This window comes from Colius striatus, chromosome 20, assembly GCF_028858725.1.
Source record: "Colius striatus isolate bColStr4 chromosome 20, bColStr4.1.hap1, whole genome shotgun sequence".
In the NCBI taxonomy this organism is placed as follows: Eukaryota; Metazoa; Chordata; class Aves; order Coliiformes; family Coliidae; genus Colius; species Colius striatus.
The window spans coordinates 2,616,659-2,853,542 of record NC_084778.1 but is presented as its reverse complement, the minus strand read 5'-3'; the positions used below and the strand labels follow the sequence as shown (position 1 = coordinate 2,853,542).

The 236,884-nt window shown below is 47.4% G+C and overlaps 9 protein-coding genes and 1 long non-coding RNA gene across 21 annotated transcripts; 6 read left to right on the top strand and 4 right to left on the bottom strand.

The window, feature by feature from the left end:
* Positions 1-2,588: 2,588 nt before the first annotated feature.
* Positions 2,589-35,902, top strand: SLC43A2 (solute carrier family 43 member 2). Its single transcript, XM_062012450.1, has 14 exons — positions 2,589-2,668; positions 4,327-4,523; positions 11,631-11,820; positions 12,823-12,878; positions 13,573-13,649; positions 20,291-20,383; positions 21,182-21,315; positions 21,777-21,979; positions 22,551-22,694; positions 26,110-26,248; positions 26,907-27,036; positions 27,970-28,043; positions 29,697-29,820; positions 30,622-35,902. Exons 2-14 carry the CDS (start codon positions 4,364-4,366, stop codon positions 30,781-30,783), a joined length of 1,686 nt encoding a protein of 561 aa, XP_061868434.1. The 5' UTR covers positions 2,589-2,668; positions 4,327-4,363; the 3' UTR covers positions 30,784-35,902.
* Positions 35,903-36,889: 987 nt separating this feature from the next.
* PITPNA (phosphatidylinositol transfer protein alpha) lies at positions 36,890-61,222 on the top strand. The gene is made up of 12 exons (XM_062012445.1): positions 36,890-37,013; positions 42,136-42,166; positions 47,032-47,177; positions 47,758-47,849; positions 51,552-51,559; positions 52,471-52,545; positions 52,923-53,006; positions 54,188-54,265; positions 54,743-54,853; positions 56,428-56,550; positions 57,275-57,344; positions 58,428-61,222. Exons 1-11 carry the CDS (start codon positions 36,994-36,996, stop codon positions 57,320-57,322), a joined length of 816 nt encoding a protein of 271 aa, XP_061868429.1. The 5' UTR covers positions 36,890-36,993; the 3' UTR covers positions 57,323-57,344; positions 58,428-61,222.
* A 178-nt stretch (positions 61,223-61,400) lies between these two features.
* Positions 61,401-77,253, top strand: INPP5K (inositol polyphosphate-5-phosphatase K). 2 transcript variants are annotated; one of them, XM_062012539.1, is made up of 13 exons: positions 61,401-61,562; positions 63,663-63,770; positions 64,434-64,542; positions 67,235-67,351; positions 67,638-67,810; positions 68,141-68,252; positions 68,802-68,911; positions 69,505-69,531; positions 71,228-71,420; positions 71,670-71,807; positions 72,299-72,382; positions 73,471-73,575; positions 74,561-77,253. In XM_062012539.1, exons 1-13 carry the CDS (start codon positions 61,516-61,518, stop codon positions 74,657-74,659), a joined length of 1,422 nt encoding a protein of 473 aa, XP_061868523.1. In that variant the 5' UTR covers positions 61,401-61,515; the 3' UTR covers positions 74,660-77,253. The 2 variants fall into 2 exon arrangements, with proteins under 2 accessions (XP_061868523.1, XP_010193512.2); XM_010195210.2 differs by lacking the exon at positions 69,505-69,531.
* Positions 77,254-82,597: 5,344 nt separating this feature from the next.
* Positions 82,598-136,438, top strand: MYO1C (myosin IC). 3 transcript variants are annotated; one of them, XM_062012537.1, is made up of 32 exons: positions 82,598-82,682; positions 113,723-113,878; positions 115,343-115,458; positions 117,712-117,910; positions 118,685-118,765; positions 119,252-119,431; positions 119,641-119,739; positions 119,960-120,073; positions 120,703-120,774; positions 121,025-121,144; positions 121,363-121,445; positions 122,678-122,783; positions 123,129-123,209; positions 123,576-123,667; positions 124,706-124,800; positions 124,956-125,002; positions 125,243-125,323; positions 125,456-125,561; positions 126,078-126,195; positions 126,394-126,507; positions 126,690-126,766; positions 126,931-126,999; positions 127,514-127,598; positions 127,848-128,007; positions 128,692-128,775; positions 130,226-130,319; positions 130,417-130,472; positions 131,547-131,682; positions 133,090-133,160; positions 133,554-133,651; positions 133,889-133,988; positions 134,776-136,438. In XM_062012537.1, exons 2-32 carry the CDS (start codon positions 113,753-113,755, stop codon positions 134,800-134,802), a joined length of 3,087 nt encoding a protein of 1,028 aa, XP_061868521.1. In that variant the 5' UTR covers positions 82,598-82,682; positions 113,723-113,752; the 3' UTR covers positions 134,803-136,438. The 3 variants fall into 3 exon arrangements, with proteins under 3 accessions (XP_061868521.1, XP_061868522.1, XP_061868520.1); XM_062012538.1 differs by lacking the exon at positions 82,598-82,682 and adding an exon at positions 82,825-82,907; XM_062012536.1 differs by lacking the exon at positions 82,598-82,682 and adding an exon at positions 105,150-105,470.
* A 556-nt stretch (positions 136,439-136,994) lies between these two features.
* Positions 136,995-155,552, bottom strand: YWHAE (tyrosine 3-monooxygenase/tryptophan 5-monooxygenase activation protein epsilon). The gene is made up of 6 exons (XM_062012346.1): positions 155,353-155,552; positions 148,968-149,167; positions 143,710-143,816; positions 142,695-142,901; positions 141,811-141,947; positions 136,995-137,967 (listed from the first exon to the last, which is right to left on the bottom strand). Exons 1-6 carry the CDS (start codon positions 155,414-155,416, stop codon positions 137,915-137,917), a joined length of 768 nt encoding a protein of 255 aa, XP_061868330.1. The 5' UTR covers positions 155,417-155,552; the 3' UTR covers positions 136,995-137,914.
* Positions 155,553-159,397: 3,845 nt separating this feature from the next.
* On the bottom strand, positions 159,398-171,463 carry CRK (CRK proto-oncogene, adaptor protein). 2 transcript variants are annotated; one of them, XM_062012196.1, is made up of 3 exons: positions 171,099-171,462; positions 166,268-166,803; positions 159,398-160,632 (listed from the first exon to the last, which is right to left on the bottom strand). In XM_062012196.1, the coding sequence occupies exons 1-3, from the start codon at positions 171,340-171,342 to the stop codon at positions 160,495-160,497; spliced, it is 918 nt and encodes a 305-aa protein (XP_061868180.1). In that variant the 5' UTR covers positions 171,343-171,462; the 3' UTR covers positions 159,398-160,494. The 2 variants fall into 2 exon arrangements, with proteins under 2 accessions (XP_061868180.1, XP_061868182.1); XM_062012198.1 differs by having other exon boundaries at positions 160,539-160,632; positions 166,438-166,803; positions 171,099-171,463.
* A 154-nt stretch (positions 171,464-171,617) lies between these two features.
* Positions 171,618-187,258, top strand: NCBP3 (nuclear cap binding subunit 3). Its single transcript, XM_062012136.1, has 13 exons — positions 171,618-172,228; positions 173,284-173,349; positions 174,795-174,900; positions 175,836-175,961; positions 178,209-178,337; positions 180,518-180,591; positions 181,434-181,542; positions 182,399-182,498; positions 182,850-182,956; positions 184,021-184,306; positions 185,125-185,282; positions 185,613-185,777; positions 186,198-187,258. Exons 1-13 carry the CDS (start codon positions 172,076-172,078, stop codon positions 186,431-186,433), a joined length of 1,815 nt encoding a protein of 604 aa, XP_061868120.1. The 5' UTR covers positions 171,618-172,075; the 3' UTR covers positions 186,434-187,258.
* LOC133627344 (uncharacterized) lies at positions 184,152-189,111 on the bottom strand. Of its 3 annotated transcripts, none has more exons than XR_009820098.1 (4): positions 188,994-189,111; positions 187,863-188,006; positions 187,467-187,571; positions 184,152-185,934 (listed from the first exon to the last, which is right to left on the bottom strand). It is a non-coding gene; the product is annotated as an uncharacterized LOC133627344 (long non-coding RNA). The 3 variants fall into 3 exon arrangements; XR_009820099.1 differs by lacking the exon at positions 184,152-185,934 and adding an exon at positions 186,309-187,101; XR_009820097.1 differs by lacking the exons at positions 184,152-185,934; positions 187,467-187,571 and adding an exon at positions 186,309-187,101.
* Positions 189,109-209,002, top strand: RABGEF1 (RAB guanine nucleotide exchange factor 1). Of its 5 annotated transcripts, XM_062012143.1 has the most exons (11): positions 189,109-189,257; positions 192,968-193,156; positions 195,374-195,540; positions 196,378-196,497; positions 198,854-198,856; positions 199,402-199,568; positions 200,196-200,277; positions 200,990-201,122; positions 201,492-201,583; positions 201,923-202,179; positions 203,143-209,002. In XM_062012143.1, exons 1-11 carry the CDS (start codon positions 189,142-189,144, stop codon positions 203,539-203,541), a joined length of 1,725 nt encoding a protein of 574 aa, XP_061868127.1. In that variant the 5' UTR covers positions 189,109-189,141; the 3' UTR covers positions 203,542-209,002. The 5 variants fall into 5 exon arrangements, with proteins under 5 accessions (XP_061868127.1, XP_061868124.1, XP_061868123.1 ...); XM_062012140.1 differs by lacking the exons at positions 196,378-196,497; positions 198,854-198,856 and having other exon boundaries at positions 189,110-189,257; positions 192,971-193,156; XM_062012139.1 differs by lacking the exons at positions 196,378-196,497; positions 198,854-198,856 and having other exon boundaries at positions 189,110-189,257.
* Positions 206,450-235,708, bottom strand: DTX2 (deltex E3 ubiquitin ligase 2). Of its 2 annotated transcripts, XM_062012137.1 has the most exons (10): positions 235,618-235,708; positions 230,241-230,629; positions 225,778-226,357; positions 220,225-220,283; positions 214,286-214,417; positions 210,305-210,375; positions 209,528-209,686; positions 209,286-209,447; positions 207,825-207,914; positions 206,450-206,774 (listed from the first exon to the last, which is right to left on the bottom strand). In XM_062012137.1, the coding sequence occupies exons 2-10, from the start codon at positions 230,545-230,547 to the stop codon at positions 206,550-206,552; spliced, it is 1,785 nt and encodes a 594-aa protein (XP_061868121.1). In that variant the 5' UTR covers positions 230,548-230,629; positions 235,618-235,708; the 3' UTR covers positions 206,450-206,549. The 2 variants fall into 2 exon arrangements, with proteins under 2 accessions (XP_061868121.1, XP_061868122.1); XM_062012138.1 differs by lacking the exon at positions 214,286-214,417.
* Positions 235,709-236,884: the final 1,176 nt, after the last annotated feature.

Here is a 236,884-nt window from a genome sequence, read left to right as displayed (position 1 = left end):
GCGAGGACGTTTCCCCTGCTTGAAGATGAAGCGTCCTCGCCCTGTGTGGGCGGTGCGAGGGGTGGATTCCCGGCGCGGGGCTGCCCGTGCACACAGCCGCATCCTCCGTAAGGATGCTCCGCTCCGCCTCGGCTCTGGGGCTTTGATGCTGGATGCGGGATGTCTGCAAGGCAAAGCTGCCGGCTGAGGGAGGGGTTAATGACTTCCCGTGCTGGCTCTCTGACTTGCCAAACCCTGCTGCAGCGGTTTGCAGCCAGCCCCGGCGGGGGAGGGAGCGGGGAAGGGGATGGAGGCGATTTCCCTCGGCGGGTCCTGTGCCTGAGCTGCTCTTGGCCTCGCACACGTAGAAGCAGAGGCACGAGCCGTCCCACATGGCCGCGGGGGTCTGTCCCCTGTCACCGCAGCCTCGTCACCCCCTTCCCCAAAGCGCCTGAGCTCTGCCTGTTGGAGGATCACGGCGGGGACCTCCCTGGGTGGCCGGGCGGGAGCTGTCGCCTCCTTTCCAGCCTAAACTCAGTGCTGGCCAGTTCCTATCAATGTGTCTTTGTGCCGTTGCTGTTCTTCAGCATCATTCGATGTTTTTTCTCCACATGATGTTTACTCAGTCCCCGGGTTGTATTTATACATGGCAGTGGATTACCTGATAGCTTCTTGTCTCCTTCTAGGATGGGAAAACCGAGCTGCCCCGTGCTCTCGCTGTGGCAGAGGGTGTCTGTGTCCCCAGACAGCCCCTGAGCCCCCCTCAGGCTCCTTCCTCAGGTTTCTTGGATGCAGTGACTGACCAGGGCTGGGTGCTGAGGTCTCCCAGAGCCTTGTGCTGGCTCAGCCTTCCTCTGCCTCCGCTAAAAAAACCCCCACCTCACCTCTTCAGGCTGCCTTGTTTCCCTCGGGCTTTGTTGTTGTTGTTTTGGGGTGGTTTGTTGGGGTTTTTATTTGCTTTGGCTGAAATCCACTTGCCAGCTGTTGCAACGCTTCCCCCTTATCCCACAGCCCAGGCCAAGGAGTTTCCTCTTCCCCTCCCAGCCCAGCCTGCCCCTTTCTCAGGGATGCAGCAGTGGGCTCAGCTCCAGCTGTCCAGCCTTTCAGCTCCCGCTGACTGGGGGATGTTTCCCTGCTGCAAGTGCTGTTTTCATTTCCTTTGGCTGAGAAAAAACATCCCTTACCATGATTTCTGGGGGGCTCTGGCCAGCTCTCCCAGCCCTGACCTCGCTGAGGAGCGATGGGGTTATGGCAGGGCTGCAAATCCCGCCGAGAAAAATGATTTCACGTAAAAGCTGACTTTTATCCCAGCTCACACGTGGGATTTTTACTGTTACTTCACGAAACAGCTGCCTGTGCTCACGGCTCGGGTGTCTTGGGGGGTCGGCAGCCCCCTCGGCAGCCGTGCACCGGGCTGGGCGTGGGATGCCTTGCTCCCGAAATGGCCTTTTCCCCGGGGGCGGGGTGTCCGGTACCTCCTGGGCGAGGAGGAGCGCGGTGCAGGGGTTCCCCGGGACGGACCCGCTGCCGTTACCGAACCGGCTCCGAGCGCTGGGGCTGTATGAGCCGCTGCCGCCGGAGATCCGCAGCAGTCGGCACCGACCCCCGCAGGGGAGTTTCCCGCGGCCGGGCCGGGGCGGGGTGGAGCGGATGGACCGACGGACCCTCCCCGCGCCCGGCATCGCCCGCGCCGCCCCCGCCCCGCTCCCGTTCGCCTCCCTTCGCCCTAGAAAGCGGCTGCCGCTGGCCCCGCCGGTGCGGGGAGCGGGCGAGGCCCCCGCGGAGTGTCTGTGTGTGGGGGGCGGTGTGTGGGGGGTGTGTGTGGGGTGTGTGTGTGTCCCCCAAATCCCACCCCAGCGCGCTCCCGCTGTGCCCCGTGCGCAGGCTGCGGAAACACCGGGTCATGTATCCGAGCGCGCGTGGCCGTCCCGGGAGAGCCAGAGCCGGGGGTCCCGGGGAGACGCTATGGGGGGCTATTGGGGGGCTATAGGGGGGCTATGGGGGGGCTATAGGGGGGCTATGGAGGGCTATGGGAGGCTATGAGGGGCTATTGGGGGGCTATGGGGGGGGCTATGGGGGGGCTATGGGGGGCTATGGAGGGGCTATGGGAGGCTATGGGGGGGCTATGGGGGGCTATGGGGGCTATGGGAGGCTATGCGGGCTATGGGAGGGCTATGGGGGGCTATGGGGGGACGCTATGGGGGGGTATGGGGGGACTATGGGGGGCTATGGGGGCTATGGGGGGGTATGGGTGGGCTATGGGAGGCTATGGAGGGCTATGAGGGGCTATGGGGGGCTATGGGAGGCTATGGGGGGTTATGGGGGGCTATAGGGGGGCTATGGGGGGCTATGAGGGCTATGGGGGGCTATGGGGGGGCTATGGGGGGCTATGAGGGGCTATGGGAGGCTATGGAGGGCTATGGGGGGGCAAGGGGGGGCTATGGGGGTGTATGGGGGGACTATGGGACGCTATGGGGGGCTATGGGGGGCTATGGGGGGTTACCGGGGTGTTACCGGGGGGGGGTGCGGGTGGCGCGCGGTCCGGCACGTGCCCCGGCGGCAGCGGCGCGCACGCCCATTGGCTGAGGCGGCGGCCAATCAGCGTCGGCGGCTGTTTGCTCCGGAGGCCGGATAAAAAGCCCGGGGTGGGAGCGCGGCGGGTGCGGAGCGGAGCCGGGCCCGGCGCGGGGTGAGCGGGGGCTGCGTGCGGGGAGCGGGGTGCGGGAGGGAGGGATGGCGGAGCGGAGACGGAGGGGGTGAGTTAGGGGAGAGCGGGGTGTATTGGGGGGAGTGGGAGTGGCGTTGCTGGCAGGAAGAGGGCGACTGATGGAGCAGAGGCGGGTGTGTGGGTGCGATTTGTGGGTAGGGAGCGGGGGGCACCGAGGGATGGGGCGGGGAGAGCGGGATGCGGGGGGGCTGTGCGGGGAGAGCTGGGTGCAGGGGGGTGATGAGGAGAGCTGGGTGCAGGGGGAGTGTGCGGGGAGAGCTGGGTGCGGGGAGGGTGATGAGGGGAGCGCAGCACGCGTGGCGGGGGGTGCGGGTGGGAGCAGGGGGTGCGGGAGGAGCCCAGGGTGCATGGCGGGGTGTCTGGCAGCGGAGCGAGCAGGCTGCTGCTCGCCTTGCCGCAGAGAGGATCTGTGTGCTGAGGAAGGATGTGTGGGGCTGGGGAGGGGGCGTGCGGGTGCGGGGCTGAGGAAGGAAATGCGCTGCGGGCTGCGCTGGGGGAGTGGGCGTGCGTGGAGGGGCAGGGCTGCAGCCTGGCTTCCCGGGGCAAGGGGCTCTGTATCTGCCTCTGAGGCTGGAGGGTGGTCCTGTTCTCCTGGCACCTTTGCAGGGAGCTGGGCCAGACACTCACCCCCTAAAGCAACCTAGTGCTGGGGCTTCTGCCCTATGGAAACCCCTGTCTTTGGCTGTAGCATGTAGGTAGCTGATTTCCCTCCCCATAGAGCCTCACTGGGGCATGCACTCAGCTTCTCTAAAATGGCCACTTGCCGTATGACCCAGGGTTTGGCTCAGTGTTGGGCACCTCCCTGGAGTAGCCCCTTGGCCAGCCAGGTTGGATCCTGAATCTGCTGCTATCTTCCATGGTCCACAGGGACCAGGGCAGGTGGATCTGGAGACAGTTAAACTGGCCACAGCATCCTTGGGGCAGCCAGTGTGCTGAGGTGAAGCAGTGTGTGCCATGGGTTATCTTAGCCAGTGCACCTGGCTGTCTGTGCAGTAAGGATGGGGCAGGATGTGGCCTGCTTTGTCTCCCAGCTGGATGGTCTGGCAGTCAGCAAAAAGTGCTCCTTGATGAGCCATCTGTGGTATAAACTTAGATGTGACTTATGGCACATCTTCTATGCATGCTCACCTTCCAGAGCAGCTCTATGCTCCTGCATGGGGCAGAGCAGACCAGGTGGGTCACCAAAGCCAATGGGCTATGGGGCAGCCTCCCCAGTCCCAACCTCTGCTTGCAAGATGCTGGGAGACTGGGGTGCTGGCTGAAGCCCTGTGCTCTGGCAAGTGTTTCCCTGTACAGGTGATGGGGGAGTGGGCTCCAGGCAGTTCTTTGCTGCATTTTCATACCTGTTGCTCAGGCAGTGGAACGGAGTCCTTGATGGCTCCTCTGTTGCATGGTGTGTGCACTGGAGGGGCTGTTCCAAGGGCACCTGTGCTCCCACAGCTCTCCAGGCAACCTGGCAGGCTGGTGCCTGCAAGATCGAGTTTTACACCGTGGTGCCTTCCATTCAGCAGGCATGTTTGCTTCCTTTCCAGTAGAGATCTTTGTCTTACACTGTGCTTTACCTTGCCCTTTGAGCAGCATGGGCTGTGTCTGTGGACTCACTGGGTGTTGTTCTGCAGGTTAAAAGTCTGAAGGAGGTCATCTTCCCAGGCAGCCATGGCACCCACACTGGCTACAGCGCATCACCGGCGCTGGTGGATGGCATTCACAGCCATCATTGAGAACCTGCTCTTCTCTGCTGTGCTGCTGGGCTGGGGCTCCCTCCTCATCATGCTGAAAGCAGAAGGGTTTTATTCCTACCTGTGCCACGAATCAGGTAAGGATGCTCTGGAGATTTGTGTCAGTAAGTTGCTGCTGAGGTTTGCTGATGTGGTTCCTGCCTCAGGGTGCTGTGGAACTGCAGTTCCAAGTCAGTCCTGGGCTAGAAGGAAGGAGTGTGAGCTCCTTTCCAGAACTGATGGCATCCTTGTCATGCTGTGTGTGCCTGTGGTTACTGTTGCTTTGCAGTGATTGGAAAAGAAGCCTTAAAGATCAGGTACAGCTTTTCTGGACAGCCTCTTCCACGAGGCCATGAGTTCTTCCTCTGCCTGGATGATCTCTGCAAGGGATGGCTCAGTGAGTTCTGGAAGATGATTTGTGGGAAGGGTGTCCAGAGTTTGCAGGAGGAAACTGCAGGCACTCTAGTGGCAGGAAAGAAAAGAGTGTGGGTGACAACACCATTAGTGGAGTCCAGTGCTGCTGTTGAAGTGCCAGAAGCGAATGCTGCTGGTATTTGTTCCTCTCCTTCAAACACCCAGGATGAGCTCAACCCAGGCTGTGTGAGAGGGCTTGATCCATCTTCTGGCCCAGGCAGAGGAAGCTGTTGTCCATGTTGCAGACACAGCAATCTTGTGGTGTGGGAAGGGTAACTCTGGGGTGGAAAAAACAACATATAGGTGGACATAGACCCCCAGGCTGGTCATGGAGAGAACTGTGGCCTGGGGAATCACACAGAGGGTAGATAGTGGGGTTAAAAGGAACCTGAGGCAAAAGGTGTGGTGTGGATTTGGGAAGCTGCTTTAGTGACAGAAGGTTTGCATGTGCTCAGAGAAGGGAAGAGCAGAGGCAAGAGGCAGGTGCTTGGGCTCTGTCTGGAGATGGGTGGTGGTGGAGCAGACCATTCATGTGAGAATGGGGATGGAGGAGGAAGCATTAGGGAATAAAAAGGATCTGGAAATAAGTGTGTGGATCCTCAGTGGGTAATGGCTGAGAGTAGTGGGGGAAATGTCCAAGCAAAAAGTGATTGAATAGCTGGGATGATCCTTTGGGTCATCTGCTTTCTGCTTTGTGTGCCTGGGGATGGCTGCCTCACTCTTGTGGAGCCTGGGTTGCTGCACCTGGCAAACATACACATCTTTGAGTCTTCTACCAGCTGTAGCTTGGCTGTTTCATCTCCATCTCATGCTCTGCTCATAGTGTGATGCTTCCAAGTCATGAAGTGTGAAGTCTGTGTCACTTGGGTGTCCTGTAGAGCTCCAGACTGCCTGAGGAAGAGTCCTCAGCAGCTGGAGACTGTGTAGGACTCGTGTTCAAGGCTGCTCTGTTCTTGCCAAGCCATGGTGACTCCATCACAGGCCTGTTTAAGATCTCATTAAACCTATCAGGTGGAAGCTTTCTGCCACTGAGATAAAACACATGAGTTGATAAGCAAATGCTGACTGTCTCTGAGAGCTGCCATTTCACTATCTGCTTCCTGAGATGTGCTCTGCTGACAAGAAGTCTGCTTCACCTGGGCCCTCCTCCTGCTCTTTGCTTTGATTGCTTTCAGTTCATCTGCCTTTGTCCCAAATCAGTGGGGTTCACTTTGTCTTCTCAGCCATGTTTATCTCTCCCCTGGGGAATGCACAAGCCACAGACTGTAGGGAAGATGCAAATATTTGGACAATGGTGAAATTCCTGTCCTGGGGGCAATTTCTTCCTCCCAGTGACCAACCTTTGCCCTGAGGCAGGAGAACTTAATCCCTGGGAAGGGATTTATGTAGTTAAATGTTCTCATTGTCATGAAAATACCTGGTCATCCCTGCTGAACCTGAGTTGGTGATGCCTTGTGATGAGCACTGAGGACTAGTTGTGCTGGTTTCTTCCTTCATTCATACTTACTCTCTTTCTCTGTCTTTGTCCTCGTATTAATCTCAGTGATTTGCTAGGAAAGAGCCTGATGCCCAATTGTGGGGAGAGCAGATTCCCTCACAACTGCCCTGACTGGCCAGCACCAAGCTGGGTTTGACCTTTGCTGGAACTAGAATGGCCCAGTGGTTGCCTTTCTTGGCATAGCCTATTGACTCCTGCAGCTTGAATGGGCACTTGGCTGGAAGGTTGGTGCAAACAAATTCTAGCTAGTAGCCTTTGGGCACTTGTTGTTTCTGCTGCTGGGGTGTGCATGCAAGTATTGCAAAAAACAAAAGAAGAGACTTTTCTTAATGAGCCAAAGGTTCTTGGCAGGGCTTTGTGTTTGTCAGTAAAAGCTCTTGTACTTTGATGCCTTTCACCAAAAGAGAAAGCCAGACCTTGTCCCTTCTGCAGGTTCTTCTCTCAGAGTAGCAGCAGCTGCCTAGAAAGTGATTGGAGTTCAGGAAGGGCTCCTTGTCTTTCTGTTGGATCCTTCTCTTTCCCTGCCTGCTCTTGGCTTTTGGTATCAGCTTTTTGCCTGTGGTGCATGAGGGTGGAGATGGACACCTGGGCAAAAGAAAACCCCATGTCAAAATCACAAAGACTTTCAAAGCAATTGTGCAACAGGGTTTGAGTGGGGGGTTGTACCTGTTCTGGGCAGCAGGTTTGGCCACATCCTGAGAGGTATGTCTGAAATGTGCTGACAAGGAGCATGGTTGGGGCACTTTGTTCCCACTTGAATTTTACTGCACTACTCCTTGGCCTTTAACCAACTGAAGCAGCATCTGCAAGTGCTGATCCTGCAGCCTTTATCAGAACCGGGGCCTTATCTGCTGTTGAGGAACTTGATCTGGTCAGGGTCTCCTGTTGCTGAAGCCTTACTGGGATTGGGAAGCTCAAGAGTCTGCTTTAGAGAAATCATGCACTTGCTAATGTGTTCACAAAGAGCAGAGATAAGGAGCCAGTTGGACAGAGCCTTCCTCTTCAGATGGGGCTGCAGAGAACCCAAGGGATAAGGCACATTAACCTGCTGTAAATGAAGCAGCTTAACACAAGCATGGGGGCAGGTGCTGCTTTATCAGCTCTTTGCTCTTATTTGGGGGCTGTGGTGGGGAGCTTGGAGTCTGAAGGTCCCCTCCAAGCTGGTAAGATGTGAGGATGGCTTGTGGAAAGGCTGCATGTGTGACCCTGTAAACAGGAAAAAGAGTAAATGTGGTAAGTGTTCAGTTTGTACAGGAAGCACAGCGTGTTGATTAGCAGCTGTGGGTGGTATCAGCTGCAGGGGAAGGTGCTGGCCAGGGGTGAGAATTGCTGCAAAAAGAAACTGCAGCTGGGCAGAGAATGGGGATTGGAGGCTGGGCCTGGGTTAGATGAGGTTTTTCAGCTGAGTGCCCAGAGAGGGGGGTCTGGGAAGTGCAGGTGGATGGAAAGGCAGAGAGGGAAACCCAAACCGACTGTTTGCAGTGGTATAAGGCAAGAACATCTCCTCCCAGTTCCCAGAAGTATGACACCATCCTGAAAAGAGAAAACATGTTCTTATGTGGGCAGGCTGCAGATCAGTTGTTTGCACATGTCTTTCACTGTGATTATTTAATTTAACCAAAGCTTCCAGACTCTTTGGCCCCTGATTTTTATCCTTTTTCCCTTAAAGAGGAAGGTGAGGCTGTGTCCCACAGAGCCATTCCCAGAGCAAGCAGGGGGGTGGTCTTGCCTCCTTGGCTGGGTCTGATCCATGAAACGAGATGAAAGGAAACCTCCTCTGTGCTGTCAGAGATGACAGTCACTCTTGAAAAAGCCAGACTTGTTCCTCTGGCAATGTGTGTGCCTGGGATTAGAAAAGGTCAGCAAAGAGTAGTTAATGATTGACCCTCTCCTGAAACCTACAGCACTTCATTTGGGAGAAAGGATGGCTTTCTGTGTTCCAGTAACAGCCTGAACAAATCCCAGTGATGAGCCTGACAGAAATGATTACCAAGGCAGCCTTCCTCTCACCTAAGCTATCAGTCTTTAAATAGTAACTCAAACTACTAATTGGACAGTAGAAATCCTGCTGCTTGTAGGGAGAGCATTGTAAAAATAGGCAGTATGTGCTTGTAATTGCTGGTAAAGACTTGCAGCTTCCAGCTTGACTGTGAGACGGTGGTGAGCACACATGGACCGTGCCTGTGCTGCTGGCTGACCAGGCTGGCACCCTTGCACATCAGACCTGGCTTGTTTGCACGCAGGTGGACTTGGCAGGAGAATTTGGGGAAGGCAGTGCTGTCAGCACAAGGACAGCTTTTCCCCAAAGCACTGTTGCAGATGGAGCCAGGCATGTAGGGGATCTTTCCCCAGCAGTGTGGCAGCAATGATCTGGAACAGGATCTGAGCTGAGGCTGAGGGAAAGGGCTGTTTGCTGTAACTGGGTGCGTTAGGTAGGTGAGTAGCTAGAGGTAGGTGAGTAGCTAGGCAGGTTCTCTGCCCATTAATCTCCTTCTAGCTGCATGTCACGTGCTGCCACTGGCTCTGCTGTGCTGGTGACCTGCTGGCATGTGAATCTGTGCTCCCCAATGAGGTGGCTCTTGGCTGGACCTCGCACACACCTGCAGCCCCTCCAAAATGTTCTATTTCTGGAGGTGGCTCAAAGGATCAGAGGATGTCAGGGTGCCAAGGGCTGCTTGAATCGTTTCCATTACATCTCAGTGGATCTTCTCTTGTTGCTGAGGGGCTGCTTCTATTTTCACAAACAATTTGTATTTCCACACAGCTCTGTTGCTTGGCCCCTCCTCGGAGCTGGCGACGAGCAGCTGTAAACAGGGTGGTTGGTACAAGCAGGGCTTGAAGTTTGGCACCTTGTTCCCAGCCTTGCTGGCTGCAGTAAGCCTTCAGAGCAGGCCAAGTTTCTTTGCTGTTCCTGAGCTGTGTCCTCTTCACCTCCTGGTGTTGCTGCTCATGGTGTGTGCCATCGGAGGGTCTGCCACGGGCGTGAGCTGTGGGAGCTCCTGGGGATCACGTTGCCACTGTTCAATGCAGAAGCAGAAATTCATCTACTCCAGCTTTAAATGCAGAATATTTCTGGTTTGAGATCTTTTTGTGGGGAGGCTTGACAGGCTCTTTAATACATGCAGCCAGAAGTTAAGGTCACTGCACTGTCCATGTCTCTCCACCCTTCTTCCACTCCACAGCTGAACTCTCTAGAGTGCTGACACAGGGAAACCACTACTACTTTGTCACTCTTTTTTTTTTCCCCTCTTGTTTTCCCAAGTTTAACCTCTCACCCACATCTGTTTCCCATGAATTTCTCTTTGTGGAGAGCCCACAAAGCCTTGATGCTGTGGGTGAAGCTGTGTGCCTGCCCCAGGGAGATGCTGTCAGAAGTCAGCCTTTGAGATGCTGGGCCCCACCAAGAAGAGATTGTGTGGGGAAAGATGGATGAAAAAGATTGTGATGTAGTGTGAAAACTGCAGAGAGCCTCCTGAGTCTATCCAGGAGTGATTTCTGAGAACTGGGAGCCTCAGGCTGATGTGCTGCCTTCCCTGCAGAAGGGATGCTGATAGGCTGTGTCACATTTTGTGGCCATCACTGTTGCTTACTCTGGCTATCCATGATGAGCAGGGCAAGAGAATGGAGACAGATGAAGTTATCAACCAGGAGCACATGGTAAAGAACAAACAGTCATCACTCCCTACAGGCAGTTTGAGACCATCTTGGTGAAGGTGTTGGTGTGAGCAATGCAAATAGAGAAATGCCTTCCCTGGAGTACTGGGAGGGGACAGCAGGCAGCTGGTAAACCTCAGATATCAGCCTCTGAATTCCTGCTAATACCTGATGTCTGGAAGGTGGAGCATGATTTGTTTGCAAAGGACACAAAGCTGGGAGGGTTGTTTTTAGTCAGCTAGAAGAGCCAGGGTGAGCCCAGTAACTGTAAGGGTGCTGAGGCTTGGGTAGAAGGGAGGGAGTTGCAAGATGGGGCTGTGTGTGATCTCTACAGAGAGGGCAAGAGCAGCCAAGGGAACCTCCTCCACGAGCCACACCAAGCAGTCAATGTGAAATCACTTGTATGTGAGGGATTCCTGCTCATTAACTAACTGGGTCTCACTGGGAATCTCTAGTCTTGCTTCATGCAAATGGTAATGTAGCTGACTTCACTTTCTGTTCCTCCTTTAATGCTGAACTTTGTCAGATCAATTATTAAATATGGAGGAGAGTGTTTCTGTCACTGGTTTGTGGCAGCAGTGAGGAAGCAGATGCTTTGTCACAGCAGCAAAGGTTGCTCATTATTCAGATAAGTGTTGGGCGAAGGAGAGGTGGAGAGCAGCAGAGCTCTGGGTTAATGAAAGTCTAAAGGCAGACATGCTGACTGGGAGCTGTAAGCCACCTTGGGATAAGCTTGTAAAAGGAGTAGAGTTGACATCAGGCAGTGAAACTGCTGCTGCAGAGAAGAGGGAACTTCTTTCCTTTCTTTCTTTTGAACTGTCCTGTTTGTGTCTCTTACACAACGTGGGTGCTGCTCAGCGTGGGAGTTTGCTTGCAGAGCTCCTCATGTAAGGGCAAGAACAGAAAGCTGGAGATAACAATTGATCTGTATTGCCTAAACCCCCTTGGAAAGAATAGAGCCTGCTAATTATGGGGGAGAAGTTAAAGGTGCATCAATCCTTTACCAAATGGAGAAGGCAGGTGAGCTGCCAGCCCTCCTGGGGACAGGGTAGTTAAATACAGGAAGGATTTTTCAGAGCCAGGGCAGTCAGGAAGCAGGATGGCTACTGCACAGCCATTCCTCATCCTGATGCCTGCAGTGAGGATAGGAAGCTTTTCATTTGAGCAGGCTGTTGCTTAGTGCCAGGCCTTGTCAGCCCAGTGCCTGGACCCAAAATAACTGATTTGGCTGTAGTTACTGCTCCCAGTTTAGTTGTGGGGGGAAAAAGATCTGTGACACCATGCCAGTTGTAGATTAGGAGGACCTTATTTTTTGAGTCTGTTCAGGTTCTGCTGGGTTTAGTCCCCTGCAGTTTAGGGCCTTGCTGCATAGCTGTCTTCATGAATAAATAAAGCCTCAGGTTGTTGCCCTGCTGCTGTTTGGGATACTTGTCTCCTGGGTGCCTGCACGTTATTTTCCTGCTCCTAGCTGAGCTCCTCAGGTTTCCCTTGTCCTTCTTTTGCTGCTTTTTCCATCTCTCACTGATCATAAGAAGGAAATGGAGTGTGAGGGATGCATGTGCAGTGTGTTGTGGCAACCTGCACGTGAGGCTTCTCCCTTCCCTCCTTCCTGCAATGATGCTTCTCTCACCCTGTGTAGGAAACGCCACCAGCAGCCCTGAGTATGAGAACAGCACAGCTTCAGAGCACAAATGGCCTACCTGCAATGCCCAGGATGAAATGCTGAACTTGGCCTTCACCATTGGCTCCTTCCTGCTCAGTGCAATCACCCTCCCCCTGGGAATTGTCATGGACAAGTACGGCCCTCGCAAGCTGCGGCTGCTCGGCAGGTTGGTGTCCTGGGCTCTCTAGGAGGGTTGAGGGGCAAATTCAGGCCTTGTCTGGGGCAAGATGGGTGCTGTGCCTGTTGTGGGGACCCTGCAGCCTCAGGAACTGGATGAGGGATGGGGCTGGGATCTAGTGGGACCTGCTAACCACACACCAGAGCAGCTCTGGGATGATTTTTGGCCAACAACAATGAATTGCTCCATAAGGGAAGGGCCTGGGACTCTGTGTCCACACTTCAGCTTTCCAGTGTTGCTCTGTGTTCTCTGGCCAGATGGAGCCTGGAGGAAGAGCAGAGTCATTTGTGAGTCACAGAGGGTAGCTTTTTCCTTGAGCTGGGAGCTATGTTCTAAGAGGCACAAAACCAAGATGTTACATCATCATTTGCAAGCTGGAGAGTTGAGTTGGGGATAAACACGTCCTGCCTGCCTTTCCTTCCCTTCTCTGCTGTATGTTGCCTTCTGCCTGAAATAGCAAGTTTGGTAGAGGCTTCTATCATGGCATGGAGGGATTAGTGACTTGTTGGGCATGGTGGATCCCAGCACTGATGAACTGTAATGCACTGAACCATACCAGAAACCAAACTGGGCCACAGGCAGAGTGGGGAAAACAGGGCAAATGTCTGACTTGGACCCTACCAGAGAAGAGCAGATAAAGGCTGAGTGCTGTGATCACAGCTGGGTGTCAGAACAAAGGCTGCTGTTGTCTTTGGTCACCTCAAGGTGAGGGCTAGCAAAGCTCTGTGCTGGAAAACCAGAGGGGAATTTGGGTCCAGCGAGAGCTGTGTCAGTTGTGGGAGGGAAGGTTGCTGCCTCAGCCCTTGTGCAAGGTTTGTCTGTAATATTTGGGGATTGCCCTGGATTTTGCTTTCCAAATGGCCAGCTTCCCTTCCTCTTACAGAAATCACACAGCACTTCCTTCCAGAGTTGCTGAAGAGGTACAAGCAAACATAATTCACTGCATGTAAGGCTGGCTGTAAGCAACTCATGGTTTTGGCTTCCTTTCAGTGCCTGCTTTGCTGTGTCCTGTGTGCTGATTGCCTACGGTGCCAGCAACCCAGACTGTAAGTGGGCATTTCTCTGCTGAGCTGGGAGGGCTTTGGGGTGGTGGCTTGGGGTTTTTTTGTTTAGGGAAGCAGACAAGTGTGTCACAACTCCAGACTGCCACAGCTCCAGTGCTGTGCTGGGGTCTTGCTGAGGACATGAGCCAAGCATCTGCTGGCTTGTGAGAGCTGGTGTTTCACAGCCCAGCTAGAACACGTGGCAAGGGCCAAAGCTCTGGGGTAGCCAGGTCTCAGCTTTGGGTTTTTTTGGGCAGGGCCAGGTCTCATGAAGGATCAATTCCAAACAAGTTAATGACTTTTTCAGGGTTGGGAAATAGATAATTGCACATGGTGTATAATCACCTTTCTCACCAGGGAGAGATGGAGCTTGCTCCTCAAGACCAGGCAGTGAGATGACACTTTGAATCCAATTCTTTAAGTCTTCCCATTCAGACCAACTGCATCAGCAAGTCTGTTCATTAGAGAAATCTTTCCATCCTGGAGAGAGATGGTCCCATCCTGAACTCTGTCTGGGAGGATAGCTCAGGCCCTCTCTCTGTGCCTGGGGAGATGGGTGCTGGGTCAGGTACACCATGACTTGTCCCGAGGGTGGTGACCCATTGAGGTTTTTCAGTGTCAGGACTCAGGCTCTCAGGGCTCTGTCTCCTTTCCCTCTCCACCCCAGAAGCTAAGGGTGTTGGTTTTCACGTTGCAGCTCTGTCTGTGCTGATATTCATTGCTCTGGCTCTGAATGGCTTTGGTGGGATGTGCATGACATTCACTTCGCTTACGGTAAGTGAAGAGTTATTACCTGGCTATTTTATTCCTTCCTATGCTGGGAGCTGGGCTGGCAGGAGAGAACAAAGTGGATCTTTTGCTTCTGGCTTCAATAGCACATGCTTTTGTCTGGTACAAAGGGTCAGTCACTCTTTTATTTGAAAGCCTAAGTACTAAACTTAGTATTCCAAGGCTTTTTCCTCTCTATTTTTGTTCTCTTGCTTTACCTTGCCCCTTGTATCTCAGGTGGAGGGGAGGGGCAAGAAGTGTGTTTTTGTCTAGGACTCCAGTTCTCATATGCCTGTACATGCAGTGCTCAGCTACCTGGCACAGGCTGCATGTGTGTTTGCACTGGATTTAGCATTGACATACTGCAAGAGGAATCCACAGGGCAGAAACCTTTGCAGATGAGTAGAGTATGACCAGCTTTCTGCAAGCACAGTTTGCATCTCACTCCAGAGAATATGATCATTCTTGAGCACAAAAGCTTTTGCTCTCAGAGGGGTGAGATTCCCTTCCAGGTTGCCTTAGAAGTACTGTGTTCAATGTACCCAGCTCCATCTGCTCAGGTCTCTTTAGCCCATGGGTTGTCTTGCAAGCATTGGTCAGTAACTGTCAGCTGGATCTCTACATTTTGGGATCCTTTTTGTCTGGAAACAGAAGCACTATCGTTCTTCAAGTAGCTGCTTGATTTTCTAGCTCATTACCCTGATTCTTGTCAGTGTGGCTGAAACAAGGCTGGATGTAAAGGATCCCAGTGAAGAGTCTGGGAAGCACTGCTGTCTCTTGAGCTGTGATAGAAAGCTTTCACATTTGGACTGCATTACCTTGAACTTTCAGTTGAAGTAGAACTTTGTGTTAAGGGTACTTCTAATCTAACAAGGCTCAGACCACTGGCTGGGCTCCTGAGGCCTCAGTTTGGCCAAGGCTGGGTGTACAGATCACTGTGTGTACTGTGACGCTGCTGTTGCTTTCGTATATTCAAAGCTTTCAAAACTCTGTGCACATGTCACTCTCTCCTTCATATGTCATGTTCTCCTCTGGAAGCCTTGGCTGTGCTGCCAAAGAACTATGAGGCAAATGTCATTCTGCCATGCTTCAAATAAAAGCAAGGACGAGAGGAGCACATCAGTGCTGCTGTGGGAGAGGAGAAGGTTCCCATTCAGCATTGGTTATTGTCTCTCTGGGTGGTTATTAAGGGGTGACAGATTATTTTAGAGCTCCTGATGATGATACGAGGGAGGATAGAGAGCAAGGATACATTGGTTGTGCTGTACTGTGGCTTTTAGCACCAGAAGTAAGCAGAAGCCACTTATTAGTACCCTCATTAGTGAGCCATCTCTGCAGCACTAAGGGAGTTGGTGTCAGGGAAAGAAGGTCAAATCTTCCAAGAAAAGGTCTAAGCCTTGAGGAGGTGTGAGGCAAACAGTGATGCTGTGAGCTCAGAGACCTCAGGGGATGCCCATCCACTCCAGACAACAGAGTGTTTTGAGGTGGCTTCAGGCCTGACTTCTCCAATCCAGATTCAGATGTAGCTGCGTTTGTATCTCTACAGAGCTGCACAGAGGCATTTTCATGGAATCACAGAATCATTTGGGTTGTTAAAGCCCTTGAAGCTGCTGCAGTCCCAGCCCTCCCCTCACCCTGCCCAGCCCAGCACTGACCCACAGCCCTCAGCACCTCAGCTCCAGGGCTTTGGGATCCCTCCAGGGCTGGGCACTCCCCCAGCTCCCTGGGCAGCCTGGCACAGGGGCTCACACCCCTCTCAGGGAAACAGTTCTGCCTCAGCTCCAATCTCAACCTCCCCTGGGGCAGCTTGAGGCTGTTTCCTCTTGTCCTGTCACTGGTTACTGGGGAGAAGAGGCTGACCCTCAGCTCACTGCAGCCTCCTGTCAGGGAGTGTCAGAGAGTGCTCCTGTCCCCCCTCAGCCTCCTCTTCTCCAGGTTAAACATCTCCAGCTCCCTCAGCTGCTCCTCATCACCAGCTTTGTACCATTTTGGTACATAAGGCATGTGAATAGTGATTAAAAGTGGGAGGGAGCACTTCCTCACCTGCATCACAGTGTAGCTGTGGTGGTGACTTCAAACAGCTGTATTTTGCTCCTTGGCAGCTGCTTGTTTTATCCCTGTGTGGTTCTGCCTACAAGCTGGCTGTTGCTCACAGTTGGTGTGTCAAGAGGTGCTCTGTTTGGTGACATGGTCATACCCTCTCAGTCCTTTCCACCTGTGGAGACAGGGAGGGATGTGGGGAGGACAGGTCTGTGGTTTGGGGGCTGGGGGTGATGTGCTGTGCACACACTGTGTGGTGCCCAGGAGAGGCTGAAGCAAATGCTGAAGGAGGAGACTCAAAGATGTTTTTCAGGCTGATGGTTGTGTGGAGGTGGTGAGTGCTGATCGACTTTTGGTGCCGAAGCAGCTTGTCCTGGCTGACACAGGCACTGACTGCCGAGCTCACACGTGCACCTACAAGTCAAAGCAAGGTGACTTCCTTCTGTCAGCTGCAAGCGACCTGAGGCGCTCCAGGAAATGGGTCAAACCCACTGGTGCATGAGCTGGGCCTCTGCCACCTCAGGCATGGCACAGGCGCTGCTTTGGAGCAGAGTGGCTGTGGAAGGAGCCCCAGCAGTGTGTGGGGTTGGGGCACTCCCTGCATGCTGTGGTTTGGGGTGTTTCAGTGGATATTGAAACCTCCCAGGTCACCTGTGGACGTGGGCATGGTGTGATCAGCTGGGGGGGCAGGAGAGGGGGATCCTCAGTGTCTGTGCAAGGGATAAACAAGATCTCTGAGAATTCCAGCCTGGGATAGTACTCCACAAAGCTTTGCCTCTTGGGTTTAAAGCCTTATTTTTCAGTAACAAGTCCCCAGGGTATCATAAAAACACATGGCAAGCTGCAGAGCCAAAACAAGCTGCTTTTCCTGGGTGCCCTGTGTGGTGGCTTGGGGAGGAGGGGAGGGGAGTGAGCAAGTGGTGCTGTTCTCAGTTCTGGGAACAAGGTCAGACTGTGCCTGTTGTTCAAATGCAGAGGGGAGATTTCTGCCTTGTGACTTGGTCTTAGCCAATATGAGCAAAGATTGGAAATGGAAACAGATCTGTGCTGGTGGCTCTGACAGCAACACAGGAATCTGGCTCTGGTTGTGCTCTGAAGCTGTTTCATGCAAAGAAATAAACATGTGTGATAAATTACCACAAAGAGCCTTTTATAGATTGTTTTCTGCCCTGTTGTCCTTTCAAAGAATTACAGCTGCTTTGCTCTTATTTTCTGCTACAAACAATGCCCTTTAATTAGAGTGTTGGGGGGGCATCTGTGTAGGGAATCCTTTCTGCTTGGAAATACTAGCAAAACTTGGGGTTCTGTGATCTTTTTGTTGGACAGTGAGAAGAGGTATTTCTATATGCTTTGGACAGAGCAGGCAGCTTGAGGCTTTCCTGGAGAACATATTTTTAGTGTCTGTATAACTTCCCAATCCAGCCCTGACAGGGAAAACAAGGTTTAGCTTGAACAAAAATGCCATTCTCCAGCAGGCTAGTTCTCAATCCCTTGACTTTTTGCAGTATTTCAAGCAGTCCTTACAAGAGGAGGGGAACTGGGTTTGGTGATACTAATGTGGCATCTTTTGCACATGGGTTGTCTCCAGGATCAAGCTGGAAAAGCTATTAAAAATGATTGAAGGTTGTAAACTCACCACAGGGCAAATGAGGGAAATAATCTGCAAGAGGAAATAGTTTCATTGCTTTAGGGTTGCACACCTGTAATGAAGGACTCCAGGAAAAAAGCACTTACAATGTGGCAAAATGGAGTTGATATCTCTCAGAGGAGGCAGAAAGTTAATGATACATTATTCCTGGCCTTTAAACAGAAAGCCTGAGAGTTTCTGTCATTGTAGGGCTTGTGGAATTGGGGCTGTCATAGCAGGATGGACAGAATTTAGTGGAGGAGTCCCTTCTGGCCTGCAGGGATAAGATCAGTGTGAAGATCAGATCCTTTTTGGTGGCAGAAAAACAAAGAGGCCACTTGCTCTGTGGCTATGGCTCATTTTTTCCAGTGTTTGCTGCTATAAAGACAGCATGAAAAATGGCTTACTAAATATTGTGTGTTATTTTAGTAGCTGCTCTTTAGCTGAAGCCTGCACAAGTCTTGCCAGTGCTGGCACTCGTGGTCTGAGAGGTTTTCTGTCTGGGTATGGACCACTTTTCTTCCCTTTGCCACTCCAGGTAGTCTTGAATTTCTTTTCCACTCGAGTGCTCAGTGTTTGCAGTTTTGCTTTGGATAAGACTTTAAAGCTCCTATGTCCAGCTCCTTTTAATCTGGCTGCTTACTTGGTGCCAAACAGGATTTTAAGGAAATCTCTTTCCTTTTGAGGACTTCTGCCACTATTGAGGCAGAAGCAGGCTTAAGTCTTCCTGAACATGCCTGCTTGCTTTCAGACCTCCTCTGTGTCTCCAGTAGCCCTCAGAGGCAGGAGGATCCACCTGGGAGTTGCTTTTCTACTGTATGAGAAAGGCCTTTTGTCATCTCTGGGGAAAACCATCCGGAGCCAAGAAGCAGCTGTGTTTGTGGAGCTCTTGCCCTGCTCAGAGCTCCCCAGCAGGAGCAGCTGGTTGTTGTAATTTCTGGAGCTTGTTTTGGGTGTTTAAGATGAAATTAATGCCCTGCCTGGTGACAATGACTAGCCTTTTTGCAACCTGCAGCTATCATCCTCTGCAGATATTGTTTTCTAGGGTGTCTATTTAGGCCACTGCTTCCAAGAAGAGATTTTGTGTGTGTGTGTGTGTGTCTGTGTGTGCCTGGTAACAGACCTTTGGATCCTTTGCTGTGTTTCCTGTCTGCAGTCCTGAAAGCAGCCTGTTGGCAGCTCTCCCTCATGCAGGGATCTGGGGATGGGTGTGGGGATCCTCTCTGCAGAGGAGTGCAGCTTTTTTCCCCTCTGTGTCTGCTCGGAGTTCACCAGCAGCATCAGGCTCAGCACATCGCTGCTGCTCTTCCCTGGCTGGGGTTATCTGAGGACCTGGAGACTGCACTGCATAGGAAGCTCTGCAGTGAGACAGAGGGATGATAAACAGCCAGATGGATCCTAAAGTGTTCCTGCACAGGAATACTTGCCTTGTAAACACGCTGCTCCTGCCATGACACAAGCCAGATTTGCTTGCCTTATATGCTGCTCCTGGGAAAGATGGATTTGTTTTTCAGCAGTGGAAGGGGAATGTGATGACAGCATTTGCCTGCTCAGATTTGGTTTAATAATCTCTGAATGATTTTGCTCAGCAACATCTTTAAACAGATAAAATGCTGGTTGTGCTTTCAGTCTTGAAAGGAACCTGCAGTGGCCTGCTTTAAGGCCCTCTGAGGCTGACGTGGTAGCGCTGCTCAAGTCAATTTGGGGACTAAGTGACCTGAAAAAGGTGGTGGGAGGGAATTCTGTCTGCCTGCAGCAGAATCACTTCTCCTGAAGCTATTTCCCAGCTTCAGGAGATATCAGCTGAGCTCTGTAGCCTACAGCTTCAAAGCTTCTCCCTATAACTTCCAGTCTGGGGGGCCATCATTAGTTAGTGATGGGAACTTGTTTGCTTCTGGTTGTTTAAAAAATCGGGGGGGTTTCCTTTCCCAAAAGAGTGGAAAGGTCTCATAGCTCTTTCTGCCTGCTCCTCTCTGCTTTTGGGTCCTGAGTTGAAGCAGGGACTGGGAAGCATCCTGAGAGTGCTGTTGAGGTGGCAAAAGGGGCTGCTGTGAGCTGCTTCTACCTGTCCCTGCTGAGAGCTCTGCTTTCCCAACAGATCCTTGCAGAACCAGCCTGGTGTGCTCTCAGCAATGCCATCACACCTGGCAGGACCCGGGCAGTGAAGTGAATGGCAGGAAAAGCAACATGAGATGCTGTTGCAGCAACCAGCTTCATAGCCTTGGCTATCTAGTGCTTGTGATTGTCTTCCTGCACCTAGCTCCAAGCCAGTGTGCTTGTGCCTCTGAGCCATCCAACTGAAGGACAAATGATCAGCTTTAGCCTTTCATAGAAAGAGTCAGCTTTCACAGGAGCCAGGGACCTAGCTAGAAATGGAAATGCAAACAGCAACACAGTTTGTGTTTGTCTCTGTTCCTTCGTGTTATAACAGGAACTCTCTGGTCTGCTGTAGAGATTTGGGTGCTGACCCAAGGTGCATAAACAAACCTGGCAGTTCAAGGTGTTCCAGGGTGGGTTAAAGATCGAGCAGCTATCACAGCCTGTGATGATCAATTCCTGAGTAAAAAGAGGGTGATATGTAGAGAACTTGGGTACATACTGTTGTTGGAGAGGAAAACAGGCTGCAGAGTTGAGGTAAGGGACTCTTCCAAGAAAGCACAAGGTCTGGGACAAGCACTCCTGTGCTAAAGGTAACCAATGCAACGTGTGCTGTCAGTCTGGAAAGAAGTAGTGTCATTAAGGACATAAATCTTGGAGTGCAGACATTCCCTGACACTGGAGATGCCAATGCAACCTGCAGAGCAATATCCTGAAGAGCTAAGTCATTCTGGAGTAAAACTGGCTACTTCAGACTCTGATATCCAGGAGATTTAATCCTACATGCCAATATCTTCTGAAGAAAGCCTCCTGCCCTTTTTCTTCCCTTTTCATCTCTTTCCCCTGGCAGCAGCCTGTTCCAACCAATTTTTTCTTTCCCCAGCTGCCCAACATGTTTGGTGACCTTCGCTCCACGTTCATTGCTCTGATGATTGGCTCCTACGCTTCTTCTGCTGTGACTTTTCCAGGAATCAAGGTGAGGCTCACAACTCATGGCTGGTGGTGTAGGGCTGGAGTCTTGCACTATTTAGCAATAATGTGGCAAGAAGGAGGTTATTCAAGTACTTTTGGAGACGTGCATTTGCAAGATTCAGTTCCTGTTGTTTGACTTCCCAAGTGACTGCCTCGAGAATGCAACAGACACTGCAAAGGGAGCAAGCTGTTTGCTAACAGACAGTAAAATCTTGATAGTGTTAAGTGAAAGTGAAAAACTGAAGGTATTTTTTTAATGAAAGAGTGCTTTTTTCATCTCTAAAGAGCGTGTCTGTATGTGTTTGCAGTACACGTGTGTATTTAATTAAGCTGGAGGTTATCAATGATGTTTGCTACCTCTGAACTATGCTCAAAGCCAACCAACACTGAAGGGACAGAGGAGATGGTCACTGGGGCCTTAGTAGTCACTAGTGGTTCAGAAGCAGAGGTGTTTCATTTCAGAATTAACATAAGGAGGATGTAGCACAGGTAAACCAGCCTCAAGTAAACAGGGAAGTTCCTGTTGGCTTTCTAAGAAGGTTCTGGGTGAAAACCTTTGGCAGTCATCTGTAATAGAGCTGCATGCTGTTCCAGCTGGAGGTCCTGTTGTTGCTATAGCTGCTGTTAGAGATGTGCATATACATCTCTTTCTCAGCTTGTGTGTCACAAAACTGTTTGCTGTTAGCACTTGAGGTAAATGTAGCATGTTCTTTCCCACAGCTTCCTTTCAGACCTCATTCAAAGAATACTGAAGTATCTATCTGCTCTTACAGTGAAAACCCTATTCCCTTGTGATTTCCAGGTTATATATGACTTTGGGGTCTCCTTCATCCTCATTCTGCTTGTCTGGGCAAGCTGTGCAGGACTAGTTTTCCTCAACTGTTTCTTCAATTGGCCACTGGAGCCTTTCCCAGGACCAGAAGACATGGACTACTCGTAAGTGTCCTCTAGACCACTCCTCTAATTTAGTTCTATCAGCACTTTCTAGAGGATTAAGAATGGGATTAGCTGACCTTCTACAAAGTGCTGATATGACTGATTTAGAGGAGTGGTCAGGGAACTCCTTTGCATGTTGTTTATTGCTGCTGCTTGTGAAGCTGTGGGTTTATGTCTGTGATTAGTGGCACACTTGATTGGTCAATATCTGTGGAAAGTGGAACTTTCCAAAGTGTAGCAGTGGTGAAGGAAAAATCATCTGTCAATAGTTGTATTTGTATATTGATCTATGTCAAATTGGCTTCGGGGAAGTATCTGTCTGCTCTGGATCCCAGACCATTTGTGGGTTTGGAGATGGAAAGTAGTGCCTTAAATCCACACATAGCCTTTCTGACTCCTGCAGCTTTGCCTGCGGTTCCTCACCCTGTGTTGCAGCTCTCATGCTCTTTACTGCCCAACAGTGTGAAAATAAAGTTCAGCTGGCTGGGATTTGACCACAAAATCACTGGGAAACAGTTTTACAAGCAAGTGACGACTGTGGGGAGACGTCTCAGCGTGGGGAGCTCCATGAAAGGCCCCAAGGAGCCGACAGCCTTGCAAGAAAACAACAAGCTCTGTCTGTCTACGGTGGACCTAGAAGTGAAGTGCCAGTCTGACAATGCAGGTGTGGTTCAATGAGTGCCCCAGGGTTGCTTGTGCTGGCACAGGGCTGTTGGCCTCTCTGCTCTGTGCCAGGCCTGTGTGGAGATAGTGATACGTGATCTATGTGTTGCCAGGGCCAGGTGCCAGCCACCATTGTTTAAATACAAGTTCAGTTATATGAGGAATCCTGTCCTTGTATACTTGTCTAAATACACTGTGTGTTGCCAGTGGTGGGGACAACAGCATGGGTAGCTGCTATGGCTGCAGAAGGACAGTACAGGTGGTCTCTGCTGTCACTTAGGCAGACTGTTGGCCTCAGGACCAAGCCTTCCTTACTCAGGGGTATGGCAAAAAGCAAATGGTTTGAGGCTTCCTTTTGCTCTAATCCACACAATTAGGTGAGTCTTCCTTCCTGCTCTCTTGCCCTAGTTACTGGTAGCCAAACTCCCAGCATCTGTAGCTACTGGCACACAGTGTTGAGGTGACTAGCTAGGAGAAGACTTGCAAATCCAGAGGGAAAAGCCTTTTCTGAAACTGTTCATGCTTATGAAGGTATGTTGCCTTTTCCAGAGACTCTGTTATTCCTTCTGCAGCTTCTCCTTCCTTCATGAAGAGTGTCTTCAGCCCTATCTTGTTGCTCAGCCTTATCACCATGTGTGTCACTCAGCTGCGGCTCATCTTCTACATGGGAGCCATGAATACCATCCTGGAGTTTCTGTCTGGAGATGAAGATCAAGGTAGGGTGACCTGGAAACTCTTTATCTGCTTCCTTGGAACTGGCACTTGACCCAGACTTGTTCTTTCCAAGAGGCCAGTGTACCTGCTTACTCAGCAGATCCACATTGTATGGCCAATGAGTAGTGTCAGAGTGCAGGTGACAGCTGCTGGTAGGGGCTAGCAGAAGGCTGGAACTAGCCCAGGACAGAGGAGCAGTGAGGTGGAGACTTGAATGTCAAGCTAATTTTAGCCCAGTAGCTGTTAAATACTATTCCATGTTATTTCTCCAGATGGGTTGTTGAAAGCAGCCTCTCAGGGTGGACTCTGATTTTTTTTGTTCAATTGGAAAAGCTCTTCTATCAGGTATTTGCTTTGCTTATCCTGAGCAAGCACAAAGTACAGAGCAGCTGCCTTTCATGACTAATGGTTGGACTAGGTGTCTCAGCCCAGCGACTGGGGGTGGGAAAAGTGAAGTCATAGCTGTTTTGTGCAGCTTGCTGTGTGCTGGGAAGGCTCAGGAGTGCTCAGTGTATTGGACTGGGGCTGTATTTATAGCTCTGATTCAGTCCATGGAGCAAACAGGAAAGAGTACATTAGTTTACTGTTGTTCAAAATACCCAGGATTGCAAAACAACACTGAGCCCTTTTCTTTTTTTTTAGTGTCTTTTGTAGTAAGATCCAGTTTGAACTTGTTAAATCTGGATTGCATGAAGCTGATAAATCAAGAGGCACTCCTCTGAAAATAGGAGTGAGCTCTGGGGGAGGGAAGGAAACTCAGGAAACTCCCCAATGCCCTGGCATTCCCTGAATTGCTTTGTTTCTGGAGCCTTTGACAGTCTGCAGCATTCAGCTCTTTATCTCCTGGCTCAAGAGCCAGTTTTGACATTAAACAGTAAACAGGGCAAACTTCACAATGCCTACCTTTCCCAACACTGCTTACTTTTCTGCTTACCTTGTAACTTTTGCACACAGATTTCTTTTTTCCTTTTCTTTTGACCCTGGCTTGCTCTCATTATTTCTCTTCCATTTTTTGTCTTTTCCTCCCCTGCTTGATATTTTAGAATGAATATTAACTGTATATGCTGCCAGTTCTCTTTAGGCCAAGCTCCATGTTAAAGGGATCGTGCCTCTTGGGGCTATTGCATTTTTTCTGTGCCACCTTTAAGATTTCTTCCTCTTTTCTCCCTCCTCCCCCTGCATGTAGCCTGGGCTGGCAGTGCAGTCTGAAGTCTTGGTGTTTCCATGGCATCAGCAAAACAGTGGTATTGTCTAGTCACAGCAGTGTCAGGCTGCAAGAGTGGTTCCAAGATGTGTCCAGCTCTCTAGAAATGTAATCTTTGCAGATCAGGAGAGGATGGGACCCTGCTCCCTTGGATTCCTCCTTCTTGCAGTTACTGACTTGAATGTAATTTGTTTAGAGAGCTCCCTCCACCTGCAGCTGCTCTCAAGAACACTTGGCAAGAGGAGATTTGAGTCAATCCTGCCATGTGTTATGGGCAAAGCAAGCTTAAAGATTCCCAGGAGCAACAGGGAAGAGAAGGGTGTGGGGAAAATCATGCAGATAGTAAAGACTTTAAGTTGCAGTGAAGCACTGTGTCCTGCTTCCTGTGCAGCCTATGGTGAGTTATATCTGTCCTGAAACCTAAAGGGGGAAACAGCAGTCAGTGGGGGGCTGCTTCTCCTCAGAAAACTCCTCAAAGATGGGGGAAGAAGCCAAAGAGCTCACTAGCTCTGTAAATGACTGTATAATTGTGTTGTAGGAAGGCAGGAGAGAGCTGACCTGTTTTGTCTAGAACTTGAAATTTAGCAGCATCTTTTATAGTCACTTTGCTTTCCAATCTGTTAATACCTGGAGGCCTTGGGTAGAACTGGGATGGGCTGGAGAACTCAACTGTGAGGTGTTTGCTCACAACAGTTTTGAGGAAAGACATGTAGAACAGTGAATGTAAAGGTTTGTGCCCCTGTGTGCACCTTTTGCTTTTAGGGATTCTCCTCAGGAAAGAGTGTTTCTTAGGATGACGATTGGGGGAGGCCCTGTTTTGTAGCAGCTACTCTCTCTCCTCTTCTTGCTCACCCCAGAAATTTCATTCCCTGCTTCAAGCTGGCATCTGCTCTTGTTCAGAGCCTAACATGAAGTGTTCAGAATAGCATGAAGATGCAAAAGATGACAAGAGGGGCTTTTTTCTTACCCTCTATTAAAAAATAACCAGACAACAGCAAATCAGCTCCAGGAGTGTTTGTACAAGGTGGTGCCACCTGCTTCTCTTGGCTGCAGAAGCTGCTATTAATGAGCTGGGATGTGGGGCCACTTCAGGACTTGCCTTTGCAGAAGTAATAGGGGCATGAATGTGGGTTTAGAGGTTGGAATTGGAAGTTTCTCTTACTTTCCTTGCCAGCAACTGGAGCCAGGAAAGTATCATCAGGTACCATGCCTGGGCACAGCACGCAACCCTGCTGGGCTTTTCTCTCCTACACAGTTGTAGCAAGGCTTGTTGGAAACTTCTCTCTGTTATCAGCTTAATCTTGGTGTAAATCCTGGCTGTACTGCTTTGGCTAGATCTAGAAATGTGTTGGGAGGGATAAACTAGAATCCTTTTTGGTTGTTTTTGCTTACAGTGTTGTAAGTTGTAAACACACTGTGCTGAGATGTGCAGTTTCAGAACTACATCCTTATTTCAGAGATGTGGTACACCATGACTCACCAGCCTTTGTGTCATGTCTACGGATCCATCCCGTGGGCTGCAGGGAGGAAGTGGAAAAAGCACTGCAGGGTGGAGGAACTACTCAGTAACAGGAGGGAATGGTTTCTTGCAAGTCTACTGGCATCAGCTTTCTTAGCAAGCCATGTAGATACTTCTCCCATCAACCCATAGGGAGTTTTCATCAGTTTGAGGTTTTAATGATGCTGTGTCTTTTTGCTGCTAATTTCCCCTCTCCCTGCCTCTAAACTTGTCTGTTCAGCACAAAATGGGTTAGTCCTCACTTTCGCAGCCTGGCTTGTCCTTGTTAGAGCTTCCTGGCTGGAGAAGATGTAGCTGCAGCTCACAGCAAAGCTGGAGAGATGACTGAGGTTGAATATAGAGGATCTATTTTTCCCTCTTGGTCCTAGCCCTTTGTCACTAAGCAGTTGCTGGGTCTGTTTCTGGAGCTCTACCTGCTGTTGGGCTGATGCTTCTCAGAGACCACTAGTGCAAGATCAGAATGGTTGAAGCAAGGACACACAGTGCATCTACTCTAGTGACATGCCCCTGGGAGGCTGAGTGATGAGATGGGGCTTTGGTGTCCAGCTCTCATAGCCCTTCCTGCTGCTTTATGGGGTCTGGGCTCTCAATGAGTGTGATCAGTGGGAGGAAGAGTTGACTTTGTCTTTCTCTCCTGTTTCTCCTACGGCACTGCCTGGGGCTGACAACTTTTTAACCTTTGTTTTTCCTGCAGTGGCTCTCTACACATCCATTTTTGGGGTGCTGCAGCTGCTGTGCTTGCTGACAGCACCTGTGATCGGGTACATCATGGACTGGCGGCTGAAGGAGTGTGACGACGGCTCCGAGGAGACGGAGGAGAGCAGCGCTGAGCAGTGCGTAGTGTGCACCCCACGGGACTTGCAGCCAGCACAGGCCTCCTCTGCTCTGCACAACGTGCTCTTTGTGATGAAAGACTGAAAAGAATACTGGTTCCTCAGTATAGAAGAGAGCCTGAAGGAAGACTTGATAATGGCAGAGGAAAGAATCAAACTGTCTTCCATGTCCACTGAGATCAGTGAAATCTAAGTTGTAGGAGAGGAGGCTGAGACTTGCTTTCTAGCCTAACAGTAACAGCTGGAAAGCTGGAACAGAGGTTCCAAAGAAACACAAGGAGGAATTTCTTCACTGTGAGGGTGATGAGGCACTGGAAGGGGCTGCCCAGATGGATTGTTGAGTCTTCTTCTCTGGAGACACTCCAAACCCACCTGGACAAGTTCCTGTGTGCCCTACTCTAGGTGGTCCTGCTCTGGCAGCGGGGTTGCACTGGATGATCTTTTGAGATCCCTTCCAACCCTTCAGATTCTGTGAAATAATTGCCCAGATGTTCCTGAGCTTCCACTGATGGAGATCCCACCACCTCCTTAGGCAGACTTGTAGCCAAACTGATGTAGATAGAGTTGAAGTGATACATGGAGAACCTTGATGTGATTTCCAGGAGCTGCTGGAAGTGCTCTCTGTAACCAAAGGGTTGTTTTTCTTCTATCCTTCCAGAAGTGACAAGAAAAAGAAGCGTGATCGACAAATCCAGAAGATCACCAATGCCACCAATGCCTTTGCCTTCACAAATGTCCTGCTGGTGGGCTTTGGGATCACCTGTCTCATTCCTAATCTACCCTTGCAGGTGAACAGGTCAAACGGGTGGGTGTGCTGGAGGGGGCTGGCAGCGTGGGGCCTGGCAAAAGGACAGGCAAGGCAGTGCCAGGAGGTCTGGCAAGCCAGCAGAACCAGCTGGTGGCAGGAGGGCTTTCTGGCACTTCTGGGAGGCTTCTGTAGTGCTTTAGGAACTTAAAAGGTCTTAGAGTTGAAACAAAGAATAGCACACAGTGTGCTTCTTTCGAGAGAACCCGAAGAAGTAGCTACAGTTAACATATCAAAGTTGGTTCACAGTTTATTCACACTCAGAAGTTTCTGCTGCTGAGCTGTGCAATAACAAATACTTTCCCACCAAGATCTCTCAGCAGTGTTTGTGCATTTAACCTGGGCTTGACTTTAAGCTGCTGATGGTCAGAAAAGCTGCTGCAAGAGGCACGACACGATATGTGCAGCGGGTTATTTTGGCATCAAATGCTGTGCCCAAAGATACCTGTGGGATTATAAACCTGTTAAAATATTTATATTGTGGCACCACCTATTTTTGGCAGAGGAGATGAGTGATTTTTATGCTATACTTGAGCATGCCTTGTGGTGTACCTTACTTGTAGTTGCATGTTGTCCACAATAACTTGTGGAAAATTAACTAAACTGGCCATGAGCACAATGGAGAAGCATGGTGACCTTGGCCACAGATTTCTGGGGACATGTCCTGGCAGCAGTGCCATCTGCAAAGGGGAGAAGTCTTGTGTGTGCTTAACCTCAGGGGCACTGCATGTCAGACTTTGCAAAGTAAGGAAAAAGTGCTTTTGCACAAATTTCTTGCCTTGTGCTGATCTTTCAGGTTTTGAGTTCCTCAATCCCACCTTTGAACTAGAAGGAACAGCTGTTAGCAATGGTTGCATGTTGAGGTCTGGCACACTTAGCTGGTATCTAGGATGTGACATTTTTCTCCTCTTTCCAGATCCTTTCCTTCATTTTGCACACAATTGTGAGAGGATTCATCCACTCAGCTGTGGGAGGCCTCTATGCAGCTGTGTAAGTCTCTGCTTACCTCTAATATGTGGCTGTCCAGATAAACTGGTTTAGGGTGATAAGCTGCCCAAGTGAGAGGGAGATCAGGGAGCAAAGTCTTTTTGGTCGAGGGCAGGAGGAAATGATGCAACTTGTTTCCTCACTTACCACTGGATATGACAATAGCTGGACTAAAATCCTAGCTGATGCTTTCCTTGTTTAGATACAGCTAACCCCTTTGGCACAGCTGTGTACAGGCCTTGGGTGAGACCAGGATACCTACACTAAGGTTATATAGTAAAAACTCAAGACTGTTTTTGTCTTAATGAGTAGCTATGTGCTTGTGTCCAGGTAAAACATTAACATAATTGAGTACTTTGCTATTGGTCTGCTCTGAAGTTACATTTGTAAAGCATTGCTTAAGATACTATTAGTGATGCCTACTCTCATTCCCAGGACAGATCATCCATCCTGTTGCCATCTTATTATCAATAACTGAATCTAAATACTCTCTTCCTTATTAAGCAATGGTTTTGGTTTTGAAAACAAATCTGCCCCTCTGTCCTGAGCAAGAAGCTGTTTGAGGGGGGGAAGGAACTTCTTCAGACTATCTAGTCCAGCCCTCATGTGCAAACAGGGTCAGCTACAGCAGGTTGCCCAGGACTCTGTCCAGATGGATTTTGAGTGTCTCCATAGATGGAGACTCCCTAAATCCACAGACTCTTTCTGTCAAAGGCTTTGGTCCCAATGTCTGGAGAATCCAGACTAAAAAAAACCCCATCTAAGACTCAGCTTTGAAAATGCATTAATTTTTGGTTGCCTGGCAGCTAGAGGCAAAAGATTTTTGTCTTGGGCAAGGCAAATGCCTGTTGTTATGCACGTTAGCCTGCTTGTAAACTAATCCTATTTAACCAGTGCAACTCTGGAACTTCCTGGAGTGAGGTATTTTGGCTTTGAATGTGACTTTGAATACTTGAAGGTTTTTGGAGCACTTCTTTCCAAGCTTAGTTTAACCTGAACCTTTTCAAACACTGCTCAGTTGTGGAAAGAGAAAGATGTTAGACTGTTTGAAATGTGTTTTTCCATTAGTAGTATCTGATATTCAGCACTTTCCAATCAACAGTATTGTTTAGCTTGACATAGGATCAGACTTGCCCTCTAAAAAGAAAAACACATACTAACCTGTTATGCAGGTTTCACTCACTTCTAAAGGGAGCAAACTGTTATGACCAGATTAAAGTGATTGCTCATCTGCAAATGCTGTCACCTGGATAAAGAGGCTTTTGGCTTGTAAATATCAACACTTCTCCCTTCATGATCGGAACAGTTGTGTAAGCCTTTTCACCTGCCTGTGGTACAGCTGCAAAGCACAACAAAACAAGTGTTGGATCTGATAGTTCTTGAGTTTGAGAGCTCAAGATGAGAATAGCCTGGAGAGAAAGGCTGCAGCCTTGTCACCAGCTGCATCTGCTCCAGAGAGCACTGTGCACACCAATGATAGCTAAATGCTCTGTGGAAAGAGGGAGTTATATATAAGTCCAGGAGGGAGAAATTCTTCATATTGTGCCTGTCTTGGGACTGTGCTCTGTTGTTAGTCAACTGGGAATGTAATCTGATCTGGGTGAAGTGAACAGTCAAGGTGACATATAATAATGCTGCTGTTTTCTCTGTTGACAGATACCCCTCGACTCAGTTTGGCAGCTTGACAGGGTTGCAGTCGTTGATCAGTGCCCTTTTTGCCCTTCTGCAGCAGCCTCTTTTTATGGCATTGACGGGACCATTGGAAGGAGACCCTCTTTGGGCAAGTTCTGCTCAAATTTCATGTGGGAGCTTGGTGGTTAGGTTGAGTTTTACCTCATTTCTTTGAAAACAAAAGGAGTCCTGTGCATGTACTGAGGTTAAAAACAGCTGGAGCTTTACATGATTCTGTCTGCTGTTACCTTGGTGCTGTGCAGGAGGGCCCTTCCCTGTGTAAATAACGATTCCCTGGGAGGGAAAGCCATTAACCCTTATGCTGATGTATATGGGAAAGGAGAAGGCTGCAGGAGTGCCTCCTGCCAACAGTTTGTGTGACGAGTCGAAATCTGTCAGGAAACTGAGAGTAAATCTATATGGACTTCAAAAAAGCAATAGAAATACTCTGTTTATGTGAATTTTGGGTTGTTGATGCTGATGTCTGAAAAGCCACGTGGCTACTGAGGGTAGGGCTAATGCAGTGTCTTGATAAAAGGCCATCTGTGCAGCTCAATCAGATAGATCATGACATGGGTGGTCTTGGGGAGAGCCCTGGTCTCTAGGCTACGTGTGCCCAACCCAGTCAGCAACCCTGGTGTAAAAGCAGCGTGGCTTAAACAACCCTGTTTGTTCTGTTGAGTGAGATACCCAGAGCAACAAACTCTTGCAGCATTTATCCACGTGGTGCTCTGGGTACAGGAGTGTAAATACAAACACGGTGGAGGCTGTTGCCAATACACGGAGCAGGGCGTCTCCTGGTTTGCCTGCAGCTGAGTGACGTGGCCATGCTTCTGACACTCTGGCATGCCTGACTGTGTCCTTGTCTTCCTAGCCTACCTCATCTTGGTTTGCTTTTCTTTTCTTGCAGGTGAATGTTGGCTTGCTCGGTCTGAGCTTCCTGGGTTTCTGCCTTCCCATCTACCTGGTCTGCTACAGACGCAGGCTAGAGAGAGAAAAAAAGCAGAAGATGGAAGATGCCAAACTCTTCTTCAAAATCAATGGCACTCCCAATGAAGAAGCCTTTGTTTAAACTGGTGCTTCAAACAACCTCCCCTGTACAGGTTCCTACTATATCCGTGGGTTCTACCTGTGGTGTAAGCCAGGCCTTTTCTCCCCTGGCTCTGCCAGTCTTTGCTCGTCACTGGAGTGAGGGCCGGACGGCATGACTGAGCTTTCCTCAGATGTATGGCAGGAGGAGACTTCCCACTCCTTACTCCAGGACATGTGACACTTCTCTTTTTTTTTTATAAAGGCCACACAGATATTGTGTCTTAAATTATCCCCTGATCACACTCTCCAGCAGCAGAGTCTCTGCACAGGAAACTAGGGAGAGAAGGAACAGAAGGATGGGGGAAGAGGGAAGAAAGACCATCATTTGCGTTTGTAAATGTAACACACTGAACTGTTTTCTCCTCCTCTTCCCTCAACCTTGGCTGACACTGTCTCAGATGCAAGCTGCACTCCCATCCCTCCCTGAAGCTTCATAATGGTCAAATCCAGCTTGATATGCAGCTGGACTCAGTGGTTTCATTGTCTATCCAGACATACCCCAGACTGCTCCTGAGGCCGGGAAGGGGATTTTATTCCTATGTGTATGAGCACAGCTTCAGTGTATTGCTAAATGTTGGCTGCTAGCACTGACAGCTCCCAAGCATTTTATTACTGCAAATGAATGACACAGACTGTGAGCAATGGATCTGCTTTCCACACTGAAATGAAGAGCCTAGTGGACTGCTTGGTCCTAGACCAGACCTTCAAAGGCCAGAAATTCCTCTTCATCCTGGCCTGCAAACCACTTGTATGTGTTTCTAAATTGTCTGCAGTCCTGGAAGCTTTGAGATAGGAATTGGATCTTGTTTACCGATGAAGTGCTTTGAGACTTGTTGCCTTTTGCCTCTTCTTCCCCTCAACGTGACCCTGGGAGGGAAGCAGCAGTGTGTATTTACTAAAGTGAAGACCTTCTTGAAGCAGAGCTCTGGGGCTACAAATACCTTGGTGTTGCAAGTGATCTGACTTGCTGTTGAAAAGAATCAAGAGTGCAGAACACTCCTTTGTCTGGTAACTGGATCCTGTGGACATACAGCAGGGTGATGTGGTGATGTAATTCTTCCTTTAGCCATAGCTTATTTACATTGTTCTGATAATAGCTCCCAAGCTGCTGAAAGCCAGGTTACTGTGACTGACCAAAAAGCTGCTGGTTTGGCTGTATTAAGAGCCTTCTATGATGTTGCTCTGTCTGGACAGAGTATGTGGTGATTGATTGTACAGCAAAGCTGATGTACAGAGCAATACACGTGGATAAAGGTGCCTCAGGCCTGTTCACCACCGAAGGAATACAAAGGGAATTCTTAACCTGCTTATTTTTGTAGTGGTTTTCCTAAGTCTTGTCTAAAGTTGACTTTTCTGCCCTTTACCTTCTTGTTGAGGTCAGTAGCTCAGCCTCTGTAGCTTTGGCTGGCATTAACCAGTGCACCATTTGGGCCTGCTCACAGCAAGGCTGTGCAGTGCCGAAGATGAAGCTCAAACACGCTGGGCTGGGCTGAGCTGGTGGCTGTGGGAAGGTTGGGGGCAGAAATTAAACATGTATGAAGCAGTGGTGCTTTCTGAACTGCTAACTCCTGCATTACTGCAAAGCCTGGCAGGGAGTAAGCCATTCAACTTCTTTATGTCTTGTTGGAAAAGTACAAGACTCAATCACTGCCCTGTTAGCTATAAGCTGGAGATCAGAAACAACATCTGCTGGTTTGGACTTTCCTTTGAGAAATAACATGGAAACTGGGTGTTAACTCCTTCTCACTGATGATTTGGAGCTTGCAGATGCTCAGCCAAGTCTTCAACTTCCCTATAGCACAGCGAGAGCCTGGCCAGGATGGCTGGAAGCCCTGTGGAGTCCCTGGCTGGTGGCCTGGCCAGCACAGGGTGTCAGCAGCTCTGTGGGCCAGCAGCGCCATCTCGAGTCACCGCCTCCAGGCAGCCTCCTGCCTGCAGTTCAGATGCTACTCCACTCCACGGTACCTTTTAGTCCTCAGTCACTCCTTTGGAAATGACTTGCCACCTGAGTGTTTTACACATCTGTGGATTTTTTTTTAATGCATTGCCTTTATTAAATGTGTGTTTTCTCAGACAGCCTTACTGCCTGCTGTCAACACTTTTGCTCCTCCAGCGCTCCTCGTCTTTTGTTGTCCTCTAGCTTTAGTGATGATTTACTGACCTTGCCAGCTTTCCTTTCTTTTGTGTTGAGCAATAATTAAAAGGGCAGAGTTTTAATTCCTTTTCCTGTCCATCTGGCGTTGTCTCAAGTCCATGTTCAGAGACTCACCAGCAGCAGGTGAGCTCGCCTGGATTTCTGAGGGCTTTCTGCAGATTTCTGCATTTTGTATTGCTACACTCCTAAATATTTTGAGAAGATCCCTACTTTTGCTCTGAGATGACATGACAATGTTAAAGTATGTAATCTTCTGTGAAAGCTCAAACAGGTGAGTGCCTGAGCTGCAGTCCTCAGACTTGGTGTCTTAAAATAGAGGCGGCTGTTGGAGGGTGTCAGTGTGCTAACTCAGCATTACTTCCACCTCAGTTTCAGAACACTGAACCTGATACTTTCCACACTTACATCACTCAAATTCCTGATATAAATATCTTGGAAAGCAGTGGTATAGAGTAGAGAGAGACTGGTATATTTTCATGAAGTCACATGAAAGCTACTGCATTTGAAGTTTGTGCGGCTAACCTTTTTATTCCTGCTGTCTGCCCACCTGCTGCAGTTCCTAGCCTGGTCTGATGAAGTAGTGGATCTATGTGGTTGGTATCTCTGCTGATGTGCCATGGTGTTTAAAAGCTGCTGGTCAGCTTTGAGGAATAGAGCTTGTGTCCCTGAGTCACAGTTTCAGGCTCAGTTTGCAGTTTGGGAGGGAAGCGTGCCTTTGGCTTGCAGTCACCAGCTGTGGGTACACAATGACATTTTAGTTGTCTGGAGTTGAACAGAGAAATGGGAGTGCTTGCTCATGCAGTGCAAAGTCAAGCTGGAATGGATTGCTGCAGAACATGGTGAGGAACAGAAGTGTAACTGGGTTTTTTTTAAGAAGGAGCTGGTTAAACAATGGTCTGATGCATCTACTAACTCAGGGAGATTTTAAGTTCCTATCAAAAAGAAAGTTATGCCAAGGGAAAATTACTTTTCTACCTGTTCTGTCTCTTAAGAATTGATCATAGATGGAGAAAATATATGCAGGGCAAGGTGAAACACTGATCTGATCTTGTGGGATTGAATCTACTCTGACAGTTGTGAACCAAAGTAATTTTAAAAGCAGTCTCAAATTTATTTATCAAAACCCCTTGTATCCGTGTGCAAGATGTGCAAATAACTCTAGTGCTGGTGGCATAATTGCTGAAATGCTGCCTCTCCTGCAGGGGTGAGCTCCTCAGAGGGAGAGCCTCTTGTAAATGTCTTGCTCTGTGCAGAAACACTGTTGGGATGGTCCTGTTGCCTTAGACTGTTCATGGGCAGTTTGCCTCAGTTTTTGATGCTGATGGAAACGTAGCTGTGGATTACTTATGCTTGGAGTGGAAAAGCATTGCTGCTTTCCAGGCAAGTGATGCAGGGCCAGGAAGCTTCCTGATGCACATTTCTGTGAGCATGAGCCACCTTGTGGAAAAAATAAATGGGCTGCCAAAGACTAGAGAGCCACATCCATTGAAATCAGTAATGCATTTACCTGTACTGCTCAAATATAGGTAAATGGGTTCAACCATTGTCATAACTCCTAAATGCTAGGATTTGTGGGGTTGGAGTTTGTTTTTTTTTATGCCTCTTGTGCCCCCTTACCCTCATCCATATGTGAAGTACAAGGAGGTTAGTCATGGAAGAGACCTCATCTCCTCCATAAAGCATCCCCAACCGAACACAGTGAAGCAGAAAGCTGACCTGTAAGGACTTACTGCTTGTAGGAGCCCTCAGAATCAAGGATGTTGCTGTGTAAAAGGTGACTGCACCTTCTGGAAACACTGCTCCTGGCCTCTACAGCCTCTCACATGTATTTTCACATATGCATCATATATTTAAAAAACAATAAAAAGCTTTTTCCTTTCACTAGTCTGTCAGTACCTAAGTCCCATCAACAACACTCTTTGTAGCACTAACACAATGATGCTGTCAAAAGGAACAGAGAAAAATCTGTGCTGTTTTGATAATAGGACATGTAACTTTATGACAGTAACTGAACAGAGTATTTGGATCCTTAAGGTGAAACTGGACATAAATATTTAACAAAAAAAAAAAGGCAATTTTTGCTGAGACTTTGACTTAACTGCAGAGCTCCTCCAGGGACTGAAACGTTCAACTCCCACAACACAGCCTGGTCTCGTCACGCTCTGTCTACAAAGGAAAAGTGTAAGAGGATGAGATTGTGACTAAGTCAGTAAATCACTAAAATATTTTAAAGCAGGAGATTTTTTTTTTCCCCCTCTTGACAGGCTCATGAATTTGGAAAATATGCCACAAAACAAAGTAGAACACCAGAGGGTAAAATGAATGAAATCTTTAAAACTACAGCTTTTGTTACTCCCCGCCCCCCCCTTTGAGTCTTTTCTGCATCTGCAGAGCTTTTTCTATTCCCTGCTTCCTACTTTAGAAGTCCAAAATACTCATAACAGAAACTGGTATTACATGAGGATTCAAGATGGGAAGGAGGTGGGGGTTTTAATTTAAAAATATTAAAATTCCACTTCTGATTTATGTTTTACAATCTTATCTTTGCTGGAATGTCTGAAATGATGATGTGTTATCTAGATGCATTCTTACATGTTAATTATAAACACTACAGGTCCTTGTTTTTCTACCTGTGCTGCTCAGCAATCTGTGCAATCTGTTTTTATCAAGTGTCCTGTCCTCCACATTGTCCTTCCTATTGCTGCTTGTCACTGTGTCACTTCCTTTTAATTCCTGGACAATCCCTTTTTCCAGCAGCTCTCCTCGCATTAACCTGACAGCATTAGCTTCTCCCATCTCCTCCTGTTCACATTTTTTCACAGTGTTTGTCAAAGTTGAATTGTAAGCTCCTTGGGGCAGGCCTGTGTCATCTTTTATGTGTTTGTAAGGTGATGTGCACTCCTGCAGTACTATCTAAAAATAAATGTGGTATTGAGTTAATCATTAGTTTTCCTTTGGAGACTGAACACAATAAAGGTATTGCTTGGTTCCTAAGGAGACTGTGTAAGCATGAATGCTTCACAGGGTGTCATCTGACAAATTGCTTGGCTGCACCTTGACTCTTTCCTTGTCACTTCTCTAGGTGAGGAGCCAACAGCCAGGTTTCACTCTGTGATCATCTCTTTAATATAGACAGCAAGTTCAGAAGGAGATCATGCTCAGTTATTGAGGATGAACTGGTAAAAATGAAAGACAAACATCTATGTCCTTAGGTGGGAATGCTACAGATGAGAGGCAGGGTGTCAGTGGGAAAGCTGCACATCTTGGTCATTCACCCCTGAGCTTGATGGTACTTAACATAGGGTGGTTTGGGTTTCCAAGTAAATACAAACACACCTTCATCTCTATTTCCAATGAAAAAGCAGTAAAACTAAGGCTCATTAACTTTTTCTCCTGCCTGAAAGAATACAGCTCCCATAAACGGTTTTGGGCTTGTTTTTTTTTTCTTTAGAGACTATCTGGGGTTATTCAAAGCCCAGTAGAGCCTGGAATTTGTACTGAGAAGGAAGGATTTCAAAACGCCATAAACCGTGACCTGCCGTGAGGAGGGAGCCCATGCCCCGAAGCCACGCTCTCCTGACCTATCCCCTGCTTATTTGCGTTCATACCCACGCCGTTCGTCACCCTTCCTCCTAAACCGGCGAGGCTCGTTGTCCCTGACCCAGCGTGCCCCGAGCCGCCGGCGCTGTCGGTGCTGGGGAAGGCGCCTCCCTCGGGCCGGGCCCGGGGCAGCGGCGGGAGCGCGCCTGAGGGGAACCGCTCGCGCCAGAAGGCGGGAACGCCTCGCGCCCGCCGCCCCCGCGCTCGGCCGCGCCGCGCGCGCTGCTGACGTCATGACGCGCGCGTGGCGCCGTGACGCAGCCGTTGCCGCAGAAACGCTCCGCCCCTGCTCCCGCCGCCGCGGGCTGTTCCCTCCCCCCTTCCCCCCCCACAGCCCCCCTCACCCCGTCCCGGTGCGGCGCGGCCCGGCCGGCAGGCTCCTGTCACCTCCGGCGGGACAGGCCCAGGCGGGACGCTCGCGGCGGCGCCGCCGCCATGGTACTCATCAAGGAATAGTGAGTGCGGGGAGCTTTCCAGCCCCCTCCCGCGTCCCCTTCATCCCTTCGGCTGCGCTCCGCTTCCCTCCCTCAGCTGCCGGCGGCGTTCGCCCGGGCTTGGCGCGGTAACTGACGGGAGGGCGGTGGGGAGCGGCCCAGCCTTGCCCTGCACTGCGGCCGGTGGTGGGGAGGGGAGCGGTGTGTGAGGGCCGCGGCACCGGTGGGGGCTGGAGTGAAGGTCACGGCGGCGGCAGCGGGTGGGGGCGGCCCGGGAGCCGGCGGCTGCCGGCGGCACCTTCGGCTTGGGCAGCCGGTGGGCACCGGGCTCCCGCTCCCCGCCTCTGCGCAGCGCCGCTGCGGCTCTCCGGTGCCCGGCCGGGCGGCTTGGGGAGCCCTGCGGCGGCCGGCCCGCGTCGTGCTTCCCGTGGCCTTCGCCGTCTCCTTGTCCTCACCGCCGGGTACCCATTGGGGTGGTGGCGGGTGTTCCCCGTGGCCCCCGCCGCCGGGTCAGTGCGCGGTGGTTTCTGTGAGAAGCCGTGACACCATGGCCCTTCTTGTAACAGGGCTGAGCGGTGAGCCTGATTTTGACCCCCCTCCTCTCCTTCTGCCTTGTGATTTTTAACTAGAGACTCTAACAAGAGGGAATGTGCCACAAATAAGATAGCTCCAAAATATTTTTGTACGTGGAAACCTCACCTTGGAGATACTTGCTGTCCCTGAGGCTACTGCAGTTGTTTTGCCCCACGATGGGGAAGAATGGGTGGAAAACTGGCTAAAACAAGCTGGCTGATCTGTTGTGAGCATGTATAACTATTAGTCATGGCTCTTTTCGGCATCTTTTAGCTGCTTTATGTGTGCTAACGTGGTGTGTTCATTTGGACTGGTGTACTTTGACTAGGTGTCTTCCAGCTCTGCATACAACTGTACATATCTTTTTTTTCCCTAAGTTCTTAAGGTTAAGTGCATTCTTAAATATATTATATCCTTCTAAACTTCTTTTGACTGATGGAAGAGCCTTTTTCTCTTTTTTTCCTTCTTTTTCCCTTTCCCCTTATAGAAGATATCTGTGATCCCAAGGATAAAGTGGGTTTTTGGGTCTTCTAATAACCACATTTACCTTCATGATGGTGTCCTCTTTATAGCAATTACTTTACCGGATAATGGACTGTGGTGTGGATTTAAATGTTAAAACTATGCTGAGGGCTGTTCTGATCCTTGTAGTTGTCTTAAAACTTGATTAACTTTGTTTTCTTCTTTTTTCCCCCCCACCAACCCTTGCTATTTTTATCCAACAATAGGGATGTAGAAGAGCAGCAGCAGCAGGTCTTTGTAGCATAGAGACTGTCACACTCTGTAGTGTTAAACTGGATAGCAGAGGAACCTGGGCTAAGTGCTCAGTTTCAGGTGCATGAGAAGACAACTAACATCTGTTTCATTGGTATCTTCCTATTAACTTGGTTAATGTACTTTTATAGCACCTGTCTGGTTTATTTCTGTTCATATTCATGGATATTTTTCATGCTTCTGCTTGCAATCTCTTGCCTTGCACTGCAGTAAAACTTGCCAGTGAGCCAGGTGTCTTGTAAAGACAGGAACATATGTATTTTGATTTTTGGGGATTTCTGAGAGTATGAAAAGTTCATTTTGATGAACATGACTTCTGCAAGTCATTTTACTTGATGTTATCATTTATCTCAGCAAATCAACATGTCTCCCTGTCTTTCACACTGCCAGAAACAAGATGTGAAGTGTAAATGTTAAGACTAAAGGTTAAAAGACCAGAATTACTGAATTTGTTTCTTTTTAGAGGCTTCTATTTTTAGAAGGGTCACCAAACCTTTTAAGTCTTGTCATTAGCTGTATTGTTCTGTTTCTTTTCTTCCCTTCTTTGTGTCTTAATGAAGATATGTGTGGCTCAAAGGACAGTCAAGGTTGCTACTGTGCTTTAGAAATGAGCATTTATTTTTTTCCTTCTCAGGCTTCCCAACTAGCTTTTAACAGTTGCACATTCTGAGTTGTATCACTGTGTTGGTTCTGGTATAAAGCTTCCTTGATCTAGGTTGACCTGCTTCTGCAGGGAGATTGGATTAGACAATCTCTAAAGGTCCCTTCCAACCCTACCATTCTATGATTCTATGTTGTACGTGGAAGTTGCCCATTTTACATGTTATTTGAGGTGTTTTTTGACTAAATCTCATGTTCTAGGAAGCAGTTAAGACATACAGAAACAGCTTGTTTTGGTGTGAGCTGGATATCTGAGGTACTGTTGTTAGATTAGTCCTGATTGCCCCAACACTGAACACAGGTACCTTGCTGCCTACCTAGTGCAGCTGGTAGAAATATAGGTGAGCCACCACTGCACATCATCTGTGCAGATTATTCTTCCGCCTCTGTGACCCCTTTGTCACATCCTCCCTCTTAAACCAAAAGGGTATTATTATGTGCTTCACTGGTATTTTAGGAGACATTACAGAAATAGAGCAGTATAACAAAAACCTGATGTCACATCTTTTACTGCCAGACAATCTGTATCATCGTTTCTGTGCAGTGCCTTGTACTGATGGTTATGCAGTGGTAGCTTTAACGTTTTCATTTGATGTCCTATCAGTTTTTCAGACTTACTTTTCATTTCTACCTGTCCATGCTGCAGATAAGCTCTATGGGGTTTGTTACTTTGATTGTATCTTTTTAGTTCAGGGCTTGTAAATGCTGGTTGAGGTCTCCCTTGCTCTCCTTATTTTGATTTCAACTGCATAGGAAGACCTTGAAGAGAATCAGTGTAGAGACTCACTTCCCTTTCCTGTGAAGTGATGATAATGACACTGTCCTCTGCAGCTGTACTTCCCTTTGCTGTCATTTGAGGCAGATTTTAATCTAGGCGGGATGTTATGTGTTCATCATTTTCAGGCCTTTTATATAGCAGGCAACCACATTGTATAATTAGTTTCTCATCAGTTGATCAAGTTCTGTCCCAAAGTTAGGTGGCTTTGTTCCTGTAGCTGCTCCTGCAAAGCTTTTCCTCTGGATCCTCTTGAGTAGACTTCCCTCCTCCTTCTTTATCACTTGACTGCATGTAAGCGTCGTCCCCCGCATTCTTTGTTTGCTGGGCTATATGAATTGTAAACCATGCAACTTCTTTGTGTTTCTGTTTCTTTGTTCATGAACATTAAACTCTAATATTCAGATCTAGTGTCTTCCGGTCTCCTAGATGGAATTTCATTAGCTGACATTAGTCTTTTTATGCCAGATTTCCTGAAGAAAAACTCTTGAACTCCATTCCAAAGCCATTGTTTCCTCCCTGTTTCTTGAACTTCCACCTTTACTCCATCCTACCCTTCTTTTCATTCTTACTGCAGTTTTATCCAGTTAACTAATCTAATGCCATGGTCTACCTGTAGAAATCCACTTTCTTTTTTTTTAAGGAATACAGTACTGAATTGGCCCAAAGGTTCTCTTCCACCTTGCCTTTTAGGAGATACTTGCAGGAAGCTATCTAAATAGTGATTAGAATGATTGTTACTCAGTCTATCCTACCAGTATGTGGCATGTGGACTTCCATTAATTAATCAAATCCCATTTTAAAACTGCTTATATGCTTGTATTTGGCAAGGAATCCCATAACTTGCATATGAGTCATATAAAGAGGCACACCTGATCGGTCTTAAATTTGTTGCCTAATGATTTTTTTTCTTCCCTGAGTTGTTCTGTTGCTAGACATAGTCATAGTTCCTTCTCCATTCACTTTATCACACCATTCATGACTCTGTAATGCTCTACCATATCTTAACCCTTTAGCTGTTTTTAATTCCAAGCTAAAAACCTTGGTCCAACTGCTTTCTTCTCAGAAGCTTTTTCTCATTTCCAGCCATATTTTTGCCTTCCCTCGCTTGTTCTGTATCTTCTTTGAGACGAAGTGACCAGAACTCTGTGCAATGTTCAAGATGTTGATGTGTGAGAGATGATAGTGACATAACTGTGTGTGGATATATGTACAGTGCTCCAGTTTCTTGTGTTGTGTTTATTTTTGAACTGCCACTGAGCTGCTGTTTAGAGATGCTTTTCCATAGGGACACCAGGTAATTGTTAGTGATAGCTCATTTGAGGCTCTCTGCAGTACCTTCCAGCCACCATAAAGCATTGCTGCCATAAGTAATGTTGCATAATCTGTAAACTTTTACCCCTCTTACGGTTTGTTTTCATGGTATCTTGCTGGTACCGTTCCTCTAATGTAGAATAAACATGTATTTTCACCAGTACTGCTTTTTAAAAATCAGGTTATTGATATAGAAGACTTTATCCTGATGCTATTATATACTAATTTCTTTAAGACTAATTCCCAAAGGACTGTGGTAATTCTTCTACTGACAGTAGCCATGTCTATACAATATCTGTATTTGGTTCCTTGTTTCAACATCATCCTTACTGAAAGCAGAGGTCAAATACAAATGTAATTTTGGAGATAGATATAACATTTTTAAAGGCCTTAACATTCATGCACTTCTATCAGCTTGAAATTTAGTGTTATTTGTATCTTTTTTTCAAAAGAATCTGTGTGACTTTTGGCAGTTTTTGCTCTGTAGTTCAGTCAGTTCTAAGAGGCATTCAGGAAACCACAATGTGAAAAACCCCAAAGTGATTCATGTATAGAAATGGCAACACCCTCCTTTGCAGTCATCTCTTCCATGTAGTTCCTGATTTAATGTTGTTTCCTGCTGAAGAAGACACATAAGCAAATCCTGCTGTGGCTTGTGACTATTACAGATCTCTGCAAAATCGTTGAAGCACATAGCAACGCACTACAACAACTTGCTGAGAAATGAGATGTTGAAAGTGAAAGAAATAAGTGTTGAAAGGATGTAGTGAGAAGGAGGCTGGTAAGGTATCACCAGTAAGGGTCTGAGAATTATTCACTTTCAGTATAGGATTGGAATTTCTCTCTCTCATGTATTGATTCATGTTGAAGCTGTTACTCTTTATTCCCAAGTCTATTCAGTGTAAGCACTAGGAATGCTAGCACTAAGTGGATCTGGAATATGACAGGGAGAGGAGAGCTGAGTGGTCATTGCTTTGAGCAGTATGTCATGTAAGTTTTGCAGCTGCAGGGATATTTGTTAACTTCTGTTTCTGTGTTCCCTTTTAGCCGTGTTATCCTGCCTGTGTCCGTGGAGGAGGTGAGTTCTTTTCTTCTCGCTTCCTTTAGTTAGGACTGTAAATAAACCTGTGATCAAAGTGGTTCATATGAACAAAAACTGTCAGACTTGAGAAAAGGATATAGCTGAATTTAGGACCCCTGTGAGCTGTTACTCATGCACCATCATTTTAACCCAATAATGTTGGGTTTTTTGAAGCCTGAGGGCAGTGGTTATCTTTCCTATGAAGTACTTCTAGATTTATTGATTACAAATCTTGACTTGTCAGCCTGTTCTACACTGCAGTTTCCTTTTGATTAATGCTATTGTTCTTTTTTTTTTCTATTAACAAGAAGAGAAAGCTTTAGTACAAATTTAAATTACCCTTGAAAAACTATGTTTTGTTGAGACTCTTTTGTTTTACGCTCTTAGACAAAGACCGACAGTTTCTTCTGACTTGTGAGGCTGGTATAGCAAAAGAAAGATTGTGTCTGTTTTTCCTAGGACTCTTAAAGACTTGTCTTCTCTAGCTCTTACAGAAAGAAAACTTTCATTTTGTTCACATAAAGCTCTAACTGAGAGAAGAAATGTAGTTTAAAATGGATGCAGTGGTTTTGATCACCAAACTGGCTATGGAATAGCTGTGCAGGGTCTGTGGCTGATTCCCTGCTGTTTTCTCTGAGAGCTGCAGCTTGCTTGTCCTTCCTCCCTTCTGCACTCAACACCACTTGCAGAGAATCTGACCATAAAAACGTTTTTCAGATTTTCAATGCTCATTCTAGCAAGGCAGATGAGAAATGGAAATGACTAACTCTATAGCATTTCTGTAGGAGACTCCTTCTTCTGGATGTTGGGGTTTTTTCCCTTGTGATCCTTGGCTGTAAGCCTTCAGTTTGTGAGTTCTGACCAAGGGCTTGTCCTAACTCTTAGGGAGAGCTGTGATGATAACACTCCTGTTTTTTCTTTCCCCTGAATGTAGCAGCTACTGTGTCAGAGACAGCTGGATCATGGCAGCACTGTTTTTAGCATATCCCTTTTAAAACTGTCTGCAGTGGTGTATTCCTTGCAGCCATGAGACTGGCTAGTAAAAGAAAAGTAATGCCTAAGCCAAATTCCTTGTCCCTGGGGGTCACTCTGCTGTGGTAGGCATCATATGCTGACAGAAAGCCTAGACCTCTGCTTAGAGAGGGGTTTTAGGTCTATGTTCTATGTTGGTGTAATAATGAGGCCATTGATCCTCAAAGTCTGTCTGCTGCTTACTCCTGACCTGTAGCTTGTGTGCTTTCTGCATGAATCCGTTTCAAACGGTTTTCACAGAAGTTCAACTGAGGTATTAGAGTGTGTATATTTGGATCTTGTGTTGTGCCTGAGCTCTACTTGTGTGGGGAAGTCCTTGACAAAGAAAATACTAACGTGATAAGCTTTATCAAGTACAGAAAGGATGCAAACTCGCAAGGTAGAGAAAGCTATGGATAAATGGTAAGATATTCCAGAGCTCAATAAACAGAAGACCTTATCTTGAATGACAGGAGCCCTGCCTTGTTCTGATAGGCCGCCTAGGTATCAAGTCGTATAAAGAGAAAGTCAAAGCATCAGTATACAGCTTGTTTCACTGAGGGAGTTAGACTGGATGGAACCCAGCACAGGGTTTTTCTGAGTTCTCTGATACTAGGATTAACCTTCATCCAGTTAAAGTGAGTCTTTCACTATGCTCATTCAGTGCCAGACGTGTTTGAGCCTCATGTGTAGGCTGCCTGAGTGGGAAATTGAGGTTTTGGGTGGTATGTAAATCTTTTGGACTCTAGCAACCTCCTTGCCTAAGGATGTCCTGAGATTATCTGTTTCAGAAGCTGAACTCCTGTCCTCTGGATTGGAAGAGTTTCAGAAAGTTGAATAACATACTGAAAAGTCTATAAAATGAAGAGCAAATAAACATTGTTAGAAGAGAGGGAATGAAAATACTTTGGGTTGTGGATAGACCACCAACTTGATCATACTTAATTTCAAACTTGGGTATTGCCAGCATGTCCTCTGAGTGATTCCCCTTGTCAAGGTCTGGTGGTTCTCACATGGTAGGACAGGCCTCAGGAACCATTTCCCTAAGTGGAAAGAGTTCTAAAGGTCCCATAGGGTTGCATATATACTTATGTAGTATGGTGGTTATAAAGTTGTGCTTAAAGAGGAAAGGTTGTTTCCAGTATTGACTCAAAGGATGACTACTGCTTTGGGGCTGGGCATTGTTTCATCTTCTTCCTGTGTAGAAAGATGCTGACACATCTATGCATCACTTGGTCACTACACTGCTGTCTATACTACAAAACAGCTGTTAAAGCTGCTTTGCTTTCTAAGATTTCCTTGTGCACAAAACTCTTAAATAGGGCTCTGGAGACTCATCATGACTCTTGACTGCTCATTAAGCCTCTGTGGCTTGCAAGTGGACTTCTGACTTCACTTCAATATGGGCAATTTTTACTTGAAAGATTTAAGAATTCATGCCTTCTGTATGCAAATTGTTGCCAAAAGTCTGATGCCAACACATAAAATCGTCATTAAATTAATTAAGATTTTGAGGCACTGTAATAGAGCTGAAGGAGCCTTCTGTGTCACTCTGTGGTATGCCAGGGATTCTATGTCAGGTCTCCTCACCCCTAGCAAATGGACAATAGTCCATTAAACAGTAAGGAATTCATAGAAAAGCCAGTGATCAGGAAGGTTCTGGGGAGATGTTACTTAAAGAGGTCAGGGCTGAATAGTTACTTGGTAACTGTGAAGATAGGAACAAAACAGTGGAAGAGAAGCCCTGGTGATGACTAAAACTTGAAGGCTGGGATGTAGGAGTTAGACTGTAGCAGACTCGTTAGCTGGGAAACTCTGCCAAAATGTGGTCCTGCCTGAGTGCAGGCTGCAAGCTGTGTTGTTTTATACCTTGTCACACTGCAGGGAGCAAAAAAGGAAAACCTTGTTGTATCCTGGGTGCTAACTTTACTCTTGTGCTCTGACCAGCATCACATTGCACAGTGAGGCATGGACCCAAGTGGTTGTGTGGGTGTCTTGCCAGCTGCCACTTTGAAATGCTGGTATGGATTAGAGCTGTGTGTACACATTCTGTGCTGCCTCTTTGTTCCTCTCACATGGGAAGGAGCTTGCCAAACACAAAAGACTCTTATTTATTTATTAATTGAGCTCAAAGCCGCTTTCAGGGAAATAACTGTCCTTGAAGATGGCCACGTTGACATCATGCCTTCTGAAAGAAATTTGGTGTAATGAAGATATGCTGCCAGCTGTATATGAGGTCTTGTGACACAGATCAAGAGAGATGACTCCTTGCAGAAGAGTTGAGATTTTTTTGAAGCTCTCAGGTCTACAAGGATAGGTCTATCTGACACTTGGGGCTTCATGGAGCCAGCATCTGGTTTTCTGTTAACTTTTGCAGGCAGATGCTGTGGGATTTGTTCATTAGGACAGTTTTATTTGAGCTTTTTCCTCTTCTATCAATGCGATTAAAGGATCAGAAATAACAGGGAAGATTAAGTGGTGAAGATGCCAAACCAAAGGGCTTATCCTCTTAGTGTCTGAACTTTGACCCATGTTTTTAAAAGGAAGAAGGAATGAATGAGAGACTGTTACTGAGAGGAATTAGTTTGTGCCTCTGGAGACCTGTCCTGAAAGTTGCTGCAAAGCTATCCAGTCCTCCCCTATAATATTGTAGTTGCCTAGCTCATGATAAGTTCTCTATGAGTGTACACATGGCTCTTACTCTATTAAATCAACTTGCTTCTAAGATTTCACAACAGTCGTGTTTTGCTCTTCTGGAGGGAGATGAGCATTCTGCTTTGTGTGGGTCACGTGTAGGGAGTCATAAGGAAAGCAATGTACCATAAGAAATGTCAGAAGGCAGAGAGTTGTACTGCAGCCCACAATCCAAACTGAAACCTAATCTGCTGGTGACACTGCAGGAACTGTCCAGCCAAGTGAGAGCTGCTTGTATAACCTGGGTCAGAACCTTCTGGAGACATCCAGCAGAGCTGTTCTGCTCAGCTTGAAAGTGGTCTGTAGGTTGCTTTTCTTACAGGTTACTGGTTGGCTATTTGTTCTGTTTTGTTTTCAGGAATAGTCTGAACAGGTAGTTGGGCTGACTTGATATACCTATGTGCTGAACTCCAGATGGTATAGAACACTTGTTTCAATCCCTCTGGTTTGCTTTTTGCCCTGGCCCAGATTAATTGAGGCCAGGACATCTAGCCTTATTACTTTGGCTTACCATCTACTACTGTTTCAACAGGAATAAATATTTTCTTGGTGTTTTTTAGCACCAGATGGTACACAACACTATAGAGCTTGGGGACTGTTTTTAATTTGGATGCCCTGACAACAAAATTGAGCCACTGTAGAAATCTCCCTTCATTGCACTGCATTCTGCAGTTCTTCCCTTCCCTCCTATCCCACACTTTAGCAAAACACTTCATGTGAAGGTCTTTGGTACTTTTCTGGATAAAGTACTGTAGGCTTATTAATTTAGGACTGGCAGTGCATCATTTTCCAGTGACCTGAACAACTGGGACAGCTGTGTGCCAAAACAGTGAAAACCAGTAGATTTTGCTACAGTATGCCTGAGGTCATCTGTGTTTTCCTTAAATGTTGTCCTGATGCTCTTTTGATCTGTTTTGGCTTGGAGCCTGAGATTTAATGGTTAAAGGTAACCTATTGGCAGTGCTTTTTCTTAACTACTGCTCAGGCTTTCTGTATCAAAATGTAATTAAATGAACTGCTTATCTGGACACACAAGTGGATGGCATTTTTTTTCTGCCTTTTCTCCACATAATAAATTCCTCCTTGGCAGCTTCTGGTAAAGTTATTACTTGTGCTAAGCTAGAGCTATCACAATAACATGTCTTTAACTTCTTCAGTATCAAGTGGGACAGCTGTATTCTGTGGCAGAAGCCAGTAAAAATGAAACTGGTGGAGGTGAAGGAGTGGAGGTCCTGGTGAATGAACCCTATGAAAGAGATGGAGAGCGTGGGCAGTACACACACAAGATCTACCACTTACAGAGGTAGGTGAAATATTTTATTCCCAGAGTTGGGCAAGGTTCCTGAGGCAAGAGGAAGTGCAGGAAGATGCAGTGACTGTAAATCACAGATTATGTAAAGGCTGAAAGACATGGAGGAGAGATGTAAGAGCAGCTGGCACATGCTACAGCTGGAAGCTGGAGTGTGCTGTGCACCCTCTTTGCTGCCCTAAGGGTCTTGAACTCCACCATTCGTGGTCACTGGCAGCCAAGGCTGTCCTCAAGCTTCACATCCCCCACAAGCCCCTCCTTGTTGCTGAGAATAAGGTCCAGCATAGCAGCTTCCCTTGTTGGCTTCTCTGTACTTGGAGAAGGAAGTTATTATCAATACATTTCAGGAACCTCCTTTCATTATGTAAAGAAGGTTTAGATGAACCTGTGCAATTCAGCAGTCCCATCGTAGTAGAGGTGAGGAGAACTCCAACAATTCTATCACTGTGCTCATGTCCAAGTCTTCAACTGTCTGCATTTCAGCAGATGTTCTGCTTGTCTCAGTCTCTGTGCTGTAGCTCTCCTTGCATGTAGTTCTTATCAGTGCCATTCTTTCTGTTTCCAAATTCTGCAGCAAAGTGCCAACATTTGTGAGAATGCTGGCCCCTGAAGGTGCTCTGAATATACATGAAAAAGCCTGGAATGCCTATCCCTACTGCAGAACTGGTGAGTGCATGGGGAAGGATTGTGGATTGCTGACTTTTTGGTTTCTTGGGGGTGGGAAAGCATAAGGAAGGAGACAACCAGTAGGCAAGTGATTTCAGCTCTTGAACCTTCAATTTCTATTCTCAAAGCCTTTTTTTTTTTTTTGTGGTCAGGAAAAGCAAAAAGTAATGCTATGAAATTGAAATACATGCCCTTGTCTGATGTGCTGCTAGTGAATGACAGTGGAAGAGAACAGACCAAGAAACAAATGTTAATCCTACTAAAGGAACAAATGTGTGACACTAGTGAGATGAATATATGAGGGATGGTTTTATGGACTCAAGCTCAGCTTAGCCTGCTGGGGAAAAAAATGGAAGATGCAAGAGGAGAAGAGGAAGATCTTAGTTGCCTCTTGCTTAGTGCAGTTTGATGGGAACAAGTGTTATGCAATGGGTATTTGCACAGTTGTAGGATCCAAGGTTAGTGAAGGTTGAACAGATTGCATCTGGGTTGGGGGCTTGGTGCAGATGCCCTAATGTCACCAAGAAGTGTAAAATTAATCCATCTGTAAAGTCTGGGCGAGGCTCTGGAAGCTGTGCAAAGTGGTGAAGTAATGTCCATCTCATTTTCTAGAGAAGTGGTTAGTATCTTATTTATTCACTGAAGTTATCAGCCACAATTTTTAACCACTACTGTTTTTCTGGTCTCTGTTGCTGTAGGAACAGTAAATTTCACTTTGCCTCCAAACTTATGTAGTATTTCTGTCTGTGTTTTCTGCTGTTTGTATCTCTGAAGGATACATTTTCTTCTGTTTGGTAGTGGTACTGTTGCTATGGCAACTATAAACTTAAAAATGCCAACTGTTCTTGAAACTCAATATTAAATATTTTTCAACAATTTACTGAAGAGAATTGAAAAGGAAACCTTCCAAAAGGAGAAAGCTTTGCAGGGGGGAAGATAATGCTACTTCAGTACCTGAAATTACATGCAGGAGCTTGCTGGAATGGATATTTCCAGTACAAAATTCAGATAACTGTCATCATCAACTGCAGAATAAGTTTTAATATGTCCCATGATTCAAGAGACTGAAACAAAGTGATTTGCAAACTATCTTTCTCATTTTTAGGCAATTTTCTGGCAATATATTACCTACATTAACTAGCAAATGTCTAGTTTACAATTCCATGTTAAGTACACTGAACTGGTTTAAAGGCAAACAGTTCTTTCATTAATTCTTTAAATTGTGGAAACAGATCTGACTAAGCTGACCCCAGTAGGTTTTGTTAGATGTGATCTTTAGCTATATCCTTCACCTCTTTTCTTCCCCACTAATTTATGAAACAAAGGTATGGAGTTAGCTGCTTATCCTTCACTTACACCTTGTTAAATTCTCCTGGAGTGGAAAAAAATGTGTTACTAATATCAAACAAAGGCTTTCCAAAACAGTAGAAGACACTTCAGATGTTGGTCTGGTAGAAGTGATAACAGAACAGTCACAAATAAAAAGCCTTCAATTGTAATAGATACCAACATAATATGAGTTAGGAAGGGCTTTGTTACGAGGGTAGGAGCAGAAGGCAGTTTTTATGCGGAGGCTGCTAAATCTGTTTAGAGAATCTGCCAGCCTGACGTGGATCAAACGCTCAGAGAAGTTGTGGAAACCTTCACTTGCTGGTGTTGGGCAGGAGGGGAGAGCCCATCTAGGTGGTGTAGGCTGGCTTGTGCAATATCCTTTTACTTTAGGATGCAGTTGGGTATTTCTGTTGTGTGTGAGAAGGTTTGGATGGCCTTGTGTGAATCTTCATGCAAGGTAAAATGCCACATTGTCTTAGAGCAAGTGGCAGGGCTTTCAGCCCTCTCACTTGAGTCTGAAATTTAAGAGCCAAGGCCACAGTAAGAACTCAATCTGGTTTGAATGTGTAGGAGTTAAGTGGTACTTCTGCCTGTTCTTGCCTGTACCAAGGTGATAGCAGCATGCTGCTCTCTGGAGAACATCAGCATTACACAGGGCTTTTAAAATTGGAATAAAGCAGTACTTTTAGTTAATTGTGCCTCGTGGTGGTTTTTTTAATTATAAGAAATCATCCTCTTCCATTTCCTTGTATCTCCCCTGAAAAACTCAATTATTACTTTCATAAGCATATTATATACTGTTATCAAAGAAATACTGGAGCTAGAGGGAACTTAAATGCCTGGTTTATAACTTTCTGCAGTTCTGCACATTTGTGCTGTAATGTGCTGGGTTTGTGTACTTTGAATGGAAGCTTGCTTTGTTCCTTTGAGACTATAACTGTAAGTGAGATTGTCGTTGTATGCATTTGCAACTAACACAGTAAAAATAAAAAGGGAGGATGCCTGATGGTTCTAACTGTGAGCTGGTGCCAAGGTTCTTTTCTGCAGTCTGGCTTAAATATTAATGTTGCTTAAATGTTTTTAGAAAAGCAATTTGGTGTGTGTTCCACTCTCCTGAGTGTCAGCACGGCCTGTGGCGAAATGTCAAGAAACTGAGAAGTTAAAACTACAGCTGAAATGTGTAGGAGTTGCTGCTGTAGTGCCTCAAGTGCAAGCCCTAATTGGTAGCAAGCTGAGGATTTAAGTTTTAATGGACATTCCTAAGGAGATTAATTTGTTTGCTTTACAAATGAGGAGTCTTCCTCACAGAGAAGAAATCAGGAAGGTGAAGGAAGCTGTTTTAAGGCAGCTGCACAGTCACGGTGCATAGTCCCAGGAAGGTGGGAAGGCTCTGGTTGGTATTTTGTTTGGACTAACATGAAAAAAAATCCCCTCTGCTTCTTGCAGAAATAATTAAATGTTCTTTGAGATGGAGTTCAGCCTTTTAAAAATGAGCCTCAGCTCTGCTTACTGTTCTCTCTCTCCATCCCAACATGTCAGTCTAAATAACTAGCCTGTAAAAGCAATTTTCAACTTGTTAGGGGTTTACAACTGTCCAAGTCCCAGCAGTAGGCAACTGAGGTGGCTGGATATGCATGATAGGTGATATGGGCTGGTACTGCTTAGAGGATGTTGGGTTGGAAACTCACAAATTATGATTCTATCTTGAGAACAGAATTACTTCTTAGGAAAGCCCTCACGTTAAACCTCAGAACGAGCTGGCAAAGTTCAGCTCCAGCTTCAGACATAATTTCTTTTGAGTTGAATTGCTAACAGGCTGATAGCTCAGGTAGAACAGATGCTGACTGTTACAGGATCTTTAATTGCTTTTCTGTGTTGAATAATTGAGCCTTACTAGCCAGGGAGTTTAGTTACCATGAGCAGTAGAGATGCAGAGGGTCTGGTTACTGCGTGCAGGAGTGATGAGGTCTGCACTGGCCTGAAATCCAGCATGTGTTTGCTTCAGAGCTAAGGAGAGGTTTCTTATCTGCAAGCTGAGAAAGGATTGGTAAAATGCTGTCAGCTGAACATACTTATTCCATCTTCTCATCCAGCTGGCTGGAGGCCAGAGAACAGAAGTGGCAGTACATAATTAATGGCTGCTCCTCTGGGTTTCTCCAAGTCTGAGAATTTCCAGAGGAGAAGGGGATGACATTAGCTGTTTTTTATCAATTTCTAGGGTTTTTTTCCTCAGTAGTATCAGCAGCCCCCTGGGAAGCCAAAGCTATGCCTGTTTTGCTGATGGTGGGAGGAGGGCAATGGTTGCTGTACATGCTTTTTTTGCTAAAGTACCATATCTCTGTCTTTTCATGTGCTGATTTCTTGGACCAGTTATTACAGTAAGTACTGTTTTTACTGATGATCTATGGAAGACTGTATGATGCCTGCAATGAAGTGTTCTGGGTATAGGATCCTGATCTATGGGCACTTTCACTTTTATCATTGCAAGATCATGTAGATTAAACCCTCTTCCCAACTGTGGCATATCCACAAACACTTGGTAACTGGAGACAGATCTTTCTTTACTGCAGCAATGCTCAGCTTTATACATGGGAATGTCTTTTAATCAGTTTATGTAGGCAACAGTAAAGTTATCTCATACCATTATGTCCCATCGAGTAATCTGTCTTCTGAATTTGATATTTCCATTTTACGTGCTGAGTGTTTCACTGCCTTGTGCTTTTGTTTCTGTTCCCTTGAGGGAGGATAGGGTTACCCTTGGAAGTCCTTTTCTACTCTCAGTAATAATGAGAAATGGAAAGTTTTTTGCTTACTTGGCAGATCTGGGTATCTTGCACCTCCCCTTTCCAGTGTCGAAAGCTCTCAGCGCATCACTTTAATGTTACTGTCCATTTGGAGAGTTGCATCCATGTATGTACTCAGTGCTAGATCAATAATCTCTTTGAAAAGACAATTTCTGACTAGGTAACTTATGTTAACCCTGCTAAAGTTCAAATAGAGATATTGTCCTTTAAAGAAAAATCTATTTATTAACTCCAAATGTTTCACTAAAACAATGGAACTTCTGGGTTTCTTTCAGTGAACACTTGTGGTTTATTTCATCTTATGTATTCAGTGATCAAACAATGTGCTAAAGGCAATGATATGTTTACAGATCATTCTGAAGCTCCCTAAGTCAACCCCCAAACCAGTTATAATTCTTTGAATTGACTTTCCTAATGCTTATCTAGCTAATAAGAAGACAAGTTATATATCCAAAGAATAACAAGAAGCTTTATTTTGGTGACAGAATGAGTATATGAAGGATGACTTCCTGATCAAAATTGAAACCTGGCATAAATCAGATCTTGGAACACAAGAGAATGTAAGTACTTGTGCCATGTATTTTGTTCATCTCTTTAATGTCACAGTGCTGCTTTCTGTGCTAGATTAAGATAATTGCTGTGAGGGGCTGTCTGTTTGCTCTGTTCTTGGATTTGAAATGCTTACCACAGTAGTGAGACAGAGACTCCCTCCTGTTGGCTTTTTATATATATGGAATAAAATCATCCCCAAACACTTGTTCTGTGTGAGCACCTTTGCTTTCTTAGAAGGTCTCATCTTTTGTGTTTACCATGGTGTCCTCTCTGTATGTGGAAGGAGAACGCTGGATGTCTGTATCTCCATTGGGGTTTTTCATACCTTACAATGGGAGTGCTCTGTAGATAAATCAGTTACATTGGTCTTGTACTTTCACTGCAGGTTCATAAACTGGAGCCAGATGTATGGAAGAATGTAGAAGCTATTTATATAGACATTGCTGATCGGAGTCAAGTACTTCCCAAGGTATGGTAGGTGGGTAAGAGCTCCCCAGTGTGGGAGGCCTTGTGCTAAAAGAGTGATAATGTACAAACTGTGTTCCCAGGGATGGTCATGGGTAACAGAACAAATGAGAGGATGGAAAGAGAGGAAGGGCATTCCTTAAAAATGTTTAAGCAAGCTAGAGGAAGAAATCTTTTTAAAAGTGATGTCAGGAAGGGCTATAAAATAGGTTTCTTGGCCTTACAGTGCATGTAACAGAGTAAATATGTAGTTCTACAGCAGTTCAGCTGATTATAGTGCTTGAAGAGCTAGAAATGGCACTGCCCTTCCCATACAGGACCTTTTTAAAACTATCTCCTTTTAGAAACTGATCCATGCCTTCACAAGTGTGTCTTGAAATCCTGTATCCAATACATTGTTCTAAGAATCACTGCAGTTACTGTAAGAAACTGTCCTGTGGTGCACTGGAATAAAACGTAGCTGTATGAAAATGAAATGTTGTTTTGAGTTTCCACACTTGGTATGTCTGATACCATTCAAATATGGCTGATTTACCTGCTCTTAAATTTGGCTTTGGTTATTAAACCAGAACTAGTACTTAGTGTAGCTTTTCTTACCAACAAAGATGAATTGGTAGAACATGAGGAGCATCTGATAGATTAGGCAGATACTAAGCTGCATCTGCAAATGCAAACTACTCTGAATTAAATGCTGTCAGAGAGCAAGGAGAGTTCAGCTGGAGCAGAATAGTCCCAGAGAGGATGCTACCAACTGGTCACTTTTAGCAGTAAACTGATGATGATTTGAGTTTGTTTTCAAATTAATTGAGGGTAGGAAAAGGGTGCACACCTCAGTCTTAATCCAAGGTGCAGGAGGGGAATGCTGCAAATAATTTCCTGTGCAAGAGGGGGCATAACTGATGCCTCTGTTTTTGGTGATTATTTGAGTTTGACTGTACTTCTAGTGTGTGATATGTGAGCATGGCAGTGATACGGTGCTGTGAAAAACAGTGGATACCATAGCTGATACCATACCATAACTGTTTTCTGCAGCAGCTAGCTCCCAAAGAAGGAGGAGTTAGGAAACCTTTCCTGAGGGTTTACAGATCTTCTGATAGTCTTACCCCATAGGTCTAGGACAGTGACAGTGAACAGCTGGGTAACAGTCAGCTAATTTCTGTTTAATCTTGTGTGTCTGTCCAATAGGATTACAAGGCAGAAGAAGATCCAGCAAAATTCAAATCTGTCAAGACTGGACGTGGACCTCTGGGTCCCAACTGGAAGGTGTGTACTGAATGAGTTCAGGAGCTGGAGCACCTTGCATGACTGAAGTACAAGTCACTCTTGGAGCCAAAGAGATAGTTCTAGATAGATCAGTAAAACATTGGATTCACTTCTGTAGAGAGAAATGCAGAACTCAGCTGGTGACCTGTTCTGAAGTTAAAGGAAATGGATGGCTTTGATACAAATAGAGGGAGTTCCAAGAAATTGCCAGAGCTGTCTGGTCATCAGCCCAAGGGTTCACCCAATAGAATTCAAGGATGAAATAGCTGAGTTCTGAGGAGCAGTGTTTAACCTTTCACTTAAATCCCTGAAATCTGAAGATTCTAGAAGTGCAAATATGGTAACAGTCTTTAAAAGGAGGCTGAGGTTGATATGATTCACTTGGAAACAGTGGATCTGGCTCCTGTAAAAGAAGGTAGGAAAGTCTACCTTACATTTGACTCGAGTCCTGATGTGAATCTCTTCGTGTCTTTGCAGAAGGACCTGGGGAAACAGACAGAGTGTCCATACATGTGTGCTTACAAACTGGTAACAGTCAAGTTCAAGTGGTGGGGTCTGCAAAATAAAGTTGAGAACTTTATACAGAAGGTAAGTGACTCTCATGGGGAGAGATGTGGAAATGAGGCCTGTTTCATCTCCCATCCGCTTTAGCACCTCATCTGCTTCTAATAGGGTATCCTCTCTGGAGATATTAGCTTAAACAGCAGTCATGTCACCTCAGGCAATACAGTTGAGGCTTCTGCCTGATATGCTGCAATTAGTTAAAGCTGGATTCAATTTGCTGCTAATCCAAGGTCAGGGCTGTCTGATTGTTCTGTGAATTGGCTATTGAACCATTTTTACTCTAGTGCATGATAGTAAACTGTCTGTTTTACCTTGTTTAATAGATCAATCTGAACTGTCATTTGGTGGTTGATTTGTGAGTGATGAGGTGCTGCATGTACATTAAGGTTATTTTGGTCAGGGGAGATAGCTACAGTTTCAGTTTTCTGATCCTAATCAGTTGAAGATCTTTGTAGCAGGTCCTGGAGCTCTAGTCATGTGCAGATGGTGGGAAACTATTAACTTAAAGCATGGGTAATTGGTTATCTTGAGAAGAACATTTTGTGGGGCAGAGTTCATAATCCATGAACTCCATCAGGATGCTAGATTTGGGAATCAGTATCTGCAATCTGCCAGGCAGTGCCATGTTCATAAAATGCCTGTGACTTCAGCTCATGGAGACTTCTCAGTGTTTAATATTGACAAACTACAGTTCTGCTTCTGCAGAAGCAATTCTCCAGTGATATCATCTAAAGAGAACTCTTAAGGGGGAATGACTGTGCTGCTGCAGGATTTCAAATACCTGTAACAAAAGCTCTGAACAAAGCAGAGTCTTGAATCATTTTCTTTTGATGAATGTCTCTTCAGCTACAAAATTGTGTCAAAGCAGTCGAGCTGCTTTGGATGAGAGCGAGTTATCAGGTGTGAAGCCATAATTGGTAAAACTGAAGTGTCCTTCCTTAATGAGAACTTTCCAAGAGTCATTCTGTACCCCTGTCTAATATGCTGATTTTGTCTAGCTTATCTCCTATGAAATGGAAGTAAATTGCTCCTAACTTGAAGCAGCTTGTGCACATTAGTTACCTCTGCTGAGAGGTCTATAGCTGTGAAAAACAAGTTTAGGCTTTTTTTTAGGTTACTGCAAAAGAATAAAACAAGATAGGTGCGTGTCAACCCTTTACACTTGATCACTTCCAGTTTTTAGCCAAGGATTATTTTACTTTTATTCTGTTTCTCCTGTTTTTCTGCACCCTCAGGCTGACTCTGGTGCTCTAAGTAAACCCAGCCTGAAGTACTTTATTCAGTCAGAACAATACTGTCAAATCAAAGGAAATTACTAAAGCATTGACTAATTCTTTTAGTGCACTGCAAGCCTACTGTCTAGGCTTGCAAAAAAACCCCCAAAGGCATTTCTCTGGGGATTCAAGGCTCTAGATATTCTGTTAAAAGAATAAAAATGAGCTAGCTCCAGTTTCCAATTGTGGCAGCTTTGAACGGTGGGCGAGGGAGCTGGTTCTTCAGTATACACGTCTCTGAAGGTTGTTACGATCTGGTTAGACCCATATTAATTGCTGTATGAGTAAGCTTGCTTGTGTGCTTCATCCCTCCTCCTTTTGCAGCAAGAAAAGCGTCTCTTCACAAACTTCCATCGGCAGCTCTTTTGCTGGCTTGATAAGTGGGTTGATCTGACTATGGAGGACATTCGTAGGATGGAGGAGGAGACCAAGAGACAGCTGGATGAGGTCAGTGGAAAAGCAGGGCAGGTGTGGGTTGTGTGAGAAACTGTTTCTATCCAGTACAGCAGAGAGAGGAAAGACTGCTGCATTGTCATAGCATAGTGTGTATTGTCCTCTTGCTATTTAGGTCATGCTGCTTGTGGTTTGAGTGATTGCCTATGACTCTGTTGTGCTGGCTTCTCCTTCTAATCATTATGGAGTTCTTCTGTTTGTTGTTGAGCCAATAAATGTATTGAACCACAGGTAATGAGGATATGAGTGGCAATGATTCATTTACTGTTTTAATACCTTCTATTAGCTTTTATCCAAAGCTGACTGGTCATTTTTGTCCTCATTAGTTTCCAAAAACCAGTTCAGAAAAGGATTTTAATCTCTTAAGTATATAAGCAGGTAGTGGGGCTACATAACAGGGTTCTTACTAGGAGAAAGATGAATTTAGTAATAATGAATACATTGTTCTGTAGTTTGTGTCCTGCACTGCACCCTTCTCTTTGATACTTCATGATGGTTTTGTGTACACTGCACTTTGGATAATGGTTCCAGATCCCTGCAGTCCTGTAGCTTAACCAAAAATGGTGCCTTGCATGTGCATGGTCACAGACAGTGATTTAGAATGCTTGGGTATAGTCGATGTCTTATGTAAAGGAGGTAACTTCATATGTTCCATACCAGTAAACTTTGAGATAACATCATGTGAGAAGGAGTACTTGAATAGTGTTTCTTTTTTCAGATGAGAGAAAAAGATCCAGTGAAAGGAATGTCGGCTGCAGATGACTAATGTGACTTCTTCCTTGTGCACCGTAGGTATCAAGAGAGTTGGACAATACTCTGTACTGCTCTGTGTTTAGGAGAAAAAAACCCCACATTTGTGTAAGAAATGATCCTGTTCATAGCTTCTGGCAGGCAAATCTGCAGTATTGTTTGTTTCTATAGCAAACCTGTTTCACTGATGGGTTGAAGAGGGAGTTTACTGCATTGTTTCACAACTGTCCTAAAGAAACATTTGAGTGAAAAATGTACAAAAAGAAGTGTTAGAGCATTTTGTAGACTTCTATTCGTATTTCTGTAACACATGTGTTACTTTCCATGACTTGCAGAGAAAGTTTTGTCAGTCCCAAAAGAATAAGTTGGACCTGCAAATACTTGGAACACGGTGGGAGATGGAAAAGTCCTTGCAAATATGCTTGGAATGTATTTCTCACATTGTCTGTTAACAGTATTTACTAATGGGACAAGACCTGGAGCAACACTTGCACCTTGCAGGAGAAAGCAGCAATGACAATTGTAAAGCTTTTGACATGTTTTTCACCTGTTTCACTAGGAGTTTGCTAACTCAGCTGGGGAGACACTGTCACACTGGAGAGCACATATGATTTGGCCAGATCTCTAGGCTGTGTTGTAGACAGCAGGCTGGATGGGAATGTTAAGTTGTGCAATCAATTTGGTGATTTTTTTTGTTATTAGAACTTGAACAAAAATGTGATATAGTATTAGGGAAGTAAGAATCACAGAATCTGAAGGGTTGGAAGGGACCTTGAAAGCTCATCCAGTCCAACCCCCCTGCCAGAGCAGGGCCTCTTAGAGTAGTTCACACAGGAACTCATCCAGGTGGGTTTGGAACGTCTCCAGAGAAGAAGGTAAGGAGAGAGAGATTGTCCAGTTGTTTAAATGACAGTTTCTGTTTGTCATCTTCAGGCTATGTTGGAAGTTCTGCTCTAGGTTAGTGCTGAAACGTAAGGATGCAGTGGTGCTCTGTCAGTCTGCACTGCTGACAGTGTGTCTCATGTTTTGCTTTCCAAAGGTTCAGTCTGACACTTCTTTTGGCACGTTGCTTTTTGCAAAGTGGTTCTGAAACGTTTTTCCCCCTTATCTCTTTATTTTAGTTTGCAAGACAGTCGTCAGGAAGGCCCAGGGAATCCACACTCTTGCCTGACGGACCATCTCTGGATCAAGCCTTCCTCTATCCAACCGGCAGGCGATTTTAAACCTCCCATAGCTAATTCTAGATGCCCTTTAATATTGTGAGCAAATAGACCGTCTGGTACTAAGCACTCCAACGTTAGCACGTGTACAAAGGAGGCAGCTCCTCGGACACGTGTGACTTAGAGATCGCTGTATTTACGACTCCTCCCTCCATTTTTTTTTTCACTGTGTTCAGACCAATTTCCATGTGGACTCTGTTTGATTTCCAAGTGACATTTTTAGCTAAAATAGTCTTGTGATGTGGTGACTTAGATTTATTTTGTTTTTTCCTTTTTCTAAGTGGGATAAACTGCCGCCTTCGTTCCTGCCCAGTCCTTCACCATTCTTTCAGTGTCTATTTAAAGAGGGAAATAGTCAGTATTTTTAGAGTGCAAAACTATTCCACAAAATGCTATGCTCCTGTTCCCAGTGTTAAGAAATTTAATGGCATGTAATCTGAATACATAATCAGGAATAGCCAGATATAGTTCTTGGTCTGCGATGAATTGTGATGCGTGGCTTCTGCACGGCATTACTTTGTGTTCTGTCTTAGCACACGTGAAAGAAAGACTGCACAGAAACTGCATTCAGCCTCCCCATGCTGGAGCCTTCAGCACATAGCTGTTGAGTTTCAGTGTGGTGGTACGTGGTCCCTTTGGCCCATGTAGCTATGTTGTCTTTGAGCTGCCTGTGTCAGTCTTACAAAATCATTATGAAAGGTTGCTCTACGTATGTTGCAACTTCCTCCTTTATTTACTAAGGGTTCCCATAACTTACAAAGCTAAAATTATTTTGACTAATAATAATAATAATGTGATTCTCCCTGGAGAAACTGAGATGTAGCAGAAGCTGGTGTACAAGTAAAGTCTTGGTATCTGGTTCCAGCCAGGTGCCTGGTTTGGTGGTTCTGCTCAGCAATAATATTCTTCCCATTGCAAGACTGACTAAAACATCTCCTTTTGTGCTATAAAAAAGCAACTTGTAAAGACCTGCAGTTGTTTTCTAAGGTATCTGTCAGTTATTATAAATCAAAAAGGATACTCTTAAACAATGTAAAGAGCTCTGGTTTATTTAATGGACTCAAATACTTACTGTAACTATCTTTATGTTGATACCAGCTTTAGACAATCAAATCAGCAGAACAGAATCAAAGAAATGCTGCTTTATTAAATATAGATGAGAAAAAAACACCTATTTCTTTGTTTACACCTAAGGCCTAATGCTTGGGGGTTTTGGCCCTATGTTTGTTTTGGTTTGGTTTTGTGAGGTTTTTTTCCCAGTAGTAATCACTTTGACTTCTTCCACTCACTTCTGTGTTTGGCAGCACTAACAGGAAATACTGAATGCCACACACAGTTGTGGGTCTCTTACACTTCTGAGGAATCATCTTGGCATTCTGTGATCCATCCGATTCCGTCAGCCCCTCACGTTCCTGCAAGCAGATCCTGACATGCTGTGATCTGAGCCGTGTGCAGTGCGAGGGAAGACGAGGCATGCTGTGAAGGGAGAGGATGGCATTTGCTTTCTGGAGAGGGGGCAGTTTATCCCTTTATGTTTAGTTTGTTATTTTGCCTTACTCATGTCTAAGTGCAATAAGCTCTGAATTGTACCAGTAACTCTGGCAGGCTCTTCTCAGTGACCTCAGATGGTTTTGCGGGGCGGGGGTGGGGCTTGAGGGATTTTTAGCAATCTCACCAGGCAGAAGTGAAACAAATTTGTTGTAAAATAGGTGAAGAAACTGAATTTTAATCTGTGAGGCTATTTGGGACCAGAATGTTTCATGGCATCTTCTGTAGCTGTTCAAGAAGTATTCTAGGAGCGTAGGCCCCAGTTCCAGTTCCTTCAGTTTGAAGTATTTTTAACTGAGAATTTATGCACTGACTTCTGTTTGTGTTTGTCAGTTTCGTGTTGAGGGATTCTTACACTTGAGGACAACCTGACAATACACATAGCACACTTGTTCTTTCGGTTTGTGTTATCCAAGAGGCTTTCTATCCGATGACACTAATCGCTGTGGAAGCAGATTGTAACATTCCACCGTGCAATCCTTTTTTGATCCTCTGATTTCAGAGTAAGAGCTTTTACATAAAGCTTTCCTGATTAGTGGAAAAACTGGGGAAAAAACTGCAGGAACTCCAGTCTGAATACTTCCCCCACCTCTCCCTGCCTCTTGCTTGTTTTCCTTCCAGTTTAATCCCAAGTGAAAGCATCCCTCAGCCTTGGGATAGACAAATCCTAGAGAGACCTTTCAGCCTCGATGCTTGGTTCCTGCTAGTGAGCACACAGTGAAGATGGCACAGTATTTACCGTTGTATCTTTCATTGGCTTTGGCAAGAACCCCCTGACCTGCCAGCTGGGTTGTCACTGTGCTGTTTGTCTGTCCTGGGGCTACAGTTGTGCTGTGAGCCTCTCACCCATCCGTGCCGAGTGGGTTGGAGGGTCCAGAGGCAGATCCCTTGCCCCAGCTTGGGTCTGGCTGGTTCGCTGATGGGGCTGCTTGCCCCTGCCCCGCTGCACCTCTCTGGGTTCATCCCTGCTGGGCCCCCCCGATGCGTTCTGATGAGTTCATCGTGCTCTTTCCTTTGGCAACACACACTTTGTAGAATGGGTTAGATTATCTTGTCGTTTCTTTACATGTGAGTTTGTGCCTTTTTTGTCTCCTCAATCTTCCAATACAGGCATATTGGAAATGAAATCTAATAAAATACTAGACAGAGCTCTCCGCCTCTTTTCTCTTTGGGGGGAGGTGGCGCGGTGCAGCCCCGCGCGTGCAACAGCCGCGTTGGTCCTCCCGGCCGCCAGGGGGCGCCTCCGCGCCGTGCCGTGCCGTGCCGTGCCGTGCCGCCGCCCCCGTCACGCGGGCCAAGGGGCGCGCGGCGCTGCCGGCAGCGGGCGCGGCGCGGCTGAGGGGAGCGCGGAGGCCGGGCCGGGCCGGGCCGCCTGAGGCGGGGTCGGGGTCTGGGTCTCCGCTCGCCCCTTCGCAGCCCTTTCCGGACCCGAACGCCGGGGATGGAGCCCACAGGCCCGGAGCAGCGCGATGCCGTGAGGGAGCTGAGGTGAGCGTCTGAGGGGCGGCCGGGCGTGAGGCGCAGGTCTCTGAGGGCAGCTTTGCCGAGTACGGGGAGGAAAGTAGCTCAGTCTTGACGTAATTAGCTCAGAATTAGCGAAACTTGCGTTTGTGCTTATTAACAGGGAGTTAACGCTGACTAGCGCAGGTACGCGGGCACAGGGAAGGGAGAAAAGCTGCTTTTCTGCTTTGAAGCGGCGGTACGAGCCGTTTCAAGGCGGCTTATCCGACATTGTTGGGGCTCTTGGCACTTTCTGGAGACCTACTTAACGTTCCGTGAGGGCAAGATCTACTGCACTGGCTGTTTATGGCTCTAGGGTCTCCAAGTCGTCGCTTTTCGTGGGGAGGAAGGAACGCCAGTAAGTCTCTGGCGTCTGTCTGTGTGGTGTTTTTACGCTGCTGTGCTGTGGTGATGAGTTGTGTTGTCTGCACCGTGCTGTGGGCTTGGTCCTACCTAAAGGGTGGTTGAGCAGCACAGCTGAATAAAGAACCCAAGGAGCACTACCATGGGCTCATAACCTACAGTGAAAGTGGCTCATTAAGGATGTTCTTCACGTTTTTACACATATGTTTTGTTTTGGTGCAAATTCTGGCTCTGTAGCCCTTCCTGTGTTCTTAGTGGTGTGGGTTTGAGGGATTTCATTTCTATCAGTGAGGACTGATGGCTTCAATGTTATTTAGGTTTTGTTTAGTCAGGTAATTGTCTTCTAAAATGAATAACTGGGGAATGTCCCCAAGTGACACATTTCTGGTGTCAGAATTAGAACTGCACCTTCCCCCTTGCCCCAGAGATACGTTTCAGAATAGCTTTTGGCTGACTCTAAACAGAAGCAGTCTTGCAGAGAGAAACTGTTGATGAGAGAAATTATGGGTCATTTTAATCCAGTATGCAAAGTCACTTTCCAGCTCTTCCACAGACATCATGTGTCACCTTGAGCAGGCAATCGAGGGGATGTAGAAGTCTAGCCTAATAATGGATTTACTGATGGGATTCACCATTCAACTCTCAGTGTTTGTGAGGTCCTTACAGTATCCTAAGCTGAGTGGAAAATTAACAGCTTATTATTTTTTAAGTCTATCTGATAGTTAAGACTGACAGTTAAATGAATCTCTGTTTAGAAGCTTTAATATTGAAATTGCTGTTTTATTAAGAAACAGCAGACAAGTGACATTTCGATGTTTGACTGTGTGAGAGGAGCTTGGTTTTGGTCAGCACTGTATTTGTGTGTTTGGGAGCTGGGATTATATTTGTACTAGCCTACAGATGGAGGCACATGATTAATTCAAATCAACAATAAATTCTTTTCAATCTAGAGCTTATAGAATTAACCATGCTAAATCTATTATGAAGAAACAATTCACTGTGTGAGCTAGGATGTGATTGCAGCTTTTGTAACAACCCATTGAGTGTGGTGGTAATGCTACAGGGTTTTTTTCAGGGTTGCTGCACCACCGTTTGTCCTTTTGCCTTAGAAGCAATGCTGAATTTCACGAGTGAAAAACTTGATCTGGCAGACCCTTAGCCACCTGTTCCTTCTATACTTTGGATTTTGATGTAGGGCTAGTCCTTTGGAGCATAGCTCTTCTTTTTGCTTTTGATCAAATGGCATCCTTCAGTAGCGAAGATGCATTTCAAGACTCGGGAGCCCTCTCCCTGGCTGATTTGGAAAGCCTGCACCACGTGCGCAGCAGGTCCGCGAGCATCAGCAGCACAGGCTCCAGCGGGCGCCTGCAGCTCCGGCAGCGAGTAGCACAGCTCATGGCTTGTGTGGAGGACATCAGCTCGGATGATGAGATCCATGAAGAAGTGTCTCGCACGCTAGATGAAGCTTTCCTTATTTGGGGGAAAAAGATGAAGGATAAGTGGCAAGAATTGAGGTTTCGCTCCCTTCTAGTTGATTGTTTCTGCTGTTTTGGGGGTTTATTTAAGTGAGAGCTGATAAATAGATTGCTGATGGTTGAAAAGTGACAGAAATTTTCTGTAGTTAGAAGTTCTTTGAGGAAATGAGACGCTCTTATTGTTGGTTACCTCTTCATGTTTCAATTTCAGCATTACTTTTGTGTGGATTTTTTGTTTGCTTGTTTGTAGACTACACTTAGTGACCTGGAACGTGGGCACAGCTTCTCCACCTCCTGATGTCACTAGTTTACTTCAGCTCGATTCACTGGGCCCAACTGTGGATATGTATGTCATTGGGTAAGTACACGTTTGAGAAGTTGCTTCATAAGTTTATTGCAAAACTGGCAAGTCTTATCAACTCACTGTCCCCTTTGGGAGGACTGTGCCATATGAAAGGCTGCCTGGGAGGTGGTTTAACATTACTGCTAGCAGAAGGGGAAGAGGAGACAGAGATGATTTACAGAGAATTTCCCCTCCTTTCTGCTCTTGTTTTGTGACAAGATATATTCTCTTGTTTTTTTCTAAACACATAAAAATATTTGAGCTGCTGTTTTCTCTGTGGACATATAGAAGCATATTCATTTTGGTATGAGTTACCCAAAGTTCTGTGTGTTTTAAAGAAACTAGCACAAGCTTTTTAGGCATAATCTGCCATCACATGTTCCAAACTTTCTTGACATTTTAAAGGCCTGGCAGGTTATTTGTCATAACATATCTTGAATCTAGTATTGTCTTAAACTCTGTCTTCAGGTGTAAATAAACTCCTTTAACTTTGCCTTTCTCAGTGTTAGATGTATCGGACCTGTGGTCCAGTTAAACTGCTTGTAAGTGAGGAGCTGAACATGCAGATTTCTCACACTGAGAGAGGTCTGTTGGGATGTTGTGGTATGTGTTCTGCAAAGGTTATGTGAATTCTGTCAGATTTAAGTGATGTGGTGTGAGTAATCTTGATGTATTCAGCTTACAGGAGGTGAACTCAAGAATCACAAATTTTCTCTCTGACTTGGCATTTGATGATCCATGGAGCATTTTTTTCATGACCGTATTGTCTCCGTTGGGATACATCAAGGTAATTATTTACAGCTCTTAAATGTCACAGCAGTGATGGAAAACATCTCCCCCAGCTCCACTCAGGCTTTTTTCCCCTGAAACTCTCCATAAAAGGGAAGTTGATGGTGTGTTTTTTGCAGGTGTCAGTCTCTTTGATAGGGTCATGTATGTTAGAAGTGATTCTTCATCACACTTGTGTTTTCCTGGTTTGTTGATAAAGGCAGTTTTAATGAGGGTTATTTAAAATGACATATGATGTGAACTTGTACTCAACAGCCTTTTTCTTGTGGGCACAGTAGCTTTGTCTCTCTCTTGTTTGTAGAAAGTCTTCTTGCTCTGTGGAATAGTGGGGAACTGTATTGTGATGTTTCTGATGTAGGCTGCTTATTTATAGTGAAAGCAGTTACTCATCTCAAGCACTGGCAGTGATTTTTGTTAAGTAAAAACTGGTGAAGTTTCTTTCTCCTTTTCTTTTCTTCCCAACTTGTTTACAGGTGAAAATAATTTGCATCACTGTAAAAGATAAGTAGGTATAGTGTATATGTAGTGTGTGTATATATAGCTATAGTGTATATATCGTGTGTGTATATATAGGGGTTAAGTAGGTTTATATATGTATGTTATAAGACATATTTTTGATTGAAAACCTAGAACATTGTATGGCAGTTTAACTGACAAGTGTTAATATCTGGGGCATAAGATGAGCTAAAGTACTAGCTGTTTTAATAATGCAGAGAATAAACACAGAAGGATATCCTGAATTTCTCTGATAGATATTAAAAGGCTTTTGAATGTGGTGTTGATTTTCTAAATCAAGCATTATTTCAAGGTGATTTTGCTGAGGTGATTGTATTATCTGTGTGCTAATCACACTCACTAGTTGTGCCATTCTTTTAATTAAACAAAACAAAGGACCCATTGGGAAAAAGGAGAAAACCCTTTGTTCATTCTAGAGTAAGCTATTGCTGATAAACATTCTGAATCTGGCTGTGGCTGCCCTTCAGGCCCTGTGTACAGACAGATCAAAAGAATTCCTGGTGGTATGGGTGGCTGATTTTGAATTCTAATGGATAAATGTGGTGCTTTGAACACCCTAACGAAGGGATGCTGCCACCTAAGGGTTTCCAGCTCTAATAATGAGAGGAGACTGTCAGGCCAGGTCAGAATCAAAACAGGCAGTGAGGAGAGCTTGTGCTAGGATTTAGCTGGGAAGTTGGCTGAGGAGGAGAGGAACACTAGCCCCTTCTTTGCTGACCAATGACGAGGTTGAGCATAGAGGGATTGTTGTCATCTTGGGGGCATTCTGTCCCTTCAGTAACAGGGGCCATTTTCAGAGTGTTGAGCTGGTTGGGGTCAGGCAATTCTTTCCCCATAAGCAGAATCGTGTCCCATCTATGAAAGGTCTTTGCTTGATTTGACACTGCATGTTGGTGGGATGAGTGCTGGTTCCTGCAGAGGAGGAATCCATTGTGTTTGGATGTTCAAGACCTACAGAGAGAAGAGGTTTCATATGGATCTTGGGAAGTGTTTGAGTCTTGCCCACAACAGAGTGGAACATAGAAAATAATAAAGAGACCGGAAGGTCTTTTTGTCTTATGGACATAATTGTGAAAAGGAGAATACTGGTTACACCAAATGTCTGATCAGATACAAATACTTATGCATTATCTAGTAATTATGATCCATCATTTCAGTATGTTCTTCAGTGTTTTATTGGATTCAAGGGCATTGAAAACATTAGCATATCTTCTGAAACCATTTACTTCTGTAGATGTGGAGGCAAAGAAAGGAGGAATTTGAATTTGGGACTAAACTCGTGTACTTCTCCATCAATATTATTCTTAAAGTCAGATTTTATTCCAATGTAGTCTTTGTCTAAGTTCATCCAGCATCAAATTGAACTGCAATTAGTATATTTCAATGTTTGTACTTTAAATGGAATCATTATAGTTAAACACTTAAAATGGATTTTGTGGCTCATACCAGGAACATTGTAAAGTTCATACATTTTTTTATGAAGAACATCTTTGTTAGACTATTTCCACACACAAAAAACCCCAAACCACACAAAAAAAACCATCCCAGGATCTTAAAACTTAAACAGTGTTTTATGTGCTACATGCTCTCTTCTTCTTTAGATGTGTTCAGTGAATCAGTTCTTACAGGCATTGCAGACAGGAGTTACTGCTGTTTGCAAGTCATTGTTTTTGCAAATGCCTAGAATTAACTGCTGTGCTTTTTAGACATTTTGATGGCATTTAGAGTGATTAGTTATCTCTTGAGGATGTTAGACTTGGAAAAACTTGCTCCTCTTGAAGGACTAGTTGTGCATTAAGATGATAGGTGAAAAGTCAGGAATTTGGTTCTTTATGACCAGGATGCTTAAAAACAGAGGCTGATGAGGCAGAAGAAAGGTCTGTAAAGATGTTTGTGTGAGTACACATTTTGAGGTCAACTTCAGATTTGTAATATGATGTTAATTAGTTGAAAGAGTCATGAAAATGGTTGGTAAGTCTGCTGTAAGGCTTTGTTCTGTACAGCACTGCTGTGTGTCTGCATTTACTGTGTCATGGTATTGAAGCCAGGCTTGGTGAGAGGATTGCATGACTGCTATGATACCCTTCACTTAAAAGCTGCTATGAAGGTAGACCCAAGGAACTGCAAATACCTCCCTGGAAATGACCAGTTCCCTCTTTTTGTGTCTCTTCCAGCTCTCCTCAGTTCGCATGCAGGGGTTGCTGCTTCTGGTCTTTGTGAAGCACATCCACCTCCCTTTCATACGGGACATTCACACCCACTACACACGGACAGGCCTGTATGGATACTGGGTAAGGAAGCATCTGGGACTTGGTGGCTTTGTTTATATACCTCTAAATAGTTCCATGGTGGGAGAGAGGATATGTGGTTGATTTAAAAATGTATAAACTGCCAAGCAGCGATGCTCGCTTCTTTGAACCTGTGATATGCAAATGCACAGCACATACCGTAATTTCACCAGTTTATTAGCTGAAATCCACTTTAGTTAGGAAGAACTTGTGTTAATTGAAATCTAAATAGCAAGACTGAAAAATAGAGAGTGTGAATTCCCTCACTGTAGTTCATCTTACACACCAGGGGAACAAAGGAGGAGTGACCATTCGCATGTCCCTCTATGGCCATACAATTTGCTTCATGAACTGCCACTTGCCAGCTCATATGGAGAATACAGAGCAGCGACTGGATGACTTTGAAAAGATCCTAGAAATGCAGTTTGAAGGAGAGAATATTCCAAGTACCTTGGATCACGAGTGAGTTGTTCAGACCAGTTTCTGTCTGTATTGGTTTTATCTGTTGGCACTGGATGATCTTTTGAGGTCCTTTCCAACCCTCCAGATTCTGTGATTCTGTGACTTAATTTACCACTTCAGTTCCTTTTTGTGTTTGTTTGTGTTTATAGAGGGATAACCTGCTGCTAAGATTATCTGTAACTGCTTCATACTTGTGATTAAACTGTTTAAATTAAGTCATATAATTGATTAGAACACCTAATTAGCATAATGACTTCCATTCTTCCCTCATGTTAATGCATTCTTATAAATCTTCCTTGTTTTGTGTTTGTGGCTTGGGTTTTTTTTCAGTATTCTCTTCTGGTTTGGAGATCTAAACTTCAGGATAGCAGATTATGGCATACATTTTGTCCGGGAATCAATAAATAACAAGCGTTACAATCTGCTGTGGGAAAAGGACCAGGTGAGTTGACTTAATCTGTCTGGGGATTTAGTTTGGTTTGGTTTAATGTATGCTAACACAACAGGGTAGTTAGCATTACCTGAGTTTCTGATTTCTATGAAATAACACAGATTCAGAGTAGTCATGAGGTGGGATGGATCTGTCTGTTCACTTTCTCACTTCTCAGTCATAAGCCCCAATTGACTGCAAACTCTTCTGCTTTTGTTTAGTTTCTCACCTGCTTACAACGCTCATGGTTGACTGGAGTTCTCTCTTGACTTCATGGCTTGTGAATTGTTCATCACCTTAATGTCTCTTTTATATTTCACTTGAGAATTATTTGTAAGAAAAGCTTATTCTGGGATTTGTTTTGAGTTAAAACTGCCATAAAACCTTAAAACAGATCACGTCAAGAGTTCTGGCAGTAGCACTCCTGAATTCACCTTTCCAAATGTACTGACTGAGATGTTGAATTCTTCTTGGAAGATGCTGTCTCAGCTCCTTTCCCAGTTGCACTTTGAGCTCTGTTTTTTAAACAGAATCTTTAAAAGTTACTTTTTCTTTCTACAGTTAAATATGGCAAAAAAGAAAGAAGCATTTCTTCAGGATTTCATAGAGGGTCCCCTGCAGTTTAAACCCACCTACAAGTTTGACCTTTATTCGGATGTGTATGATACAAGGTAAAAGTGAAATAGGATGTGCTTAGACATGGAATATTAGGGTGAGTGAGGTGCTTGACTTAGTAAAGAAACCTGAATTTCCTGAGTACACTAATGTAACTGGGGCTATTGAGCTATTCTACTGTGCCTATTCAGTGGTCAGATCTGAGTAAAGGATTATTTCTGGCTGAAGAGGCCCAAGTCTGTGGGTTGTGTGAGGGAAGGAGTGAAACAACCCATCTTTCTTCTTGGAAAGCTTAGATTAACAGGGTACACCAGCACTTGTTTAAACCACTTGTTATTTGTTCTTTAATACTGAAAGTGCCCATTGGTTGTCACAAGTGAGTAAAAGGAAAAGAGGAATTGGCAATAATTTTCTTTGCCTTTCTGCTTGAGCATTTCATTTGGTACTGGTGGTATTTGGAAATAAATGTCAATGTGTATTTATAAATTGTTTACATTTGAAAATGGTGTATCCTAACTTTCCAAAGTTTTTCCTCTGAAAAACAGTAAGCAGAGCAGCCAAAGTTTATTGTGAAGTGTTAGTCTTATGTTTCAACAGAAGGATAAATTCCTGTCCAAAGGTTTGTACTGATGTTTTTCTTTACTTCCAGAGAGCAGAAGTCCCTGTTTTGGTTTAAGTAAGAAGAGAACTTTCTGGATTTCATAGATTTGTAAATATTTCAGAATCAAAACAAAGATCCTTCCTGAGCTTTTGATTTGATTATTGTGAAATATTTGAAAATCAGGTGACAGCTGATTTTCTTCAGGGATTTTCTCAATCTGTCTGAAAGCTGTAGTGATTTCTACTCTGCTGTTGCACTTAATATTGGAAGTTTATTTGGTTGAATCCAAAGACATTTTATTCTCATGCTGAGCAAGAAGAGATATAATAGGACCAGCAGCAAATCCACTTAACAAGAAACACTTCTAATAATCCAAACCTAGACAATCTAAGAATGATTCATAGTCTGTATTGGCTCATTTAAAGAACAGAAAGTCTGCTTACACATACTGTGTGCATTCTGCTGTTAAAACTAGCAGAGATATTTTGGTTGAATGGGGGACCATGCATAGACCTCAAGGCAAGCACCCTGGATGAGTGTGCTTTATATGAAGCACCCAGTATTTTGCTCTCTGATGCTTTTTCAATGTGCATTTTGAGGTTCTCTTTCCCATCTAATATGCCATTTTCTGTAAAACAGAGCATATGAACTCAAGCTGTTCTTTTAGGGTTTTCCTGCACAGCAGAGCAGACATATGGCAGCTCATAAAGATTTCTGTCGGTTTATATAATTACTGGAGTAAGTGGGATATGGCCCCTTAGTCATTTGTATTCTTTCCACCTTATTATAGGTGAGCTAGGCTTGTGTATGGGAAGGGGTAAAACAAAATTGTGCTGAATATTGAACTGAATGACGTTTGACTTTTCTTTTTATTGATTCTGAGATTCCAAGTTATTAAACTGACAGTTTTCCTCACACATCCTGCTCATTAACTTTTGTCATTCAATCCAGTCCATTCTAATTCCTCTTCCATAGGGTATGATCTTTTCTCCATTTCAATTTGAAGTGCTACATCCATACAGAGAGTTGCTGTTAAGCCTTCCTCTTCCTCCCACTACAGAGAGAACCACGAAAGGCTCATGGCTTCTGTTGTTGTTGATATGGTATAAAAGGAAACTCTGAATTATGATTCCAGTTTGATGTATAGCACAGTTGCAGGCACAACCTTCTTGATTATGGACTTGTATAGCCTTTTCTTAATCAGACATCAGTAGCTTGCAAATGTGAAATGCAGGCTAGTACAAGTTAAAGGAACTGTGTTTAAAGCATTACATCCATAGTGTAAGCTACCTAAGTTTGTCTGGTTTTTGTTGTTTAAAAAAACCCCTTCTTCTCAAATGTTTTCCTCATTCAGACTCTTCCTACATCTCCTTAAATTTATGCCCCTTTTCTCACAGTAACTATATGTTTGAAGCTTGGGGCAGTTGCTGTATTATCCCCATGTTCTTGCATGTTTTTATGGAGTGTTTTAGGAGAAAGTATCATTTCCTGTATGAAGCCAACTAACCCACTGAAACACCCCTCTCCCCTTCATTTTACTCCTCTTTAACCTATGAAACTGATCTGTGCTAAATGGAGTTGAGTTCAAATTAAGGAAACCTTGGTTGTGAAGTATATTGAACAGAGCTGTAAAATGAAGCTTGGATGTGATTGCCTTCTTTTATTAATACATATCTGACAGCCTTTCAATATTGAGTAGATTTTGCACAGTATTCTTAGCTTTTGGCAACTGATTTTCTTCTCATTTCACTTTTATCTTACACTTTTGCAGTGAGAAGAAAAGAAAGCCAGCGTGGACTGACAGAATTCTTTGGAGGGTGAAAAATCTCTGCCAGCACCCATCAAAAGAAGGCGAATTCTCTGAAGAAGAACAGACTATTTCTGTTACTTTGAATAACTACATCAGCCACATGAGCTATGGCATCAGCGATCACAAACCTGTTACAGGCACTTTTGGGCTTGAGGTGCTGTCCCAATTATGCTGTTGAGAAAAAAGTTTGTTTTATTAAGTGTTGCTTTACAGAAGCTGCTTTTCTAAACTTTGTAAGTCATAACCTGCATTTCATTCTGATCATAGCAAATGCAGCAAATCACTTTCAGGTGACTTCCATTCAGTTAAGAATCCCCCAGCAGGTGTGGCAGAGAATAACTTGAAAAGAATAGCTGAAAGACTGACAGATTTGACTGACTTCAAATTCTGCTCTTCTTTCTAGCTAAAGCCTCTTCTGTCAGATCCTTTGGTCACACTGAATCCAGAGGGAGAGTGGAGTGCAGAGCATGATGTTCTGATCAGCTATTCTGCAGTGCCTGAATTCCCAAGCAGTGCTTGGGACTGGATTGGGCTCTTCAAGGTAATGTTACAACATTGTGTCTCTTCAGTGAAGGTGGTGAATGTGACTGGAAGAGGTGGTAGATAGTCTTCTGTCATGGGACATTGTGATTCTTGCTAGTGCAAAGCTGTCTGAAATAGTTGTGGGTCCTCGATTGCCTTTAGTTTCTGTGTTCTGACAGTTTAGTTGCTTAGCATGTGAGCTTTTTTGCAGCCTTTAAATTCTGTGCTAAGCTGTTGTGCTGATTTATTGTCCTTCCCTAACACCTGCATTTCAAAAGATTTCTACTCAAAGAAAGAACAAAAATAAAAGTCAGTGGAAGGGTGAGAGAAGAGAGCACTGGCACCCTCTCGGAAACAAGAGATTTATGCTCCCCACCAAAGTGTTTTGGTTAAAAGTGAAGTGTTTAATTACTTCAGTGAAGTATTAACCATCTCTCTTGCAACTTTGTGTTTTCTGTATAGTGTTTTTTGTTTCCTTCAGAAGGCTGAACTTCTGCTCTTCCTTTGCAGGTGACTTTCAGGCATGTGAACGACTATGTTACTTATGCTTGGGTAGAAGATGATGAGGTTTCTTCTAACAAAGACAGTAAACAAGTAAGCCAGTTGTATTTCTTTCTAATGTAGTTTCCTGTAGAGTAACAGACGAGGTCTATTTGTTCCATATCTGCCTTTTCTTACATGCTCTGTAACCTGTTGCCCAATTGAAGATGATTGAGAGTGATATTATTGTTTAAAATCGCTCTTCCTAACTCTTACTGAGTTTCAGGCAGTCCAGCATTCCTTCTCAGGTGTGATCATAGTTCTTAAGGGAACTGATGAAAAAGCAACTTATTCTTGTAGTGTCTTCTCATTGTATTAAAACCCACTGTCATATTTTGCTCTGTTTCTGCCACTGATAGAAGTAACTGGCTACATTTCCATCTGACTGTAAAAGTTACTCAATGTGTGCTAAATAGTTACTGTGTGATTTTTGTTGCAGTTGGAAGCACCTAATGTTACTAACACAGTCAGTTCCAGGTATCTAATACAGCTACAGATTAAGGCTTCTTAGGCTTTTCATATTGTTCATTTTGGCTATTGAGTGTTTTGGTCCCTCTTTCAAGACTATTGCTGTTACATAGTTCTAATACTAATAGTACTAATTACCTAAAGCGATTTCAAACAACCCAAACTTACTTGGAATAGAGATTATCTGTTTTCAGAGACATTTATCTAAACAAACAGAAGTTCAGATTTCCTTTTGGAGAGACAGTGAGTGCCAGGGATGGATGAGATTTTCCAGACAGCACCAGAAAGCAGTTATTTCTTGTTAGAGATTTTGTTAGTTAGCATCAAGTTTACAACAGGAGCCCAAATTGTATTGTGTCAATAGTTTGAATCTCCCTCCTTGCTGCTCATCTGCCCTGCCCCTCCCCTTACAACAACCCTGAGTTTCTGCTTCTTTCTTCCTGAACCAAATCAGCTTGCTAACTTGGTGACAGATTTGCCTTTCCTCCCTGACTTCGCTTTCAGATGGTTTCAGGAGTTATTTCTGTCCTCATCCTTTTTAGCTTATGATTACAAATTTGCTTATAAATAGTGAATAGCTATTTTTGTGCTGTCCTGAATAGCAGAGACTGCATTTTTGCAAACTTATTTCTCCATGGAAGTTGCCCATTGCTTGTTCTTCCTCTTGTTGACAGGTTTACATGAGTGCTGCAGAAATACCCGATATTGGAGGAGAATTTCTGCTTTGTTATTATAGCAATAATTTGCAGTCAATAGTTGGCATCAGCCAGCCTTTTCAGGTAATAGATTTGGAAGCTTTGATTAATGCTGATGTGATTTTTACTTCTTTTGCTTTCATGTGCATCTGAACATAAGTGTGTGCAGCTTTATTAATCCTGGGGTGGTGGCAGCAGAAGTGGTTGCAAAATTGACGTGTTCTGGCTAACATACCATAAAAGAATTTGCTGATATGCCAACAGACTCAGTAGCTATTATGGCACCACGTTGTTGTAATGAAATAAGACAGGTTTCTTTCTCTCAGCTTTCCTTTTTGGAACCTCAGGCCCTGTCAGTTAGGTCCCTAGTTTCCATAAAGCTGAGAAATCAGCTCGAGTGCTGTCAAGTTTTGGAGAGATTGTAAGTGAACTCTTTGTATTCCATTCTGTGGCAGATTTGCACAGAAAGGCTTCCCATCTAGTCACTTGAGTTTGGGAAAGACAGGGCAGCTAGAACTTAAGTTATTTGTTTAACAAGCTGCTTCATTTAATTTCTGAAAGGATGACTTTAACTTGCACAGACTGGACAAAATGACTGAGCATTGCTGCTTCTACACAAACACTTTTTGCCAAGCGTTTTGTTTGTGCTTGATTCTCCGTGGTGTCATGACTGTGCTAATGTGTTGTGGAATGGTTAGAATGGAATTCTGCATTGTTGTTGGATGAAGGGGTTTTAAAAGACTGTGAAACTCCATTACCTTAGGGGATGCAGTAATGAAAGTTATGGGGCTGGCTGGTGTATCTCAGTGATACTGCTCATATTTTTCTTTCTATATTGGTGGGAAACATTGCCTGCCTTTTTACATGACACTTAATGTTTTGGTATCAGTTTAGTGTAGTTTTACTAGATTAAAAAAACCAAACCCTAATTGTTGCATAGATGCATCACTTTTGGTTTTCTCAGGTTTTAATGAGTATGTAAGACATTTATATAAATGGGGTATTGATAGCCCAGAGCGGCACATTGTTTCTGAATGTGTTAATTTGTTAATTACTGTCTTTTCCTTAGATTCAGCCCAACAGAACATTTCTAGAAAAGGATATTACACAGGAAGAGAACAGTTGGATGCAGAAACCTGACAATCTGGAGTCACGAGAGGAGTTCTGAAGGCAGAAAGGACGTTTAGTGGTCCCGATTGAGGAGTCAGATGATTCTTTATGTCTTAGGGATTATAAGCTTTTACTCTTAGAAGATGGAGTAAGGCAGTGCAAGTGAGACAGGTAGGATTGCTCAGAAACTTTGTAAGCTCCTAGAAGATAATTTATTGTGGAAACAGATCTTTTTATTGTTACAGAGAGAGTGACTCTCTTGCACTGGATGAGAACCATACAAGTAGCACTTAGTGATTGCTGTATGTTTTAAGACAGATGTTTCTAGTACAACAAAGGAACCTAAGTCAGCTGCAATCTGTAAGAGATTTTTAGGCTTGCTCCTTTTGTTTGTAGAGGATATTTTACTTACAATGCAATATTTACTATGCTGCAGCCATTTAATGTTTGATTTCCAGATTTTAAGTTTAAATGAAGTTATTTTAAAAGTATTTATTAGCCACAGCTAGTTAGCTTGGTTGAAAGTCTGATCTGGCTTTCACATGTAAGCTGATTGCCTTTTGGGGAACACGTGTGGCAACAAGGCACACGTGAACACAATCTTTGGAGTGTGTAAATCCTCCTTTGGTAGATCCCTTTTCCTCAGGCCTTACTCATAACTGTTGATAGGATTTGCCATTTCTGATTTTTCTAGATTGAGATATATTTATCAAAACACACTTTTCCTGACTCTCTTTTTTTCCCCATTCCTCTTTTATAAAACAAATGATCAATTTGCATTTGGCATTTCTCCCTCTGGCTTAAAAACATAAAATAAAACCACTTTTATGTTTGACCCTGGCTCAGCATTAACCAGGATCCCACAGTTTCTGAATGAAATTGCTTTAGTTGAGAAATGCTTGAGCACAGGTGAACAAACCATCAGCCATGAAGCACTTGTTGTCAAAGTTAATGCTCATGGTACCAACCCCATTTGTTTTCTGTTGTCATACTGATTTTAGAAAGCTGAAGCCATATTTAAGTACTTCCCTGATCCCCTCCTGCTATGTGATTGCTACAGAAATTGTGGGAGCTGAAATTGGGAATTTCAGTGGGACACATTCTTTTTTTTATGGTAGAATCTGTGCTACCAAAATTGTAAATCTCCAATTTACAGCAGTTGGTCTGCAAAATTCCTGGTTTTCCAGAGGTGCTTTGACTTAACGTGCCCTTTGCACCTGAGAGTGGAGATGGAGTAAGAAAGATCACGTACCTTTTAAAAACCTGGAAGGCAGTTAGCTTCAGAAGTGGTGGTGTTTCTTAGTGAGGTGCTTGGAGGTGTTTGGAAAGGACTGGAAGAGGCACCAGTGTTCCCCAGCATCTCAGGCTGCAGTGCTGGGAAAGAACATTTGTGAGTCTCCTGTGTTCTAGACGCACGGCTTCGAGCTTCCTACTTAGTGTGGTAAGTACAGTTACTAGTCACTGGCACATGGTTATGGATGGAAAAGAGAAAATCTAGTTCAAGTAGAAGAGCAACACAAAGGATGTTGGTGTGTTTATGGATTCCTTTTTGTTGTTTTTCTCAAAGCCTTGGGGTTTTTTCAGGGTTCTTTTGAGGCAGAAGCTAACACCTTGATGTGACATTTGTTTTGCAGTTACGTGCTTACATGATTCCCTGTATAAAATCTTCTGTGGTCTGGGTGTCTTTGTGTACTGTGAAAGCTATAACGTGGGTTAACTGGTTAGATAGTTGGAATGTGGGATATAAGAACACAGCCTCTCTGAATTCTAGTGAGTCATATCTCAGCTTAATGCTTGGTGTTGAGAACTGTTTCCAGTTGTAAGCAGTGAGGGCAAGGTTCAGAGGATACCGTGGTCACTGCATGGATTTGCTTTGAGGTTTACAGTTTGTACATTCCTATAACACTTTGGAACAATAATAGAAACAGTTTTCACATTCGTACCGGTCTTACCAGGATTAGTTTTGCACTAAATCTTTCAGATGTGTGACTTTTCATGGCAACTGGGGCATCAGACAATTCCCTACTGAATTGCAAAGAACTTCTGCAGTTCCTGAGTTGTACTCTGTTTCTGCTTTTACTTGTGTATTACTGTACTCCATGCAAGGAGATTCTGTGGAGAGCTCCAAGAACAGTGGCCTTTGCATTCCAGACCACAGCTGGCCATTTACTGTGGACCAAGATCCAGTTTCTTCTCATCAGGATGCATCTGCTGTTCTTGAGGAGCTCGAGGGGGAGCCGTACAGCTGCATTACGTGGGCAAGGAACTCATGGTCCTTAGTGCTGTGTGAGCACTGATAACCCTCTCACTCACTGGGCACAGGAGCTGCCTTTTGTAAACTGATCCTTCAAACCACAGGACTTCAAGACAAATGCCCGCAGCAGCTGTGATTAAATCTGCTTGTGTGTTAGTGGCTGCTGCACAGAACTGTCTACTTCTTTCTTAAGTATTTGCACACAGTGGCACTTTTGTTTACTACTGTTACCTATGGTAGCTTTTCAAACTGTTCCATGACCTGTCATGATGCAATTTCTGATGAGATTTATCTTTCTTAAAACACCTTGAATTGGATGTTGTAATCACTGGAGATGTTTTTATACTCACCTGTTTTCTTTTCATGTACCACTAAAATAAATCCTTGCAGTGTTCTAATGTGGCCTCCATTAATTTGAGAGCAAAGGCATTGGTTTGGGTGGGGAGGATCAGTCCCTACATGGTAACTTGTCTCCAAGAAACTTGGGTCATGTTTAATGTGCAGATACAATGGTATTTGAGAATGGAAATCATAGAATGGTAGGATTGGAAGGAACCTTTAGAGCTCATCCAGTCCAACCCCCCTGCAGAAGCAGGTTCACCTAGATCAGGTCAAACAGGAACATGTCCAGGTGGGTCTTGAAGATCTCCCAGGAAGGAGCCTCCACACCCTCCCTGGGCAGCCTGGGCCAGGGCTCCCTCACTGAAACACTGAAAGAGTTTTTCCTTATATTTAAGTGGAACTGTTTGTGTTCCAGCTGCATCCCATCACCCCTTGTCCTGTTGCTAGATGCCATAGAAAAAAGGGATGTCCCAACCTCCTGACACCCACCCTTTAGATATTTGTCACTTTTAATGAGATCCCCCCTCAGTCTCCTCCAGACTCAACAGCCCCAGGTCCCGCAGCCTTTCCTCGGATGAAAGATGTTCCAGTCCCCTGATCATCTTGGTGTCCCTGCACTGGCCTCTCTCCAGCACTTCCCTGTCCCTCTTGAGCTGAGGAGCCCAGAACTGGACACAGGACTCCAGATGAGGCCTCACTGGGGCAGAGTAGAGGGGGAGCAGAACCTCTTTTGACCTGCTGCCCACACTCTTCTTGATGCATCCCAGGATGCCATCGGCTTCTTGCCCAGGAGGGCACATTGCTGGCTCATGTTTAGTTTATTATCAATAATATGTCAGTAATAACAAATGCAGTGGGGCAAAAGAAGGGCAAGGACAAATCATAGAACCATAACTGTTTTTCTTTTGGACAAAGTAGATTCATTTCTTTTCCCCCCCATTAAATGGCTCCAGTATTACCTGGGCTTCTGGTTTGGATCTCCTGTCCCCTCTTCTCCATCGAGGTTTTGCTCTTTTTCTTGTACAAATGCTTAAGTCACCTAAATCACTTAGTTTTTAAGAACAAGTTCTTCTAAGCTCCCTTTTCCCATGTGTATTTGAGATGTCTTTTCTGTTGTTGTGAACCATCTGCTCCCCTGTACTTTGGATTTTATCTTTTCCTATATTTTAATAGAAATTTGCCACCAGATAGCTTCCACCTCGGGGCAGCTCATGGTTGGGAGAATTTCTTTTAAAACAGGAAATATGCCCACCAAGGCATGTTGTCCAGTGTAGGCTTATTTACCTTCCCTGGGTTTTCCTAGCTAACCTCAGGATGTGCAGCATATCATTGCACACAGATAGCACAGCTCTGTGTAAACAGGAAATATTTCGAAGATGTCTTGCGTGTGTGCTGGGCCCTAAAAATACCTCTTGATAATGTCCATTGTTTCTACTACCACTGCTTCCTCCTCCGCTCTGGGATGCTAAGTGACACTTAGATGAACTTGTCTTAATTAATATACTGCAGTGGAAAGGTCAGTTGAGCAAAGCTTAAATTAGGTTTTCCTTGAGAGAGGAAATGGTACCTTTTTTGAGAACTCCACATTACTAACAGGAATGTTTCCAGTGGCTCCATCTGTCCTTGGGTATAGAGTTTGCTATTGGGAAGTGATTGAAATGAAGCAGCTTGTTTAACTCATGCATTAGGCAAGGTTCTTTATACCTGCCTTGAAAGCAACTGGAGATAAATACTTATGTGTAAAGTGGAAGTGTTTGAGGCCATTTGTCTGTATGCACAGCTTGCTTTCCTTTAGCTCTTTCCAGGTGCAAGCTTGGACATGGGAGTTGTGTAGTACACAGCAGTACAGTGTAAGCTGTTTGTTGTGTGGCTGCTGTGTTCAGCCAAAGCAACAGCACTCACCACTTGATCAATCCTTGCAGTACACACTTGGCCCCTCTAGGAAATGACCCACTTGGGAGCTGTGCTGAACTTAGTCATGTATCTATGTGTACATCCCACCTCCCTGGATTACAGTGGAATGATCATCTTCCCCTTACAGGGGCTCTTGTGTTACATGTGCAGTCTCAAAAGTAGGAAGAGAACCTGTGCAGGAGGTTTTGAAGCACAGCTTGGAAGAATCTCTGGAGTGAAGTCAGGGAGAGTATGAGATCTGGGGGTGCAGAGTGGTGAGAGGACACGGAGAGATGGGGGAAGAATTCAGAAAATAAGAATTTGCACATAATTCTGGTGTCTGCATCACAGAAACCATCCCAGTTAAACAGCTTAGTGTCCCACACTTAATCCTTGGCGTTCCTCTGCATGGGAAGGGTAGATAAGGGGCTGGGGATTGCTCCACGGTGCTGAGGGTGGGTTTGTGTGGGGAAGTGACAGTGATGGGTTTCTCAGATGACATAAAATCCTTTTTTCAGTAGAAGCCTATATTGGGAGTAAGTGGTGAAGGTGACAATTGGTGGGCTGGAACAATCTTATGTATAACAGCTAAGGGAAGTGTAAGAGTAACTCCAGGTAGGAAGAACAGAACAGGGCAGACCACTTCTCTTTGGTTACTGAACAGAACGGTCTTTGTGTCTACTTCTTAATGGCCAGGGGGTTGTTAATCTTAACATCTAGATAGTATCACCTGCAATTGGTCTGTAATAGAGTTGAAAGTTCAAATTTGACTATTCCAAGCAGACTGAAGGAATTGTCCCCTAACAGCAAGTCTTAAAAGACCCGAGATGTGGACTGATCTGTTTTCCCCCTGTTTGCAGGCTGGAGGGGGCCATAGGGCTGGTACTGCATGAAGGGGTGACATGGCTGTGGTGCAGCTCTGTAATTGCACTTGCACCAGTGTTCACCAGATTATTTTTCTCATAGTCCCAGCAGGAATTTCTGTGCAGTGAAGGTGCCAGTTAATTTCCTCTCTCAGGATCAGGGAGCTACTCGACGATTCAATTAGTAATGATTTAGTTCTGCAGCAATTTGAAGAACTTCCTGCAGTTACCATGGGAGCAATCAGTATTTTCTATTGCTCTGCCTCTAAACCAAGTATCTCAGAGGTGAAGATGAAGAATTTTTCCTCTTGCTAGGCTTGTAAAGTCTATCCTGTGATTGTTTTGTGCTAATACCTGGGAAACAGCATCCGCAGCGACTGGACTGCTCTACGTCCGCTGGGACTGAACTGGGACATCAAAGTTTGCAGCAATAAACACCAACATAAATTTAGGCTTCTTGGAATTTGAGCCCATTTTAACAAGTGGAAAATAGTTTTGAACTTAATTGTTGTTTCAACTCACACCTCCTCTCTGTATAAATAGGTTCATCTCTTCCTCTCACTACAGGGCTCGGAACCAAAGGTTGTGGTTAGTCCAGGTCTTCTTCCAGCCTACTCAGGGAGTTCTGCTGCAGTCTGTAAAGAACAGAGTCACTGACTTACCTGGGGGGGAAAAATGGAACTGCAAATTGAACTCATTCCTACAGGAGAAATCATCCGTGTGGTGAGTCGCAGTGGAGAACGCAAGACTGTAAGCCTGGCTTTTATTGTTCCCTTTTCTCTTCTCCTAGTGTGAGTTACCTGAGAACCAGCTCACTCACCAGCAGCATGAACTGGGAAATGCCAGTGCAAAGATGTGAGGCTTCTGTGAGAGTGCTGGGTCATTGCAGTGACTGTAGCTGTGTTGTGAACAGCTTTTCCTCAGTAGGATGAAACTAGTAGCAAAGCAAGTTCAATATTGAGCCAGCAGGAGTTTAGAAAATGATTAAAATGTATTTCCTGTAGAAATACTTCAGTGTGCCAGAGCTGAAATGGGTGTATTTCCCTGTCCACACAGACTGCCAGAATTCTGCAAGCACTTTTGAACTCCAAAGGAAGGGAAAGGAGAGTATTTTTGATGCTCTGCAGGATCAATTGGCCGTGTTGTCACTGGAGTCGTGCCCTGAACGTTACAGGCAGGTTCATACCTCAGAGATTCGCTGGTCAGGGACTGTAGTAATGGGCTGGTATTAGCATCTTGAGGAGCTGCATTCTGTAACCTGTGACTTTTATGGAGCCTGGGTTCAGGGTTTGTGTTGTAAGCAAGTGGGAAATTGATGAGCTGAGTATCTCTGGTTTGGTGTGGTTGAAGTAAATGGTTACAAAAGACAGGGTACTTTCCTAAGGCTACTTCTGGTTTTCAGAACTTGGAATGAATGGCCATGCTCTCTGTTTTGCTTCAGAATACTTTCTAACTGGATGTGTATACTTGCTAATGAAAAGAGCCTGGAGAGAATTTCCTGTGTAAAAGCTCCTTCAAGTGTTTAAGTGTAGCCAAATGCAGATATGAATGTGTACTTCCCTGTTCAGTACATCTCCAGATCTGGTAGCAGGCTGCCTTGTGCTAAATTGCACTTAAAATTACCCAGGACATTTACTGTGAGGATTACACAATTGTTGGTAGAGTCCTGTTACAAACCTGAGAGCTCTGCCTTGTCAGAAGAGAAGAGCAATTCTGATATTCTTCGGTTTCCAGGTCTGGGAATGCTCCTGACTTAGGGGACACTTGTGGGACTGAATTGTCTTTCCCAGAGGGAACTGTTCCTTGAACCTTATCCCGAAGAGCATGTGCCAGGATGCTGGGGGAGACATCAGAGAGAGAAAAGCTATGAGTTCAGCTTTCTAAAAAGTTTTAGGTACTCATTAACAGTCCATAAAGCTGTAACTTGATACTTGGAGAGCAGCAGCCTGTATTTGTCAAGCACTGTTGGTGCTGCAGAATTGGCCAGAGGAAAGTACTTTCTGATGTGCTGCGTGATAATACAAACAGAAGCTGATAGCTGGAGGTATTTCCAGCTGCTGCAGGAATGGAAAGCACAGAGCTGCACTGTTTCGGCTCCGTATGCTTCGGTCTGTTGGCATTAAATCTTGTGCGGAATTCCCCGGGGCCCCTGTTTAGCCTGCCGCCGCTGTTTCACAGGGATACGAGATGGACTCAGCCGCACAGAGTGGATGGTCACCTCAACCTGCTCCCTCTGGCTCTGGGGAATCATTCCGGAGTGACCTTCACCCCGCGCCCTTCTCGGAAGCGACGCTTTCGGCCATTCTGTCAGTGAGGAGGAGATGCCGAACTTTACCGTCTGTGTCCGGGCTGTCTCGTCGTGCGCCTGGAGCAGCCCGTGGCTCTAAGCGACGGGAGCCGATGTGGCAGCGCAGCCGCTCGCCAGCGCGCCCCTGTCCCGGGCACCGCCGCCAGGGCGAGCGGGCTCCCGCCTCCGGCAGCCCGGGGCGGGCGGAGGGGCTGCCGAGCGCAGCCGGGGAGGGGAGAAGCGGCCGGCCCGCCCCGCGGAGCTGGCGGCAGGTGAGGGCGGAGGCAGGGCCGCGGCCTGGCCGCCCGCACTCCGCATGCCCGGCGCTCGGACATGCTCACTAGCGGCGCGGCGCGGGCTCCCGCGGGCAGTCGGCGCCGAGGCGCTCGCGGAGCCGCCGCAGGGCCCCGGACGGCGCGTCCCGGCGGGGCGCGGAGCGCAGGTGAGCGGGGCGGGGGGCGGCGAGCGGGCGGCCCGAGGCCGGGGGGCAGCGGCCGGGCGCCGGCGCTCGGGCACATGGCGGGAGCGGCTGCCGGCTCGGGGCGGGCTGTGCCGAGCGGGGGGAGCCGGGGGCGGTACCGGAGGGCGCCCTGGGGAGGGCGGGCGGCCGCGGCTCGGCTGTTCCCCGGAGGTCGGCCGCCTTCCCGGAAACTCCGAGGTGTCCACGGTAGGAGCGAGCGAGCGTTTCGGAGCATCCCCCATTGCCCCGGCAGGGTGTCCCCCCCGCCGTAAGGCTCCAGAGCGGGCTCCGGTGGCGCTGCCCCGGTGGTGTCCCGGGTGGCGGAGCGGGGCGGGGTGTGGCTGGGCGGGGGGGCGAGAGAGCGGCTGCGGCGGGGTCCGGCCCTGCTCGCCACGGCCGGCGTTCTGCACAGCCCCAACGCTGTGCGCCTTGTGCCGCTGCTGCCTGCCCGCGACGTGTCCCGCTGCGCACAGCACTCGCCTTTGCACCGGGGTGATTCTTCTTTGGCAGCACCCGCACAGGTGCCTAAAAAGCACTTCACGAGGAAAGCTCGGTGGGTTTAGCCCTCTCTTATAGGTGGAAATGTTGTCAGACAACAGCTTGGAGCACATCTCTGCATCCTCAGCGAGACTCGAGTGTCTCCCATCTGTCATACGACTTTCTGTGCGGGTTTTTCCCTGTTTGAACATACCTGGTGTGAGTCGGTGACAGTGATTTAAGGAAGGAATCTGCCTCTGTGCTGAGTGCACGGCTCGTTCCAGTAACTTGAACTTCCCAAGTAAGCTGCCTTGAGCTGCACCCTCGTGTTTGGGAGGATTACAGAAGGAAAATGGTTCTGAGATACAATACAGAGATTGTTGTGGTATTTACTCCTTCTGTGACAGTTGCTGGAGATGGAAGCTTCTCTGGAGCTCCCCAGAGATGGCAGCTGCCTAGTTTTGGAAAGTGACAAGTGTGCTTGGCTGGTGGGACAAGCCCTGAAAGCAGAACCACATCTGAGAGTATCTGTGAAGAACAGCATTTTTCCTTCATCTCCTTTTGGAGCAATAGACAATTACCAGTTGTCAGCACCTTTCCAAAACTCTTTTAGAAACTGCCTAAGGCTTCCAGAACTGATGAGTTCTTAATTTTGATGGTAGGCCCTGGTATGGCAGCTGCTGTTGCAACAATGAAGGGTTTTCAGGTTTGATACTGGATATAATCCTGAGTTTTAGGGAGTGGCTGTGTAAATATAAGTCATAGCTTCTGTTCTGCCTGGCAGGGACCAAGGGAAGTGCTAGGTGGTATGCATGCTATCCCAATTTATCATGACATAAAGGACAGATGTGGGGTTTTTTTAAAGGAAAAGAAGTCTGAACCATAGTACACTGAGAGAGAAATCCCATGCAACGGACTGAACTGCGTGGGAGCTCTGCTTTATCCACACTCTGAGTTTATGCATAGAAAGAAATGCCATATTTAACCTGGTACAAAGCATCAGTCCATTGCTCCCCTTCCTTGGCCAAGTGCCCTTACCTGGCAGTTTTGAATAGCTCCAGTGTGCAAAAGGTTGCAGGTCCCCAGGCTGGAGCACTCTGTGCCTCCCAGTTTGGAGGAGCAACAGGTGAGGGCTGTTCCCAGGCTGCTTTCAAATGACTGATGCCTTCTGTGGGATCCATGTCTGTTTGGGAAATGGCAATGTGTTACTGGTGCTGCAGAAAAGGAGGTGGAGAGAACTTTGAAGCACAGGGGATTTTCCCAAGGTCGATGTGTCCTGCTGCACTGTAACTGAATCACTTGTCCTTTCACACAAGCTACGGGACCGTTTCTGTATGTTTCTCAGATGTTGCTGTGGGAAAAGCCTTTGTGTTGTGCTTTGTATTGATGACAGTTCCAACTTTTCAAAAGTGAATCCAAATTAAAACTGAGCAGACAAGCCAAAGAGGTAATTTGGCTGGAGCAGTTTCCTGGCTCAGCTCATTACGTGAGCACTGGAACGTTTCTGCCTGCACAAAGGATCTGGAGGCACGGGAAGGAGTGAGCAGGATCAGGTGGGGACCTCTCTGTTGGCAGCAGCGATGCTTTGCACTGCTGTAAAGTGAGCACAATTACAGCATGTGTTCATCTTCTGTCAAGGGTTTTACCATGTTATATACTTCTTTATAACCAACTTGTGAGTGATGTGGTTGGCTTTAACTAGGATTACTATCCCTGACTTCAACAGACACCATCCATCTAACCTCCCACCCTCTTTTCTGGTGGATGAGGATTGCATGGGTAACTCCAACACGGTTACTTTTTGCCCAGAGCTTGCCCCTTTTACTGTGCCTCTGTCTGGGTTGGATGATCTCTCTACTGGAAAATACCCTGCAATGTATTTTGTGCTTTCCTCTCCATACTTTCCTCCTTGTCCATTAAGTGGGGCAGGTGGCCAACTCCTCCAAGAGTATGTTAATAAAGATGTGAGCAAGCAGTGTGTGTAATGTGAAAGGCTGACAAGGTTTGTTAGAAGAAGAATGGACAACTCCCAAGTCATCTCTTGCAACTGAGTCATGTTCTGTGGGGGTGGAAGATGGACTCTTCTTTAAAGCCCTTTAAATACTTTTGAGTGCAATAGGAGCAGCAAGGCCAGTACCTTTCCTCTTAATGTCCCTCTCCAGTGTAGACTGGTGCATATTCAAATCCAGTACAGGAAGGCAATAAAGGTGAGTACTCAGAAGCACTGTGACATTCGTGCATGCATGGGTAGATCTCCCTGGCAGCTTTTTTTCTCTAGGAAAGCACTTGGTCACACATGAATGACAGCTAGCTGTTCTGCACTGGGATGCTGGCAGCACTTTAACCAGTGTGTGGACCTTGCCCCAGCCTGGTCACCTCCCTTCCAGTCACTCAGGGCAGTGGCTGATAGTAGGTGAACATAGAATTTTGGCATTTGCCATTACCTTTGGAGTGTTGCAGTGTTTGCCTTCTTGCTCCTGGAACTGGAAGATTCAGCAGCCTGCACTTGCTGGAAGGTTTTGATACCAGCTGAGCAGTGGGACTGTTGGTGGCAAAGAACGTTACATCAGAATGTGTTCTGATTTGTACCAGGACAGTCTATGAAAGTCTAAAAAGTCCTTTGTTCACACTGTCCTAAACAATTTCCTTTTACTTTCTCCACAAAAGAGCTTTCCTAAACTCATTGTTAAGCATAAAGATGGACATAGACAAAAGCACAGTTCTGATGGTATTCAGCCTGCCTGTACCTGTAAGCTACAGCTGCTTTAGAAGGACATGCCTTTAAATACATTTTGGGAACTTATTTTGAAGGCATTTTGTCTAGCCAAAGCTTACCCTGGACAGTTGAGGCTGTACTTCCTTGTGGTGTTCTTCCAGCTGCCCAGAGATTTCACCCTTGCAGAAGGCAGTAGATGTGGTCCTGATCTTTCAGACAGTGTGTACACATAGCTGGAGAAGAGCCTTTGCTGTGGTTTTAATGCTTCAAGGAAACCTTTCCATCTCAGCAGCTGAGGCTGTGCTTCATTAGTTAACGTGATCTGTGGGGCCTTCTGCCAGCTGACAGTCACCAGGTGTATTTGGCCATTTTACTAATGAAGAGGAGGATTACTGAGGGAGCTGTAATTCAGCCAGGGACTGGTGTTTGTCAGAGGATTTGGGTGAGCTCACAGTTGCTTTTTTTTCCCCTTCATTACCATATACTTGATGTTTTATGGTTGTCTTTAGGTCTGTTTTCACTACCACCTGCTGCTCCCAGGTCGAGATGAGCTATTCCTATCCAAGAAAGAATCATCTTTACTCCAGAGTCAGAATGCCAAACAGACCAGAGAAGAGGGTGCACTCAGCTCTCTCCCTGTGCTCACTTAGGGCACAGCTGAAGGGTCTTTAAGTCAATGTCCAATTATACAATGAAGAGATAATGATCTGTTTAGCTGTTTAGAGAATGAAATTCCACTGAAACACTGTGACTGGGACCAGGGGAGTGGGAGGAAAAGTATTTTCCCTCCTAAAATATGTCTTTGTATAGTGTTGCAAGTTGGGTTTTAAACTTTCTACCGGTAACTAATAACTTCTACATTATACAGTCCACACTGAGTCATTGTTAACTTGGGGAGATGGCTTTCAGCAGCCAGGCTTGTTTGCTAAGTTAATAACTAAAACATGCAGTTCCACTCATTACAAGGCAGCACACTGTAATCAAGGTTGTTTGAAAAGCCCCAAACCTGCTACATGTTTGGAACACTACACAGTGCTGCAGTGTGTGTTCCTGCAGCTCAGGTTTGGATCTGCAGCACACACTCGTGTGTTCAGTGGGGCAGTTTGGAGAAGAGGGAAGGTTATTGCACAGAAGTGTTGCTGAGGGGTTTTTTTTTCCCCCCCTAGGGTTTATTGAACCTTTTAAATTAGAACCCAGAAAGCCTTGTTCTCTGTCCACAAGTAACAAGTTGTCTTATATTGGGATGTTCAGAGTATGTTCAGAATCGCCTCAGCAGTATCTTAGGAGGGAAAGCCACCCCTTTGGGAGTCAGGAGTTCTCTCTCAGCCAAAACTAAAACTCTGTCAGCAAAACATGGGTTTTTTTGCCTTAAGTGAGCGGTTTTCTGCCTTTTCTTGACTGCTTTTTGCCTCAGTACATTGTTTTCTCATGCATGTTACCAGGAGCTTTCCCACTGACCCATTACATCTATTAAGATTATAACAACCACTAGGATTTGTGTACTGGATTGTTTATTTGGGGGAAACTGAACAAACAATGCCAAGTGCACACTGTGCAGTGCACCAGGGCTTCTGCATCAGTTTGTTCATGCAGGAATGAAGTGGAGGCAGCTGAGCGTGCCTGACAGGACAGTGTGGGAAGAGGCGTTTGCACTGTTGAAGTGCAACTGTCTGAGAGTGTACCAGGTTTTCCTTTTGAATTTAATGCTTTTCTGAATGTTGTGGTCAGTTCTCTTTTGTGTTCCTTCAGAGCTATTAAGCACCATGTAATTAAAGACGATATTGCTTGCAAGAGTGGACTCAATGCTAGAAAAACACAGTCATGGATAATGAAGAACTGCTTTTAGATCTGTTGCACCTTTCCAGAAACAACAAACAGAAAGAAAATACCTACTGCAGTTCTCAAGTAATCCAACCACCACCCTGAATAATGTATTCAAAATACACATCTTTTTATTCCTCTCGAGTCACAAGCTGCTTTTTTTTGCCACTTCTGTTTGAAAATAGAAAGGAAAACTGATGGTCTGGTGTGAAAACTGGGGGCAAATACAAAATATGTGACTTCCAAAATCACCATTTTACTTGTGCATGAATTTGTTGCTCCTAAAGCTGGGGGAGAGGATCAAAAGCCAAGTTCTGCAGAGAAGTACAGGGTGTGTTTTTGTGTGCCTGCTTGTAGCACTCTGTAGGAATACGAGTGAGTTCTAACTTTAATCTTGCTCATCTGTCTGGAAAGGAGCTGGATGGGAACTGGGAACAGCAGTTAGCACAGCCACAGCATCTCTATTTGTCTAAACAAGTGTAGTGAGGATTTCATCACCCCTAAACCTTGGAAGTGTTGCTCTGAAACTTGGATTTTTACCCTCTTAATTTCTCGTGGTTTGCTCCATTAACCACACAGAGCTCTGAGAGTCCTGGCAGGATGAACACAGAGCTCTGGGAGTCCCAGCAGGATGGGTGGTTGCTGAGAGAGCCTGTACTAGCAGGGTGAATAGTTCCTGAGAAGAGCCTGTATTTGGGTAAAGCTTTCTGACATTATTTCTCTCAAATATAAACTAATCTGATTTGAGATAACTGTGTCCTGATGGAAGGAAGAAGTATAAAGGAAAGGAGAGGAAAAGAAAGGAAAGAGTCAAAGATAAGCTGGAAATTGCTGTAGACAATGACCACCTTGAAACCTTCCTCTTGTGTCACTGAGAGCTACCAGAGCAGAGGGTGCCTTGTGCTGAAAGCCTGGCAGGTTGGAGTGAGGCTTTGTGTGCTGCTGGGGCAGCCTGGTCATGAGGACAGCATCTGAAGAGGAAATGTTGCAAGAGATGAGAAGTTCTGTATGCAAAGAACTCGACAAGAGGGTGTTTGATCTCTCTTTAAACTGAAACCTGACCAGTTGCCAGGCGTCTGTTTGTTCTGTGATGACTCAGTGCCTAGGTGGGGATGTAGGGGAGCTCCTTCCAACCTTAAGCCTGGAATATATTTACCTGGCAACTGCTCCCATCCAAACCACTCTCTCAGCTCAGCTTGCACTGGGAGGAACATTCCTCAAAGTGGCTCCGTGTAGGATGAGAATGTGAACTATGTCCCAGCTGCAGTCCATGGAACTCCAAAGCTGTGCTCATGTAACTATTTACTTTCTTTCCTGGAGGCTTCAGTTCAGTTGCCTGTCATTGAATGCATTTTTGCCTCAAATACTCATTGTCTGCCATCAGATAATAGGAAGCTTCTGTGAAGGGATCATTTTTCTACCTGAATGGAAATGGGGAATGGGATAAAATCAGTGTTGCTGCAGGTTGAGTGCAGGTGCCCAGAAGGAAATCTTCTCTGGCCATTGCACAAGCAGGCAATTGCTTTCTGAGGAAAAGTTTTGTTGTGACAAATGTTGCTATTTAATTTGAGCAGGCTGCAAAGGTAAGTCCTGGTATAAAGGTCTAAAAGTAGCTGTTGGCTTGGTACCTGTTCCAAGCAGTGAATTTCTCTGCTTCATCTCCCCAGCTCTGTGCTGCACTCAGCTTTTCAGGCCATGCTTTCACTGGCCTCAAACCAAATTATCTTAATTGCAAACCACTTATCTGAACTGATGGTTAGTCAACACAAATGTGACACCCTGCTCAGTAGAGGAGGAAAATCAATGGTGTTTAGTGTGGGCTGGGTTGAGATTTGCTGGTTGATGGGGAAGGAGAAGGTTCACTTGGGTCAGTGACTGGCAGAGTGCTGAGTTGGGTGCAGGGAGCTTCCCCTCTGCTGTGTGCTTGCAGTCAGAGCCCAGCATCATCAGCCCTCGTTTCTAAGGCACCTGCCAAAAAGTGTCAGTTCACAGTCCTGTGGAGTAGCAGAGCAGTGTGTTAGCTTGGCATGTTTGTGCTGGCTGATCTGGTGTGACATATATACCCACAAGCATCGGGTTGGGTAACTTGTATTGCTGACTTGCTGATCACAGAACACTACAGCTGACAGTCTGTAGCCTCTGGTGTCATTCCTGGGCATGTCCTGGAGGTGATAACATCCCTGCATCCTTCTCAAGGTGTTACATGTGCAAAAGGGCAGAGGACAAAGCAAGCAGCCAGAGAGTCTTAGAGCGTTATCCACCTCACTCTCAATGGAATGCCCTTTCGTTACTTGTCTGCCAGGAGGATGTGTTCCTCCACTGTCCAAGATAAGCTTATGCTGACATGAAGTTCTGTTTCAATTGATTGCACTGTAGTTCTCCACTCCCTTGTACCTGCACTAGCATCCATTTGACCCTTTGGTGAATCAGTTGAAATAAAGTGTGGAGAACAATGAGGAAGGAAAACAAGTACCGATCCCAAACCAGTTTGTTTAGTTCCTTGAGCTGTCTCATCACAGAGCTCCACAGATCTCAGGCCCGGTACAGAGGAGGGAGAGGGCCAGGACAAGCACAGCTGAAGACAGAGCAGGGGCTGCATCACAGTACTGTCAGCAGGGTAGGTCAGCTTACAGCAGCCTGGCACTGCACTCTGGCACCTCAGAGGACACTTTCTGTGCTCTTTTCACCTTGGAGAAGTGTCTGTAATTAATGCTGTTGGAGTGATTGCTTGGGGTAGTCATTCTCTTCTCATGCTTCTGGCTTTTACAGTGCTTGAAGGGAGTGGCAGTGAGAGCTTTGCTAGAAGGTTCTGCAGCTGTACTGGGGAACTTTTGTACCCTGATGTGTGGGCTGATTGGCACTAAAACCTCCCAGCCTGTGGCTGTGGAGCTAGGCCAGCTGTTTGGAACATACATGGTAGTTAGTTGTCTTCTAAATGTTGTCTTTATTAAGATTTACAGACAGAATGCACCATCTCCCCTGCACATCTGGTGCTGAGGAACCCAGGCTGTTAGAGCCCCTAAGCAGTGCAGTGCCCATCTGCCCATGGAGCACCTGCTCTGCTGCTGCTGGTGTGAGGTCAGGAACAGAGAGGCACTGACAAATCCCTGTACAAACAGGGTGAGCAGGCTTAGACACCGAGGCAGGAGAAGCCGGTGCCTAGTTGCCACTTGCCTAAGCAGCACACAGAATGGCTGGGATTGCAGGTGGGGAGCACAGCCCAAGTTAGGGGAGTCCAGCTGGGAGCTGATGTGTATTGATCTCTCTGAGGTATCTCTCAGCTGCCTCATTGCTCTTTGTGGAAAGAGATTGGGACAGCCAGTGCAATTGGGGGGCTGAAGGGAGGAAGCCCTGCCCAGCTGAGGATCCAGGGATGCTCCCTCTCGTGCTGCTGCTCATCAGGTCTAAAGATTCAAAGGGCTTTTAGGCTTTGTGAGACTCCTTAGCAGGGTGTATGTGTGGGGTAGCAGGACAAGGTGCTGTGGTAGCTAAGTGTGACATTGTGATTGACACAGGCACAGAGGGGAAGGGAGAAGGAATTAATGTTGCTGCCAAACCTTTTGTGCAAGAGGTTGGGTCTGGACCTGTGCCCTTTCAGGACACACATGCAGGTCCCTGCACTTGGTAGCTGCTATTGCTGTCACCACCAGGAGTGGCACCCAAGTAAACAAAATGCAGGAATACCATCCTGCAATAGGAACTTCAGGAGGCTATTTCCAGATGGGATTAAAGCTCCATGTGATCTAGTGGTCTGTAGCCTCATTGTGAGGGTAGAAGGCAACCAAAAGTGGTTTGGACTGGAATTCTTTAGGGTGTTGTTGCTCACACTTTAGTGGGCAGCTGGATTCAACTATTTTAGAGCTTCACACCTACCATACTAGCACCCTTGTTAAAGAGGCTTCATAGCAAGCTAAAAGAACCTGGCAGTCACTGACCATATTTTTAGATGCTGAATTGATTTGACTTATGTTTTTCTCTTCACAGAAAGAGATATTCTGCCTAAAGTCAATTAAAGAAACAACTTTAGAATGTGTGATAAACACAAATGCTGTGACCCAGCAGGTAAGCTGGAGCAGTGGAGTGGGTTAGCACTTGGGTTTAGGGAGCTTTGGAGTAGTGGGGATCAGCTTTGCAGGGTGGTACCTGCCTGGAGCTACTCCTGTGAGCCATCAGCTGTTTCATTAGTTCTCAAGAGCTGGAATCTGTTGGGTCACCAGGCCAGTGAGTGCTGCCTTTGTGCTGCCTGTCATGCCAGGAATCCCGAGAATGCAAAGGACTCTCAAATTCCAGTTGTGTGTGCTCACCCTTCCCCTCCTCTGGGGGCTGGAGGAAGCAGGAAAGGAGATCAGGCTTGGAATACAGAGAGGAGGAATTTGTGAACATATAGCAGATAACACTCCTGTACTTTGCCACTCCTCTCCCTGCTCCATTATGGAAAGGATGATTAAAGTCAGCTCTGCCTTGACTGCCTGAACCATACACACATGCACAAATGCCAGATTCTCTTCATTCCAGGCTGCTGTCTTCAACAAGGGCTTGCTCTGACAGGCTGGAAATGAGGGCTGGCAGCTTGGTCTGCAACTCAAAGGCTTTATCTCTCTTAGACACTCTTCCTCATATTCCCACAGATATTGTTGTGCTGGAAGGAGCTGTTGTGGGCAGGAGATGCCATCAGGCACTGCTGAATAAAGCTTTCTTGTTGTGTACCTCTCCCTAGAACAGGCAGGGGAAACTTCACAGAGCCCTTGGCATCAGGCCAACAGGAGACCTTGCTCTCCTTGTGCTTCAGCCTCATTATTTGGGGAGCAGCAGGGAGAGCCAGCTCAGCCTTCTGATCCTTCTGACCCCCTACCAAGAGCTGCCTGTTCTTTCCTTCACAAAGCTCCTGCTGCCAACCTTCAGCTCCCACTTTGGCTGTTGCCATCACCTGATGATGCATTCAACTCCAGCTTCCCCAGCACATTCCTGCAGTTCATCACCTTGGTCTCTCCTCTCTGAGCTGAGCTCCCACCTGGATATCCCTTCACTCCTGCTCCACTGTGCAACAAACACAAGTTGTTTTGACTTCTAGGATTGTTTAGCTCCACCAGCAACTCCCCTGTCTCTGATCTTGCCTCCTAGCATTAGTGCTTCACTGCTGTTTCTGCTCAGTGGAGGATGCCAGCTGTATCCAGCTGTTAGGGGGGTTTGTGCACATGCTTTTAGGCTGTTTGCTTATGCTGCATGTGCAGTCTCTCAGAGTATTTATACTCCCTGACCTATCTCAATCAATTGATGAACTCAGCCTTCAAGAAATGCTTTCTCTGAGTGAAACCTATTTGAGGCATGTGGTAATGGTCCTGGAGAGCATCAGTGTCAGTAACTGCAAGATGGCCAAGCTCATCTTTGGATGTTGGTTTTATTCCACAGTTGGTATTAAGGCAGGTGTATTGTTACACTCACACAGTATTTCACATGTGAAACTGTGGTAACTTGAAGCTTGATGCAGTAAGGCCAAGGACTCAGAAAAATGTATCATAAACCAGATTTGAATAGTCCTGGTGGCTGTGACATGATTTCTTCTCAAAAGGGTACATTTGGTGTCATCATCCCGTTGCTCCAGCAGCAGCTGGTCTGTATTGTTCAGGTTCTGGAGGGTGTGTTGCATGTTTATATTTCCCAAAAAGTGTGAGACCTACCAGTGTAAAACATCTGTCCAGTAATTCAGGTCTGATTTGTGAGGGAGGGCTGTTTTCACAGGGGCTGAGGCCTTCATTTGTGGCCACATAACTGTTCCCGTTGAGCAGCGAAGGGATGCCAGCCAGTCTCAGCTCCAGCTCCTCTCTCCTGACCACAGGGCTGTGCTTTTTAGGTATTGTGTGACAATAAAAAATGGTGAAACAAAAGCTCTCATTTCCCCTTCTCTGGTTTCATATGCACCAAGAGCAGCTCTGAAGTAGGGACAGAAGAGAATTAAGGAGTCAGTGTTGTGGTGAGGGTTTGGAGCGAGAAGCTGCCCTGAAGAAGTACCCAAAGCATTTAACCTCTGTGTTTTATTCAGCCTGGAGCAAGTGTAATTGAAAGTGACACCTCTATAATTGATGAAGTATCTTTTTACCATTTGTTTAATTACCAGTTTCAATGTCTAGAAAGCAGGGGATCAATAATTTACAGTGATGATCTTCCCTCTGCCCCTGTTTCTCTGGTTCAGCCATACAAACAAGAGCTCCTGACACAAACCCTCCAGTTTTGATGCTTTTCTTTTCCTTCAGGTGATTTAAAAGAGCTCAACCTTTCATTGTCCTGCTGCAGGTGTACTCCAGCACAACTGAAGCTGATGGCAGAGCTCCCACTGCCCTCAGTGAAGCAGGGTTAGTCTGGGGCTTGCCCTGTGCATGGGATCAGCTCTCATCTTTTTCACAGTGTCCTTTCATCACTGTAGAGTGGCTAAAGCCAGGCTCATGTTGTTGAGACAACAGCAAATGATGCTGCAGAATCTGAGAGCTGTTAGAGGATTGCAGCAAAGGCACCAAAGCTGCTGCCTGCATTCTGTATGCACTTCTTATAGTCTGATATATACTCATTTTTCTATGAGAGATGCCTATTCTTGGACCCTCCTTTCAGGTTACTCAGGGCTCAGATTCCCTCATGGCCCTGGATCTCTCACTTTCCCAAGGGGACCTTGGATCAGAATGAAAGCTCAAAAGATCTCTGACTTCCATGAGATCTCCAGGTGTGTGCAGGACGTGGCTTTGTGTGGAAAGGACTCAGCTGTGCACAGCTGGCCTTGAGGCAGAAGGATACCTGCCACTTGTTTGAGGATGTGCTCATTATCTGCATCAGCACAAGTGGCTGCTTTCCCTTTCCTGTCTCTGACTCTTAGAGGTGATGGTCCTCACCTTCTGATGGAGAACAGAGTGCTGTGGCACAGTTGGTATTTCTGTTAGTCACAAATGATTATACCCAAGTACCAGGAGCTGGGGGTTTTGTTTATGTGGTAGATGCAGAGGGTCAGCAGGGAGCTGACTGGGCTTGCCTGTGACTACCTCTTTTGTCTGTCTCAGCAGGATTTATGCAGTTTTTCAACCACCCAATGGAGGACTGTAAGTAAATCAGAGAGAGGGAGAGAGAAGAAAGGGTTTGGAGCTAGCCACAGCTGGGGAATGAATGTTTCCATTCCCTGCACAGGCCTGTGTTTATCCAGATGTGGAACATGCATTCCTGAGCACCACAAAGGAATGGGCTCCTTGGTGATTCTTTAGTGTGTGTCTGCTCTTTGGTTTTGATTAAACCTGTGTCCCTGGTAATGCAGAGAACCTTGAAGGTGCTGTGAGCAGGGCAGTGGAGCTCTCCTGAGTGAAGCAAGGAGTTGAAACCACGGAGTATGAACCTTTAAAGTGTTGGAAGCCAGCACTGCAGCTCCTTGGAGTGTGGGCTGATGCCAGTGGATGTGGGATGTCCTTCTGAAGTTGTCTCTATTCTGCAGACATCCTGGAATACTTTTGCCAATGTGATGGCAGCTCATCTTTCCCAGTTTACTGATAACTGAGCATATGCCTGGTTTTGGCTTAAAATGGCTACAACTCCCAAAAACACTCCAGATTTTGTTCACTGGGGGATCTTTGGGGCCCTCTCAGACCGGCCAGAGGATTACCTCCACCAGTACCCTTCATCTGGTGGCTTTTCCCCTCCTTTTCAGAGGCAACAGAGCAGGCAGGGTAAAGGGAAGCAGTTCAGACACAAGCCAGCTGCAACATCATCTGCCCATGTGCTGCTGACACTGTGCCAGCCAGCCAGCCTGCACTGCCCGTCTGCTTCTCTTTGCTCTGCTTTTGGAAACTGCTCAGGCCATTCCTTTCAGCAGAATCTGGGATTTCTACACACCACTGGATATTCTTCCTTGGGGTTCATGATCTAATTTTACTGCAGACTGTTGCTGAAATTCTTTCCTTAAACTTTTCATAGGGGACTTATGCCATCACAGGCAAAGTCAAATGAACTTTGTTCCCCAACAAAGGAGGGTTTGAAAGAAGTGCCACATGTGTTCCTAATGGTTTTATTAGGAGCTATAAATAACTTTCCTCTGTCTCAAAATAACTGCCTGCCTTAGGCCAAGAAAGTCCATTTGGGACAGAAAGAGGAGGGGAAAAGAAAGTGGTGAAAGCACAAACTGTGCCTGTAAACTCTGCACTTAGAAATCATCCCAGTCAGAGCCCCTCCACTTGAGTGTCCAAAGCACTGGAGCTGCCCCTTCTCTGGGCTCACAGAACTCGGCTGCACTCGGTAGTTTGTAGTTTGCTGACAGCATTGCTTAAGTTTGCATTTAAAATGGCACACCCAGGAGGAAAATAAGGAGTCCTTTTGCCCAGGAATCACCTGCTTCTGGCATCATGTTGCAATAACACTTGCAGATTGGTGTGTTGGGTTTTTTCCTTTAGGAACCTAGAGACATATTGTGGGATTGACCAGCTTGAGAGTTGGGCACAGAGGAGCCTCCTGAGGCTCAACAAGGGCAAGGGCAGAGTCCTGCAGCTGGGGGGGAACAACCCCCTGCCCCAGCAATGGCTGGGGGTGACCTGCTGGAGAGCAGCTCTGGGAGAGGGACCTGGGAGGGCTGGGTGAGAATAAACTGCCCCTGAGCAGCAACGTGCCCTCGTGGGCAAGAAGCCAATGGCATCCTGGGGTATATTGAGAAGAGTGTGGGCAGCAGGTCAAGGGAGGTTCTGCTCTGCCCTGGTGAGGCCTCATCTGGAGTCCTGTGTCCAGTTCTGGGCTCCCCAGCTCCAGAGGGACAGGGAACTGCTGGAGAGAGGCCAGTGCAGGGCCACCAAGATCAGGGGATGGAACCTGTGTGTGAGGAGGAAAAGCTGCAGGACCTGGGGCTGTTGAGTCTGGAGGAGACTGAGGGGAGATCTCATTAATAGTTACAAATATCTAGAGGGTCGGTGTCGGGAGGTTGGGGCATCATTTTCTTCTGTGATGTCTAGTGACAGGACAAGGGGTGATGGAAAGAAGCTGGAACACAAAAAGTTGCATTTAAACATAAGGAAAAACTCTTTCAGTGTGAGGGGAGGGAGCCCTGGCCCAGGCTGCCCAGGGAGGGTGTGGAGGCTCCTTCTCAGGAGGTTCCCAAACCCACCTGGACACGTTCCTGTGCCCCTGAGCCAGGGGAACCTGCTGTAGCAGGGGCTGGATGAGCTCTGCAGGGCCCTTCCAATCCCCACTGTTCTGTGATTCCATGAAACCTGTGACATGCCATTGTACCAATGGAAGTGCTGCTCACAGCAGCCTTCCCATAAATTTGGGGTAGGAGTTCTCTGTACATCTTTATACTCCTGTGAACTCTCCACATTAGGGATTTTATGCTGCACTGGGAGCAGAGGGGTGGCTGGAGCATCACTCATGTACAAGCTGTTTTATGAAAAACCCAGCATGTAGGAAATAAACTCCATATGAGTTCCTCTCCCCTGTGCTCTCTAGGAAAGCTTGAGCCATTTGGCATTCATTTCTCTGACACTGGAAGCTTGAATGTACTTCTCTGGCTATTACCTGGGCTCTGTGCAGCAGGACAGTTGGTGTTTTCAACAGCAAAGCAGGAGTTTCAACAATAGCTTTATTCAGACTGCATGAAAAGGAAAAGCTTTCAGGGTAACTACAACTATTTTGGAGGGTGGTATTTCCTTTTTCAACTCCTTTTTTTTCACAGTCCCCAATGGTCTGAGTTTGGGTGGGGTTTGTTTTAGTGCAAAACTGCATTGATGGGAGCTGTCAATTGAAGGGAAAGAAAAGGAGGACATAGGACAAGTGGAGTTGTTTCCTTTAAAGCAGTGTGATGGAGGTAAATCTCTTAGGTTTCTGTCAAGTGATATGTGTTGACACAATTGAGAGTAATGTCATGCAGACAGGCTCCCCCAGCTCTCAGGTTTAACCCACTGAACTGACTGTTGGTGTCAGCAGATCCAAAGAGACAATTCCTGTGTCGAGAGAAGAGTTTTATGGTCATTTTTTGATGGTGTGGGGTGAAACTTGGCATCCTCTCAGTGGCACATCAGTAGGGATGGTTGATCTCTGCTTCCAGACCTCTGGCCTCATACCTGCAGGTTAGATCTCACTGTTTAGAACCAAGATGAATATCTTCTCCTGGAGCAGACTTTTTGAAGCTGAACAAGCAGCTGACTGACTGCATCATTAAACTTCCCATGAAAAAGGAGAAGGCAACAGCAGTAGGGTCAAGGTTTCCATCTGAGACTTCTTACTGACTTCAGTGCACAGGGAGCAAGTTCTCGAGACACGGAGAGGGGGTTGGTTGGTTTCCTCCCCAAAATCATTAACTTAGTCAACTGACTTAGGCTCTTGGCCTAACTTTGCTGTGGCAAACTGACTTGTTTCACCTCAAGGAGCCCTTAGCAGCTAACACATCAAAACTCTTGGCTGGGATTTGGCCTCAAGTTCTCTGGAAGCTGTGCAGCTCTGCCTTTGTAGACAGAAGTGAGACAAGATGCAGCAGCTACAGAGGCAAAATGATTTGTGCATTTTGTCACAAACATCTCTTGCTGTCAGAAGAAAAGTCTGGCTGATAGAGGTGCCTAGGAATTGATATTGTCCTCATTGCTGTGGTAGCTGGAGGGACTGTGTCAGGCTGTGTTTGCTCAGCAAGCTTCCCTGTGCTGGGAACTGAGAGCTTCTGGCCTGATGCAAAGAGAAAGCAGAGATGGAAAGATACAACTCACAGAGGAGCAGAGGGAAACCTTCCAGGTCTGTCCCTTTATCCAGAGCATTGTGAGCACTGTTGTAGGAACTCCCTGTCATTTGAGTAAGAAGGAGGAAAATCTGTCTTTAACTGCCCTTGCAGGCTTTGTGTCTGCTGAAGTGACAGTAAAGAGTGTGTGTTGGAGCTACAGTTACTGCTCCAGACAGAAGCCAGTCTGGCAGTTTGGCTCATTGCAGCCTTGTACAACTGTTTGCTGTTGCAACTGTTGGCCTGTGAGACACTAAATGCATTACAGCTAGGTGGGAACACTTGCACAGTGAAATTAAATGGCTCCTTCCACTGGTATCCAACATCTTGCCAGTTTAAAATGAGTAAGAGCCAGCTGTCCAGGCAGCAGCAGACCATCGAGCTCCATGGATCTGCTGCCTGGGAAGGGCAGGAGGGGAGCTGCCAGCTTTCCTTCTGCCTTACCACAGCCCACATCACGCTTTAGGATGTGGCTGTGACTTTTCCTGCCCTTTCTGTATCTGAGCCCTGCTCTGCAGACCCTGCTTTTTAGATTGAAACTTCCACTCTGTCTTGTTCCTCCCATGAAGGAAGGTGAGGGCACAACAGGAGGACATAGCAGCTCGAAGCTGTACACTGCTTGTTCTGTTTTGGGCTGTGGGAGAGGCCCTGCTCTGCTCAGAGGTGCCAGGTTAAGTGGTGTCCATCTCTGTGGAGAGGAGCCTCAGGTTACTGCCTGCTGTGTGGAGAACTCTGCTCTGCCAGTTGTGCCCCTCCTCAGTACTCTGGTATGTTCTTCTTTTCCAGACTGCAAACAGTTTAGTGCTGATCTGGCCTTATATAGTCATTTCCTATTATTAGAAACATTTCCTTGGGATCTTGCTCAGGGAGTAGCAGAGGGAAATCCTGTTTCCTTCATCCAACATGCAGGCAAAGCACCAGTGCTCACTCTTTCCACATCTAGTGTCGACAGAACAAGAAGGTTTTGCTGTGATATGCTTTCCTCCAGTCCTAATCCCTTTCTAACCTTAAACCCCTCTTCAGAAATGCAGGAAAAGGAATGTGAAGGGCCAGAGGAACAGTCCTGGGAAGGGTTGTCTGCAGCTCTAACATCTGCCTCTTCCTCCTCAGCTGGGGTTTTCTCTCTCAGGTTTAGTTGTCTTAATGCTTTGGAAGACCAGTTCTCACCTGAGCCTGCCAGGGTGTGGATAGAAAGGCAATGGCTGTGTTAAAATAGAGGAACTGATTTATACTGAAGAGGGAGAAGGTTTTGTTCTGCCTGGAATGAGATGGTGTTTTTCAGGGAGAGGTTGGTCACTGAGAGCAGAGAGATGCAGGCTTTGAACACTTTAATTTTCCCTGTGAAAACATTTTTTCCCCTTAAAAGGAAGATGTAGGTCCTGCCACTGGGAGTGACTGTTTAGAAAGTCAGTTGGGAGGAATGTGCATCAGCTGAACTGAGTCAGGCCCTTTGCATGAAGAGCTGTGCCAAAACAGCTCTTGGTGTTCTTGCCACGGACTCTGCAGGGGAGCTGCTTCAAATGATCCTGTCAGAGCAAGGGCAAAGCAATCCAACTGGATTAACTGTTGTTTGCAAACCCTCTGCTGTTGCAGTTAGTTCAACAATTACTGTGGATTCAGGATGGGTTAGAGTGTGTTGGTGGAATCAGCTGAAGAGGTGACCCTGTAAAACAACCCAAGAGAGCCCTGTCACAGGGCAGGGTGGGAGTGGGATGGAGTGGGGGGAGCCTGGTGCATGACACAAACCAGCATCGTGTTCAGGGCATCTGCTAGTGATCAAAATGTTGTTGTGATGGTCACCATCAAAGCCAGCCAGCCATGTGTGTTGCACTGCTTCAGCAGAGAGCAACAGCAGGGAAAATGGATCTTCATTTGTTAGAGTAACCCAGTTTTGATTTGTACTCACGTCACAGACCCAGAGTTGTTATTGTGTGTGTGCAGGAGCCATAACTAACTGTGAGTGCTGCATGTGTGCTTTTTCATCTGCTGCTTCTCCAACCCATCTGACATCAGGGGCATCCAAGCAGTGAACAGTGCTTACAGAGAAAGTGTCAGGGTCCAAGGACAGGGGTGCATCTCCACTTGTTTTTGCTGTAACACTCTGGTTTTTGGTGATATTCTGGTTTATTTGTGCCAGGCTGAGCTTGGGAAGGGAAGGAGGTTGGTGTTCTCACTGCTGAAGCTTTCTTGAAACAAACAAAACCAGTATTGAGGGTTTTAGGCATTACAGAGCATACATTAGAATCCAAAAGAGTGATTTACATAGGCTCTGTCTCCTGCTTTTTGAAGCCTTTTGGCCACACCTAACGTGGTTTGAAGCTTTTGTCTGTCATGGTGCAAACGCATCACAGCATCAGAGAACTCAGAGAACCTGGGATGTCATGAGGTTTGCAGTAAAATTAAGGGACTTTACCATCCTGAGACACCTTTTCAGTGAGCACAATGGGCTTTTGCTTTAACCTTTGTAGGTCAGCAGTGTCAGCATTGACAGGGAACATTTTCTCTCCAGGGACCAATAACCTGTGTCTGGGCTTCTGTTCCTGACTTGTTTGGGGGACAGCTGGCTTTGAAGGGAAGAAATGTGTTAATACAAGTCAAAACAGGGTAGAAAACAGACAATTCTTAGCAGAATGGCCTGAGGAAGAGATTCTCCCTTATTATCAAGCCTGGCACAATATGTAGTGTGAGTTGTACAGCAGGGAGTGGATTTCTCCAGTTCTTGTGCAAATGTTCATCCTCTGCTGGAACAGGCCTTTTTTTTCCTAAGCAATGGGCCAAATGTCCTTCAGAACCTCCACTTTCTGCTCTAGAGTGTCTTAGGAACGTGAGGCATTTGGCTCAGGTTTGGCTCTGGGCAGCAGGACACGTGGCATAGGTTGGGTCCTTCTTCTTCAGACGTTCCTCTGAGCTGCAGGAGGAAGGGCTCTCCAATTCCTGGCCTGTTCAGGGTGCCTTTGTTTCCCAGGGTGGCTTTGCCAAGTGCTTTCTAATTATGGAATATGTGTTATTCTGTAGTTCTTTTGCAAGGTAGAAATGGTGAATGTTATAAAGACCCAGAGGAACAAGATGAGCACTGAGGGGTGAACTCGGCACCTTTGGCAGTAAGGGACGTGTGATCCGTGTTGGGATTTTGGATGGTGTAAAGCCAAGCCAGCATCTCTTTACCTCCAGGTTTATACTGTGCAGTGAAATCTGCACAGCAGAGGGGAAAACTGGTTTGCTGATGCTTGTTTCATGGGGCCAACCTTCTGTTTTCTTTCCCAGCAGAGCCGCTGCTGGCGGGTGCAGCTCAGCCAGTCACGCACTGCCCTGGGAAAGCTTTCCAGTCCCTTTGCTTTGAATGTGAAATTGTATGCAGGGAATCAGCTGCTTATCAGCAACGAGCAGAGCAACCCCAGTGCTCTAATCCAGGGTTTATATGAGTCACTCCTAACTAGTGAGGCTTGGAAAACTTGATTCATGCTCTGCCTGTAGTAGCGACGCCGACCGAGCCAGGCATCCTCAGCAGGAATCGCAGGCAAGGGCTGGGCTCTGCTGCTGGAAAGGAAGAGCCTGGTTTTATCACTTTAATAGTCTGGGATTAAGATCTTTTTAAAGTGAGAATTATGTTGGTTATCTCTGCTTTCCAGTGGTTTATTCCCCCCCTCTCCCAGTTGAGGCTAACCCCCACACTGGGGTGTTTTCCTTGCCAACACAAGCTGGGCAGTAATGGGACTGCAGAAGGGAACTTGTTTTGACTGAAGTGGATAAATAAATAAAAGGATTGTTCTGCATTTAAAACAACAGCCAAGGGAATTGTGTGGAAAAAAAGGGATACTGGGCTCTTGTATATTCTCGTGTTCTGTGGCAGTTTGATGACTGAGTGTCCTGAGGAGCACTGGGAGGTGTGAGCTGTGGGGAAGGTGAAGCTGTTGATGTGAAGATAACTGTGTCAATACATTACTTAAAATCCTAACATGAGTTTTATTGACTCTGTTGTTTGGCTACAACTATAGACTGATTTGAGAAATGATGATGGAGGAGTGACATCCTCCTCCTTGAAGAACTCGAGCTGCCAGGCTGCAGCTCTAATTGTGCTTGGAAAGCTGCTGGCACAGGGCTCACTGTTGTGACTCAGGAGTGGCTGATGTGACTCTGGGAAACACCTTTGCTCTTAGCTGTGCTCCTCCACTGAGCAGGGCTGTGGAGTATCTTCTCTTTCTTTCCCTGCTCTGAAATAGACTGAGGTGTGTCCTGAGGCTGCCTCTGTTCAGTCACCACGTTCCTCCTTTGGCTGATGGGAAGAAGTGAATGAAAATCATGGCAAATAGTTGTGCAAGAGCTGAGAGGTCCCATGAATAATGCTTCCAAATGGAATCTAGTGAGGGCAGAAGAGCTGGTGGCACCACAGCTCTCTCTTCAGAGGCATTACCTCAGCTTCATCACAAATCCTTGTGACTGCTGCCACCTTCTTCTGTGACCAGTGACATCCACCACAGAGCAGGATCTCTGGGATTGATGCTTTGGGTTTAGGAGCTAATTAGAGAGGAGTGCTGCACCAAACCACCATCTGCTTGGCTTTTAAATAGAGCAGTGGCCAGGCACAGTCTTGTTTTACTTCAAAAAGCTTTAAAGCAAGTAGGTTTGGTTCTTTTTTGTTTGAGTCTTTTTGCTTTAAAACTTGACTTCACCTTTTCTGTAATAGAAATGGAAAAGGAGGCTTTGTGATATGGGAGGGGGGGAAAAAGACCCCCAAACCTCAAACCTCTCTTCAGGCAGAGCTCACCCCAGAGACTGCCAGTCACAAAACACCAGGAGTTGGATTGGGGAATGGTTTCATGGCTCTGCATGGTTAGGGAACCTGCCTATTGATGATAACTGCCTGGAGGGACCACTTGAAATGGGATTCCAACAACTGCCATGCTTTAAATGCTGGTTCTGGGCAGATAGGTAGAGTAGGGCTGACTCAGTAGCGTGGCATGTGGCCTGAGGTCCTGATCTGAGGCTAACACAGTTCACTTCTCACTGCTCTTCTGTCACCCTGTGATCCTGAGAAAAGCCTTCCCCACTTAAGAAACACAACATCCTCCCAGAGAGCTTTATGGTGACAAAAGGGCATATTGCTCTGTTTGCATATGGTAGTGACCTGGGGCCAATCACCAGTGTCCAGTGTGGTGGTGACTTCAGTGTGATGCCTGAATGCCAGCAGTATTCAGAGGTACAGGAGAGTTTGCATTAGTGTCTTTTCAGAGCTGTTGCACAGCAGGAAAGGTTCTGTTCCCATTCATTTGGATGAGGCCCTTGTGGAAAACTGGGTGGTGTTTGGGGCAGGCTGATGTGTGCTCAGTGCAGGTGTGGCTGTGTGCATTTAGAGCCTGTGACTCCTGGAAGGTCAGATGGGGAGTCTGAATTTGAGACCTCCAAACTGCAGGTGGAAGTGAGTTGTTAAGCTCTGGATGAACCTGCATCTGCCAGCCATCTGCCATTCTCTCAGCTGCAGTGTCCCATAGTGCAGGTGACTTGGGGAGGGGTCTGCTGGGAGGGTGATGTGAAGGAGGAGTGGGTGGCAATATGCTTTGTGTAGGTTGTGATTATCTGTGCTGGGAGGCTTTGCAGACAGACCCATCATCTTCAGGAGCTGCTACAGGTCAGGTCAAAGGGCTGACTTGACTTTTTTAGTCGCTGATGCCTGGAAATGAAGGGTCACCTGGCTCAGGGCAGGACTCATCTCCTTCAGGGGTCTGCCTGGCCTCCTGCTCAGCTGCCAGACAGCAGCTCTGTGTGCTGCTAATGTGACCTGAAATACCTGAAGGTAACACATCTGTAGCTTTACTTGCTACACCTGTAATTCACTTTAGAATGGACACATAGCTCAGAGCACTGAGGAGCAAAATAGTTGATAGAATCAGAATAATCTTAGGCTGAAAGGGGCCTGTGGAGATCTCTGGTCCAACCCCCCTTCCAAGCAGAGCTACTTCAGATCAGGTTGCTTAGGCATTGGCTGGTTGAGTCTTGACTAAGTCCAAGGATGGAGTTTCACAACTTCCTGGGGCCCTTGTTCCAGTATATGAAAAACACTTCTGGAGCAAAGAAACTTTCCTGATCTGTCACTGGAATTTCCCATCTTCCAGACTGTGTCCATTGCCTCTCACTTCCCAGCCAACGCCACCAAAGGCTGCAGACACACTGAGCTTTAGTCAGGATGCCTTTACCTCTGGCTGGGGGTGGCTTCTCACACTCTTGGCCATTAATTCTTTCGTGTGAGAACCAAACCCTTACAGCCTCAGAGGCAGCTACATGTGCCACTGCTGTTAGCAAAGGCTGAAGGCAACAGCAGCCTGAGTGTGTCATGCTGGGAAGGCTCTTGGTAGTGCTGGGGACCTCCAGACAGAGTGGGGGTTTTGAGGGTGGGTGTCTCAGGGTGCTTCTGGAACAAAGCACTGCTGAGTCCTTGCAGGGGCAGACAGGACAATGGTCCCTGGGTTTGCTGAGAGAGTGACTACAAGTGCCATTGTAAGCCCAGGAGGTTTTGCTTTGCATGGGGGGGTGAGTTGGGAATGTGTTCAGGGAGCCTCTTGGTGCTGCTGCAGTTTGAGTGCAGCCACTTGGCGTGATGGAGCTCATCACTTCCTCCTGCCTGTGCTGGGGTTCTGCCTCTTGGGCTCAGCACCAACTTTCCCAGTGCCTGTGATGACTTTTCTTTCCGTTTCCCCCTGCCTTGGGCAGTGTGGGGATTCCACAGGCAGGCTGCAGGCAGGGCACAGCTCACTTGTTTTCAACTGCCTCTCAGGATCTGTGTTAGTTGTTCTCTCCTCTTTGGGGAGGGAAGGAAAGTTCCTCACCCACTCCTTGGAAAACGCCCTCCCTGGGATGCTCCAGTAGGAGCTGGTGGGAGGGAAGGAGTGCTGACTGCAGAAAATGTCATGAGAGCAAAAAAAACACACACCAAAGGCAACTGACAGGAGAGAGAAGTTGTCCTCAGATCCCTGCTTCCAGCAGCAAGGCGAAGGGACGGCTCTGCAGGCGCTGGCAGGACGCACAGATGAAGTTCAGGCTGGCGGTAAGATCCCTTCGGCTGCTGGGCTGCTGTTGCTGCTGTTCTGGGAGCAGAGGGGAGACAAATCCTCATGGTTTTATCAGGGAAGTGAAATACTTCAGCCTTGCTTTGCAAAAGACCCCCCCCATGGCTTGGAAAGTTATGCGAAAGGGGTGGAAATAGGAGAAACCCCCCCAGGAAAGGATTTGTTTTGAGGTTAAACCAAGGTGGGAGTTGAGAAAGTGGGGAGAGAGGAGAGGGAAAGCTGAGCTCTGCCTTAGGAGAGAAGAAAGGGTGGAGCTTTTGCTTGGGTGGAAGGGGCATGGATTCTGTGCTGGTGCTGGGCTGTGCTTGTGTCCTGCCCAGGGACATGGGCTGCTCTCTGTGTGGCTGCCAGCCTAGGGAAGGGCAGGAACCTGCTTGTTGCCACTTGATTCCTTCAGGTATTTACTTCAGCAAAGCTTTGTCCATGTTTTAGCAGCAAGCAGAAAGCCTGGGGGGGTGTGTGAGCAGCCTTGGAGGAAAACCCACCTGGGCTTAGGAAAATGAGCGTGTGGGAGACGCTGGAGAGGACCAGGATTGGTACCTGGAACAAGAGATGGGTCAGAGAGGAGGGAGAGAAATTAATCTGTGCCACAGTGCCCCAGAGAAGGCAGATGGTGAGCTCCCTTTTGCTGTGTTCTGGCACAGAAAGAGGGACATTCAGTGAAGTTAGAAGTTGCCAAGGTGATGCAGAGGTTGCTTTCATACACTGCACAGCTGGGCTGGGAATTCACTGGAAGATGTTGAGGTCAGGAATGAGGGAGCATTATAAATAGAGTGCATGTGGGCTTTTGACTGGGTGAGAATGTACAAGGCTCTAGTTGGTAAATATACCAAACTGAGGAAGAAGAGGATTGAAAACATCATGTCTGTAGATTGAAGCAATTCTCTGGCTGTTGAAGGAGAGTCAGTGTGAGGCTGGAGTGTCCCAGAGCTGCTCAGTCTAGAGATCCTTGCATGTCCTCCCCAAAGAGTCCACTGTTAACCCCTGAGAAAGGGTCTTAGTGATGAAAGGAAGCACAGAGCTTCTGCAGAACCTGCCCATTTGAAGGTGGGTAGTGCTGGAGAGGCTTCTGCTTGGATTTCTATGGGCATGGAGGGTGCTGGAGCCAGAAACCTCTGTACAGCAGTGGGTCTGGGGGAAAGCTGTTAGAGGTGACACATGAGCATGTGCTGAGAGCTGATGTTGTCTGGGGTGGTGCCTGATGTTCTCTGAAGGAACATGTGGGTGTGGAAGTGCCCTTCAGGTGCCCTGGGAGTGCACTGGAGTGTGTGTTCTGTCTGGAAAGTTTTAACTGTCTTTGAGAGTCATAATGGTCTGAAGGGGTGTGTGGAATCCAGCTGAGGAGGTGGGAAGGGCAGAGTGCTGCAAGAGTGAGAGCCAGCCCTGCAGTGCTGGGTGAGAGAGAGGAAAGTGTGTCTGCAGTGAGGGGAGACAGCAACAGCACTGCCCAAAAGGCCCTGAAGAGGGGTGAGGGTCAGCACCTCACTGCTGACAGCTGGGATTGTCTCTAGGCCAGGGTCTGACTTTCTGCTCCCCTCTCACCTGCTCAGCCTGGTCTGGAAATCAATGGCAAAAGCTGTTTGGGACAGCAGTGACCAGAGGTTTTGCTTTTCATGGCACCTGGGACCTGAGGTCACAGGTAGAGCTGCTGTGAGACATCAGCAGCAGCTGGTGACATCTGCTCAGGAGCAGAAATGTCAGCTCCCTAAATATAGCAAGTCAGTGTATTTACTTTTCCAGCCTTGGGCAACTTTCTGGTTTGCCCAGTTCATTTTTCTTACTGCTATTTTATATTTAGGTTGTTGATGGAAATACCAGTGTTCCCTCTTAGGGCAAAACATTTTGTCTTCTCCTTCAAATCAGTTCTTAGAACTACTTTTGTTCTTCCAACTTGCTTCTCTTTTATCCTGACTTACTCCTCCTGCCCCCAAAGTAAAGTCTGGTGGTGTGAAGATGGAGCAGGTGGTGTGACCTGCTTTGCCATCTCCATGGCTGCCTTTGCCTTCTGCCCCATCACAAGTTGCTTTTGAGCTCCTCAGATATGAATTCTTCCTATTCTGAACATTCCAAGAGTCAGATGTCATTGATGAAGATATTAAATCATAATTAACTGCAGCAACAGCTGCACCCTTGAGTGTTCTCTCAAAAGATGGCAGGTTTTGGTTTGACAGTTCTAACTCCCCACAATCTGAACGTGCTGGTAACAGAAATGATGCACCCAGTGTGTGATGCATTGCTCCCAGTTCCCATTCTGCTTTGCACTTTGGAGTGAGAGGGAAATGGTTCTGTAGGCTGGAAGGTGAGGGAGGCAGAACTTTAACTTCTGGGCAGATGACTAGTGGGGTGATAGTAAATGTTTGTGAGAGCAGAAGGTTCCTCCAGTTGTCTGCTCAGCTCAGGTAACTGCTGTGTGGGAAATACTGTGCTCCTCATTGGCCTCACCTGATTAAAAGCAAAAGAAACAGTCTCATTGTGTTGTTATAGAATCAGAGGATGGTTTCAGCTAGAAGGAAGCTGTAAGCTCATGGAGTGAAGCCTTTGTCCCAGCCCTATCACCCACTAGAGCATTTCCCTCAGTGCAGCCCCTCCAGGGACGGTGACTCCAGCACCTCCCTGGGCATCAGCACGAGATGTGGGTCATGTACATGATTGTCTGAGCTGAGATGGCTTCAGAAAGCACAGAGATGAGTTCCTGTGATTGGCTGCAGAGGACTTTTACGTGAGACCCAGAGCTGCCCCTCAGGGAACTGTCTTTCCCCACCATCTCTTGGCTAACAGTTTCCCATGTCCAGGACAGGCGGCTGACTTTCAGTGTGGCAGAAGGGAGGAGGATCCTGAGTGGCTGCACTTCAGCCTCTCAGGGATTTATTTGCTGGCAGGCAGCGAGGCTTTGACTAAGATGCTTTGGTCCAGGTCCACCTCAGTTGTTTTCCTTCTTGCTCTCTCCACGTGAGAGGGGAGAGGAGAGGAGAGGAGCTCTCCCGTCCTGCACCTCCGGAACTGAGCCTCTGCCTGAGAGAACCGCGTTCTGTCTGCTCTGCTGTCTGGCCCATGCTGTGGCCAAACCCTTTCCCAGGCTGCAGAGTCAAGTAGAAATCAGAGGAATTTTCTGTTTTCCTTCCTGCAGCTTTGGCATGGCAGTGAAGGATGTCCCACTAGCCAGGAGACAAATGGGCTTGAACTGCCCAGCACAAGTTCGTTCTTGGTTCAGGCTCCTCATTGTCTTCCAGAATCTAATCGGAATTTCCCTTCCCACTCACAGTTGGTTCTTGCCTGTTCTTCCCTTCCCAGCTTTGTGACTATTTCTGGCACCCATAGATCAATCATCTTTTACATGAGACCAGATAAAGGTGCTGCCTTTTTCCACACAGCACCAGTGCAGGATGGATCCAGCTCCAGTGAAAATGCACCGTCAGAGGAAAATACTGACACGTGGCTTTGTAAACGTAGAGGCTCAGATCTCAGGCATGTCCTGCAACTTTCCTTTCTCAGCCAGATGATTAAAAAGCTTCCCTGTCCCACATGATGCCCTTCAGAGCTCCAGGTGCTTTCCTGATGGATGCTCCAGGAAGGAGGGACTTGCCTGAGCTGCCAGTGCAGCACTCGTGTGTCTGGCACCAACAGTGACCTGGGGAAGGCAAAGCTGGGGACCTGGGGTGTAAAAGGCTCCTTCCTACACACCTGTTGGGCTCCAGGGCATTGCACAGCCATAGATCAGCTGAGGGAGAAAGCAGTGGCAGGAGGTCCTTGCTCAGTTCCCGTGTGTGCTGGTGGCAGAGTTCCTCTCCATCTCCCATCACAAGAGTTTCCCCTGTGTGCTCAGCCTGAGCGACTCGAGGACTTTGGATTCCATGGTGTGGAGCAGCAGGTCTTGGTTTGCATTTGCAGTGTGTATTGGCTCCCCAAATCCTAAGCAGAGGAAAGTCTTTGGCATTTAGCATCATTTAAGAGAAAGACATTTGTTTCCACCTTCACAACAACACGTCAGGGATTTGCTTGTTCAGTTTAGGAAGCTCCTTGGTACAATCTGCAGTGCTTTTGTACTCCCAGGAGCTGTTTGGGAAGTTACTTTCTGGTCTTGTTACCTCTGTTGTTTGGGTAAAAAGGCTGGAACCTCAGCCAACATAAACCAGGCTCTGCAGGCTGCATTCAGCAGCACCCACTTCCACCTCCTGAAGGTCTTGTCCCAAACGGAATCCCACAGAAGAAAAAGGCCAGTGGAGGTAACAGCTTTGGTAACTGGCTCTTCCTTTCCTGGCAGTCAGCCACTGTTGTGCTGTTGGCTCTGGAGAAGAGATTAAAAGCAAAGAGGGGGTTAAAATGGTGTGGGAATGAGTCCCTTGGAACCAGAGCCCAGGGTGGGCTTGGGAAATCCGGTGGCACAAGGCAGCTTGTGTTCCTTCAAGCAGAAGTGACCATTAGGACAGTGGTTTTGGTATGGGCTGAAAGGTGAGTGTGAGAGGCACAGAGGCACTCCTCAGCCCACAGGCACTGGGATCACAGGGAGATGGCTCAGATCTTTGCAGTTGCCTGTTTGCAGCCTGTGCTGAGTGTGACTCTGGCATGGTAAATGCTGCAGAAGCCAGGATCCTTCCCTCCTCCTCCTCGTGGTTCCTGCAGACAAGGTGAAGCTGCACATGGCAGAGCCAACCTGTCCCTGTCAGAAGGGCCTGGTGCTGCCCTCCCTCCTTGCCCTGGGTCTGACACCTCCCACCTCTCTGTGAACTGAGTCAGCTCCCTGTGTTCATAACACCACCAGCTGCTGCCTTAGTGAGTTGCCTTGGTTCAGCTTAGGGACAGGTAGGTGTGTTACCTTGTGCCTGGGAGGCAAAGCCCAAAGGAGGGGCTGTGCTGGGTTTGGTGGTGGTGAGACCGTGGGCTTGTGTCTTGGATGGAGGTTACACAAGCACTTGAAGACGTCAGGAGCTGAAATGCCCTCTGCTGCCCTTCCCAGTCTTGTGCCACCGTATCTGCTGATCATCCTGAGTGATTGTGTGTGGAACCAGTGTGGGAAAACGACCTGGATTAAAGGAAAACAAAGAGTGACCAGCAAATCCACTTCCCAAACAGCTCCTGGGAGCACAAAAGCACTCCAGCTTGTACCAAGGAATGGTGGCTCCGTTATTGTGAAGGTGTAAACAAATATTGTACCAAAGAGTTTCCTCAACTGAACAAGTAAATCTCTGATGTGTTATTGTGAGCTTTAATCTGTGTGAGATTTCCAGGGTAGCTTATCACCCCAGCCCAGGAGCCAGCTCAAGCCAAGGGCTGCAGCTGCACCAGGGGCAGTGGGATGGGTCTGTTGCCTCTGTTCCAGCTGTTGGAACAGCTCATCTCCCCCTCTGCTCTCCCAGCAGCTGCAGCAAAAACTGGTTGTCACAAGGGAAGTTCTAATAATGATAACACAGGCTCACAGCCTGTATTCTGCTAATGGTCTGGGGTATGTGCTCCCTGCCACGGGGCTGTCAGGGTTGGCCCAGCTGATCTCTTGCAGAGCAATGGGCAGAGGAGGCTGTGAATGAAGTGTTTGCACAGCATAAGGGTTGGAAGGGACCTTGAAAGCTCGTCCAGTCCAACCCTCCTGCCAGAGCAGGACCACCTGGAGTAGGGCACACATGAACTCTCTCCACTGCAGAGACCCTGAGGGAGCCAGGCCTGGCCATAGGCAAAGTGCTTGAATGGCTAATTAGCTTCCCTGTAACATTTAACCCCCCCAGACAGGGTTTTCCAGCATTAATTTGCAGCCTGTGTCTGTCTGCTAGCACAGAGCCAGCAGCATTTCAGTGCTTGGCGTGTTCAGTGCCTCGCTGTCACTCATCCTTCTGCAGGAGCACTGTGATGAGGGGCTTTTGCTGAACAGTGTCATCTTTCCCCACTTCATTCCCTCTGCACTGCTGTTCTGTTGCCATTTAGGCTTTGTTTCCCCCTCCTTTCACCTTGCATCTGTTGAAGCCAGTGGCACTCAGGTAGTTGATGTTGGCATTTCGAGTTGGTGGTAGACCTGGACACCAGGAGTAAAGCAGATGAGCAAATGCTGCCCCAGAGAGGGACGTGTTGCTGAGCTGTGGCTGCTGTTTGCATTGGGGTTGAGCTTGGGGAGGGTGCAGCACTGGGGTTAAAGGTTGTATCCTGCAGAATTTGACTGTATCACATCAACAAAGTCACTTGGTTGTGTTTGATTGTTGCTGAGAAGTTGCACTGAGCTGCATGGGGGTGGCTGTCCTGTTCTTACCGGGAGATGCTGGAGTTGGATGTGGAATCATGGAGGAAGCTGAGAGCTACTTAGCCCCAAATGCCTGTCCCCGAGGAGAGTTTGGTGTGTTGTAAGCAGGATAGATTGCTGCTTCCTCAGGCTGCCTGTGGACAGCTGGGATCAGTTTGTCCTGAGCTGAAGGAGTGGCTGATGAAAGAGCTGCTGAAACCGCTCGCTGACGTTTGCTGTGAAAGTTTTGGGGATGATACAAACTTGGATGAGCTGTGCCAGGGTGGAAGTGTCTCTCTCACTCCTTTTGGAGGCAGCTGTGTTTGAAAACCTGTGCTCCTAAACTCACCCACTTGGAAATGAGTTATTTTGCTTTGATTTTACCTTTGTTCTCCTTATCCCAGGACTGTCCTGCTGGGACAGGAGGATTCTCATGGCCAGGCACAGTTTATTTGTCTGTGATTGATTTCTTTTGCCAGTGTTGTCCTTTAGCCCACCACCTTCCCTTTCCAGGGCTCATCCCTTTCCTCCTCACCTTGGCAGGGAGGCTAGAAAAAGACAACAAAGTGTTTTGCTGAAGGTGTGGAGGAGCTGGCCTGGAAAGTTTGGGGCCTTTAGAAAATGCCAATATCTGCAGAGTTCCTCCCAAACTGGAGCTTTCAAAGCTTAGAAATGAGGCCTTCCAAAACATGAGACTGCCTGGAAAAAAGAAAGAGATGATTAAAAGCGATTTCTTTGTGGTGTTTGAGCCATTAGGGAGGGTCTGGATTTGAGATTTCCAGGAGAAACTCATTTTTCTTCCTGCAAGCTGATAGTTCCATGCAAGGACCGAAGCCCAGGCACTTGGCTTTTGGGAGGGAAGACAATGGTAACTTGCAGAAACGGGCAAAGCTGCATTTGTGGATGATTTGTAAGTCCCAACAACTGCAGACTGAGGGGAATTTGCACCCATTTGGGTCTCAGTTTGTACTTGGGTGAGTCTCACTTTTATTACTACTGAAAGAAGCTTCAGGTAGGTTTTCTTCTGACCAAGGTTAGTTGTAGTTTCTGTTCCCTGCACAGTGCTCTGCCCACTAGTGTGTCCTGAGAAAGGAGCAGAAACTACCTGCCAGTGTCAGGAGAAACCATCTGCATGGCTGTGCAGGGCTTGAAAGGTGGATTTTAGTGGTTTAGGAGAAAGGTGCACACTGTGAGCAGTTTGCAGAGGGATCTCAGGCTGTGGCAAGGGAATGCAGACAGCTGGGAGGCAAATGCTTTAATGCATTGTGTCTCCTGTCTCTGTAGCATCTCTGATGTCCATCATCAGAGCATAAAACCCCCTGCAAGCAGCCCCTGAGTCACTTGGTGTGTGTTTCCTCTCTGTGCTATAGGACATGGGGTTGAGTGAAGTCAGCAGACCTGTGTTTTGCAAAGTTGGTTGTGTCTGAGCCCCATCACATTGGGGATGTGGCTTTTAAAAGAGGGGCAGAGGCTGGGGGCTGCTTGAGGTGTGGGATACCTGTGGGTGCAGAAATGCCCCTTTCCCATGAGTTGAGCATTCTCCCTGAGTTTTCCCATTGAGTATCTTGCTGAAGCTTTGAAATGGGTCAATATGCAGCTGTTTGCTCATGAGATGAATCATCATTAGTCAGAAAAGATTCCTGAGCTGGGAAATGATTTCCTGTGAGGAGAGAGAAAGAGAGAGAGAGAGAACCCATTCCAGTGCCCCTCCTGCTAGAGGATGCCCAGGAAAGAAAACCCACATTTTCTTCTCTTTATTAAAGGTTTGTTTGTTGATTGCTTTTTGTTTTGGCTGCTTTTTCCCTCCTGCTGGCTGTTCCTCCACCAGAGCAAGGAGTATACACCAGCTGGTAAAGCCTTAGGACACACAGACATGTGTTTTCCACAGGAGCAGTGGGGTTATTCAGCTGCCCTCTCCTGCTTCCAGTGCCTTGGGGTCATTGTGGGTCGTGGTTCTTTGTGGAGCCAGTGAGCTGCTGCTACAAAAGCAACCACAACAACTCTCCCAAGCTTTGCTTTGGCTTGCAGGGAGCGGGGACCAACGGGCTTCGGCTGACGATGGAGAGCGCGCTGACGGCCCGCGACCGTGTCGGGGTGCAGGACTTTGTGCTGCTGGAGAACTTCACCAGCGAGGCAGCATTCATTGACAACCTTCGGAAGCGCTTCAAGGAGAATCTCATCTATGTGAGTAGCAGGGGCACAGCTGCCACAGTGACCATCAGTGGCCTGAGGTGGGGGTGGCTGCTGCACGAGACGTGCCGTCGTTGTGCTCCGCGGCTGGGTTTTGGAGGTGGTGGGGTCAGCTTTGATAGACCCTGGTTGTTTGTCTTGGAACTAGTCTGGGACAGTGTCATCTTAAGCTGGGCACTCACTGCAGCACTTCAGATGAGCCTGGGGCAGTGGCATCTTAAGCTGGGCACTCACTGCAGCACTCCAGATGAGCCTGGGACAGTGTCATCTTAACCTGGGGGCTCATTGCAGCACTCCAGATGAGCCTGGGGCAGTGTCATCTTAAGCTGGGCACTCACTGCAGCACTCCAGATGAGCCTGGGATAGTGTCATCTTAAGCTGGGCACTCACTGCAGCACTTCAGATGAGCCTGGGACAGTGTCATCTTAAGCTGGGCACTCACTGCAGCACTCCAGATGAGCCTGGGACAGTGTCATCTTAAGCTGGGCACTCACTGCAGCACTCCAGATGAGCCTGGGATAGTGTCATCTTAAGCTGGGCACTCACTGCAGCACTTCAGATGAGCCTGGGACAGTGTCATCTTAAGCTGGGCACTCACTGCAGCACTTCAGATGAGCCTGGGACAGTGTCATCTTAAGCTGGGCACTCACTGCAGCACTTCAGATGAGCCTGGGGCAGTGTCATCTTAACCTGCAGCACTCCAGATGAGCCTGGGATAGTGTCATTTTAACCTGGGGGCTCATTGCAGCACTCCAGATGAGCCTGGGACAATGTCATCTTAACCTGGGCACTCATTGCAGCACTCCAGATGAGTCTGGGACAGTGTCATCTTAACCTGGGCACTCACTCATTGCAGCACTCCAGATGAGGGCTGCTGGCATTGCCAGGTCTTGCCATCACTGCAAATCCAATGCACACCACACTGTTCCATTTCATGAATTCACTCTGTGCTGGGGCATCTCTTCCAGTGAGGAAAGGCTGTGAGACCTGGGGCTGCTCAGCCTGGAGAGGAGAAGGCTGAGAGGGGTGTGGAGGCTCCTTCTCAGGAGGTTCCCAAACCCCCCTGGACACATTCCTGTGCCTCCTGAGCCAGGGGAAGCTGCTGTAGCAGGGGCTTGGGCTGGAGCAGCTCTGGGAGTCCCTTCCAAACCCCACCATGCTGTGGTGCTGTGTGATTCTGTAACCTCAGGCTTGAACTTGATCCTAAATAAATCAGAAAGAGTCCACTATTCTTGCTTAGAAGCACTAAAACAATCTGCAGGTGCTGTTTATCCCACAAGGATGTGTCTGGTGTAAGTCCCACAGTGTCATTCCCACTCCGAGAGGTCACTTCCTCAGCACCCTTGGCCTCTTTGGAAGCCCTGGGCAGCCCCAGGCAGCCCTTGTCAGCACCCACAGGGCAGAGTGGGCTGGCAGAGAATCCCCTGTAACCTCTGTGCTTTGTGTTCTCTCTTGCAGACGTACATTGGCTCCGTTCTGGTGTCTGTTAATCCATACAAGGAGCTGGAAATCTACACCAAACAGAACATGGAGCGATACCGTGGGGTCAGCTTCTATGAAGTTTCTCCTCACCTGTGAGTGGGCTGTGTGTAACCAGGGCAGGCTGTGCCCTCCCCACGCAGGCATGTGTCACAGGGGCATGTGCAAACACGCACAGCAGGCTCTTCCTTCTCCCACAGGCAGCCCTAAAAACGCCAGGGATGGAAAGGATCCTTCAGAGGGTGTGGTGGATGGCTCTTTCTATTCCTGTTCCTCTCTCCAAAGAGGATGAGTTGCTCTTTGCAAGAGCAGTATTTGGAAAGGGAGTTGGTTCCTTCCTGGCTGGAGGAACAGAGCTGCTTACCCAGCCCTGGCAGGACAGGAGTTCATTGTTCCAGGGTTACGTGGGGTCTGTGGCTGGGCCGGCCGTTTCCCCTCCTGCCACACAGCTCATTCAGCTCAGGCCTGACTGGGGGAAAGAGTCTGTCCCTTTGCATGCTGGTTTCTTCCTCACCTCTGCTCTCACTGCCTGACCAATATTTATCTGGTATTTCCCTGGTTGCTAAGACACAGGCAGCCTGTTGGGACAAGGAATGTGTTTATTTACATGGTCTGGCCCGGGGAGCATTCCCAATTTCCCATTAAAAAGAACCCAAACCAAAATGGTTTAAAGTTATTTTTGAAAGCATTTGGATGTGTTTGTCAGGCTGGAAGAGAAAGGTGACAGAGCTGAGGACATGGGCACCCAGCATGTTTCAGCAGCAAGGGCCAAACTCTGAGCACTCACCTCTTGGAGGTCGCTTTTGTGTCGTGGTGGTTTTGTTTTGTCTTTTTGAGAGGTCTTGGAAGAGTAAATCATATTATTTCTGAGTTGAAGTGTTTGGATTGTTTCTTGTTACTGGCACATAGCCCAGGAGAGTCAGCAAAGCAGAAGGCACTGCAAGGGCAGACACACAGACACCGGGGCTTGAGAAAGCCTCGACGCCTGAAGCTGTTTGCTGTGGGGAAAATGGGCTTTGGGGTTTTTTGTAGGGGTTCAGGCTGTTTGTGGGGACCTCTGAGGGATGATTAAACCTGCAAACCCTGTGTTCAAACCTGCCAGGTTCCCCCCTTGATGTAGATGTGGCTCTGGGCAGGTGCCCCAACTCTAAGGGATCTAAAGTGACTGGCAGAGGCTTAACCTGGCAGCAGGGCAGGTCCCTGAGTGCAGGGGTAAGTGTGCAGTTGTGTTGCTGGGTAGCTCATTGGTGTTGCCTTAGCACCGAGTATTAATAGGCTGGAGGAAGCCAGGGCTGTCATTTTGGTGTGATTATTTCTAATCAATTTCACAGCATGAGGGTTTCAGCAAAGCTGCTAAAAGGCTGCCAAGTGTGTGAAGGCAGGAAAACAGGATATCTGCTTCAGCAGCCCCTGTCAGGCAGCTGGAAAGGTTGTTATGGAGGTGACACTGGACTAGGTGATCTCCAAAGGTCCCTTCCAAGCCCTGCCATTCTGTGCCTCTAGTGTGTGAGTGCATTGGGAAGGGCTAATGCTGCTCTTGGCTCTTACCCTCTTCCATTGCACCTCCCAGGTCCTTTCCCTCTCCCTCTCTCCTGTTGTCAGAGCCTTCCTCCTGCTCCCTGCTGTAAGAGCACACGTGAGACTTGGTGAAGCTCTTGTCTGGTCTGTTGTGGGGAGGAAAAGAGAAGAGAAAGAAGAAGCAGCAAAAGGGAAGCAGGGCTCCAGGGCCAGCAGCAATAAACCCTGCCTGGGTGCAGGCAAGAGGAACCACCTAGTACTTTGGGTAGCATTTGGTATTTTGGGGTAGTTTCTGGTGGTTCTGGCTGCTTTTGCAGGACTCTTATTGCCCTGGGCTGGCCTGTCCACTTCTTCCTGCCAGCCAGGAGAGGTTGGGCTGCTGTGAAGCCATGTCATAGGAGTCACCCAGACAGCAAAGTGCAGTTGGGACCTTCTGAGTGTGTCATCAGTGGAAAGATGAGCTAGGATTCCTTTTGGTGGGAAACAAGCTGTTTGCTGGATGTGAAGCTTCTTGTTCCTGCAGGGCCGGTGCTGAGAGATGATGTGGGTTTAGAAAAGCTCATCTGAAGCATTTAATCACCTTTCTACAGGTCAGAGAGAGTCCAAAGAACAGTTTTTAAAGGAACTGGACAGATTTGTGCCATCACCCTGCAGCCTCTTGGCTCTGTGCCTGAGGAGTGCAGAGAAATGGCAGCGAGCTGCTGTGTGGTCCCAGCGGGTGGGAGCAACACGCTCCCAGGCAGCCCACAGACACATCCTGCTGTCTGAGGTGCCTCTGCCCTTCACTTGTGGGTGTAAAACTGATGCCTGGTTCTATCCCTGTCCCTCAGCTACGCCATTGCAGACAACTCCTACCGCTCCCTGCGCACAGAGAGGAGGGATCAGTGCATCCTGATCTCGGGGGAGAGCGGGGCTGGCAAAACTGAGGCCACCAAGAAGATCCTGCAGTACTATGCCATGACCTGTCCTGCCAGTCAGCAGGTGGAAACCGTGAAGGACCGTCTGTTACAGTCCAACCCCGTCCTGGAGGTAACTCTAGAGCCTGGCTGTTGTGTCCCAGCTGAGGGGGGCTTGGGGGCTGCCTGAGCGGCGCACATGCCGTGTCCCGGGATGTTCAGGGTGTGTGGGCAGAGCGTTTGTGCTGCACACAGGGGAATCCCACTCTGCTTCCCAGCCAAAGAAATGTCTGTGTGTCTGCTGCTGAGCTCACTTGGCCCTTCTCACTCCGTGGGGAGCAGGTCTGGGCTGCAGGAGGAGAGGCCTGTGGCGTGGGAAGAGTTCGACTGCACTGAACGTGTTTAAAGCCCAAAGTAGCGCCTTGGGCGGCTTTGCCTTCTGATAAATGCATCTGTGGGTGCATTTTCTAGTGCTGTGGTGTCCTCTAGTGTCCAGTGCTCAGCTGTCTTGGGAATCCCTTGGCTGTTTGTGCTCTGGGTGAGGGGCAAGGCCGTCGGGAGGGGACCTGCTGCCAGGGGACCTCTCCGCAAAGAGCTGTGCTGGAAGAGGAAGCCTGGAAAGCCTGGCAGACGTCACAGATGCTGTCAGCAGCAAACTGGCATTAACATGAGCTCACTGGGAGGGCTGGGGATGTTTTGAGAGGCACACTCCATCTGCAGTGTTAGCACAGGGTGTAAAGATCAGCTCGGGAATTCGGGTGGCAATCTGTTTCCCTTCTGGGTTTGCAAGAAGGACAAGCTCAGGCTTTAGTGGCTGTAAAGAAACAACTGTCAGCTTCACCAAAGTGTTCCTCAGTACTCTGCCTCCATGCTTCTTTCTTTCTCTCCTTACCAACTGTCAATTCAGGCTTTTGGAAATGCCAAAACCATTCGGAACGACAACTCCAGCCGCTTTGGGAAGTACATGGACGTGCAGTTTGATTACAGGGTAAGGAAGCTGTTCTCTGCTTCAGAGCTGGGCCCAGGCAGAGCAGACTCTCTGTTGCCTCTGCTTCCTTGTACTGTTTAGTGCTTGTGTTGCATTCCCTTGATGACAGTGTAAACAGTGGTTGCAAAGTTTGGTTCCAGGGCATTTGATGGAACACTCTTTCTTCCCTCATAGGAGACAGGTTAAATCCTCTTGTTTCTAGGCTGTGTGTGTGCACCATGCAAATAGATACTCCCAACCTCAGTGCACAGAAGCCAGCTGTGACCTGAAGAGATTTTCTGTCCTGTGTAGCTTTGTACAGTGTTTTGTTTCAACTCTGATCTAAGTTACCCCCCTCTGTGAGGATGAACACAGAACCCAAGAGCCCAGTAGCTTCCTTTGTGTCAGCTATCACATTATCCCCTATTTGCCTCTGAACAGACCACCAAGAAGCAGAACTATTTTCCTCTTGATGAACTCTTTTCAGTGTTACCTGCTTTGATTTAGGGGGCTCCTGTTGGGGGCCACATCTTGAACTACCTCCTGGAGAAATCCCGCGTCGTGCACCAGAATCACGGAGAGAGGAACTTCCACATTTTCTACCAGCTGCTAGAAGGAGGGGAGGAGGACTTGCTGCGAAGGCTGGGCCTTGAGAAGAGCCCCCAGCAGTATCACTATTTAGTAAAGGTGTGTGTTAAGTAGCAATCCTCATCAGGCAGTTATTTTACAGGACTGATTAGTCAACTCTGTAGTTCCCTTCCTCCCTCCCTCCAAACAGAGTCACTGAGACTCAGGCACTGAAATGACCACTATGGGAAGAACCATGGCAGAAGTGCTTTGAGTTAATATCTCTTTGGCAATTACTTACTTCTTCCCATCAAACTGTCCCTTTGTAGGGTCACTGTGCAAGGGTCAGCTCCATAAATGACAAGAATGATTGGAAGGTCATGCGAAGAGCCCTGTCCATTATCAGCTTCAACGACAGCGAGGTGGAGGTGAGAAGTTCCACAGCACAGCTGACTTTCCTGCTCTTAAGGAATCCTCTTGGCTTTGTTATTCCTCCCCAAAAGCAGCCTTCAGAATGAATGTGTTCTCTGCAAAAAGCCTGAAAGAAACCCCCCACCAAACCCAAACATGCTCAAGTGACATGTGAGTTCCCACAGAAACCTCCCAGCCCGTTGTCACTCTGTGTCCTTCCCATCACCCCCCTCCTAGGATCTGCTGAGCATCGTGGCCAGTGTCCTGCATCTGGGGAACGTGCAGTTTGCTGCTGATGAGGAAGGAAATGCTCAGGTCACTACAGAGAACCAGATTAAATACCTGGCCAGGGTGAGTATCACCAGCTAGGGAGACAGTCCAGGAAAGGCCAGTCACTGAGGTTTCTTTATTCTCAGCTTGGCACCATCATTTTAGAATATGATGGGGAAGTTTCTCTGAGTTTACTTCTATTGACCTGAATAAAATGCAGATACTCACACCAAAGCCCTTGCACTGCCAACTTCTCTGGTTACCACTCCATCCACCACTGCCCTGAGCTTTTTGCCTTCAGGCACAGTGGCATGGGAATGGACCTACGCTGGAGAAGAGCTTTGAAGGGAGAAGAGCCCCAGTGGCTTTGCTCAGGCAACTCCTTGTGCCACAGCAATCAAACCAGTTTACTTGTGAGGTCCTGTCACTGCCTGAAAGCAGAGGGGGTGTGGGTGGAAAAGGGAGGGTTGGTGCTGTAGGAGGTGAAAAGGGGAAGGTAAAGCATGTTTCACTGGACTGTGCCCTTGAGCCTCTCATATCTTAAAGCTGTTGTTATTGTTATTACTGATAACTATACATCATTATGGCTGGCTGATAAGTCATTATTACTGATAAATTGATACATCATCATGGCTGGCTGATAAATCATTACTGCTGATAAATCAAACCTGCTGCCTCAGAAATGAATGGAATGTTCCACTGCTTTGCAGCTTCTGGCAGTGGAGGGCTCTGTGCTTCGAGATGCTCTGATCCACAAGAAGATCATAGCTAAAGGGGAAGAGGTAAGGACATGGACTGGGGATGAGAGGCACGTGGAATTAAGGGGAATTAGTGATACACCCCCAGCTCTTACTAGAACCAAACAGTTCACTCCCCACTTGTCAAAGGCGGGTGTCTGTGTGGGAGTCCTGGTGGGGTGCAGCCTGTCCAGCTCAGGGCCAGGCTGGATGCCTTTGGGTGTGAGTTAGGGAAACCTTCATTCATCCCACGTGGAATGGCTGCTGAGTGGAGTTGTTCTCCTCCTGCACACAGCTGATCAGCCCCCTGAACCTGGAGCAGGCAGCCTACGCCAGGGACGCGCTGGCCAAGGCCGTCTACGGACGCACGTTCTCCTGGCTGGTGAACAAGGTTAACAAGTCTCTTGCTTACAAGGTAAATGAACCTTTTGTTTGTTGATACCTGACCAAATGGGAAAGGAAGCTTCAAATCTTTTAGCTGCAAAGCAGTGGTAAGCCCCATGCTGTGTGGCAACTTCTAAATCAATGTGTTTTCCACTCGTTAGAGGGTAAGGAGTAACTGTTTGTAGCTGAGGAGGACTCCACCAAGGATTGTAGCTGTGAGCACAGAGCAGCTTTTCATATGTTTTGCAGGAAGGAGAGTTTCCAGGCTGGAGAAGTACTACAGTTCTAGGATTGCTTGATATCTATGGATTTGAGATTTTCCAGCACAACAGGTTTGTTTCAATCCGTGTCTCGGAGCTCTGAATCCACCCTGCACGGGTTCATTTCTCTCTGCTGGGGAATAAGACCCTCTGAGAGAGAAAGAGATGACATTTCAGCTTCAGGAGATCAGTTTAGTAACTGATAATGAGGGCTTCTAACATTGGGGGCATCCAGCTAATACTTAACATTTACAGCTGTTAATCTTCTGGGTATTGTAAAGAGGCTGTTGCCTTTTTGGGGCATACTCATGCCATAGCTTCAACTATGCCAGTGTCCAGCTCCCTGGAACAGTGTGGTGGCTGTTGAGACACATTTCCATGACTCCCTGGCACAGTGGTGGCTCTTGAGGCACCTTTCCATAGCTCCCTGGCACAGTGGTGGCTGTTGAGGCACCTTTCCATGGCTCCCTGGCACAGTGGTGGCTGTTGAGGCACCTTTCCATGGCTCCCTGGCACAGTGGTGGCTGTTGAGGCACATTTCCATAGCTCCCTGGCACAGTGGTGGCTGTTGAGGCACATTTCCATTGGCTCCCTGGCACAGTGGTGGCTGTTGAGGCACATTTCCATGGCTCCCTGGCACAGTGGTGGCTGTTGAGGCACATTTCCATGGCTCCCTGGCACAGTGGTGGCTGTTGAGGCACCTTTCCATAGCTCCCTGGCACAGTGGTGGCTGTTGAGGCACATTTCCATGGCTCCCTGGCACAGTGGTGGCTGTTGAGGCACATTTCCATGACTCCCTGGCACAGTGGTGGCTGTTGAGGCACATTTCCATGACTCCCTGGCGCAGTGGTGGCTGTTGAGGCACCTTTCCATAGCTCCCTGGCACAGTGGTGGCTCTTGAGGCACATTTCCATGGCTCCCTGGCACAGTGGTGGCTGTTGAGGCACATTTCCATGGTGGTAGGAACTAGGAAATCCAGCCCCAAAACCTGGTCTGTGTCCGAGTCTGGAGCCTGGCTCTGGCAGACAACAATGAACTGGGACTCTCACATTTGCTCCTTAGAAGTCTTTGTGTTCCTCTGTATTCCACCCTTCATGTCTGTTTTTTCCCCTTCTTCTGGAACTCTTTCATGAGCTCCACTAACCAACCTGCTGAACTTCTGTGCTCAGCAAATAGACACGTCACAAGCTCTCTGGTGTTTCTCCGGCCGTGCACAGACACAGCTCCACTCTCTGCAGCTCCTTTAACTTGTGGGACCATCTCAGTGATGTGTTTGTCTGATTTGGGTTTTTTTTCATTTGCAGCTTTGAGCAATTTTGTATTAATTACTGTAATGAGAAGCTGCAGCAGCTCTTCATTGAGCTGACACTGAAGTCAGAGCAGGACGAATACGAGTCGGAAGGAATCGCGGTAAGAGCCACCGTCGGCACTCCCACTCTCACACCTGCAGGCCAGGGGATGGCTGAGCTGCTCAGATGCAATGCCAAGGAAAGGAATTCAAGGGCTTTCCTTCTCCTTTTGTTTTCAAAACACTTTGGGAGCTCTGTGTGAGACAACTGGGAGGTCAGACATGCCATTGTGATCTGACAGAAGCAGCTTTTTACAGGGAATGGCAGGAGAAGGAGTGACAAAGCTTTACTTTGGCAGGCAGGTGATGCAAGGAAGCTGCTGAGATGGTCTGAAATGTTCATGGGGGGGTTTTTTGTTTCCAGTCCAGAATGATTCTCACCCAGGTGTGATTTCTTGTCTTTGCAGTGGGAACCAGTTCAGTATTTCAATAACAAAATCATCTGTGATTTGGTGGAAGAGAAGTTCAAAGGCATCATTTCCATTCTGGTGAGTTGACACCATCGCTGCCAATTGAGAACCTGAGGCAGTGGAAGTGGGGGAAAAACAAGGGGAAGAACACAGGAAAAAGCAAAGCTCTAAGCTTACCTTAGGGTTCTGTGGGGAGAGCTACAACACACTGCTCAGTGACACCACTAGAAGTCACATTTAATCACCTCCAGCTGCCCTTGGGAGAGAAGCTTCTGGTCTGGGCAGCCTGGAAGGAGGAAAGTGTTTTCCTTTTCAGCTCACCAGTTGTTCCTTTGTTGAACTCAGAGCTGGTCAAAAGGTCACCCCAGGGCTGTGTTTCAGTGAGACAGAACCAGAGCTGAGCAGCAGGGAATGAAATGAGCAGCAGAGTGTGTGTGTTTGTAGGATGAAGAGTGTCTGAGACCTGGGGATGCCACAGACACGACCTTCTTGGAGAAACTGGAGGAGACTGTGAAGAACCACCCTCATTTTCTCACGTGAGTGTTCACAGAGCTGAGGGCAGTTACTCTCCCAGGATCCAAGGGTGTGATAGAGCCTGGAGCTTTAATGATTCCTGTAACATGAGCATCACGTGTTGAGCAGCATCCCAGGTGGACAGGCTACCAAGTTAAAGGTGATGGGGTTTTCTTTTGCAGAGAGATTGTGAGTTAATGATATAAAAGAAGTTGTGAGCACTAACTGCCTTGCTCTGCTCAAGGATACACCTCAGAACACAACAGTGTTCTGCTGACTGCCTTCCCTCCTCACCCATCTCTTCCTGGTATCCTGCTGCTGAGCTGTCCAAGGCCTTTGGCAGGCATGTGCAGCTTGGCTCTTCCAACATCTGACCCAACACAACAGCCCCTCTGGTTTGGGGCATTAGGCCAGATCCTTCCCCAGTGCTGATGACTCAAGTCAGGCCCAGGGATAACTAGAACAGGGAGCAGAATTGTGCTGGTGCTCAGAGGTGTGTGTGCACACAGTGATTTATGGAGTGTTAGTGCTTTTGAAGTGGTGAGGTTTGTACTGCATTGACTCACCTTGGTGCCCATCTGCTTCCCAGGCACCATTGCTCCTCCTCTGACTTTGATGACCCATCCATAGTGCCATCACTTCCAGGTTTCACCTTTCAGACTGTTGACTTTGGTTTTAGAGCTCCAAATGCCTCTTTCTTCTTACCAAATGTTCTGCTTGTGCTGAGATCAGGATCTGGATGGCATCTCATGACCTTTCCTGCCCTCTTGCCTCCTGCCTGTTAATTTCACATGCACACAAAACCACTCTGCAATCTCACCAGGAAGCTGAAAGTCCATCTGAAATGAACATCAATACATTTGATGACACTTTAATGAATGGCTGAGAACTCTTCATTTACTTTTGGTCTCGAAGATCAGCCAGTCAGGTGTATTCCCATCCCCTCTGCTGTGTTCACAGAGCCCCACTCTGGGATCAAATGCCCTGCAAGCTTTCTGAAGTGAATCCTCTGAGCCAGGCAGATGTCTGTGTCTCACAAAGCTTCTCTGCTTCCTCCCCAGGCACAAGCTGGCTGACCAGAAGACTCGCAAGTCCCTGGGGCGGGAGGAGTTTCGGCTTTCCCACTACGCTGGAGACGTCACCTACAGCGTTGCAGGTAAGTCTGGGCACCCCTCTGTTGTGTCTCATCCTCTGCCCTTGCAACTAAAACAGCATCACTACATAGTAAAGAAAAACCCAAGCTTAGAACATGTCCACACAGCACTTAATTCCCTTGTTGTGAAGTTCCTGAGGGGTTTCTTTTTCTTCCAGGTTTCCTAGATAAAAACAACGACCTTCTGTTCCGGAACCTGAAGGAGGTGAGTGAGGAGGTTTTCAATATGGGGCAGAATGAGGAGTTGGGTTTAAAATGAGGTGGCACCTGAGGGAAAAATCCTCCACCTGGACAAATGTGTCCTTAGGGCTGCACTGTGAAAAGACAAATCGAGGTGCCCAGAGTTCAGTTTATTAAACAAACCAAAACGACCCCCAACCAAATAGTTTTGTCCCACGTTTCTGGGCTAGTTCTCTGAAGAATACTCTGTACTTCATCTCTGCAGACCATGTGCAACTCTGAGAATCCCATCATAAATCAGTGTTTTGACAGGACAGAGCTGACAGACAAGAAGAGACCTGAAACGGTAAGAGCAGCAGAGCTGGTGGAGGTGGGGCACAGGAAGCAAGTGAAGCTCAGGGCCTGAGGTTTGCTCTGCAGCCACAAGGACTAGCTGTAAACCATCAAGTCATACAGTGTTTCCTTTCTCTTCTCCTAGGCAGCAACTCAGTTTAAAAACAGCCTCTCCAAGCTCATGGAAATCCTCATGTCCAAAGAACCCTCCTACATCCGCTGCATTAAACCCAACGATGCCAAACAGGCTGGTATGAGCCCAGTGACTCTTCCTCTTTTCTTGCCATGACCACCAGGCCACTAGATCCCAGTCTTTCTTGCCAGGCCACTAGATCCCAGTCAGTGAGACACAGAACTTGCTCACAAGATATTTTTCATTCTGGGTCTGTGCCAGAGCTTTCTTGTCAGGGAGTGGCGGCAGCAGCAGCAGGCAGGAGTCACACTGGGAGCACTGGGCTGGGCTGGAGTAGGGTCATGTCTAAAGTGAAGCACTTTTAACCTGCATAACTTCCTATTAATGCCTTTATTCTCCCTCATTTATTCCTCCTGTATGCACAGACCATCCTAAAGGAGAACTTCATTCTGGAACTATATTTCAAAGCATGTTAAGGGCAGGGAAGGGGGAAGCCAGGAGACACAAAGTTGTGTGAGACTTGCACCGTGAGGCTGGGCTAGAGGTTAGAGATAACTGTGTGAGGGACAAGCAAGAACTGAGTGTTGCCTTTCTCCAGCTGAATGATGTTCCCCTGTTTTCCTTCTGTCCCAAGATCGATTTGATGAAGTCATCATCCGACACCAAGTGAAGTACCTGGGGCTGATGGAGAACCTCCGGGTGCGCAGAGCTGGCTTTGCCTACCGGAGAAAATACGAAGTGTTCCTGCAGAGGTGGGAATCCCCCAGGCTTCTCTCCTTCCCCCTGCTCCCTCCCCTGGCTCCTCACAGCTGGCTGAGGCTGGTGAGCTGTCCTAACCAGCCACCAGCCAGCCCTTACACCTGACAGCCTTCTTGAGAGCCTCGAGAGAGCAAGCAGCGAGGCTCCTTTCCCATCCCTTTGCCTTGACTCCTGCTGCTGCCCATTTACAGGTACAAATCCCTTTGTCCTGAGACGTGGCCCACGTGGGACGGGCGGCCCCACGATGGGGTGGCTGTGCTGGTGAAGCATCTGGGCTACAAACAGGAAGAGTACAAAATGGGACGGTTAGTTCTGCAGTTTTCCTAATCTGAGGTGACGAGTCGTGGGACGTCCACGCCGCTGCTTTGAAATAAGGCTCCTCTACCTAACAGGGGAGGGGAAAAGATTAGAGGTCCCCTGGGGGATGCTGAGGGCAGGAAGCAAACTTCTCTGGCATGTAAATGTGATGCTGCCTTTCTATTTCTAGAACAAAGATTTTTATCCGCTTTGCCAAGACCTTGTTTGCAACGGAAGATGCTCTGGAAGTGAGGAAGCAGAGCCTGGGTGAGTCACACACCCGCTGTGCTGCCCTCGTGGACACTGATCTCTCTGGTTTAATGTTTTCTGTTTGGGAAGGGATTTTTGTTTATAAAATTGAGGGGGTTTTTTTCTATCAAAAATGACTTGCTCATCCTTTTCATGGTGCTGGTTTTCCTCCCCCCTTCCAGCAACCAAAATGCAGGCCACGTGGAGAGGCTTCTACCGCCGCAAGAAATTCCTGCACATGAAACACGCAGGTAGGGGACACATGAAACACAACACAGTGGCCTGAAGTGGTGGCTGGCAGAGGCTCTGGCATGGGGGCTGCACTGGGTGATCTTTCAAGGTCCCTTCCAACCTTTAAGAGCCTGTGATTCATGCACAAGAAACGTTCCCAAAGCCAACCTGGAAGTAGGATGGAAGGTGTTGGTGGGGGTAGCTGGTCCTTCCACCTTTGCTGTCACACAGCTTCACAACCTAAAGGTGGAAGGACCAGATGCTCACACCAACACCTTCCACCCTACTTCCAGGACAGCTTTGAGACTGAATCCCCTTCCCCCAGCAACCCCTATAGAGCAGCTCCCCTCTGCCACTGCCTTTCATCAGCATTTATCCCTTATCCCATTATTAACTGACACTATCTTCTTTCCCCTATGCTGTTTACTTACAGAACAGGCTTTCTTGAGCACTCCTGGTTGCCAGTTTGTGGTTAGGGACTCAGTTTTGGTAGGCAGGAGCTCCCAGACTGCAACATCTTTGTGTTGTTTTCAGCAATAGCCATCCAGTCCTGGTGGAGGGGAACGCTGGGACGCCGAAAAGCTGCCAAGAGGAAGTGGGCAGTGGAGACTATCAGAAGGTGAGGAAGGAATGACCCAAGAGGATGACAAGAATAAGCTCTGTCACTACAGCAGCTATCAGAGGGGTTTGGAATAAACTGCATAAAGAATAACCCAAGAGCATGACAAGAAGAAACGTTCTTGTGGTTACAGCTAACAGAGGAGGGGGTTAATAAGTCACAAAGCCCAGAAGATGGGTGGCTTGGAAGAGGCCTCGAAGTATCAGTGGTTTTGATCACTCTTCTAATGAATGTTTTCCCCTTCCTCAGGTTCATTAAAGGCTTCATTTACCGGAGCCACCCTCGCTGCCCTGAGAACGAGTATTTCCTGGACCACATCCGCTTCTCCTTCCTCATGAACCTCAAAAGGAACCTACCAAAAAATGTCTTGGACAAATCATGGCCAATTCCTCCTCCCTCCATCCGAGAGGTAGGGCCAGGAGCAGCAGGGAGGAGGCTCAGGGCAGCACTGAAGGCCTGAGGGGACCCTGCTGCTATCAAGAGAACAAAACCCCCTCTATCTTGCACAAGCTCCATGTTGCATGAGCAACTCTGCTAGTCAGATTAATCCAAACTCCATCTCAGGGGTGTAATTAGCTAATTTGTGGCACTGAAAGTTCCCCACAGGGTGCTGCAACATCATTTTCTATAGTTTTCTCACCATTTTCTATAATTTTCTTCCCTTTTTCTCTGAGCCATTGTTCCCTCTGGTCAGTTCAAGTGGCTGCAATGACACTGTGGTTGCTTGTGAGGCAAATATGAAACTTCCTCTATTGCCATTATCATCTGGCAGAATGGGCTTTGTGTCTGATCACAGCAAAGTATTGCTGCAAGGGCCCAGTGCTCTCATCCCCAGCTCTGTGTGTGTGTGGTGGGATTGCAGGTACAGCTGGAAGTGAGGAAGGGTAGAGGCTGCTATCCATTTCCCTTCTGCAGCAGCTGGGGAAGGCTGAGGGACAAACTCCCTTAGAAAAGTGGGAAAGAAACCTGTTATTTTAATGAAACAATGTTTTAATTCAGCAGTTCAGTTGCTGATCCTCATGTGTCTTCACTTTTGAAGTGGCTGGTCAGTAATTTTGAGCTATTTTCATTTGCTGTGCCCTTTCCTCTCCAGGCATCCCAGCTCCTGCGACAGCTCTGTATGCAGAACATGGTCTGGACCTACTGCAAGAGAATCAGCCCTGAGTGGAAACAGCAGGTAAGAGACACCTGTTACATCCCTGCCCAAATGATGCTGAGTTCCCCAAATCCAGGAGAGAGCTTTCAGGGTTATTTATCCTAAGAAAGGAAGGAGGGAGCAGTTGAGCACAGAAGCAGGGTGAGAGGGAGAAGCTCTTGAATCACTGTGTTCTTCAGACATTGGTGATTTGAATTATAGAGACAAAACCCTAAAAGACTCTATTCTGTGCACATTTCAGTACATACCAAGTGAACAGTGGTGCAGACCCATGCTCCTGTTTCATTTCTATACCAAAAGGCCCTGCTCTTCTTCCCATGGAAGGCAGAAGTGTAAGAAGCTGCGTTCTTCTTACCCTGTATAAAGCAGCTCAACAGTTCTGCAGACACAGAACTTCTGCTGGGAAAGGGACAAGTGACATGAACAGTTACAGCTGCTCAGAAGAAGAAACATCTTCAGGAAAGGTGGGGGGAGGGATTTTTTAACATTAGAAAAAGGCTCAGTAAAGGGACATAACAATAGGAGGGGTGTATATTAGGTGTCACTGTGAGGAGATGCCAGGGATGGTTGCCATTAAGCTGCTTGTGCTGTGCAGTGTATCACTGCTTAGAAAGGCCTGCAAAGGATCAAGCAAAATGCTGTTGATTAGTTAGTGCCTGAGCCTGTGATTAAGGACACAGGATTACAGCCAGCCCTTACTGAGCTGGAGGTGGCAATGCAGCAGAACACTTTCTATTCCTCAGCAAACCGAGTTTGCTGCTAATGAGGATCTTCTACCCCCACTTTTCACCTGGAACTGGTTTGGGGTGCTTTATGCTGTGTAGCAGTGCCCATCCCAGGCAATGGCCCTGCTTCCTCGTTCTCTGGTCTTGTGCTGGCCAAGGGAGGAGCCAAAGGCACAGGTTGTGTTTCCAGCGTGGGTGGCTGTGTCCTGGAATGCTGCCCCTGTGAAGGGAGCAAAGGTTTGTGGTGCAGACACTAGCTCCCAGGGCAGCTGCCTGGATGGTGCCCCTCAGCAGAGCTGTGGATAACATGTTACACTGTGCTAATATGGGACCAGCTGAAAGGCTGCAGGAGGGGAAAAATAGACACATCAAACATGAAAAGCCCTTTGAGTCAAGCAGGAGAACAAACTGTTCAGCTTAAGGAGGAACAGGTTTAGATAAACTCGGCAGTGGAAGAGTTCAGAGACTTACACATGAGCATTATCAAACTCCAGCTGAAGTCAAACAGGAAACACAACACATATTTGGGAGAGAGAAAGGAGAAGGAAGAAATACTTTCTGCCCTGAGGAGAGGGCAGCTGTTGGAAGGGATGTATGGAATAGTTTGTAACTAGGATGAGCCAGAAGGTCAGAACTAGATGCCAACAGCTAAAAAGAAAAAGGGAAACATCCCTTTCAAGACAAATTTGTCTTTTTATTAAGGAGACATTTTATACTAAACAAGAACAAATCTTGTGTCCCTGCAGCTGGAACAAAAAGTAATTGCCAGTGAGATTTTTAAGGGTAAAAAAGACAACTACCCTCAGAGTGTTCCCAGACTCTTCATCAACACTCGACTTGGTGAGTAGGTGTTGCAAAGCTGAAGAAGAAGAAAGGGGGATTCATCTACTCACTTCTTGCCAGAAGTTTCTCTGACACCACTTTGGTTTTGATACAGGTAATGAAGAGATAAATGCTAAAGTCCTTCAGGCCTTAGGAGATGAAGCAATTAAGGTAAGACATCTGTCCTCATACTTCTGTCAAGCTTCTGGAGTTATTCAGATCAGTTCCTGAAGAAAATACAGCAAGCATGTTCCATGACATTAAACTTACACCTTAGATGAGAATCTCTGGGAAGAGCTGATGGCTCAGGACTAGGATTTGGAGATCTGGGCAAGTGTCCTTATGTCAGTGAGGAAGTGGAAGGGTTGCAGCTGGCGTGGCTGGAGAGGAAAGGAGAGACCTGCACACACTGAAAGGAAACCTGGACTTTTCAAGCCCATTTGTAGCCAGAGCTCCTTTAGGCCAACTGTGGCAGAACCGAGATCAGGACTCAAAAGAATAGTCTCCATTCCCAGCTTACCAACCACTGGCCAGAGCCTCCTGCAAGCTGCCTGGGCTAGGTGGGGGGAAAGTAGCTGTGACAACTCACCACATAGCATTTCTAGCACTGTTTCTCTCCTTGCAGTGTGCACTCAGGGCTGTTTCTCTCCTTGCAGTGTGCACTCAGGGCTCTTTCTCTCCTTGCAGTGTGCACTCAGGGCTGTTTCTCTCCTTGCAGTGTGCACTCAGGGCTGTTTCTCTCCTTGCAGTGTGCACTCAGGACTGTTTCTCTCCTTGCAGTGTGCACTCAGGGCTGTTTCTCTCCTTGCAGTGTGCACTCAGGGCTGTTTCTCTCCTCGCAGTGTGCACTCAGGGCTGTTTCTCTCCTTGCAGTGTGTAGTCAGGGCTCTTTCTCTCCTTGCAGTGTGCACTCAGGGCTGTTTCTCTCCTCGCAGTGTGCACTCAGGACTGTTTCTCTCCTCGCAGTGTGCACTCAGGGCTGTTTCTCTCCTCGCAGTGTGCACTCAGGGCTGTTTCTCTCCTCGCAGTGTGCACTCAGGGCTGTTTCTCTCCTCGCAGTGTGCACTCAGGGCTGTTTCTCTCCTCGCAGTGTGCACTCAGGGCTGTTTCTCTCCTTGCAGTGTGCACTCAGGGCTGTTTCTCTCCTCGCAGTGTGCACTCAGGGCTGTTTCTCTCCTCGCAGTGTGCACTCAGGGCTGTTTCTCTCCTCGCAGTGTGCACTCAGGGCTGTTTCTCTCCTTGCAGTACGCAGTTCCTGTGACCAAGTACGACCGCAAAGGATACAAAGCGCGCGCGCGGCAGCTGCTGCTGACCCAGAGCAGCGTCGTCATCGCCGAGGAGTCCAAGGTCAAACAACGCATCGACTACAGCAACCTGACAGGTGAGGAGCAACACAAAGGGGGTTTGGCCAAAGTCAGCCTTCCCCTTGGCTCCAGTTAAGGTGCAGTGAGCAGCTGGCCTGCTCTGGACAGGGTGCAGCATTTCAAGCTCTGTCATCTGGAAATTGAGTTCTCCTAAAATTAAACCCTGTAAAACGTCACCAAAATGACTCAGTTTCTCTCCCCCAAGCCCCCTCCTAAGTAATTTCCCAACTGCATGTCTCTGCCCCAGGGGAGCTGGGCCATTATTGCATAGCAGCTTTCAGCCCTTGAAGTATTTGACAGGGACTCCGTCATTTTAGAGGGGGAATTTGGTCAGAGAGAAAACTGCTGAGTCTGTCTGGTGCAAAGTCATTACCTGGCTGTGCCTGAAACCTCTCATTTCACAGCCACAGCTCCAGTTTGACTACAGTTCCTCTTTTTTAGCCAGATTTGGTGCTAATCATTCCAATGTTAGCCTGGTGCAATTAGCCATCTACTGCACTTGTACCTGTCACCATCTGAAGTGGTTTCCAAGGGTGACGCTGGTTTGGAGTTGTGTTGACTCCTGGCAGCTGCTGTTATGGCAGAGATGTGTGTTCAGCTCAGCTAGGCCTGGGTTAGCTCAATTTAAACAGCTCATCCAGTTTGTCTTTAGTGTCAAGATACTAAATAAACAAAGTCCAAAAATAAATGATGAAGGGACAGATGCTCCTGAGACACAGCACAGTGCTCCTTAGCTAATCCCTCCCCACCTATCCCAGGGAGAGGTTTCTTTTCATCTAGCAAACTCCTGGCAGAGGCAAAGCCAACTGTGTGCTCAGAAGGCACTGCTGGCTGGCTGAGAAGAAATGCCAAAGTCAGAGTCTGAATTGGTTGAAGAGCCAAGACTGCAGCTGCCAGGACTAGTCCCTAGGAGGTGGATGTGAGTTCCACCTGCCCCCAAGCCCAGCCACTGGGAATTCACAGCAATGACAACTGGAGCTGAGCTCAGCTCTCCTCTCTTCATGCTGGGGTGGGGGGAACACAGTGACAGTGACCATGTTTGTCCCTCTCCTCCTCAGTGCCCCAGTACTTGCACCACTCATCACCTACCAAGTGAGAATGAAGTGTCTGTCCAGCGGGTGCTGAGAAGGAGCCTTTTGGTCACTGGCTCTTTGTCCACAAGAACAGACACTCTTCCTACTCCTGACAGACAGAGGCAGCTGGAGTTTTCTTTCCCCTCTTACAGAGCACCGTTTAAGCCAGTTGTCTGTCACCTTGCAGCCCCTCTGCTGCCACGTTAGCGCAGGGCTTCTGTGCAGCTTCTCAGCTGTTGGGTCTCTTGGTGTGGGAACAGCAGCTGCTGCGTTCCTGGGAGAGGTTCTGAGGCACATGCAGGAATCCCAGTTGTGCTGAGCTGGCTGGCAACTGGCCTTTCTGTGTTGCAGGCATCTCTGTCAGCAGCCTGAGCGACAACTTGTTTGTGCTGCACGTGCGCTGCGAGGACAACAAGCAGAAGGTAAGGCCACTCAGCTGTCATTTCTGCAACCACCTGGGGAGAACCTTTTCAAAGGCACAAAAAGCAGAAGATGCAAGTGGGGGGGAGTGGGTGGAGCACGTGGTTGTGACCTGTATAGGTGAGCAGCCCCTAGCTAGAGCTTTGTGCCAGCTCTAAGTAGCTTTTCAGTGTCATTTGTGCTCACGGATGAGGTTCACCAGCAGGACTGGTGCTGGTTCTTGGCTCCCTTATCAATACCTTGGCCCCAGACATCTCCATCAAGCCTCCTCTGTTTGGAGAAGTGGGTTTTTTTCTATGCTCACCTATGGAGATGTGTTAATTAAAGCAGAATCACTGTGGCATCCTGACACTGTGAAGCCACAATCATAAAGCAGGGTGTCTGTCCCCTCCCAGGGAGATGTTGTACTTCAGAGTGACCACGTGATCGAGACCCTGACAAAGACAGCCATGCAGGCAGGCAAAGTCAACAGCATCAACATCAACCAGGGCAGGTGAGTGAAGCCAAGCCCTTTGCAGGAGCTGCCTCAGTTTTGGGTTGGTTCTGAAGAGAGCTCTGCTATGTAAATACACCCAGTTCATCTTAAGCCTCCATTTCCTTCAACAAGCAGCTCTATTGCCCCAAAGCTTCTAAGAGAAAGCAGCCACTTTGACAGGAAAAAGGTTAAACTAAGCTAGTGGAGAGGTCACAGATACTCACCAAAGCTGTTTTTAACTCCTTCTCTTTGCAGCATAAAATTTACAGTTGGGCAAGGCAAAGAAGGCATCATTGACTTCATCTCGGGCTCAGAACTGCTCATAGCCAAAGCCAAGAACGGCCATCTAACAGTGGTGAGTACAGGCAGAGGCTGGAAGGAGCTGCAGTTGACAGGCACTGGATCCAAACCCACAGTATTTGCAGCAGATGGCCAGATGCCACATGACCTCCCTGTGGAATGCACAGCCCTGGCACAGCAGCCTCTTCCCCAGCTGGAGCTGTGCTCTGCGCTTTTGCAGTCCTGAGAGATCAGATTTGCACAAGCATGCTGAGCTGAGGACCGTGTTGCTTTGTTTGCCATCACTAACAGCAAACCAAGTAACTTCTTGGATAATGAATGAACAGCCCCTCACCTTTCCAAACCAACCCTAGGAACGTTGGCCCAGCTTTGCCTCAGCCTCCTCAGCAATGCAAAGCCCCGTAGTGCTGGCCTAGGGAGATGTTTTTAATATAACCACAGGCACTGGGGCCTCTTGGAACCTCCTGCCTTGCCCCTCCCTGCTGCTACTGCAGCTTCAGAGGAACAACTCATCCTGTGGCAGAACAGCTCTATTCTTTAGACATTTAAGAGCTAAAACTGTTGCATCATTTTCAATCACTTGTCATAGAATGATAAGGGGGTTGGAAGGGACCTTTAGAGGTCATCTAGTCCCACCTAGATCAGGTCACACAGGAACGTGTCCAGGTGGGTTTGGGAACCTCCTGAGAAGGAGCCCCCACACCCTCCCTGGGCAGCCTGGGCCAGGGCTTCCTCACCACCAAAGGAGTTTCTCCTTGTGTTTAAGTGGAACTGTTTGTTTCTGCCCATTACCCCTTGTCCTGTCAACTAGATACAACAGAAGAATTCTTCTTGTCCTGCAGGTTGCTCCTCGTTTGAATTCTCGATGATGAACCGTGTCCTCACAGCAGGACCTTTCCCTCCCTTGGTCTGGCTGCACCCTCCAGAGCTGGCTGACAGCAAAATGCCCTTTTCCTTCCTTGCTTTGCTCATTTTATTGTCACCAAAGACCTGCACTTTCAGAAAAAAAAAACCAAACCCACAAAAAACCATCTTTGCTTTCTTGTCTTAATATGAGATTTCCAAAAGAAAGGCCTTCTCTTCCTTACCTTAGTGGCAAAGGCACAGGTCCAAGGCACTGGCTGTGAAACTGTGGCTCATGAAAGATAACTCAGCTGGGCTTTGAGGAGAGAGAGGTAGGTCTGACTCAAAGAGTTCAAGCCTTGATGGAAATGACCAAAAACTTGTGCTTGTCATCATCAAACAAAGCACAAGCCTGAAAACAAGAGAACTGTGCTGCACTGTCAGCCAAAGCAATGGAAATGCCAAACTTCCTATGCAGGAAGAATGTCTTATGAAGAATTTTGCTCCGAGATGTTTTGATGCTTTGTGTTACAATATATTGAAGCCATATTGTGTAAATGAGTAAAACCCTGTAAATACTTTATAGCAGAGTATGAGAGATGCACTACAAGAAATGGAGTCGATGTGGAAACTTCTTTTAGAAGAGTTTTGTTGTTTTTAGTTGATTAGAAGGTATTAACTTGAGAAAACCCATCATGTAACTTCTCCACTGCTCTGGAGACAGAGACTCTTACCTTGTTTTGAAGTCACCTCTCCCATTTCTTGCACTATAGTGATATTTTTTTATACAGCAGGAACTCTTTCATATCCATGCATCCAAACAAAACCTGCAGAAGTCTCCACTTCTCTCTGCTGCTTTAGGCTGGAAATGAAACCTTTAGGCCTTGGCCACAGGCTGTACACATGAGTTCTCCCTCCTGCTGTGTATGTGTCTGGGAGTCACCACTGCCCCTTCCTCCACACTCACCAGACTCAGAGCAACACCTTCAGAAAAAAAAAGGCTTTTCCTCTTGTTTTTTAGTGATAACTGGAAGTTGAGTTCCCACAATACAGCTCCACAACATTTGCCTCTCAGTACTGCCTTAAGGAGGGGCTAGCCCAGCACCACCAGCATTAGACTGGCATGGAAGCATCTTCCCAGGTGAGCTGTGGGACTCCATCCTAACCCAAAGCAAGGAGGGGTACATTTGTGGATGCTACCTGGCCCCAGACTATCACAGAGGGTAATACTAAGCACCTGCACTTAACCCAAATGGCTACAGTATGAACAAACATTCATCAGACACCTGCTGACTACATCTCCCAGCTCCAGCTTCCCTTGCCAGGTTCAAGCCCTCCAACAGGGCATTCTGCAGTCTACTTGCCTTAGACATTCCTTCACGTTCCACCTTAGTCCTGAAGCAGCAGCAACAGCAGTTGCAGTAAGCCCTCAATAAAACACAACCAACCATGTTGCCACTCACCCTCCATTGGCTCCGTCTCCCACGTGTCGGTTTCTGATGTTCTGCAGTTACCAAGCACTGTCCCAGACCTGGAATGCCACGTACACTGCAGCACACAGACACCTCTCCATGGTGTATGTTAGTGTACATGCTATACAATGCTGTAGGATGCTATTCTATAACCTCCTCCAGACTATGCTAAATAAATTTTTACAAAGAAGCCCACCCTTGGTCTGTGTTGTGGGAACCTTCATCACATTTCCTCATTTTTGGAGAGGGAGGGTATGAGTCCCCCCTCCCTGTCCCATGGCCCTGCTGAATCTGTTTATGGGCCCAATCTGTCTCCACAGAAAGCAGCCCTGCTACCATCTATGCCAGGAAGCAGATTATTCCTAGAATACAGGTTTCTAGGAGATTAGCTAAGCAGGGTGGGCATTAACATGCTTCCCTTCTCCATCCACTTCACTGGGCTGGATGAGGAGTGCTGTAAGGGCGAGTGAGAGGAATGCACCAACCACATCACAGGCTTTTGTGCATTCAGACTGAATAAATGGTGTGGAAGAGCCTCCACTTCCTCCTGTCACAAAGCTGGCTGCCTTCTAGGAGGCTGCTCTCACAGCTATACTACTCACGTGCAAGACTGGGAGCTTACTGTCTCTCCTGTCTGAAGAACAACGCTGTTACTTCTCTCCCTCTCCAACTGTTCCTATCCCCAGCAACAAGGGAGAGTTATCCTTGCTGAAATAGCTAAAATGTAAAAGAAAGTCATAGTAATATTTGGCATTTTTAATTTAGGTTTGTTTTATTTAAGTTTAATGTTAATTCCATGCTGTGTTTCAGTAAGAACAATACAGATTCTGTATCTGTGGCTCCAGTCAGATATCCAGTAGTACAAATTAGCTTCAAGTTACACATACTGAACAAAAGAGGTTGAGCGAGCGAAGGGAGATGGGGAAAGGGGGAGGGAGAAAGAAAAAATATTGAACACGCATGCAGGCTTCTCAATGCCACCTTCAATGCTAACCTGCTTGGAGGAAAAGGAAAGAACAGGCAAGAATGAGCAGCCACGGATTGTTGAACTGTTACCAGCACCATGATTTTTTCAGCAACGTTTCAGCAGTTTGGAAACTTCTTTTGATACAGTAAAACCACTACAATAGATGTCCCAATGCAACCTGTAACTTCAAGCTAAACACCCAATTAAGTTTTAAACATTGGTATAAAATTCAGTTGAAACAGTTATAAAAAGAGGAAAAAAAAACCAAAACCCAACCAAACCAAAAGCCCAAAAGCAACAACCCAAAAGCCACCACGTGAGCACTCCCTTGCCAGGACACCTCTATGCCCTCAGGTGCAACATCCAAGGTCTAAAGGAACCTCCCAGGGCTGGCAGGAGACAGTGCAGTGATGCTGAAAGAGCCTTTCCACAGTCCTGTTAGTGTCTTAAAAGAAACTAAACGCTGGCACCAGTCACATCCACAGACATTCACTCTTGCCTTTAAGAACTTTTAAACTGTGTAAAAAAAAAAACAAACCCAAAACAAAACAAAAAAAAAAGAAACCCAACAGGGCAGGAACCTAAATTCTGAGAGCCAATGTAAAAGTCAGATTTGGTGGTTCTCAGAGTGACACTGAGGGTTTTTGTGGGGAAGGGGGAGGGTGGTCAGAGATGGGTTCTCTTGTTGGCCTTTGTCTCTCACTGGTTTTCATCTTCCACATCCTGCAGCGCTTCTTTATTCTGTTCTTCACCTACAAAAGTGTTCAGAAGGAAGACATTAACTTAGAAGCAAGACCTGCAGAGTTGGCTTAACGAGCATCTAGAGATTAATAGTTTCATGCAAGTGCACAGGCTCCCTCACACACTTGCAAAAAGGACACACACACATTCCCCACGGAGCTGGCTCTGGAGTGAAGCGTCTCCAGGGAAACGAAGCCTCACCACCCTGTCACAATTCCCTACACAACTGCAGCACAGGCTGTTAGAAGACACATGCTGCTGTAAAGACAAACAGCAAACCACCCTTTCTGCAAAGTGTGTCAGTCCTGTTGATAGAGAGATGAACAGCCAAGACCAAAGTCATCAGAAAGGCTGGAGATCAACATCCTTAAATCAGAAAACACCTTCCCAAAGCCTCCTCTCTGTTCCACAGAGTGCTGAGGACATCCATTCACTAGCTGCAGAACTAAGACCAACACAGGTTTTAGAAATGGAACTTTTTTTCTGCCCAAGCCCACCAAGTCTCAACAACAGCAAAGCACTGCAGTCAATTTGATGAAACAACACCGAGGGCACACTATTAAAGATACCAAAGAAAGCATGGAAAAATACATCCCTCCTTCAAGTCCATGACAAGAAACTCTAGGCTTGAGGTCATTAAAGGGAAACATTTGTGGAAATGAAATGTCTCTTGAAAAAGGCCAGTTTGGATCTATTCAACCAGACTGCCAGGTGCAGTGAAATAGGAGTCTGTCCATAAAGGCTCTTGTAGGAAGCATTTGGTCACCCCACAGCAAGGTGCCTGAGATGCCTTCTGCAAGCCTTTGCCCAATTTGTACTGCAACAGGGGTCAGTTTTACCTACTTAGCTGGTGCCATAATACATGCATGGTTCAGTTAATTGATAAGAGGAACTGAAAAATGCTTTCTTGACAATTATCCTTAACCATGCAAGATGGTGCTCTCTTAATAAGCAACAAAGAAATAAGAAACAAAAACTACCCATTCAGAACAATTAATGACTACTTTCAGCATATCATCAGAATGCCTGCTCAGAGCATGTCCAGATGCAGAAATGTCCCCAGGTACAAGGCAGGTTTTGGAAGAAGTTGCCTAGGTTCACAAGATGTCTGACAGCTCAGTAACAGTAACATTTACCTTTAGAATTACTCACCAGACCATTTAAGACAGGAAAGCAGAGGCTCTAACCCAGGAAGAGGATTAAAACAAGATCTGAGCATGCTCTAGCCAACGCACTTAAGCAAATACTCCTCTAACAGGCAACTGTAAAAGTACTTTTCATGCCCAAAGAGCCTTAATATCCATCCAGGTATGCAGCTCAATGCCCAAACACGTCAGTTACTTTGGATCTTAGTCAAGCATATCGGACCTGGGTAGGGATCACAGGTCCCAGATTGAAAGAACACTGCTTAGCCCTGGAATGGAGTCAAAGATAGGAGGCACTTAGCAGCGAGAGTGGCAGAGGCAAGCACGGTTAGTGACTGGAAGAAAACAGATGCCAAAAAGTTCATGAAGCCATGATGAAGACTTACAAAAGTAGTGTTTTTAGGAAATGAACAGTTGGACTTTCCTTTAGGAATCTATACAGCAGGAAAGAAGGGGAAAATAGGAATCATATGAAGACGACATTACAAAGAGTGAAAATAAACTAAACAGTTCATCTACAACGGGGTTGAAAGACCCAGCAAATGAGATGGGAAAGTGCAGCAGCTGAGCAACACTCAGCTCTAGAAAGTCACTCCCTACAGCCTCCACAAGGGCAACTGAATCAGTTAAAAGCTTAATGCAAAAGAACAAGCCTTTTCTTCAAGCCTTCCCCATCCCTGAAGAAACTGTGATCATCTTGTTACTAAACTGAAGGCTCTACCCCACTGTGGAAATACAGAGCTCTGGAAGCAGCAGTTCTACGTGTGCTGTCACCATATCCACATGGTGTGAGGACACAAGGACACTTCACTTTGCACCTACATCTAAACATTGTGCACAGACACCCTAGTTTCTTGTGGACCTGAAGAACTGCACCACAATTTTAAGCAGTTCTGCAGTATTTTAGAGTTTGCAATCACGATCTTCCTGGCATGCACCATAAACAGTAATTAGGGTAATGTGAAATACTTCAGGAAGAACAAAAATATCTGCTCTCTGGAGCTAATGATGAAATACATTTCAGTCTAGATTATGCACAAATATAAACAACCCCTGTAAATAATCTTGAACTTGTAGAATGCAAGAGATGCCCCACACATGGCAGTCAGCTTACATGCAAGCAACAGCAGCTTTGGATTTCCCAGCAGCAGCCCAGTCATTCACCAAGATGTCTACCCTATTGTTCCCACAGAGCACCAGGGAATGTGGCTCCATTGCAAAAACAAAACAAGTAACAAAAGGTCCTGTCCTAATTCCCTCCAGGACACAGACATTTACCCCTGTACCACTATATCTGAGGGGAAAGTGCACTCCCTTGCAAGAGACACATCCAAGTGTAGGGGAAGCTCTGAGCCAAGATCCCACATATTTAGAGTTCCCCAGTTCTGTTGAAAGCCCAACAAACTAAAAATGTGACCTCCAACACTTTACAACATGATACTTCTAATATATAGATCAAGTAATAATACTTCTTTCAAACAAGCCCATCAATCCTACACAAAACCAGGCAGTCAGTAAAGAATTAAAGAGATTCTACAACTGCTTTCAAATGGACACTACACCAAAAAAGCACTCCAAAACAATGCTGGAAGGCTGTCACCATGCTGCAAGCAACACAGTACAAAAACACTAAAGAGACTCATTGATTGAAACTAAGCAACAATATGGTTTCTATCTCTGCATTTCTAAGTACCTCACACACTTGAGACAGGACTATTTCCCCCCTTCAAATTAAAAATAAAGTCAGCCCTCTCCACTGTCTCTCTAGGACATAATCTTTGCAGAAGAAAACATGAGTTTTACCTTTTTAGACTGAGCAGATGTTGAATTCACTATCAATAACCAGTGAAACACAAGGTGTAACAAACTAAGTAACAGGAAACTGATACTTAGGATAGTACATGAAGATGTAAGAGGAAAAAGCCCATTCAGTGTGCAAAAAATATAATAAATAACTATCAGGTGTAGCCAACAGAAGCAACCAAGGTCCCATCCCCTGGTACTGCCAGGGAGGCGTTCTGTACTTGCTCTGGCAATAATCCACTTCAGGAGTTGTGATCCAACACTCAGGGGAGCATTAATGAAAGTACTTCAAACACCTCCAATATCTCAAACAACAGAAGAGTGCCCCAAGTTGTGGGGTTTTTTTACAGTATCATTTTACCAAATTCCCCTTCCTTTTTCCTCTTTGCACTCAATTCTTCATGAGAAAAGACATGGAAAGGTCTGTAAGGTGAAACCATTGGTGTGGTGGCAGTAAACCTTCCACTAAAGGCCCAAGAGAACTACTTGAGAGACCTGAAAGGGACTATATCAGATCATTTGCCATGCTTCCTCCTGCACTGGCAATTCACATCTGGTTGGCCTGACGACCACAGATGAACATGACAAGTCATTAGAAAGAAAAGCTGAAGTGAAGTCACAGCTTTTACAATAGTCACAGAGGCCTGAACAGACATGTGTGGATTAAAAAAAACCCCAAATTTATGTTACTAATTCCATACCTCCTTCCTTGAAGTGAGAGCTGAACAGCCTCTCAGAAGAAGCCAGTGTGACCCCCATCAACTTAGCCAGGGTCAACAAAGGACAGAAGTTCAGAAGGGTCCCTTGTCAGCAAATACAGAAGCACCAAACCAATCCATATTTCCATGCCCTGTTTTCTGGACAGAGCTCAGGGGAAAGAAGCAGTTCAGAGCAGAATTTACTTACCATCACCCTGCATGTCTGAAGTCCATAGTGTCAGATTATCACGTAACAACTGCATGATAAGTGTAGAGTCCTTATAGCTTTCTTCACTCAGCGTATCCAGTTCTGCAATAGCATCATCAAAAGCTGCTTTTGCCAACCTGTAAGCACAGAACAAACCACATCTTACAGATCTTGCTCAACAGAATCCAGAAGCACATGAGTTAAAGCTGTGCCCCAGAACTTCTCTCCTAGGCTACATGACATCCACAGCTTCTGTGATAAGTTTTTCTTAAGTTAATGGTGTTTAGATGTTGATCTTCATTTCCCCTCTTCAAAACCAGTCACTGTGTGCTTCAGATTCTTACTGCTCAAGAACACTGGTTTTATTAAACATTTCTACATCTTGTGGAAGACCTGATGAAAGTCTGCTAAAAGTTTAAGAGACAGGAACACAAGACAAAAGGTATTGGCTTTAATTACCACTTTTATCCTCACACAAGTTGAACCCCTACAGATGAGCTCTACGTGCTCATTGTTCAGACACTAGTAACATAATCCCTCTCAGCTTGCACAAGAGGGTAAGTGCACCTTCTGCAGAATAAGGACATGCACAGAGAAAACATGGCAAGCTGTTAAACTGCCATCAGTTCATCAGTCCAAGGTTACCACTATTCTGCTTCTCATACATGATCTACTCCCAGATAAATAAATGGGTCTGGGCTCAAAAGACAATGGCCAAATTAGGTCAGTTCATTGGAAAGGCTTCTAAGAAGAGCAAGTCATCAACTACCAGCAGGAAGCAAGCCAGATTTCTTCCAGTTGAGGAAAATCAAGTTACCCAAGTAGCAACCACTTCTGGCTTGGTGTTCACATAAAATCTCCCCGTGTTCCCCATCACTACCCACCTGCAGGCACGATCAGGAGAATTAAGGATTTCATAGTAGAATACAGAGAAGTTGAGCGCAAGCCCTAAGCGGATGGGATGTGTTGGAGGGAGTTCTGTCATTGCAATATCACTAGCAGCTTTGTAAGCCACCAAGCTGTTCTCTGCAGCCTCCTTCCTGTCATTTCCTGTAGCAAACTCAGCCAGATACCTATGATAGTCCCCCTTCCTGAAAACAGAAACAGTACAAAGTCAGTATACTGTCGTTTCCCCACCAACCATTAAATTAACAGCTTTGTTCCAAAAGTGGAATTTATATATTCCCACACACAGGATGCTGCTGCTGAATTACTGTCTAGACAACAGTGTCTAGTGCTTCAGGGAATTTTAAACCATTAGGCAGAAAGAACAGTTTGGGTTCACTTATTGTGTTGCATTAACACACAGAACTGTTTTACTTTCTCTATTACCAAATGGTGTCTCTGCACAAACAGCATCTCATCTAACCTAGACAAGCTTTTGATCTGAAGGACAGAGATAATCCAGCTACAGAGGAAAATGCTCTCTGGTTATTTCAAGATTTAAACTATACTGCAGAAAGTACAAGATGTGTGTCAACATGCTCCAAGGCCAAGTTTAACTTGACAATGCAATTCTGAAGTTGACACTGGAAGATAGTTACCCCTCTACCTTTTGTTTTTAGGAATGTACAGCTCATGCAAACAAACACTGAAGCAGGGATGCAACTTCTACATTACTAGCTCAATTAAAGAATATCTTTGTTTCTTACATCTCAGAGCTGCACAACAGCTCATGTTAAATTCTCAAGTCCTTATTCCAGACAACGTGTATCTGAAACTACATGATCAGGACACCAACAACTCAATGAGAGTCAAAAGGGAGATACTGGTTAGACACGACCGATCTGCTTTATTTCTAGAAGTTACTGTGGGTCAAAAAACACATGTATAGCAACCTGATTTCTGTCTCTAGCTCAGAGGCAGTCAGGGGTCCTTGCCTCAGGAGAAGATACTTACATTTTGTAATAGAAAACCTTGGACTCGCCAGTGTTTGCTGCTGGAATGAGGTGTTTGTCCAGTACATCCAGAATGTCACAACAGATTAACTTCAACTCAGTCTCAACCTATTAAAACAAAAAGAACAGGTAAGGTTAGCACACACAACTAAGAGCTCTTTCAAAAATATGCAGATATCAAACAGGCAACATCATAAACAAGGGGAGTGCAGAACTCAGCAGCTCTGCATCATTAGCTGGCAGACACAAGAGGTAAAGACTGATGGATGATGAAATGCACAACTGAATAATGGAATCGTAAATTCCCTAGAAGACACCTTGCTAGACAGTTGCATTAAGTTTGTTTCAGGACATACTCCTTACTGCAAGGCTTGCACAGCTCCTAATTGCTGACATTTCTGACCCCAGAAGGCTGCCCTAAAAGTGGCAATGGTGAAGGAGACAACTGGAAGGCAATTAACACAAACCACCTAAACTCTATTACGCTCCAGAGTTAAATGGCACCTTCAGAACAAGCTTCTAGTGACTACTGGGGAGGCAAAGCTCCAGCAGAAGAGCCTTAAGACAAAAATCATGGAGCATCAGGAACAGAATACAAGATGTGCCACACAACCAAAAAAGGTCAGATACAAGAAGACAACAAATACAAATACAGCAGGCAAAGAAGGCAAAGTGAAGCACCTTGGAGAAAAAGCAGAAATCAAACACAAACAATGAGATCTGTGGCCAAAGAAAGACAATATCTAAAGCCTCATTTAAAAAGGATTTTAATAGTCAAAGTTGAAAACATGGTCACAACACCTTTTTTTTTTCAATTTAGAATATAAAACATAACCTCATAGATGGTTTATCACAGAAAGTTTCACATCTGAAAGCAAAGAAATTAAGCACACCCAAAAAAAAAAAGTCTTCTTGACATCAACATTGCCCAAACCAGACTTGCTCCAAGCACCCCCTGTCATGTGCAGTGGGAGCAGTTGGTTCAGTGCAGATAGTCACCTATTGCTGCTCTGTCATGATTTCATAGTAACTGTCATAGCTGCAGCTTTGGCTCAAGCTCTTTTTAGGCACTAGAAATGTTTTCAAGCAAAGGCAGCAACATCAATGACAAAAAACTACCAGACACTGCATGCCTTAGGTCACCAGAGAAGCCACACATCCAGTAACCCTTCCTGCCTTCTCACCCATGCAGTTCTCCTTCCTCCTTAAGCGTTTTCCTTGCCATGTAATATTTTTATCACACAGCTCCCAAAGTATTAGGGTTCATGACCCCAGCATCTATCCTCAAAAGCTGTTAAAATCAGTGTTAAACTGACACATATGTACACATAGCAGCTTGCACAAAGTGGCCCAACAGACTTCCCAAAGTTCCTTTGGATAACATTAACCTACAGTAAATTTGAGGTACAGCATTGGAATGCCTTAACATTCACAGGAAAAGTGAGATGCCATATGTGAAGTTATATGATAAATGCTTAAGGAAGTTGCTGAAATACAGTCACTTGAGAAGAATCTACTTCACATATTCTTGGGCTACAAAAGCTATAAAACCTTTGGCCAGCAGTCAGTTCCTGCAAACTTCTTTCCTCTTGATCTTCTTTTTCAAAGACTTCTTTTGCAGAGAGATCTTCAGCAAAACTGCAAAGAATTAAATCAGTTTCTAATCCTCTTTTGTGAAATAACCATACATGTACAGACTTCTATTTCATCTCAGACAGACCTTTATCAGCTTTGCTTAAAGATCAAAGTTATCACAGACCAGCTGCTGTCCGGGGCAATGTAAATGTCCTAATCAAGCTTAGTTTTAAAAGATACAATACAAATCAAGTTGATTAGGAACAAGATACAAACCCCCACAACAAAACCCTAAAAGCTCTTTTGCAGGAAGGATCTGCTCTAGCCAGAGCTGTTCAACAAGCCCTGACTAGCATTCAGAAAAAGTAAGTTCAGGGTCTGTCACTGTTCCAGCAACAATTAACTCTGTGGTTCTATGGGCTCTGACCAGCAAGGACTGCTCACTCCAATGGGTGTGTACAAGTCCCCCTTGCCCATTCTGTCTCTAAGGTGGTGCTGACTCCATCAGGTTCCAGGCTGAGTTTAGCTCTGCAGACACAAAAGCTCATGAACTGCCTGATGAGCTAAAGGAGGCTTGTTAGAAGCAACCAGGGAAAGGGCAGCCTGCACTGTTCTTTGACCTGTTTTAATAGGTTGCCCTCACAATAGCTGCACCTCACAACTGAGATGCAACACAAAACTAGAAGCCTATGAACCTGTTGCTAAAGCCTGTAACACCTCCCTCTCCCTCCTGCCAAAGCAGACAGACCAAGCACCCTAGATCAACCTTTCCCAGAAGCAGAGGAGGAGGGGAGGAGAGCCTCGTGGCTGACCCAAGTCCAGCCCCAGTTGTAAGCCAGAGCACCACAAACACATCTCAAATGTCACACATATCAGTAAGAGGAAGGTTAATACTTATCCAGTGCTGTCTAGGGAAGGGATGTGATTTTATCACAAGGAAGTGAACTGGACTATGTGCAGACACACACCATCTCATCCTCTCGAGGATGACGAGCACAAGCCTCAGTCTGTTCTCATCTATAAAGACGAAGTCAAATGAGAGTCAGAGGTCCTGGTTTTGAGCATCCAAACTGCCACAGGACCCAGAAAAGCAGTCTGCTTACACAGGAAGCCAGTAAGCTCTATTTTCCCCACGGCTATGTGTGCTTTGCCACATTTATCTGAAGTGGTCTGGGCACAGTCCAGCATCTTCCATCATCTCTCAGCACTGCTTCATGTATGACTTGGACAAAACCAGCCCAGCCCTACTCTGACACCACCACTGTCCCTCAGGTTCTAACCCAAGCCACGCTGGCTAGAAGCTCAAACAAGCTTCCAATATTTTGAGGAGCCATGTGCTAAATAATAATAAACACTGATGTAGCTGAAAGCCATCAAACAATTACTTCCACACAAATGACACCTTCCATTTGAACTCCAGCAGCACTGTGTAGCTGAGCAGGGCCTCAGCTGCTTCTGGTAGAAGGAGAGAAATGTGTTTCTCTACAGATGCTGGTTCTCTCCAACTCCCTAGTGCTTTATACTTTGCCTGTCAATCCCCAGACAAGTTTGACTTGGAGTTTCTTTTTTCTTGCTTCAGAGCCTCTCAGGTCTGGGAAGGGTCTCTCAACAACACTGAACTTACTCTGAAAAATGCTACAGCAGTGGGTATTTGTGGACAAGGAAAGCTTAGCAGCTAGAACTTTGCTCAGCCTGCACTGCACCTTATCTCTTCAGAGAAGCGCTGAGCATGACGAGGCAGCTGTGGTACTGCTCCAGCAGCAACAGTGAGAAGTACCACCAAAGTCTTTGTGATTGTATGTTCTTCAGACCCTTACTGCTCTCACTTCATCTTGCCAAATTCACAAACACTCTCCTTAGTAGTAACTCAGAGCAAGTCTCCCACCAGCTACAAGCAGGATCTGGTTTCCAGCTACAGACCATGCCTAGAAAGCTCTGGAAAACCAAGGTTGGAGTTGAGCAGACAACAGTCAGGCTTGTCTACAGCACAGAATCACACTGCAGTCCTCCACAGCACTCTGCCACCTAAAGCAAACATCTTTTCACTATTAAAGGATCTGACAGAAGAGAATGTCCACTCACAAAATGTTGTGCAAAGAACTTGGGAAACTTAAAAAACAAACCCATTTGAACACTCATCAGATAGCTATTGTCTTACTTCCTATGTTCTGTCAGGAAAGATTTTAGACACTCATCAAGAAAGAGTATTTGGAACTGTATGTAACTGGCAGAGTCTCATCCCATCAGCACACCAACATAAAATTAGAAACTCACAACTCTAACAATTCCATGGAACAAAGATTTCTGTGAGTCAACAGAAAGCAGTCCGGAGCCATCCCTGAGAAAAGGTTTCCAAGCCCACATAATTTCCACTGGTGGGTGTATGAATCAGTGCCAGGTGATGTAACAGACTCTGCTGTTTCTCTGAAAGTGAAGATCTGAACCCTGTGGAGGCACTTGTCCTCAAATAATGGGAGACTGAAGTCTCTGCAGAAATGCGTAGGATTTAAATAGTAAGGGAGCATGTTTGCTCCCTGCTACACCATCATGTAAGGAAAAGGGGGGGGAAACACCACCACACTGTTCTAATAGCTGAAGGTTTCATTAGCCCTTACCAATGAAAGCCAAAGCTCACTCCAAGTTCTCCATTTTAGGTAAAGCTGCACAGGCTGCCTAGACTCAGCGTGAAGTTATGTGGCTCCGTTTTCCCCTCTCTCAAGAGCAAGAAAACAGCAAGGCCACAGAGGTTATTACACAGGCCAGCCCCACAGCTGTGATGGCTACACCTCAGCATCCCCCAGCCCCAGGAACACAAGAATGCTTGACCTCACCATGGGCTGCTTTAACTATTGGTGCAACTGACCAGCTCAGAACCAGATGCTGTCAGAGAAGCTGTGCTACCTCAGCATTCACTCCAACAAAGGCATAACTGAGCTAGCAGTAGGTCTGCGGTTCACTTGCACCAGACTAACCCAATAAACGTTACCCAACCAGTAAGCACTTCCCTTGCAGCAACTCCTGCCATGTTCAGATCTGGGGAAAGAAGTCACAGAACAAGATCAAGCTACCAAAAATGCAACTATCACAGTGATAAAAGTAAAAGGAGTCCAAGAAAGTGGCCATCTGGCTTTACACTGCCTTTGTGCCTAGAACACTGAAGATCCCTCCCCACTGGCATTTCAACGAAGCACGGTCATAAACTCAACAGCTCCAAATGCTGAAGTCACTATGATCCAAAGCAACTTTTACCAGAAGCAGAAGCTTCACAGCCAAACACCTCCTTTGACATGGCTTATTTTCCAAAAGAAGTTGCTTGGGATAAGATAGGTTCATGAGTGAGGCCTCCTGAGGACACACAACCTCACATCTGGGTAAGCAGGGGAAGAAACAAAGCACCAGCACAGTTCAAACACTTCACAGATAGATAGATACACTGAAGGAAAAACCCTCCTCTTCTTTGAGTCTACTGCCCTTTTGAGGGTTTACACAAAACTACTCAACTTTCCCCTCTTCACCAAGCACATTTACTCTCCAGACAAGGAACAAATGTCCTTTCAAGACTGTCCCTTCATTACAGGTCAGCACGCTGCAGGCCATTGAGAACACCAAGGCAGATCACAGCAGAAGTAACCCAAGTGGACTGTGAGCACGTGGCACTGTGGTCTAACACCAGCCCTGTCTTACCATTTGCCGATACTCCCGAATCATTTTTAATTTATCTTCTCCACCTTTGTTTTCTTCTTTCTGTTCAATGCTGCTGATTATTCTCCAGGAAGCTCTTCTGGCTCCAATCACGTTTTTATATGCGACAGAAAGCAGGTTTCTTTCTTCCACTGTCAACTCCACATCCATTCCAGCCACTTTCTTCATTGATTCAACCATTTCTAGGAGGAAAAGGCCACATAATTACTCTTGTAGCTAAAGCATTTTTCCAAGCCTTCTACAGAAGCTGTACACTAATGACAGGTTATGAAAAAGGGCTCCTTCCTCCTTTCACACACAGTTACTCCTCCCTTTGATATTGCAGTGTTCCAAACAAATCAGTGAGCACATACACTAAGTATCTGATGGTCTTAAGTACATTTGACAAGAGTCCCCCAAAATTCTTTGGAGATAGTTGTGGTTTGTTTAGGTTTTTGAGAGACAAAAAGCCTTAGCATGAGCAGCAAGCAGGCTCTTCACAGTGGGTAACAATCCTACAGGGATCCACGTTCTTCAAAGTGCTCCACAAAAGACAGCAAATAGTGAGAAAAGCACAAGCAAAGGTCAGCCAGCCCTCAGCACACTGGGGGTAGACTGAGGAATTAGAGAACACTCCATTGATTTGTCAACTGGAATAGTGTAACGTGGTAATGAACAAAAAAAACCCCAAACTCAAGACTTGAATGGATACAGAGAAGTATGAGAACTGTTGAGATAAGCAAGGCAAAGAAACCACCAAAGAAAAGAATCACGTGTTTGAAGTAGTAACAAAAACATGACCACAAGGATACCCTGAGCAACCACCTCTACCCATGCCAGGTGGCTCTTTACACTGAAAAATAACACATGAAACATAAACTATTGGATGTTTATAGTTTAAACCTTTTGACTAGGACTTCTTTAAACCAGTTATGACTGAATACAGCTTTCCTATACCCAAACGGTGGCGAATGCTTGAACTGCTTCAGGAAGGTTATTTCCCTGCCTGGCCACACTGTGAGTGCTCAGGACACATTAGAAAAGCTGAAAGTGCTAAATATTCGTTAATAAAGAGGCCTGCATGAGGCATTCCAGAATCCCAGGTTTTGTCCTGCCACACAAGGCTTCAGTTCATTCAGCATCTACTTCCCAGAACCCAGAACTGGTGGGAATCCCACACAGAGAGAACAAGACTGTAACAAGGAGGACTGAGGCCCAGCTACCTCACCCACTCAACAGGACCCTGTTTCATCACTACCTGCCAGGCAGAGGGATATTATGATGACATCATTAGTTTCCACCAAAAGCACAATGCTCACCTGTTCATCCATTAGAAACTCTTCTTCTGAACACACCATTACATTTCCTGCATTAGGCTCTTCTGTTCTCTTAAGAAATCCTGCATTTGGCAAGTAAGACCTAAGAGATGGCTAACCAGTGCAGCAGCTGGCAGGTAGGTGCCCTTCCCCTCTAGCCCCATCAATTCTGTTGAGAGGTCAAACAAGTGTTGACCTGACACAACTGGACGATTCAGGTCACCAGCTCAGAAAACAATTACTAAGGGAAAAGAAACCAAACAACTTACTTGTAATTTAGAGAACTGGACTGTCTTTAAAGGTTAGAATAGAATCCAAGCGAACGTGAGAAACAGCCAGGGAACAGAGGATATCATAGAATCACAGAATGGTAGTGGCTGGAAGGGACCTTTAGAGATCACCCCTCTTCCAACAGTTATTTCGGAAGTTACTTTTCAGAAAGTCACTTTGTGGCACTGCAGCTTGTGCTTCTAGAAGCACAAACCAAAGACAACATTTACCCTTACATGCTCAGAAGTTTTTCTGCAAGTTTTCTTCAAAGGACTTCATGTGCTTTGGAGCACCCATAGGAGATTATTACAGGCAATTAAAAGCAGCATGCAACTCCTCAGGTACTAAAAGCTGATAACCCTATCTTCAGCTCCCTTTCTAGAGCATGCCACTCTTAGTAAAACATACAAGTTTCATACAAACAAGCATTAAAGAACTTCTAGGAATGTAGCTGTTAGGTTAAGACAACCAACAGGCAGAGGGAGGGGAAAAAAATACCACAGAATATCCATCCCACACAGCAGTTTAGACTCTGTTTCTGTGGAGAACGCAGCAGATTATCCTGCTACTCCCTGTATAAGGTTTATGACAGCTGCCGAAGCCAAGACACTTGATTGCATGACTGTGCAGTTCTGCTTCTATGCACTCAGAGGAACAGGTGGGTTAGGGCCAAATGATCAAAGCAACAGTGCTATTTCCTACATAATCAATCCTACAGACTACCACAAATCTTTCTTGCAACAAGATAAGTCATCACTATCCTCCCTTCAAGCTGTGAACATACACTTTTCCCAATGAAAGAGTGTTTCTCTAGTACTGTTAAAAATGTTCATCTGCTACAAAGCGATTTTCTAATACAAGTATTCCAGTAGCATACTGGACACCAGTCCAGCTTCTGGAATCCTTGTAGAGAACCACCTACTTGTAGAGGTGTGTCTCCTCTGGTTGCTCTTGGTACCTCAGGTTCCAGAAGGTTGTTACAGAAAAAGGTTCCCTCACACAACTCATGACAAGGCAATTTTTATAGCCCAGTATGTAAACAATTACCCCTTTAAGAGATTAACAATCTAGCTCCTGCAACGTTGTCTTGGCCTATCTACCTGTTTGATTCCTACACTTCTTAGGGATACACTGAGATTTTTCTGCCTTTTAGTACCTGCACATCTACCCAACTCAAAGACAAAGAGCAGAGTCACCAGAATGGTGAGACCTCTGACAGACAAGCACTGACCATTAATGAAGGGTAGGGGGGGAAAAAATCCACCCAACCCACAGAACCTTGACACTTGCTTGAAAGGGTCAGGTCCTCTGCAAACTGCAACTCATGTAACTTAGATTCCATTTGTGACTTGGATTCTTCATCAAGCTCTAAGTTCATGTTACTATGAGACATTTTCTCTAAAAGAGGTTCCAGTCTCCAATGGAGTCCTCTGCCACACACCTGACCACCTCCATTTCCCTGATGGACAAGTCATGAAAACATCAGTCAGCTGCTCTCTTGCTGTACTTGAACTCAGGAGAGCTGGGAAATACATTTTCTTCTTCTTTTTACCTGGACCTTGCACCACTATCTGATTTGGGACAGGGAGAATCCCACCTCTTTCACCTCACCTAAGTTATATCATATGTATATCTGATGTCACACACTTCTAAGACCTGTAGTACAAAAGTGCTGTTTGGAGTTTCTCTATCTGCTGACAGTCTACCTTGTTTCACAGCACATTTCTCACCTGATTAGGAGAAAGAGGTTACCTAGCTTCCATCATGAATTGGTTTCAACATTTAACAGCACTCTACAAGAATCCAGATAAACACATTGTCTTGATGTACACAACTCCAATGTCAGTAAGGTAATTTCACAAACTAACACAGTGACACCTTCTACAACTGTTCTCCACTAAAAGAGACAATTTATCCTTATATATTATTCTATTAAGAACAGTCTTTGAAGGAATCACACTGAGATTTCTCACAAATCTTCCTGTGTTATTAAGTAGGCTTCCTGGCATTTTGTGATTTGTCATGACATGCCTAAGCAGATCCCTGAAGAGAGTCAGACACCCAAATCTCTTACTATCTCTAGAGATCAGGGATTAAGTGCTACTGACACTGCAGAAGTACCTAGAAAGTTGTCCCTGTAATCTGGGACAATGCACTCAGGACAGTGCAGACAGGTCTAGATTAGCAACAATGCACAAATACAGCTTCCAAGACTTGTTCTGTAAGTGGGGCAGGTAACAAAGAAGCTACAGCAGCTGCCCACCATGAACCTACATCAAATCCTACCCAAGCACACTCTACTCTTCAAGTCTCAAGGAAAAAGAAGTTAGGGCAGACCTTAACATTATCCTGACGTGAAGTGCTTGTCCCACACTCACATTCAAGTTGCAAAAGAGATCTGTACTCCAATGTATTTGCAGGCTGTACTTACCACCACACCTTGTATGTGACCTCATGCTTGTGTATCTCAAAGATCAACAGATACTTGATCAAGAGATAAGCTGAAGAGCAAAAGAGTAACTTGCACTTTCACCATACTGCTTCCCAAACATTTCTGTTCACAAGATGATCAGTCTCAGCTATGATCTTGGCAGAACTTGAGTACTTCACAAAACACCAACAAATTACAATGATTTTTAGTTGTTTCAGCTGATCTAGCACACAAAATTAGATGCTAAAACACTATTGACAGTAAATACCCTGCCAGGCCATGGCCACGAGATAGAGGAGGATGGGTTTAGCACAGCTAGAATTAAAGGGTGCACCTTAGATCTGTTTTCCCAACTTGATTCCAACAAAAATTTGGAAGTCTAAAAAAACCCCACAGCACTGATTGAAGTGTGACTACCTTAAATCTAGTGCTCCCTCTAAAATGGTGACAGTCTCATTACCATTCAGAAGCAATATAGGGTAAGATGACCTTTACATTTGGATCTAGCCAGCTTGTTTTGCCAATGTCCATGATACTGGTAGAACAGAAAAGCTGCTCTGAGGCAATCCCTACTAATCAATTGTTATTAGTTGACAGGAAGGCTCATTGTTTTGCACTGCAGATCTCCATGATGGGGTAGATTCTGACTCCTTTCTAAAGAACTGATGTAGTGCTGACTTAAGAAAACATCAGAATGACAGTCATGCCTCAGAAGCTCTCAAAGATGCTGAATCCTCCAGGATGTTGGCCAAGCATCCAACTTGGGCTTCCACTCAAACCAAAGCCAACACCATAAGTTGCACTGACACCTCCACACCAGGTGGAGAAGTCTTTCCTCCCTTAGTACCAAACCAACTCTGGGAACGCTGCTGGGACTGGAACTGGGTGTCAGGGGGAAGGAGAAGCATCTTCCCATCTCACACCTTTTAAGGTAGGCAATAAGATACTCAAACACCCACAAAACCTCCAGCTCTTGCACACTTCCTATGCAATATGGAATTCCATGCTTCCCTCCACCCAAGCCAATGACACTGTAACCAGTGCCTCATTCTCTGGTGGGCAGCTTTTCTGCATGTTCTTATAGTTACTGTGAAAACTGACTCCTCTCACTGAGTGGGAATTCTTAGTTCCATCTCACTTCCCTACTGGATTTGTCCCAGAAAGGAGTCTTCTTTTGTTATAGCGTCTATTTTCCTCCTCAAAACCATTTTTCAGATGTTTTACAATAGTGCTAGCAGAAGTTTTCTAAGCATAACTCAATAAAAACATGCTGTTTGGTGAGAACCTGGTTATGTTGCCAATGAAAGTACCTGGATTGTCTTCCTCTCTCTAAATGAAGTGTAACTGCATCACGCTTTTTACATACAAGGGTATTTATTTCACTTTCAATGAATAAACACAAGGGTTTAGGGCAAAAGTAACAGGCCCCAAAGAGTAACACTATGGAGAAAATTAAAGGCCTTTTCTACTATATCTAAGAGAAACACATGTAAAGAAGCAGTCCAAGACAGATATTTTAGGGGCAAGAGACACCATCCAGGGCCACCAATTCTTCCCCTGGATCACTTTTTCCCCAGATATGAAGTGGTCAGGCACAGCATGCAAACTTAACAGGGGAAGAAGGATGAAAAGACACTGCTAGAAATGGAAAACGAGCTGTAATAATTTCTCCTACATAATGAAAGCACATGGATTGTCTTCGGGCAATGAAATACCGTGCACTCCATCTCCCCAGGGCGAGAGCTCTCTCTCTCTCTGGGCTTGCCAGGGGCAGCAGTGTCTCCAATTGAAGGTAAAAGCAAAGAAAGAAAAGGGCCAGCTCCCTCCCTCGGGACACAGTACGGCGAGTGAGCCTCTCCCCAGCATCGCCCCCCGAGGGGCTGAGAGCCGGGCATCCACCTTCCGGAGAGCCCGGCGCTGGGCGTTGTCTGCGGCGAGCCGAGCTCAGCCCCACGCCGCCGTGCTCGACGAGGCCCGGCCCGAAGGTGAGCGAGGCGCGGGCCCGACGGAACCGCCTCAAGCCGCGCCTGGCAGCGGTACGGTAAGAGGCTGGAGGGGGTCTCTTTGTCGGGCACCCCGAGGCGGGGGCGGCTCCCCTGCCCCCCCCGGGACTCGCCCTTCACGGCCGCCATTTTATTCCCGGTTACTGCCGCCACCGCCCCCCGAACCGGGCCCCGCCCAGGCCCAAGCCGCCCGCTCGTTCGGGTCCCCCATCCCCGGCTCCACCAACCCCTTGGGGCGCTCCCAGTCGCCATTTTGTCTGTGCCCCCCTCCTCCGCCCCTGCCCCCCCTCCCCCGCCCAGCCGCCATTTTGTGGCCGCTCCCTCCCTCTCCCCTTGGCCTTACACGGCCTTCCTAAACCAGCGCTCACCATCATAGCGCTCGGCCTGCTCGGCCAACTTGGCCTGATAGACGAGGTCCTCCCGATCGTCCATGTCCTGCAGGCGGGGCGGCGTCGGGGACTGCACGGGGCGGATGGAAGCCGATGGGTCTGGGGGGCTCAGGAGCTACCAGCTCGCTGCTCTCCGGGCAAATATGGCGGCAGCACCTCCTCCCGCTGCATCCGGGCACTTCCGCGACTGCGCGCATGCGCCGGGGCCTCCCATGGCAACGGCGGCTGCCTGGCAACAGGCGCGGGGCGGGGGCGGAGGCCGCGGCGGGAGGCCGCAGCCCCGGGGCTGGCGGGGCCGGAGCCGACCGTTCCCCTGCCCGCTTGTGGCGGGGCCGGCTCCGAGGGGGCCGCCGGTGTTGTAGGGAGACGGAGGGGCGAGGCGCGGTGGGCTGCTGGCGGCGGGCCCTGCCTGGCGTGAGGGCGGGCCGCCAGCCAGGCCCCGCGCGGGGGTTGCTCGGGGAGAGCGGTGTTTCCCTCCGAAGCATCTCTTTCTCTCAGGAATCAGCCTTTCTGCTGCCCTCCTCCTCTGTGTTATCTTTGTACCATTCACCGGGCATGCTCCGTCTATGGTGAATCGGGAAATGACTGAAAGGCAGAAGGTCCGACAGAGCAGCTTTCTGCAATCTGTACGTGGCATTTACTCAGTTACCACTTTCAGTGCCACGTCTGGTGCAGGGTATGATGATTTCACAGTTTACAGAGGTTAGAAGAGCTAGAACCCGCATGTTCCTCAAGCTCCTCACAGAGTACTTCTGAAAGCAAAACACTGAAGTATACACTTCAGTATAAGCAGTGAAATAGCCCCTCAGTTTCTGAAATCACAACGGTTTCATCATTTAACCTTCAAAGATTTACTCGGGGTAGCTGTGAATTTCTCTCTCTCTTTTCCCAGGGTCTCCTAAGGATGAGCAAGCTAAAACCTCTTCACCTTCCTGAGGTGTGAAAGTGCACACAAGGCCTCGAGGGGTTTTTGACACACCACAAGAGTTAGAGCACGCCCTGGCACCTCTTAGGGACAGCGCTGGTATCCTTTCACTTACTCTGCTGCATTGTGCCCACTGAAACGGGCTCCTGCTGTGTGACTGAGGGCACACACCTAAAGCACTGTTAAAAGCTTTTTTTTTCATAGTTTACTGTTTCCTGATTAATTTTAACACATTATTCCAGTTGGTGAACAAGAGCTGTAGGGTATGCAAAATTAACACCACAGTTAATTGGTTGTAAGTTGCTGTAAGTTTTCTATCTAAAAATAATCACTGTTTGCCTACCCAGAAAACCAACAGTCTCTTTCCACCTGATATTTTGGGCTCCAACTCTTTTCCAAATCACAAATTATCTAATGAGAACTCCCTAAAAGAAAAGAAACCCAAACAGAAAGACATTGGCTTGTCTGGACTAAGGTGAAAATTAGATGCCAAGCCAGCGAATAATTGCTGCTTTCAGATTGGTAAACGGCTCTAGAGCTCAGCAACACAAAGAAACCAGGCTGCTCTAAGCTACTTGCCAACAGTAAGGTGCATGCCTGACACACTTGCTGAAATTATACCATGTTGTCCAAATACTTCCAACATTTCTGAATGCACTTGTTACAGATGGCAAGTATCTGCAACTTGGTCAGGGATTCGGCAAGGAATAAACAGTCTAATGCAGAGAAATACACCACCACTTGCTGATGCAATCCTTGCTTGTCCTTTGCACCCTCAACTTTCACCTGAGTTGATTCAATCCCAACAGCTGAAAACCATGGTTGGAAGGAGGGAGAAAGGCAAGGCAAAGCAAGGCAGTGGGTTTCTGCAGGAGCCTCATGTAACGTCAGCTCACAAGAGAAGCTTCTGCAAATACCACTCTGTCTTTCTGACCATTTCCTATAGCTGTACCCCCCCAGCTCTCAGACTATCAAATGCAAATATTCCAACAGCAGCTTGATTGAGAATGACACCAAGTCAAAGTTCTGGCTATACTTTTATTTACTTCACGTACTATGAACATAAGACATTACATGCTACAAAAAAAAAAAACCTTAAAAAAGACTTTTAACTGTCAAGAAAGTGGATAGTGTTATCATACAATGGCACATGTTCATCTTTTTCTTCAAACTGGTTTGGTTAGAATCCTTCTCCAAAACCATTAACAAAAACCAAGTGTTTTTTTAAAGATGATTAGAAATATTTGCATTATTAACAAATACAGTTCCAAACAGATTAACAAGATGTAACCAGGTCAAATATTAGTAAAAAGGCTGGGGCTTACCAAAATGAAACAGATATTAAAATAAAAAAATACCATAGCAGCCAGTTGTAGTTTTTAGTGTGACAGAACTTGTAAATGCACCAGGAGAACACAGTGTAGTTGAGCATCCTGCTTTCACGGTGTGTTTCTAGAAATGATTATTCTGGTTCTAACCCCTGCCTATGCACAAGAGACCAAAACCACAGCTCAGCACAGACAAAGGATTGCGACCAACAGTCTTAGCAATGATTTTCTTGCACGCACTGGGGAGGAGGGAGGGAGGGAACAAACAGAAGAGGATAAACAAAGGCCACAACAGGATTTCAGCTACATGTTCATGACCGTATGTTCTACCTATTCTCCTTTTAAAGAGCTTGGTAAGTTGAAAGGTCTATTCCACTCAAATGCAAACATCCTCATATCTATCACCTATGAGACAAAGTCACATTTCAGCTTAGGATAGTGGGAAACAGTGGCATTAACATTATTAGTCAACTAAGAAAAACTGCCTGACAAGAACTTGGGATTCTAGTGCAACAGCAGCTATTAAGACTCCTCTAGTTTCTTTTCTTCACTCTTTCAAAGGGTTCAAATACTCCCAATTTATACAATCTTAACAAAAACACACCTACAAACTCTGCAAGGTACTTGCTAGTTAATTCCGTTTGTGTCTTTCATATGGAAGAGGAAGGATTTGCATAATAAAATTCCTTTCAGAAACATGTTCTCTCTTAGGTGAAAATAATTGCTGATTGGAAAGACACAAACATATGGGCTTTCATTAGCCACTACTGGAACAATATGTACTTAAAACAAACTGCCTTTCTCTAAGAACTAGCAGTTCACTTTGTTTCTTCTGCAATACCTGAAGAAAAATGTAAGCACATATGGGCAAGTGATGAACTCAGTTCAGAGTCTGGTATTTAGAGGGCAGCTACTGAAAAACAGAGTAAACATCCAGGTCAGGGGAAAAACACCAATTAACAGAAACCAATGGATTACTACAGAGCTTGGAGTTCACATCTCCAATTTTTTCCCTCAAAGTTTGTACTAAGCTAGAAGAGACCCCACAGTTGCTGGCACATCCCCCTCGCTAGAACAGTGATCCAGGCTAGCAGAGCACAGCAATGACTTTATTCCTACCCCACTGCCACCATTTCCAGTCAGGCTTAGATGTGTGAACGATTAACACACATTGGCCTTAGGCTACAGAATTAATGAGTGTCCATTACCTGAAAATTAGTCAGACTTGCTGATGGATTAGTTTTTAAGTAAAACAACTAGTACTTAAATATAACAGAAACGTTCTGATTTCCAGCATGTTACGCGGTTCTGAGGTAAAGCGTTACCGGTGCTCTGGGGTCCAGGCTGGCCCCTTGCAGCCAGAGCCTTGGCAGTGGGAGCTGGCCCTGCCACTGCTGAGCCAGCCTAGTCACTTGATTGGTATCAACCAAAATGTTCAGTTTACAGAGAATCTGTTCTGTAGGGATCACACTGCAGCCAAAGTTAGAATATTTGTTGCTGAATTTTGGTCACACGAGTGCTGTGTGTGGAAAAGAATCCAGGGTACAGGTAAGGGATGGTTTCTTCAGTGTTTAACATCAGTTTACAACACTTCCCGAATCCATTCTGATTTATGTTAAGAGGAAACCAGATAATTATAAGAAAAGACTTAAAACAACCCCAACCAAGCAGAGCACAATGGCACCTATCCAATGCACCCATTTGCACCATGAGCTCGGGAGCTGTATTTATTCTACGATGCTTTTTGGGAATCAATCCAGAAGCACACAAATATTTTCCATTAGTTTATTAAAAATAAAATCCTCATGAATTCACTATCAAATATTTTACAGATGGGAATTAAGCCAGAAGAGTCCCCAGAGTAACTTTAAACTAAGAAGTAGTGTTTGGTTTGTCAGTTCACCGTGTTTGACACCAATTTGTGCTGGAGGAATATTGTACAGTAGGAGTATTGAAGAACTCTAGAGAAATTAAACTGGCCCTATATAATTTAATTTCAGAAAGCAGTGTCAATATTTTAGTATATTTAGTGAATCAAACACTGCTTCCCAGCTATGCATTAAAGTGCTATGCACGCATTTTGCAGCACTGATACGGACGTTTACACTTCCGTAAGCCTTCTAATTCTGGATAAAAAGAGATATGGGTGTGTTAATAGAAATTGTCATTTAAAAATCAGCTGCATTGTTTGAAGCATCAACAGTACTGAAGGAATCAATCTAGTGTCCACAAACTTCTAGAATTCCAAGGTTGATTTGATCTGTCATTTCCCGTTAAAATGGTCAGCGGCTGTAAATCACACGGCTGTCCCCACCGGGCCCTGCGTGAATGCGTGCTGTGCACAGCTCACTGGCCACGCACAGCACTCGGTGGCCTTTCTGGGACAGAGAATTCAGGGTCGGGGGGGAAAAAAAACCACGGAGAAAGCTCCAGGATAAATCTGTGAAATCTCTATCTAGGTATTGAATTGTCTAAGGTTGATGTTCATTGCCTGAGGAAGAAGCAACATAAGCGATAGGACCAGAGAGAGCTATACATGTTACCGTAACATCTACGTTCCTGCTTCCCCCAGCTGCTGCTGCTGCTGGCAAGGCCCAGGCTGCTGCCCAGGGACATAAGCAGGCGTTACAACCTATAATCACGGACTAGCTCTGCCACTTGACACGCAAGTGATCGACTGTCGTACCCTGAATTACTGGACCCTCGATTAAGGAGCGGTGGTGTTCGGTCCCAGGGGTTTGCAGGTGATCAGAATGCTTGTCCAAGCAATACCGCTTTCAGCGTCTGTCAGAACGTAGTCTCGATGGCGTCTGCAACAAAACCCAGTTGGGATTGTTCCCGTTTGCAGGCGCAAGTGCTGAGCCACCCTCAGCTGAAGTCCTCCTCGGGGTTCTGTTGATCCAGGAGGCGGACATGTGTGAATGGGAAGTGGCCACGTCTGCCATTGCACTCTCCTTCCCATTGACCACTCACATTAATCTTTGTGACCTTCACCAGCTCACCGACCTGCAGGGTAAGAAATGAGGAGATGTCAAGATTCATAAACACACACAGGACGAGCTGCTTCTCCTCCCCACTGATGTCTCATCCCTTAAGTGTACCAGACACTTTATAAAAACCAGTTTCAGTCTTGACCATTTTTGATACCCCAGCCTGCCACCCAAGGTTACTCCTGCAGAAAGTCGAGAGAGAAAGAAGCACAGCTTGATTAGGTGAGAACTACCCAACCTGAAGAGCCTGCCATCCAATACCAATCTGTCAGAGCACTCTCGGGACTGGACACCAGCTGCTGTTGCAGTAAATGCACCTCACTGAACTGGCAGAGGCTTGTGCTCTGCTTTGGACTCTTAGAGGGAGGGACAGGCTGCAGGTGTACAGAGTGAACACTCATCTGCAAGCTCGATGGCTCCTTCACTGTGAGACTCCACTAAATGCTTTTTAGGTAGCAATGAAGTAGCTCTGGACAGTGAGGGATATATATATCTCTATAGCCACAGATTACAAAACACTAGAATGTGTTTTGGCTGCTTGATTCTTACTCTGAGCTTCCATAACTCGCCACCACCAGAGGCAAGGCCAGACAGTACTTCAGTCTTGCCCACCATGTAAATCTCACACAGTAAATTCCATGGGTAAGTTTCATGCCCTCTCCCTCTTACACTCAAATTGCTTGGCTAGAAAAAGAAAAGAACAGCTACTACAGACCAATGAAAGAATATGCTCTGATTTAACTATCCAGTTCTAATGTCCTACATGAAATAAGAGCACAGTAATACTTTTCATCCTCCACCTATATTCACAGAACCAATTCTAAAGGTATTGTCTCCCTCTGACAAAGGCAGAAAACTGCCCAATGGCCACTTTCCCAAGGCTGTGTAGTCAGGTAGCTCAAGCTGGGGCCACAAGCCTATGCCTCAGTCCTCAACTCTGCTGGATCTTGTTAAGCAGCAGTTACCCAGCCTGAGAAAGCACAATTCAGATCATAACGATAGTCAGTGCAGAGTTAACAAATGCAACACAAAAAAGCTGTCTACCCATGTCTACCTTTCCATGGAGAATTTTATCAATTATTTTATTTACAGGTAATATACAACAGTTTTCAAGACCCTTCCTGGGTCACAGATGGAGAACACTTTTGGCACAGATAGAACACCCAATTTTCTTTCACTAACGCTGTAAACTCTCGAGCCACAACCACAAGACTTACTGCATTTCATCCAGAAACACAGTCACTGGTTTACACCGATGCTCATCACCATGTTCCAAATTCATCCCAAACAGAATCTCATTATCCTCACTTTCCAGGCAGCAAATGAAGAACAAGGAAAACAATCGAAGACGTTATCAATCGCCATTAACTTTACAGGTTTTAATCACTCACCATCTTTTGCCAGAATACCTTTCAATAGTTCAAAATGTCAAACCACTACATGGATATTTAATTAAGCCTCCCAAACCTCTGCTGATTGCTTCTCTGCTAATGAGAGGCACACTTGGGACTCCTGCTGTAGCTTTATGTTTTCCTTTTGTAGTCATTAGCATAGACATTTTAATGAATCATACTTTGAAGAACATCTCCTTACATATTTACTACAGGCAAAGCAGAAGACTTCCTCATCACCTGAATGCTAGTTTCAGCTCTTTAGGAATTTAATCATGCAGTATATATAATTTTGCTACTGCTAATAATCACTGGGGGGCCATACCAATAACACTCTCTTGACCAAAACAATATATTGGCTGTAATTCAACAAGAACAAGATTAAATGTGCCAGTACTACAAGCAGAAAACCTCATTTCCTAATCACAGCCATTACTAGATGACTATCCTAGGTAACTTTCATTTGCTTCACACTTCAATATGACTCATGTAACAGCCTTCAACTCACTGGGATACAAAAAGCCCAGGCTGCACTTCAGCTTGACGTCTGTTAAGATCTTTCTCTCAGGCCGCTGCCTCTGCTCTTACTATCACCCACTCCTTTGTGTTCATACAGAGTTCATCTTGGATACCTTTTGACAAACTCACCTGCCAAAGATGGCTCAGCGATGCAATGGCAGCACGTTTGCACAGGGGATGCACGTGACACTCCCTCACTCCCAGAAGCATCCTGAAGCTGTTGGGTTTTCAGGGGCAGTGACACTCACTTAGGAATCCTCCTTACTATAAGGAGCTACACTCAAAATCTGCATTTCAGTGTTAGAAGAGGAAAGACCTCTTGAGCTTAAATATTCCCTTTTTAGTATTACAGTCATCTCCTTTAGCAACCACTCTCTGATATCATCTTTCATTCACATTTCGTTTTCATATCTCTTCCCATTTCATTTATTTATATTTCTTTATACCTGTCACAGCAGGGCTGGCTTTTAAGTAAACATGGACCATTTCACAAATGCTAGCTTAATAAAATGGCTCCATTAGTTCCTTAGAAACCGATAGATCTTTCTAGATGTGCTTTGAAACTCTGCATGTTAATCTGTAGTTCAAATACTGAGACAATACAGAGCACTTCAAAAAAAATCCCCATTATTACAAGTGCTGGAACTTTAGAGCATTTAGACCAGAAGGGAATGTTCTGAGAGTTAGAAGTCAACTTTAAGTGTCAATTTATGGTATCATTAGTCTATTGTGCATCACCCCATCAAGCACAGCACCTCAAGAACAAGACTGCACCCTGCTATAAAGCCAGATTTGTCTCAGTATTCATCAGAAGGTATCAAACCAAACATATCTCATATGCTTCAATGTGAAACTGAAAGTTGCAGACTCTTGTATGCTGTGAGTTTATTCCATATACTTCTCTTTCATGAGGTCAAGAAGAAAGATGTCTGCTATGGTTACAAAGTGAAAAGATAAATCCATCTATCTCAGTCATTTGACACAAAGATCTTCCCTTTTCTTCCTCTTTCTTCTCTTAATTAACATAGGTTTGGTTACAAGCAAAATAAAAGTTACCTTCTCCTGAATCTTTTTTCCACCACATAGCACAGCCTTTACAAGAACAGCCTTTGCTCTGATTCCCCTTCCTTGAGCTCTTCACAACCAGGTCAGTTTTTAAATCATAGAACAGTACAAATACTGTGTTTGCAGTTTGGCCCAAAAAATGTTTGACGTTAAGAATCTGTTTTCCTGGGATCCACCCCACCCATGAATATTGCCAGATTTAAGGAGAAGAGTTTTTCATCTGGAATGAATCCCACTTGCTATATTTGTAGTTATTACAGAGGTCTGGGCAAAAAAGGACTGATCAGATTTACATAATGCTTTCTACTAAGTTATCTAAGACAGAGATCTCTAAATAACCAGAGAAGGAACACCATGAAGTGAAAGGGAATGTGAAAGGAGACAACAAGTAACAGTAGGTAGACAAGATGAGGAAAAACTTGGGGAAAATGAAGTGCATACTGCTATTTTTTCCCATGTAGGTGTTGAAAGCAACTCAGTAACATTGTGATTTGAGATGATAAAAGCTGCAAAGGAGCTAGGAAGGGCTGCTGGAAGCAGTGATACATGGCTCACATTTTAAAACTACAATTTCCCAAGATGACAGACAGAACAAAGAACCACCACTACTATGGCACCCCTGAAATGTGGAGCTGTAACAAGAGAGGAATACATCACCCTAAACAAGAGGTTCAACATATCCACTAATAAGTATTATTTAAATAAAACAAGGCCTACAAAGTCCATTGTTCTCAGACAAAGAGAGCAAGACACTAAATCTTCCTTCTATCCTCATACAGGTGAGCTGAGCCTGCACACATCCCAGTCCCTTCCTAAACACTTCAACTCTCCTGCCTATTATCACGAGTAAAAGATACTGATGGTGCAAGCTAACTCAGCACTGAGATATTGTCCACAAAACCACCCTTTCTATAGCACTGCACACTTGACAGATCACAAGGGCTTTAGTGAAGAGGACTGAACCAACACCAGGTCAACCACAGCACTGGCATGTTCTTCAGTGTGTACTGGATTTTGCTTTCACTCAAAAGCTGCTCACAATAGACAGGGAGATTGGTATTTTCTCACTCTCTCTAATTCAACCCATGCTACCAAATCATGGGCAGTGTTGTGGGGTTCTACTTAACGTGAAACGAAATGTCAAGTTAAGCTTAAGAGAACATGAGTAGCACACCAATAAATATAAGCTTAAAAGACAAAATCCAGAAGGAAAACCCAAACAGTTTTGATAAATGCCACAATGTACTGTCCAGTGGCTCAAAGGAAATCTCACATCTGGTGATGGCAACAGTCCATAGCAACACTGAGGAGTATTCCCAAGCTCCAGAAGGTAGCTGGGTGGAAAAAGTGAGAAAAAGGGGGAAAGAGACAGCATTTTAGGCTGTGTCAAAGTCTTTCATGTTTACCCAAAAATGTGACAAGCTGGCATAAATTTCTATACATAGTTCTCAACACAAAAATGTCTGTATCCCGACTCTCTTTTGACTCAGAAATGTAACAGAATGCACTTAGAACTCAGCACAGAACAACTACGTTGTTTCCCTAGACAAACTTCTACCTACCACATCATCTCCCATATTATGCATCAACTACCAGGTCTGCAGAATGTGCTGCATTTGCCAATTCTGTAGTAAAGGTGAACACCAACAGACAGCTGCCACACCACCCAAGCACTGAAGTGCCTTTTGTGCTATGCACAATTACACAAAGCATTTGAGAGTGAGGAGGAGATGCTCTGACTCAGCACAGAAACTGTTTCTTTTCCCTGAGTACTAAAAATGTTGTACAAACAGGAAGCTAATTAGGTACCAGGAAATTCCAGAGCCTGTAGCTCAAAGACAGCTTGAGATTGACAGATGCAATTTGCATATCGTCCTAAGGCCAAGGTCTGCCACAAAGAATACCTCAGTCTCAATTTCCTTGCACGTAACCTGGGGGATAACTATCTGGTGTGCAGATGGAGTACTCCAGTCTTCTTTTTAAAAGGAAGGAAAAAACCCCACAATGGCATATACAAGTACTTGACCATATCAGGAACCAAATCAACCTTAGGGAAACTCAGAGCTCTACTGCAAATCATCCTCCATCAGTCACTGCTTTAGGTGAGGCCTCCCAAATAGCTTGTAAGTTTCTGCTTCACAGAATAAAAACCAGAGCCATCTGCTTGGGGTCCAAGATATTACCAGAAAACCCTTTTTGTGATCACCACCATCATCTCAGCCTGTGTCATTTTCAAGTGACTATCAATGTTTCCACTGACTGCTTTTAAACTGCTGACAGATTGGGAAAAAACCCCAAACAACCCAGCACACTTATTAAAGACCAGGGTGAGGCAGGCAACAGGTTTAGACACACCACTCATGAACCACTCCCGCTCCCTCCCCCCACCATAAAGACTTAGAAATGAAAACATGGATGGGGAAACACTGATGTTAGTGATGTTTGACAAAAGACATTGGTTCAGTAACCTAAACATGCTACAATAATCAAACTCTAATCTACAAGTGACTCTGGTCACTTATTTAAAAAAAGAGCCTTTATCTGTAATTAATTAATTGTGATGTAAAACCAGCATTACAGTGCTTTTCCCTTTCTTATTCCTACAAAACTATAATGCAACAGAAAGGGAAATCCCCTGAACAGATCTCTTCTGTCTAGGTTTTGCCCATTATGTACCTCCAAAGCCAAGGCTGTCTTGTCGTAGGCATTAGGGACTCGCTTCTGGATAACCCGGGCATAAATAGGGCCATTCTGGAGGTTAGGGAGCGGAGTGCTGACGATGGGCTGGGCATAGGGCCCTGGCTCCGGCCCACCCACTGGCTGCGGGTGGGAGCTATCCTGGTTACCTCCAATCAGAGCAGACACTGGAGCGGAGGAAGGTCTATACTTCTCGACGTAAGGAACAGGTATCATCCCCCTCTTTCCTTCGCTGTCTTCTGCATTCCACCATTGCTCTTCAGGTTTGTCCCGGATTCTCAGTATGTCTCCTTTCTTAAATGGAAGATCTTCTTCATCATTTCCATTAAAGTCAAAGAGCGCTCGCACATACTCGGCCTCCTCCTGCCTGAGGACCACGCCGCTACTCTGCCTGGATCGGGAAACTGGCTCTATCAAGGTTGTAGTGTCCAAATAGTGTATTTTGTAGAATTCCAGTAAAGATGGCAAAGAATCAAACTCTTGGTCGCCTATCCGAAACCTGGTGAGGTTCAACCCTGAAAGAAGAAGGCAGCATGTCAAAGAAAGCACAAAACAGGTGAACATTTGAGAAGACAAATGCGTTCACTGGTGATTTGATACTGAAATTGGTTACCCCTGGATCGAGTCACCATACTCATAGAATCATAGAATTGTTTCAGCTGGAAGAGACCTTCAAGAACATGGATCCCAGCCTCTGTCCCAGCCCTATCAACTGCTAGAGCACTTCCTTCAGTGCAACATCCACTCGCCTCAAACCCCTCCAGGGACAGTGACTCCAGCACCTCCCTGGGCAGCCCCTTCCAATGCCTGACAACCCTTGCAGGAAAGGAATTCCTCCTCACATCCAGCTTGCTCTTCTGTGTATTTGTAATCAAAGACAGCACTACCACAACTGTGAGGACAGAGCTCTATTTTTACACATTATACCAAAGAGGAAAAAAAGCAACTGTTCGTCAGACGGAGTCTAAGCTATAAATCTGAACCTCAACTACATTACCATACCATTGATGTTAAGAGTCATCAAAAGTGTCAAAGTGCAGATATCCCCCTGAGTTTTCAATCTGTGCACTGAACTTTTCTCCTATTTTATGTCCTTCAGGCTCAGCTGGGGAAAAACCTACGTGCGATGCTCTCTTTCCACCCCGCACCACACACCGCCTCACCCGCCGTGGGAAGGATCGGGGAAGGCCAGGGCAGGGTAGTGGAGAGGAAAAGATTTCTGCTTTAATGAGTAACTCTTAGCAAGAAAAAGATGCTTACTTTGCAAGTCTGCTTCTCTGCAGGGAATATCTAAACCTCTTGAGACTGAGCTCTGGAACACAAGGCTAGCAGAGTTCTTTGAGCTGTCCCTGATCCAAACCCCTCTGAAAGTGGCCCTGTCAGCATGAGGAGCTGACATTACAAGAAGTTATTTCAAAGAGAGAAAAAAATGGGTTCTAACATAGAAAAGGGCAGATCCAACAAGATCAACACAGACCAACACCAAATAAATGCATTTTGAAGTATTCTGAAGGAAGATAAACATTAGTGAAGCTGGTTACAGGAAATTCAAAGCAGCAGAACTAAGTTGTAGGAAAACACACATTTGCATGCATTAACAGCCCTGAAAGGCTTTCCAAAGAAATGAGCACAAATGGAATGAAACAAAAACAAAAGCAATATCCTAAAAAACAAATCACAAAAAAGAGAACACCAATTGGCATCACCAAGGGTAAGGAAGCTGATGTGAACAGCAGCAAGAGAAAACGAGCCCAGCGTGGAATGAGAAGATTCCACCTTACTCTCCCAAAGGTTAATGCTGAAAAGACACCAATCCCCTCAGCTTTTGCTGATGAGATGTAACACTTACAGCTCTAGACCTAGCAAGAATCTGTAGCTTGTCTCACTTGGGACTTCTTTAGCCCATGACTGTGATGATACTTCATCACGTGTGATACCCTAATTCTGATTCAGTTCATCTTGACCTCCAGTGGAAACAATGTTGTTTTTTTTCCCATTTATCAGTGATTTTGTCCTATTTTAAACAGCCTCAAACCATTTCAGGAAGATGTAACTACTTTGAGAGGCTCTGTTAATTTCTTTCATTATGCTGAAAAATCACCTGCAAGAAGCTGGAAACTGCAGCCCATCAGGCAAGAGGTGAATTGAACAAAAAGTTAGCAAATTTATTCTGTACTTCAGAAATGGGAGAAAGCATCTCAATTTGTGACACTGTGGATTTTTATGATAAGGAAGCCAATGTTCCTAATCTCATTCATCCTCTATCACAGCACTGGTTTAGGTTGGAAAAGACCTTTAAGATCATTGAGTCCAAGTGTTTGTAAGCTAAACTCCTGGCTCCTCCTATTCCCTGCACTTTGCAGTGTTGAAGTGGTCAGAAATCACACACACACACTTCCTGAGGCTAGCAAAAATCAAGCCAAGAACCTGATCTGGTATATTCAGACTTCCCTGAGAGAATGGTGCTTTTTGCCAAACAATCACCTGCCAGAAAAACTACACCACACAACTAAAATGGTGAGGTTGTTCTTTCTAACGTTTTAACTTCACCACAATAAATAAAAGTAACAATTTGCAAACATTTACCTCACTTTACTGCATTGGTTTCCCTATTCAAACACAAAACCATCTTCAATCTTTTACCAATGTTTCCACCTCCCTCCCATTACAGAACATCCCCTCACTTTTTTATTTTCTGAAAGAAAAACTTGATAGCACTTCAAGTGGAACTTAATAGACACACAATACTCCTGCACCTTCTTTCACTTGGGTGTGGAGAGAGAGCAGCATCAGCACGTAGGCATGATTTATTCCAAATGACTTAAAAACTCAGCACAGGAGTGATGCATCACCTACCCTCATAACGTCTAGAAGCGGGGGAAGAGACCAACCAAAACATAATTATGCTTTTTAACATACATTAAGCCTACTGTGCCAACAGCCTACACAGCTACAAGAGTAGCTACTCTTTTAAAGGAGAGAAAACATTTAAACCAGGAGGTAATTACCTAAGGGGCATTTAGTGATTCATTTTAAAAAGAACACTGAAACTACAGAATGTTTTAACAGCCATATCATCAGCCAGCCCATTAACCACCACAAAACAGTACTGACCTTAAGAATGTAACATGCTAAAACCCCCAAAGACAGGGTGGCTGTGTACCATAGTGACAGCACACTAACATGGAAAATCCTGTTTTGCCAGAGATGAGCTGCCATGTTTTTCCAGCAAAAAGCTGCCCAGAAGCAACAGAAACATATACATCAGTGGGTTTTGTCACTGCTGTCTTTAAAGCAGTAGTTTGGAAGTAAAATGCTCTCAGGCTGCATTCCACCACACACCATTTGATTTCAACAATTCCCTCACCAAGCCTCTGCAAACCCACAGCCAGGAATCTCTGTCTTCACAGACGTGAAACAACAGGGAATCCACCACGTCCTGTGGCCAACCCACGGCAGCAACGAGTTCCACTTCCAGCTGAACTCAGACACCTTTGACTTCTACCTTGCAGAGCTTTCTGTGACCTCAGTGCCTGCCACAGCTGTCACAGGTTCCTGGGAGAAACACAGTGACAAATTTGGGCTTTCCCAAATTTGCCAATTTGGAATGTTCCCTCAAGCAGAGGCAATTACTGCAGAACAGTGCAGACCTGCTGACAACAGTTTTGAGTTTTTTCATCAGATTATCTCCTCCCTAGTCAACTACAGTCTGTGCAGAGACCGAAAAATTCCATTTCATAACCAGTATTGTTGCACCTTCCCAACACAGGTCTCTTATTCTAACCACAGATCTACATCAGAAAGTGACCATCTCTGTTAGCAATTGATCTCATGTTTACTTTCTGCCAAATAAGTTCACCACATCTCTTATTATGTAGGTTTACTACACTTCAAAACTCGGTAGCAGTTTCTTTCTGAGATGCTAGTGATACATTCACACTGCCTTGCAAGCATTAACATCCAAACTTCAGCAGTTCTGCTACTAACTACATCTGCAGGGGTACTGCTGCCCGTGTGACACACTCTTACACATCCAAGGACACGGCATTGGTGGCAGCCCCTGTTTGTTTAGTTACACTGGTACTTGCAGAAATGCTGCTGCTCATGGCACAGCTTTCCCTCTGTCACAATCAGCATCTTACGCTCTACAAGCTCTGCATTTCAACACACTGTTTCCATAGGAGATATCAGGTTGATGAGAAATAATATCAAACCTTCCCTTTCAATATACAGAGCAAAATCAAACCTGAAACTTCACATCTGACTTAAAGGAAGAACTGCTGGTACATTCATGAAGAGTTCCCACTACTTACAGGACCCTCATAATGCTTTGATCCGTGACTCAAAACCTGGTCTCACAGTGTGCTTTGTAACACAAAATCATCCTGCCAGAATCCACATTTTTAGATGATGCTTCCACATAACTGTCCCCCAGCTGAGAGGATACACAAACTCTATCAACTATAGCTAGCTGGTTTATGAAAGTAAACGAAGGTGCGAGTGCTAGAGCTGCAGGACCTCTCAGGAGGGCTGCAGCAAGCGCTCAGCTCCAAGCTGTGTTTAACCGTGGCGTCTGGCCGTCGGAAGGCAGGTGCAGGAAGACGGCTCCACCCGGGCAGCAGCCCCAGATGAAAAACACAACTTAATTGCACTACAAACTGCTTCGTGACTCAAAACCCCACCCGGGAGAAGAGCGGAGCCGCCAGGGAGTGGGGGTGGGGTGGGCGCACACCGGGGCTCGGCCGCCACAGCAGCTCTCCCCGCGACGGCAGGGGCCGCGGGAGCTCCACCAGCCCTGGGGGTCACTCACCCGGGGCCCCAGGGCCCTCGCTGCCGGACCGCCGGCCTCCCGCCGGCCCCAGGCTGTTGACGATGTAGTGCGAGACGCGGGAGCTCTCGGACACGGACAGCACGAAGTCGCCGGGGATGGTGCCCGAGTCGCGCACCAGGAAGGTCCCGTGGCGCTGCCCCTGCAGCAGCGACACCGCTTCGGCCCGGCTCAGCCGCCCCCAGTACCAACTTGCCCGGTCTTCGGAGTCGAACTGCCCGGCCATGGGGGCCGCCCGCCCGCCCGGAGGCCGCAGTCGCTTCCCCCCCGCGCCCCGGCGGGCCGCCGCCGCCCGCGGTGCTGCGCTCCGCGCCCAGCCCTGCCACCCAAAATGGCGGCCCGTGCCCTGACCTCACCTACCGGATGTGAGCGCACGCGGGAGCCGCGGCGTCATCGGCCCGCGCGGGGACAGGCGGCGGGAGCGCGGCGGCGGCGCTGGGCATGCGCCGGGCGCGCGGGCGGTGCGGGCGCTCCGCGCATGCGCCCTGAGGGGCTGGGGGGAGGCGGGAACTGAGGGCAGCGGCGGAAGGTTCCGCGTCGCTGCTTTGGGCACCGCTGAGGGGATATTTGAAGGGTTCGAATCCTTTTAGCGAAGCCATTGTAGGAAACAGCCCGTTGCCGCAGGGCCTGAGTCTCGCCGCCCCCCCGCGCCTGCCCCAGCTCTGCGTTTCCACGCACACCGGGGGTTCGCTCGCCCCGGTGACGCGGCCGCTCCGCCGCGGGCCCGGCAGCGCGTGGGGAAGATGGCGGCGCGGGCCCTGCCGTAGCGGCGGAGGCCGGGCCGGTGGCACTGCGCCGTGCCGCTGCCTCCATGGCCCTGACGTGCGCCTGAGCCGCCTGCGCCCCGGCTCCCCCCGCTCTATCCGCCCCGACGGCTCCGTGGTGGTGCGGGGCGGCGGCGCTCTGTGCCGCGGCGGTGCCGTGTCGCTGGGCGAGCGGAGGGCGGGCCTGGCGGAGCCATGGCGGCCGTCCGGGGCCTGCGGATCTCTGTCAAGGCGGAGGCAACGGCGACAACGACGGAGCCTCGCGGCCCGGAGCCGGAGCCTATGGAAGTGGAAGAGGGTGAGCTGGAGACCATCCCTGTGAGACGCTCGCTCCGGGAGCTCATTCCGGTGAGGGGCACGCGGTGGGGTCACGGGCAGGAGGGACTGGGGCGGGGGCAGGGAATGGGGCGGTGGGAGTTGAGGGTAGCGGGGTGAGGGGCTGTAAGGGCGTTTGGGGAGACATTGGTGGGAAAAGGGGTGATATGGCAGGAGTGGGGTGCGCGCGGGAAGCGGTGGGGTGAGGGGAGCGGGAGCATGAAGGGGCTTTAGGGTTTAGGAGGGAGAATCGTGAGAAGTGGCGACCGAGATGTCCTGGGGAGCGAAGGGAGGGAAAGGAGCAGAGGGTTTGGGGTGTGGTGGTGGCTGCAGGGGAAGGCTGTGGGTGGGAAAGTGTGAAAGGAGTAGGCACAGGCAGTATCCAGAATGGGGTGGGGGGCCATGGGAGAGCGGAGTTGGAGGCTCTGGTGAGTGGGGTCTGAGGGTTTCCTTTCTATTTTGTTTCCTTCTCAGTTTTTGCTGATTGTTTCAGTATGACTTTCAGTAGGATTAGGTTTAATACATAAAAGTGGGTCAGCGTTCTTCTACACTCCCACGTAGCCTTTTGCTCTCAAAACTTGTGTGGAAATTACTTCAGAAACTAGTCTCTAATTAGCTGATTTACCAACATGCTCAAGCTTCTACCAGAGACGTGACCTAAAGAGATAACATGCTGCTCTCAGGAGTCAGGTGTTGCTGTGAAATCTGTGCACGTTTTACAAGGAAATAAGACCCAAAACCTGTGGCAGTTTTAGTTGGGAAAAGTGTTTAGTGACTTTGCCTGTATTGTTGAGAGAGAGCAAGTGAAAACCTTACAAGCAGCAGATGCAGAAACTGAAATTTCCCACAGGAAGGAATCCACAGAGCAAGGGAAGCTTGTGTCAGTTCATAGGCTTCTATTGTCCCAGCTATCGGTGTAGCCTGACATTGCTTGTATTCCCATCTGTCTTGGGATAAAGCTTGGAGGAAGAATCAAGGAAAAGCAAATGTGTTTCTTGTAGAAATGACCAGGGTTTTTTTTTTCAGCAGAACACTTATGTTGCTCTCAGTATTCACTGAGGTTTAATCACCATTTTGCATTGTTTCAGGACACTAGTAGGAGATATGAAAACAAAGCTGGGAGTTTCATTACTGGAATAGATGTAACCTCCAAGGTAATTCTTGGTTTATGATTCTTCAGCATACTCTTAATTGTTGCTACTGGAAAAGAGGAATCATTTCGTTCCTTTCTTCCCCAACATACTTGAAAGCCTCATGTTCATATTGCTGGTGTTTTCCAGCAACTGTTGTTGACTGTGGCCTGCATCAAGGCCCAATATCTCTTGTAAACCATGAGAATTGGCATTTTTAAGTTATAAAAACTTGTGTGCCAAAACCAGAAAATGTTTCTGTTGGAATTGTCTCGATGCCGCTCAATATTGCAAAGCCCTGGGAGACACCAGCTGTGTGTTTTCTTCATTGAGGGAGTGACAGACAGAAGACCAAATGCTTGGCAGGGCAATCCAGCTGCATTGCCTGTGTCTTCCCAGGGCATCTTATTGTTCAGTTATTTAAGACATGGTTTAAAAAGTGCCAACAGCTGTGGCACTCGAGTAACTTTAAGTTATGTATATGTATGGAACTTCAGAAACTTTATCCTGCAGCTCACCTCTGTCTGTTGAATGCAGAATTGGCTGTTGTTTCACGTTGTACAATCAGCTCCCACATCTGCAGTTTGGTGGTGGAGACTAGACTTTGATCCTGTACTTGATAGGACTGATACAATTTCACATGTTCTAACAAATAGAAATCACCATCCCAGCTGTGTGCTGATAAGTCTTGTATCCTCACTTTGCATCAGTGCCGCTCAGAGGGTTGTGTTTACCCAAAAGTACAAAATGGGTTGCAGGCAAAGACTGAAAATCAGCTTTTTGGCTTCAATATCTAGCTTGTGTGCTTTGTGATGTAATATAGGAGTTGAAGTTCCCCAAGCCAGGGGAAAGCTGTTGTGTTTCGTTGTGCTCCTTACTGGTGCAATTGTGAAAAGCTGTTAAGAAATGTGGCCAAAGATGTTTTGGCAGTCTTTAAAAACTAGTTCAAAAAAACCCCCATGGTTATTTGGATGTCATTGGTGGCAGTTTGGGTTCCAAATTTGACTTTGATTAGTAAGATCCAAAAATCTGTAATATGCTTACTAATAAATTCTGTAGAATAAGGAGCTGCTCAGGCACTTTCAAAAGTTCCACAAGAGCTACGTAAGCTGTTGCTCATGAGCTGCTTAACAGCAGCCTGAGGTGACAGTCACCACAGATCCCTGCAGTCAGCACCCCAGCTGCTGGGGTTAAATCCATGCTCACATTTACAGTTTTGTGTATATTTAAAAAAGCAGGCAGGAATCTCTGTAATCCTAAAAGATGCATTTTATTATATTAGACCTAGAAATGGTGTAGTGAATTATTTCTGCATTCTGGAGCCTACAGATCTCTTCAGCATCAATAGAATTAATAATATAGATTGTTGCTCTGTGATTGATCCTATTTGAATTACCTGGCCCTTTGCTGCACCTCGTTGGGATGCTGCTGTGGACACTGGTTTGACTGCACTGGTTTGCATTTTGCAGGAAGCAATTGAGAAAAAGGAACAAAGAGCAAAACGGTTCCATTTTCGGGCTGAAGTGAATCTTGCCCAAAGGAATGTGGCACTGGATCGGGACATGATGAAGAAAGGTATGGATTTATCCAACAGCTGGGGAGAACAGATCCTTTTGTTTCCTTCCTCGCTATTTCTTCACTTGATTTATACTATTTCCTGCATCCCCAGATGTCACTGCCAAAAGAAATCACTTTGGGTTTTTCCCCCACCTTTTTATTTTGTGATTATCTTTTAAACTACTTGATGATTATCATTGTGCTCCTCGTTTTACCAACCCCAGGAGGAAGACAAGGTCTTTTGTGTACCTTATTTGCTGTTTGGCAATGGCACCTGGACTTTTATGTCCAAGTTTCATCTTCAGTTGGCCCTGCAGAGTCTGTAATTTCTTTGGAAAGGCCAGACCTTGAGGGCTGTTTGTGTGTGAGTGGAGGACTCTGTGTCCCACAGATGGGGAGATGAGGTCCTGTGTTGTCTGTACAGTAAAGCTGGACCGATTGCCCATGTGCTCTCAGATGGCAAGCTGGGCATGTTAGAAGAGAAGCCAAGAGATGGGTGCCCCCACATATTGGGGCCTTTGGCATCCAGTTAGTTCTCAAGGCTTTTTTTTCCACGTGGCAGCCACAGCCTGTAGCAGTTTTCCATCAGCTAATACACTTGGAAGGGCTTTGCACCTCTGTCCTGGTCACTGGCCTCATTAGAATTGTATTTAGTAGAGAAATACTTCATCAGCATTTTAAAAAATTGATGTTTTTAAGGCAGTTTGATTACTCTGCAGTACCTGCATGCACCAGTGCTTGTAATTTTACCTCTCTTGAATTCTCAATCTGTTATGGTTTTGCAATGTGGACCAATAATTCAAGTCACAGTGGTTTAGAACAGTGTACATTACACATTAATCACCTTCTTTTTACCTTATTTAAAATATATACTTTATAAACCCAAGTGTTACTACTAGAAAAGCATACTCTGTAGGATGAGGTACCAGTTTTGTGTCTTCTCCTTTTTATAGCAATTCCTAAAGTGAGACTGGACACGATTTACATTTGTGGCGTGGATGAGATGAGCACTCAGGACATCTTTACCTATTTCAAAGAGTATCCTCCTGCTCACATTGAGTGGTTGGATGACACATCATGTAAGTAGATGGAGTCATTTGTCTGTAATTCCTACTCTCTTTTTGATATTGGTCATAGTTGTCCTTCAGATGTATTAGTGGCTTTCAGAGTTACTGATCTGGGTCTGTCCCAGTTTCCCTATCAAAAGCCTTAGTCAAAAGAGATTTAGAAGGGAAGAACTTACAGCCTGTGGTTGAAAATCAAACCCTCTACCTGAGTGTTTATTATTGAAAAGAGTGTAGAATAACTTAAGGGTCTCTAAGTGGGGAAAAAAACCTCTGCACTGCTTGTGTCTTGCCATAACTAGTGTACCTGCCTGAAGGGTCACAGGAGATGATGTTCTGAGAGAAGGTCATTGAGTTGTGTGCAGCTGGACAGGTTGGTGTGGTTTGTTCTGGCAAGGAGCAGGCTTGTGGCCATGTTTAATGCATTCTCATGGAGAAATGAATGGGTGGAGGATGGGAGCAGCTGAGTGTGAGGTACATAGATGGGAAAAGGAATGTAAATGCATGCTGCAAGGGTTGTTCCAGGGAGTAAGAATGATGTGAAGTTGCCAGAAAGGTGTAAGGGTGTTGACAGTCATGCTTTCTTTAGCAATACTAAAGACTGTGCAAGAGCTTTTGGCTACAGTTGGGCATTGGATTATGCTCAGAGATTGTCATGCAACTGAAATCATATCAAAAGAAGCGGGAGCCAGTGCCAATTTTCCATTTGGACTGAGATGTCTGGAAACCACTTTACTGAAAAACATGACTAAGACTTGAGAATTAGTTGTGTGGTTCCCTGGACTGACCCTGGACGAGTTACCTTCCAGTATAAGACAAAAGATACAGTATACTCCAAAATACCAGTGACCTTGGTCACTGCGTGACAACTTGATGTATGGCCACAAGCCAACAGGAAATTTGAAACACAGTGAGTCCTGAGGGGACAATTGCAGTGAAGAGCTGTGAGGTGAGCTTGTGCTGCTGCATCTGCTGGCAAGTGCACAGCTGAGCTCTGTGTCTGAAGCTGTGTTTCTAAGATTGTCTAATTATCCTTTTTCTCTCTGGTTGTCCTTTTCCTTAAATGTCACATGAGTAAATTTAGCTTGGAACCAGAGTGAAATTGCAGTGCAAACACGCAGGCTTCAAAGTCATACCAGTACTTTACCCAGCTGTAGTTAAAACACATTGGTTTTAGTGGTTGATTTTCATGCTGTGGCTGAGTTAGTGTGACAACTGCACTTGGTGAAAATACCAAGAAAAAGCATTGTCTTTTCAGCATAGATGTGCAACACAGCATGGCAAAAATTTAGATGTCTCCAGCTGAATGACATCTCGAGGTGTTGTAGGGGCAAAGGTGAGTTTGGACAGTGTTTTGTCTTTCAGACTGGTGAACATGAAATGACAAAGGCTTTGAACAGATGTGGAGAGCAGGTAGGCATACATAAATGAAAAGGTATTAGCCAGTCATTGCAGTTAGCATCTGATTGTTCTTCACCTTGTAAATCTCATCTATTCAAGGGATTTAATCTTTTATTTTGGGACACTCTGTAGTTTTCTTGGTATCTGAATACACTCTGCGTGAGTAAAAGAGCAGGAGATGACTTTTGCTGCTGTATTTGCACTGAATGCAGCCATGCAGAAAGCTTTTGTTCAAAACCTGTTTCTAAGTGGTTTTAGCTCTTTCAAAGTCTATGAGATGCTGTTAATTGGCCTAATAAGTTATATTTTGGTACCATCTGCTGACTCTTAAGGCACGTGCAAGGCATATGCTGAGTCACGTTGGTAACCTGTGTACAGGACAATCTGTGCAAAGTGCTTGAGCAGTCTCTCCTGTTTTCCTGCTTTTTGGAAAAGATTAACAAAATGCCATGGTAAAGTCCAAGGTTTGGTTAAATTGCCAAAGGGAAAAAATGCAAAGCTTCTTCCCACCTCCCCTGTAATTGCCCTTGTGTGCCAGCACATTCATGGAATGCACGGACCCTGATTCAATGTCATAATGTGTTGGGCTCAGGAGGCATTCCCTGATGTATATAGTTTGCATTTCAGTGATTTTTGGGATTGATCAGTGTTGTTGAGTGAGTTTTTGGTAATGTGATGAGAGTCGTGTGTCCTGCAGCTTATCAAGTGCATTAATAAATAGAGCTTTCTCCTCAAGACAGTTTCTCAGTTACTTTTTTGTCATATCACTATGTAAAAGCATTTCTGAAGGTCTGTCAGTCATTTCCCCCAGCGAGGCAAGTGACTGCATTGTGGTTTTGTGTGTGTTTGTGTGTGTCACAGGCAATGTGGTCTGGCTTGATGAAGTTACAGCAACACGGGCGCTGATTAATATGAGTTCCTTGCCTGACCAGGAGAAAACAAAAAGCAGAGAACACAATGAAGAGAAGACAGCTGAAAAACCCAAGAAAGGTAGATGGAGATATGCAAATATAGACATCATGTAGTTAAATCAATGGCACTTTAAACTTGTGCTTGGGTACTGCGTAATCTTAAGTTACTGAAGGAGCTTCTGTCATACAGTTTCAGGTAAATGTATTCTGCCACTTTAAAAAAGGCTTTCACCTTGGAAACCTTTTGAAGAAGCTGCTTCTTAAAAGGTGGGTTGGAGCTGGACCAAAATCAGGGATTTGATCACTACTGAACATCCTGGGTGCAGGGTGATGTTCAGAGGTGGTACTTAGAGTGGTACATCTCACACAGAAACAAGTCTGTGTGGTGTGTGTACACAGGCAGAAGGATGGGTTCTAATAGTGGGAAAAGCAAGTGGAAGAAAACATTCTGTTTTTTGAAAGGTTGATTCCTTTCCTGATACACCACTGTCCTTTAAGTACATCATCCACACTGATGCAGTATTGTATCCCTTCACTGCTGTGTGTATTGTCTCTAATTCACTGTTAGGCTTTCCAGAGAAGCACACTGAAAGGTGTTATAAAAAACCAAACCAATGTTTTGGTAAATGTGGTACCTGAGTGCCTTAGCTGTGAATTCATTTTACTTTTGTGCATGTGAATTGAAAGCCAGGCTTTTACTGCCTTAGGACTGCTTTCTATTAGGCTGGTGTGACAGGTTGCTGTGGTTCAAAGCACTGTGCCACACAGTACAAAACCAAGACAGATGTTTTATTTATTGACTCTTCCATGGTTTTTGCTTAAAGCCACAGTATGAGCAAAACACAGCTAGCCAATCTTTCTTAAAAGTTTGCAGTGCTGCCAAAAGCCTTTCTAGAAAGTTTGGGCTTTAGGGCTTTGTCAAACTTGTGGATCCTTCTAACTATCCCCTTGTTGCTTTTCTCCATGATGCAGTGGCTCCTCGGCCATCCATGTGACTTCAGTTTTGGGGCAAATGTTGGTAATACTTCAAGTAAGACTTGGTATGAAGTTCTTTGAGATTAGTGACCATTGTTTAAATGGAGTATATGTATGTAATCTTGTTGGCTACAAATTACATATCACATCATCATTACACCACATCTCAAAATAAAAGCTGTCATCCAAGTTACTCCTGTTGATCTGGAAAAGCAGGATATTGGATAAAGTACAAACTCAGTCACACCTTCAGGTGTGAGATCACAGAATCACACCAGAGTCATCTGGCCTAGTTGTTTGCTTTTGGAGATGGGAATGTGGGGGCTATTCAGGGAAGCAAGAGACATGAGGAACTAATTGTTTGTCCGAGGGAGGGAAGTGCTTGAATGCCGTCCCTGATGAGACTTTTGCAGTTTGAATTTGGCTAATTTGTTTACCTAATTACTCTCTTTAGTTTCAGTTTGATTCATTGTGCATTACTCTCTTCTTTGGGTACCTTGTCAGGATGTTTTGAAGCCACTGCTTTCCATTTTCAGTTTGCAAGCCTGTTGGTGGGTGAGATTAAGAAAGGGAACTCTGAACTGGAAAAGTTTTTTTTCTAGTCTTATGTCTAGGGAGGAACTTTGAGATCAAATGATATTGGGATATGTTGAGTGTTGTCCATATTCACTACTGGTTTTTTTTGAAGACTGAAAACCAAATTCCAATATAAATATTCTTACTCAGCTAAAAAGTAGACTGAAAAATCTGTGCAAGCACTTCAATTTGAGTCATTCTGGAAGCATGCACCCTCCTGTTAGTTATTTCACTTTGAAATCAAATCACAAAGATGTTTTTTAATCTCCAGTCGCTCTCAGAAACTTCCTACTTTTTGAACAATGACCTGTTTTACACCATTAGTGCTGGGTACTTGTAGATACTTTGCAGCATTGTAAAGGGAGGCTGAAGGAAACAGACTTTTCTGTGCCTTTTGCAGTCTTTGCCTTGCTGGTCTCTGTCATACCCTGAAATGCTGTGCAATTGCATCTGCTTTCAAAGAATCTCTAATCCACATGTGCTGCTGCAGGCAGTTTGGTGTGCAGAGGCTGCCTGGTTAATGTTACTCTGTGCTCATGTGTGCTTCCAATTTCTGTAGGCATTTACTGTTTTGATTATTCTCTAGGCTGCACAGAAGAAAAGAGAACACCTTCAGTTTGATTTCAGAGAACGTAGCTGATAGTAATCAGCTGTGACTGACACTAAAATGGAGGTAATTGTTTTTCTCCCAATTGTTTTGCTTCTTAGAAAAGCAGGATGAAAGTTCCGATGATGAGGCAGAAGAAGGCGAAGTGGAGGATGACAATCCGAGTGATGTTGAGGTCAGTACAGAAAGAGTTGAAAACAGGGAAGTTCTTCTCTGGCTGTTGTCAAGTCTTCACACTGTTATAGTTTTAACCATAGATATTTGCAACTGACAATTGAATTATCAAAGTAAAGCAGATGGGGAAATGACAGGAACCTCAGCTGTGCCAGATGCTTGGTGTCAGGAGATTTTGGAGAGTGCCAGGGATCCAGCAGGTAGGAGCAAAAGCAGCTGCTCTCCTGCTGAACAGAGGCAATATAAGAGCCATCCTGGATGCTGAAGGCCTTTCTGCAGGGCAGGCAGCACTCAAACAGACAAATAGGATTTGGGCTGCTCCTAGATGTGTGGGGGAATTGGCACACACCTTGATGCTTTGAAAGTAATTTCATCTTCGGTAGCTGAAGACAGAATAGGTGTGATTAATGCTTTCTCCAGGAACAACTCTGAATGCTGGTACGTGGTGGAAGCCTGACTTGTAGTTGATATAAAGTAGATATAAATGTGAGGGAGAAAAAAGAGCACCTTTTAGTCACGGTATGGAGGCATGAGAACCTGTTAGTAAAACCATTTAGATATGAAACAAGCAAAAAAGAATATCAAATAGTGTTTTTTCAGTGCCTGAGTTAAGCACTGTCTGCTTCCTTCACTGCAGCCAGCAGCACAGTGTCGTTAGAAAATGACTGGATTTCATAATCTGAGATAATGTGATGGAAGAGAAGGAAATATTTCAAATCTTCAGGGCAAATGACTTCAAACATTCACATTATTTTGCCAAGAAAAAAGAAGCTGAGCTCATTTGAACATAAGTAACTTTCTCAATCTGTTTTGGTTCAAAAATACCTCTTTTGCCCCCCAAAGTTGGATGCCCTCTCCCAGGTAGAAGAGGATTCTCTCCTGCGTAATGATCTTCGTCCTGCCAATAAACTGGCCAAAGGAAACAAGCTGTTCATGAGATTTGCCACCAAAGGTAAATGAACAGGCATAATGAATTAATTGCTAGCTCTAGTTTTATCTGTTGACTTAATGATTGAAGTGTCTTAATTTTTATTTGCAGATTTGTTAGGATTTTTGCTCAGATTTTGCCATAAATCCACATGTAATGTGAATTAAATCCAGCTGAAGCTGTTTGAGAATTGCCCATGAAAGCTGGACCTTGGCCTTGGGTCTTCCCAATGCCACAGGACAGGTTTTGTGATGCCTGATTCCACAGAAGTAGATTTTCTGTTACAGGAAAATCATTTGAGATGTTGCTGAGGTATTAGTGGAAGTCATTGCAAAATACAGTTGTGATATTAAATGATCATAGAATCATAGAATAGTAGGGTTGGAAGGGACCTTTAGAGATCATCTAGTCCAGCCCCCCTGCAGAAGCAGGGTCACCTAGATCAGGTCACACAGAAACATGTCCAGGTGGGTCTTGAAGACCTCAATATTATTATAAAGATGTTTATGAGTAAAAGGAAACTCTGTGTTGTTTCTGGGCCACGTGGGAAGAAACACAACTGTATGGAAAGACAGGTCAGGAATAAGGTACATACAGCTTCCAGTGCTGCAGTGAGGTGTAGTGCTCTGCTAGGCTGATACACAGAAACCCAGCCTCCCTGGAATTAAGTTTCTGGGCACAAATAAAAGTGGTGATAGGAGAAACTTCAGAGGCATCAACGAAACTGTGTCTTTCACAAGGGAGACTGAAGCAATGCTGATCTTTAAGACCTATTCACTCCTACTATTGCCCTGTGTGTCTTTGACTGCATGGTGGTTTATTTTTATGCTAGTGTTGCAAGATACATTCCAAGAGGGAAATGCTCTTTGTGTTCTTTCAGACGACAAGAAGGAGCTGGGAGCTGCCAGACGCAGCCAGTACTACATGAAGTACGGCAACCCGAATTACGGCGGCATGAAGGGGATTCTCAGCAACTCTTGGTGAGTGTTGGGCAGAGGAGCTGGGACCTGGCAGGTAATTGGACAAGACAGTCTTTATCTAAAAGATAAAGACCTTTAGATAGTCTCTTCTGGCTTTAATTTGTGGACTTTCTACTGAAGGTATGTCGGTGCTTCCTGTGCCTTTGCAGTTACTGTGAATGTGCAAGGGGGGTGTTCTCTCCTGAAAATAAAGACTGTTTGTATTGAAAATGTTCACAACAGATCTCTGACATAAATGTGTATCTGCTGTCAAAGTGAGTGGCATTGCACATGCTTCATCCAGGGTGGAACAGGGCTCGTTCGTGATGCCTTTCCTGTGACAGGCGTGTCATTGTCTTTATGGTGTTTCAGGAAACGAAGATACCATTCGCGCCGCATCCATCGGGATGTGATAAAGAAGAGGACACTTATTGGGGATGATGTTGGTTTGACTCCTCCCTATAAGCATCGTCACTCAGGTAATTGGTGCCAGGATGTTGACCCTGTAAGAACACAACTGGGGATGGGAGGCTGGAAAGGGCCTTACACAGCACCTCATCAAACCCCTGCAGCGTGCAAAGGCAAAGTGTGCTTTTATCAAAGATATCTGTAACTTATTCTAGAGCTTCCTAAAAGCTGAATGGCATTTTAAGAGTTTGCAGGGAACAACTGAGGCAGAAACTCCCTGCTTATCAAAATACCTGCTACTTGTTAAGTGATATTTTTCTTTACTAATTCAGGGCTGTAGCATCAAGGGCAAAAAGAAGAGAGAACTTCTTTCAACTTCTTGGCAATTTGCTGTACTTGCTATGTCAGTTCTTCTGTTGTGTGGAAAAGCAAGCTCTAGATGTAGAACAATAAAGGTTAGAAAATTCTATTAACTAGGCTTGACTGTCTCCATCTACTCCCTAAGGTAGGGGGTGGGCATTAGAAAAAGAATGGGTATGGAAATCTCTGACGTGAGTCAAATACGGTGTGAGGTTTTGATGTATGGAATCTCCTGCAGGGTGTTGCCTGCTGATAATGCACTGTCCCTCAGAGGACACTTGGACACTCCCCATGACTAAATTTAAGTACTTAATTTATATTTAAATCGGTATCTCGGACAAATTCATCTTAATGATGTGTGTGTTCTTCTGGGCATTACTGCTTCCAGGACTCAAAGGGATTATTTTGGGGCCAGCAGCTGTTGTGTTCCCTGCAAGAACAGGGAAATAGTTGTTGATGCTTGGTCCAGGAAGTGTGAACTGCACCTACAACAAGAGGCAGTTGTGCTTCATATCTTCAGTCCACCTTTGTGCTTCAGCAGGCTGTTGAGAAAGTCAACACCATGGGCTTTTTTTTACTCCTGTGTTTCCTTCCACTTAGGCTATTCTGTAATATAGATTCCACTTAGAATATTTTCCAAAGCATTCTCTCTCTTTAGCCTCAGGGAACAGCAAAGACTCCTTTGTAGTGCTCCATCAATTACAGTGTTTTCTTTTCATCCCTTAGTTTTAAGGTACCTGATGTGAACGATAAACCTCACTTGGTTTTCCTACAGGCTTGGTAAATGTTCCCGAGGAGCCTATTGAGGAGGAAGAAGAGGAGGAAGAAGACCAGGACATGGATGAAGATGACAGAGTTGTGGTAGAGTACCGTGATGAACTGCAGGCTTTTAAGCAGTCCCGAGAGCGCAGCGCGGCGCGACGATCCAGTGCCAGCGCCTCTGATTCTGATGAAATGGACTACGACCTGGAACTGAAAATGATCTCCACACCCTCTCCCAAGAAGAGCATGAAAATGACAATGTATGCAGATGAGGTGGAATCACAGCTGAAAAACATTAGGTAAAAGTGTCTTGTTCTTTAAAGGCACCAGTGGAACGCTGTTCTAGGTTTCATTAGTGACAGAACTGTCAGTGCTTAAAGGCAAACTGTTAAAGCTACCTTTCCAGTTCTTCACACAACTTGGTAGTTGGTATTTTAAAGAAGAAATAGAAAATACAGAAAATACTGACACAGGCTTTTAATTATAATTAAGGTTTTTAAAATGCACTGTCCATTGCAGACTGCTGCAACCCTCCTTATTGATCATAATGAAGCTCGAGAGTGGAATCAATAGAAGCTTCTGCAAACTAGCACAATGAACTTCTTGCATTTCAGAGCTAGGCCAGGGAGAAATAACATCTCTTTTTCCTTCACCCCTTCCTTTTCTCATAAAGAACAATCCTTAAGGGTTGATGACAAAATGTTTATGTTCATTATGAGCATGTTGATCAAAATGACATGTATTATAGGTGACTAAAATAGCTTTAATGTGCATCCCTTCAGCACTGTGATTATACTTTGTTATCATATCAAATCTTTTGGAGCATTGGAGAGGTAGCTTCTCCACTGTGAACTCTGACTCAGAGGCAGAGCCTCAGGGAGACAAACTTGATACCTTGATGCCTTGAAATGGATGCTGAGGTATTCCAGTGATTATTGCAGAATGTGGGATTCTGTCTGCAACACGTGCTCTTCCAAGTCAGGTTTTCACCTGTTTCCCAGCAGAGAAATCCTGACACTAGTTTCCCATGGTGTAATTTTACATACAAAAAGCCTTCAGAGCCAGAGTAGATTTCATTTAATTGAGGGGATGTTGTGTCTGTTGTGGTTTGATTTAGGAATTCCATGCGAGCAGACAGCATAGCAACCAGCAACATCAAAAATAGGATTGGCAGCAAAGGATCCTTGGAGAAAGTTGCTGATGTCAGGCTACTGCTAGAAGAAAAACGTCAGAATAATACTGGGCCACGCCAAGCAGCCAGTGCTGTGAAATCAGGTAAGTTCAAACTCCTGCACTGTGCAGAATCTTTGCTGGCTCATTAAAATGGATATATTGATTGCACATCTGTGTTCCACCACAGCTCACAGACCTCAGAGCATTCTGTCCAGCACCAGTTTCTGCATCCATACATTTAACTCCTAGCTAAGAGACTGACTTAGGGATTTCTTTGGGGGGGATAAAGGAGGTACATTTCAACGAGTGACATTTCTTGTTATCCACATTACTTGTGAATAAATCAATTGTGAATGAGCTTAAAATTAGCTGGCAGAACTGGAGTAAATGCAACATGGGTTTTGTTGTTTAAATCATTGAAATTATTCCTAGATGTACGGCAAAGACTGGGCAAAAGACCCCATTCTCCAGAAATTAAAGCTCCAAGCAGCACCTCTGCTCCCCGTCGGGAGCCAATCTCAGACGTACACAGCCGCTTAGGAGTTCCCAAGCAAGATGTGAAAGGCCTCTACTCTGACAGCAGGGAGAAGAAATCAGGTCAGTTTCATGGGGAAAATGGAATTGCTGCAGTTCTTTTTGGGTTTGGAAGTGTAAGTAGCAAATCATGAAGGATGTTCAGCTGAGTGAAATGAAAGCTGAGTTAGCAAGTGTTTGTTCAGAGCTTTGAAATCCAAAATCGTGGAGACAGGTTGAGCTGAAAGTGAAAACAGGGCAGTGAGACAAAGAGCCATGAACCCAACAGCCCTTGACCTGTGTGTAGCATCCTCTACAAATGGGAAACAGTGAACAAGACTGCACTGGTGCCCTCTATTTTAATTGCAACTGTTTCAAAGCCTAGCAAGTCCTGTGGCACTAAGGTGGTAGGAGTGTGAGGAGTTGAGATGCAGTGAGTTTCACACTGGGTTCCTCTGACTTCCTCTTAGTCCTGTCTAAAATCTCTGTGTTTGATCTGCTCAGGTAACTTATGGACCCGGTTAGGGTCTGCTCCGAAGACACAGGAAAAGACTTCAGATAAACCTGAAAACACTGTGACATCTCCTGAGGAAGATGACTCGGAGCTCCAGCGGGTTTGGGGTGCTCTCATTAAGGAAAAAGAACAGTCTCGACAAAAAAAGAGTCGATTGGATCATTTACCGTCGCTACAGATCGAGATCAGCCGGGAAAGCAGCTCTGGCTCAGACACTGAATCGTGATGAGTTTCACACTCTGAGCCCCCAGATGGTGACTCTGTGGTACAGCAAAGTTTCCTTGACCCAAAAGCTGGGCATGGCAAAGACATTGCAGTGAAGGTTCCAGATGTGTGTCTGTTCCTTTTTTACAGCAATAGAGATGTGTGTGCCCCTTGAGACTGAAAGCAAACACATTTGCCTGGAGCCTCTGCTTGGCCCTGTGTTACGTGGGGCATTGTTGTCTATCACAGCAAACCTGTAGTTCATTCTAGCAAAACACTTTTCTCCACGCTTTGAACTGAAAAGAAGAGGCAGAAGTGCTCTGCATTTTTAAGATGACCATTTCTGTTCTTAATATTTTTAACATGGAGCCTTTTAACAAGACCATTTTACACAGTTCATCCAAAGAACAGGGCGTTTCATGTTCAGCATCGTTGGCTCAGCCTTCTGGCCTTTCCCTTCCTCTTGAACAGCAACACTGCCTGGATGGGCAGCCAGACAGGACAGAGCATGAAGGGGCTGTCAGGGTCCCTTCCTCCAAAATGCTGAATGTCAATCTGAGTTGAGTGTTTTCATACAGTGACATTTCCCATGGTGTCCAAGTCAATCGCTGCTCTCGAGGAATTCTGCTCATTTCTTTTGGTGATACCACGTTCTGCTGCAGTGGGGCCTGGGCTGGTCAGGACTGCAGGCTTGGGTGTTTGAGAATTGTGTCAATACCCCAGGGTTTGATTTTGGTTTTTTGGGGGGGTGGTTTCTTTTGGTTACAGGATGAGAAATGATATTTCTTTTCATTTTATCTGTATGATGTTTTGAAGAAATCTAACAGTTTGGAAGCATCCACTTTTATATTTGTGAGAATTTTCGTGTTGGCTGCAGTGGAAGCTATGGTGGTGTTTTCCTATGTGCTGTTAAACTATATATATATATATATAACTAGAAAAGGAAAACTATAGGATCACTGTCTCATGTCAGTATTATTCAATGGTCTTATACAGTACTTGTAGGTGTGCACAGGGTTGACTTGTTACATCTATTTCTTTTTTTACTCACGTACTCTCTAGGCAGAAGGTTTTGATCACTCCTCCCAGCTCTGGAGCAGCCAGGTGATGAGGATGTCCTCACCTGGACAGTGGCTGAGATCTTTTCTCATACCTCACAGCTTGGAAAGGAAGGGAAGGACAGGAACTGGGGCTGTTTAGTCTGGAGGAGACTGAGGGGAGATCTTATTAACATTTATAAGTATCTAAAGGGTGGGTGTCAGGAGGTTGGGACATCCCTTTTTTTCTATAGTAGCTAGCAACAGCACAAGGGGTGATGGGATGAAGCTGGAGCACAAAAAGTTCCATTTAAACATAAGAAAAACCTATTTCACTGTTCAGTGAGGGAGCCCTGGCCCAGGCTGCCCAAAGGGGTTGTGGAGTCTCCTTCCTTGGAGGTCATAAAGACTCACCTGGACACGTTCCTGTGTGACCTGATCTAGGTGAAGCTGCTTCTGCAGGGGAGTTGGACTGGATGATCCCTAAAGGTCCCTTCCAACCCCCACCATGCTGTGATTCTAAGATGTGGGAAGGTGTCTTCTCCATAGGTTGGCACCCTGAGGAGAAAAGGTAAAAAGTGTAATTATTAATAGTCTCCAGGAGATGGCACCTGAAGCAGAGAGATGATGGCAGCTCTCAGTACAAGCTTATTTGTCCCACAACTGATAAATTTTATTGTACCATGAACCAGTACTGCATGGTACAGCAACCTCATGACCTTAATGTACCTGCCAGGGATGATCAGCAGCAGCACAGGGAATGCATACAGCAAAGGAGGTGAGACATTACCCCATAGGAGCCAACAAATCAACAGTGTGACTGGAGACTGTTAAACCAGGACAAGGAACACTTCTAACAGGTATTTTTTAACAAGCTCTGCTCAGATCTGTCATTATCTCAACTCTCCAAGCCCCAGGTTGAGTGCCAAAAAAGCCTGGCGTAGTTTAACCCCAGACAGCAACAGAGCACCCACCCACCCCCTCCGTCTGTCCCCACAAAGGGGGAGTGGGAGGAGAACGAGGGAAAAGTTCAATAACCAAAATGAACCATAATAACGATGAAATGGAATAGAACAAAATGAGAGAGAACAAACCAAGAAGAGGAGAGGGAGGGCCACTGCAGGTGCTTCCCGCCTGATGCCCCAGCAGAGATTTTTCCCCCTCGCTCCTGCCCACCCCTCCCAGTTTATATACTGGGCACGATGGTCTCTGGTCTGGAATAGCCCCAGGGCTCGTTTGGGTCCCTCTCCGCTCCTTGCCCCCCCCCCCTTACAGGAACGGCCCAGGCGTTTGGCACCACCGCCCCGTAGAAAGGCTCCCCAGCCCCGTCCTTACGCGCTGTCCCCGGCCCTGCCCCGTCCTTACGCGCTGTCCCCGGCCCTGCCCCGTCCTTACGCGCTGTCCCCGGCCCTGCCCCGTCCTTACGCGCTGTCCCCGGCCCTGCCCCGTCCTTACGCGCTGTCCCCGGCCCTGCCCCGTCCTTTCGCGCTGTCCCCGGCCCTGCCCCGTCCTTTCGCGCTGTCCCCGGCCCTGCCCCGTCCTTACGCGCTGTGCCCGGCCCTGCCCCGTCCTTTCGCGCTGTCCCCGGCCCTGCCCCGCCCGGGCTCCAGCGCCGCGGGGCCGTGCGCAGGCACCTCCCGCGCCGTGCCGGGGCTTCCGCCGCTCGCCTCTTCCGGGGAAGGGCCCGCCCCGGATGTGGCGGCCGCCCGTCGCGGAGGGTCGGGAGCGCCGGGCGCCGAGAGGGGAGCGGAGCGGCGGCGTGAGGGCGGCGGAGCGGAGCGCGGGGTTCCCCTGCCCCCGGGGACACCGGTGAGCCGCTGCGCAGACCCCGCCTCGCTTCTCGCTCAGGAGCCGCGGGCCTGCTGGGCCCGGCCCGGGGGGTGCCCGGTGTCCTCGCCGCTGGGCCCCGGCTGCTGGAGGAGGTTTCCCCGCCGAGCGAGCGCTTTCCCCAGGCAGCGGCGGTTGGTGACATCGGCGACGTCGTCCCCGCCGCAGGTCGTTAAAATTCGCTGTAAAGGGTCGGTGAAACGGCGCCTGGGGCGGGTCCCGCCGCGCCCGTTCCGCTGAGGGGACGCCGCTCCCGGCCCCGCCGTCCCGCTCCTCAGCGCCGCGGCTGCACGGGCGCTCCCGGGGCTCCGGGCGCTGCGCCGCGGCCCAGAGACTCGGGACACCAGTTCCCTCCTGACACTGACCTGGCTCTATAATAACGTGGTTTTATTACGGGTGTGTTTCAAGAGCTGATCAGGGTGAAGGTGCGACCGGTAACTTCGCAAACGTGTCCCCTCGGCCTGTTGTCCTGCCGGTGGAATGAGGGGTTTCTGACCCTTTGCTCCTAACGATTCTGCTGCGCGGGTGTGTGAGCGCCTTGGCTATTGCTCAAGTCGTTCCCACAGAGCTGGGAGTGGCCGTGATTTCAGAGAGGACGTGGGGTGTGGAAAGGGGAATGATGGGCTTGAAGCAGCAGAAGAGAAATGCACAGGGGATGTAGTTCGATGGTGCCAGAAACACTGGTGTGCCGGGCTGCTGGGGTAACTGGGAGCGTTGTGCTCTTCCAGGCAAAATTCACTTAGGTTTTGGGGTTTTTGGGGCTTGGCTCTGGCAGCACTGCAGAGTTTTGGGTAAAGGGCAGCGTTGTGAGAGTTGTGATTGAAATCCATTACTGACACTCTTTGCTATGCTTTAATTAGCGAGCTGAATACTCCTTCAGTCAGTTCTGCATGGGCAGTAACCGTGTTTCACAAACTGTCAAATGCCTCTCCAGTTCCTGAGTCTCTTGGATCACAGCACCCCACCCTTTCCTTCAGAGGAAGTTAACTCACCTTTAATTACCTTTCTGCTAATTGCATGCCTGAGTGTCCAGGGTTTCACGTGAATCACAGCGACGTCGACACTTGCTCGTAGGAATTCTGTGGCGTTCGGGTCAGTGCTGCTACTTGAAGCCCATTTGTTTTTCCACTGGCAAAACACCTCGTTGTTGGGAGGAATAAGCCAATCCCATCCTTCCACCCCCTCAGTTTTGATGCACTTTCTGACCTTATTTTAGGAGCTGAAGTTGTGTGTGGTTTGAGGTGGGACTCGCGGCTCTGTCGGTCTGATGGGAAGTGTGGTGTGGCTGTTCGGGCACTGCTGAGGTATAAAGGAGCTGCTGTCCCTCTGAGAATTGTGTACTTGGAGCCTTCCCCAGTTTCTCATCTATCCTGCTGTAAAACCTCATACCCAGGGATGGCTGCTAATGACCAGATGCCTCTGTGAAGGAGGAATTCCTTTCCTGCAAGGGTTGTCAGGCATTGGGAGGGGCTGGAGTCACCATCCCTGGAGGGGTTTGAGACGGGTGGATGTTGCACTGAGGGAAATGCTCTAGCAGTTGATAGGGCTGGGACAGAGGCTGCACTCCTTATTCTTAAAGGTCTCCCAGCTGAAATGATTCTGTGATATTTTTTAATGAGAAGGATGAATGCAAAGTTGTTCATTGAGTGCTGTGAAGACTGAAACTTGAAGAGCCACATCACAGCTGCCTCAGCCCCGTGACAAGACCGATGTGAGTCTGTTAATGGTAATGGTGAGGTTTTTTGGAGATTTCTGGAAGTGAAAAGATGAGACAGGAAAAAAAAACCCCAACCCAATCCACAAAACAAACCCAACCCAAAGCAAAAGCAGAAAGAGAAGTTCAGATGTCAGGAGACCTTTTGTTGTTGTTGTTTGTGGTCAAAAGCACAGAAGGCTGAAAGAGGCTTCCCAGATCCCAAAGGCCATATCACGCTTCGGTGTCAGCCTGCCTGTTGGCAAGGCTGTCATGTGAGGGCTTTTCCTGCTTTAGATTCTGTTAAAGAAACTTTGGTACTAATATTGAAACTCATTTCCAGAACTTGCAGAGTTCCTGCAAAGCCAGTGCTCTCGTTTCCAGGGTTGGCACACAGAGTTATTCAGGAACTGGTTTTCATAGCTTGTAATTGCAAGTTGACTTGCAATTACCTCTTGCTAATGGCACCTATAGATTGATTACAGCAGACCCCTTTCTGTTCAGCTCTGGTATTTGAGCTTTTTCAACCACTTCTTCAATCAAAGGTTGCCTGAACAATCCAGCACTAATAAATAGTTGACTAAATAGTCCGTGGCTGGCGGTTGTGGCAGTGATGTGCTCTGCACTAACCATGAAGGTGCCTCCTCAGTCCCTGGGAAGTCAGGGAGGTTGGAAAGGAGAACGAGAGGAATGTGTTGGAAAGGAACAAGAAAAACAAGACAGTGATGTCTGAACCCATCCTAAATCTGTGCTGCTTCTAAACTGTATTTCACATGCAGTGCTCCTCCTGAAGCCAAAGCTGCCTCTGTGGTCTTTGGGAACCTGAGTGTGTTAGGAAAATCATCTTCAGTTTATTGCTGAAAGAAAGTGTTGTCTGAGTGCAGTCTCTGTCTTGTGTGCATTAAATCAGCCCTTCCTGACAGATCCTGCTTTGATGAAAAGTGACTCAGTTTCCTACCACATGAAAGTGAAGAACACTCTTGCTCTTCACCGTGACTGGCACTTTCATAAGTTTACTGTGACTTTTTTCCCAGCTGTTTCTTGCTACCAGCACAGCAATGCTGTAGGCATGAGAATACATCTTTTTGTTGCAGCCACTCTATATAAATCCTGTAGAACTGTGCTGTATACAGATGCCCAGCTTAACTCTGAAGTGTCTTGAGTGCTGAAGAAAGGTGGAGCTGCCTCCCCCACCTTCATGTGCCGTGTAGGGTCCGCTATGGCACCTCGCTGTGCTGTGAGGAGGCTGGAGTCAGGCTGTTCTCAGTGATGGCCAATGACAGGACAAGGGGCAACGGGTTCAAGCTGGAACACAAGAGGTACCATGGAAACACAAGGAAAAGCTTCTTCCCTGTTGAGGTGAGGGAGCACTGGCAGGGGCTGCCCAGATGGGCTGTGGAGTCTCCTTCTCTGCAGACATTCCAACCCAACTGGATGAGTCCCTGTGTGCCCTACTCTGGGTGGTGCTGCTCTGGCAGGGAGTTGCCCTGGATGAGCTTTTGAAGTTCCTTCCAACCCTTCAGATTCTGTGTTCTTTGAGGCCAAAGATGTGTTCCCTGAAGTCTCATAGTGTGAATCTTTGCAGAAACAGTCTTGGCCTGCCTACAAACCTATTTACAGTTTGTCTCTCAGTTGGCTTTTGCTGGCGATTGTGTTTCTGTATTTCATTTTAACTCTATTGCTTTGTGCCTCTGCAACTGTTAGAATAATGTGCTGGGGACATCAGAGACTGGTGCCTTTCCCCACTTGTGTTGATAGCCATATGTGCTGTCCTCCCAGTTCTCTGGTACTGGCTGCAGGTCACAGCTATGCAAACACCTTAATCTGCTCTCAGGGCTGTATGGTCATATAGCTGTGCCCTTCCCGTGGCCTTGGTTTTGTTGCTGTGGACCTACTAAATAATTAAACTAGGTGACTTCTCTCAGAAAGGCAAGCATTCAAAAGACATTTTCTAGCAGGCTGTTATCATGTTTCTCTCTTTAACCCTTTTCTCTTCAAGCAGGAAGAAAATGAACCTGAAATCTGAGCGCAGAGGGATTCACGTGGACCAGTCGGAGCTGCTGTGCAAGAAGGGCTGCGGTTACTATGGCAACCCTGCTTGGCACGGCTACTGCTCCAAGTGCTGGAGGGAAGAATACCACAGGGCCAGGCAGAAGCAGATCCAAGAGGACTGGGAGCTGGCAGAGAGGTAACAAACCCTCTCCATTCCTCCATATTTTACAGTAGAGTGACTTCACCGAGTGCTGTTCCTGTCTCCTGTGTTCTAGTCCCATTTGCTTCAGCTCAGTTCCATCATAAGTTCTCAAATTTGACCTTTCCATCAGGGAAATGTGAATGTGAAGATGAATATTTATGACATTCTAATTTGGGAGGTTTCAAAAGAAAGTCTGTGAAGTAACAAACATAAACACCCCCCCCCCCCCAGCCTCTCAACAGTTACTTTGACCTAATTTATGGGCTGAAATCTGTAATTTCAACTAGCAACTGGAAGGGTGAAAGTGACAACTGTGATTAAAGCACTGCTGCCTCTGGAGACCACAGTTAGTGTCTGGCACAATGGCCTTGCAGTTCAGCTAGTGCAAAAAGCCTTGGTTTTGGTCATTGAAGCTGCAGGGTGAAGCCAAAAGCATCAGAGCTTTGGTAGTTTAGATCCTTTTTCTAAGCACGTTTTCTGCAAAACAGTGTGTTTTTCTTAGCCTGATAAATGTTTGACCCTGGAAATGGGTGTTGAAGGAAATCTATGCTCAAGTGAGGAAATAAGAGCAGCTACAACTGCTTTTTGTTGAGTTTGAGTGGAAATCAAAAGTATTACCTGCTGCCTGGGAAACTGCAGTGTGTCTGTTTTGTACCAGAGCCCTCCTGTGTGTCACTGCCAGATGTGAGCTACCTGGCATCCACTCAGGATTAACTCTTTCCAGTGTTCTGCAAGTTCTTGAGCTCGAGGAGCATCTGACTGTATATCAGGAGTGACTGGCAGCTGATGTGAGCTGGCCAGGCTGTTACTCATACTGACACAGACTCTCTGCATACACTTCCCTTAATGCATTAGCAGTAAATGCCAGATCTCTCAGAAGTACAAATGCCCAAGAGAGGTGTCTGCAGTCCAATTTGGAACCCTTTGGTGAGCTTGAGCTACCTGGTGATACATTAACCAAGGTCATTAGGGGGAAAAAACCCAAGCAAAGGCATTAAGTGCACTGTTGCCATTAGTGTGGCTGAAGAAGGTGATGTCTGAGGAAGCTCCCTGAACTTGAGTTGTGTCCAAACCGATGGTCATAGCTGGGAAGCCCCAAGTGTTCTGGTATCTCCCTACCCCAGACTCTCTTGTTTGTTTATAAAGTTCTCTTCACTGCCTGGCACTGGAACAGATGCACTGCAAACAAAGGTAGAGAGGAGCTCTCGAAAGCTTTTCTGGCCCAATCAGGAGGTGTTGGGGACAGGGCAGAGGACTTGCCCTTTGTTATAAGTTTGGCTGAAGCAGTTGATAGAAACTGAAGTGTTGTTAGAGCAGATAGTTGTGCTGCCAGTCTTACAACATCTGTGTGTAGTAAAGTGGGGTGTTTTAAGGAATTCTTTAATGAGTAACTGTTAATAGGGAGGGTCTAAAGGAGCAGATAAGCTGTGATTGTTGCAGTGAACAGGCTTGTCAGCACAGATAAGGCACAATTCCTGCCTTGAGAGATTACAAGTGTGAGACTGTTTATGGCCTTATCCATAAGGTCTTATCCTTATCCATCACAGGGCCTTATCCATCAAGTCTTATCCATCATGAGCTGGATGGATGTTTAAAGAAAATCACTCAGCCTTTTAGGATCTTGAAAGGCAATATAATTCAACCTATTTTAATCCTCCTGCATAGGAAGAGAGGGAGCCATTGAACATGTGTAGGTGAAAAGATGGGCTTGGTCTTTGCAAAGCACCATCAGCATGGCAGTGAAGTGGTTTGTCTGTCAAGCCTATGGACTTGGAAAACAGGTGATGGTTTTTATCCTTAGGCTGTGAAACTGGCAACATGATGCAGGGAGGAAAGGACTTGGATCAGTGACTGGAAGTCCTGACACAGTGTTCCCCTTCACTTCTGCCTTTGTACAATTCCAGGCTGTGACGTGAGGGCAAGGTGACCGTGGTGATGCTTCAGACTGCTCCTGTCTGACCTTGCTATTGGATCCTCCAGGGCCATCCAGAGCTTCCTCTCACTTTTGCCACTGAAAGGTGGGAAAGGTGAATGTCATGGAGTGAAGGGAGATGGGGTAGAGACATGTAGTGAAGGGAACTGTTGTTCAAGAGCTGAGGATGGGCACAGAGGAGAATTAGCTTGTCAAATGAGCAATTTCTTGCCCAGCAAATTAGCTGATTTGTGGTGTTCAGAAGCACTTAAAGGAGACCTCAATGTTTCTAATTGCAGGCTACAACGTGAGGAGGAAGAAGCTTATGCCAGCAGTCAGAGCACCCAAGGAGCACAGTCACTGACCTTCTCAAAGTTTGAAGAGAAGAAAACCAATGAGAAAACCCGAAAGGTCACCACTGTGAAGAAATTCTTCACTGCTTCTGCCAGAACAGGAGCCAAAAAGGGTAACTCTCCCCTTTGCTTTTAATGGGTCTGTACAGTGTGTTAAGTCCTGGTAGCTGGATGGTTCTGAAAGGCAGAGCACTGCTCTGTGACTTGACTTTAGAAAGCTGGAATAGTGACTTTTGGAGAGCAATCACTGTGTGTGATTCTGCCACCAAGGTATAGGATCAGTGTGTTCTGGTGGTGGTCTGCCACTGCTCCTGAGTGGGAGCATCTTATTTACATGGCACACATTCTTGCTGGATTCGTGGCCACAGTGCAGTGCTGTGGTCCAGAACTTGAGGGAGAACTCTTCCTAAAGGAGGAAGAAGTACTGGCTGTCCATCACCTCACACAAACTGGTGTGTCTAATTGTGCCACAAGTGCTGACATGGAATGTCAGGTAGTACTGCTCTAATGGCTCACTTCAGCTGCTTTAACAGAACAAGTGGAATGTGTAAAGCAAGGTGCCTTTGAATGAAGAGGCCTGAAAGGAAACTTGTGCTGTGGGGGTTGTGCCCATCGAGTTTGTGGCTGGCTGAGTGCTATCAGGGTGAGTGACCAATGGCACTGATGCCTTTGCATAGCAGTAGCTTACACAGGCAAAAACTGCAACGGGCCAGACTGTGGAGAGGGATTCCAGAGGAATAAGCAATGTTGATGTATCTTGCCCTTACAGATGGTTATTAAGAAGTCCTAGCTGTGTCTGGATTTCATCTCAGAGGCATTCAGCTCTGTATTAAGCACATTTTTTATGCTCATTCTTCTCCCTTCCCATGTGTTGTTCCTTTATCCCATTCGCTGTCCCTCCTGACGTGCCCTTGCTCTTGGCATCTTGCTTGCTTTTGCATGTATTTCAGTGGCTCAAGAGAAAATCATTAAGCAAGGACAGCCTGGGAGGGAGAGAAGTGCTGATCACATTCTCAGGGATCTGAAGGAGATTTTTACTCCCTCCTGGGAACTGGCTTCCCCCACGGAAGGTAACACGGTGCAGCTTGAGCGAGCCCCCTGCTTGGCTGTAGTGAGCTCATGTCTTAGCTGGGCTTGGCAAGACACAAACTAGGGTTGTGCCAGTTAGAACTTGTGCTGTTGAATATGAAGATGACAAAAAAAAGCAAGTCTAGCATCTTGAAGTGAACTTGAGTGTTGGTAGGGAGAGTATAGAAAGCTGAGCTGCTCTGAGCCCTCCCTCTGCCTGACACCTGAAGGATTAGGCAGCTTCATGTTTTCAGTCCTACCCCTCCAGGTTGCCATTACAAATCCATTTGTGGTTGAAACCACTTCAGTTTAACAGTTCACACTCCAAGAACTTGGGCATTCTCAAAACACCTCCAGGTGTTTGTGGCATTACTCAAGAAGACCATTTCAAATGGAGACAAGACAAACTGGCTTAATTTAAACCAAAAGAGCCTAAACCTCCTTGATGCAAACAGCTCTAGGATCTCATCCTGTGGTATTTGTTTGCAGTTCTGACTTGCTGATTAAAGAGATTTGAAGATACACCACTCTCTGTTGTGCAAATGACCTGAGGATGATGAATGGGGGTGTGTGGTAGAGCTAAGGACAGCACTGTTTGATGTTGTTTACTTGGCCGTGGCACAACCATAGTGAATCACAGGAGTGCTCCTGTTCTGCTGTGACAAGTAGAGTTTTTGTAGACTGCCTTGAGAAAGATTCTGACTTTTATAGTGTTTATTCTTTGTGAAGATGATCCTTTCTTAACTCATCCTTTCTGCTTTGGCATACCTCCTCAGCTAGGTTCTCTTTACCTTGTTCAAGTGGAATTTCTATTCCATAATCAGCTTCTTTTTAGTTCCTTCTCTTAGAGCACATGACAAAGCTGAAAATCTTTTGGTGCCCACAGTACATTTGTTCCTGCAAACAAGACAAAAGAGTCCTTAGTGACCAGTGCATGTTGCACAGGTCCATTGTCCTAAAATCAGAGTTTCAACACAGAGGTTAGTGAAGCTGCTGAGTGCCTGAGGGCAGGTCTTGGTGCTAGTCATTCAAAAGGCAGTTCATTGTGACCTTTTTTGTTATGCCTACATTAACAGTAACCTGCCTCAACTATCTGCATCTCTTTATTAATTAATATATATATATATATATAAAATCTGTGACTGAAAAGCCCAAATTCCTTAAGGTCAAATGATGAGATGAAGTTGGTGAACTCGGTGTTGAAATAAGTAGATAAATCTTTGGCTGTTTTTTGAAGTGACATCAGTGATTAATTGTGGGGAAAAGACCTTAGAGTTTTACCCTTTCAAAAGTGGATCTGCTTGCTTGGTTTGTTGTTGCAAAGCTGTGCTCTCTGCTGCCTGGTTATGTGATAGTAAAAGTGACAAGTACAGATCAATGTGTAGCAGCAGTTGCTGTTCAGCTCTGATGCTGTACCAGTGCTCTGCTTTGAATCTTGGGTATGGAGGAGGTGGGAGGAAATCCCCTCTGGAAGAGAAATCTTCTCGTGGAACTGGAAAGAAGATTGATTTTCACTTTCTCTCTGGATTGCTGCAGCTGGAGTTTAAACATTTGCAAAACCGTTTCAATTCTTATTGCTTAAATACTATAAATGTTCCCCTGGGGCCTGACCAAAGTATTACCCAGAGAAGGTTCTGCTGAAGTGTAGAGTCTGGCACTTTGGTCAAGTGACTAATCACAGGATCACACAGCTCTGAGTTTACTACAGTGCTCCATCTCTTTAAAAGCAAGTGACCACAAACAAAAGACCACCCCAATAAACTGCCTCAAGCCTAAACTACACCAACTTAAATACACTAATGGCATGTATTTCCTTTGGTGTTCTGCATGAGTGCTTGTTGAAACAAGGAGTTGTTGTTGTGCATGGTGGTGTTTTGAGGATTGAAAGATCTGGTTTGTTTCATGTTGACTGTGAGCATTTTTGTGCTTTCTGTCTCTGCTGCTTGCTTGTCATCATGTTCATTTACATCATCTCCATTTGATCCTTCATTTTGAGCAGTGCTGGCTGTCAAGTTGAAAGGTGGGTGAGTTAAACTTGAGTAGTGAAGGGCCAGTACAGTTAACTTGAGACGTGTACTTTGCAAAATCAGATGTGTTTGTGTGGAAGAACCCTGTGGTTGCAGCAATACAAACTTGCATCCTGTGCTGCATGTGGTCTGTGTTCCTGCCTCCTCCTTGAGTGCTGAGTAAATTCCTCCCTGGAGAGGCACAGTGCTCCTGCTGAAACCCAGATGGCCACGTTCTCCTTTACACTGCAGGCATGATGCTGTGGCAACTGCTGCCTGGCCAAAGAGGGGCTGCTGCCTTTGAACCCACCTCATGCTCCTGCTCCTTGTCTGGTGCTGCTGCTCCTCTGAGCTGGTGGGCAGCCAGCCTTGGGGAGTTGATGGAGCTGAGAAACAATCCCATAAGAAACCCTGATTTCTGACTAGGTCTGCCACAAACTGCTGCTCCTTGAGCTGCTCATGAGCCAGCTGAATGAATCCTCGTGCAAGCAGAGGAGCAGGAGTGTAAAGGAGAGGCAGAATGGAAAAGGAACCACTCTGTCATCTTAAACTGCTGCAAAATCCCCTCTAGAAACTTTTACATGGTGAGATCTCACCTGGAAATGAAAATGTAAGAAACTCAAGAGCAAAGCCCTGTTGGGATGGTTTGCTGGTATAAAAGGCCATCAGTGTGAGTGTGCACGTGGCTACCAACGTTTCACTTCACTGGAGCACTCAGTTTCCTACAGTTCTGTTTAACAATATCCAGCATCTCACTGGTGAAGCTTGTGAGAGAAATGCTTGTTATCTGCACAGATGAAAACAAAACCAGCTTGAAATCCTGAGGCACATGAAACACTTTGTGGATTCATCCACCAGTGTAAAAAAGCTCACCTGAGGCACCCTGATTTTCCCTGGCAGAGATCCAAGAAGCCAAGGCTCCCAGCCCTTCTGTGAGCAGGCAGGCCAGCATCGAGACAGACCAAGTATCCAAGGAGTTCATAGAGTTTCTCAAGACCTACCATAGGCCTGGGCAAGACATCTATAAGCAATGTAAACTCTTTTTGGATGCAGTGAGTCGGAAAAGGGTAAGTTTTGCACACCCTGTACAAAAACAAAACAGGGAAACTGGAGAAAAGGCTGCAGTGCTTCCAGCAGATGGAGTTTGTCTGGTGTAGACTGGTGTCTTCAGCTGAAACACTCAGTCCAGTGGGGGCTTGGCAGCAGGTTTAAATTCTTACCACTCTTCTTTTTGGTATGGGGTGTGACCAGAGGAAGCCTCCAACCCCAGCAGCCCTGGGATCTGGAGAGAACCTTCCTTTGCATCCCAGAGAAATGAGTTCTGAAGAAATACCATACAAATCAGTGTGTCAAACAAAGAGTTTCCTAGAGAAATGTGACTTGTGGAAATGCTTGACAGTCTACCTTCTTCTTGTCCCCTTACTCAGGGACGTGGCTGGAGAAGTGGCATTGCTCCTGCCAATTCCATTGCCCACACACAGCCCCTCAGAGATAGACACAAGTCTTTCACAAGTTGAAGAGCCAATATGGCTTTGTTTTCTTATATCTTGGAACACAATTTAGCCAACTTAAACACCTCTGAGGGTATATTTGCATTCTTAGATTGCCACTGCAGCTGGACACCTTCCTCAAGGACAGAACAGCAGAGGCATTGCTGCCTTTTCTCCACACACCTCATCAGTTTTCTGTTACAGGACTTAAGCATTGAGGAGCAGTCTGAGTGTGCCCAGGACTTCTATCAGAATGTGGCAGAGAAATTGCAGACACGTTGGAAAGGTATCACCTTCCTCTTCCTCATCTCTGACTGCTGAGGTCATGATCTGAGGGTAAAGCCTCTTGTGTTTCCAAGTGAAGATGAAGTGTTGCTCAGCTTTCAGAGCCACAGCCAGAGCTGTTCCCAGCAGCACCAGCTCTGGACACTTTTACAGTCTAAAGTATTTTGGGCTTTCTTAAACTCTCAGTTAAATGTGGTTCAATTGCTTTCCTTTCTTGACATCCAGTACTGTTTGTTTGAAGGTGAGGTGTGGCCTCTACCCTCGGGTGACACCGTGACAGGCAGCCAGTGGGAGGGGAGTGTTTCTCGTGCAAAGCCCTTTGATGTGCCTGGTGTGGAAGTGGCACAGCTTAAACACACCCAAGACTTTCTTCAGCAGGAACTGAGAGCTTGGGAGACCTCACTGAATTTTTCCCTTGTATTTCTGAGAAATACTCCTGTAGACTCCAAGCCGCTGAACCCAAATTGTGTGTTGCATGTGCCCAATGAACCTCTGCATGAACCTTCTTGGGCACATCACTGTGAGGTTCTCCCCAGGCCCATCTTTAACTTCTCCTGCAGAGAGTGAAAATACTCTGAGTGCATCCATTGTTGGCTCAGCTCAGCAGTCCTCATCTGCTGCTATTAGGACCAAACTTTATGAGATCTTCCAAAGAACCAGGGACTGTTTTACTTACAGTTTTCTGGGGGGGGGGGGAAATTTGTACCTTTCAGTGCCCCCAGAAAGGGTGGAGAAGGCAATGGATCAGATTGAAAAATACATTATGACTCGACAGTATAAATATGTCTTTTGCCCTGAAACAACTGATGATGAGAAGAAAGATCTTGCTGTCCAAAAGAGGATCAGGTAAGTCTTGAAAAGAAAAATAGGTGGGCAATGCAGAGTGCTGTAAAGTGCTCAAGCATGTGAAAAAGCTTGTGCTGTGCACACAAAGGTTTTTAAGCAGAAAACATTCAAACTGCTCTATGTCAGAACCAGAAGGAATGAGTAGAAAGGATGATGGAAGCTGCTTGGTTTTGCTTTTGTTGAATCAGAGCAAAAGAACAAAGTACTTTTTTTTTCTGCAAAGAGAATGTTTTTAGTGGAATAAACCAGCTTGTGATGGGCCTGGTGCCTTATTTGCACAAAGCCTGTGTGTTGAGTCCAAGGAGCAGCTGCTTTCAAACACCTGAATGCTGCTGGCACAGAAGGGTTAATGTTTTTCTCTTGCCACAGGGCTCTGCACTGGGTGACCCCCCAAATGCTGGGTGTTCCTGTCAATGAAGAAATTCCAGAAGTGTCTGATATGGTGGTAAAAGCAATTACAGGTTTGTGAAGGGTGAAGCTTTCACTTACAGCTTTACATTTCCCTCTCCAGGAGGGGGCCCAGGCTTCTAAGTGTGCCGTAGTCACTGTGGTACTGGACTGGTGAGTCACCTGTGGAGCAGGAATCACTTTCCTGTCCCAGAAGTGTTCAGGCTTTCCTGATCTCGTTGAAATGCTTGGGATGAGCTAAGAGAGGGTTGAATGAGCAGGTTGTGTTGTGGAACAGCAAGCACTGCAGATAGAAATGCTGCAGTACTGCTGTTGTCCAGTGAGTGTCCTCCTCACCCACACGTCTGGTCGCTACGGGTTGGATGAACTTGAGACCTTCATTTCTCTTACAGATATTATCGAAATGGATTCCAAGTGTGTCCCTCGTGACAAATTAGCCTGCATCACCAAGTGCAGCAAGCATATATTTAATGCTATTAAGATCACCAAGAATGAGCCAGCTTCTGCTGATGATTTCCTGCCAACCCTCATCTACATTGTTCTGAAGGGAAACCCGCCCCGGCTGCAGTCCAACATCCAGTACATCACACGCTTCTGCAACCCCAGCAGGCTGATGACAGGAGAAGATGGCTACTACTTTACCAACCTGGTAAGTGCAGGAACAGTGGGGAAGTTTTATCCAACAAGAGCATTTCTTGGGTGAGTGTAGGAATTCCCAGTAAAGGCAGAACACAGAAGGGAAATTAAAACTCATCTTCTGATGTCAGCTGAGGTTGCTGAGAGAACAGCAGGCTCTTTGCTTCATTTCTCCCCTCTATTCTCTGCTTTCCAAACTAGACAGTGCTTTGCTTTCTTTGTAAAATCAAACCCTTTATTTGAAGAGTCTGATGCTCAGACTTTGGGTGTGTTTCTGTCCTGTAGGAGGTAAGTACTTTCTGTTCCCGACACCCCGAGTTTCAGCCGTGCAGAGCTTATGGATGCAAAGTTCCCCCTTTGAGCCCGTGGCAGTTTCTGTGGAAGGGACTCCAGGACTTGGGCCATCAATGTGTGGAGGCAAACAGGCCTTTTAAAGCTTCTGCAGGAGGCATTTATTGATGTGCTGGTTTATACTGGGAGGAATTATGATTATGAGCTTGTCTTCTCTGCATTTCATCGTGAAGCAGTTCCGAGGGGATGGAAAGTGTGAGTGGAACCCTGGGAGTGCTGCACATTCCTTCCAGGGGGAGGAGAGCACCAACAGGGGTGAGCATTGGCCCTTCCTTTGGAAAAGGACTAGAGAGTGCAGCAGATCTCTGCCCATCAGATCATTAAACAGGGGTGTCGTGCTCGTCTGGTTGTGTGCTGCTTTCTCACCTCCAAAGTGCAGCGACCTTGAGCTGTGTAAGGATCTTATCCAGTGAGTTTGTGCTCTCCAGCTGAAGCTGTACCTCCCTGTCTTAAGTTTTTGGCTTCTTCAGGCTTTGGGGAGAGGAAAGAGGCATATCAACTGTGTGCTGTAGGTAGCTGCTGGGAAAGCAGTCAATAAGGAGTCAGTGGTGTGACGGCAGGATCCCGAGCAGGACGCAGAGGGGCCGTAGCCTGCAGCGCTGCTCACCCTCTCTTTTGTTTGTAGTGCTGTGCTGTGGCCTTCATTGAAAAACTGGATGCTCAGTCACTAAATCTAAGCCAAGAAGACTTTGATCGGTTCATGACTGGCCAGACTTCCCCGAAGAAGCAGGAATCCGATGGGTTCTCACCTGATGTGTGCCTGGGTGTTCAGCAAATGTACAAAAACTTAGAGCTGCTGTCTCAGCTGAATGAGAGACAGGAGAGAATTGTCAGTGAAGCCAAGAAGCTTGAGAAAGACCTCATAGATTGGACTGATGGAATTACAAAGGAAGTCCAAGATATTGTTGAGAAATATCCATTAGAAATAAAGCCAAAACCTCAGGCCTTAGCAGCTATTGACTCTGAAAACGTGGAGAATGACAAGCTGCCCCCTCCCCTGCAGCCTCAGGTGTATGCAGGGTAATTGAGCAGTGTTCCCTGTGAAAAGCAGCATTATCCTCCCCTGGTGCTACGGGAAGGGTGGTGAATTTAAGGCTAAAAGAGTCAGATGAGCTTCAGTCAGCACATTTTTAACGGTACTTCTCTTTTGTTAAGTGTAATGAATTGTATTTCTTTTAGTCCAGTAGATTTCTATTAGGCTTTTGTGGGTTTTTGAACTGAATTTAGGTTTTTTCTACACAACCTGGTGTCATTTTTAAGCAACACTAGTCCATTGACATCTTTCCTGAAAGCTTCCTTCCAGGCATGCACTTCCTGGGGCTTCGTATCGGCTTGAACTGGAATTCAGGTTCCAGCACAAAGCTCCAAAGGTACCAATGTTGGGCTGGATTTCCTCTGTAGCTGTAAAGATGAAAATAGATACTGTAAAATATGTACAATTGTAAATAGATTTAAAGACTACTGTGTCAGTTGTGTGACATTTGGGGTGTGAATGAAGTGACAGAAGTGGTCCTTTAGCACCTTTCAGTGCAGGATGAACTGTGCACTGTGGGTGTTTCAGTGAGCTGGCTGGGATGAGCCAGAGAGGAGCTTGCTGCAGTGGCTGGAAGCTTGGACATCTCAGCAGCTGCTCTGTAAAAAAAACCCAGAGTGCTGTTGTGGTTTAGCCACGTGTCCAAGTCATAACATCCCTCCCCTCCTGAACTGGAGAGAGAAATACAACAAAGGGCTTGTGAGTGGAGATGAGGACGGAGAGATCACCCAGCAACTGGTGTCACTGGCAAAACAGACTCAGCTTAGGGAGAAAAAGCTTTGATTTAGGAAAGGAACAATAAGAGCAGGAAGTTGAGATATAAAACTGTCTTAAGAAACCCTTCCCCCACCCCTCCTCTGCCCAGGACTCTCCTTCCTTCCCCCCCAGCAGCACAGGGGATGGGGGCTGCTGCTGCTGCTCAGGGAGAGGCCCCCTCACCCTGTCCCCTGCTGCACTGTGGGTCCCTCCAGGGGACACAGTCCCTCCCCAGCTGCTCCAGCCTGGCTCCTCCCCACGGGCTGCAGAGATGTTTCCACTCTCACTCCCTGTTGCTGCAGTTCAGCAGCTGCTCAGCAACTTCCTCCCTTCTCAACAGTCAATCACAGAGGTGCTCAGTCACACATTGGCCAGGCCTGGGTCAGGGGCAGGGTCCAGCTTAGAATTAACCGGCCCCAACCCTGTGAGCTACAGGGGAAGCTTCTGGCAAGTCTTTGTTTAAGAAGCCACCCCTGTAGCCCTCCCCCCTGGCCCAGGCAAAGCCACCACAGCCACTGCAAATGTGCCATTTCTCCTTGTCAGGGTGCCCTGTGCCTGGTCACCTGGGAGCCTGCAGCAGTGCACACAGCTGCTGCTGTGACTCCTGGAGGTTAAGCCAGGCTGCAGACAGGAAGGGAGGGGTTTTAGTAGAACTTGCACAACCTGGAACAAAAGAGGGAGTGGGGAGAGTGGAAGAGTTGCACCAGGAGTGGCTTTTGGTTGTGGCATTGCAGGGGCACGTCCTGGCTTTTGTTGATAGTCTTTGATGGCTTTACTGACAGTCTGGCAGGTAAGTAAGCTCCTGTCATGGGAGGCTGCCTCTCAGAAGCAGCAGGAGCCAGTGCTCTCAGCAGTGCACACTGGCATAAAGTCTATGCTACATCATTCAGGTGTCATTTGAAGTATCTTCCAGCTCCTCCACTCTGCCCTGGTGTGTGTGTGCCTCAGACATCCAACACAGAGCCACTGCAGCTGCTCTTAACGTGGGGTTCTTGCCATCAAGAAGGGAAAGTACCTACCTCCTCCTGAGTTCCACTGCTCCCACAGCACTGCAGTTGCACATTTGCACTGCAATAACTTCAGACCACAACTGTGATTTGTCCCATTTTGACAGCTGTATTTAGCCTCAGGAGTGAGGGATCCCCAGTGCTCCAGGGACAACCCAAAGCTCCAGCCCCACATCCTGAGGTGAAGCCAGGAGCTGAAGTCAGGTGATTCGATGTACTCGTGTGTCACAGCTCCCTCCTTGCCGAGGACATGACCCAGTGCTTGCAGTAAAGAGCTGCAAAGTCATTGCTTTGCTTTCTAAACACCAGCTGCTAATTGTGCTGTGCAGGGCCACAGGTTCTCCTGAGGAGCAGGGGAAGAAAACCACAAACTTTGAGCCAGGTGTGAGTCGCCACTTTAACTACAAAGTGTGTTGTGGTGCCCTTGGTGGGTTTGTACAGAGCAGCCGCTGAGATGTCAGTTTCCAGTCATTACAGCCATGGCCTCTGCCCTCTTGTCCTGAAGATGCCGTCAGTGATTCTGCTGACGCTAATTGCAGCTGCTTCTGCACTCCCAGTGCTTTGGGAGACACCTTCTTACAGGTGACAGTGTCTTTGCAGTTAATCATTGTCAGGATTAACTCCTTAGGAAGGACCTGCTGCTGCTTTTGTCATCACTGAGACATTTTGGCTGTTAAAGAACTTTAAGATGATGGAACCCAACCACTGCCAGCAGGTGCTGGGATCCTGACCCACTCTGAGGCCCTGCCCACGCTGGAGTGCTTGGTGGCCACCCCCTCCTGACCTTGCTGGCTGCCCACCCCCAGCTGGGACCAGGCCACCCAGGCCTGAGCTCAGTGAATAACCCCCCCAGCCTGAGCAGGGGCAGGAGGGAGGAGGCTTCAGGAGATGCCCAAGACAGGGAGCTGTGCTGGAACGTGGCCCACAGCTGCTTTCCAGCTGGTGTAGGGGAATGAGATGCTCCCCTGTCCCTCTCCTCACCCCAGGCGTTTCCAGGACAAGGTCCCACCTTCACAAGGGGCTGTGTCAGCTCAGGACCAGCTGCTCATGGCTGCAGCCATCACCCCACCCTGAGACACGAGCAGTTTTTGCAAGAGTGTCCTTCCCTCCCAAGAAAGAGGCAGCAGAGAGCAGGCAGAGCTCCCCCAGGCCAGTGTTATTGCTCAGTGTGACAGGGGTCAGACACGGGAGCTTAAGGCAACGGGAGTGAAGTGCAGCAGCGGCTGGCCCCGAGGCTCAGGCTGCCAGGCAGTCCTCGGTGACACCCTGTGCTGCCAGCTCTGCCAGCACGTTGTCCAGGTAGTAGGGGTCAGGGTAGCCATGGCCACTGAGGTTTGTGTCCCTCTCTGTCTTGTGGTGGATCTCGTTCCACACCACCGTGTTGCTCTCGCCCGTGGTGCTGGAGGTGCCCACAGAGAAAATGAGGCGCCTCTTCCAGGCCACCCTCAGCAGCTCCAGGACCTGGAGGTGGAAAGAGGAGAACCAAAGCTGGTGCTCAGCAGATAGGAGACCTGAGCCATGAGGCTTGACAACCCCAGTCCCTGCTGTATCAGGAGGAAACCAAAGCTCCCAGCACCAGAAGGGATCTCCCTCACTTCCTCGTTCCCCGTGGGCTGAGCCTGATGGGAAGGGCTGTTCCCTGCACAGGGTGTCCCTGACTGGGAAGATGGTGGCACAAGTTGAGACAAACACACTCCCTGAGGAAGGGAGGAAGGGCAGAGCCAGTGGCTGAACCGTCTGAGCTCAGCAGTGCTCGGTGCCAACCCTTGTAACAGCCCGAGATAAGGCTGGAGGGTCTTCCCAAAGCTCAGCAGGGTTTTGTGCAGCAAAGGGATGAGGGAGAACAAGTGTTGAGTCAGAGCTGAGAAGCAGCCACGTCCTGCTTTCAGCTGGGACAGTTATTTTCTCCCCAGTAGCTGGTACAGGGCTGTGTTTGGGATTTAGCATGAGAATAATGCTGAGCACACCCTGGTGAAACTGCTGGTTGTTGCTAATCAGCACCTCCTTACCTTCAGGACTTCTCAGTCTCCCACTCTGCCAAGCCAAGAGCTGCTGGAGGAGCTGGGAGGGAGCTGACCCCAACCAGCCCTGGGGCTAGTCCTGACAGCCATGTCCAGTGTATAAACTGGGGGGAGCTGGTGGGGAGGGGCTGACCACTGCTCAGGCCTCAGTGCATTGGGCATCTCTTTATTGCTCATTATCCTCTATTACTATATTTCATTTTAGTCAGGAAACTCTTCTTAACCCACAAGTTTCACTTTTTTTGCCCCAGTTCTCCTTCCTGTCCCACTGAGGTGGGGAGCAGTGACTGAGCTGCTGCTGCTCCACTGCTGCCTGGAGTTAAACCATGACAGAGGTCTCTGTGGCCAGAAGCATTAGAAATACACGTGAGGAACAAACAGCTTCTGAGCATCACAGGGACACTACCCAAAAAGCAAACCTCCTGTGCCCCTCCACCCACACAAGGCCAAGAACCAACCTGAGCAGGGTTCTCAGGGGCTGACACTTTACCTTTCTGCCCTTCTCGTTGTCTGGCAGGTAACAGTAACGAGGAAAGCCTCTTGCTGTGTAGGGCATCCCAGGGTTGGGGTGCTCAGGGCCCTGCAACAGATAAAGAGTTCTTTGCCACGGACAGGACCATCTCTGCATGAGTTGGGACAGTCCCTCAGCAGCAGGATTTGGGATCAGCCCAGCTCACATCAGTTCTTGCATGGATAAGGAGCAAGGTGTTACTGATGGTGAGTGAGGTGTCTAAAATGACAGCTATTATGGGCCTCCAAGAGCAGCTTCATGTTGGGATGCACAGACAGCTCTTCAGATTACTTCAGTTCTGGTGGCAGACAGCCCCAAGCACAGCTTGCTTTCCAGGGGATCTGATGTCAGCCTCAACCAACCACCCAGCTCAAACCTTTGCAAGCTCACTGCAAGCAGCAAAACCTCAGACCTGGGCTGTGAAACCAGATGGTGGGGTCTCTCCCAGCTCGTGAGTCTGGGCTCAGTCTCCTCCCTGCTTCAGGCAGACATTAGTGTTTACTGCAGGTGAAAGGCTGTTGGAGGCTCTGGGGCCACGCTGCAAGTGGGAAAGGATCTCTCATGGAGTGTTACAGAAGGTGTGGAAATTCATTTTGTTGGTTATTTGTAAGTAAAATTCATCAGTGTCAGCAAAACTAAAGCAAAGTGAGTGTCCTGAGTGACAGCTCCCAGAGAGAGGAGCATGCCTGAGGAATGAGGCACAGTGGAGAGTGACAACGAGGGGACTGTTCAAATCCATGCACCTCCAAAGCATCCAAGGACAATGTTGGGAGTGATTGCTTCAGAGGAAGAAAAGGGTTTGTTACATTAACCACTGGGCTGTTCACTGCAAGCCTTTGGTCCTGAGCACCAGGTGACATTCTGGTCCACAGCAGCAGATTACCCACAGCTTAAATGAGTTGGCCAAGTGATTCTGACAAATGACTGTAACTGGTGTAATAAGGGACCAACTGATCAGTGATTAACTGTGAAAGTAACAAATAACCAATCAAGGTAAAGGGCAAATGCAGTGAGCATTCTCAGTGGGCCTTTATGCAGAGGGGGAAGGGACAGGAGACTGTTGGGTCTCAGTGTTTGTTCATCCTGATGCCCTGTGGGCTGTTGTTTGGGAAGGAGCCCTGCTGCAGCCTCAATAAAGGATGCCTCTGCTGATCTCACTTGGTGTGGAGAAGCTTTTCTTCCCCAGCAGATTTGCAACAGGAGGAGACCCAAGTCACCCCTCTCTGGAACAACAGCCAGTGCTGGCTCCAGGCCCTTTATGCTGCTCAGCAATGGGCTGCCAGCAGCCCCTGTACTCTGGGAAGCTCTCCCAGCTTGTGCTGTGGGATCACTGCGCTCCTGCACGTCGGTATTTGAAGTCCAACAGGCTCAAGGGATGAGAAACAGCTTCTAAGAGCTCTTCCCCTGCACTTGGAAGAAGTTTTCCTGCTGTGCACTCACCTGGATCCCTCTACGGATGTGATAGACAATCTGGATGGTGCCACAGTCCTTGTGGCCAGGGAGGGACTGGGGAAGAGTGGAAACCTCCATCTTCCCTTTGGGCTGACTCCCAGTTTTCTCTCCATAGATGGTTTTACACGTGGGGCACTGCAAGCTCCCGTCCTGTGAGGAGAGAGAAGCCTCAGAGCTGCAGAGCCCAGTGCCCCAGGCGCAGGGAGCCGTGGGGAGGGGCAGCTGGGTACCTGGTTGCCGCTGCAGTACATGGTGAGCACGCAGAGCGTGTGGAAGGGGTGTTGGCACAGCCGCAGGCGACCCACCCGCTCGGGCCCCACGCTGCCCTGCTGCCCTTCGCTGCCGTAGCCCGAGGGCGAGCTCAGCTTCTCCATGCAGATGACACAGTCCTAGAGGCCAAGGCAGAGAGGACAAAAACCCACTGTGGAGGGTGAGCACAGCCTGATCCTAATGACTGACCCACCCAGCACCTGCTCAAGGGGAGGGTTCAGGATGATTTGCCTCCAACTGCCTGCCCTGGAGGCCTGAGGGTGAGGTGACAGGTTCCCTGACGTGGCTGGTGCTGCCCCACTCAGCACCTCCCTGACAGCACAGGAGTGCACCAGTCAGAGGGGATGAGTGGGAACCCAGCCTGTGTCGCTGCTCTGTGCTCAGCTCCGGGGCAGGACACTGATCTGTGGGACTTTGACCTCTGAGAGCAGCGAGAGGAGCCCAAAGCCAAATTCCCAGCCCAGGCCCTGCAGCCAGCTCCGAGGGAATCAGGGAGCCAGGCTGAGCTGTTCAGCTCTCCCTGTGCTTTCCCTGCCACAGCCCTCTGACGAAGGAGCAGTCACCCATCACCACGTGTGGGCTTCAGGCAGTGCTGAGGCCTTTCCATCCAGCATCACCAGAGCCGCTGCAGGCAGCAGCATCTGCCACATGGGACGCCCAAGGGAGGATGGTCCCTGGTTTCCTCAGCACCCCAGGGAAGGTGCTGGGCAAGGCAGTGACTTCCCTTGGCCTCTCACCTCCTCGACAGCAGCACCCTTCAGCTCTTCCAGGTACCTCTTCACCACAGCTTCGGGCTCGGTTGGAGTCGCTGCACAAGGAGAGAAGAGATCAGCCGCCTGTGAGGTGTGATGGGCACATGCAGGGGCAGCCAGAGAGAAGGGACACAAGCAAGGCACTGGCCAGGATGCCAAGGAGAAGGGTTAGGGCTGGAGAGGAGAAGAGGCTGTTCCAACTGCTCCCTACAAGGGATCCTGCTCAGAAATGGCCACACAAAGACTGTGAGTGCTGTGGAAGGGAGAATCCCCACCAGCCACACCAGGCAGCTTCCACTGGCCTGTGCACAGCAGGGGCAGCTGGGATCACACTCACCCCCAGGCCACTGCTCTCTGTGGGGCAGAGCTTGCATCATTTGGGCTGTCAAAGGGGAAAAGGCACTTCCCATGTTGCCCCAGCTGGCACCTGACAAAGAGACCCAGCAATACACTAAGCTCCAGGCCCAACTTTGAGTAGAGCAGAAGGAGTGTCACATCCTGCACGTGAACAGTGGCCTTTAGGATCACACAACCATTCTGTAGGAAAGCCCTTGGAGCTGCTGCAGTCCCAGCCCTGCCCTCACCCTGCCCAGCCCAGCACTGACCCACAGCCCTCAGCACCTCAGCTCCAGGGCTTTGGGATCCCTCCAGGGCTGGGCACTGCCCCAGCTCCCTGGGCAGCCTGGCACAGGGGCTCACACCCCTCTCAGGGAAACAGCTCTGCCTCAGCTCCAATCTCAACCTCCCTTTCTCTTCAGCTTGCACATACTCCCATTCAGGCAGACACAGTGCAAGTCACAGGGTATATAAACCAAAGAGCTCTCTCACAGGTGCCCTGTTTGCAGCACACACCACCAATGCCATTGCATTCTCCTCAGTACAGGCCCTGGTCCCCATCCACCGAGGCACAGGCAGCCCAGCACCCCCAGCCTGGTCTCCTCAGAGGCATTACTGAGCAACACACATCACACAACACAGGGAGCAAGTTGCTGCCAAAAGCATCAGCAGTCACCTCAACTCCCAGCCCCGTTTTTGGGGGGAGCTGTCAGTGAGGCTTGACCTAAGGCAGTGAGTGAGCATCACATGCAGCCAGCCCTGGGAGAGGAGATGAGCTCCCTACCGTCAGCAGGCCCATCACTGAGGCTGCCAGGCTCTCCCACCAGCCTAGGAAAGGAAAGGAAACCTTTGCCCAAGTGACCTCTCCTGGCAGGAGGGAAAAGAGAGACCTGTCACTTGGCTCAGGGGAAACCTCCCCTTTCCTGGCTGACAATAAACTAACCATGAGCCAGCAACGTGCCCCGTGGGCAAGGCCAAAGGCATCCTGGGGGGCATCCAGAAGAGTGTGGGCAGCAGGTCAAGGGAGGTTCTGCTCCCCCTCTGCACTGCCCTGCTGAGGCCTCATCTGTGCTCCTGATTTCTCTGGATGGGAAGGAATGTTTGCTATTCTTTCATTTACAAAGAGAGGAACAGCCCTGGGTTGGGGGTTAATGCTTCCCCTCCCTCCCCACAGGTAACAAGTCCCTTGCTGAATCGTGGCCTTTCCACAGGCAACACTGAACAGACGTGTTTTGATCTCTGCTTGGCAACCAACTGCTTGCAGCAGTAACATTCCCCCTCTTGTATCCCCAAAGGAGCCATCTGGGTAGCAGCAGACTCTATTTTGATACCCTGTGGAGGCCAGACACAAGTTACTTCTATTTATTGCCATGGAGAGTCACCCACCTCTGATCACCTCTGATCACCTCTGCCCTCTCTTCCTTGGACTAGCAAAGGCTGCACCCACTAGCCTCAGCCCCCAGGATGTCCAGGGGTCAGGGAGGTGAGAAGAGATTTAGTGTTAGGAGTAAGTTTCAGCACTTGAGCAAGACAACCAAGTGCTCAGACTGTGGTGCTGACACAGAGCAGCCCTGTTACTGCAGCCCATGTCCTTCAGCAGACAGTCCCCCAGCTCCCAGGGCTCCCCAGTCCCCCCAGCCCACAGGCACTGGCAGATCCAGCTGCAGAGGGATGGACACACGGGGAGCAGAGGCAGCTGAGATTCCTCCCCTCACCTACCCAGAGCCTGTCCTGTGGTGCCAGATGGGAGAAGGAGCTGCTTGGTGTTCATTCCAGCCCCTGTCCCTTCTCTGCCTCTCAGGGGTGTGCTGGCCCAGCAGATGGCATCGGTGAGCTGGCAGGGCGCTGACTCTGGCGATCCCCACTGCCAGCCCTGCCCCAGCACACCCAGCCTTTGCCCAAGCTGATGTTGCTGACAGGGTGTGTGACACCCAGCAGGGCTACAGCCACCCCTCTGCTCCCCTGTGACTCCTAACACGGTGTGTGCTGCTCCCATCCCTCTCCTGCCCTGCTCCATGCCCTGTGCTGCTCAGAAGTGGCACCCTCCTGGTGACATCACCCTCTCGGGTGATGGATGCTTTTCAGGACCCCACAGTCCTGCAAAGGAGAAGGCAGCAGGCAGCTGCAGTGCAGAGGAGCAGCGCTGTGTGCCTCAGGCACATCTTGCCCTAAATGCAGCTCAGCTCATGGCATTAAGCAGCAGCAGTGACCAATGCCAATGCCAGGCCCTCTCCCTCTGGTTTTCAGGTTCCTCCAGCAACAAGGGCAAGGCAAAGCCTGTGTGGCAGAGCCTGTGTGGCAGAGCTTGGCCTCTCAGTAGCTCCCTTGGACACTGTTTCCAGGTTGTGCCCACCTCCCAGCCCTTGTCCCTGGGGAGTGAAGCACCAGGAGCCCTGTTACCCTCATCACCCAGCGCCTCTGCCACCACAGCTCAGCTCTTCACTTCCCATTTTCCTTGGCTCCTGCTGCCCCCTCCTTTCTCACACATCCTACTCCACATTTGCTCTCTCCCTCCTCCCAGCCATTTGCCTCTCCTCATCCCAGGAGTTTGGCACAAGATACCTCCCTCTGCGTTTCATTCCTGCTTTCCTTCTGCCACCTTTCCTGCCTCCTTTAGATGGGGTTGGACCTGACTTCTCCATCAAGCAACGACTCCAAGGAGAGAGAAACTGGCCCTAAAATTCCCCAGCCAGCCAGGTGCCTCTTCCCCTCCAGCTCAGGGCTCTTCCCTCTTTCTTAAACACCAGCACCTCCATATTGAACAACCCCACACACCTCTGGTCTCTCCTTTGCTTATCTGAAAGGGGAAACTCCTCAGGTTTGGTGGTGGTTAAACCATCCCAGGACACCCAACTTTTACAGCTACACTAGGCTGGATTCATCCCTACCCCCAGAGCCCCAGGGCTGCCACACAGGGATGGGACCCAGGCTCTAAAGAGGGAGGTCACCAGCTCTGCAAGGGTGCAGGATGGGCTGCCAGTGAGATCTGAAGAGGAGAAACAAAGACTCTAGGCTGGAGGTGGGTGGCTCAGTCCCCTTGCCAGGTTATATTCACCTAAGAGAGGCTCCAATCCCCTTTTCACCCCAGACAGAGGTGGAGAGAACAAATCCTCTGCAATTTGACCTTGAAAGCCCTGTATGACTCACGGACCTGCCTGTCTGGAAGGATCCTCCTCATCCAGTGACTCAGCTGTGACAAATGTGTCTCACCAGCAAACCTTCTGAGAGCATGTAGGGATTAAAGGAGTTCCCTGATGGCCTCTCAGCTCCCAGACTTGTCTCACCACTGAGCCAGAAAAGGGATGTGGATGCTCAAGACTTCCCAAGGTGAAGCAGGACCGTGGGAGAGGCTGCAGGATGCACAGAGAACTGAGCTGCTCCAGCTTTTATGACCCTTGGAGCTACCCCAGAACTGGGTTTACTTTATCATCTTCCTTTACAGCCTGTCAGAGAGTGTGCAGGCCAGAGCAGACGTGTCCTGCTCCTCCCCTTGGTGAGATGAACATCATCAGTCACATCACAAGAGCCAAGAGGGTGGAAGAGAAAGACAAGAGGAAAAAGAGAGAGGCAGAACAAGTGCAGAGAGATAAGGAGATGGAAGCAAATATCAAGAGTTTGAGCAGGAACTACCTTTCTTGGACACTTTCCTCCCCTCCTTAAGTGAGAGGTGGGTTTTAGTGGCTTTATGGGTGCTGGCAGCTGGAGGCACACAGGTGAGGTGCACGGGGAGTCCGGCGGCTGACATCAGAATAGCCGTCATGCCTACAGTGGGTGTGAGAGCAACATGCAGGGAGGGAACAACGGGGAAACACATTCATTAAACCAAAAAGAAACCCCCAACCTTTCCAAGAAAATAAAAGGATAACATAAAGCAAAGCCCAAGCCTTTGATTCAAAGGACATCAACCATGGAGAGGCGATGGGGCACAGGGACGGGCTCCGAGGCTCCCAGAGACAGGAGCTCAGGCAGCAAACTAAAGCAGGGAAACAGGGGCACAAGGCTCAGCCATCACCCTCTTGGCTCCTCAGGCATTGAGGCAACGTCCTCCTGCTCACCAGGGCCCTGGAAGCAGCCCTGAAGGATGAGGGGGCATCACCTGTGAGCCCTGAAGGTGCTGCTCAGCTAAAGCGACATTTGCGAGCAGCAAACGGATCCCCAGAGCACAGCAAAACTGTCCTCGAGGGTTTCTCCAAGCAGGTCTCACCCTCCCCCATCCCAGGCAGCTGTACTCATGGGATGGGGCTTGTTAAAGCTAATGAATCATTAAAAAGGACAGCCATTCCCTGAAGGTGGAAGTGGCCCCCAGAGAGCTGCAGGACTGATGATGCTCATCTAATACGATGTTTGCCAGTGAAACAGGCTGGTTACAAGCCACAAAGGCAGCACACTGCTCTTAAGCTTTACAGTCAAGGCAACACCTGCCTTGCTCTCCCAAAAAGTGCCCTTCCCACCTGCCACAGCCATCACCAGAACTAAAGCAAAGAGGCCAATGGATGGAGACAGCCTGAACACCAGCACGTCCCCAGAAGTCACCTCTGGCAGTGCATGCAAACACACATCCTGACACCATGGGGAGCTTTGCCCAGCACCCTGGGACTGGGACTCACAGCCAAAGCTGAGGATCTTCTTCAGCTGTGTGAGGGAAGGAAGAGGTAAGAGCACTTTTGTTCAGGATGGAAAAGAGGCCCCTTGCCCACATGTGACTGAAAGTGGAGTTATAATGGGAAGAAGCAGCAGCCAGCTTTGTGTGCAAGTGCTAAGGCTGATTTCTGCCTCAGATACACAACCAGTCAAGCACCTGCCCCTTGTGAGCAAAAATCCCCTGAGCAAAGCCTCCCCCAACCTCCCCTGTGCCAACCAACTGTGGTGCCTCCTTTGTGTAAAGCCCAAGAAATATCCCAGAGCCTGCTGAGTCCTTTCTTCAGACATGAAGCTGGGTATTTTCACTAAAGCCTCTTTCACCTGAGGAGCACCAGACAGACAGAAGGGGTTGCACAAAGGGATGAAGTCATGGAGCCCCAGGGTCAGGCACAGACCTTGGGCAGAGGCCCAGGCTGCCCAGTGCAGGGTGAAACCATGTGCTTCCAAAGGGAACCTGCTGACAGCAAACCAGGCAGCTGGGGATCACTCTCAGCACTGCTGACCTTGACCTGAGGGGGCTGCATGGCCTGAGGAGGATCTCCAAAGCACAGGAATGCTGTGTCAGTGTGTCAGGAGCTCTCAGCTCACTGCCAGCACTGGGCTGTTCCCCCCTGACATCAGCACCAGGCCTCTAACTGACATCAGATCCAGAAATGTCACAATCAAAATCACTTTAAGTCTTGAACTCAGGACTGCAAGACCACTGTGTGCTCTCAACCCTGCTCTGGGCCAGCAGCCCTTCCCTGCTCCCAGAGAGCCTTAAGGAAGGGCTTCAATGTTCCCACAACAAAGGCTACCTGGGTTTTTTTTGGATGGACTGAACACCTGAAGCCCAGGAACAGCACCAAAGCTGCCACCTGCATGTACACCAGGCAGATGCCCTTCCCTTGCAGCAGCTTCCAGGACAGGTGGAGGCATTCCCAGAAGAGCAGAACCAACCCACACTGACTGGAGAGCCCAGAGGAACAATGTTCTTGAGAAACAGGTAAGATGCTGGACATTCCCCTCCCAAACAGCTGGGGGAGATCACCTCACACAGCCTGACCCTGCAAAATGCAGCTCCCCAGAGCTGGTGCAGAAAAGGAAATGGCAAAAGTTGTCACCCAAAAAGCTGCTTCCAAGCAATGCAAAAGCACTGACTGCAGAGTGACATTTGAAATGCAAGCCCAAAGACTACCAGGGATTATCACCACCCCCACACAGCTGACTGATAGGCAAATGTTACAATTGCTGCTTGCTTCTGAAGGGATCAGTGCCACCCTGGCTCAACTGACATGCAGAGCTCATTTGTATGTCTTTAAATCACGTGGCAGAAGCAGAGGTTCAACAACTGACTTCAGCCTCGGTGTCAGAGGGCAAAATGATGCCTTCAGTAAAGTCACATCATGAAGAACATGAGCCACAGAAGCTCAGCTGAGTTACCTTCTAACACAGCCCCTCTCCTAGCTGGAATAACACATCCAAAACTGCCTGTCAGCATCGTGAATCATCAGAAAGAAAACTACCATTTCTTCCAGGAGCTTTCTCTCTTTCATTTGGATGAGCTGCAAACACAGAAGTACAATGCTACTGACAGCCTGGGGTAAAATGACCCTCACTGGAGCTGTGACAACATCCACTGGCTTTTCTGAGCCTGCTGTGTCAATAAGGAACTTTTGTAACACCCTGTACAGAGCTGGGCATGGGAAAAACACTCTTGCATCATGTAACACTCTTACATCATGTAGCACCCTTACATCAGGTAATGAGTGTTGACTCACATGCCCTCAGATTTGCCCCTTTGGTCACCAGCTCTGGCTGCTGCTCTGGATTGGCAGAGCCCTCAGACTGCTGTGCCTTTGGTTCCAGCCCTGGATTTAAGCAGGTAGAAGAGAAAGGCCAGAGTTTACCTTCAGATAACATGAGACCTTGGAAAAGCACTGCTCAGTGGTATGGTTCTATCTACCAGCACAACGATCATGGTGTGTCTGTTCCCAAATGCCTCAGCTCTAGGAATCATGTGAATGAGATAAAAACGTGGTTTAATGTAAGAAAAAGCTCATTTCCATCCTTCAGCTTTAACATGGTATAAGAAGGACCTTATATGGCTGCCCAGCCCACCCTCCAGCCCCCAGGCACACCACTTAGACTCCCAGATTAGGCCAGATGATTCTTGGACACCTCAATAGTTTGCTCAGACCTCTGTTCTGGTATTTCCCCACAGCAGTCCAACACTCAGAGGGGAAAGAAAAAGCTTGAGACAAGATTCCACAGGTACCTTCAAGCATTAAGGCAGCAGAAAGCAAAGCAGTTATTGTTTTGTGTACAAAACCCAGGTTTTCAAGCCAGGTTCATGATTTCTGGGGTCCCAAGGAGTGCTTTTAGAAGAGGTGGGGTTGACAGCATGACAAGTCCCTCACTCAACTCCCTCAGGCACCCAGCACACAAAGGAAACCCAGCTGTTCCTTCAGACCCACAGGATCCCACATCTGTTCACTCCCAGAAGTTCTTTCTACATCCAAGGGACCTGCAGCATTGCTCCAGGTCACCCTTAACATTCAGGGAGCTTCTCCTGCATCAGAGCAGAGCCAAAGAGACAACTGTGGATGGAGACCAAAGGTTGCAAGACTTCTGGCTATGCTTCCCAGGATAAAACCTTCTTCAGTTCCCACCTGAGACTGTCCTCTCCCCAGGTCATCACAGAGCCCTTGGGTCCCCTCCTTTCCACCACTGATGCTGCAGGAAGCAGCTGTGCAGCGAGGGCCAGAGCAACAGCCTGTGTGGCAGAGGATAACCTGAATAACAAACAACTCAAACACCAGCTGCTGGGTTTTAAATATGAACAAAATATCACTTCCCAGATGAGGCTGTAGACACAGAGCAGAGAGGGGAGAGGAGGGGAGGGAGGTGTCCCTGCAGCCCCAGGCAATTAATGCTGTGATGCAATCTGGCCTTTTCACCAACAGGTGTTCCCAGGGATTTCTCTTTGTTTTGCCTGCTAATGGACTTGTCCAGATCCTCCCTCTGCTTCTGTGTGGTTTTAAGAGCTGGCTGATATTCAGATTTTTCTGCTCTGAGGTCTCTCACACTCAGCCAAAGGCAGCACAGTGCCAATCCCTGTCCTACACAAACATGCCTCTGGAGACACTGCTTCTGGGGAGCTGCTTCAGAGCTGCCCAGCCCCATCCCAGCCCATGCAGCTCTGCACTGCCCTCCAACTCAGCCTGCCTCTTGCTAGCTGCCTCCTGGAGAGCTCAGGATTGTTAACATGAAGAATTACTCCCTCTTTTTGCACCCCCAGCCTCCAAGAACAGAGAAATCCGTGACAGGCTTGACCTTTCCACGTTACTTTGTTAAAGGGTGGTAAATGGCTTATTGTCCTGAGCTCTCCTGCAGCCTTTTACATCCACATGTGGCACCAATAGACCCTGTGGATTCACCTCCTACAAATGAACAGGGGGATGACTTGCAGGTGGCAGAGGAGACCACAGGTAACTTGAACACAGCCTGGATTCACCAGGGCTCTTTGGTTCTTTGCTGTATTTACCTATCTGATTAAGTAGCTAATGACACTGTCAGTGTTAATAAGCACATTCAGAGCTTTTATAAGCAAAGGGAGTTCTGCTCAGCTCACCCACTTGGCTTTACACCTCATTTCCACAAAGGCAGAGATGCTGGTGGGGAGACAGATGGGCTGGATGCTGGCAGAGGACACCCAGTATTGGTCCCTATGCAGTGCTCCTTTGGCTACAGAGACATGCAAGGCATGGCTTTTGTGATGGTGCTGCACTGTATGCCTGCAAACAGCAACCCTGGGCATCATTTTTAGGCAGGGTAAAATCTTGACACTTGAAAAGAAACCAAACATCATCCTCTCTCCTGGAATAAGGTGCCAAGTGGTTTCTTTAAGAGGATGAATGTAAGTTTCCACTTGCTCAGGAGCAAAGCTTGGTGCCCTAGGAGCTAATAACCTCAACAGAGCATGCATGGACAAGAGGCAGAGGAAGGGCAGGGTTAACAGCTTTCTGCAGTGTCTGAAATGGGTAAGAAAGCCAGAAAATACCATCTAGCAGGTCTTTTCCACTCCTCTACCCCTGGGTTCCCACAATGCAATAGCATTTCGAGTGCAGTGTTGGTGTCAGCAGGGAGGAGACATCTGCAGGACACCCACCTCCCCTCACCAGCACAGCAGGGCCCTGGGGTCTGGCACTGGAGTCAAAACAGAGCAAACACCCCTGTGCTGGGGCTTGGCAACACTGCCACTGAAAGCTGCAAGCACAAGTTGGCATTTTCAAGGCAATACCATTTCATCTTTAACAGAGAAAGCTGCTCTGAAAAGGAGCACTGAGAACTGGCACTTTCATCCCTCCCTGACACACTCCTCAGCTATATTTAGTGTCACAGTCACAGGTTTGGATGGTAACAAGCAAACCTGTGTTCTGCTGCCTCAGGAGACAATGTCTGACTCAATGTCTGTCCCCTCTTTTCCCCAAGACAAGGCATCACAGTCATGTTTTAAGCTACAGACCACCTGAGCTTTAGGAATAAAACCATACTGAAAAGAGAACTATCACATTCAAACCCACAGCCCATCTCACAGTGCTCTTTCCTTTTGACTTCAAAGAAGCAAGTAGCACTGAGCTTCATCTGTGTGCTCTCCCTGCTCTGCCACTTGCTTGTACCCAGGGAAGATGAACATCCAACCCTCAAACAAACCCACTCACTTGGAGAGCCTCAGGACCAGCACTGATGAGAAAGTTACCAAGGTCTGACCATCCCATTTGCCCCCAGGTTTGTCTTTGGGCCTAAACCCCTAAATGCCAGAGACATTTCAGACTCTTCCTAAAACACAAGGGAGGAGAGTGTGTGCCATGGAAAGGTAAAACACTTGCTCAGGTAACTCTAGGGAGAGGAGGAAGAGAGCAAGGAAAGCACAGAAGGATCCTTACCTGCCAGGGCTTGGTTCACCTTGCTGGGTTTGGACATCTTGACTGGAAGGTTTGGGGCACTGGAGAGAGAAGGGAAAAGAAACCCAAGGACAAGTTCAACAGCACAGTTTAATCACTGACACAGACAACCTGGCAATGCACTGCTCCTTGGCAAGGCCCTGCATGCATTAAGAGGGATTATTGCTCAGAGGAGCCCCATCTGGGACCTCCAGCCACACACCTTTTTCCCACTGGCCCAGCAGTTTGAGCCCAGTCCTTACCAGAGTGGAGATGAGGTGTTGAGGGACATGGTTTAGTGGTAGCTGTGTGAGGTGAGTGGTTGGATTTGATGATCTCAAAGGTTTTTTCCAACCAAAGTGATTCTGTGTTCTAGCAGTGCTCCTTATCTCCCATGCAGAGCTCTGACCTATGTTGTAGGCAGCTGTTTCTGTCTCCTGGCTGGATGCTGGGCCTGACCCATCCCTTCCCCTTGCTGGGGCCTGTTGGTGGTTGCCAACTCCCTACTCTGATCCTGGGACACAGCTGAACAATGCAAAGGAGAAGAGAGAAAGGCAAAGGCCCTGCCCAGGTTCTGGTCCCTCAGTTTCACCTCCTGACCCTACAAAGCACTGACTTTGGGTTGTTCCTTACAGGAGATTTGAGGGTACAGCACCAGACCCTTCTCAGGAACACCACATTACTGGAAGCATCCTCCCCCAAATCCTCCCTGAGCTGCTGGCTTTATTTGTAGGCACAAGCTAGACCAGTGCCCAGCAGAGCCAGAGTGAGAACTGGCCTGGCTGGGGCACACAATATATCCCCAGAAGATTGCTTCCTGCAGTGTTACTTGCACCTATTCCAGGCAGGGAACTCCTCACTGTGTTTTGGGAGTGCCTGTCTCTGTAAAGCAGCCAGGACAGTGCAGGAATGGGGTAGCTCTTGTCCCAGGGATGGATGCTTTCCCCACTGGGGTGGGAAGGAGCCCAGAGAGCTGAGTCCTGTGTCACAGATCCAGCTCCTGGGGCTGAGGCAGGGACACAAGGCTTGTTGTGGCACACTCCAGCTGCAGACTTCAGTGCTGGCTGAGATTCATTCACTGGCTTTAATACACAGGAGGAAACTAATGCACCAAGAAGCCAAATAACTTGCCCACATGTATTCAATCCATCAGGAGCACAGCCAAGGATATTAGCATCTCTTTTTAATCCCTGGCACTCCTCTCTGGGTTTTCCAGTGACTTTGACCCTCTGGAGAGGGTGAGGAAACTAAACCTGCATTTTGAAGTGCCTGAGCTCCACTCTTCCACCAGCACAAACCTGCCAGCCCCACAGCAAGCAGCAAATAGATTTAACCAGTGCCAGTGCCACAAAAGCTCAGGCATGCCCATGCTCCTCACAGCCTGCACTGGGGGATATTCCTGCCTGCCTAGTAGAAATAACTGTCACAGCCACACAGGGAGTTAGGCAGCTTTCCAGGATGAACTACACCTCTTTCTCAGCCCTGCAGAAGGGAGGTTTTGCTTCAGTGCTGCCATTTTTAGCTGAGTTTCCTGAAGAAAATGTAAGTGGGGATGAAAAATTAAAGTGGTGAATAGAGTTAAATGCAGCTGGTGCCCAGGCAGAGGAAATGGCCTCAAGTTGCACCAGGGGAGAAGGAGTTTCTCCTTTGTCAGCCCCTGTGCCAGGCTGCCCAGGGAGCTGGGGGAGTGCCCAGCCCTGGAGGGATCCCAAAGCCCTGGAGCTGAGGTGCTGAGGGCTGTGGGTCAGTGCTGGGCTGGGCAGGGTGAGGGGAGGGCTGGGGCTGCAGCAGCTTCAGGGGCTTTAACAACCCAAATGATTCTGTGAAACTGGGTGTACACAACTGCACTGCCTGTCAGTGTCTTCCTAATAGCTTTGGAGCCCTTTTGCCAGTTGCAGCTCATCCTGCAAGCTATGTGAAGATAAGCAGTTCTGTAAAAGCAAGTCACTTGCCAGGGCTGCTTTGGAGCCAGAGGCTGCAGGGTGAACACAACCCAAGCTTTATTGGCCAGCAGAGGATCCACTGTGGCCTGCTGCTCCCTTCCCTTCAGCCTCTGTGTGGGCCAGCACAGGACAGGCACATCCCAGCTCAGAGGAATGAGCAATGCAGCGTGCTGGATGCAGACACAAACCCTTGGCAGGATAATTAATGCAGGATAATTAGTGCTTCATCTTCACCACCACAAAGGCCACACTGTTCAGTGATGGGGAGGAGACTGTGAGGGAAGGGGAACTCACCCCCAGCCCAGCTGAGGGGGGAAGATGGGGAACCCAGGGGATAAAATAACCCAGGAATGTTCTGGGCTTAGGAATTAAATGAAACACATTGTTAGAGTTTGCTACTCAGGTTTCTCCTAATTCACAGAAATTCAAGTCTTTTCTGCTGGCACATGGGTTTCAGGAGGCTGAGGCTGGAACCCCAGCCAGGAGCAATTACACACATCCACTGGCATTTCCCACTCAAGCCCAGCACGGGGCTCACAGGGGAAAAGTCCGTTTCACATCCAGCACGGTGCTGGCAGACAGAGATTGTCCCCCTGCATGCACTTGTCTGTCTGGCAGGGAGGGAGGAGAGCCCCCCAGGCAGAACTAATCCCAAAGCCCTGGAGGTCCAGACATCATCCATCATCTGTGAAGAGCCACCAAGACACATCTTTGTTCTCCCCTTCTCTGGGGTTCTTTTGGGTGAGCTCCCCTGCTTCTGCCTCCCTCCAGGCTCAGCACATAGGCTGGATCCATCATCCACGTGTGCTCCTGCAGCAGGGCATGGAAAACTGAGGCTGCCACAGTGAAAACCACCAGCAGGATCTCTCCAGTTGCCTTTGTGTTCATGAGAGACAGCTCCTAATATACTGCCTGCAAAAGCACCTCCCTGACAAGCCCTGTGGCCAGGCAAGCACCAGCAGCACCTTCACTGCTGGCTGTTCTGCTTTCAGCTCAAGACACTTCATTTTCCTCCTAGTAGCTGCTACAGGGCTGTGTTTTCATTTAGAATGAGGAGTTTTTAGTTCTCATACCCTGCCAGCAAGAAGGCTGGTGAGGGACAAGGTGGGAGGGGACACAGGCAGGAGAGCTGACCCAAAGTGGACACTGGAATATCCCATTCCACTGGTCAGGAGGGGCAGATCACTGCTCAGGGACTGGCTGAGCATCAGTCAGAAGGTGATGATCAACTTCACTGTGTGTAACTTGTCTTTTTTGGGGTTTCACCCTCTTGTTATCTTCATTTCCATTAACAATATGATTCTGGTTTTGTTTTCAATTATTAAGCTGCTCTTGCCTCAGTCCACAAGTGTTACTTGGTTTTAGTTCTGCTCCTCATCCCACCAGGGCAGGGTGGGGAGGAGTGAGAGGCTTTTGCTTCTTTGTTGTTGATCTTCTCACCCTGAGAGTCACTTTGCAAATGACACTGAGGTTCTGGGCCTGGCAGCCCCACACAGAGCCCAGCAGCTCTGTGAGAGGGGAAACTTCTTCAGGAGACAGACAGAGCCTTACTGGGGGCTCCTGTAGGGAGTACTGAGGTCCAGTTTTCAGCCCTGTTCAAAGGTGACTGGAACTGAGAAGTACTGGGGATGCTTAAGATGCCATAAAATATCCCCAGATGCAAAGAAAGCACCAGAAGACCGTGAGAAAGAGCAGGAGGTGTGAAGTCATTTCACTCAGATGACCCTGAAGAGGGAAAGTCCTCAGATGACACTAAGGAAAACATCTCAAGATCCTCTGTCTTGCTTAAAATACAAATGAGATTCAAACCAAAGCTCAACTCCCCCCCTGTGCCTCATGCAATTAGCAGAATGTGCTTTCAACACCCTTCTAGATGGCTTATCTTTGGTTTACCCAGGGTAGCTTGGACAGGTAAATCAGCCCTAGCAAGTTCCCCTTTAGTTTCTCAGGTGCTCACACAGTGGGTTCAGCACCTGGGTTATTTATGGTGAAATATGTATATTGTGCTGTACCCTTCCAGCCATTGACAGAGGGAGCAGGCACACAGCCCTTGCTTGCTTTAATGCTGGCAGATACTCAGTGCACATTATCACAGACAGGCCACAAAGATCTCTGTAGCAAAGGCTGGCTCACAGAAGGAGTTAAGACCCCAAAAGCCATTTAGTGGTGATTGGGTTTGGTTTGGGTGTCCAGGCTTCACTAAGGCCATCCTACAATGTGGAGGGAAGAGTTAACACTTTGTAAAGGTAACACTGACCTCCCCCAGCCCCAAAAGCCCCACTCCAACCCATGGGCTGCAACCAACTGTGGCTTGGCCCAGCAGCCCAAGGAGCTGTCAGACCATGAAACTGCTTTTCATTGTAGCTGGCAAGAGCCAAAAGGCCTGAAAAAAGAATTGAAGCCCTCCCTGCCACAGTGGTAACAAACACAGCCCTCCTCAGCTCCAGCTGCTCACTGATGGGAGCTCAAATCCTCTGCTGAGAGATGCACACTGGTTTCAGCCCTGTCAGAAAAGAGCCACAGTGAAAAGGGATCAGCAATCAGCACAGGTGACCCATCCATATAAGCTGGACTGCCTGGGGGGAGGGTGACAGCTCAAGAATTCAGCAAGCATTGCAACAACTGCCAGCCCTTCCTTCAAAGGAACTAGGTCCCTGCTGAGAGCCAGAGCCTGCCTGAGCACCCAGCCAGGAGAGGGTCACTGAAGAAAGATGAAGTGAAAAGGACACAGCAAAACTCTCAACCAAGGTAAGGCTGGGCTGGATTTTAAAGCATTTAGTCTTGTTTGTGCTTCTTTGTCTCCCAACACTGCACCAGCAAAGTCCCCCAGTACCTCATCATGTGCAAAATGAACCTCTTCTGTGATCATCCAGTGGCATCTTGCTCTGCATCAATGTTCAGTCTGAGGAATGACCTTGGGCACCACTGTAATTGCCAGTGGCACCCCCCTGATTTCAGACAGAGATCCACATGGCTCAAGGTATTCAAAGGAAGGGGAAGTTAAATTCCTGATTTGGTTTTCTAAACATCTTTAAAAAGGATTTTTAAAACCTTTAATCAAATCTGTGCCTTACAGTTGGGTTTTTTTCCTGCTTGTTCACCTTAAAAGTGCCCAACACAGACTTCTTGATTTTGCCCCAGAGAAGTCACCAGCCCTCAGCCACACACAGGAGTCCTGTGGTCCCTCCTTGAAGAGGCAGAGCTCTGAACACACAGCAGTTTTCCACTCTGTTTACTGCATATTTAGAATTAAAGAAGGGTGTTCACAAGTCCCCTTTTCATTCACTCACTGCCCCTCAAAGCTGCTTTTCAGAGGAACCTGAAATACCACCAGCCACTATTAATTTTCTCACACCTGCAGAATCTCAGCCTCCAGTGCTTCAGGGACTCAAAAGGGTCTAAAGGGACTGCAGTCCCTAAAGAGGGACTGTACTTCAAGTGGGAGAAAGGGAAAGCAGAAAAGGAGCCTTTTCATCCACTGTATTGGATGCAAAGGCACAAACCTCTCTGTCCTTCTAGACCCTTGTAAAGTCCTCTGGCACAGCAAAGACCTGAGCACAGCAGGTCTCTTGGACACCCATCACAGTATTTAAAGGTGAATGAAGGTCTGTACCTGACTCCATTAGATGCAGGCAATCCTGTGCTGGGGCCTCCTGCTTGAGGCAAAGCCCACGTGCTCTGTGCATTGAGTCTGGGTGTCGACCTCGCTCCAGTCAAAGTCGCTTTGTTATAGGGCACGAAGCCGGAGGAACTGCCAGACGCCGTCCTGCCGGGAACCTGATGGCTGGCAGAAGAGTTGGGGAAGTTGATCATGGAGTGACGGTAGCGTGTGGTGATGGGCCCAGTGCCACTGCTTAACCAGCACTGCTGGCAAGAACAGGCCAGCCCCGTGTGCAGGGCTGTCGGGGAGGCCGTCACTGGGTACGGCGCGTCCAAACGTCTCTGAACGCCGCGGCGGAACTTGGTGGTCTTGTTGGTCTGGGTTTGAGCCACAAAGTCAATTTCATAGTTGTAACCCAAAGGTCCGAGATCTACTCGCTGGTGGTTTGTGGCCTGGGCTTGTTCCAGGAACACACAGACGTTCATCTCGTAGGGAGACCAGCCGCCCTCGTCGTTCTGCCACTCCCAGACGACGCCCTGCCCGGCCGCAGAGTCCCCGGGGAAGAGGTGCCTGCGCACAGCCCGCATGGTCCCTGCGTGAGCAGAGGGGGGAATGTGAACAAAACCACGTTGGGAGCAGGGGGATGTTGTCTCAGGGGCTTGTTTCTGCACAGATCAGGCTGGCCCTCCTCACCTCTCTCTCACCAGGGGCACTAATAGACTTTCTCCTCCTGACAAGGCTGCGTTTGCTCCTGAAGCTCAGGGAAACACCAGATCCCTGTCCCTCTGCCAAATCTGATCACAGGCTGGCAATGGGTTCAAGAGCTGCTGGGAGGAAGGGTGGGAAAGGAGGGAACAAGAAAGGATGCAGACACAGACACACCCGAGCACAAAGGCACAGCCATCACAGATGCCTCCCCCATGTTAAATGAAAAAGATGATGCACAGATCTGGCTTAAAAAAACCCAACTCCCACAGCCCTGACAACAGAGTAGCTATAGAGACAGGAAACCTTGGGAAGTGCTTTGCAGGAGTCCTTAAAGGACTAAACATCCACTTTGCTGCACAAGGATCTGGGCAATTTTGCTCTTGGGAGAGTGAGTGAAGTCTCACAAGGTCAAAACCAAGGAGTTTGGAGAGGGGATAGGGGCGGCTTCTCCAAGCTCTTGACTGCTGGGAGATACAGCAAGGCCAGGGGGGAGAAAACAAAGTAACTTGGGAACTGGAGAGAGCAGCTGTTCAGACAAAGGAAAATGAAAGCAGACACATTACTCTGGCAAGGCCTGGCCCTCTGGAGTGGCTTCACTCCTGGTTAGTTTATTGCTCTCTTTAGAAAAGAAAAAAGCCTCATGAGAGGGAGGTGAGCACCCAACAGGACAGAAGCTCTGCAGCCTCTGCAAAAACAGGTTCTTGCAGCAGAGCCAAAACTGCTGCTGTTGGGAAAATCCTCAGTAACACTCTGCACTGAGAATGAGCAAAGCAGGGCAAGCAGGGCTGGGGATGCAGGCAAGTGTGGGGAACAGGGGTGTAGTGAGTCCTTATGACACAGGAGGAGTTCAGAGAAGAGCACTGGGAGGGAAAAAATAATGCTTCCTAAGAGGTCATGAGAGTTATGACCCCAGGCTCCAGGACCAGAGGTAAAACCAGTGTCTGTACCTCTAGGAGTGGGGAGAACCTGCTTTCAGGAGAAAGGGGGCTACCATGGATAAAACAAGGTGTCAGAAAACCCAGCAGGACACATCTCAGAGCTGAGCAAGCCTATCCCTGCTCCATTGGCAGGTCTGAAGCTAAAAGCAGCACAGAGAGGACTTGAGGAGCTTGCAAGCAACCTCTGTTTTTAATACCCCCAAAAGAGCAGCAGGGAGAGAGCTTTTAGGTGGCAACAGCAAGACCAAAGCCATGCATTTGGAAACCATCCCCCTTCCCCCAAGCTGGCAGGGAAGCTGGCATTCCCCTCCAGGGTGGGCGAACAGCTGTGGTGAGGGAACAACTCCTGCTGCTCTTTTGCATTCACTTCCAGCTAATCTGCCTGGCCCAGCAGCTGAAGCCCGTGGCTAATCCTGCCCGTGAGATCCCCCTGCACAGCTGTCATTCCCTGTCGGTGGGGATGCTGGTCCCATTAACTCTGGCTTCCTGTTATTCTCCCTGGCTTCCTTTGAAGAGCCTATTTGTCTGTCTAATAGCTAATGAGCAGAATACAACAGTCTATTTTTTGCCCTGTTTAAAGACTTTTTTGGTCATAGGGATGTTTCCTGCAGAGCTTCTTTTCTCCAGCATATCACAAAGGTCAGCTGGCTGCTTGCTCAGAAAGGTTCATGTTTAAGGCAGAGCCCTGCAGAGAGAAAAAGCTTTGCCTAGAACTGGGCCACTGAAAGGGAAGATGAGAGTGTTTCCAAGAGTCACGTTGCAGACCACACAGGTACTTATGGAGGGAGGCTCACAGACCTGGCCACTCTGATCAGCATCACTCCAAATCAGTGGGAGACACTGCAGGAGAGCCAGAAAGTGGAATCAGCCTTTTCCTCATTAACCACTCAACCCCTGATGTCATCCAAGGAAAGATGTGACCATACCAGCCAACATCATTTCCAAAATTGTCTTGGACAATGCAAAGATGACCAATTCCAAACCATGCTGTGATGGACAACACTCACTTGGTGTTTTGAGAACTTTCCCAGGGGTCTAAAGAGATCCAAGACCTTTGTGAAGCGAGCCGCACTCATGGAGAAGGATGTCCCATTCACACCAGGCCACATCTTCCACCCTCCCAGAGGCACTCTGCTCTCCCTTACCAAACTGAGCCTTTTCCTGGCAGGGGACATGTCAGGGCTGCTGCCCACATTGTTGGAACACTGGCTGAAAGGGCAAGAGGCTGGAAAGTTCCTTCCCAAGTTAGGCACGAAGAACACAAGCAACAGCCGCTGGTGCCAGCTCTGCTGGTCTGGGCAGTATTGCTCAAAGCCACAGCCTCAGCAGAGCTTCCAGGTGCTCAAACAGGCCATGCTGAGCAGATCTGCCAGGACATCCAGCTAAGCAAGCTCCTCACCCAGGCCATCACCAGAAAAACAAATCCTAAGGTCACCAAGTCAGGATAAAGACACGGATGCAGCTGTGCTGACCATATGCATTTGCTCCAACCACTTCCCTTTCCTGCAGGAATTGCCCAGTGTGCAGTTGGTTCAAAATATTGCTCACTTATTGCTTCAGTTGGCAAGAAACCAGCCCACTGCTCCTCTCTAAAGCTTGGGGCAATGTCTGACTGCTTCCTGGGCTGATGGGAGAGATGTTGGCAAAGGGGAAACTGATCTTCCAAACAGCCACTCATTCAGGGTGTGTAATGTGGGATCTCCCAGGATTTTCCAGAGATGAAGAACATGCATTCCATCCCCACCCCCTCTCCTAAGCTACAGCTGCTCAGCACATCTGGAGCAAAAAGAGGGTAGGAATCCACCTCAGTACATTTTGAGGTCTTAGCTTCTGTGATCCCAAGAGAAATGAGAATGAAAATTGGGTTTCAATCCTTCTATTAAACCCAGCCTGCCCTTCCTCCCTGGGAGGAATCAAGCCAGCCTTGTGTAGCACAGTTGTGGGGAATCTTCTTCTGCAACAGCACGGTGTTCCACAGGCTTTGACAAAGCAGCTTGGGCAGGGCAGTGTGCCAAAGGAAAGCAGCTGCCACTCCAGTTGCAGAGGGAACAAGGGATTCCAACGGGAGGGTCTGAACCCTCATAAGGCCTCTTTATTGCCAATGGTCTGGAATGGATGTGAGTGGGGGGCATGAAGAAAATTTCCAGCTCTGTGGGTTCACAAGCTCTGAGCTCCAGAGGAAACCTGGGATGAGGCTCCTTAAGAGCTCACTGTCTCCTGCCTGCAGCCAAGCCCCACAGATGTACACCAGCCAACACTGGTTTTCTCATGTGTTAATCTGCTGGGCAGCAGACAGCAGAGCTTTGTAGGGCTCAGAATGGTGGGGGTTGGAAGGGCCCTGCAGAGCTCATCCAGCCCAAACCCCTGCTAGAACAAGTGCCCCTTGATCAGGGGGCACAGGAATGTGTCCAGGTGGGTTTGGAAACCTCCCAAGAAGGGAGGTTTTGGAACCTCCACACCCTCCCTGGGCAGCCTGGGCCAGGGTTCCCTCACCCACACAGTATAACAGCTTTTCCATATGTTTAAGTGGAACTTTTTGTGTTCCAGCTTTTGTACATCACTCCTTGTCCTGCCACTGGACACTACAGAGTTGCCCCATCGTCTTGACATCCATCTTTTAAATACTTGTAAGCATTAATGAGGTCCCCCCTCAGCCTTCTCCTCTCCAGGCTGAACAGCCCCAGGTCCTGCAGCCTTTCCTTCTCACAGAGATGTTCCAGTCCCCTCAGCATCTTGGTAGCCTCTCTCCTACACTGAATGAGGCCCCACTTATCTCCAAGCACAAAAGCAGCTTCACCAAACCCCCAGCAAGAGCAGGGAATCCCTTACCTGTGTCCTGCCGGAACTGCATCAAGCTGGGAATGTCGATGACATAAGGGGCCAAGGCAGGATCCGCGTGACCCAAGGGGATGCTGCTGGGCAGCCCTGACCCTGAGCGCCGGCCCTTCTGCTGAGAGGCCTGAAAAACCTGCTCAATGTAGCTGCAGACATTCCCTGGGTACGGCCTCCACCTGCCAAATTCATCCTGCCATTCCCACACAGCCACTGCTGCAGAGTTGCTGCCGTGCCCCGGGGTAGAAGCAGAGAGTCCGGATGGCCCGGCTGAACTGCTTCCTGCTCCCTGAGCTGTTGCCATCTTCCTCCCTGAGGTCTGGGCACGCCAGGACTGGAAGCAGCAGCTGTGCTGACTGGCCTTACAGCATGTTCTTCTGGGGAACCTGCAGCAAGAAACAAAAAGAGCACAGGGAGCTGAGAATAAACCCCCAAATCTACCCCACTCTGCATTCATACCACAGAGAGAGAAACAAGCTCAGCCTTCTGCAGAAGATGCTCACTGTGTATTTAAGAGACCACAGAGGAGTGGATTGGCCTCAAAAACCTCTGCTAAATGAGAGACCACCACCCACTCCCTGCCAATGCTACAACTCTTCTTCCTAATTTAGAGCAAAAACTCTTAGGTGAGACTCTGCTTCCTGTGGTTTGCAGCACCAGACACCAGTTGCTGCAGAGCTGCTGCTCCTCTGCATTAGGCACCAGATCTGACCTGAGTTCAATACTCACCAGCCAAAAGGGTGCCAAGGCAAGTGGCCACTCTACACACCTCTCCACCTGCACTCAGTGGGCAGCATTCTGCTTTGAGCACCTTGATATGAGCATTCAGGACTTGGTCACACAAGGAGTTCCCAAACTCTTGTCACTCATCTGAGCTTCAAGGGTATAACATGAGCTCCATTCTCACTTCTGACCCCCCAGTTTTGATGCAGGATCAGTCTCCCAGATCCTTCTGTGCAGTGTTATATGTGCAAACAAAGCCAGAAGACAATCCTGTACACACAGTCTGCAAGTCACAGTGATGTGTATGTTGAACATGATCTGAACCAAGAATGGATAGGAAGGAGCATGAAAGCACCAGAGATAGAGATAACACAGGGTGTCACAAACAGCCTATGCTGGGCATAGTGGTCCACAAGACCACAGAACACTCAGCTGCAGCTTCTCAGGTTGGAAAACAAGGAACAACTCAAAACAACAGACCACTTGAATCAACAAAGACTCAAGCCAGAGACTCAAGTCATTAAGAGATTATTTGTAGAAGAACATAGAATGAAGTAGGAGCCTTGAGATATCCAGGTAACGACACAGAGGGTAGTGAGTAAATCCTGACAACTCAGAGACAAACTATCACCATTATTCTTAGTCCCCAAGGGATGTAAAAAAACAGACTCAAAGCCATCAGTCACGTTGTTGCCAAGAGACCACAGAGGTCTGACATTTAGCATTCCTTGTCTGCAAGGAATCCTGTCTAAGACCATCTGGACATGCATGCCTTGGTGCCTGAGAGCCAGCCACATCCCTTGGTGCTGGTGAGCAGGTGGGTATGACTGTGAATGAGCGAAACTCATCATGTTTGAAAACAAAGTCGCCTTCTCCCTCCTAAGGTCTGGCATCATTGACTGTTTGCTTAACTCCCAGCAGTCAGCAGGGAGCTGTGAGCTTCTTTCCCATCCACTGCAGAAAGTTCAGCTTTCCCAAGAGGTAGAGCAGCAGTGGGTGGCATGCACCAGAGGATGCCATCTGTGTGGTGAATGCCATCCCTGCCGATGAGGGAAGATCCCACGCTCCGTGCAGCGTCCCATCCATCACGCTCCTGGGGCTTTGCTGGCTTAAAGTAAGAAATTCAAACAGAGAGAGCAAAGAACAGACACGCCTACATGTCTGTATTTATAAGAGGAAAGCAACACCTTCTGCAGGAATTCATTGTAAACGAGTTTATGAGCAGCTCTGAGATTTTTACAGGACACCCCCAGCTCAACTGGAGCTGGTGACAAATCGCTTCACATCACCAACCAAAGACCCTGGTCCCTGCAACTGCTATCTGCTGTAATTAATCCTCCCCTACTGCACCACTGACAGTTGTTATCAAACCTGACCCCTGCCACTGCTTGTTCCTATCCTGGCAAGTTTCACAGCAACACACCTCCTTGGGGATCACCAGTATGTCCATGCTTGGCTTGGATCAGTGTGAGCCAAAGCAGGGCTGTAGGGGTTTCTGTCCTACCCACCTGCATCAGGTGCTTTTGAACCCTAAAGAGAGAACCGACACCATTTTCCCCCAAAGTTGTTGTTACCAAATATCCATCTGCCCATCCTATAACCACATGCAGAGCAGCAGAGCTGAAGGAGGCTGTCTGGAGAGAGCCAGAGATTCCTTTTCCCTCCTTTCCAAAACACAGCAGCAAGAAGAGAGAAAATAAACCCCAAAAGAGTGTTTCCCAGCAGGAAAGCTGCCTCCTTCATGTACCACCCTGCACTCACTGGGATGCTGGTGGAGAACAAAAGCCTATTGCTCACCCCCTAGGATGGCTGTGATGCTTTGAACCCTGGACCACACGCACTGACCAGCTTCCAGAGGCAATGAAAGGCACCGGGGCGGGCTGCACGTGAGCGGCGTGTGCTCCCACACTCACTTCCCCAGCAGGATGGGAAAATATTTCCTGTGCTGGGACTGCTGGTCTGAAGGAGGAGCAAAGGGCGTTTCTCAGCCTCCTGCCAGCTCTGGCTGCTGAAACCAGCAGCTGTTTGCATGGATTGGGAAGTGAGGAATGTGGGAGAGCTTCAGCAAGCCAAAATTACACGAGTCCCTAAGTTAAGGCAAACAAGAGAAAGGAAAAACCTGAAGCTGCTGTTCTTTTACACTGTCTCCATGAATTCAGCTGTTCACAAATACTAAAAGCTCAGAAATTCAACGCCAGAGCTGCTTGTACTGTCCTCAGCCTACAACCTGCCCAGGGAGGGTGTGGAGGCTCCTTCTTGGGAGGTTTCCAAACCCACCCAGACACGTTCCTGTGCCCCCTGATCGAGGGGGACCTGCTTTAGGGCTTGGGCTGGATGAGCTCTGCAGGGCCCTTCCAACCCCCAACATTCTTATGTTAAACCAAGGCAGAGAGGGTTTGAGGTGAGCAGCTCCAGAGCTGTGCTGGCCTGGGGTGGCTTACATGTCCCTCTTCACCAGCCTTGTGTTTTGGATACAAGCAGCTGCATTTCAGCTGCACCAGTTCCTTTATGCTGGCTCTGTCCTGGGAAGATTGCCAGCCCTGAGAGAGCAGCTACATGTCTTTGCTAAAATCCCATGGACTACAACACTTCACCTTGAACTTTAAAAATGCTTGGAAAAGCTGAAAGTCAGAGCAGCCCCTAAGAGCTGTTTATTCAGCCAACAATCCTGGCTCCTGTGGGCCACCTTAAGGTGAATCTAAAGTTACCTTAAAAATCACCTTAAAATTCAATGAAAACAGAATTCAAATGAAAACAGAGCCCTGCCTACTTCAAGTGCAAGTCTAAATAGTCCATCCAGCTGCTCTACCCTTCACAGTTAATTTGTAGGCTCAGATCTTGATTTGGGATTTTTTGTTGCTCAGATCTTTACACCCCAGCACAACCTCTGAAACCTTTACCACATGGCTTTAATATAGGATTTGGCCAGGAAAAACAATTGGGTGCACTTCAGTTGTGTTTCCCTGCAGATTCACTCCCTGCTCCTCAAGCTCCAGCAAACAGTGGTGAGAAAGCTGGGGAGGGGTGGGTGGGAAGACATTTGAAAGCTGTGTTTAATTCTCAGGCCTGTTCTACTTCCAGAAAGCAGGGTTTTAGTTCATTTTAAATGCAAGATCTTAAAATTCACAGGGCTGAAATGATTTCTAAAAATGCCAAGTCTCCTTCTAAGTTTCTGAACTGAAATTGCCAGTGTTGATACAAGTTGAAATGCTGATACCTGGAAAAGAAAGAGCCCCCAGGGACCCTTGAGCTGGGCTGGGTTAAAATCAATAATCACTAGGTTGGTAAAACAAGAGACTTTTGACAGCAGGTTGTTCAGAACAGAGGGTGCCCAGGAGGGATTTGTTAAGTGCCACTAACACTACGAGAGATTTGACTGGGAGGGCTACAAAGAGCCCATGGGAAAGGATTACAGATGGATTAGGTCCAGGAGGCAGCGGGGTTGTCATAAGCCATGACCCTGGAGCAGCATTACAGGGGCCCTGTGCCACCCTGACCCCAAACCACCTACCCAGAGCAATCCAAGCCCTGAACAAAGCAATGCAACAGAGCTTGAAGCTCTTTCCAGGTAACTTGTAGCTAAACACATCCTTCCATCCACGAAGCACCCAGCAGCACAGAGCGAGCAGCAACCCACAGGTAAGAACAGAGCAAGGCAGCAAAGAGAAGGTTGTAGTAATAACCACATCCACACAGATTGATTTGCTTTCCACACAGCCCTACTTTCTGCCAGCCTTCATGACACGAGGTAGCTGAGCTGACAGCCAAAAGAACTGAAGAAATACAACCTGACTGCTCCAAACCTAGACTCCTTCCATCCAAGCTTCAAGAGACTTCTCTTCTGAGGAGAAAATAAAGACTGCATCTGGAGCAAAGTGTTTGACTGTCAGCTGGGCAGAGGGTTTATTTCAGGCATGAATGAGCAAGGAAGACAAGACAGCGAGAGGGCAGGTACACCTGAACACAGGATCACACCAGACTCACACTTCACCCACTCGCCCCAAGGTCGTCCTGGGCACTGAAATGGGTTATTGATTTGTGAGAAGACCATTTACCCGTGGGAGTGCAAACCCAGCACGATCTGGAGGATTCCTCCAGCTTCTCAAAAGCTTCGACTAGCACCAGAAAGGCTCTCCCCCTGGTTCTTGTCCTCCTCTTTGGTCGCCAGGAAGAGCAAAGCCCTGCCAAGGGTGGCTGGTGGCCTGGGTCCAGCCTGACCGCGGACAGGTGCCTGTTGGGGCATTGAACCGTCCCTAGAAGCTCTCAGCAGCACCGATATACTCACCACTGCCAAGCCAGCCGCCTCCTGGCTTCCAGCACACGCTTACCGCGGCGAAGCCCCTCTCCCAGGCCAGCCCTGGGCTCGCAGGGCTCTGCCCGGGCGGCACCGATCCACTCCGGCGGGTGCCAAGGAGGGGCTGGGGCCTGGTGCGAGGGGAACCGCGTCCTCCGGCCCCAAACCCGCAGGGGATGACCCGATTCCCGGCTTGGCCACCCCGAACGGGCTGAAACGGCCCAAGCGGAGTCCGGCCGGGCTCGCGACGGCCGCGCGTCGCTACCGGCCCCGAGGGAGGCCCCTCACGGACGGCCCGAGTCCGCCGCGCCGCTGGGAGGAGGCTCAGCCCGGCCCCGGCGCCGCTCTGCATCTCACCCTGGTCCCGGTCCCGATCCTGATCCCGATCCCGGTCGCGGCGCCGTCTCGCTCCCGGCCGTGGCTCAGGGGCCGTCGCTTCCCGGCCCGCGGCGGCGTGAGGCACTGCGCGTGCGCGGCCGGTGGGGGCCTCGGGGCGGGGCCGCGCGGGGGGCGCGCGACAGGCGGCGCGTGAGGCGGCGCGTGGCGAGGCGGGAGGGGCGCGGGACGGTGACAGGGACGGGGCGGGGTGGGCCGGGACAGAGCGAGGTGTGCCGTGACAGAGCGAGGTGTGCCGTGACAGAGCGGGATGGGCCGGGACAGAGCGGGATGGGCCGTGACAGAGCGGGGTGGGCCGGGACAGAGCGGGATGGGCCGTGACAGAGCGGGGTGGGCCGGGACAGAGCGGGATGGGCCGTGACAGAGCGGGGTGGGCCGTGACAGAGCGGGGTGTGCCGTGACAGAGCGGGGTGGGCTGTGTGGGACAGAGCGGGGTGGGCCGGGACAGAGCGGGATGGGCCGTGACAGAGCGGGGTGGGCCGGGACAGAGCGGGGTGGGCCGGGACAGAGCGGGATGGGCCGTGACAGAGCGGGGTGGGCCGGGACAGAGCGGGGTGGGCCGTGACAGAGCGGGATGTGCCGTGACAGAGCGGGATGGGCCGTGACAGAGCGGGATGTGCCGTGACAGAGCGGGGTGGGCTGTGACAGAGCAGTATGAGAGGTGACAGAGCTTGTGGGACACAGACAGAGCAGGATAGGCTGTGTGTGGCAGAGCTTGTGGGACAGAGCGGGATGGGCTGGGGGTGACAGAGCTTGTGTGGCGGTGACAGAGCAGGATGGGAGGTGACAGAGTTTGTGGGACAGAGTGGGATGGGCTGTGTGTGACAGAGCTTATGGGACAGAACGAGATGGGCTATGACAGAGCCTGTGTGGCAGTGACAGAGTGGGATGGGGGCTGACAGAGCTTGTGGAACAGAGCAGGATGGGCTGTGACAGAGCCTGTGTGACAGTGACAGTGTGCTTGATACTGTATGTGACAGAGTGTGTGTGACAGCAGGAGTGTGCGTGATATTGTGACTGTGTGTGATAGTGTGTGATAAGAGTGTGTGTGACTGTGTGATGGAGTGCATGTGACTGTGTTAGTGAGTGTGACAGTGTGTGTGTGATAGACTGGATCAGCCCCATTGCAAGTGGTTTGTTTTCATTTAGAGGTTCCATCCACTCAGAACCCCTTGCATGTGGGCTAATTCCTTCTTAGCACCCTGACAGAGACAGCCCAGAGCCTGCC

Excerpts from the sequence above, each read along its gene's own strand:
- MYO1C (XM_062012536.1), top strand. Across the intron at positions 113,879-115,342 it reads TCAAGGAGAATCTCATCTAT|ACGTACATTGGCTCCGTTCT; the intron begins GTGAGTAGCAGG and ends TCTCTCTTGCAG. Across the intron at positions 122,784-123,128 it reads ACGAGTCGGAAGGAATCGCG|TGGGAACCAGTTCAGTATTT; the intron begins GTAAGAGCCACC and ends TTGTCTTTGCAG.
- RABGEF1 (XM_062012143.1), top strand. The coding sequence starts at position 189,142 with ATGTGGCGGCCGCCCGTCGCGGAGGGTCGGGAGCGCCGGGCGCCGAGA. Across the intron at positions 189,258-192,967 it reads CCCTGCCCCCGGGGACACCG|CAGGAAGAAAATGAACCTGA; the intron begins GTGAGCCGCTGC and ends TTTCTCTTCAAG. Across the intron at positions 193,157-195,373 it reads GACTGGGAGCTGGCAGAGAG|GCTACAACGTGAGGAGGAAG; the intron begins GTAACAAACCCT and ends TTCTAATTGCAG.
- SLC43A2 (XM_062012450.1), top strand. The coding sequence starts at position 4,364 with ATGGCACCCACACTGGCTACAGCGCATCACCGGCGCTGGTGGATGGCA. Across the intron at positions 11,821-12,822 it reads AAGCTGCGGCTGCTCGGCAG|TGCCTGCTTTGCTGTGTCCT; the intron begins GTTGGTGTCCTG and ends GCTTCCTTTCAG. Across the intron at positions 21,316-21,776 it reads CCAGAAGACATGGACTACTC|TGTGAAAATAAAGTTCAGCT; the intron begins GTAAGTGTCCTC and ends ACTGCCCAACAG.
- NCBP3 (XM_062012136.1), top strand. The coding sequence starts at position 172,076 with ATGGCGGCCGTCCGGGGCCTGCGGATCTCTGTCAAGGCGGAGGCAACG. Across the intron at positions 182,499-182,849 it reads GGGATTCTCAGCAACTCTTG|GAAACGAAGATACCATTCGC; the intron begins GTGAGTGTTGGG and ends ATGGTGTTTCAG. Across the intron at positions 185,283-185,612 it reads AGCCAGTGCTGTGAAATCAG|ATGTACGGCAAAGACTGGGC; the intron begins GTAAGTTCAAAC and ends AATTATTCCTAG.
- INPP5K (XM_062012539.1), top strand. The coding sequence starts at position 61,516 with ATGGAGCCCACAGGCCCGGAGCAGCGCGATGCCGTGAGGGAGCTGAG. Across the intron at positions 63,771-64,433 it reads GTGGATATGTATGTCATTGG|CTTACAGGAGGTGAACTCAA; the intron begins GTAAGTACACGT and ends TGATGTATTCAG. Across the intron at positions 69,532-71,227 it reads AAGTCCCTGTTTTGGTTTAA|TGAGAAGAAAAGAAAGCCAG; the intron begins GTAAGAAGAGAA and ends ACACTTTTGCAG.
- PITPNA (XM_062012445.1), top strand. The coding sequence starts at position 36,994 with ATGGTACTCATCAAGGAATA. Across the intron at positions 37,014-42,135 it reads ATGGTACTCATCAAGGAATA|CCGTGTTATCCTGCCTGTGT; the intron begins GTGAGTGCGGGG and ends GTTCCCTTTTAG. Across the intron at positions 47,178-47,757 it reads AAGATCTACCACTTACAGAG|CAAAGTGCCAACATTTGTGA; the intron begins GTAGGTGAAATA and ends CAAATTCTGCAG.
- YWHAE (XM_062012346.1), bottom strand. The coding sequence starts at position 155,416 with ATGGACGATCGGGAGGACCTCGTCTATCAGGCCAAGTTGGCCGAGCAG. Across the intron at positions 149,168-155,352 it reads GCAGGCCGAGCGCTATGATG|AAATGGTTGAATCAATGAAG; the intron begins GTGAGCGCTGGT and ends TTTTCCTCCTAG. Across the intron at positions 137,968-141,810 it reads TTCAGACATGCAGGGTGATG|GTGAAGAACAGAATAAAGAA; the intron begins GTAAGTAAATTC and ends ACACTTTTGTAG.
- DTX2 (XM_062012137.1), bottom strand. The coding sequence starts at position 230,547 with ATGGCAACAGCTCAGGGAGCAGGAAGCAGTTCAGCCGGGCCATCCGGA. Across the intron at positions 210,376-214,285 it reads GAGGAAAGTGTCCAAGAAAG|CGACTCCAACCGAGCCCGAA; the intron begins GTAGTTCCTGCT and ends CTCCTTGTGCAG. Across the intron at positions 207,915-209,285 it reads ACATCCGTAGAGGGATCCAG|GGCCCTGAGCACCCCAACCC; the intron begins GTGAGTGCACAG and ends TATCTGTTGCAG.
- CRK (XM_062012196.1), bottom strand. The coding sequence starts at position 171,342 with ATGGCCGGGCAGTTCGACTCCGAAGACCGGGCAAGTTGGTACTGGGGG. Across the intron at positions 166,804-171,098 it reads CGAGGGCCCTGGGGCCCCGG|GGTTGAACCTCACCAGGTTT; the intron begins GTGAGTGACCCC and ends TTCTTCTTTCAG. Across the intron at positions 160,633-166,267 it reads AGACAGCCTTGGCTTTGGAG|GTCGGTGAGCTGGTGAAGGT; the intron begins GTACATAATGGG and ends CTTACCCTGCAG.